This window comes from Salvelinus alpinus, chromosome 13 (genome assembly GCF_045679555.1).
Source record: "Salvelinus alpinus chromosome 13, SLU_Salpinus.1, whole genome shotgun sequence".
Taxonomy (NCBI): domain Eukaryota; kingdom Metazoa; phylum Chordata; class Actinopteri; order Salmoniformes; family Salmonidae; genus Salvelinus; species Salvelinus alpinus.
In genome coordinates, this window is record NC_092098.1 from 7,070,680 (window position 1) to 7,292,227 (window position 221,548).

The window sequence follows — 221,548 nt, forward strand, 5'->3', positions numbered from 1 at the left end:
GGGCCTATAGCTTACTGCACAAACCTCATTGCTACAGTACTGTTTTTAATTGGTTAACGTTGCAAAGGTTTACATTTTTTAAGTCATGTTAAAAAAAAATCTGAGTGGTAGATCTCGGCTTGCATTTTGACTCAGAAAGTGATCTTGACTTAGAAAAGGTTGGTGACCAATGTTCTAGAGTTTTCCCTGTTATAACGTTTCCCTTTACTGTGGCAATTGTGATCGAATCAACACAATATTATCCACTTTAAATGCTACGTACCGAAACAAAACAAACTATGCAAGAGATTTTGTTGTAGGCGGAATGCATCAGCCCGTACTGTCACGGCCGTTGAAAGAACTTGATCAAAGCGCAGCGTGATGAGCGTACATTTGATTTTTATTAGAAAAGACGCCGAACAAAACAATAAACACTACAAAAACAAACCGTGAAGCTAAAGGCTATGTGCCATAAACAAAGTCAACTTCCCACAAAGACAGGTGGGAAAAAGGGCTACCTAAGTATGGTTCTCATTCAGAGACAATGATAGACAGCTGTCCCTGATTGAGAACCCTACCCGGCCAAAACACAGAAATACAAATAATAGATCATAGAATACCCACCCCAACTCACACCCTGACCAAACCAAAATAGAGACATAAAAAGGATCTCTAAGGTCAGGGCGTGACACGTACTCTACATGGTGAGGCACAAACAAGACTGGTGCTGCATAAACAATCAGAGCTGCAGTAGGCCTATATGCAGCTAGACCATTGCCTTATATGGATCTGTGCCATTTACTTTGAACTGGACTGTGTTCACAGCATGAGCGGTCGTGAGTAGATGCACTTGTTTTGAGATGAAAGCGAGAGCTGCATGTAGCCACGTATGCACATTTTGTTCATACTCTTTGCAAGTTAGTGAGTTATTAGCCCAGTTATAGGTAATTTGTAGTCAGCAATAGGGAAGTGATTGCTTCCTACAAGAGCACAAAACATGTACATTTCTAGACATCTTTGAAAAGCATGTCAGGTAAAGAGCTTTTTTTCCCTCTTAAAGGGTCCGTGTTGTATTTTGAGACAGGCTTGAATAAGCTAAGTAGCCAAAAGGCAGAGGGAAGCATAATTGGTCTGATTCTCTGTAATAATGGTATGGGAATAATAATTCATTTTATTTTGTAAAATGTCTTCTTGCATCAAACACCACAACATGTTTTTTTCATGGAATCCCATGGATCTCATGGAATGGAATCTCATGGAATGTAGGCCTGCATTGAACACCAAACATTGGCTGCACAGAATTTTCACAACGTTCAAGTTTGCGCTCAGCAGACCTGAATTTTGCTCAGTGCCAAAAAACAGGGAACATTGCCTGTAACATGATGCAGCCATCACTATGCTTGAAAATATGGAGAGCGGTACTCAGTAAAGTGATGGATTTGCCCCAAACATAGCACAGTATTCAGGACAAAAAGTGAATTGCTTTGCCACATTTTTTGTAGTATTACTTTAGTACCTTTGTAAAGGATGTCATGCTGCTTGCTTAGCGAGTACCAGTACCTCACAAACCCATGTGACCGCCCTCCTCAAGTGTCTTAGCCGATCGCGCCATCTCAAAAGCTAGCTAATGAGGTGACGCAAGCAGGACACTTAAGGCTGAGGAGTAAGTTTCACACATCCCCAGTTTTCTCCTATCACAGCCATTAACTCTGTAACTGTTTTAAAGTCACCATTGGCCTCATGGTGAAATCCCTGAGCGGTTTTCTTCCTCTCTGGCAACTGAGTTTGTAAGGATTGCTGTATCTTTGTAGTGACTGTGTGTATTGATACACCATCCAAAGTGTAATTAATAACCACTATGCTCAAAGGGATATTCAGTGTCTGCTTATTTTTTTTTTATATATACATCTGCCAATAGGTGGCCTTCTTTGCGAGGCATTGGAAAAAGTTCCTGGTCTTTGTGGTTGAAAATCACTGCTCGACTGAGGGACCTTACAGATAATTGTATGTGTGGGGTACAGAGATGAGGTAGTCATTCAAAAATCATGCTAAAAACTTCTTGCACACGGAGCGAGTCCATGCAACTTATTATTATTTTACTCCTGAACGTATTTAGGCGTGCAATAACAAAGGGGTTGAATACTTATTGACTGAAGACATTTCAGCGTTTCATTTTTAATTAATTTGTACAAATGTCTAAAAACGTAATTCCACTTTGACATTATGGGGTAGTGTGTAGACCAGTGACAAAACAATCCAAATGTAATCCATTTTAAATTCAGGCTGTAACACAACAACATGTGGAAAAAGTCAAGGGGTGTGAACACTGTAGACTTACAGTGACCTAAAAGTCCAAAAATAAGTTGAGAACCTGGTATCTACCTGGGGACATATTTGTATATATGAACATAATATTATCTTAGTCATGTTTAAAGTCTGGATACTACAGGTTATACATATCGTTTTGGGTATAACAAGGTTATATGGTTGATCTGCGAGCAAGACGAAATAGAAAGCTGACCTGAGGCAAACAAGATCTCCCACTATAAAGCACCTACTTCCATAAGTAAAATCCCTATTGCATAAAATAGGAACAATGTTATCTTTCCAGTTAATATAAAAACACAGGCTAAAGTCCCTGCAGGACTATTGCACACATTGCAAGAGATGATTGTAAAGACACTTAATGCGTAATTCAAGGAATATATCGTTTTCCCCAAAATGTCTCCTAACAAACACACATCGTATAATTTCTCTCAGTTCAGGACATTGTGCAATCTAAAATAGAGGGCTTGGAGGTGGGGTAGTCCAATGGATCTTCTTGAGGGGGCAAGGAGGTGTGGTTTATTGGTTCAGAGATCCATATTTCCCCCCAAAACCAGGGCTGCTACTTGCTGGGTCCTTTAAGAGTGTTGAAATAGTCTTTCAGAGTTTCCTCGATGTTGGGCACGCCAAAGTTTTGAGCTGCAAAGATGCCTGTGCAAGTCCCAAGGACCACGCCCAAAACCGCAGAGGATCGCAGCCTAGACACGACATACCCTGCCAAGAAGCCCTTGAGGAAAGGAGAGGCCAGCACACTGCCACCCTGGAACAAATAAATGCACAATAATCCTCATGTTAGAAACAAACGCAACACACAGGTGTGTAGTTGCTCTCATCTGACAGTTTGACAAGATGTATGGAAAACCTGTGCACTATGAATCCATGCACAAACAGACTTGATATATAGCCTAATAACTACAGAAAAGAGATGGCTTGTATGAGGTCATGTTTATGTGAAAACACAGCCTGAGGCTAGGGTGTCCAATCAAAAACGTATCTTTGACCAATTGGTAAACTAATAAATTAATTGTGTAGATAATCCTCGAAGAAAACCAATGGTCCAAACGTCATGTCTCCATCATAATATTTTTCGAAAGCTATTGGAGTGTTTACCCTTGTACTTTTGTAAGATGGCCCGCATTAGGGTGACTAATTCAATGGATGCCAGAGAAAAAAATGGGTCTAAGAAATATGGAAAATTGCATCGTATCAGCTAGGCTGGATTCTGTGCAAGAGTTAAGGCTACTGGCTACCTGACAGGCTCGCTTTTTCGTTGAACTCATCATTTTCTTCTCAAATCTGCAGGACATAAAACAATATAGAGGTAAGGTGGATATCGGTTTTGAGACATGACATGTAGTATTTTCATATTTTAGTATACACTTTAAATATTAATTTGAAATTCCTGTTCTTTTTCGAAGTTTTCTCACCAAAAAAAGCGTTTATTTGTGAAATGTCAACGGATATATCAAAACTTTTGATTTTCAAAGCCTTTTACTTTTAATTCAGCTCTTGCCATGCTAATTTAGCTTTTTGCTTCCCGTGGAAACAAATTTGAAGACAAAGGCCACAAAATGTAAAATGCTCAAAAGTTGTTACGAGAAACCTGCACCACTATGTCAACAGAGCTCGGTGCTTATTATCGTATGTACTAGGTTACAAAATCTGACTTTTGGGATATAATGTTAATGATATGTTAGAGAAAGACCCCACTGAACGATTCAGAACATGAACAATCATATTTGTTTTGGTCAAAAAATATTTTATAACTTACGGAAGTTAAATTTCATCACCAAAGCACGTTTTCACCTACTCATATCATGGGTGGACACCCTACTGAGTCCTGTGTGTGTTTCAGGGCTTCCCCAAAAAAATATATGAAAAGACAAGTAAAATGAGCTCCGGCCAATTGTCCAGGAGAAGAAAAAAAAATCCCATTGCGAAAATGCATTTTAGCCTATTCATTGATTGAAATACCTGTCGATGTAGCGCTAGAACGGTTACTGCAGCTCATCAAACAGCTTGTTCGTTAATGCTGGAGTGAAACGTGCTTTTATCAGCCTAATAATTGCGCAACAATTCTGAACGTAATCGCTTGTTAAAAAACCGTTTTGATGGCCATGATTAAAAAGAGCTAATATATGCTTCCCATTTGCCATTCAAGTGCATAGGCAACTAGGCAGGCTTCAGGACATCACACAGGACATCACACTTTGCAATAAGCTGGAGCCAATATGCATTTTGAAAACATATGTAACTACTTCATTTTTTGAAACCTGAACGTTTTACTACATATTATGAGGCATGTCTTACCTTGCTTCAAAGAAGCCTAGCAAAAATCCAACCAAACGTGCAGCAGGAAATTATTTTATAAAGACTATGCCAATGAAATCAGTAGCCTATTCTCTCATGTTCAATTGGTTTTCAAATGTATTTCATTGTCCAGTAGCCAAAGGCACAATCCTAGTCATGTTAGCAACCCATGCTAGTTGTTGCATCTTTATCTCCCCTCTTTCAAAATTTCGAACAGATATTTTCATCTCGGTATGAAATCGCTCACATGTGCTGTGTGCTTTTGCCAATGGTGTTTTCCCACTAATTGCATTATGGAATTAACATTCACGCATAGCTTACTGCCTTGTGTGCATTGCTGTGCTTATAATGTAAAGAAATCCTTGTTGATCAAAATCTTAAGCTAAATGTTCTGATCTGTTGCATGAGTCTCTCTGTTGCATTCAGTCATTCTGAATTGCACTGTTTGTGGACGCCATAATTGGGTTAAGCATCCAATGCATATGGGTCCGGTAAATGTCTTAAACGTCCAGTAAATTAAAAGTGCTGCCGGTCAAATGTATGGCGCCACATTTTTGGAAAACCCTGGTTTGTGTGTCGGACATCTGACTGCTCACCTGTGGGATCCCAGCCTGTACTTCCTTCTCCACACGGCGCTGAATGTCCTCTAGCTGGTCCTTGAGCTCTGCCAGATCCTTTAGCTGTCTCAAAGGGTAGTAGTACATGTCAAAAGTCAATTTAGGACTGTAAGCAAGGCAAGTTATTGACACATAAAACTTGAATCCGTCCTCCCCAATTAATGTGCCACCAACCTCCTGTGCCTGAGTGCCTAGCTGCTGCTACTCTCTGTTATTATTCTAAGTTACATAGTCACTTTAATACCTCTACCTACATGTACATTTTACCTCGACTAACTGGTGCCCTGCACATTGACTCTGTACCGGTACCCCCTGAATATAGCCCCGCTATTGTTATTTTACTGCTGCTCTTTAATTATTTGTTACTTCTTTCTTATTAATACAAAAAAAATGCATTGTTGGTTAAGGGCTTGTAAGTAAGCATTTCACTGTAAGGTCGACACCTGTTGTATTTGGCACAAGTGACAAATACAATTTGATTTGATATCTAAGGTAGATCTACACTCAAGTGATTCTTTAGTCCAAAATGTGTGTCCCAAAACAATCAAATATTCCATCCGAATTCTTCCTCTTACTGAGTCCCATTATATTGTATACGAAATCCATTCTTCGCCGATACTAATGAATGAATGAACTTAACATCTTGATCGACTATTGATTACCCTGGACTAGTGTGCACAGCTTTGACCGCTCAGACAAAGATATGTAAAACTAAGATATTTCCTCTGTGTCGTTTTCAATGGGAGCAAATGAAGCATAGTAGGCCGAACAAGCAAGGAGGTGGGCAGAGCCAAACACGAGCTAGAGATTTTATTGGCGTGATTAAGCATCATTTGCATATAACAGTTAGAGAACGCCTTCTTTGTGAAGTGCGCTAGTGCCGTAACTCAATTAGCCCCTCCATTCTTTTTAAACAACGCACATTTTTTATAACTTTGGCAAACGGTCACGTCTACAAAAATGTGTGCATTCTGTTCGTAACAGTTTATAGTTTGGCGAACAGAAAACTATACTGAGATCGGGCTCTTCGATTAGAAAATCAGCGGAATGTCGGATCAGTTCCATCTCGCTCCATACTCCCTCGTCTCCTCAACATAATTGGTGGGTAGTCGCAATTCCAACCGGATGCTTCTGATTTATACATCTGGTGAAACACGGGTCTGCTCGTTCTATCCGTAGCTCAGTCAAGGAAAATGTGTATTCTACCGGTTAAAACAATATGGCATATGAGCATCGTGTTTCCAGTCTACATTCTCACAATCATATCCAGCACAACTGCTAGCTATATAGACTGTAGCAGTCACCAATGGCCCAGCAGGTCAGGTTGCTACATGAATGTAATGTTTAGTAAACGTTAGCTAGCTCGCATAGCTGGGCTAGTTTGACAGTTTCTTAGCAAAAACATAAAGCTAGCAAGCTAATTAACGGTCAGTCAACTATCTACACGTAACGTTAGCTACACCGAATATACCAAAAACTGGCTAATAAGCAACTGCTACAACCGCGAATACAAGCTCGGATGTTTAACTCTCCATAGGCTAAAGTTTACGGCACTAACCTTGTCGTCCGCCATGTCTTGAATTAATGCTGGTGGTACTGATTTATGACTGGGCTCGATTTCCTTCCCTGCTAAAATATGTGTGACTAAAAGTCATGTGCGCTGTGCGGACTGTTTTTACTCAGTTTACTTTCTGGACTACATCGCTGTTATAAGCATTCTTTACAATGTGGCAATATCAATTCGTTTTAAAATCTAGCTACTAGCGTTATTATTTATTTATTACATGATTAGGATTGGAATTGAGGCCAGTACAGTTACAGGACACGGCAGGCGTAAAGTTAGCTTGCAGTATTCGCAAGTAAAATAAACTGATTTGAAACTATTAGTAATTGTAATCGGACAGCCTTTTGGGGGGATTACATGGGGAACATTTACATAATGCTATGAAACTGAATGTCAACAAGTACAACAATATTCAAAATTCTAAGAGTTTGCACAAATACATGGCTCTGCCTGATGCCATCAGAGGAGCTTTGTACATCAAGGGGGGTTGTAATTCCACACGCGAACTGGGTGGTGCCACGGCAACTGAAGTGGAGGCTTCATATATACATTAATTTGGTGGATGTGAGAAGAGGATGACGCAAGCAGACTGAACGATGACCCGCAGTGTGAGCCGTCAAGACATGGATGCTGATTAAGGTGAACCATAGAAATAAAGTACATGATGGAACTACAGACCATGTGATGCCAATGGCAGTCGTGTTTTCCAAACAATTTCCATATAAGAATGCTCAAGAGGACACATTATTAGGCTATGTCAAATCAAATGTTACTTGTCACACGCGCTGAATACAACAGGTATGGCCATTTGATTAATGAATATGCAGCCGGGAGGTAGATTGTCTGTGGATTGTACTGGCCATAGGACAGATGCAGCCATAGGCTCTCTATCTTACATTGCCTCTAACTTTTGCTCGGTTGAAACCTCTGGTTGTACTGTGACAAGGATAGTCTAACTGCCAGATTAATTTACATCATTTAGCAGACCCTCTTATCCAGAGCAATTTACAATAGTGAGTGCATACATTTTCATACTGGTCCCCTGTGGGAATCAAACCAACTGAGCTACACACAACTACACTAGAACTACACTATAATTACACTACAGCATTGCATCGAGGGAAAAGAGATGGGTTTAGAAAAGCTGCAGCAACAGACGTCGCCTTCAAGGAAGCCTGCCTATAGAACACCCTTCCTCCCTATAGAACACCCTTCCTCCCTATAAAACACCACAGCGTACTGATGCAGCCATCAGGAAAGTTAAGATGTACAGTAAATCATCCTCTATTCTGTGATGTTGCTATGAAAAGCACTCTCAAAGTGTCCCTTCTCATATCTTTTTAAGAGTAGGGCTTGGCAGATGCAGGTTCTTTGTGAGGGGCAGATTTATGTCTCCAATCTTCCCGAGACACCCCTTTTTACACAGAGGCATCCCATCTCAAATTGAATTGAAACCTATTACGACTCCCTCACTACGAGAATACTTGATAGGCTACACCAGTCGCATTCAGTCTGTGAGAAAGCACGTTTGTTTTGATTTCTGTATTATTGCGCTTTTGTTGGCCTCAGATATAACTGTAGTAATGTATTTCTTCTAGAAAAAGCATGCTTTTTGGGTGTGCCTTTGTCTTTAGTGCCCTTTCCTCTGCCTCAGCAGTCCTTAAGGCACAGAGAGCCAGGGGACAACCAGAGAGGGAGGGAGAGGAAGAGCGATCGAAAAGCGTGTGAGAGAGAGAGGTAAAGGGGCGGGGAGAAAGGAGGGGGAGTGGCTGAAGCTGCAGGCATCACTGAGCGCAATACAAAGAGAGCGAAACGAAAGGCAGCAGCAGTGTAACAAACAGCATCCCTCCAGCACAGATAGAGAGATAGTCGAGAGAAAGAGATCATCAAGACGGGGGGGAGAAGGGATTGTTTATTTTGTATTCAGAGAGTTCCCGGACGGGGCTTGCACAGAGAGTCAGACAGAGAAAGAAAGAGTGAATCTTTTTGAATCCTCTTGGCATGTGAGTGTGTCCCTTGACGCTTGGCGCGGTGTGCAGTTGTAAGGAGTGTGCGGGGGAGAGTTGTCCTGGCGGCATCAGGGCGTTTTGGACTGGAATGTGGTGCAGCTAAGCCAGGTGGCCAGGAAGGAAGGAACACCTATCAGCATGCTGGGGAAGGATTACATGCTCGCCATCATCATAGTCAATTATGACGGTGAGTAAACACACACACACACACTGTCCTGGGCTCCTCCAGACCTTTTTCTCTCCTCGTCCCTTGTTCCCCAGAGGGAGAGGAGACGGCCGGCCGAGGAGTAGTGAGTGCAGTAGGTACTGGCCTACAGGTGCGAGCTCATAATCTGATTTTCACTGGTAGACAGGGTCAACTACAGGTGCTGTGTCATCTAGGGCTGGCCAGGCATTCTGTCCCACACACTTTGTAGAGTGAAACTGGAAATACACGGTGGGTGCTTATATTTGTCTTGTTTCACACGTGTAAAAGTGTGTATTATACACGTGTAAAAGTGTGTATTATACACGTGTGCAATGTAAAGGTGTTTTTTTTTCTTCGCCTTGTCAGCGCGGGGATTCGAACTAGCGACCTTTCTGTTACTGTCCCAACGCTCTAACCGCTAGGCTACCTGTCGGAAAGTTTGAAGGGTTATTAAGATTGAGTTGGGCGATTGTGTGTTTGTTGAGAGTTCAGGTAGTGGACTAGATTTTTTTGTATTTAGCTTTGTATTAAAAGGATAGTTCACCCAAATTGCAAAATAACATTAGTTTCCTTACCCTGTTAGCAGTCTACAGCAGACCATGCTTTGGTTTAGTTTCCCTGGCACTGTTTCCAAATGCTAACGTTGTAGCATTTGTGGCACAAATCCCATAGAGCTTGCCAGCTTGTAGTCCTAAAACCCGCAAATGAGTTACCTCTAGTTTGTTCAGCCATCCCTATAGGGAAAATTAATGAGAAAGAATGGGTTTTAGGGATGAATCCCGAAAATAAGGTCTGAGGTTAACACAGGCTTAGGAGATCTTATACATTTTGTTTTATGAGATAATATCAGTCAGTTAACCTGACCTTTAGGAATTATGAAGCCTTTATGTCCTTTATGAGCTTCAAAATTCACAAAATGTGATGTTTGCTGATGAAGTTTGTCTCATAGACCAAAAGAATAAGATCTCCTAAGCCTGTGTTTACCACATACCTTATTTTCGGGATTTATCCAAAAACGGCATTCATTTCCCCATAGGCTTTGTCAAACGAATCACGGCAGAGTTAGTGCCTACAAAAAAAAGCCATTACTATTTCTCTCTATTCAAGTCATGGCACAAATCCAATTCAAGTCAATAGCATTTTTTGCACATCATTTCCAAATCATCCCAAAGTATTTAACATTTATTGTGCACCTCAAACAAAGTAACTTATAGATGATTTGAACATGATGCGCGAGAAGTGCTAATATCGGCACCATGACTTGACTGGGATTTGTCCCACAAATGCTAAAACGTTAGCATTTGGAAACAGTGCCGGGGAAACTAAACCAAAACATGGATTGATGTCATACCTTGTCTATAGACTGCTTACAGGGTAAATCAACCAATATGTCATTTTGTAATTTGGGTGAACTTTCCCTTTCATGATAATAAGGGCGATGGTGGGGATTTCACAAGCTGTGATGTATCTGTCTGTTGCTTCTGAACAGTTTCATATATCACAGTGTTACTAGGTGTTCTTGCTCACACATCATTATGGGATCATTACACCCTTGAGAGTAGAGGTCGACCGATTATGATTTTTCAACGCCGATACCGATTATTGGAGGACCAAAAAAAGCCGATACCGATTAACCAGCCGATTTTTATATATTTATTCGTAATAATGACAATTACAACAATACTGAATGAACAATGAACACTTTTATTTTAACTTCATATATTACATCAATACAATCAATTTAGTCTCAAATAAATAATGAAACATGTTCAATTTGGTTTAAATAATGCAAAAACAAAGTGTTGGAGAAGAAAGAAAAAGTGCAACATGTGCCATGTAAAAAAGCTAACTTAAGTTCCTTGCTCAGAACATGAGAACATATGAAAGCTGGTGGTTCCTTTTAACATGAGTCTTCAATATTCCCAGGTAAGAAGTTTTAGGTTGTAGTTATTATAGGACTATTTCTCTCTCTACCATTTGCATTTCATATACCTTTTGTGTCAGGACCCGGTGCGAGAAACAGTCACTAATAATCGTCAGAACCCAGAAGATGAGGCAGACACAGCAGTACTAGCGATAGTGGTTTAATAAAGAACAAAATCTTCAGGCAAAGAAACTAAATCCACAATGTCCAAAAATAAAGCCAAAAGGCACAAAATGGAAATCCTCCAAAATACAAAAGAAACTTCACAAAGTGGTAAAAAACAGCAGGGAAAAACAAACCTCAAAAGACTACTCAAATAATACACAAGAACTAAACCAGAGAACCTCTGGAAAATCCAACAAGAGAAAACTCTGAATAAAACAAGGCTTGGGCTGGGGCTGGGTGCTAACTTACAAACACTGAGCAAGGAACAAAGGAACACACAGGGTTTAAATACTAACAAGGGAATGACCTACAGGTGCAAACAATAATTAGAGCAAGAAAAACAAAAGGTACAAAAAAGGTGCAATGGGGACATCTAGTGACCAAAACCCGAACAGTCTTGGCCAAAACCTGACAGAATCCCCCTCCTAGGAACGGCTCCTGACGTTCCTACCAGCCTTCTCAGGGTGGAGGATCCTGAACTGACGAATGAGGTCAGGGTCCAGTATGTCCTTGGCAGGAACCCAGGAGCGCTCCTCGGGACCGTAGCCTTCCCAGTCCACCAGATACTGCCAGGACCGCTGCACCCGGCGGGAATCCAGTATCCGGTGGACGGTATAAGCCGACTGGCCACCGATGACACGGGGCGGAGGGGGAGGTCTGCCTGCCGGGATAAGGGGAGAAAAAACAACAGGTTTTAATAAAGAAATGTGAAATGTTGGATTGATCTTAAGGGATCTGGGTATGTGCAGGCGAAAAGTAACGGGATTGACTCTCCTGGCAATCTTAAAGGGACCGATGAACCTCTGGGACAGCTTGCGAGACTCCACCCGTAGTGGTAAATTCTTAGTTGAGAGCCATACTCTCTGGCCGGGGTACAGGGTAGGACCTGGACGGCGACGTCTGTTGGCTTGTTGTTGGTACTGCTGAGAGGAACGCAGAAGATTAAGACGTGCCTTCTTCCACGTAAGCCGACAGCGTCTGATGAACCTCGAGGCTGAAGGCACTCTGACTTCTGCCTCCTGGTCCGGGAACAATAGAGGCGCATAGCCAAACTGACACTCATGCGGGGATATACCAGTGGAGGAGGAGCACAAGGTGTTGTGCGCGTACTCGGCCCAAACAATGAAGGATGACCATGTGGACGGGTTGTTGGAAACCATGCATCTGAGGGTGGTTTCCAGCTCCTGATTCATCCTCTCAGTTTGGCCATTGGACTCCGGATGGTACCCTGAAGATAAACTGGCCGTGGCCCCTATGAGTTGGCAGAAGGCCTTCCAAAACCTTGAGGCGAACTGGGGACCTCTGTCGGAAACCATATCTTGCGGAATCCCAAAGACTCGGAACACATGGTTAATCACCAACTCAGCTGTTTCCTTGGCAGAAGGTAATTTGGTCAAGGGAACAAACCTGGCCGCCTTAGAAAACCTGTCGATGATGACTAGGATCGTAGTATTACCATGGGACGGAGGAAGGCCAGTAATAAAGTCCAACGAGATATGGGACCAGGGTCGGTGGGGAATAGATAGAGGGTGAAGGAGTCCTTGAGGGCGGAGGTGAGAAGATTTGCCCTGGCAGCACACGGAACAGGCCTTGACGAAAGTGGCAACGTCTTCTTTTATGGTGGGCCACCAGAACTTACGCTGGATGAACTCCAAGGTGCGACCTACGCCCGGGTGACAGGTGAGGCGAGAGGAGTGCCCCCACAGAAGGACTTGGGACCTTGCTGCCTTGGGAATAAACAACCGATTGGCAGGACCTCCTCCAGGGCCCGGTTCGATGGCTTGAGCTTGTTTCACGGTATCCTCCACTTGCCACGAGATCGGAGCCACGATCTTAGCGGCCGGAAGGACAGTCATGTCAGTATCTTCTCGAATGGCAGGAGAGTAGATTCGTGACAAGGCGTCCGGTTTGAGATTCTTCGACCCGGGTCTATAGGTGAGGATAAACTGAAATCGGCTGAAGAAAAGAGACCATCGAGCTTGTCTGGAGTTCAACCGCTTCGCCTGCTGGATATACTCCAGATTTTTGTGGTCCGTAAGCACTTGAAACGGTTGAGAAGCCCCCTCGAGCCAGTGTCTCCATTCCTTCAATGCCATCTTAACCGCTAGGAGTTCACGATCCCCCACATCGTAATTCCTCTCGGCCGGGGTAAGCCGGTGAGAGAAGAAGGCGCAAGGATGAAGCTTCTTGTCTTCACCCCTCTGAGACAGGACAGCTCCAACCCCAACCTCTGATGCGTCTACCTCCACCACAAAAGGTTCATCCGCCGTTGGTAGTGTCAGGATGGGAGCAGAGAGGATGCGCTGCTTGAGTCCTTGGAAGGCCGTCTCAGCTTCTCTTCCCCACAGAAACCTTGTGTTGCCACCCTTGGTTACAGCTGAGAGAGGGGCTGCCACCGAGCTGAAGTTCTTGATGAACTTGCGGTAAAAGTTGGTGAAGCCCAGGAAACGCTGAACTTCCTTAACGGACTTGGGGGTGGGCCAATCCGCTACCGCCCCTACCTTCTTGGGGTCCATCTGGACTCGACCGGGTTCCACTATAAATCCCAGGAATTGTACTCGAGAGGAATGGAATTCACACTTTTCCGGCTTAACGTACAAATGGCTGTCTAGGAGGCGTTTGAGCACTTGTCTGACATGCTTAGTGTGTTCTTGAAGGGAGCTCGAAAAGATGAGGATGTCATCCAAGTAAACAAACACGAAGATGTTAAGCATATCCCTAAGCACATCGTTTATGAGCGCTTGGAACACAGCCGGAGCGTTGGTCAGGCCGAAGGGCGTCACCGAGTATTCGTAGTGACATGTAGGCGTGTTGAAAGCGATCTTCCACTCGTCCCCGGGTTTGATCCGCACAAGATGGTATGCGTTCCGCAGGTCAAGCTTAGTGAAGACAACTGCTTCCTGGAGCAGCTCAAAGGCTGTGGCCATAAGGGGTAGCGGGTAGCGGTTACGGACGGTTATGGCATTGAGTCCCCGGTAGTCGATGCAAGGTCGTAATCCACCGTCTTTCTTGGCCACAAAGAAAAACCCTGCTCCCGCCGGCGAGGTAGATGGACGCATGAGGCCTGCTGCCAGAGCGTCCTTGATGTAGGTATCCATAGCAGCTCGTTCGGGAGGAGAAAGGGAAAAGATCCGACCCCTGGGAGGGCAGGTCCCCGGAAACAGGTCGATGGTGCAATCGTAAGGTCTATGGGGTGGTAGTTTGGTGGCCCTCTGTTTGCTAAATACCAGTTTGAGGTCATGGTAACACTCGGGAACTCGGGACAGGTCGATGGATTCTAGAGACTCGGAAGGGGAACTCGGGAAGATACAAGTGGCTTGGCACGTAGGACCCCACTGCTTGATAGTGCCCACAGACCAGTCGATGTGAGGGTTATGGCTGTGAAGCCAGGGATAACCAAGGACGAGAGGGAACTCGGAACAGGAGATCAGATGAAAGTTCATCACTTCCTGGTGTTGGGAAACTGAAAGTCGCAAGGGGGTAGTGGCACGAGTAACAAGTCCAGATCCCAAAGGGCTTCTATCCAACGTAGTAACCCTTATGGGGTCACTCAGAGGTTCAGAAGGAACGCCATTCTCTTTCGCCCAGACCCCATCCATGAAGTTACCTGCGGCTCCAGAGTCTACCAAGGCTTGAAGAGAAAACTCGTGGTCGTCCCAGGAAAGGGTAACTGGAATGAGCAGGCGGGAGTTGGATGGATGGGAGGAGGTTATGTTTCCCGTTACAGTCCTCCCAGGCCTGCACGGGAGAGTGCGTTTCCCTGGAGCCCGGGACACGTGGAGCGGAAATTGCCCGGTTTGCCGCAATATAGACAGCATCGCTCCCTCATCCGGCGGTCTCTCTCAGCCTGGGAGATGCGTCCAACCTGCATGGGTTCTGGTGGAGCCAGCGAGGATAAAGGTGGAGACTCGGAGCTGGAACCGATAGGAGCTAGGGTGAGCGGTCTACGGTTGAGTTCTCTCTCTCTCAGACGCTGGTCTATGCGTGAAGCCAACTTGATAAGGGACTCGAGGTTGTCCGGTGGTTCCCGAGTGGCCAGTTCATCTTGGATGGTGTCAGAAAGACCCTTCAAAAAACACACTTTGAGCGCCTCGTCGTTCCAGCCACTTGCTGCTGCCACAGTGCGGAACTGGATGGCATAGTCCGTCACGCTGCGCCGACCTTGGCGGAGAGTCAGGAGCTGTTTGGCTGAGTCAGGGCCGTTGGTAGGACCTTGAAACACTCGCTTGAATTCTTCAGCAAAGGTAGAGTAGCTGGCACAGCAGGGACTTTGGGCATCCCACACAGCAGTAGCCCAGGCTAGGGCTTTTCCCGACAGCAGGGTGATGATATATGCTATCTTGGACCGGTCGGTGGGAAACGATGGTTGCAGCTCAAAGGAGAGAGAACATTGGGTGAAAAACCCCTTACAAACACTCGGATCCCCTGAGAACCGTTGGGGAGGCGGTAGACGAGGTTCAGCCAGGGGGTTAACTGCCAGGGGCACTTGAATCTGATGAACTGGAGCAGAAGCGGTTGCCGGGGAAAGTCGATCCGAAATCTGCTTTATGGAAGTCAGCATCTCTGACAGAAGTTGAGAATGTCTAGCCATTAAGGCCTCTTGCTGAACCAGAGCAGCTTCGTGGCGTTGGACAGTCCCCTCGTGGTGGGACAGCATGGAAAAAAGATCCTGGGTACTGGCTGCCTCTGGGTTCATTATAATGGCTCAGTGTTTCTGTCAGGACCCGGTGCGAGAAACAGTCACTAATAATCGTCAGAACCCAGAAGATGAGGCAGACACAGCAGTACTAGCGATAGTGGTTTAATAAAGAACAAAATCTTCAGGCAAAGAAACTAAATCCACAATGTCCAAAAATAAAGCCAAAAGGCACAAAATGGAAATCCTCCAAAATACAAAAGAAACTTCACAAAGTGGTAAAAAACAGCAGGGAAAAACAAACCTCAAAAGACTACTCAAATAATACACAAGAACTAAACCAGAGAACCTCTGGAAAATCCAACAAGAGAAAACTCTGAATAAAACAAGGCTTGGGCTGGGGCTGGGTGCTAACTTACAAACACTGAGCAAGGAACAAAGGAACACACAGGGTTTAAATACTAACAAGGGAATGACCTACAGGTGCAAACAATAATTAGAGCAAGAAAAACAAAAGGTACAAAAAAGGTGCAATGGGGACATCTAGTGACCAAAACCCGAACAGTCTTGGCCAAAACCTGACACCTTTGACTATTGGATGTTCTAATAGGCACTTTAGTATTACCAGCCTAATCCCGGGAGTTGATAGGCTTGAAGTCATAAACAGCGCAATGCATGAAGCATTGCGAAGAGCTGCTGGCTAACGCAGTAAAGTGCTGTTTGAATGAACGCTTACGAGCTTGCTGCTGCCTACCACCGCTCAGTCAGACTGCTCTATCAAATCATAGACTTAATTATAAATATAATAACACACAGAAATACGAGCCTTAGGTCATTAATATGGTCAAATCCGGAAACTATCATTTCGAAAACAAAACGTTTATTCTTTCAGTGAAATACGGAACCGTTCCGTATTTTATCTAACGGGTGGCATCCATAAGTCTAAATATTCCTGGTACATTGCACAACCTTCAATGTTATGTCATAATTACGTAAAATTCTGGAAAATTATTTCGCAACGAGCCAGGCGGCCCAACCTGTTACATATACCCTGACTCTGCGTGCAATGAACGCAAGAGAAGTGACACAATTTCCCTAGTTTAATATTGCCTGCTAACCTGGATTTCTTTTAACTAAATATGGAAGTTAAAAAATATATACTTCTGTGTATTGATTTTAAGAAAGGCATTGATGTTTATGGTTAGGTACATTCGTGCAATGTTTGTGCTTTTTTCGCAAATGCGCTTTTGTTAAATCATCCCCCGTTTGGCGAAATTGGCTGTCTTTGTTAGGAAGAAATAGTCTTCACACAGTTCGCAACGAGCCAGGCGGCCCAAACTGCTGCATATACCCTGACTCTGTTGCACAGAACGCAAGAGAAGTGCCACAATTTCCCTAGTTAAAATAAATTCATGTTAGCAGGCAATATTAACTAAATATGCAGGTTTAAAAATATATACTTGTGTATTGATTTTAAGAATGGCGTTGATGTTTATTGTTAGGTACACATTGGTGCAACAACAGTGCTTTTTTCGCGAATGCACTTGTTAAATCACCCATTTGGCGAAGTAGGCTATGATTCAATGATAAATTAATAGGCACCGCATCAATTATATGCAACGCAGGACAAGCTAGATAAACTAGTAATATCATCAACCATGTGTAGTTAACTAGTGATTATGTTAAGATTGATTGTTTTGTATAAGATAGCTAGCAATTTACCTTGGCTCCTTGCTGCACTCGCATAACAGGTAGTCAGCCTGCCACGCAGTCTCCTCGTTGAGTGCAATGTAATCATCCATAATCGGTGTCGAAAAATTAAGATTACCGATTGTTATGAAAACTTGAAATCGTCCCTAATTAATCGGCCATTCCGATTAATCGGTCGACCTCTACTTGTGAGTTCCTCCGGACAATTATATCTTTTTTTTTACAGTTTGCCCTTGCACTCTGTGTTCCCTGAGGGCCGACATGAATTCAACTCTTCATTGCATGGCTGGTTAAACTTCTGTACATCGTATGTTTGCCGCCGATCTTTATGTAATTCTTGGATTTTGTGGTATTGAAATCAATACCATCAATATCATGCCATCATTTCTAAATAGAGAATGTGTTAGTATGATTGTTTAGATGAGGGTAGTTTCATTTTTTGTGTTCAATTGAGTGTTCCTCTCTCCACACACACACACAGTAAACAAAAACAAGCCCAGAGCTCTTATTTACAGAGGGCAGGATGTGTTGTTCACCTTGGTGACTGTGTGGGTTGCCATGTGACTTGGCGTTGTCTTGGTAACTGTTGCTCTCCTGGTGTTAGGAGTGGCTGGTTTTTATTAGGGAGGGTAATGCATAGCACAGTAGGCAGCAGGCACAATGTTTAGTTGTCAGCACAAAGGAGAGCAGAGTCAATGGAGAGTCAATTATACGTTTGTTGACTAAAATGTTGATATTACAATCAATTATTTATTCGACAGTTTAGTATTGTAGTAATGATGAATTAACTGTCAAGTTCAATGCATATTGTTGAGCAACAACACTGTTAATATCCTCTCAGGAGACTATAGAAGTCTTGTCCCTTTGTTGTACCTTTTTTTGCTATCAACTTTTCCCTCATTCATAAGCCCAAACACCACAGGTTCCTCAAACAAAGCGTCTGCCTTGACTGTGTACGTCATTGCTCCCAAAATAATTCCCCTCAAAAGAGGCGGAGGGAGAGAAATGGAGAGATAGAGAGAGCGTCATCCTTATGCTGGGCATGATACATGTAAACAGGGACACTGTGTGTCAGTAGTTTATTGTGAAAAAACTGTATTGTCTAATGTTAGCATCGCATACACATTATCCTGCAGGGTTGGAGGGGGTTAGGGTGGGGAATGGAGTCTTAATAGCACCCTGCGGAACATAAAACTGGTCCCATATCTGTACAGTTATGTGTTTTGAATGAATTTATCTGACTTTCGTTGTCATGCCGTCCATGTTTGGGTTGGGTTGGCACATAGGCTTCAGATCTACGACTAGTCAAGGGGTGCGTGGCATGGCTGGTAGAAAAGGATATAGCCGTCCTGCTCCCGGATTGAGAGCTGAATCCCAGATTGAAGTTGTGATCCACTCTGGCCCATAATCCCTCTGGCAGATAGAGCCCAGCTCTGACCTTGCACAGACGCACCATTGGGATTACTCTCTCCTCCAGATGTACTGTAGTCTCTCTCCCCCCATCCCCTCTCTCTCCGTCTGTCCGTCTGTCTGTCTGTCTGTCTGTCTGTCTGTCTGTCTGTCTGTCTGTCTGTCTGTCTGTCTGTCTGTCTGTCTGTCTGTCTGTCTGTGTCTCTCTCTGTCTCTCTCTGTCTCTCTCTGTCTCTCTCTGTCTGTGTCTGTCTCTCTCTGTCTCCCCCCGCCCTCTCTCTTTCCTTTTCTACAGTTTATCATATTACTGTTATTTATAGTCTCTACTTAATTCTCTCTGCATAATGTAATTTCTGGTCTCACTTTCTCTTTGGCTCTAGTCTACAGCACAGGTGTTTTACATTGTTATAAACATATTCTACATTCTTTCTCTATTTTTAATCGTAGCTCTCATTTCTAAATCCCATTATGCTTCAATATTCCATTTGCTGTCCCAGTTACTCATTCCCCATTCTCTAGTGTAAGGGGCAGTTCTGGGCAGAGAGAGCTACCCAACTGCAATCACTGCCATCACGACTGCTCAATTACAGCTGTTTACAGCCTCGTAGGGAGCGCAATCTGCGGCTCTGTCTTGATTGGCCATTTTGGAGTGCTTTGGTAACAGGCTCAGTCCAAACGTGTGTTGAGAGACTCAAGTGTGTATCTGTATCTAGAGTAGAGTAGATAGTCACCCATCAGTGACAATAACAAGGGGGGCGAGGACTGTACTGTACTCCTCCCCCATAGAAACACCGCGTCCCTACATCCACTTAGTCCCAATGGAGACTTGAGTTATTTGAACGGGGACCATAATTAAATAAAGCCTGCCAAAATCAATGTAACAAAATACTTGGGAACACCTCTCAAGTGCAGACTGGCACCAATGAGTAAAGGCAACTCTGACAAAGCTATGGCTGATACCGCATGGTGGACTAGCTCATTTCTGCCTGTCACAGGAATAGCAGTCACATTCATGCGCATGCATTAATCTAATGCACGTGCACACACACAACAATATCACGCGAATGTCTGTTCCCCTGTTAGCTCATTGGACCAGCTGGTTTACAGCAGGAGTTGCTATAGGGACTGATCACGCAGTGCAGACTCTGGGATTCATCAATAATTCACTAACACCCTCTCCTGGAGATTCACTGCTGTATGGCACACTTTCACTAGTCTGCATTCTGCTTTCTACTCCCAACACTAAGTAAAACTGCAAGAAATGCATGTGTAGCTTACCTTCTGTGCGATTGGAACACATACACTTTTTCACCTTACAGGTCAGTACAATCCAGGGACAGAAGCCTAGTACTACAATTGAAGTCATAATGGAGGCTTCACTTACATCAGATCAGTAAATATTTAGGTAGAAGAAAAGCCATGATATAGAGAAGAGTATTTATGACAATAGACAGGAACTGGTTCAAAATAGCATGGTGATGACATATATTACTTCAGAGATGACCATTTGAAATGACCAACCACAGGCTTAATTATTACTCCCCTGTGTCATTGGTGTTGAGACAATACACTAATACTTCACGGACTTCATGAACTCTATTATTCAATAGAAAGCCCTCTTGAGTCAGGAAAGCCATTGGTGCTGAGACTCAGATGTGTTTCACTTTGAATTGTATTCCAAACTAAAAACGTTGATTTCAAAGGTTAACGAACCATACAACTCTATGCAGAAGGACTACTTTTAACAATTTACACTGAACATTTTACACAAAAACACATTTACTGGAAGAACTGTGCAGATGCAAAGTTCGGAAAAAGAATTTCAGTAAAATCTCCCTGTGCCTAAAAAATACTATTATTGCTCTATATCTTCTCCGTGTCACCATGCTCCCGCTCTTCCTCTCTGGCGCTCGAGCGTGCCAGGCTGCCCTTCATTACACACACCTGTCACCATCATTACGAGCATCAGCGCTCATTGGACTCCCCTGGACTCCTTCACTTTGTTGATTGCCCCACGCCTTTGCTGGCTCGTGAGGTTTTATTGCCTCAGTTGGCTTGGCAGGCGCCCATCCCACATCACGCCTCAGCCGGCTCGTCGGGCTCCCACGCCTCAGCCGGCTCGTCGGGCTCCCACGCCTCAGCCGGCTCGTCGGGCTCCCACGCCTCAGCCGGCTCGTCGGGCTCCCACGCCTCAGCCGGCTTGTCCATCGCCCATGCTTCGGCCAGCCCGTCAGGCTCGCCCATGTGGGACGCCAGGAGGCACCCCTAGGGTACTGTTACGTCTGCTGCCCTTCATTACGCACACCTGTCACAATCATTACGCGCATCAGCGTTCATTGGACTCACCTGGACTTCTTCATATTGTTGATTGCCCCGTCTATATCTGTATGTTCCTCCGTTGGTTCCCCGCGTCAGCATTGTCATTTACGTTTCCCCTGTCCAGACGCTGTCCGTGTTCTGTTTCATGTCCGTGTTTCATTAAATGTTTAAATTCATTAAATGTTCACTCCCTGTACCTGCTTCTTTGTCCTTACACTCCAGATTAAGATTCCAAGATGTCAGCAGAAAGAATGGGGTGTCAGCTATGACGTGTGACGACCCTCCCACTCTGTCTGCCGTCTCAGGGGCACATCCGTGGCTTGGGGGGAATCTGCCAGCATGCTGGGTGTTTTTTTTCCCTTGCCAGCCAGCAAGGTGTGATTTACCCACCGTAAATCCGCACGAAGACTAGGGTTGAGCTATTGTAGGTTTTGTGGAAGCTCCATATATCTCATCTCTTCTGTGGTCTGGTGTGTTCAGCAGAGGGGAAGAGCAAGATTTCATTTTTTTGTATTTACTTGTGACTATGGCGTCTTACGTAGACGAGTTCATTCGCTTTCCTTCAGAGGAACTGTTAGAATTATGTACTGAAGAACAGCTGTTGAAGATTGCTGAACACTACAAGGTTGAAATTAGTGATAAATGTCAAATTCTGTTAGGTTGATATTGAAGGCCAATCTGATGGAGAGTGGTATTCTTGAAGTTACCACTAGGGCAGCCTCTGCTGAGGACTCTTCGTCTCCCCGTTTTGTTACAATAGCCGCTCCATCTGTTAGCCCTACTAGTCTTCTTTTTGAACAGCAGAAAGAACTGCTTCTGTTACAGCTAGAGCACGACCGTGAGAAGCTAGAGCACGACCGTGAGAAGCTAGAGCACGACCGTGAGAAGCTAGAGCACGACCGTGAGAAGCTAGAGCACGGCCGTGAGAAGCTAGAGCACGACCGTGAGAAGCTAGAGCACGACCGTGAGAAGCTAGAGCATGATCGTGGGAAGTTAGATCTTCGTGTAGCCGACAGTGTCAGTTATGATAAGGTTAAAATGGCTGTTACAGATTTACGAATTGGTTCCTGAGGCTTACCACCAACGATTTACAACTTTAAAAAGGGATGATAAACAAACTCATGTTGAGTTTGTGCGAGAGTTATCTTCACAGTTTAATCGATGGTGTTCCACCTCTGCAGTTATGACTTTCCAAGGGCTGTGTGATCTGATTATGCTAGAGCAATTTAAGGACACAATCCCTGATCGTATAGCCGCGTACATTAACGAACAAAAAGTAAAGACTGTCGCTGAGGCTGCGGTTTTGGCGGACGAGTATGTTTTGACTCACAAAAGTGTCTTTGAAGAGCCCCGTATTCGGAATGAGTGGGGGCGTTCGGAGAGATTTGAGCCTCGCTCACCGAGATACTGGTTCACGGGCAGAGTTTCATTCAACTAGGGTTGAGCCTGGCTCCTGTGGTAAAGCTGACTTTGGTCAAGAGTGTCACTACTGTCAAGGTTCAGGTCATTGGAAAAACGACTGTCCGGTTCTCAGGGCTAAGGGTAAATGCAGCGCTTACGTTAAATCTAAGCCTATGGCGTAAGCAGCACCTGTCCCACATCAGTTCACTCCTGACACACTGTCTCAGGCCCAGGGGCATGTGAAAGTCCATATTGACCCTGACTATTTACCTTTTATTACGGTGGGTTTTGTGTCTATGTTAGGAAGTAACGACCTAGTGCCAGTGAAGATCCTGAGAGACACAGGTGCCTCTGAGTCGTTTGTGTTGGAGTCAGTCTGTGTTACCCTTCTCTGCTGAGACTGATTCGGGGAATAGTGTTCTAATTAGGGGAATAGGTTTGAACACTGTCAGTTCCATTGCATAAACTGATGTTGGATTGTGGACTGGTGAAAGGTGAGGTTGTTGTGGGGGTGCGTCCTTCGTTGCCTATTGAGGGTATCGACGTATCCTTGGGAATAACTTGGCTGGTGAGCGTGTATGGCCTGTCGTGTTTCCATCTCTAGTGGTTTCAGCTAAGCCGTAATTTGTAGAGATTCCTGATGAGAGTGCGCAGAGTTTCCCAGATGTGTTTTCTGCGTGTGCAGTGACGCGTTCTATGAGCCACGGCGACCTGGTCACTGCGCCGGCTAATGAGAATGGCACGAAGAAATCTGTCACTACTTTCCCTGTTATCCCGTTATCTGTACTCCGCTCCAATCTAATCAAGGAGCAACGGGATGCCACATATTGGAAGAGTTGCGTACCCGTGGAACAGTTGGGAAATGTCGCCCATGGCTATTTTCTCCGAGAGGATGTCCTGATGAGGAAGTGGGTGTCTCATGGTAGTTGTTTTGTGGGGGAGGCTATTAGTCAGGTTGTTGTACCAGTTAAGCTTCGTGAGTTGGTGTTGACAACTTCCCACGATGACGTTGCTGGACATGTGGGTGTGTGGAAAACCTACAATTGCATATTAAGACATTTCTTTTGGCCTAGGTTAAAGAGGGATGTTTCTGAGTTCATCAACACACCTGCCAATTAACTGGTAAACCTAATATAGCTATTAAGCCGGTACTACTGTTTCCTATTCCTGTACTCAGCCAACCTTTTGAGTATCTGATTATTAACTGTGTTGGTCCTCTGCCTTGTTCTAAAAAGGGTAGTAGTTACCTGTTCACTGTGCTGTGTCAGACCACTAGGTTTCCTGCTGCCTATCTTCTCCGGTCTATCACCACTAAGTCTGTGCTAAAAGCTTTGACTCAGTTTACCTCACTGTTTGGAATCCTAAGGTCATCCGGAGTGATCAAGGATCTAATTTCACCTCTAATCTGTTTGGTCAGGTTTTCCAACAGCTCCATATTAAACACAATTTGTCTAGCGCCTATCACGCGCAAAGTCAAGGAGCACTGGAACGTTTCCATCAAACACTTAAGTCTTTGTTGAGAGCTTATTGTACTGAGATGGATAAGGATTTGGAGGAGGGGTTGCCTTGGTTACTGTTAGCCGCTAGGGTGGTTTCACAGGAGAGCACGGGTTTCAGTCCAAATGACCTTGTGTTTGGACATAGGGTGCGTGGACTTCTATCTGTTCTCCAGGATGACTGGAAGTCTCCCGAGCCCCCTCAGTCCCTGTTATCTTATGTGTGTGATTTCCGGCGACACCTGTACGCCGCTGGTGAAATGGCTAAAGAGAAGCTATCATCTTCACAGGAGAGGATGAAGGGCATATTTGATCGGCGAACTGAGCCTTGTCACTTTAGTCCAGGTGAACAGGTTCTTGCTCTGCTGCCAATTGTTGGTTCTCCTTTTCAAGCCAAGTTTCAAGGTCCATATACGGTCGTGCGCCAGTGCACTGAGCAAAACGATCTAGTTGCCACTCCAGAACGGCGAAAAGCACACCAACTGTGCCTTGTAAATCTGTTAAAACCCTATTATGCACGTTCCTCTGAGGCTGAACAGTGGGAGTCTACAGAGGACGGTAAAACCTGTTCTTTTGGCCGATACCGTTATTTCGCTGGGTTCTTGTCATGCTAGGTCCGTGCATGGGGAGGAAGATGTTCCTGGTTCCGACGATTGCATACTGCAGGGTAGAAAAATTCAGAGACACTAGATATTTTAGACGGCCTTCTCGCTCATCTACCTGTTGATGGGCGGGAAGAGATGGTCGGTCTGATTCTGAGATTTCCAGGTTTGTTTTCGGATACACGTACAAACTTAATAGAACACGGTATTGACGTTGGGGATGCTGACCCCATTCGTCAGCGGTTCTATAGAGTTTCTTCAGAGAAACTGCGTTGTCTGGATACTGAGGCCAGGTACATGCTGGAGAGTGAAATAGCAGAGCCTTCTTTCTCCAGTTGGGCTCCTCCCTGTATCTTGGTCAGTAAACCGGATGGGACAAACAGATGTTGTACGGACTACTGTAAGGTAAACGCTGTCACTAAGCCAGATTAATTTCCTCTTCCTCGGATGGAGGACTGCATTGATCAAGTCGGAGCAGCAAAGTTTGTGAGCAAATTTGACCTGTTAAAGGACTATTGGCAGGTGCCACTGATGAGTAGGGCACGTTAAATCTCTGCCTTTATTACACCCTCTGGTCTGTCTTAATATTTAGGATAGAACATTTTTGAAAAATGTATATATGCCTTCATTTCTCAAAGATAGACATGTAGCTTTCATTTGACATGAGTTTTGAACTTCACATGTTAGTGCTTATGGGGTCCTTTTACTTGGAAATCCCCCATTACAGATCCATGCAAACTGTAAACGAGGGCTATTTTGTGCACTGTGTCAACATCAAAATAGTTACATCAATACTATTCGCTTACCATAGGAATTGCACGGCACATTTCATCTGTTATTGGAAATCATTTTACAGTGGAGACTACATGATAGATTTTTCCATTTACCCAAGCTTTGTTCTTTTAGTGGCTGTCCCCAAGTGTGCTTCATCACACGATGCTGACAACACAATAACTAGTCAGCCTTAAACACTAAAAAAGTCATTTGGGCGGTCGTTGCTTATGGCCTGTCAGCAGAAGGCTTTGCTGCAGCCGATGGGGGAACAGAAGAATGTTTGATCGGTTCATGATTGGAGCTATTGGAACTCTCATAGTCCCTCGTAGTCTTCCATAGATCCCAGAAGGACTGGACGTCCACTCTGTACAGTTGGCCGTCTGAGCGGTACGATGTTGCTATCTAGGAGAGGATGCATGCCACTATCTTGGTGAATGGGGTCAGTTGCATGGAAGACGACGATTCGCTATGTTTTATGCTTTCACATTGAGGTCTTGTGATATGAGGATTACCCATCAGCCCTGGTGTCAGGTTAGATAATACCAAATAGCTTGACTTAAACTACAAACCCACCGTAGAAGTAAAAACCCAGTATAGAAGTAAGAACCCCGGGGTAACGGTAAGAACCCAGCATTAGGAGCTGACTCGCACCTTTGCAACAAGGATTTGGACTAGGCGACATCATATAGACTCCGAGACTTTGTTCTGATCTTAAGGAGCGTAATTGGGAGTAACGCTCTACTCTAGTCTGGTATGACCATTGACCGCATCAGCCATTGTGATATACAGTAGTCGTTTGTGACAAGTATACTTTACCGTTCAATTTTTTAAGCAGAAAATATCAATTTCTTTCAAACTGTCATGCATTACTATGTCCCACGGATGCTAGGTCTTAGAATCCCTCCCCTGTGTTACTCACTGGTTATAATATCAATAATGGGAGAAGGGAGTCTGCAGTAGGAGAACTCTGTGCCGAATTGTCTCCTCTGGAGGCCTCGTCCTCCGGGCTGGGATGAGTTCTAATTCTTCACACAGCTTCATCACGCCCCAGAGATGGTGCACTGACCCGTCAATCAGACTGTGAAATGTATTGAATAGTAGTGTCATCCAAGCCCAGGAGGCCCGCCCGCCCGCCCGCCCGCCCGCCCGCCCGCCCGCCCGCCTATAGAAGCATCCACGAAGACCGAAGAGTTCTGCCTCCATCTCTCTCTAACACTGCTGTCTCTTATTGATTTGTCTCTCCCTGTAGCAGGGTTCAGCTGATCTGTTCCTGGGTATAATCTTCTCACACTATTTATCCCAGGGATGCGTGGTGTTGTTTTTCATTGCCAGACACAGGGGTGACCAGGGTTAAAAAGCCAGATGAATGGGGATGAGATGTACAAGGCATGAAATCATGTCAAATTTCATTTGGGTCACGCACACACAAATGACAGACCAGAATTAAATCAAGAAAAATAGGCATAAGTGCTTTTTGCATGCTTGATTTAGCCTCTCTATTTTCATTCTGTGCCCCCGGGTTGAGGGTGACACAGCCACTGTGGCATTCGGCTGTGAGAGAGACGCCCGTGCCCAGGTGACCTCGGCCGTGTCCCAAATTACACCCTATTCCCTATGCGGCCTGGTCAAAAGTAGTGCACCGCATAGGGAATAGGGTACCATTTGGGACACAGCCCCCTCGTGTTACTACTGACCCACTTCTTGCTTTCTCTCTCTCTTCTTATTTCTTTTTACCACCACTCTATTCGTCTCGCTCTCCCTTCGAGCTCAGCACATTGAGTTAATGTGCAGATTTTGTCACTTTCGTGAGTGCGTTACATAATCATTTGCCCTTTCCCGAACTCAAAGCTGTTCCATCACATATTCAGTGTTAGGCGAAAACAAAGGAGTCGTGCCTCAGACACTGTAGCTAGCCAGCTGTGATGCAGAGGGACTGCTCTGAATTCCGATCTGGCATTTGGCAGAATTGGCATGTTGCCAGATGATCTCACGAGGATCTGTTTTGCTGTCCTCAGCCAGTCTCGTGTGGCAGGGGCTGTGGAGAGTAAGGTCAGCCGTGTGGCTTTAGACTGGGTGAGGCTAACGCTAGATGCCTATGGGATGCAGCCCCCTGGGTACGATGGACCTCAGAGCTGTGTTTTATGCTACAGCCAGTTACCATTATGAACATAATGAAATATTGATCTGAAACTATTATCGTCCTCATCACTTAATTCATATGACACCAAATGCACTGTAATATTGGTCATGGGTACTTATTCATTAAGCGTACTTACTTTCGCCTCTCATCGTTGTGATCCCTGCCTGTTCTGTGTTCTTCAGACAACATCTGGACTGACCCGAGTCTTGATCTGGACACTGACCTGCCGTCAGGGTGGCGCACCATCCGGGACAGCACTGGCACCTACTACTGGCACGTGCCTACAGGCACCACACAATGGCAGCACCCATCCTACAGCAATGAGGAGGACCAGAGCGCCGTCAATGGCATCGCTGCCACGGACCTCAAGGTTAGGGTTTCAATTTCAAAACACAGTTCAGTCCTGCTCTTTGACTTTGGCTGCTTTATACTGAATGTGGTTTCATCAGAGAGGAAAGGATCACACCTCTAATAATGTCTCATGTCCTATTTTCCAGAGCCTGGAGGCTGGTGGCAGACGTGGATCAAGGGCAAGGCTGACAGAGAGCCCAGTGGCCTCCGTAAATGACAGGTACTCCTTCAAAATCCTCTGCAGACCCACACCAACACTCACTCACCTTCACAAGCACTGTAGCCTTGTTACAAACTCGCTCAGGCCATCCATGGTAGAGTATTGAGTACTACACAATTAAGCTCTGTGCCAAAGTTATTCTACAAGGTTAATGGGTCGATGAGGCACATTTGTATCACCTGCAGATCCGGGATGCTTAGGGAGCTCTTTGAAATAAAAGACATTGATTGTGTAATCAAATGAGAGGGTTAGTGCATGGAATGTATTCTCTCTCTTTGAATCTGTTTGATGGCAAAAGGGCTCATGATGGCTTCACTAGCCCGGGAATGTGGCAGACCACATATCCCTATGCCTCCTGGAACACTACCCATTATTCCATTCTCTGTGTTCTGATTAGAGGCCAGATCTGTCCCCTGCCTTATTGGTAATGGATAAGTTCTCTGAGGCGTCGTGTGCAGATGGGACAACCATTTAAGGTCCTAGTTCTGCACCAAACTACGTCATATCATTACAGTCCAGCCTTTGTACCATAATCTGAACACATACAGGCAATTACGGGGAGAAAATCTGTCCAATAGAGTGCCTGAAGATAAGTCTTAACCATCTGTCACACAAACCAGTATTCTAAGGTTTCTTTAGCATAAAGCGAGGTACAACCTGTTTAGTCATATCGCCTTGATGGTTGTTCATAAGTTCTTTAACAGTACATATGGTTGCCTTGCTATTACCACTAAGGGTAAAAGCACTCAACAATTCAATTATCAGGAGTTATTCTGGCAGCCCCTTGAGGGGCACTGTGTCCTGTAACATGTAGAGGTAGATGACTCCACCAATAAACACAGTCTCTGCTGCAGTGGTTATGTGTAGAATCAGGATGCATTTGACACCTGGGAGTGTCAACATTCTGTATGGGCAGAGATTGTGGAGAATAGTGAAACTCGGCTCACTGAGCATAGGATCAAGAAATCCATAGGTCTTATAATGGACATAGTCATATCCTACTCTGCTTCACCAAAGAGTGCAATGGAAAGGGAGGGAGAGTCTTGACTCAGTGGGCTCCTGGTTGCAGGAATAGCAGCCATTGTGATTGTCTCCAGTCAGCTGTATCAGAGGGCTAATGAGAACTCCACCTCTGAGACAGTCCGCATGAGGTGATCAAACCAGCTCTCTGTTTGTTTTTATCATCCACCCGCCCTCAACAGCTGTTTCCATCAGTGGCAGGCAAGGGCTTTACTTTCAAAGTCAAACACAAACAGATCAACAAAGGACTAGATGGTGACATATAACACAATATTCCACACAGCATCATCCAGGGCATCAGTGAGGGATGCAGAAAAGGCTACCGTGTCATTTGGGCTGCCGTGGTGGTAATCCTTCATGTAATTTGACTGTTCTGCTAATCTCCCACAGGATCTCCTGGCAGGACGATTATTTCTGCACCAACATGGATCCTGACTCCAAGGTAGAGTGGGCTAACGATGTCCAAATCCCTCTCCTTCTGCAGAACAGCATGTTCTGACCAATAACATCCATAAAACCAGATTTGTCCATTTCTGTCAGCTTATTGTAAAACGTTTTCTTTCATACATTCTAGCCGAATCAGAACTCTAACTTTGCCATCATGTGTTCGTTGAGGGTTAAAAGAGGACACCTTTTTTTATGCAAGCCCTGGTTGATAGTTGTTTTTTGGCCCAGGCTAGACAGCTCTTAGAGGAGTTCATAGACCATGTCCACTAAAAGGATTTGAGAGTTATCTTTGAAGTCACGGTGAGGAGCAGTACTGATTGAACGTCTCTAAATGCATTTCGTGGATGCATCATGTCGATATACTGTAGATGCTGAAGGCACTTAACCTTTTATGCTGTACATGATCGGAAAAACACTGCGTATCCATGCACATCTCTCTCTCTCTTACACTCTCTGCTCATTCCCTTTTCTTTCTGCCTCCTCCTCACCTCTACCATCCACTCCTCTCCGCTGCCTCCTGGGCCCTGTTGGCGTGGTGTGGTGTGGTTGTGTTGGTCAGTGTTTTGCGGTGCGCTCCCTGGGCTGGGTGGAGATCCCAGAGGAGGAGCTGACCCCGGGGAAGAGCAGTCTGGCTGTCAATAACTGCATCCAGCAGCTGTCCAGCAGCAAGGCAGAGGGCCGCGATGCACTAGGCGCCTGGGGAGAGGTAAGGGGGGGGGGGGGAGTAATGGTGGGTGGCGAAGTAGAATACAGTAACATTACTTGTTTATTAGGTTTTGTTTTAGTTTGGTCTATTTTGGCAAGCAGTACATGGCTCATTGTGCAATTGTTTATTGTGCGTTACTCCTTTAAATTAAACCATTAGTAGCTTTGAGAATCCGCAGTACCTCATACGACCTTGGGTTTGGTCCAGTACATGTGAGCTTGCAGTTTGCAGGCCAGATTACCCTTACTGCCACCATAAAGCAGTCCCACTGAAGCCCCCCCCCCACCCTGTCATCTCTGTCTCTCCCAGGGCCAGGACATGATGATGGTGCTGAAGAAGGACACCCTTAGCCTGATGGACCCAGTGGACCGCAGCCTTATCCACTGCCAACCTATCATCAACATCCGTGTGTGGGGCGTGGGATGCAACAACGGCAGGTGGGCCAACCTGGGGGATCGTATGGGCAAATACCCCCAGTCCTCCCCCCCCCCCCCCCCTCTTTCTTATGGTCAGTGTTTATATAATGTACCTGTAATCTCGGTTAACCCAGAACGAAAATATCACGTTATTTGGTCAGCTGTGTGATTTATTTCTGGGTCCATAGGTGTTAGAAATGGGGAGTTCCGGTTTACGAAGTCTCCTCCCTCGCAAAAGTCAACTCTCAGCCGTAGCTCATTTCACCACACGCGTGAAGTTCCCCCGTCCTGATATGTACAAATGATCAGTGACGAAAACACAAACAACGGACCCAGTGCTGCTCATTATCCTTACACGTTCCATCCTGTCTACGAGAGATGAATATATCTGTAGCTACATTTTGAAATACGGTATAATATTGTGAACTGGCCAACTAAGCACAATGCTCTTGGGTTGTTAGGTCAGGAAAGACTGTTCAAAGTGTTTGTTATTGTGTATACTTGATGACATGGAAATATTCCATTGAGTGAAGATATTCCATTGAGATTCATATGATATTGTTTTTATATGGGCTAGACAGCCTTTGGTAAGGTTAGTTCTTCTGGGTCACTGATGTTTATGGCCCATTGTAATACACTGGGAGCTCATGTTGAGTGGATTTGAGGGCAGCTATATTTTCGTCTACGCTCTTGTTGGAGAACATTCAGGCATTGACCTGATGGCAGTGTCAGTGGAACTACATCTAAGTAGAATGGAATAGCCCCGAGGAAGAAACGTGACAACGATAGAAAACGCTAAGGATTTGATAAAATCCAAGACTGAAACTACTGAAAATAAGTCAATATATGGGCTCAACATTTTTTACACACGGTACGCTATATTGTGTTATGATCATAGTTGTAAACCAATGCAACAGTTTTGTCTCATATTTGAAGTAGTTGTAATAATGAACTTTCTTTCTTTTTTTTAACTGCCACTCATGAAAACAGAGACAGGTAATCACTCTCTTCTTGGTCAACTCATTTCCTGTTGACGTGCCATTTGTGACTTTGACAGCTTGCACCATGGTCGCAAGTGAACGCTTGGTGCCTCGGTAGGTTTCTGTGTAGTTTCTGTAGTCGTGCTCTAGCGTCTCATCGGTAATGTAACGTGCTTCTGCCGACATGTAATGTACTGTATGTGAATGCCTGCCCTGTTTCTCATGCATGTTCAAAGGAACCCCTGTCCATTTCCTTCTCGACTTGTAGTGACCCTTGTTTCTTATGCAATGTGCTGTTCTGTCCTTGTCTCACAACAAATGCCCACTCAGTACTATCCCAAACTGTTGTCTTGCCAAATTATTACTGCTGATGATTGATCTCTAAAGTGAGATTCATAATGGTATTATCTACCTGAGGTAAATTCAGCTCAAACTGCATTTTAATCAATTAGAAGCAATAGTGATTGGCCTTTCTAGGGAGTTTTTCCTAGCCACCGTGCTTCTACACCTGCATTACTAGCTGTTTGGGGTTTTAGGCTGGGTGTCTGTACAGCACTTCGAGATATTAGCTGATGTACGAAGGGCTATATAAAATAAAATTGATTGATTGATTGATTGATTGATTGCATTCCTTTGAGAGCCAAGTGGAGGACGCATCAATGTGTAAATTCATCTTACTGGTTTTCTACTACAGTTGAATGGGCTTTTTTTTGTTGACGAATGGACCAGGAGAGATTGCTGGGTCGTGTCCAATTGATCAGATCCCCTGAGCCTCTGCCAAGTCACACTCCTTTCTATTGTGCCAGCCTGAGTTAAACTGCACAGTCGCACCTTTCGCTGTGACAAAGACTCCCCATATACAGTGCCTTCAGAAAGTATTCCCCTTGCCTTATACCACATTTTGTTGTGTTACAGCCTGAATTCAAAATGTATTAAATATATATTTGTTCTCACCCATCTACATGCAATACCCCATAATGACAAAGTGAAAACATGTTTTTACAGATTTACTGAAAATGAAATACAGAAATATCTAATTTACGTAAGTATTCACACCCCTTCTAACACACATGTTAGAATCACCTTTGGTGTGAGTCTTTCTGGGTAAGTCTCTAAGAGCTTTGCACACCTGGATTGTACAATATTTGCACATTACACATGACTAAATTCTTCAAACACTGTCAAGTTCATTGTTGAAGAGCCATTTTCAATTCTTGCCATAGATTTTCAAGCCGATTTAAGTCAAAAATGTAACTATGCCACTCCGGGAACATTCAATGTCGTCTTGGTAAGCCTTGTGTTTTAGGTTATTGTCCAGCTGAAAGGTGAATTTGTCTCCCAGTGTCTGTTTGAAAGCAGACTGAACCAGGTTTTCCTCTAGGATTTTTCCTGTGCTGAGCTCTCCCTAGTCCTTGCCGATGACAAGCATACCCATAACATGATGCAGCAACCACCATGCTTAAAAATATGAAGAGTAGGCCTCCCGGGTGGCGCAGTGGTCTAGAGCACTGCATCGCAGCGCTAGCTAGTCGCGGCCGGCTCTGTCGCAGCCGGCCGCGACCGGGAGGTCCGTGGGGCGACGCACAATTGGCCTAGCATCATCCGGGTTAGGGAGGGTTTGGCCGGTAGGGATATCCTTGTCTCATCGCGCTCCAGCGACTCCTGTGGCGGGCCGGGCGCAGTGCGCGCTAACCAAGGGGGGCAGGTGCACGGTGTTTCCTCCGACACATTGGTGTGGCTGGCTTCCGGGTTGGAGGCGCGCTGTGTTAAGAAGCAGTGCGGCTTGGTTGGGTTGTGCTTCGGAGGACGCATGGCTTTCGACCTTCGTCTCTCCCGAGCCCGTACGGGAGTTGTAGCGATGAGACAAGATAGTAATTACTAGCGATTGGATACCACGAAAATTGGGGAGAAAAGGGGGTAAAATCTTTTTAAAAATAATTAAAAATTAAAAAATTAAATAAAAAAATTAAGAGTGGTACTCAGTAATGTGTTTTGTTGGATTTGGCCCAAACATAACACTTTGCATTCAGGACATTAAGTTAATTAAGTTAAGTTAATTTTAAGATTTTGTAGTTTTACTTTAATGACTTATTGCAAACAGGATGCATGTATTGGAATATTTTTAGTCTGTACAGGCTTCCTTATTTTCACTCTGTCATTTAGGTTAGTATTGTGGAGTAACTACAATTTTCTTGATCCATCCTCAGTGTTCTCCTATCACAGCCATTAGGCTATGTAATTGTTTAAAAGTCACCATTGGCCTCATGGTGAAATCCCTGAGCAGTTTCCTTCCTCTCCGGCAACTGAATTAGGAAGGACGAATGTATCTTTGTAGTATTACATCCTTGCTTCAGGTCCTGAGCTACAGGCAGTTACATTTGTGTATGTCATTTTAGGCGAAAATTGAAAAAAGAGTCCGATCCTTAAGAAGCTATACATTATTCTTGCAAACAGAGTGAATCCATGCAACTTATTATGTGACTTGTTAAGCACATTTTTACTCCTTAACTTATTTAAGCGTGCAATAACAAAGGGGTTGAATACTTATTGACTCAAGACATTTCAGCTTTTAACTTTAAATGAATTTCTAAATATTTCTAAAAATATAATTTCACTTTGACGTTATAGGGTATTGTGTGTAGGCCAGTGACACAAAATCATAATTTAATACATTTTAAATTCAGGCTGTAACACAATTTATTTGGGGGAAAGTAAAGGTGTGAGTACTTTCTCTACTACTCGCTTTTACTGTATTACACCCAAACGAAAGATGTGTATTATGCAGGGTCGGCTGCAAGCATAAGCGACATAAGCGGTCACTAAGGGCCCCCACTCTCAAATTACTGTTCAGAGTTAGAATAGTAGAATTCACAAGGTGCAATTTCTAAATTTGTTTGTGCATCAGCAGTTTTTCTCTTATGTCAGTCACTGACAGTCACTCAATTAGCCATATCAGCTAACAATTTTTTTATTGGTATGTTAGTCTAGCCAGCTATCTAAACTTGTAGTAATCATGGCCGAATACCGATCGGGCGTGCAGGGCATGTGCCCAGGGGCCCTGACCTCCAGGGGGCCCCTATTGATTGTGTTAGTTACTCTCACTCAGCTATTATAAACATGACATATAAGTCTTAGTAACATTTGTAGAATTGCAGGAAATTTGCTTTATAACTAAAAATGTCTCTCCACTCTGGAGGCTGGTGAGGGAAGAACGGATCATAATAATGGCCAGAACGGAGCAAATGGAATGGCATCAAACACCTGGAAACCATGTATTTGATACCAATACCACTAATTTGGCCCCAGTCATTACCACCAGCCCGTTCTCCCCAATTAAGGTGCCACCAACCTTCTGTGCTCTCCACTCCATGGTAAATGGAGAAATTAGCTGTAAAACTACAAATTTTTTCTCTCTGCCCCATGGCAAAATGAGTAGAATTGCATGAAAGCTTGCTTTAAACCTGCAACATTTTCTCTACTCCCCATGGCGAACTGTGTAGAATTGCACGAAATGTACTTTAAAATGGCAAATGTTCTCTCCTCTGTCAAGAGGGGGGCCTCTAAAAGGTTTTGCTCGCTAGGTGGGGAGGCCCCGCAACCAAATCTTGCTTAAGGCCCCCAAAAGGCTAGGGCCGGCTACGTCGGTCATAAAATAGCTGTCATTCCACCCTGGTCAGAATACAGAGTATTGTATACACACACGGCCTCAGATGAAGGCAGGCAGATTCACTCTTTCTTTGTGACGTGGTGGCGAGATGCTGTGTAGACAAGATCAGAGGACAAAGTGGCCTGCACTGACTGCCAATCTGTTTGAGTGGTTCCCTGAGATTTAATAGAGAGGAAGGATCCCACCCTACCGTTTGTGGGCCCACCTTCGATGCCAAAAGGGAAGCCCATCTGTTATTCCCTCTTTTCCCTCAATAATTAAAAAGCTGCAGGTATCTTAGTTCTTTTCCCAGGCATCGGCATATTCTGGTGCACCAGAGTTGTGGACTATAAAACAGCACTGTTGCTCGAGGTCATTTCAAGATCCTTTCAGAACTCACGAAGGATGTTATAGAGAGAATGACACACGTAAAGCCACATAAAGCCATCAAACTGCGACCACTGAGCTTTTTCCCAATTAGCAACTGCACATGGCACACAGAACAGTTCTTTATGAACTAACTTCTTGTCAGTTGAGTATCTTTGCTCTGGTATGTGATTATAGCGTAGAAGAGATCGTGAATCTCTTGCATCCTTTTCTGATATTAGAAATTGGTGACAGGGCGACGTATTCCATGTCCCTGTTCCTCAAAGTCCTGAGAACAATGTCTGTCCATATGCATCACTGGTATTTATAGACCTGACATCTGACACGGCCTATCAGCTGCTGAGGGACACAGCCTGAGGTCACAATGTGTTGAGCCAGAATGGAACTGATAGCATCAATGTTGCGAGAGCCTGTGCTGTCTTCAGGGCTCAGTTGCTTAGTCGTTTGATGATTGTGCATTTTACCAAACCAACTGTTACGTGATACTGGCTGGTGTACCGTTGGTTTCAGTTCAGTGGACCAACGCGGTCATGCGGTACAGTAGTCGTGCAGAAGAAGCAATAGCTTGATGTGTCACGTGTACTCAATATAGCTTTGAATTCCATTCCATTCATACTAATGCTATTATCTTGTCATACACACAGTACCAGATCACCAGATAAATTGTGAAGTCGGTTAACTTCCCCACAAACCAGACATATAGATGCCCGTTCTCTGTGCTAATCTTTGCTTTTGTGTTCTGTACCGTTTACAGAGACTTTGCCTTTGTGGCCAGTGACAAAGACACCTGTATGCTGAAGTGCCATGTGTTTCGCTGTAACGCCCCAGCAAAAACCATCGCCACGGCTTTGCATGAAATGTGCTCAAAGGTAATCAAAGGTTTCCAGCATAGGAAGTGGTTGAACATCCCTTTTAGCCCACCGTAGTAGTTTGGGTTCATTCTAGAGTGAGCCAGTGTGAAGGATGTGTCTGTGTGTGTATCCAGATCATGGCAGAGAAGACGACTAGAAGCCCATCTATGGCCCGCTCCCTCACCATGGAGAACATCTCCCCTGAGGATCTGCCACGTCAAGGTGCTGTAGCCTGGCTGAGCTCAGAGCCCACAGAAACCCATCAGCTACAATGTGTAGTTTATACGGATGGTAAACTCCATAATATGGCAGAAATCACATGATACATTTTATTCGTATTTTTTGCTGCAGTGGACTTCCTGGATGCAATGAGGAAAAGGGTGCAGAAGTTTGAGGTGCAGTACATCGGAAACCTGCCTGTCTCCAGGGCGATGGGTAGGTGTACTGTATTCTAATCTCATCCTATTGATGTATTAAACTGGCAAAATACCATCAAACTTGTCATCTATTGAACTAGATTTTTTTTAAACGAGCCAATGTTCCCTTTCCTATAACAACCATGAGAGTCAACAGGGGAACAGGATCTGTAATATCACATCATCAGATATAGAGGATTAGACAGCAGCCAGGAGTCACAGGCATGTTTTAAAATTGGTGCTGGATAACGAGACACCGGACATCGTCTCTTTATCCTCAGCAAATATGCCGAGTCACGTCTCATGGCTAGCTAACTCTCAGGTTCACTGTGTAGTTGGCTGTCCACAGGCGAGGCGTCGTCTCGCAGTATGTAACACGGCACTCTTTCAGAAAATGAATTATTGATTACAGGCTCCAAAACGGTAGCATCCATCAAGGTGTCGTTAGCTGGATCAGCTGACTAACTGACATAAACGCCCAGTCACAGATGCTTTATGTCTGAGATATTATGGTCCACTGAGGTTTTTATTTAACCTTTCAATTGTTTCGGAGATTATTTCACAAGTAAGGTGAAGAAGAAAAAAAACGAAAAGCAGATTAACCTAACTCAGTGGAGATAGAAGGGATCCCCAGAGTTAGCCATCCCTGATCCCGGGTCTGGTAGCTCGTACGTCTGTAGGTTAACAATGAAGTACGGTCCTGCGAAAGTTAGTGCAAGAGGGCTTTATATACAAAAAGAGTGCAATGCAACGATCTATGAGACTTCTAAGAGGGCCAGTCTACTTTCTGATACAGCAAGCAGTAATGTGCACTGAACCTGCTGCCTGTAATAAACTGCGTCCAATGGCTTCAATACAGTGGCAGCTGCATGCATATAGACAATATCGCCATAGTCTATAACCGGTATGAATGTCGACTGAATGATTTGCTTTCTGCTATTTAACGAAAGGCATGGTCTATTCCTATAAAGGAAGCCCATTTTAAGTCTTAACTTCTTAAACGTCAAGATGCCCAAATATTTAAAAGGCCATCCAATGTATATATGCATAAATCATCAGATACATTTTTAAGCGTTTTGGAAAACAACATATGCTTGGTTTTACCTGCGTTAAGTACCAATTTCAGTTGACTAAAGGCTTTCTGCAAAGCAATAAAGGCAGATTGTAGCTACCAAAGAGGTTTTCTTATTAATGATGACAAGCCATTAGTCGTCATTGGCGATTACACACCCGAGGGGATGATCGCATAGGTTTGCAATCACTGGAAGGTCGTTTGATCATACTGTGTGTTACAATGAAGAAGAGTTGACGCTAGGAGCATTTCCTCTCAAAACAGGTGATCTAACCGTAACCTTGGTTTTGCAGTACTTTTAGAAGTCACTGTGCTGTTACTGAAGCAGCTTTATTAAGGGGCTTTATGTGAGACCCTCTGGCAGGTATGGAGGTGCTGAACCGGGCCATAGAGAGCATCATGAACACCTCAGACAGTGACGAGTGGGAGCCCATCGTCATCCACATCTCTGATACTGTGCTTTCACTCTGGAAAGGAGAGGTGAGGAGTGCTCAGGAAACCTGTAAATGCAGTGGTCAGACCAACCAATGAAATTATTACATTTCTCTGTCCACCTGATTCTCTCTCTCTCTCTCTCTTACACTCTCTCCCTTTGTCCCTCGCTCTCCCTTTGTCCCTCTCTCTCCTTCTTTAGCTTTCTTTCTCTTTCTCTCTCTCTCCCTTTCTCTCTCTTACCTTCTCTGGGATTTCTCTTTCAGGATGGAGATGATCCCTTCTGGGAATGTCAAGTGCGTTACCTGACCTTTCTGGGTGTGGGCCATGACACACACACCTTTGCAGTGATAGTGGATGGCGGGACGCAGCGGTTTGATTGTCATGTTTTCTGGTGTGAGCCAGACGCAGGGATCATCTCTGAGGCTGTGCAGGCTGCGTGCATGGTGAGTGACTAAGGGGTCACCCTGAGGGATGAAACACAGGACTGGAGAACTAATGTACAAAATGGCTTCTGTAGACGCAGAGGTGAAGCTAGCATGAAAAATACTTGAATTTATACATGCTATCATGGCTGAATGATGAATATTTTAATGGAATTAGTAGGTACCGGTAGAGAATGTACTAGAGCCATGAGTCATGTAAGTTTCTCTTTCATTTTAGAAAGATACCAAAGGTCACTGCTTAACATGGCTCCATTGTGCCCCCTGCAGGTCCAGTACCAGAAGTGCTTGGTGGCCCAGACTCCACCACCCAGGTCTAAAATGTGGCAGGCGGGTTCCAAGGTGAAGAGGGCCAACTCCATGGACGGCTTCACTTTCCCAGCTCCCCTTCACCAAGGACTGTCCCCACCCATGACTGGCTCCTCCACAGCCAAAAAGGGCATGCTGGCGTTTTTTGAGACTTTCAGAAATAAACAGTCAGCAGTTTCCACACCATAGCAACCAGATAGGGAGGGAGGCGGGAGGGAGGGAGCAAGTGAGGGAGCGAGTGAGGGAAGGGGACTTGGGTAAAGGGAGGTACGGCAAATCAGTTTTAGGGGAAGGGTAGAATGTATAACAGATGTATAACCAGCCATTAGAATGTGAAGATTGAAGGCCAGCTGAGTTTCTATTTGACCAGGCAGGGATGACCATTATCTTAAACAAAACAAACGTGCTGCATTTCTGCTTCTACTGTGTTTCTTTGGGTATACAACATATCTCAACAAGGCTGGTTTGTGGTACAGATTTAGAAAAGAACACTGAGGTGCTGTACTCTCACATTCCACACCTTTCTTGTCAAGGAAGAGTTTAGGTCATTAGGATCTTGTACTTTTATTGCAAAATACCATCAAATACACAACAATGGCTCCCTGGTTCTAAGTGAAGCATACAGTAGCAAAACATATGGTGCAGTAATTGACTACTCTTTAATATAGTTTTCTGATATTGAACATCAGCAAAATGTAACAGTGACCTCATTCTTGTACAATCAATGTAGCTAGGTAGGTTGTGTTAAATACCTATACTGTTCTTTCTAATAAATGTAAAGGGATCTTTAACTTCAGATATATTCATATAAGTGTGTCGATTTATAGCCTATAGTCCCTCTGACAGTTGACAACAAATAGATTTCAAATGTGAGATTAGGCATCATAAAGATGGGAGAGAAGATATCACACTATATATTCCTCCATTATTCAAATTAGACGTGGCAAAATCGAGAATCAGACCGATGAACATCCGAGACCCCAGTTTGTCAACAGCAAATGAAGTCCAATCAGATCTGGGCTTTGGTACAATTTTGATGCAGCATACTCAGAAAGAATCCCTTTAAGCAGGATTCAGGAGTGGCGCCAGTGCCACAGTGGTCTTCACATTAGAGTGAAAGAGAAGGTGTTTTAGTTCTGTTCTGAAAAAAGTTTGTGTTAGTAATTTATGCAGCACAAAAAGCATAAAAGTGTAAAAAAAAAAAAAATGATTTAGAAAGGTATGTAGACAGTTCCCCGAAGCTCTACAGAAGCACTGCATGCTTTCGCACACGCTTGGGAATGAAATGCTTTGCTCAGGTACTTTCCATGCTATTGGCAATGAAGAAAAAAAAGACGACTCTCACTAGTAAAACTGAAAACACTTAGAAATCAAGTCAATGACTAAACTCTAAATGCAACCAGTCCCCACCACTGAAAGCCTGTGTTATGTTGTTCCTATTGGAGAACACGCTAAACAGCATTTTCACTTGAGAAAACACCAAAACACACTGAATTGATATCACTTTTGTGATTCCCCCCAAAATACAGACTTATTTGCACTGCATTGAATTAAGTATGGGGGGGGGGGGGGTGAAAGGCACTTGGTTTATTGCATGCTGATTTTCAAAGTCATTTGCGACAGTAGGCCGGCCCACTGTATGCTGTGAAACACTTGGGCACATAAAAGGAATGGCACCTCAGAGAGGTCATGCTATATATTACCGATATGCAACAGCTCCTCTTCCCCCATTCTAAATATATATTATATGAGAAAATAACTCAGGTCTCCATATTAGTGGAAGGTTCATGTCAAAGTTGGAAGAATGAAAAGGTGGAGCTTTGGCGTAAAATAACATGGATGGAGAAGTGAAATCCGTTTTATCCAGGAGAACTTGGGAGAGGTAATGTCATAAAAATGCTAATGTAGCACCTTGAGATGTTTTTGGTTTTTGCTATTTATACTACTAGTAAATACATATGTCTCTATATATTTGCAATATTTTAGCACAAAAGAAAATAGGATGTCATGTAAATGCAAACTATTTTAAATTGTGATTATTTCGCGCAGTTATACCTCACTAGGTCCACACTGTGGTGGTCTATGCTGGAATAATAAATTGCTTGGAAATCCTGTTCTGTTTTTTTGTGTGTTATGTTTATCAAAGTTCAACTTCAACTCCTCTTACAAAGAAAGAGCCTTTTATTTCAACATGAAGTCTAGTCTCATTACCCAGAATCTGGGCACTTTGCTCTACATTAAGTCATCCACTGTTTACTAGACCAGAAAAATTTACAAATTTACTCCATTCTATTCTATTGACCAACCGGACATGCGTAATGTCAATGTTCAACATCCTGTCCACGTGTCCCGGAAAACAAGTTGATTTGTTGTATATGAAAGAAGAAAAGAAGCCATGGAGGCGGAGGACCTTTACATCAAACCAGGTATGTTCTGTCCAATTGAATAGTTCTACTTTGTTTATTTAGCGAGAAAAGTTCGCTAACGATAGACATCAGTGTACTGCAACTGTGCTAGGGTTATAATGCAAGCTAGTTTGAAGACAAGCTAGCTAGCAGTAACTATCAAACTACATTGCTCTCTTGCTAACAAAGTTGTCAAAATATCTTGAAGATGCGTTTGCATAGACTTTACACTACCTCTTCACTTGAGTTATTTCGCCACTGCTTTATGACATCAAATTTGAGCGTGACTACAGGTAACGTTATCACATGATGTTGATCATGATTATAAACATAATCAGTTTCATGTTCATGTTCAGCTCAAATCGGAAGTTTACATACACTTAGGTTGGAGTCATTAAAACTCGTTTTTCAACCACTCCACACATTTCTTGTTAACACACTATAGTTTTGCCAAGTCTGTTAGGACATCTAGTTTGTGTATGACACAAATAATTTTTTCAACAATTGTTTACAGACAGATTATTTCACTTGTAATAAACTGTATCACAATTCCAGTGGGTCAGAAGTTTACATACACTAAGTGGATTGTGCCTTTAAGCAGCTTGGAAAATTCCAGAAAATGTCATGGCTTTAGAAGCTTTTGATTTGAGTCAATTGGAGGTGTACCTGTGGATGTATTTCAAGGGCTACCTTTAAACTCAGTGTCTCTTTAATTGACATCATGGGAAACTCTAAAGAAATCAGCCAAGACCTCAGAAAAAGAATTGTAGACCTCCACAAGTCTGGTTCATCCTTGGGAGCAATTTCCAAATGCCTGAAGGTACCACGTTCATCTGTACAATAGTACGCAAGTATAAACACCATGGGACCACGCAGTCGTCATACCGCTCAGGAAGGAGACGCGTTCTGTCTCCTAGAGATGAACGTACTTTGGTGCGAAAAGTGAAAATCAATCCCAGGACAACAGCAAAGGACCTTGTGACGATGCTGGAGGAAACCGGTACAAAAGTCTCTATATCCACAGGAAGAAGCCACTGCTCCAAAACCACCATAAAAAAGCCAGACTACGGTTTGCAATTGCACATGGGGACAAAGAATGTACCTTTTGGAGAAATGTCCTCTGGTCTGATGAAACAAAAATATAACTGTTTGGCCATAATGACCATTGTTATGTTTGGAGGAAAAAGGGGGACGCTTGCAAGCCGAAGAACACCATCCCAACCGTGAAGCACGGGGGTGGCAACATCATGTTGTGGGGGTGCTTTGCTGCAGGAGGGACTGGTGCACTTCACAAAATAGATGGCATCATGAGGATGGAAAATTATGTGGATATATTGAAGCAACATCTCAAGACATCAGTCAGGAAGTTAAAGCTTGGTCGCAAATGGGTCTTCCAAATGGACAATGACCCCAAGCATACTTCCAAAGTCGTGTCAAAATGGCTTAAGGACAACAAAGTCAAGGTATTGGAGTGGCCATCACAAAGCCCTGACCTCAAACCTATAGAAAATTTGTTGGCAGAACTGAAAAAGTGTGTGTGAGCAAGGAGGCATATGAACCTGACTCAGTTACAAGAGCTATGTCAGGAGGAATAGGCCAAAATTCACCCAACTTATTGTGGGAAGCTTGTGGAAGGCTACCTGAAACGTTTGACCCAAGTTAAGCAATTTAAAGGCAATGCTACCAAATACTAATTGAGTGTATGTAAACTTCTGACCCACTGGGAATGTGATGAAAGAAATAAAAGCTGAAATATTACATTCTCTCTACTATTATTCTGACATTTCACATTCTTAAAATGAAGTGGTGATCCTAACTGAGCTAAGACAGGGAATTTTTACTAGGATTAAATGTCAGGAATTGTGAAACTGAGTTTAAACGTATTTAGGTAAGGTGTATGGAAACTTCCGACTTCAACTGTGTGCGTGTGTGCTAGCTGCTAATGAGTAGTTAGTAAATTGGTAGTTTAAAAAATAAATAAAACCCTCTCTGCCTTTGTTAAGGTAATCAGGAGCGGGGCTGGAATGACCCTCCACAGTTTTCCTATGGTTTGCAGACAGCAGCACAAGGTGGTCCCAAGAGGACCCCTCTCAACAAGAGAGTGCCCCCACCTCAACTCACAGGATCCCCTTGTACGTTCTAGGCTTTGGCAGAGAATTGGAAATTGTGCCTTGAATATGGTTTAAATTCATTGATCTTTTAAGTACCTTGGTACTTTTGATGTTTACTCAGGGGTTGTGAGATTGTCTTTCTGATGACTGTACTTTCCCCAGACTGTCAGAGCAGATAATGAATCATCCTGGTTCTATTTATCCACAGGTCCTGTCCCAGGAGATTTTCCTTCCCGAACAGCTCCAATGACTCCTCCTACCAACCCACTGGCCCCTCCATGTAGTCTGAACACGCCCCCTCGTCCATGTCCTGTCTCAGCCCCTCTTGTTGGGGTGATGATGATGGCCACACCTCCACCACCTTTCCCTGTGGTAGAGCACACAGACTCTTCCAGTAGCCAATCAGAGAGTGACCCAGATGTCGACGATGTAGTCACTCTTCTCAACTGGGCACTGACAGCTTGTAGACACACAGTCAAAGTAAGAATGATTTCTATAGCTCTAATTCCCAGCCACAGTTGACAAACTATTTACAAATAGCATGTTGTATGTAGCTCTGTTATGGTGCAGTGCACTGTTTGAAATGACACTCACTGCTTTGCTAACCAAATTGCTGAATTTTTTACTTGTACCCCTTGCAGAAACAGGTGTGTAATGATGTGGCGAAGCGTCTGAAGCTCTTTGAGGACATGTGGAAATCTGGGAAGCTGTCACTTCCTGTTAGGAGAAGAATGAATGGACTGGTGCAAGGTAGGAGAACCTGTATAGTTTGATAGATGAGGTCATATTTCTACTGATGAAAAATAAATCAGGGATGCAAACTAGTGACCTACGTCATTCGTGTATATTTTGGGGGGGGTTGGATCACTACTGGCTGTATGCAATAGGGTAATGCGGGTTTGGAGCAATACTGACAGTATCCAAGGCTCAGCCCATCGTTCACATAACAGAATGCAGCATGTGACTGAAGAGAGAAGAGACAACCCATTTGGTAGTCACAGCATCAGCTTTCCCGTTATCTAGCAGCACGTCCCTTTAACGATAACGAAGAGGTAGATGAGAAGCCTGACCACGGAGACGGGGGTGAGAAGGTGATGAAGTTTACTTCATGAGCTGTAACCGAAAAACAACTGGCATTTGGAGAGTTTGAAATGAGGGAGAAAGTGTGGTGGAACAACTATTAGCATGGTTAAGTATCTTGCTAACGTTAGCTGGATCGAATTCTCCGTTAGCTGGCCAGAGAAATGTTGAGCAAAATAAGACGACTTACTAACTGATCAAATAATTGAGTTTATGGTGTGAAAATTAGCTGGCTAATGAAGTCAGACAGCTAGCTAACGTTACAACATCAGATGAGCCAACGTTAGTAACCGAACCAATTCGTTATAGTATTAACTGGCAACATTATAAGACTCCTTGCCGTTCCTCAAGTTATAACGCGTTAGTTGCTTACTGGACCCTGGAAATCTGTGTGAAATGTTAACTAACTACTATCTGTGAACTAATGTTTGTCCCTCTATAGTATGTGGTTAATTTTCAAAATGAGAGAATTAAGTGAAAAGGAGGCGTTGCTTGTTAAACAAGTGGATTCAGGGATCGAGTGTAGCTGGAGCTGGTTCTGGCTTAAACAGGATGCCACTATAGAGGTGAAAGGAACACCACGCACTTTCCCTCTTTCTCACTTCTTCAATACCGTGTATAAAAAGGGGTATGCCAGGTGTACTCTCTGCAGAAAGTGTACAATGTAATAATGTGCAGTGTAGCCCAAAGATATTGTTTTTGTTGTGTTGAACTTGACAACATGTGTGTGACTTTTTTAGGGGGATTATTAAAATACTTTTTACTCTGTAAACGTTTTTTTGCACACATGTAGCCTTGTGTACTTGATCAATATCTACTATAGTGGCCACTATAATAGAGCAAAAATAGAATGAAACAAACAGGCATTCTATTTCTACTTTAAGATGTTTTTTTCCCCTAAGTGCAATATTTAGATGTGTGTGGTCACAAGCGTTCTGTTATAAAGGCTGTCATGGCTAACTGCAGTATTAGTGTATTGTTTTCTCTCAAGACTTGAGTGTCATTTGCAGTAAAGTCTAGGCAACAAATAACATTGGATTGCTTTCTTTTAGCATTTTTTTGTTTTTAGCTGTGATTGAGGTTCACATGAACCACTTTTTATTTTACACACAGAGACTGATCATGTAGATCATATTCTTTGTTGTTTAATTAGTTAACCTGCATTTCCCCCTAGCAGGGATTTTCTTTGCATGTTTCAGTGCAACAACAAAAAAAGTGTCACCTTTTTGGTCCCTCAGCAGTTTGCATCTCTGATTTAAATGGGTCACCCACCATTTTTATATGAAACAAATGAGACAAACAAATGTTCAAATGACCTAACCACGTCTGTGACGCTCCTGTCTTTATGCTCCTGTCAGAGTTGAAGAGTTGTAACTGGGACGCTGCTGATGAGATCCACCGGGCTCTGATAGTGGACCATGTTAACGAGGTCAGTCAGTGGATGGTGGGGGTCAAACGTCTCATCGCCGAAACACGCAACTTAAACCCGGACCTCCTGCACACACAGGAAGTAGACCAGAGTCTAGACACCAGCAAGCACAGCTAACTCTGACTAGATCAATAATGACACTTTTGGAACTTTTCTATTAGGTCGTGGAACCGTGAGGACTCTCGGTCGTCCATGTGAAAGCCATTGAAATTCAACTTTTAGGCTTACTCTGTCTTTTGCTTTTGTATGTGGAGATTCCACATATTTTGACATGGTTTTCCTGTAATTATGCAATGGGCTTATACATTTTTGGGGGGGACTTTTTTAATGAATTGCCTTTGATTGCAGTGTATCGCTATTACCGAGATCCACCAATTCTGACAATACAAAGATACCTTTATCCCTGTTTTATGTCGATTGTTAGCGTTTGATACAGCCTTTTCCTATGGTGTCTTGTTTGGTTAAAGTGCTTCTGTCAGAAGTGTCAGTACTATGAAATACTATAACCTACCTTGGACAGCCTTGTGAACAGTATTTTACTGGAGCTAAGATTGCTTTGATTGTACACAAGGTCCAATGTATTATTCCTGGTTTAGCCTACAGTTTTCAATGACTTATCACCCCCCCCCCCCCCATGTACATAATCATAAGAGCAATAAGAATGTTTTAAAGCCTGCGGTCTGCTTCTGTTGACGGTGGCATTGCATTACATGTGTATCGTACACGATAAGACCAAATAAATCTGATTTGTGGTGGAAGTATTCATTTTTTTAATGTATTTTCATGCAGCAGTAGGTTGATGTCACGAACTGTTATTTATGTCGGTTCTGTAGTTAGACAATGAGGAAGTTCCGTTCTTCCAGCTTTTCTGACGTGTCTACCTCCATGGAGACGGATGCAAGGAGAAGCCACCAGAAGGTGGCGTCTTAGGCTTTGTTTTTCACTGGTGACCGTGTTGTGGCTATGATATCTAGAGAAACTTGGGCACTTTATAGGAAGGGTTACACACGATTTTATGTCTTCATTTTATAGCGCTAGAGGACTAGCCACCATGAATGAGGCGTGGCTTTGTTTTGATCGTCCGAGGTCTGTGACAACAACACTTGTTTTATTGTTGCTAAGTGAGACAGTAATTGATGTGAACTCATGGATAATGTCATCACGTTATCCTTTTATTGTTCCAGTCTACCCATAAAAGATTAGATCATGTTGGAGTAAAGTTTGAATGTTTCAATTAAGTCACGGAGCCATCTGCATCGCCTCTCCTTTGTCGTCGTTGTAGAAAAGTGGGTTTAAATGAGGAGAGCTTTTCCTCTCTGATCACGGCATAGTTTATTCAGATCTCCTGTGCTTGGTTTACAGCTGCTGATTTGAATAATACAGTATGGCTGGGAGAGCTTGGGTTGTGTATTGGGAGAGCTCGGGATTGCATGTGGCAGGGTTGAGATTTTTCAGTAGAATCTGTGTTTACTAATTCCCACACTGTGTGTCTCTGGCACTGAAGAGCCAGGTGCTATAATCATAGGGCTATAATCATGTTACCTGCCTTCCTGGGAGCTGCAGGCCAACACTTCTCACTGATATCATCTCTACATTACCTGTACTGTGTACACATTAACAATAGTGTCTGCTTTGCCTACTGTAGTAAACTCTGACTAATCATGTAAGGCTGGCAGTATAACAGCTCTGGCAGCAAGTCTTGTCACAATGCCATATGCCAAACTCACTCCCTGTATGTATTTATTTATTTGGTGAAAACCTTGACATAAGAAATACAGGGAAGTGAACTTGAACATAATGACAGGAATGTGGATTTACCGTGTTGATTTCAACAAACACTGTATAGTCTACAGTGCAAGCAGACACTTGCTGTGGAGGTTGAGAAATGCTCTTGTGTTATTTAAGGGGCAATCTGTAGTTGGTACATTTATTTTTAGACTTTTAAATTAATGATGTATACTCTTTTGATTCTTGAAGGAAATAACTTATGAGCTTAGTTGTCCTACCCCATCAGAACCCAAAATATAAGCTTGTTTTAACTCAATGTAAATCTAAACAAACACTGTATACCCGCAACTATAATGATGATATCATGGATGGTAAGTCCTTGTATCCAAAGCTCTGACAAGGATTTTGAGAGTGGTTACATTATTCCAGCCCCGTCCCTCAGCTGTTTAACAAATTAGTGGTGGGGTGCCGCTTTGTTATTGTTCAAACTGCGGATTGCCGCTTTAATGCACACATCACACCACACCAGTGCATCACAACTCAAGTCCTGAGAAGCTAGTTGCGATTGGCTGTTGTATCGGATGTTTTCCCACCCAAGCAATCCTGTATTGAAAGGTGAAACACCGTCTTCGGATTCTTCTCCTGATTATTGGGGGGGGGGGGGGGGGGGCTGTTTTCATTCCAGAAAGTTAACTTGCGTCACACATTCCAACATCTTGGCAAATGTGAACGCATTAACATGGTCTGACACAGTTCCATCCACAAGCAGTTTCATTCTCGAGGTAACTGATGCAATTTGTTTGCATCTTGCCGTGGTCTTAGGTCTCCACTGTGTGTTGAGGAACTCTTTTTTTATTTTTTATGAGGTCTACCACCACCTACAGTATATGATCAACTGTTGCAAACGTTCCCTTTTTTATCTCTTTAGAAAATGCTAATCTTTGTTATTTGTTCAACAGTTCTGTGTGTTTAAATGTGTTCATCAACAGTTTTTTTTTTAAAGTTTTTTAAAAATTTGCACTGTTTCTTGTAGCGGGAGATGCAGTGTGTCAAATGTTACAGCATTCACATCACAGCTCAATCAGCCTCACAGTCACAGCCAGTCTATACTGTCATCTTTTACTAGGAGGCGAAACAACTCAAAACAAACTGCAAATGCAATCAACGAGTTTGTAGAGTCACAAGCTTGATGTAGTCATTGCGTGCTAGGAATATGGGACCAAATACGAAACGTTTGACTATAAGGGATTTTGCCCAAATACTTGACTTCTTCACATTGTGGGGGAGCTTTCATTTCTAAATGGTAAGACGGATATGTATGAAAATCCCCTCAAATACAAGGCGACATTCTGTAGCCGCCTCATATGAATCATTTGATCTCAAATCCAAAACGCTGCCGTATAGAGTCCCCGAAAAGATATGATCCTTCACTGTCCAAATACATATGGTGGGAGTGTATCTTCACTGACAAATACATATGATTGGGAGTGTATCTTCACTGACAAATACATATGATTGGGAGTGTATCTTCACTGACAAATACATATGATTGGGAGTGTATCTTCACTGACAAATACATATGATTGGGAGTGTATCTTCACTGACAAATACATATGATTGGGAGTGTATCTTCACTGACAAATACATATGATTGGGAGTGTATCTTCACTGACAAATAGCTTCAAGCAGAAGTGGTACTAGACCACATTTCCTTAGAGAGGAACAGACAGAGGTCCACAGGCTAGTTTCACAGAAATCAATAATATTTCCTTAAACATGGGTGTCTGTCTCAAGAGACCTCTGTGTTTGAACAGGTGGTGGGGGAAAAGGAAATTGACAGGAAAGCCATCATTCTATTCCTCCTCAGCCCCGTTTGGTTGTATATGTAAAGATACTGTGAGACTGGTCGTCTCACGTTGTTGCTGCTGTGAACTGACTGAAAGGAGAACCGACACCCAATCACAGTAATACTGCTGGGCTATTAAACTCCCTCTCTCCAGACATGAGTGGCAAAGCAACAGTCACTCTCTCTCTCTCTCCCGCTGTGGTGGTGACTGCTGAGGCCTCAATAAGCACTCATATACATACCCCTAGCAGCACTAATACACTTCCGATCTCTTTATTGCTACATCTCACTTTTGAATGTAGACAGCTGGTTGCAATCTTAGGGCCTCTTTACACGGCGCTCCTTTGACGACACAAAGTAGATCCAGGAGAGATACTTGGGTAAAGAGACAGATTTAGATTGAAATCTCACTTTTAAGCGACGTCTCCCACGCTACCTCTGATTCAGAGGGGTTGGTTTTAATGCGGAAGACACATCTCGGGTTGAATGCATTCAGTTGTCCAACTGACTAGGTATCCACCTTATCCCAATAATTACCCTAATTGCCTTTTTAAAGGGACACTTCCGGATTTTGGCAATGAGACCCTTGATCTATTTCCCCAGAGTCAGGTGAACCATTTGTAAGTCTCTGTGTCCAGTATGAAGGAAGTTGGAGGTAGTTTCCCTAGCCAATGCTAACTAGGACTGGACGTGTATGGGTATCTTTTAGTGTGCTTGCAGATACCCATAGACTTCCAGGCATTGTGCTAACGCTAGTTAGCGATTTCTTTAGAACTGCACGCAGGATTTTAAAACACCCACACGTGTCAATCATTGCGTTTATCAACTGTGCAATATGGTTTAGATGAGAAGCACCTGTGCAGTTTGAATTGCTATCCTTACTTAGTTTGTCTATATTCTATTTACAGTATGCTAATAGGTGCACGCACACATGAAGCAGGAATGTAGCTTTGGCCACACCACATCCAAGGCTGATGTTGAAGAGAGAGATCTCACTAGACATATTTTAATCATGTAAATCCACCCTTATACTGCCCATTTATACTTCTCTCTGTCAGTTGTTTTTCATGAGGTGAGAACGTGAATGAACGTGTCCAGCATCACATAATGTGTATCCAAATCAAAGGTTGCTGCAGTCAGTTGTTTATTCAGATGAATTCGTGACGATTATTAAGACTTCACATTGCAGATTCAGACTTGAGTGTCCTGGCCGGGCAATACATAGTGTCTTTACCACAATTTATGCCAAGAGAATTGTGTGTCTATCCATTCCTCACCCCCAATAATAGCACCTGTTGATGGATTAATGAATGCTCCAGGTTTAAGAGCAACACAAGGCAGGAAGAGAAAATTACATTTCATAAGACGATAGACACTTTATGTAAGATTGAGGTGCAGCCTTGAAATACAATGGTTTTTCCTTGTAGTGACATTCGCAGTATTTAACCTTGTAAAAACAAAACGATGTGACCTCTCCTCTAAGAAAACAAATAACCCTTGATAAAAAGTGAAGTCAACCTTCCTGTCTCAAGTACTGTCTCTACTCTGTATGTATAAACCAAACTGTTTTGAATATCACGAACAAAAGATACTATCACTCAGTTTAGCTACGCGGTCACGTTTCTGTACAGAGGAATGAGCTGGTTTAGAGTACCAACTGTGGATGGCAGTTTCTACAGACACAAGCCAGAAAGGAATTAGATCTCTCTGCAATTGACCTCGATGTAGTGTGTTTATTGTTCCGAACACATATGGCGGGTATGAGGAATTTGAGACGAAGGTCCCGGATCCATTTCCACTGCAGGGGTGTGTGTTTTCATTGCCTTTCTTTTGTGATTGGAGAAGGTGTTGTGAACACATCACACACCATGGTGCTAGTCTGGTCTGGTTCCCATAGTCTGTTGCCAAACTCCCTGACATGCAACCAACCCAGCTAGCACATATGGTTCCTTGGAAGTTGTGGGAACATATGTTTTTGGTTTCCCATTGGTTCTAGGAACGAAGCCATAAGTTTCCTTACCAGTAAAATTGAAATTTTTGAGTGGTTCTGAGAACGTTTTACTATGGTTTCCTGAAAGTTTTCCTAGGAAGTTTTATCAACGTTCTGAGAATGGAAATTAAAGGTTATTTTGAGTTTTTTAAATAATTTCCTTAACTTTCACTGAATGTTTCAATAAGACTTGTATTAACACTGCTAGCTTAGGTTAACTGTTTTGAACTCCAAGCACAGATAGGACACATGGAAATTAATTTCCTTAGGCATTAATCATGCAAACGCACATATTTTTTTATTGTGGCAGTGCGTCAGTGAGATTCAAACCTATGATCTTCTGTTCTCTATATATGGATTTAGGCCACTGTGCCACATGGACGGAAATAGCATGCCATGTTTTTTTTTTACTCAGACTAAAATGAACAGTTTTGTATATTAAAACAGACCCAATTTCAAAGGAAACAAGCACTCATTAAGATCAGGTGTGGTCAAGTAGTGGGCGCGGCCAACACACTTAACATGCTAGAGGATAGAGAGAGTTTTGTTGACGCTGAGAACGGAATGTATATGTTTTTCTTAGAACGTTCTTTGAACGTTACTAGTGTTTTTAATGTAAAGTTTTAATGTTCTGAGAACATGACTTTAAATGGAAGAATGAGGAAACCTGCAGAAAATGTTATGCTGAAGTCCTGAAATTCCCACAGAATAAAGTTGTTTCTTAACGTTCTCTGAACTATTTGAGAATATTCGCAATGTCAAACAAGTTGGAGAACATTCCTGGAACATTACCAAAAATGCAATGAATTGTAACTTAATTAATTTGAACTTTTAGGAAACGTTCTGTTAAAGTAATGAAACACCAAGAAAATTGTTATTTTGTCAAATTCCTGAAATGTGCTGAGAATGTTCCAAAGCCAAGCAACTCCTGCACCATTCCCAGAACGTTGTGGGAAGGTTGTATGCAAAATAACCATAGGACAACACGCTCTCACCAAGCATAGGATTCTCAGAATGTTATGTGCTACCTGGGAATACCCCTTTTAACATACTCGTGTCAAACACACACCGTACACATTTACCGAAGCCAATCAAGTTTTATTTTAAATACCATACAAATATGATAAGACATTAAAAACACATACACTACGTGGCCAAAAATATGTGAACACCCCTTCAAATGAGTGGATTTGGCTATTTCAGCCACACCCATTGCTGACAGGTGTATGAAATCGAGCACACGGCCATGCAATCTCCATAGACAAACATTGGCAGTAGAATGGCCTGTTCTGATGAGCTCAGTGACTTTCGACGTGGCACCAAAGTCAGTTTGTCACATTTCTGCCCTGCTAGAGCTGCCCCGGTCTACTGTGGGTGTTGTTATTATGGAGTGGAAACATTTAGGAGCAACAGTGGCTTAGCTGTGAAGTGGTAGGCCACATAAGCTCACAGAATGGGAACGCCGAGTAGCGCGTAAACATTGTGTGTCCTTGGTTACCGAGTTCCAAACTGCCTCTGGAAGCAACGTCAGCACAATAACTGTTTGTCGGGAGCTTCATGGAATGGTTTCCATGGCTGAGCAGCTGCACACAAGCCTAAGATCACCATGTGCAATGCCAATCATTGGCTGGAGTAGTGTAAAGCTCGCCGCCATTGGACACTCTGGAGCAGTGGAAACTTGTTCTCTGGAGTGATGAATCACGCTTCACCATCTGATGAATCTGGGTTTGGCGGATGCCAGGAGAATGCTGCCTGACCCAATGCATAGTGCTAACTGTAAAGTTTGGTGGAGGAGGAATAATGGTCTGGGGCTGCTTTTCATAGTTCGGGTTAGACTCCTTGGTTCCAGTGAAGGGAAATCTTAACGCTACAGCATTCAATGACACTCTAGACGATTCTGTTCTTACAACTTTGTGGCAACCGTTTGGGGAAGGCCCTTTCCTGTTTTAGCATGACGATGCCCCCCGTGCACAAAGCTAGGTCAATACAGAAATGGTTTGTCAAGATCTGTGTGGAAGAACTTGACTGGCCTGCACAGAGCCCTGACCTCAACCCCATCGAACACCTTTGGGATGAATAGGAATGCAGACTGCGAGCCAGGCCTAATCGCCCAACATCAGTGCCCGACCTCACTAATGCTCTTGTGGCTGAATGTAAGCAAGTCCCCGCAGCAATGTTCCAACATATAGTGGGAAGTTTCCCAGAAGAGTGGATGGTGTTGTAGCACCAAAGGGGGGACCAACTCCATATTAATGTCCATAATTCTGGAATGAATTGTTCCACTTACTTTTGGCCATGTAGTGTAGACACACACTTTTCATTCACAGTCATCACTGACTACAGTATGTCACACAAGTTAAGTCACACATTTTGTACAATACAGTATATGCATGGGTCTTACATTTTAAGTATTCTTTTCTTCCTTCCCAATTACATCATGACTTCGTCATCTCAGAGAGGTGCAGGGTCACTTACAATAAATATAAATGTTATTTTTTAACTGATTTTAAATGCAGCACATACTGTACACTGCCTTGCAAAAGTATTCATCCCCTTTGGCATTTTTCATATTTTGTTGCATTACAACCTGTAATTTAAATGGATTTTTGTAGTAGTCCAAATTGGTGAAGTGAAATAAAAAAAGTAACTTGTTTCAAAAAAATAAACGGAAAAGTGGTGCGTGCATATGTATTCACCCCCTTTGCTATGAAGCCCCTAAATAAGATCTGGTACAACCAATTATCTTCAGAAGTCACATAATTAGTTAGATTGCACACAGGTGGACTTTATTTAAGTGTCACATGATCTGTCACATGATCTCAGTATATATACACCTATTCTGAAAGGCCCCAGAGTCTGCAACACCACTAAGCAAGGGGCACCACCAAGCAAGCGGCACCATGAAGACCAAGGAGCTCTCCAAACAGGTCAGGGACAAAGTTGTGGAGAAGTACAGATCAGGGTTGGGTTATAAAAAAATATCTGAAAATTTGAACATCCCACGGCGCACCGTTAAATCCATTATTAAAAAATGGAAAGAAAAGGGCCTCCCGGGTGGCGCAGTGGTCTAGGGCACTGCATCGCAGTGCTAGCTGCGCCACCAGAGTCTCTGGGTTCGCACCCAGGCTCTGTCGACAGCCGGCCGCGACCGGGAGGTCCGTGGGGCGACGCACAATTGGCCTAGCGTCGTCTGGGTTTGGCCGGTAAGGATATCCTTGTCTCATCGCGCTCCAGCGACTCCTGTGGCGGGCCGGGCGCAGTGCGCGCTAACCAAGGGGGCCAGGTGCACGGTGTTTCCTCCGACACATTGGTGCGGCTGGCTTCCGGGTTGGAGGCGCGCTGTGTTAAGAAGCAGTGCGGCTTGGTTGGGTTGTGCTTCGGAGGACGCGTGGCTTTCGACCTTCGTCTCTCCCGAGCCCGTACGGGAGTTGTAGCGATGAGACAAGATAGTAATTACTAGCGATTGGATACCACAAAAATTGGGGAGAAAAGGGGATAAAAAAAAAAATGGAAAGAATATGGCACAACAACAAACCTGCCAAGAGAGGGCCACCCACCAAAACTCACAGACCAGGCAAGGAGGGCATTAATCAGAAAGGCAACAAAGAGACCAAAGATTACCCTGAAGGAGCTGCAAAGCTCCACAGCTGAGATTGGAGTATCTGTCCATAGGACCACTTCAAGCCGTACACTCCACCGAGCTGTGCTTTATGGAAGAGTGGCCAGAAAAAAGCCATTGCTTAAAGAAAAAAATAAGCAAACGTTTGGTTTTCGCCAAAAGGCATGTGGGAGACTTCCCAAACATATGGAAGAAGGCACTCTGGTCAGATGAGAATAAAATGTAGCTTTTTGGCCATCAAGGAAAACGCTATGTCTGGCGCAAACCCAACACCTCTCATCACCCCGAGAACCACATCCCCACAGTGAAGCATGGTGGTGGCAGCATTGTGCTGTGAGGATATTTTTCATCGGCAGGGACTATGAAACTGGTCAGAATTGAAGGAATGATGGATCCCGCTAAATACAGGGAAATTCTTGAGGGAAACCTGTTTAAGTCTTCAAGAGATTTAAGACTGGGACAGAGGTTCACCTTCCAGCAGGACAATGGCCTTAAGCATACTGCTAAAGCAACACTCGAGTGATTTAAGGGAAAACATTTAAATGTCTTGGAAGGGCCTAGTCAAAGCCCAGACCTCATTCCAATTGAGAATCTGTCTGATGACTTAAAGATTGCTGTACACCAGCGGAACCCATCCAACTTGAAGGAGCTGGAGCAGTTTTGCCTTGAAGAATGGGCAAAAATCCCAGTGGCTAGACGTGCCAAGCTTATAGAGACAAACCCTAAGAGACTTGCAGCTGTAATAGTTATGCACACTCAGGTTTTCTGTTTTTTTTGTCTTATTTCTTGTTTGTTTCACAATAAAAAATATGCATCTTCAAAGTGTTGTATAAATCAGATGATACAAACCCCCCCAAAAATATATTTTCATTCCAGGTTGTAAGGCAACGAAATAGGAAAAATGCCAAGGGGGTGAATACTTTCGCAAGCCATTGTATCTGAGGCAATGTCAATGATGTCCATGATTCAGACCATGAACTGCAGTATGTAGACAACTACATAATGTTGATAATTATGGAATGGGGACTGTGCTCCATTTTATGTTCCCTGGCCTGAAGATGGAGAGCATGTTGATCATGGCCTATCAGGAGAATTTATGAGAATATTTCCACAGTCTAGCCTCCGTGTTCCAGCTTCTACTTGTGTTGTAGAGGGAATGTGAAATGGTTTCGAGATACATATAGCCTACATACTTGCTGTACATTGCAAACACACCTATTGTTGGTATTTAATACAAAAGTTACAGCGAGTTGCTTTGTCACTTTTCACAGATCACAACGATATAATTTATAACACACTGATTGTTACAAAGGATTGGGTTCGTTCATTACATGTTATTTTAGTGACATAAAAACACAAGTCATCAGTTGCTTACTCTTTTGGGACCGTTTCAGTACATTCTCATGTGCTGAATTAGTTAAATGACTCCTCATAGCTGAATTAGTTAAATCAGTGGTTCCCAAACTGTGGGGCGGTCGGCAGAGGGGGGGAGGGGGCATGTCAGCTAACATTTTTGTATTAGGGGGGCCCTGAGTGAAAACATTTGGGAACCCCTGAGTTAAATGACTCCTCACAGCTGAATCTGTTAAATGGCTCCTCCTCGCAGACGTAGAAGTATACTGAACAAAAATATTAAAGCAACATGCAACAATTTCAATGATTTTACTGAGTTACCGTTCATATAAGGAAATTAGTCAATTGAAATAAATTCATTAGGCCCAAATCTATGGATTTCACATGACTGGGCAGGGGCGCAGCCATGGGTGGGCCTGGGTGGTTATAGGCCCACCCACTTGGGAGCCATGCCCAGCCAATCAGAATGAGTTTTCCCCCACAAAAGTGCTTTATTAAAGACAGAAATAATCCTGAGTGTCATCAGCTGTCCAAGTGGTTGGTCTCAGACGATCCCACAGGTGAAGAAACCGGATGTGGAGGTCCTGGGCTGGCGTGGTTACACGTGGTCCGCGGTTGTAAGGCCGTTTGGACGTACTGCAAAATTCTCTAAAACGACGTTGGAGATGGCTTATGGTAGAGAAATTAACATTAAATTATCTGGCAACAACTCTGGTGGACATTCCTGCAGTCAGCATGCCAATTGCACACTCCTTCAAAACTTGAGACATCTGTGGCACTGTGTTGTGTGACAAAACTGCACATTGTAGAGTGGCCTTTTATTGTCCCCAGCACAAGGTGCACCTGTGTAATGATCATGCTGTTTAATCTGCTTCTTGATATGCGACACCTGTCAGGTGGGTGGATTATCCTGGCAAAGGAGAAATGCTCACTAAGAGGGATGTAAACAAATGTGTGGTTTTTTTTTGGGGGGGGGGGGGGGGGGGGGTGAGAAATAAGCTTTTTGTGCAAATGTCAAATTTCTGGGATCTTTTATTTCAGCTCATGAAACATGGGACCAACAGTTTACATGTTGTGTTTATATTATTGTTGAGTATAGAATACCATTTGGTCAGTCTCCTCTCTGCCACACGTTCTTCTCTATTCCGGCCCATGTGGACAATGGTTGTGGTCAGGTCAGCCTTCATTTCTGCTCTATTTCACCATACAGTTACAGTACATTGCAGTTTGGCACCAGTGCTAGTGACACCAGCTTTGTCAATTCCACTCCTCTGACCTCATGTGGTTGGGTATGCACTGGCAGACGTAGTGGCTGTAGTAGAAGCCAGTTGGACAGTTCTTGTGTGGCTTTCTGCAGGGCAGCCGGTAACAGCTTGGTGGAGGGGAAGAGAAACCGACAGAACAGTTGGTTTTACGCAATGTACTGTAGCTTCAACTCAACTGTGACCCACTTGCATGACCCTGCGTGTGTAAGCTAGTTGTGTGTGTGATCTCGGACCAATCCCCATTGTCTCATTGATAAAACATGCTCTAACTCTTTCCAATGTTTGGATAGAACATTAAAAATAATAATGTTTTATCTCTCGCAAGAGAGGGGAATTCTGTGCTTTCTGGAAAATCTGGTTTCTACATTCCAAAGAAATGTGGCAGGTGCCTTGCCTCGCTTATCGAGATTCATTGTGAAGGGACGAAAAACAGGATATGAATTCTCACGCTGGAGTAGTTCATCACATTGATGTCTTGTCATTATCCGGAAGTGTGAAATAATATTTGTGTAATTATCATTACGTTTGAACAGATTCCACTGAAACGCGTATTGCTCATGATACCGATACAGTATCTGGATTCAGACTTCACATTAAGTTTGAGTTTCGTCTATTTAATTCCTCTCTGTCTCCTCTTTAAGTGGAACAGGCTGTGTGTTGCCAAATGAAAATAACCTGTAGCTATAGGAGTTAGAGCGTTATACTATGTGTTCCCAAGTTGTCACACTTAGGTCAAGCGCGTATTATTACTTTGACCGCGTCATAGTTCTGGGAATAGTACTTCATAGTTTTCTAGAAATGGCAATGGGGATGTCCACCCGTGTCATTAGGCCTAATGAAATGTGAAGTGTTTGAACTTTCACCCTCTTCTGTTGTAATATCTGTGTTTAGAGTCTATTGTTTTACCTGCAGTTGTGTGCGTTGAACCTCTTGCCCTGCAGCAGGCAGGTGTGAGGACTCTCCCTGCACTGGCACAGGCATGTCTCTGGGTTGAGAGGCTGACTACGTGGGCACTCTGCCCGGCACACACAGCCACACAGATCTGGGTCCCAGCGTTGGTTGGGTGGGCAGGTCCATGGGCCGGGCTGGTCCTCACAGAGACACTCACAGGACTCTTGGTCTAGACGCCAGCCTGGCCCACAGCTGGCCTCCGTCAGACCGTTCTGACACACACACTCACAGCTGTCCTCATCCAGGACTTTGTTGGGGCCACACAGCTCCAGCAAGGCTGACTCCAGTGGCTCTGCAACAGATGGTGGAGAGGAGAGATGCTAGTTAGTGTCACTTCTTGACCTCTAGACAGACATGTGGTTTAGTACATTTCACTTCAATGCGGTGAGGCATTATATCATTCTAATTTACCAACTCTCTGACCTATGAGCTACAGTATCTCTCGGTGTTGGCAAACGGAAACGACTGTACTGGGGTTGTATGTGTACGGGCTACTTGAACTTACCTAGCTCTCTCTCTGAGAAGGAGCTTGTGTCCATGGGAACACACAGGCAGCTGGTGGGGTCCCAGACCAGTCCTGTACTGCAGGGAACATCTGGCGGGGAACACCTGGAGAGGGAAGGAGGGACACACAGGCCAGGATCAGATCAGAGGTCTTGGCTTAGGGGGACCGCTACTCTCACAAAGCATTCCTGTGAATGGGCTGGACACCATGGGCGGTCTGTGAGAGGGAACTGAATCCCCTGGCCCTCCTCCCTGCTGGCCTTGGCCTGGCAGACAGCCTACACACAGCCGTCTGGAGCAGTTAGGCTGGACACCGAAAGACGAGGAGAGAGCAGGGGGAAACATGGCCTCTTCTCCATGGCCTCAGTTCAAAAGCAAATGCACACGCAAAGCACTTGTGACGGAATAGCTGATGGTCTAGCTCATTCACTTGCATCGTCAGATGCTGGTCCACATAAAATAGGATTAGATGGAATGGTTTAGTATCCTTGGCTTAGTCAGTCAGCTATATTATTACATTGCATTAAAATTGGACGATATTGTTTAATATGAACCAAATACTGTATTCCTTAAAGGTCCAATGCAGCCATTTTTATCTCAATATCAAATAATTTCTGGGTAACAATTAAGTACCTTACTGTGATTGTTTTCAATTAAAATAGTAAAAAATAAACAAAAAAAGATTTTTTTTCTGGGAGTGGTTACAGTTGTTGGCGCGGCATCGATGCGCACGCATAATTTTTGTGACGTTGTCAGCCAACCCGTCTATATAAAACACAGGAAACCCCCAATTTTTGACTGCACTGGGCCTTTAATAATAATGAAATGTGTGTGTGTACACATTGTGTCTCGATCGGCAGCGTCAGAGGTTACGTCTTAAAGTTGACTAGTCCTCACTACTCACTCACACGGTGAGGTGAGCTGCAGCGGCCCTTCTGATGACGGAGTGCAGGGGCCTCTTGGACAGACACTCACAGGACGTGTGGTTGACGAACGCCACCATCACCATAGAGCGGTCACGGTGAGACAACTCCACCAGCTGAGGCCACAGGGGGAAACAACACGGTGTCAATGACTAACATTCGGATTCTGTGTCTATTGAATACAATGTTGTTACTTTAGCTGTGGCATTGGTACAACGCGGGTATAAGAGCGACTTGATGTAAAGTGTTACGCTGTACAGTAGCGTCATTTTAAAATGTCGAATGATATCTAGTTTGTCCTCCGCTGCTCACCGTCTTGTTGATGTAGATGTGGCTGGTGTTGGTGCAGTACAGACCCTCCTGGGGACAGCAGCCCCCACAGCGGTGCACAGACACACAGCGAGGCACGTAGAAGTGACTGGTGCTCTCCGGGTACTCCTTAGACACCTCCAGACATACCTCCCGAGGAGTACACATGGTACGCTGGATCTCCTCCAGAATGACTAGGGATGAGTGGAGTGACGTTAACAGAGACAGGTTATCAGGGATGATATAATACAATATGCCGTTTAGCAGACGCTTTTATCCAAAGCGACTTCCAGATGAGCGTGCGTACGTTTTACGTATGGTTGGTCCCAGCGGGAAACGAACCCATAGCGTTGCAAGCACCATGCTCTACCGACTGAGCCACACAGGACCACCAAGGTCTAGAGAATATCCTGACTGATGTGGAATAGAATCGTCAGGAACATTCTGTTATTGACCATCTTAAGCCACCCATGTAATAATGTAGCTGCATTATTAGGCTATATTGCTGCGCTAATTGGTTGCAGCCTCATTGACAGCGTCCCCATCTACAATTTGATTTGTAATGCGCAATTTCCTTTTGGAAAGCCCATCCCAATAACTTAACCACAGAACCACACTGCCACCCACTCAGCCACATTGTTTAGGAAATATAAGATTAATGTCCATTTTTAAAAGATTGAATTCAACAAATCATTTCCTTTTTTAGTGCAATTTCTGTTGTTGGATGATCACCGTAATAATGTGCAATTTGTCTCAGTGACAGGATATGAGGACAGCAGACTGCAAATACTCAAAGAGAGGAGAATGAGAAAAGCTAACCCCTAATGATATTAACCTTTTAGACAACTTGGCGTCTGGCCAATGAACGTCTGTTATATTGTCTGATGGAAGGACACAATAGATGGCTTTGACTGTGTTTGCCCGTCACTGTGCCAGCTCTTTCATCTTGGGATGTCTCTTGTAAAGTATCATTGTTTAATGTCTTCTAATTCAATCTGATGTCCTACTTTCTGCCACTGGTCGATTGTCCAGCGTGACTGTTTCCTTCATAAGACCTTTAGTCACTGGATCTGACTGTTTGCTTAGCTTTAGTCTTTGGATCTTGATGTCCTTTCTTTGAATTGTTTCTGGCATCATTTCATAGAGGTTGGGGTTGGTCAATGAAAGGCAATGGAGCATGATCAACAGTTTTGTAATGTGCCCTTTTTTTTTTTTTTTTACAACTTTCTCTCAATAGCATCTGGAGGTCTGTTGTGTGAATGGGTGAACTGAGGCCAGGCCGCCTCCTATCATTGTCCTTTAGGTTATGATGGTCCGCTCAGCCTTTATCAGCTCTCCAGTAGGGCCTATATCTTCTGTGATGAGCTCCTGTGATCAGGAAGCAGACACAGCTAGTTTATTCAACTAGAGCGCAGAGAGAGAACACTCAGTCTCTGATGAGTGGGGAGGGAAGAGTGAGGGGCCTCTTTAACTGTTAGGAAAATAAGCACAGACTTTTCTCTCTCCTTTTAACGACGACACACAGCTGTACTGCTCCCATCTGTGGGTTTGGGGGGGGGGGGGGAGAGAGAAATGGTTTATCACGCTAGCAGTTCCTCCTTTTTAGATAGGAAGACAACGTTCTCTCTCAATGGGTGTTTGGGCCATTCGACTGAAGAGCCTTACCTTCAATGGCGCTGTCAGACTTGACCAGTGCCAGCTCCCTGGGCTTGCCCCAGGCCCAGATATCGTCTTCAGCATGGAGAGGAGGGGAGTTGTGCAAGGCTTTCCTACGTAGGCAGTGCTGCACCAGACTATACTCTGGGTACAGCAGCTCCACCAGCTCGTCCACGTTGGAGACTGTGTCCAAACCACTAAGGCCTTTGCCAACCAGCGGGGCCTGATGAGGAATCGGGGAAAAATGAACAATGAGAACTTCAAATTCGTGTCTTTAACCTACCAAAATTCAGTTTATGTTGATCATCCACTGCAATATATTATGTAGAAAATAATATATAAAATGACACAGATGGGTATCTCAACATATAGAAAAAAAACATGTTTGTAATAAAGACCATTTGATAAGTCAGAACTGTCTGTAACTAAGTTGTAATCTGTCACTACTATGATAAGAACCCTAAGGGCATCACTGTAACATTATCACTGTCTGCTTCAGAGATCAACACTTACCAAGCAGCCTGGGTGCTACCTTGTCATTATCTCTTATGGAAACAAATGCTGTTATTTTTTTTTCTCCAGGATGGTAATGCTAGACTGTCACTTCTGTCAGGGATGCAATGGAAACTGAGCCAGTATGGAGCACTGTGTCTGTCTGAGCCCAAGGAAAACAAAGCAAGGCAAGATCATATTTTTTTTCCATTGAGATCAGCCAAGTTCTTTCCTAGAGATAAGGAACAAGGTTATTATGTCTGTTCCAATCAAAGGTCTCCATATTCAGATGAAAGCCTTGACTTCACTATCAGACATATTCAAATATGCGTTATAGGTCCTTCAGAAAGTATTCACACCCCACATGTTGTTGCTGTTGTTACAGCCTGAATTGTCACTGGCCTACACACAATACCCCATAATGTCAAAGTGGAATAAAGTTTTAGATTTTTTTTTACAAGTCAATTAAAACAAAATGAAATGCTGAAATGTCTTGAGTCAATAAGTATTCAATCCCTTTGTTACGGCAAGCCTAAATAAGTCCAGTAAAAATGTGCTTAACAAGTCACATAATAAGTTGCATGGTCTCTGTGTGCAATAACAGTGTTTAACATGATTTTTGAATGACTACCTCGCATACAATTATCTGTCCCTCAGTCAAGCAGTGAATTTCAAACACAGATTTAACCACAAAGACCAGGGAGGTTTTCCAGTGCCTTGTAAAGAAGGGCAACTATTGGTAGATGGGTAAAAAATAAAAAAGCAGACATTGAAAATGTCTTTGAGCATGGTGAAGTTATTAATTACACTTTGGATACTTTATCAATACACCCAGTCACTACAAAGATACAGGCGTCCTTCCTAACTCAGTTTCCGGAGAGGAAGGAAACTGCTCAGGGATTTCACCATGAGACCAATTACAGAGTACAGTTACAGAGTTGAATGGCTGTGATAGGAGAAAACTGAGGATGAATCAACAACATTGTAGTTACTCATCAATACTAACCTAATTGACAGAGTGAAAAGAAGGAAGCCTGTACAGATTAACATATTCAAAAAACATGCATCCTGTTTGCAACAAGGTACTAAAGTAGTGCTGCAAAAATGTTGCAAAGCAATTAACTTTTTTGTCCTGAATACAAAGTGTTATGTTTGGGGCAAATCCAATATAACACATTACTGATTACCCCTCTCCATTTTCAAGCATAGTGGTGGCTGCATCATGTTATGGGTATGTGTGTAATCATTAAGGACTGGAGAGCTTTAAATGGAATGAAGCTAAGCACAGGCAAAATCATAGAGGAAACCTGGTTTAGTCTGCTTTCCACCAGACACTGGGAGATGAATTCACCTTTCAGCAGTACAATAACTAGAACACAAGGCCAAATCTACACTGGAGTTCCTTACTAAGAAGTCAGAGAATGTTGGCCGAGTTACATCTACTTCAAAATCTATGGCAAGACCTGAAAATGGTTGTCTAGCAATGATGAACAACCAGTTTGACAGAGCTTGAAGAATTTATCTCAAGAATAATGGGCAAGTGCACAATCCAGGTGTGAAAGCTCTTAAAGCTCTGTAAACGCTGCCAAATGTGCCTTCTACAAAGTATTGACTCAGGGGTGTGAATGCTTATGTAAATGAGATAACTCTGTATTTAATTTTCAATACATTTGCAAAAAATTCTAAAAACATGTTTTCACTTTGTCATTATGTGGTACTGTGTGTATGTAGATGGGTGAGAAAAATACATATTTAATACTTTTTGAATTCAGGATGTAACACAAAATGTGCAATAAGTCAAGGGGCATGCATACTTTCTGAAGGCACTGTAGCTGCTTCTAATGTTTAGTATACACATTTTGAATGTGGACTTTTATGTAAGCCGCTTGTGTGATTCCGGTTCCACTGGACTTGCAAATGTCACCCCTTGTGGCTGACGGTAAGCTCCTGCTCAGATCACACAACATGGGGTCATCCCCTTGGCAACATGAGGTCATGGCTGACCAATAGATAAACGGTGTAGGCCTCCCACACGATCGCTCGTAGTGCTCAGGGTGAGTGTTTGTCATCACACACAACCCATTGTCAGTTTACCTCACAATTTAAACAACGTAGCCAACTCAATTGTAACCATCCATAGTCACTTTCGCTGTTCAACCTCACTCGTCTCCTTTTGTCCACATTGACAGTCCCTCTCTCCATTCAACCTTTTCAAAGGCCGACGTCTGTCTAAAGGTATGGCCTGCTACCCGCCGCAATAGTGGAAGTAGACAGGTACAACATGACTAAGTCATTCACCTTTAATGATGCACAATGTAGCCACAAGCAGAGGAGGATGTTTTATTGCCAAATAAAGACAGACCCGCTGTAGTGAAAGCACTGACGAGTAACAAGGAAACCGCCTGTCTCCTTTTTACTTTTTTTTTTTTTTACTACTGAGACAACTCATTTAGTCAACAAACTGATTTAGTCAATAGTAGTCTATTACCTTCACATGCCTTATTTATTTCTGTGCTGAAATCAGAGTTCCGAGCATAATGAAGGTTCATCAGAAAAAGCATCGTCTGGTCAATTCTTATCCGTACCGTACAATATGACACATCATCCAAAAGCAGCAGCGCGTGTCGTTAGTTACTCACCTTTGTGTCCTCCTCACCTGGGTACTCATCATAGTCATATCCATGAGTGAGATTGGTGACGTTGAGAATCCAAATGACTAAAGATAATATCCACATAGTGTGTCGGTGATGAAAGGGGGAGCAGGAGGAGGACGAGGGGGAGATGATGAAGGATCAGCTAATGCCCCACAGTTGAACTCTCATCCCACAGAGCACAAGGATCTCCTCGTTCCTTAGCCAGGAACTGACCTTGAGATAAGATGAGCCCCGTAGAGTGCCTTTCAAACACAGCATTTTCCTCCAGGAAGTATTTTCTTTCACTTCATACAGCATGTGAGACAACTTTCATTGTTTCATTCCAAGTATTCCCATCGCTACTCCCTTGAGTTTCCCTCTGAAGGCTTTGTATTTGGAATCAGATCCTTGTAGATGATCTTAATCAGGAAAGAGGTGTAGAGATTGAGAGGCCAGATTCCATAGGGGTCCTGCAGGTCCAGATGGGGTGAGAGAGTGTAGGGTTGTGTCTGTCTCCTGTGAAGCCCGAGTACAGAGGAAGTGAGAGCAGACACATGTGACAGCAGGCAGGCTCCCTCGGCAGAGTGCCCTCCTTTCTCTCTCTCTCTTTCACTCTCTCTGTTTTGGGAGGAGCTGCCACTGCCTCTCCAGACTGAGAGTTTGTGTGTGTGTGTGTGTGTGTGTGTGTGTGTGTGTGTGTGTGTGTGTGTGTGTGTGTGTGTGTGTGTGTGTGTGTGTGTGTGTGTGTGTGTGTGTGTGTGTGTGTGTGTGTGCGTGTGTACCAGTGAGTACTGTTGTCTCTGAGCTTGGTGAGCACACTTTTTAAGGTGCTATATTTTCCATATCTACAGTATAATCTCTTATTTTCAAATGCTCACTCTGTATATTTCCCTATAACATGCTGAGGCAATGTGCTTCACCTGAAAGGTGTTCGTATCTGACTTGGCCTCATCTCTTATCACCATACCACCTGGCCTCCTGCTTTTCAGGGTGGTCTGCGGTACTGTTCTGTAAAGAGGGGAGAAGCAGACGCTCTCGTTCTGTGATTCAATACTATCAAAACATAACCTACTGAACTGCATGATCTCCCTACGGCTATGTGATATATGATTGTCCTCCTCAACCCTCCCATCGCTAACAGTCTACAGTAAACTTTAGATATGTCATGCCTGTCTTTGTGAATCCCTGACATGGGTGTCAATGCTGGCATGGTGATCTAGTGAGTGAATAGTCTGTCCAACTGTACAACAATGTTTATTTTCATGGATGATTTCAGCAGCAGAAGGAGTTGTGGTCATTTGTAGCTAAGTTGGTAGAGCATAGTGCTCGTAAAGCCGGGGTCCCATATGTAAAAATGTACACATGCATTACTGTAAATTGCTTTGAATATAAGCATCTGCTAAATGGCATTTGTTATTGTTTTAGTTGTACAGATAGGGCTGTTTATGAGTTACTATGCTGTATGAAATGATTTACACATTTTGAGTCATTGAATTTGGCTATGCTGAGAAGTTGACTTCCCTGATTCCTTAGTACAGTCTTAGAAAAAAGGTTCCAAAAGGTTCCAAAAGGGTATTTCGGCTGTCCCGACAGAAGAATCCTTTTTGGTTCCAGGTAGAACCCTTTTGGGTTCTGTGGAAAGGGTTCTACCTGGAACCCAAAAGGGTTTCACCTGTAACCAAAAGGGTTCTACCTGGAACCAATAAGGGTTCTTCAAAGGGTCCTCCTATGGGGACAGCCAAAGAACCCTTTTAGGTTCTAGATAGCACCTTTTTTTCCCCCGACGAGTGTATTGATGCAATGGTCTTTAATCAATATCTGCAAAGCAATCTCCCATCTTACTTGTTGAATGCGGTTGTTTGAGTCCACCTAGTGTACAACTGCTATACATCTGTCGTCATCATGCTGCTGGCGTGGGGACAGCCAGCCAGGCAGCGAGTATGGCTCGGTTCTGGCCAGCCACAGTCATTACACTTAATGGGCTCGATCCTCTCAAGTCGGGCCATGTTTATCCTGCTCCTAATGAACATCTCCCCATCTACAATATCTGGCTAATTCAATTCTCCCACAGCCAAAACACTCATTTCCTCCCAACAGCTGCTCTGTTTCCCCCATTTTCTCCTGGATGATAGAGACATACTGTAGCCTGGAGTTTTTTTTGGGGGGGCAGCTGGTTGTTTTCAAACTGAGACACACTCACATAACATACTGTATAACCGGAGCACAAGTGTCCTGTATATGAATTGTCTCTAAGTTGGAGTAACAGACAAAGTAGATGGAAGACGAGTGGTATTGCAGTGTGAAGGCCAGCTGCTGGCTATCGTAGGCTGTAAGCTCAACAGCTCTTCATTGGGACTACCAAAGATTGCTCCAGTTTGTAGACTAGACAATATTCTGCATGACACAGTAGTATTGAACAGCTCCTCTCCCGGGCCACAACTCTCTTCCTCTCCACATACCCTTTTTAAATGTCAAATTATATGAGTACAAATCTTGCTAGTGCCTTTAGTGCTGGAGGCGATCAAGGCTTTTGTAGTGCACAGTAGCAGGTCTTGCCAGTGCATATCTGAGATATCTGTGTGCGGTAGATCCCTTACTATTGGGGACGTGTTGGAGCTCGCACCTAACGCACCTCACAAACGTGATCTCTACAATGAGGCACAGACTAAGTTGTGAAGGAAAGGTGGATTACAATATGGCTGGATTGGTAGACAATAACCATAAAGTAGATAATAAAATCAAATATGGTTGGATTGGCACGTTAAATGTGCACGTGTCCATTTTGAAGGATGTGTAAAGCAGGAAGTTGGTGTACATGGTTCATTAACGACACGCTGTTAGATGCAATAGATCTCTGTGGATTCTCTTAGCAGATGTGATCTAATCACGTCGAACGGTTGATGGGCAACAGATGGCGGAAAATGTGTTTTATTCTGCCAAATAGAAGAAGACAAAAGATAACTGAAGTGTCATCCCAGTGCGTAACGTTACAGACAAAGGCTGCAGGTGAGACACGAGAACAAGGCGGAAGCTTTTCAGATCCAGCCTCAGACCCAGTAAATCTCTGCGATGTGAGTGACAGGCAGGTTCCCAGGAACCTGCTCTGGATTAATGGCAGGAAACACGATGGAATGTTGTCTTTCTCCCACATACACTGTGGGCCATGGCCTGGGGCGCTCAATGGTTTCACAGGAAAACATGAGCCCAAACACCATTATCATAGAACCAAGACAGATCTATGTTACTGTATGTACTCATTAGAGATGGCGGTTTCAGAACTCTTCAGATGGCAACTCTGAAAGCCAAGCCTTTATTTGGCTTTGTTTTGTAATTCCTTTAAACAAAGAAGGCCTCTCAAACTATTTTGTCTCAGACAAATATAGCCCTCAGACGTCTCGTAAAATGCCAAGCTTTTGTGAAAGTTTGGGAAAGGGCTCGAAAGGTTAATACAGCAATGTCCTTTGCTGAGAGCTCAGTAGGGAGAATTCTTTGTTATCTGACAGTGGACATCGCTTTCATACCTATTGTATCACTGAGGGGGTTTTATTAGAAGCAAAAGTTGGTCTCGGGTTAGTCTGAAGTTACTCCAAGTGCTCTGCCAAGCTGTCTGGCTCATAATGACGTAATATAACGGGCTATAGAAAGTACGTGAGGTGGCCACACAGTGAGAGGATGTTGGTGAGTGTCAATCTGAGATGTAGCTGAGTGGCTATTTTCTTAGAACTCTGTTAATAAATTGTGTGCAATGGTACCCCCTAGTGTCACAAACAGTCCCATACAGGTTAATGAGATAGTAGGGCAACTGTCCATGAAAGATCAGCATAAATTACAGTTATTCATCTGTGGATTGTCATCACTCATCACTCAGCATCACTCAGTTTCTTTTTATATCCAACCCCTCTTCTGAATTCTTATTTTTATGGTTAGTTTTTGTGGTTATGAAGGGAGGGTGTCATCTCCACAATTGCAAAATAGTTTCACAGCAGAAGTAACTTGACCGTTTTTGCAATGTCTGGACTCTTTGTTTTCAAGAAAATTGTGCAAAATTCAGCACTTCCTGACAGTAAAAATAATAGCTAATATGCACATTTTGGGTATGTGTATACACACTCGACTTCCTCAAGACAAGTTATATGCATGGGAAAATATACCCTTTACCGTGACTGGTTATGTGGAGTCAATGAAATTCATAGCATAATACTCCAATGTTTCCCACAGTTGTGTCAAGTTGGTTGGATGTCCTTTGGGTGGTGGAGAATTCTTGAGACGCACAGGAAACTGTTGAACGTGAAAAACCCAGCAGTGTTGCAGTTCTTGGCACAAACCGGTGCACCTGGCACCTACTACCATATCCTGTTCAAGACACTTAAAGCTATTGTCTTGTCCAGTCACTCTCTGAATACACAATCCATGTCTCAAGGCTTAAAAATCTTAATCTACACTGATTTAACATGGATTTAACAAGTGACATCAATAAGGGATCATAGCTTTCACCTAGATTCACCTGGTCACCTGGAAAGAGCAGGTGTCTTTAATGTTTTCTACACTCAGTATATATTTAAGTGATAATGCCCGAGAAGCGGGTGTTTGTAGGATATATTGGCATGAAGTCGAGGGCCGGCAAACACTCAACACCGGCTCTGAGGGAATTATCACTTTCATACAAAGGGTTACCAACATTTTCAGTTATGATTGAAATTATTGAAACAAGTTTTGATTAATTTATTCATACTATTTCATACCTCCACGAGATATAGCCCTGACACAAATCTAAGGTTGCGTATACACACACAGTGCATTCTGAAATTATTCAGACCCCTTGACTTTTGCCACATTTTGTTACGTTACAGCCTTGTTCTAAAATGGTTTAAATCATTTTTTCCCCTCATCAATCTACACATAATACCCCATAATGACAAAGCAAATATAGGTTTTTAGAAATATTTGCAAATTTATTACAAATAAAAAAACTTGGCTGTGTGCTTAGGGTTGTGGTCCTGTTGGAAGGTGAACCTTCGTCCCAGTCTGAGGTCCTGAGTGCTCAGGAGCTGGTTTGCATCAAGGATCTCTGTACTTTGCTCCGTTCATCTTTCCCTCAATACTGACTAGTCTCCCAGTCCCTGCCGCTGAAAAACATCCCCACAGCATGATGCTGCCACCACCATGCTTCACCGTAGGGATGGTACCAGGTTTCCTCTAGATGTGACGCTTGGCATTCAGGCCTTCGAGTTCAATCTTGGTTTCATCAGACCAGAGAATCTAGTTTCTCATGGTCTGAGTCCTTTAGGTGCCTTTTGAAAAACTCCAAGCAGGCTGTCGTGCATTTTACTGAGGAGTGGCTGCCGTCTGGCCACTCTACCATAAAAGCCTGATTGGTGGAGTGCTGCAGAGATGGTTGTCCTTCTGGAAGGTTCTCCCATCTCTACAGAGGGGCTCTGTCAGAGTGAGCATCATGTTCTTGGTCACCTCCCTGACCAAAGCCTTTCTCCCCCGATTTTGTCAGTTTGGCCTGGGCGGCCAGCTCTGGCAAGAGTCTTGGTGGTTCCAAACTTTTCCATTTAAGAATGATGGAGGTGTTCTTAGGGACCTTAAATGCTGCAGACATTTTTTGGTACCCTTCCCCAGATCTGTGCCTCAACGCAATCCTGTCTCGGAGCTCTATGGACAATTCCTTCGACCTCGTGGCTTGATTTTCACTCTGACATGCACTGTCAACTGTGCGAGCCTTGATATAGACCGGTGTGTTCTTTTCCCAAATCATGTCCAATCAATTGAATTTACCACAGGTGGACTCCAATCAGGTTGTAGAAACATCAAGGATGATCAATGAAAAAAGGATTCACCTGAGCTCAATTTCGAGTCTCATAGCAAAGGGTCTGAATACTTATGTGAGTGGTATATCATTTTTTTATATACATGTGCAAAAAAATATAAAAACCTTTTTTCCCTTTGTCATTATGGGGTATTGTGTGTAGATTGAGGAAAATGTTTTATGTAATGAATTTTAGACTTAGGCTGTAATGTACCAAAATGTGGAAAAAGTCAAAGGGTCTGAATACTTTCCGAATGCACTGTATATACTGTACCAGTCAAAAGTTTGGACACACCTACTCATTCAAGGTTTTTCTTTATTTTTACTATTTTCTTCATTGTAGAATAATAGTGAAGACATCAAAACTATGAAATAACACATTTGGAATCATGTAGTAACCAAAAACAAAAAAAATGTATTTTAGATTGTTCAAAGTAGCTACTCTTTGCTTTGATGACAGCTTTGCACACTCTTGGCATTCTTTCAACCAGCTTCATGAGGAATGCTTTTCCAACAGTTTTGAAGGAGTTCCCACATATCCTTAGCACTTGTTGGCTACTTTTCCTTCACTCTGCGGTCTAATTGATCCCAAACCATCTCAGTTGGGTTGAGGTCGGGTGATTGTGGAGGCCAGGTCATCTGATGCAGCACTCAATCACTCTCCTTGGTCAAATAGCCCTTACACAGCCTGGAGGTGTGATTTGGGTCATTGTCCTGTTGAAGTCAAATTATAGTCCCAGTAAGCTCAAACCAGATGGGATGGTGTATTGCTGCAGAATGCTGTGGTAGCCATGCTGGTTAAGTTTGCCTTGAATTTAAAATAAAAAAATAAGAGAGTGACACCTACAAAGCACCATCACGCCTCCTCCTCCATGCTTCACGGTGGGAACCACACGTGTGGAGATCATCCATTCACCTTTAGTGGTTGGAAATCAAAAATCAGAAATTTAGACTCATCAGACCAAAGGACAGATTTCCACCAGTCTAATGTCCATTGCTCGTGTTTCTTGGCCCAAGCAACCCTCTTCTTCTTATTGGTGTCCTTTAGTAGTGGTTTATTTGCAGCAATTCGACCATGAAAGCCTGATTCACGCAGTCTCCTCTGTTATTTGGGCTGCAATCTGAGGTTCAGTTAACTCTAATGAATTTATATTCTGCAGCAGAGGTAACTCTGAGTCTTCCTTTCCTGTGGCAGTCCTCATGAGAGCCAGTTTCATCATAGCGCTTGATGGTGTTTGCGACTGCACTTGAAGAACCTTTGAAAGTTCTTGAAGTTTTCCGCACAATAACTGATTGGCTCAAAAGCATTAAGAAAGAAAGAAATTCCACAAATGAACTTTTAACAAGGCACACCTGTTAATTGAAATTCATTCCAGGTCACTACCTTGTGAAGCTGGTGTTGAGAGTGCCAAGAGTCACGGTACGTTTCAGTTGAATGTAAAGCATTTCTTACTCTGAAGGCAAGACAAAAAACAGAAATCATTTGGTTACATTGAAGTTCACACACTTCCGATTTTCAAACACTCAAGAGAAACTTTCAAAAGAGACTATGTTGCTACTATACACTATAATAGTAAAACGTTTCTGCATTAACTATGTCTTTTTGTGCTGCTTAGGCATGCTGAAACGTTGATCTCAGTTCAGTAAAATTGGTGTTGAGAATTTTGGGAGTTTTGGAAACATAAAGCTGCATATGTAACTGGCTTTCTTTTCCAATAGACATTCATCGAGTTTATCAAGCCAGTTAGATCAGTTAGTAAAGTATCTCATAAATGTTAAAGGTACATTATAAATCGCTCAGCCATTCCCTAGTTGCTAACATTATAATAGTATGCCTAATTTCAGTTTATGACAAAACAAGGAAGTATAGTGTTGTGAATCATTGTACCGTCTACACCGCTGTGAAATAACAACAAGTATTGTATTTTCAGCTGTTTGAATCTTGTGTACAAAATAGAAAGTGAAAGATGCAAAAACGAAACTTGTGCACGGAAAAGCATAGAAATAGTGCACAGAACAGATCTACTGCTTCTTAGACTTGCTTTCACTGCGAATGACAGATCTATAACTCACATTTCTATGTGAATTTGGTGGGGTCACCCAAAAACGTACATATTGCAGCTTTAAAGATAATTACATTTATATTACCTAATTAGGAGCTGTTGGTCATTTGATCAATGATCAAGGCATAACATGATCAAGGCATAAAAGCTTAGTTCCCGATGTTGCTTACTGGCAGCTACTGTATGGCATGTTCTGTACAATGAGAATCAAGACATTTGGATAAACTGGTGTGTGTCCACCCATCTCTTGCCTGTGATTGACACATGTTAATGTGAATGTATAGTCATTGATGATGGCTTGATGTGCTCTCAGCAGAACTGGTAGTTGTTCTTTTTCATCAGGGGATGCTCCTCTCTCTCCTGGTGCAGTGTCTGATCACAATCCTCATTCATCTTAGCTGGGTCCCCCTGCTCTCCTGCCTCCTGCTGTGGAGTCGTATCCTGCACATTCCTGTAGGTCTGGCAGAAGTCAGGATACTTAGTATCACATTAAAAGTCTTGATGTCCCCCAAACCATTTTACCCACCAAATGATATTCATCCTCATACTGTAAATACATTTTAGAAGTACAGTAGATCTAGCTGTAGGGAATGATTATAAGTTAGTGGAATGCTAAGAGAGAGACTAAACTTAAATATTTTCTACAGTGAAAGGGGGGATACCTAGTCAGTTGTACAACTGAATGGCTTCAACTGAAATGTGTCTTCCGCAGTTGAATCAGAGAGGTGTGTGGGGCTGCCTTAATCGCTGACATTCACGGCGCCCGGGGAACAGTTGGTTAACTGCCTTGCTCAGGGGCAGAACGACAGCTTTTTACCTTGTCAGCTCGGGGATTCAATCCAGCAACCTTTCGGTTACTGGCCCAACCACTAGGCAGTGTGTCACTTAAGTCCATCTTACATGGTCTGGCTGGTCAGGCAGTAGCTTTTGGATAAGTTGGCCGATGGTACTGAAGGTTGGACGCTCTGTTGGGTCCAGGTTCCAGCACAGCTTCATGATGGTGTATCTGAGGAGAACAATCAGTTTCAGATAGTGCAGCAGGCTGTCAAGTAATGTCATATCTCTTCGCTGATATACCCATCTTGAAGTATAATACTCACATTTCTGGAGGGGAAAAGTCCGGCTGAGACATGTAGCATCCATCTTTGATCATCTTGTAGAACCGGGTGTCCACCACAACATTAGGGTATGGGCTCTTACCTAGAAATAACAACCAAACATTTATTTCAGATATTTCATTTGGACACAAACTTTGATTAATTCAACATAAGACCGTATTTTTGTCATCACATGCCAGTGTGACTCACCCAGAGAGAAGATCTCCCACAGCAGTATCCCATAGGACCAGACGTCACTCTGCACTGTGTACACACATTCAAAGATGCTCTCAGGGGCCATCCATTTCACTGGCAGACGGGCCTGGGAATACAATAGTTTTAGAGGTCATCATATCATAGTTCGCAATCATTCAAGGATCGGAGCCTCTAAAACTAAAGTGATTTCTTGATATGTTATTTACTCACATTTCCTTTCACCACATAGTTGGAGTCATTCTCGATGTCTCTGGCGAGGCCAAAGTCGCAGATCTTAGCCACACGGCCATCGGTCAAGAGGACGTTCCTAGCCGCCACGTCCCTGTGAATGCACTGCACGGAGACAACATAGGCGTCATTCATATGCACGTGTGTGCATCTGCATGTTACACTACATGAGTTATGATATTAATTACATTGGTTTTGTTCTATTACATTTTTGGATGCCAGGAAGTCCATTCCCTGAGCCACCTGAGAGGAGAACCTCAACAAGTCTTCTATGTCCAGCGACCAGGTGCCTGTCTCTGGATCCTCACATAGGGAACCTATCAGGAAGAGAGAGAGAGAGAGAGTATATGAGACCTAGGGTTGCAAAGGGAGGGTATATTTCAGGTAACCTTTGAAGTTTACCAGTAAACTACTGACATTTTGGAAACAGTCAAGGTTTTTTTATGGAATTTTCATAACATATAAAAGGTATAGAATAATCAAATATAATTGTAATATAACAAATGGAATCACAAAGCTGTAAAACATTATCCTAAATATAACCCATCAACTAAGTGAATACCATTGGTGTTTAATACGAGAGTTTCAGCATGAAATATCCTTTATATATTGCACACACTTCTGTTTATTTTACAATGCCAATAGGTCTTTGTTGTAAATGTTTTGGTGACAAATTGGTATCAGTTGTGAAAAATGTAAATCATTGAAAGCGTTGCATAGTTATTTGCAAATCGAGACCTTGGGAGTATAAGGATCTATCTGACATTTTGGTCAAAAATGGGTTGTTCACATAAAGCTTTTTCTTTAGGTGGTCCTTCACATGTGAGATGTCAGATTTGTGGAAAAAGTCCATTTACAATGAACAAAAAAAGTTATATCTGTGCCAACACCTTTGAACTTGGTTCTATAAGGTTCTAGCTGCAATCCAATCACACAATGCTGGGTTGTAAATAGAACATAAATTGTATGTAAGGTGATGTACTTATTGAGTCATGAAAGAAGAAGACAAAACAGGTCTGAGATCTGGGACTTGAAAAATACTAATTATCTCCAACCACACATTTTGGAGATAGAACCTTCATTTTGCAGAAGTCCTTCATTATTCGTATCATAAGTTCTGGTCTGCTTTTGCAAGTACTTAGATTTTTTTCACCACTTTTTCAGAAGAATGGTCTTTGTGGTAAAAATAAATAAATGCAGCGGCCTTACAGCTTGTTTAAGGCCCATTGGAGAGGCATCGCTATTTTGTTGACTTGTTCTACAGCAATATGAAAACCTCCATGGAAGGGGTATTTCACTAAAATAAAAAATGTACTACAGTTTATTGATAACTAGCAAATAGTTTACTGATTTCGGGTGTCAGAGACCAGATTAATATATCACCCAGAACTAAACTTTAGCAATGTTGCTAGTTTTCCATAGGATATAGAGTATTTGTCAATTTAGTGATCTATCGCTTCAACAAATGTGTGATGAACATTAATAAATACATTGCCTTCGGAAAGTATTCAGACCCCTCGACTTTTTCCACATTTTGTTACATTACAGCTTTTTTCTAAAATGGATTAAATATAAAAACTCCATCGGTTTACACACAATCTCCCATAATGACAAAGCGAAAACTGTTTTTTTAGGTTTGCAAATGTATTAAAAATAAAAAACAGATACCTTATTTACATAAGTATTCAGACCCTTTACTATGACTTGAAATTGAGCTCAGGTGCATCCTGTTTCCATTGATCATCCTTAAGATGTTTCTACCACTTGATTGGAGTCCACCTGTGGTAAATTCAATTGATTGGACATGATTTGGAAAGGCACACACCTGTCTATATAAAGGTCCCACAGTTGACAGTGCATGTCAGAGAAAAAACCAAGCAATGAGGTCGAAGAAATAGTCCGTAGAGCTCCGAGACAAGATTGTGTCGAGGTACAGATCTGGGAAAGGGTTACTAAAAAATGTCTGCAGCATTGAAGGTCCCCAAGAACACAGTGGATTCCATCATTCTTAAATGGAAGAAGTTTAGAACCACCGAGACTCTTCCTAGAGCTGGCTGTCCGGCCAAACTGAGTAATCGGGAGAAGGGCGTTTGTCAGGGAAGTGACCAAGAACCCAATACTCACTCCGATAGAGCTCTAGAATTCCTCTGGGAAGATGGGAGAACCTTCCAGAAGGACAACCATCTCTGCAGCACTCCACCAATCAGGCCTTTATGATAGAGTGGCCAGGCGGAAGCCACTCCTCAGTAAAAGGCACACGACAGCCCACTTGGAGTTTGCCAAAAGACACCTAAAGACTCAGACCATGAGAAACAAGATTCTCTGGTCTGATGAAACCAAGATTGAACTCTTTGGCCTGAATGCCAAGCATTACGTCTGGAGGAAATCTAGCACCATCCCTACGGTGAAGCATGGTGGTGGCAGAATCATGATGTGGGAATGTTTTTCAGCGGCAGGGACTGGGAGACTAGTCAGGATCGAGGCAAAGATGAACGGAGAAAAGTACACAGAGATCCTTGATAAAAACCTACTCCTTCCAACAGGACAACGACACTAAGCACACAGCCAAGACAACGCAGGAGTGGCTTCAGGACAAGTCTCTGAATGTTCTTGAGTGGCCCAGCCAGAGCCCTGACTTGAACCCGATCAAACATCTCTAGAGAGACCTTAAAATAATTGTGCAGCAACGCTCCCCATCCAACCTGACAGAGCTTGAGAGGATCTGCAGACAAGAATAGGAGAAACTCCCCCAAATACAAGTGTGCCAAGCTTGTAGCGTCATACCCCAAAAGACTCGAGGCTGTAATCGCTGCCAAGGGTGCTTCAACAAAGCACTAAAGGGTCTGAATACTTATGTAAATGTAATATTTACGTTTTTGTTACTATAAATTAGCACACCATTTTTTTTATTATGGGGTATTGTTTGTAGATTGATGAGGAAAAAACACAATTTAATCAAATTTAGAATAAGGTTGTAACCTAACAAAATGTGGAACAAGTCAAGGGGTCTGAATACTTTCCGAAGGCACTGTATATTTCATGTGATTAGAAAGACGTAAGGGTATTATCTTTGTTTGTTCATTAAATGTCTGTAATGTTCTATTGTGAAAGAAAAAAAAGAAACCCGCACACTGCTCTTGATAGTATCACTGCTCTTTAATAAGTTTGCGTATCGGCCTCAAGGCCTTCGTCAGAGCTTTTGTGAGTTTAATTTTTTTTTTCTCACCGTTATGTAGACATAGCCCCACCCACATTCGTTCCACATATCGAATGGGGTTGGAGTCGAGGGAAAACAAGTAAGCGCTACCAAATATAACAATCTGCATTTCATAAATATTCTATTAAAGTGTGTACATAAAACGTATTAAACGCGTCTGTAAAACCACAATGAGGACATCACCTACCAAGCAAGTTTTCATAAATCATTGGGTACAGCACAAGCAAAACGTCAGAGCAATCTGAAATGGGGGCATTCATTTATGTTCACATTTACAACATAACACGCATAGATGTTTCATCATTAAGACCTTTAGGAAATAATGTCAGGAGGGTGAAAATCCCAAAACATTCTCATTTGCTGAGAGTATTATTTATATCACCTCCCCTGTCTGACATCTTAACTTTCTCTATGCCTCAAAATAATCTAAAAGTGGAAATGACATGATTTAGGTCATTAAAATGTACTGCGACTGGATGATCGCGGTGGTTTCTCCTGATTTAATTTTTACGTTCAGTAATTCTTTGTTTGAGAGAACGAGAGTTTTTACCGACGTAACAGCCCACATGGACATTTAATAATGTAGATAACATGGGTGGTGTAGTACGTAATAATGTCATTTATTTGGAACCGTTTTCCTGTATGTGGGTGGCAGAAATATTCGCACTTCATCATATTGTTGCACTGTGCGCAACCTCTGCATTTATAGCTACCATTCGGGAGAGGGCGTAAAAGAGCCTGGCTGATTTTCTTTTGTGGCTGGCAGTTGGCATAATATCGCGTAAATTGCGACCTTTCCTGTGACAATAAGCGGTGGATTCTTAAATTCAGCTGGCAAAACTGGGTCCGATGATTAAACATGCCTGTGTTTCTTGACAACATCTCCCACCTTTTGTTATGTTCTATTGAAATTGAAAGAATTGTAACATTCTGTGTCAAATTGGGTTCAGCCATATGGTTCTATCTGAGATTGCACCCCCCCCCAGGAAGACTGTTTTACAAACGTCTCAGTATTTTGATACTCTGCACTTTAGGTACTTAAAGGTGAAGACCTGAATTGGTTATGAAAGAAGAATTCACTACAAAACAGTTCTGAGATCTGGGTTGTAAACATGTTGATGCTCAATTTCTCAGAACTATGCTTCGTGCAGATAGAACCTTATAGTCCCAACAATAAAATGTAATTGTTGATTAGATGCTTTTTAACATTTTTTTTCTTGAACCATATAGTCTATCAACTACAAACTCATGGACAATATGGACAGATATAAAGATTAAGAAAAAATATATTTTATATGATTACATATTTAAAAGTTAGTCAAGTATAAATTAACAAATTTGCAATAGATTACCTGTTAATTACAAAATGTACTGAAAATGCTGGTAACTTTTGTAAATGACCAGTAGTGTATACTGCTGTTCCACTCCACAAACCTCTCTATGTTACTGTGATGAGTAAAAGGATGCTAATTACCCATAGGACAGTGTTTGGGTCTCTGCGCTGGATGCATGTCCAGGTAGTTGTGTGAGCTGGAGCAGGAGATCCCACTGTCACTGCAGACACATAGAGGACTGAGAGTTTTGTTCTGTTGTACGGCAGAATTACAGAACAGAAGAACCCACTGAGATGTAGCGATGGGAAGTTTGGCTCTTTTTACTGACTCTGATCTTTTTGACTCGTTCAGACAAAATAATTCCTATTTCGACTCATTTTCGTTCATTTGAGTCAGCTATGCTGTGAGGGTGATTAGCACAATCGTTTGTGAACCGCAGCCCCCCCCAAACAATTCACCCCCGAATTGAATTTTGTTGAGGAGAGGGTGTGTATGTTTTGGTTCTACAAACCTCTGTCCATTATATTATTATTGTAGTCATTCTTGCACCATGCGATCTATCATGAGTTCTAAACATGTATTTTTTAATTCTCTATGCTCATGATCTATTTTCCTGTGTGCATGATGACAGGCAGTTGGTGGTGGAGGAGTGTGTACCAATCCTGCCGTAGGACTCATTGCGGCCAGCACTAGCAGGTCAAACGACTAAAATGAACGAGTCATGACTCTCGGGTCAGTAAAAAGAGTCGTTCAAAAAGAACGAATCGTTTGCGTACTGCACATCACTACGGAGATGATGTGGTGATGTGTAGAAGAAGAGTATGCATGTGCTGATGATGTTTGCTGTGATGGAGTGCTAAGCTTGCGGAGTAAACGTACCTTTTAATGATACCCATTGTGTCCTCATGTTACTGAGCCTACTACATGACAAGGTTACACTACGGTCTACACTGTGCATATAGGCATTATAATGTGTGGTTTCAATGAAAGCATAAAGACCTTGACACGTGTGAAGAGGCATGCATGTCTTGTTAGAATGTGGATTGTGATACGGCACTGCAGAGAGCAATGAATACAATTGGAGCACATGAGGTCACTGGCGAGTGGAATACACATTACATAAACCATTTGTGGAGACTGAAACTTTGTCTCACATCTGTTTCTCATTCTGGTGTGCTTTCACTTAAACAGGAACAATGTCTCTGCTGGGAGACTGGAAAAAGAAGAGTGAGTTGAGACTAGAGAGGCGTGTTCGTGATCAGTACAGCCTACCTCCTTACACGGGACTCCTGTGCACATGTGTTCTTGTAGTGATCACTGTTCTCTGGAACCCGTGGAACCTCTGGAGTCCCTGGTCCGCTCGGGATAGAGTACAGGAACAGCTTGGCCTTGCCGTGCAAGAAGTTCAGCAGGTCGCCATAGCTGCAGTACTCCGTGATCATCAGCATTGGGCCTGTGTGTGGTCGAACACAATAAATGGGATGATCGATTTGGTTAACAACGACACTCGCCAAGTCATGTTGACCTTGTTGTATGGAAATACAAGTACAGAAAAGAGTTTGTCGCACCTCCTTGAGTACACGCCCCTAACAGGTTAACAATGTTGTCATGAGATCCCAGGTGACTGAGGATCTTCAGTTCTGACATCAGAGCTTCTCTCTCTTCTGAGTGGGCGCTTGCTGAGGAGGAGAAGTCATTTTGTACTGAGGTAGTGCTTCTTCTACGATCGGTACAAGTATCCAATAACAGCAAGTATCCAATAACAGTTTTCTATTGTACAATAACTTTGACTTCCTTTTCTAAAGTAAATGCAACGCTGCAGGAAAGATTTTACACGCAGTATGAGGAGGCTAACTCACGCTTGAGCATCTTTACTGCCACGCGCGTGGTCATGTTGTCATCGGTCCCCAGACCGTAGGCAGTGGCCTCCACTACTTTCCCAAAAGCACCTGCTCCCAGAATCTGGCCTGGAACACACAGTATTCAGTCAGTCATTACTGTTTAGTGTACTAGTCTCTGTTTCTACCCCCAAAAACTGCAATAAAACATACCAAGCCTCAGCTTATCACGAGGGAACTCCCACTTCTTGTTATACGGAAGTTGTGTAGGGTCAATAAAGGTGTAGTTATTCCCATCATTGGCCTCGATGATCTTCCACCGGACTTCATATTTGGGTTTCTATGAGAGAAAACATATGTTGTGTAATGGTCTAACTGCACATGTCTTTGGGCATTGATTGCCAGTGAATGGGCCAGTAAATGCAACTTACCTGCTTGTATTTGTACAGGACAATGACAAGCAGAAGGAAGAGAAGGGCTGCTGTGCTGGTGGCTCCAATGAAAGTGGGTGTGAACAGCTTGGGCGTGACAAATGTTGATGTACTCGCAGCAGGGCCACCTAAGACATAACAAACAGCAAACACATTTGATGCCCTTGAAGTCAGCTCATGACATTATTCAGTACTGAAAATGGATATTAGAAATAAGACTACCTGTAGCTGTTTTTATACTACATTTACATTTACATTTAAGTCATTTAGCTGACGCTCTTATCCAGAGCGACTTACAAATTGGAAAGTTCATACATATTCATCCTGGTCCCCCCGTGGGGAATGAACCCACAACCCTGGCGTTGCAAGCGCCATGCTCTACCAACTGAGCCACACGGGACCACTGAATGTTTGTATGAACTAGTCATAATGTGACAGAACCAGCGCCATGTGAGAATCTCACACAACTTTTCTTTGTACAGTATATTGTATATCTGCAAAGGTTGTCTTACGCAATACGAAGATGTCCCGCTCTTTACCAACCAGGTTAAAGGTCACACACTCCACCGTGACCTCCGTACTTGAGGGACTGAGGGTCAGCTCACTCTGCACCTCCATGGTGCTGGTGAGAAGAGGCTGCAACTCCACGGTGTCATTGTCACCATCACACCTGACAACAGAGGAACATCGGGATGAGCACAGAACAGTGGAACAGCTCTCTGCATCTTGTGCCTTGGAAAGATCTTGTTCTATTGCAGTCCAGTTAGAGAACCGACAATCAATCAATCAAATGTATTTTATAAAGCCCTTTTTACATCAGCAGTTTTTACACCTACGTGTTTTGTATTCCTGGGCACTGGTACCAGAGGATTGTGGGAGCTGGGTATCCAGAGGTGGTGCAGGTCAGGGTGGTAACATTCTTCAGTCTGACCATGGCACTGGGTTTCTCTACTCAAGTCAGAGAGGACAAACAGCATCACGCTTTTTAAGTCAGCGTCACATTCTCAGATCGGGTCACAATTGCGGTCCATATTTTCCTGCCCGTTTGAATGTTGATGTGACCGATCACGTTGGAGTGAGATCACTTACGGTAGACTTGGACGTTGAAGGTGATGGAGCCATTGAGGCATGCGCTCCTAGTGTGGAGGGTGTACTGGCCTCTCTCCTCAGACCTCACTCTCTGTAGCAGCAAGCTGCTCTCGTACCTACAGGGTGACCGTATCAGTCGGTTTCAAATAACAGCAGTTTCAATAAATAGATCCTGTATTTGCTCAGCATCTTTATAAATGATGCAATACAAACATTCAGAATCAGACAACTCATGTCCAGTGAAACTAGAGGGGAAAACAATGACCTGTTATTGTATCGGACGGCCCATGTGTCGTCATGAGTGGAGATGTTGTGATTGTGAGACATGGGGATGTCCCACCACTGCTCCTTGATTTGGGGATACGCCTCGATCTGAATGTTTATCTCAAGGTTTTCTCCTTCGTTCACTTCAACTAAGGAGCCATTTAAGTAGAGATCTGGTGACAGGCGGGGTATGAGCCTAATGTAAGGCTTATCTGACGAGGCGAGAGGGAAAACAGAGAGACCGTTATTGTGACCACGAACTTGAACGAAACTGAAAATTGAGATTGTCACACCCCAATTTCCTTCGAGGATGCTGAGCTGAGTTTGACTTTTAAAACAGGTTTCCGTATTTGGTGTTTGTGGAAATCAACACTAGCCTCGTACTACCATCCTGATCTTGCAGGCTTACGTAACTACTGCATGTTTCTGTGGAGTGAAACATATTAGACGCTAGATCAACACTCCCTAATGCTCACCTACAACCTGCAGGTAGGTGGTGGAGCTGTTGAACCCAGCCTCATTCATGGCTGTACAGGTGAAGTTTCCTGTGTGAGACATGGCCACAGCTGGGATAGTCACACTACTGGTGATGTGCACTTGATTACTCTGGGCCTCTTGTATCATTTTATGTGAAAAGTTCAATGCCTGTAAAAACAACACCAACATATCAATTCAGATCTTCAGAAATATACTGTATCATACAAGTTAAAAGCACACGTAGGTAGGGAAAACATCTAGGATTTAATGACAGGAATTGAAAATAGGCTACTGTTTAACTGACTTTGAGGGAGGAGTGTTTCCACGTCACGTTGTAGAAGTGGTTAGGGTTGCTGGTGATGCAGGGGATCAGGAGCTGCTCTCCGACAATACGAACATACCCATCTACCTCAATTAGCACAGATGGGGGCAAACGCAACCCTGGAACAGACGTAGAGAAGTGTTTAGATGTGTTGAAATGCTTTGGGGCTAATAACCTCAATGTCCAACCAACACAAATGCACAGAATTCAACTTCATCTCACTTTGAATGACGAAGATGGGGACAACTTTGGAGACTCTCGTGACCCCATCGATCTTTGCACTGCAGACGTAGTCTGCGCTGTGGCTGGTCAGAAGATGTCGGATGAGGATTCCTCTCTTTGGGTTGACAGTGTAGTTCATGTCGGGCGGTGTAGGGTCTCCGTTGGCCATACGGACGGATAGGTCGGTGGCTATGGGGTTTGTCAGCTGACAGAGGAGAACATCACTGCCCTCCTTCACATCTCCCAGGGTTCGAGGGGTCACCAAGATGTTATGGGGATCTATAAGGAACATAACAGGCGATATATTGGTGCATGTGAGTCTTCAGGTTGAGCACTGAATATGACAATACTTACACACTTACCTTTCACATAGATGTGGACCTCTGAGCTGAGGTCTGGTTGGTTCTCATACATGCACTTGTATGTGCCAGTGTAGTCTACTGTAAGGCGCCTGGTGGTAATCACACTCCCCAATCTAGTATTCCTCATGAGTTTGAATGCTGTGCTAGACCAGGTAACTGTGCTGTAGCCCTCACAGGTCAAGGTGAAAGATGAGGTACCAACAGGGATAGTCCACTCAGCCTCCCTCAGCACCACCGAGTTCAGCTTGATCACTGGAGGGCTCTGCTCTGTCAACAAACCAAAGACAGAACCAGGCATAAATAACACACATAATCAAATCTAGCAATCTCGTGTTTCATGGAATGCAGACATAGTCTACAGCAGCTATTCCCAAACTGGGGTACGTGCAATGCCGTCCGGGGTACGCCAAATAAAAATGGGATTCACATTTTCAAACAGTACATTTCTGTTTTCCAACGGGGCTATACTTTTGGGTGAGGTTTTTTTCTCGCCTGAGTAGCCTCATTTCACTGTGTCCATAGTGTCCAGCGAAATAACAACACAATGTCAAATACAGGTATAGCCTAGTCAAATAATTAACATCCAATCACATTAACCGTTACTCTCTCGTGGGAAACTTCACTCTTGCGCAGACATTTAGAAACGAAACATGACAATTTGAAAAATAAGCCACAGAGTTTTTTGAGCGAGAATAAAGACGACTTTTGAGTTGTAAGACGTATAAAAGTAACAGATACCATTAATAAGAAGGGACTAGAAGCGTCTTATATGGTGAGCTACCGAGTGGCTAGGACAGGCAAGCCCCATACTATTGTGGAGGACTTAATTCTTCCTGCTGCCGCGAATATGGCTGGGACACTGCTGGGGGAAAAGGCCAAAAAACTATACAGACAATGTCTTCATCAAACAACACTGTTTCACAACGCATCAGTGACATGAAAGGAGATGTTTTGAAACAATTACTGCTTCACATACAAGCCAGTGAATTATATGCATTACAGCTGGATGAGCCAACAGATGTGTCGGGCCTGGCACAGCTCCTGATATATGTCCGTTACGTTAATGGGGGGCGGCAGGTAGCCTAGTGGTTAGAGCGTTGGGCCAGTAACCGAAAGGTTGCTGGATTGAATCCCCGAGCTGACAAGGTAAAAATCTGTCATTCTGGCCCTGAGCAAGGCAGTTAACCCACAGTTCCCCGGGCACCGAAGACGTGGATGTCAATTATGGCAGCCCCCCGCACCTCTCTGATTCAGAGGGGTTGGGTTAAATGCCCAAGAAACCCTTCTGTAAACCAGGACAATATGAGAGGATATTTTTAAAGTACTGGACAGCTTTATGACATCAAATGGACTTTGGTGGTCAAGATGTGTTGGTATCTGTACTGATGGTGCAAAAGCAATGACAGGGAGACATAGTGGAGTGGTAACGCGTGTGTAAGCAGTTGCTCCCGACGCCACTTGGGTACACTGCAGCATCCACCGAGAGGCTCTTGTTGCCAAGGGAATGCCTGACGGCTTGAAAGACGTTTTGGACAACACAGTGAAAATGGTTAACTTTGTTAAAGCAAGGCCCCTGGCCTCTCGTGTATTTTCTGCATTATGCAATGATATGGGCAGCGACCATGTAACGCTTCTACAACATACAGAAGTGCGCTGGTTATCAAGGGGCAAGTATTGACACGTTTTTTTTAAAATTGAGAGACAAGCTTAAAGTTTTCTTTACTGACCATTTTCACTTGTCTGACCGCTTGCATGATTACGAGTTTCTCACACGACTGGCCTGTCTGGGTGATGTTTTTTCTCACCTGAATGATCTGAATCTTGGATTACAGGGACACTCCCCAACTATATTCAATGTGCGGGACAAAATTGAGGCTATGATTAAGAAGTTGGAGCTCTTTTCTGTCTGTGTTAACAAAGACAACACACAGGTCTTTCCATCATTGTATGATTTTTTGTGTGCAAATGAACTCAAGCTTATGGACAATGTCAAATGTGATATAGCGAAGCACCTGAGTGAGCTGGGCACGCAATTACGCAGGTACTTTCCCGAAATGGACGACACAAACAACTGGATTCGTTATCCCTTTCATGCCCTACCTCCAGTCCACTTACCGATATCTGAACAAGAGAGCCTCATCGAAATTGCAAAAAGCGGTTTTAATCTAATTGAATTTAATCAGATGCCACTGCCAGATTTCTGGATAGGGCTGCGCTCAGAGATTATTGCCTTGGCAAATCGCACTGTTTTAGACACTGATGATGCCCTTTGCAACCACATACCTATGTGAGAGTGGATTCTTGGCCCTCACGACCATGAAAACTAAATACAGGCACAGACTGTGTGTAAAATGATTTAAGACTGAGAGTCTCCATTACAACCCAACATTGCAGAGTTATGTTCTCATTAACCTTTGGTGAGTTATTCACAATTTTTGATGAACAAAGAAGGTTTTATATGTAAGATGGCTAAACAAAGAGCAAAATTATTGATTATTATTATTATATTATTATTTGTGCCCTTGTTCTATAAGAGCTCTTTGTCACTTCCCACGAGCCAGGTTGTGACAAAAACTCACTCATTCTTATGTATAATAAATGTATTGTATAGTGTGTGTGTGTGTGGCAGGATTACAACGATGGCAAAAAACAACATTTGAGAGTGAACTGACCCTGGTTCTAGAGGGGGTACGCAGCTGGAGGTTGAGTGTTTGAAGGGGTACGGGACTATAAAAAGTTTGGGAACCAATGGTCTACAGTAATGATATACTTCACATTTGAATTATCACATTTGTAACTGCAATAGCTACAGCACAGTGCAGCACAGTATTCAGACCCCTTGACTTTTTCCAAATTTTGTTACGTTAATAATTTCCCTTATCTATCTACACACAATACCCCATAATGACGAAGCAAAAACAGGTTTTTAGACATTTTTGCAAATGTATTAAAAAAACAAAAAAAAATGAAATACCTTATTTATAAAAGTATTCAGACCCTTTGCTTTGAGACTCGACTTTGAGCTCAGGTGCATCCTGTTTCCATTGATCATCCTTGAGATGGTACATTTGATTGATTGGACAGAATTTGGAAAGGGACACACCTGTCTATATAAGGTCCCACGGTTGACAGTGCATGTCAGAGCAAAAACCAAGCCATGAGGTCAAAGGAATTGTCCGTAGAGCTCTGAGACAGGATTGTGTCGAGGCACAGATCTGGGGAAGGGTACCAAAACATGTCTGCAGCATTCAAGGTCCCCAAGAACACAGTGGCCTCCATCATTCTTAAATGGAATATGTTTGTAACCACCGAGACTTTCAGCTTTAATTTGAGGGTATTTACATCCAAATCAGGTGAACGGTGTGGCAATTACAGCACTTTTTATATGTGGTCACCCCCTTTTTAAGGGACCAAAAGTAATTGGACAATTCGCTCCTCAGCTGTTCCATGGCCAGGTGTGTGTTATTCCCTCATTAGTTAATTTACAAGTAAGCAGATAAAAGGTCAAGAGTTGATTTCAAGTGTGGCATTTGCATTTGGAATCTGTTGCTGTTAACAATCAATATGAAGTCCAAAGAGCTGTCACTGCCAGTGAAGCAAGCCATCATTAGGCTGAAAAATCTAAACAAACCTGTCAGAGAGATAGGTAAAACATTAGGTGTGGCTAAATCAACTATTTGGTACATTCTTAAAGAGAAAGAACACACTGGTGAGCTTAGGAACACCAAAAGGCCTGGAAGACCACGGAAAACAACTGTGGTGGGTGACAGAAGAATTCGTTCCCTGGTGAAGAAAAAAACCCTTCACAACAGTTGGCCAGATCAAGAACACCCTCCGGGTTGGAGGCGTATCTGTGTCAAATTCAACATTCAAGAGAAGACTTCACTAGAGGAAATACAGAGGGTTTACCACAAGATGCAAATCATTGTTAAGCCTCAAAAACAGAAAGACCAGATTAGAAAGACCAGATGCCAAAAAACATATTTTAAAAAAGCCTATACAGTTCTGGAACAACATCCTATGGACAGATGAGACAAAGATCAACTTGTACCAGAATGATGGGAAGAGAAGAGTATGGAGAAGGGAAGGTACTGCTCATGATCCGAAGCATACCACCACATCTGTGAAGCATGGAGGAGGTAGTGGTATGGCGTGGGCATGTATGGCTGCCAATGGAACGGTTCTCTTGTATTTAGCAGGGTGAATTCTGAAGTGTTAAGGGCTATATTATCTGCTCAGATTCAGCCAAATGCTTCAGATCTCATTGGACGGCGCTTCACAGTGCAGATGGACGATGACCCGAAGCATACTGCGAATGCAACCCAATACTTTTTTAAGGCAAAAAAGTGGAATGTTCTGCAATGGCCAAGTCAATCACCTGACCAGAATCCAATTGAGCATGCATTTCACTTGCTGAAGGCAAAACTGAAGGGAAAACGCCCCAAGTACAAGCAGGAACTGAAGACAGCTGCAGTAAAGGCCTGGCAGAGCATCACCAGGGAAGAAACCCAGGATCTGGTGATGTCTATGGGTTCCAGACTTCAGGCAGTCATTGACTGCAAAGGATTTGCAACCAAGTATTAAAACTCACAATTTAATTTATGATTATGTTAGTTTGTCCAATTACAGTTGAAGTCGGAAGTTTACATACACTTAGGTTGGAGTCATTAAAACTAGTTTTTCAACCACTACACAAGTCATTTTTCCAACAATTGTTTACAGACAGATTATTTCACTAATAATTCACTGTATCACAAATCCAGTGGGTCAGAAGTTTACATACACTAAGTTGACTGTGCCTTTAATAACCTTTTCTCAATATAGGGGGTGCTGTTTCAACGTTAGCATTTATCGTCTCCAAATTAAACTGCCTCATACTCAATTCTTGCTCGTACAATATGCATATTATTATTACTATTGGATAGAAAACAATCTCTAGTTTCTAAAACCGTTTGAATTATGTCTGTGGGTGAACCAGAACTCTTTCTACAGCGAAACTCATGACAGGACATGCGAAGCTCTGAAAAATAGTCTCTGATCTCGGATCAGTTGAAAACTCTGTGTGTGCCCTATGGCTTGACATGAACTGCACCCGCCTTCCCCTGGATGTCAGTAACCAATGAGAAGTGGAATGGTGTCTCTACGTGTTTGTCAGAGTTTATAAAAGGGAATGGAGTGAGATGACCCTTCCTTTTGACGCTCGCCAGGACGCAAGGGAGGACATCAGAATCGCATGCTCAAAAGCTCTCGTTATTGATCAAAGATCTATCCGTCTGTGATTTAGTTCGATATAGGTGTTAGAAACATCATAACGAAGTTATTTGAAACCGATTTATATCAGTTTATGCGAGTATATTGCTATTTTTCTGAATTTCCTTAGTATTGCGTTTGACGATTTGGGCATGTGTGTGCCGTGAAGCTATCGTTAGCTGCTAGTTCTGAAGTTGAGGAGGTCGTTTTACAACAAAGCAACGATACTTTTGGACAAAGGACACATTGCCCAAGATACTGATGGAAGCTCGTCCAAAAGTAAGAGTTATTTATGATTTTATTCCGTATTTATGTGGAAAAATTTAAACGCAGTTGTCGGCCATTTTTTGCGGCACTATCTGGCTGTAACTCACAATGTATGTCTTGTAACGTTAATTTTAAAAATCTAAATCAGCGGTTGCATTAATAACCAATGCATCTTTCATTAGCTGTCCAACCTGTATTTTTTTAGTCAATCTAATCGATAAATAATCGTAATCATAGGTGCCTTTCCAAGATGGCGCCGGCCCGAATGCATGCCATGTTTTGACAGATTACATTGCATAACCAAGATTTTTGATGCTAAATATGCACATTTTCGAACAAACTCTATATGCATTGTGTAATATGATGTTACAGGACTGTCATCTGAAGAATTCTGAGAAGGTTAGTGAAAAAATTAATATATTTTGGTGGCGATAACGTTATCGCCCCCTTTGCCTTGATTTAATGCTGGGGTGATGTTAGCTCATGTGGTATGCTAATATAACGATATATTGTGTTTTCACTGTAAAACACTTAGAAAATCTGAAATATTGTCTGGATGCACAAGATCTGTGTCTTTCGATTGCTGTAGGCTGTGTATTTTTCAGAAATGTTTTAGGATGAGTATTTTGGTAATTGACGTCGGTCTCTGTAATTATTCCGGCTGCTTCCAACGCTATTTCAGATTGCAGCTGCAATGTACAACTGTGATTTATACCTGAAAAATGCACATTTTTCTAAAAAAACATATCCTATACCATAAATATGTTATCAGACTGTCATCTTATGAAGTTGTTTCTTGGTTAGTGGCTATATATATCTTTATTTAGTCGAATTAGTGATAGCTACTGATGCAGGAAAAAAATGGTGGAGTAAAAAAAGTTGTGTCTTTTGCTAACGTGGTTAGCTAATAGATTTACATATTGTGTCTTCCCTGTAAAACATTTTAAAAATCAGAAATGATGGCTGGATTCACAAGATCTGTATCTTTCATCTGGTGTCTTGGACTTGTGATTTAATGATATTTAGATGCTTGTATTTACTTGTGACGCTATGCTAGGCTATGCTAGTCAGCTTTTTTACTGTGGGGGGGTGCTCCCGGATCCGGGATGGGTACCAAGTAAAAGTTTTAAACAGCTTGGAAAATTCCAGAAAATGATGTCATGGCTTTAGAAGCTTCTGATAGGCTAAGTGACATCATTTGAGTCAATTGGAGGTGTACCTGTGGATGTATTTCAAGGCCTACCTTCAAACTCGGTGCCTCTTTGCTTGACATCATGGGAAAATCTCAAGAAATCAGCCAAGACCTCGGAAAAAGAATTGTAGACCTCCACAAGTCTGGTTCATCCTTGGGAGCAATTTCCAAATGCCTGAAGGTACCACGTTCATCTTCACAAACAATAGTACGCAAGCATAAACACAATGGGACTATGCAGCCGTCATACCGCTCAGGAAAGAGACGCGTTCTGTCTCCTAGAGATGAACGTACTTTGGTGTGAAAAGTGCTAATCAGTCCCAGAACAACAGCAAAGGACCAGATGCTGGAGGAAACCGGTACAAAAGTATCTATATCCACAGTAAAACGAGTCCTATATCGACATAACCTGAAAGGCCGCTCAGCAAGGAAGAAGCCACTGCTCCAAAACCGCCATAAAAAAAGCCTTAAAGTTTAAATGTATTTGGCTACGGTGTGTGTAAACTTCTGACTTCAACTGTACATTGGTGCAACGATTGTGCTTTTTTTTTTTTGCGAATACACTTTTGTTATAAATGTATATAAATGGTTGTAATTCCTACACGGTTCATACAATAATTTTGGCAAAACACTTAAATTAGAGATGAAAGTCTACACTTAAAGCACATGTTGATTCTTTCCTTTCAAATCCATTGTTGTGGCGTACAGAGCCAAAACGATGCAAATTGTGTCACTGTCCAAATACTTTGGACCTGACTGTATATGTATTTAATGGTTAAGGTCTATCTAGCCGCTCTTTCGTCCTGTCATATAGGCTTTTGACAATAACACGGTGGGATAACACCCCTTTTTATGTTGTTTCATTAAGTCCAGTTTCCAAGCCTTGAGCCGCGTCTTGGGATCTGTCTATTGTGCTTGAGGGTTTTTCACAGCAGCCTTTTGAGCCTCTGGAAAGCGTTGAGAGTTATTTCTTCTTCAAGACCGCTTTACTGCTAGCCTTTATGGCCATAAAGCGAGTGAGTGAGCTGCATGCACTTTTAGTTCACCGTTCATGCCTACAGTTTGCCACGGGGTTTTACAAGGTTTCCTTGTTGCCTAACCCTGCCTTTATGCCTAAGGTCAGTGACAATTAGAATTGTTTCGCCTTGGCGCTTGTGGCTTTCTACCTCCCTTCCCTTCAGTTTTACGGAAGATGAGTGTCTGTACCGTTTGTTTTCCAGTACGTGCATTGCACATATTCTTGATAGAACAAGAGCATTGCGCAAGAGGAGTCAACTCTTTGTGTCCGGGGCCCTGCAAGGGGAGGCCCCTCTCTTGTCAACGGTTATCACATTGGATTGTGGAAGCTATTATATTGGCCTATAATAGCAAGCAGTTACAGCCTCCGAAAGGTTTGAGGGATTGTTGGGCACCGTTCAAGAGTATCTCCTTAAAGGAGATTTGCAATGTGGCTTGTCGGGCATCATCTCCTCATACTTTTGTGAGGTTCTACTGGCTAGACGCGCCACTGCGCCTTCTTTGGCACATACCGTCCTGTGTCAGGGCCTCTGAGGGTTGGCGTGGAGACTACCTGGCTTCGGAAGAGCATGTTTGTCATACGGATTTGGCCATATCCCACATGTGAGATATTGAAAGAGATATTATGAGATTCAGGTGAATCCCGAGAGTAACCTTGACTTATATTCACATTATTTGAGTATCAGACTGTGATTGGTTCATCACCTAATTGTTAACCTTGAGTCGATGTCCGTGCCCCCCCCCCCCAGAAATGGAATTAGCATAATAAAAACATAACCTATCAAAATCCGTCAGTTTAAGCTAGAGACATCTGTTTTTGCGTTGGATGCGTCTCAATACACCGCATCAGCCGATGTTGCACTTCCGCATCTGCAGTGAAAGGTGACAGAGCTAGAGCGGTGTTTGTCAGACCGTGAAACATCACGGAAATTGGTTTTCTCCCAAAATCGTTTGTAGCGTCCGAACGGTTTGGTGTTCAAACTATTATGACCCCTCTATGGAAAGATGAGACTCTCATGAACACCATGTTCTCTGTTTTTCTCTACGATCCCCACAAGCGTCTTGGGACTCGTCTGAAGTCGCTACAGCCGATCTGCCAACTTCTGTCTGTAGCGTCTGAACCGTTTGGGCTACACACTAATATGTGGAAAAGTGAGTCTCTTACGAACACGTACATGTCGGCTGATATTTTTTTTATTCCTCAAAGGGTAATAAATATGCAAAATCAAATAGCAAAAAGATCCTTAATATGACCATCTTAAAAAATTCCATATAGCCCTACCACTTCCCTGGCTTAGACAGGGCTTAGACTGTTTAGTGCCAATAGTAAGGGGTAAAACAATTAAACGTGTTTCCTGATATTTCTTATATCTCTCAGATATAGGACAGACACTTCAGAACAAACTTCCTTTAGATTTTTTGGGGGGACTATCTGTTGTTCAATGTAGAGATTCTGTTACTCAATGCGTTTGTATGGGCTAATAGTAGTAATGCCAAATACAATATATATATACTTCAAGGGGTCTTAAAATTGTAAATCAAATAGCAAACTGATCCATGGTATGACCTTCTTAAAACAATGCCAGATAGCGTAGTAGAACCCCCTTCCCTGGCTTAGACAGGGCTTGGACTGTAATGGGTTTTAAATCTATCACAAGCAAATTGACTGTATAATTATATGCCTTATTGACCAAGCTTGGTTTAGTAGCAGGTTGTCACCCACAATCTAAAACTGTATTGAGCTGTTTAGTTTGTTATAAAGCTTTAATATTCATCCAGATTGGACAACCTGTCTCATGCAGGTTAAGATCTGAGCATCTCATTGTCCGGGAGCGGCAGGGTGAGCTTTGGGTTTCTTGGCCAGGTCCTGGAGGTGGGTAGAGATGCTTGACACCTGGTGGTTCTCCACCAGGAGACGCTGGTGTGTAGCCAGGTTCCGCAGGTCACTCAGGTGCTGTGCTCCCTGGTCCTTCATAGCCTTCAGCTGCTCGATGACCTCCCCTTGGCCGCTGGACACGTCTTGGTGCTCCTGGACCAGTTGAGACAGCACCTTGACCACCTCTCCTCTCCAGCTAGCAACCTCCCGCTGGTCATGTGGTTAGTTGGGAGAGTAACTGTTTCAGCTCGTCCACGCCACAGCAGAGGGAGGGAGGGGCTACCACTGGGGGAGCCTGACTGGACTCTGGGTTGGCAGGGAGAGGATGGCTGATTTAGGGGCCCCCATGGTCATGCCAACTGGTTCATTGGCAGGGGCTTCTTCGTTACCTGAAAGAGACTGATGTTGGGTGGTTCTTTGCATGGGGTGATGTAAGTTTCCTTCAACAATGAGTCTTCCAGATAGATGACACGGACACAGGAACCTTGGTATAGAACTCTTTAGTAATAAAATACAACTGCAGACAGAGATTCACATACAGAATACCTCAGTTGTCTAAAGTAAAGATCTGTGTGGTGAAACAGGAGGCAACACTTTAGTGGGTGTGGACAACCTACCGTCAATCATTCCTTAACATTGTTGCATTGGATTAGATACAAAGTATCTAAGATGAGAAAAACATGTCTAGACTGTGGTTTCTCGCTCTACTATATGCCATCTCGGCCTTGAGGCTGCGTGACTATCAACAGGCAGTTCTCATCCTGAGAATTAAAGCAGTGCATTTCCATTACCCAGTACTTTTCCATCATTGCGCATTGCAAGCATACAAAGGTGATCACATACAGTGGGGAGAACAAGTATTTGATACACTGCCGATTTTGCAGGTTTTCCTACTTACAAAGCATGTAGAGGTCTGTAATTTTTATCATAGGTACACTTCAACTATGAGAGACGGAATCTAAAACAAAAATCCAGAAAATCACATTGTATGATTTTTAAGTAATTAATTTGCATTTTATTGCATGACATAAGTATTTGATACATCAGAAAAGCAGAACTTAATATTTGGTACAGAAACCTTTGTTTGCAATTACAGAGATCATACGTTTCCTGTAGTTCTTGACTAGGTTTGCACACACTGCAGCAGGGATTTTGGCCCACTCCTCCTTACAGATCTTCTCCAGATCCTTCAGGTTTCGGGGCTGTCGCTGGGCAATACGGACTTTCAGCTCCCTCCAAAGATTTTCTATTGGGTTCAGGTCTGGAGACTGGCTAGGCCACTCCAGGACCTTGAGATGCTTCTTACGGAGCCACTCCTTAGTTGCCATGGCTGTGTGCTTCGTGTCGTTGTCATGCTGGAAGACCCAGCCACGACCCATCTTCAATGCTCTTACTGAGGGAAGGAGGTTGTTGGCCAAGATCTCGCGATACATGGCCCCATCCATCCTCCCCTCAATACGGTGCAGTCGTCCTGTCCCCTTTGCAGAAAAGCATCCCCAAAGAATGATGTTTCCACCTCCATGCTTCACGGTTGGGATGGTGTTCTTGGGGTTGTACTCATACTTCTTCTTCCTCCAAACACGGCGAGTGGAGTTAGACCAAAAAGCTCTATTTTTGTCTCATCAGACCACATGACCTTCTCCCATTCCTCCTCTGGATCATCCAGATGGTCATTGGCAAACTTCAGACAGGCCTGGACATGCACTGGCTTAAGCAGGGGGACCTTGCGTGCGCTGCAGGATTTTAATCCATGACGGCGTAGTGTGTTACTAATGGTTTTCTTTGAGACTGTGGTCCCAGCTCTCTTCAGGTCATTGACCAGGTCCTGCCGTGTAGTTCTGGGCTGATCCCTCTTCTTCCTCATGATCATTGATGCCCCACGAGGTGAAATCTTGCATGGAGCCCCAGACTGAGGGTGATTGACCGTCATCTTGAACTTCTTCCATTTTCTAATAATTGCGCCAACAGTTGTTTCCTTCTCACCAAGCTGCTTGCCTATTGTCCTGTAGCCCATCCCAGCCTTGTGCAGGTCTACAATTTTATCCCTGATGTCCTTACACAGCTCTCTGGTCTTGGCCATTGTGGAGGTTGGAATCTGTTTGATTGAGTGTGTGGACAGGTGTCTTTTATACAGGTAACGAGTTCAAACAGGTGCAGTTAATACAGGTAATGAGTGGAGAACAGGAGGGCTTCTTAAAGAAAAACTAACAGGTCTGTGAGAGCCGGAATTCTTACTGGTTGGTAGGTGATCAAATACTTATGTCATGCAATAAAATGCAAATTAATTATTTAAAAATCATACAATGTGATTTTCTGGATTTTTGTTTTAGATTCCGTCTCTCACAGTTGAAGTGTACCTATGATAAAAATTACAGACCTCTACATGCTTTGTAAGTAGGAAAACCTGCAAAATCGGCAGTGTATCAAATACTTGTTCTCCCCACTGTATATACAGTAATCATGGCATTGGTGTAGCCCCACACCCGACCCCCAGGGTAACCCCCAATAGTGAAAACAAAGACATTTTGTGGTGAGTGAAGACATCCCATTTTAATTCATGGCAACAAACCTGCAATAATATATATATATATTTTTTTTACTGTACAACATAGTATTTCACTTTTTTTGTGTAAAATACTAAAATGGGCATCAAACAATCCCCTTTAAGTCAGCGAAGGGCATCTTCTTGAATTTCTCCTCTGTCAGGAATGATGCCAACACTTGACTACCAAAGTTATGTAGTTTGCTGTTACTGACATGATAGAATAGTATCATAATGGTGAATGATGAGTTACTTCAGTGGTAATGCCTTAGAAATCATCCATAGAAAAAAGGAATGATTCAAGGAAAATGTCATTTCTCGGTGTGCACCAACGTCAACAGCGAGAATTATTTAGCAATTAAGGCATTTTTGTCTGTTTTCATGTTTTTTCTGTTGTGTTTTTTTTGGGGGGGAGAAAGGGGAAATGAGAGTGTGCCTGAGCTGGTGCCTGAGCTGTGTGTGTGGAAATGTTTGAAACGAAACCCCACATAGCGTCTAGTTCCAGGAAACACATTGGGCTGGGGACCTGCTTAGGCGGATCGTGGTCTTTGGGGGCCTGTTTCCCATTCTCATTCTTACTTCTGCTTTTTGTGGGGGGGGGGGGGGGGGCTCACCAGGAACTGGACAGGTCCCATTAGCTCTGCCCACCCCCCAGCTCTCAGATGTCAGAACTCACAAAGCTAACTAAACACCTGTTCTCACTGTAACAGTCTTCACTAACGCAGAACACCTCGAAGTCACTATCAATTTGAGTAAAAATTCTGTTACACCCATGATTACATTTTTATGTTTTGTCATAAACTTTTAATTAAGACAAAATATAATGTATCTATATTGCAGAATATGTCAAATATAATACAACCACACAGAATATTGTGGGTTTTTATGTGTGTTATAAATTCATTAGAAACTTCAGAAGCACTTTATATGAAATATACACTTTTGGATGACTTTTTTGGAATGATGTAATGACAATTTATCTGTGCAAAATACAATCAAATAAAGATTTTTTTTTAAATCAAAATAACTCATGACACATTTATTACACATTTTTGTGAATATTAACAGAACCGTATGATTTTAAATTCGGTCTCGTTGGTTAAGAAATCCCAAGTATTCAGAGATCAAAGGCTGCGTTTACACAGGCAGCCCAATTCTGATCTTTTGCCCAGTTATTGCCAAACGATCTGGTCTGATTGGTCAGAAGACAAATTACGCAGCCATAGGAGCTGATATTAAACTACTTACAGTATTACTAGGGTAGCATTTGATTCATGTGCTTACCTTGGGCTGTGCCGCAGACCATGATGCCCAGGAGAAGGGCTAGAAAGAGCATCTTCTGTCCCTCTCACTGCCTCTGTCTGTCTCTGACTGCTCTGTCTCTCTGTATAAATGTCTGTCCGCTCTACTCAAGGGTAGTTAAGGAACTGGTTGATTGGTGTGGCTTCTCAGTCCTTATAGCCTAATATCATCAGAACTTCCCCTTACTCACCTCGCACAGTGCATACAGCCAGTACATGTTAAAGTAGTTTGTGTTTTCTTTCATTCTTTTGATGGACGAGTCAATGAGTACGGTTATGTGCACACAATAATGCGATTCTTGTGAAAAGTCCGATTTAATATAATAGTTTGATTTAAACGTTAACTAGCTTTACAAGAAGAATGATTTCCATAATAACCCTGTTTAGATGGACACATCTCAAAGGCTACTATTTCTAAGATGCATACTTTCAGCCATTTCGAGCTCACTTCTGTCGTGCAAAAGAAAGAAGTTTGCGCTGCTTGTGCTAGCACATGCGGAGATCAATTACGCCGCTATAATTCTGATTTTAAGGCTTTCACATGTAAGGGATGAACACTGACGTTCTGTACATTAGCTTGAAAATAATGGACTACACGGCGTGACGAGGCGGAGCCGAGGTGGAGCCAAGTCTCGTTGCGGAGTTCATTTGTACAGAACTGAGCCGTTTATCCCGCTATACCACAGTTGCCAAAGAAAACAATACTAAAGCACACATGTACGGGTAGAAATGAAAAAAAATGCCATTGATAATTCATTATTTCTCATCTTTTGGTTGCTTGAGACGCAACCCAGTTCTATGTGTTGGCAACATTCTTGTCCCTTGCTTACTAACTAGACAACTAGCTATGGCTAACACAGTCTCGACCTCTGCAGCCAGAATAACCGCGAAAGTAGCTGCATTTGTTTAGGATATTTTCTATTGACAGTCATTCGAATACATCCATAACAATGAGCTAAGTATGCCTGATTTTGCCTGGCATAGCTAGAAAAGGTTGCCTTCTCGTCAGGACACTTGACACTGTTTTAATGTGTGTCCTTCTAACCAATCAGTATTCAACAACGTTGTGGTATAAGTCCTATTATAAACTGGGTGGTTTGAGCCCTGGATGCTAATTGGCTTAAAGCCGTGGAATGTCCGATATTCCATGGCTAAGGTCTGTATCCAAGCACTCTGCGTTGCGTCGTGATTAATAACAGCCTTTAACTATGGTATATTGGCCATTTACCACAGCCCCTCGGGCCTTATTGCTTAATTGTATCACAACATTGTTGAATACTCGTTTCTGATTGGCTAGAAGGGCATTCTAGAATTGACAGTTGGAAAAGATTTCAGGACACCTTGCAATCATGACACAATATGCGCCTACACGTGCAGACCATACAAAGTTGCTACAAAGTTACAGAAAGCTAAACCTACAAGCACACAAACCGAAATTGGATACATTGTAACCAACTAGGAAAAACGTAGCTAGCTAGCTAGCATAGATTTTTTTGTTTTGTTGACAGAGACATTTTTGGGGGGGAGCATCTGGTGACCTAATGCAGTGAGTGATCAACATGAATTTCTCCGGTCCCTTTGTTGCAGTCATGACGCAAGTGGCGCTATGCTGTCAAATCCTCCCACATGTTTCTAGTTTGAACAGCTGCTTTCAGCTACTGGTATGTTTTAATTCGGTTGTCATATTGGTAGATTTTCTGGAAACAAACTATTTAGCTAGCTTCTAGCCTAGTGTTTGATATGCAATGCGATCTCCTCATAATATACAGTGTTGAGTGTAATGACAAGAAGGCAACGTTTTCTAGCTACCCAAGGCAATCGGGCAGCATCAGCTCATTGTTATGGATGTATCCAAATGAATGTCAATAGAAAACAGCTTAAACAAACGCAAATCCGGCTACTTGCATTTATTCTGGCTGCAGAGGTTGTGACTGTGTTAGCCATAGCTAGTTGGCTGGCTAGCTACAGTAGCAAGCAAGGGACAAGTATGTTGCCAGCGAGCATGGCAATAGAGCATACACAATTAATAACTGTGTCGCGTCCATAAATATTGAATTAATCGAACGAAAGACTGGGTCGCATCTCTAGCAACCAAAAGATGAGAAAGAATGAATTATCTTCTAAAAATGAAAATATCAATGAAAATATGTGTGCTTTAATATTGTTTTCTTTGGCAGTTGTGGTGTAAGCATGATAAACACCTCTGTTATGTACATTACCTTGGAAAAATGAACTCCCCAAAGAGACTCGGCTGCGTCGTCCATTATTTCCAAGGTAATATACAGAACGTCGGTGTTTATCCCCTTACATAAGTCTGAAGATTGTTCAGAAAACAAGGTGTTTTAATTGGTGTATGTTTACTTCGATTATGACCTCTTGCCGATTAAGATAAACAGAGTAAGGTGTTTACATGACTAATGCCATAACCGACCTACTGCTGTAATCAGTTTAATATCGAACTATTAGTGTGCATGTACACTTACTCATAGTTTTTATTTTTTTATTTTTTTTACAATATAACAACGTTCCCAGTTAATACAATGTATTTACAGATGGTTAATTCAATTAGACATGAGTGGAAATAATAGTGAACATCTTTATTGCATGTACAGTAGAATGGGCTGCCCATTATTCATTTAAACTGATATATCAAAATATGCAAGCAAAAAAACGCCGTTAAAAAACCCTTGCAGTGCATTTGCTGTGTAGCAATGTATGCATCTCAATTAATGCATGGAGTTCATTAAAAATACAAATGTGCACCTTTTTTTCCCGTCTAAGATGTTTAGATATCGACAACATTTTTCAAACATCCCTCTGCCGTGTGTCTTTCCATCTTACTATTATTTACAATTTAGTTACCTAACAGAACAGGGAACACATACATGTTTTGCCAGCCCTGGTTACAGTAATGAAAAGTGTATATTTAAGCAATAAGACCCGAGGAGGTGTGGTATATGGCCAATATACCATGGCAAAGGGTTGTTCTTAAGCACAACACAATGCGGAGGGCTTGGATATAGCCCCTTAGCCTGGTATATTGGCCATATACCACAAACCCCTGAGGCGCCGCATTGCTATTATAAACTGGTTACAAAAATAATTCAAAGTAATTTTGCATCATCTGTGGTATATTGTCTGATATACCATGGCTTTCAGCCAATCAGCATACAGGAACCTACCCAGTTTATAAATAAGAATATACTATCATTGCTTTGATATAAAGGTACCATACATTACAGACTGTATACGCATGATACAATACCGAGAGTACAAATTGAAAGATTATGACAAAAATGTTAACAATAAAGGCACTTCATTTGAAATTAAACAACATGGAAAAATCATTAAAACAACATTAAAACTAAGTCATTTAGTACATCTCAAGAAATGACATGTAAATGATCAACTGCCCTTTCAATGTGTCTGAGTTAACACTCAAGGATACATGCCACAGACCTTTCAATATAGAGTTGGAAATTCAACAGCATTTTGTACAAGACAATACTCTAGCCAGGCAAACAGATTAGGCACAATGAATATATACTATTGATGAAAAATGTAACATCACAAATTAATTCTGACATTTACAATCAGTACCTTTAATATGCTGACGAAACCTGATGGAACAACCCTGACCACATGAGAACCCTTGGAAGGAATGAGATGTAGTGCTTAAGGGGGAAATCTGCAGTTCAAACAATAACAAAGCCGGCATCCTGCCCCTGTTTTGGGTAAACAGCTGAGGGATGGGGCTGGAGAAATGCAACCACTCTCAAATTCATAGACAGAGCTACGGACGGAAGGACTGACCATCCATCGTATCAAAATGATAGTTTGATATAATCATAGCTGCTTTAGCCGACATCCACATAGACACCGCCAAAGCAGCTGCTGAGGTGGAACTGTGTTACGCTTACCGTATGCTTCCCAGTCCAAACAGTTTGCTTATATACAGTGCAATCCGAAAGTATTCAGAACCCTTGACTTTTTCTACATTTTGTGACGTTACAGCCTTATTCTAAAATGCATTAAATAACGTTTTTTCCTCATCAATCTACGCACAATACCACATAATGACAAAGCAAAAAGATGTTGTTAGAAATGTTTCCAAGTTTATAAAAAATGTAAAACTGAAATACCTTATTTACATAAGTATTCAGACCCTTTGTTATGAGACTCGAAAGTGAGCTCAGGTGCATCCTGTTTCCATTGATCATCCTTGAGATGTTTCTACAACTTGATTAAAATTCAATTGATTGGACATTCAATTGATTGGTTTCTACAACTTGATTGGAGTCCACCTGTGGTAAATTATATTGAATGGACATGATTTGTAAAGGCACACACCTGTCTATATAAGGTCCCACAGTAGACAGTGCATGTCAGAGCAAAAACCAAGCCATGAGGTCAAAGGAATTGTCCGTAGAGCTCTGAGACAAGATTGTGTCGAGGCACAGATCTGGGGAAGGGTACCAAAAAATGTCTGCATCATTGAAGGTCACCAAGAACACAGTGGCTTACATCATTCTTAAATGGAAGAAGTTTGGAACCACCAAGACTCTTCCTAGAGTTGGCCGCCCAGCCAAACTGAGCAATCGAGGGAGAAAGGTCTTCATCAGGGAGGTGACCAAGAACCCGATGGTCACTCTGACAGTGCTCTAGAGTTCCTCTGTGGATATGGGAGAACCTTCCAGAAGGACAATCATCTCTGCAGCACTCCACCAATCAGGCCTTTATGAAGTGGCAAGACGGAAGCTACTCCTCAGTAAAAGGCACATAACAGCCCTCTTGGAGTTTGCCTATAGGCACCTAAATGACTCTCAGACCATGAGAAACAAGATTATCTGGTCTGATGAAACCAAGATTGAACTATTTGGCCTGAATGACAAGCGTCACGTCCGGAGGAACCCTGGGACCATCCCTACAGTGAAGCATGGTGGTGGCAGCATCGTGCTGTGGGGATGTTTTTCAGTGGCAGGCACTGGGAGACTAGTCAGGATCAAGGGAAAGATGAACAGAGCAAAGTTAAGAGTGATCCTTGATCAAAACCTAATCCAGAGTGCTCAGGACCTCAAACCTTCCAACAGGACAATGACCCTAAGCACACAGCCAAGACAACACAGGAGTGGCTTCGGGACAAGTTTCTGAATGTTCTTGAGTTGCCCAGACAGAGCCCGGACTTGAACCCGATCGAACATCTCTGGAGAGACCTAAAAATAGCTGTGCAGCAACGCTCCCCATCGAACCTGACAGAGCTTGAGAGGATCTGCAGAGAAGATTTGGAGAACCTCCCCAAATACAGGTGTGCAAAGCTTGTAGCGTCATACCCAAGAAGACTCGAGGTTGTAATCGCAGCTAAAGGTGCTTCGACAAAGTACTGAGTAAAGGAATGTCATGTGCCTTTTACTGAGGAGTGGCTTCCGTTTGGCCACTACCATATAAGGCCTGATTGGTGGAGTGCTGCAGAGATGGTTGTATTTCTGGAAGGTTCTCCCATCTCCACAGAGGAACTCTAGAGCTCTGTAAGAGTGACCATTGGGTTCCTGGTCACCTCCCTGCCAAGGTCCGTCTCCCTCGATTGCTCAGTTTGGCCGGGCAGCCAGCTCTGGGAAGTGTCTTGGTGGTTCCAAATGTCTTCCATTTCAGAATGATGGAGGCCACTGTGTTCTTTGGGACCTTCAATACTACAGAAATTTTTTGGTACCCTTCCCCAGATCTGTGCCTCGACACAATCCTGTCTCTAAGCTCTACGGACAATTATTTCGACCTTGTGGCTTAGTTTTTGCTCTGACATGCACTGTCAACTGTGGGGCCTTATATAGACAGGTGTGTGTCTTTCCAAATCATGTCCAATCAATTGAATTGACCACATGTGGACTCCAATCAAGTTGTAGAAACATCTCAAGGATGATCAATAGAAACTGAATGCACCTTAGCTCAATTTCGTCTTTCATAGGGTCTGAATACTTATGTAAATAAGGTATTTCAGGTTTTTTGTTAATAAATGTGCAAAACAATTCTAAAAACCTGTATTCGTTTTGTCGTTTTGGGGGATGTGTGTGTAGATTGCTGCAGATTTGTATTTATTTAATCCATTGTGGAAGGCTGTAACATAACAAAATATGGAAAAAGTCAAGGTGTCTGAATACTTTCCAAAGGCACTGTATATGTGGACGCTTTAGAGCTGTCAAATCCACAAGCGGCTCCTGACATTATACTTAAAGCAGACATTGCCATTGGCTGCACGGAGTCACATTAAGAGAACACCCATGCAGCATTGTTTACAAGTTCGAACACTGGAATTTGAGATGTACCTCAGTTAGGATAATTGAATCCTCTATTTCGTTTAATGATTTTTCAATTTGGGCTAAATGATTTCTATATATTCTCAGAAAAAAAGCGTTTTGGCATTATTGGGGAGTGTTGCTGCATATGGCGTTTTTCCAGCTGTGCCCATAGGAGAACCCTTTTTTGGTTCCAGGTAGAACCTTTTTTGGTTCCTGGTAGAACTCTATTGGGTTTTCTGTAGAAAGCAGTGGAGGGTCCTCAGAGGACCATCCTCAGAGAATTTCAGAATATTATTTTTTGGTGAAACATTAAGAAAGTTATCCTTTTTAGATAAAACTATACTAAATATATTCACGTCACCAAACAATTGTTTAAAACACACTGTTTTGCAATCAACGTCTACAGTAGCCTCAACAGCACTCTGTAGGTTGACACCACGGGGGGTGTAGCCGGAGGACAGCTAGTGTCCATTCTCCTCTGGGTACATTTACTTCAATACAAAACCTAGGAGGCTCATGGTTCTCACCCCCTTCCATAGACTTACACAGTAATTATGACAACTTCCGGAGGATGTCCTCTAACCTATCAGAGCTCTTGCAGCATGAACTGACATGTTGTACACCCAATCAAAGGATCAGAGAACTAATCTAGTACTGAAAGCATAAGCTACAGCTAGCTAGCACTGCAGTGCATAAAACGTGGTGAGTAGTTGACTTAAAGAGAGAGAAAGACAATAGTTGAACAGTTTTGAACAAATACATTTCTTCAAAAATGAAGATCAAAGAGAGGGAGAGCTATATTTAGTTTTTTTTTCACTTTCACTTTCTTAGCTAGGGAATGCAGCTAGCTAGTTTAGCCTACTCAAACACCCAGCTCAAACAGAGATGGATGCTATGTTACCTAGCTGACTATGGCTATCCAACAGTGGATCTCTTCCAAGTCAAGGTAAGCATTTGGTTTGATGAATTTATTGCCACCGGGGCCCGCCAATGTAACTGCTAAACTGCTTGCTAACTGTACACTGTACGGCCATGTAGTGGGTTTATTAACGCATTAGTTCTAGTAGCTCTGTTGACTTGACGTTAGATAATATGGGGACAAAGATGTAGGCTGTGTGTAGCATTTTTTTCGCCTGGTCACAGACAGCTATCATGTTGTGCACTGAAGTAAACAAGCGAAGGGAAAAGGTGAGAGGAGTAGATGCAAGAAGGAATTCTACAACAATCAAAGGGATCATGCTGTTTGTATGTGGCTGCTATGAAATTGAACTGTTTGAATGTGATCAGGGGTGTATTCATTCCGCCCTTTCTGTTGAAAAAAAAGAAGCTTAAACGGGGATAAACATAACTGAATTGGTCCAGTAGAAACTCTCGTTTGCAACTGTTGGACTAATGATTACACCCTAGATCAGCTAGATGCAGGCAATATTGTGCAAGGCGGTTGAATGTGTCAATGTCTGTCACCTTGATTACTCAAATTTCTCTCGACCTGTGCGCCTATGTTTTAAACTCATTCATAGGCTAGGTTTTAGCATACTCATGACGGGTATAGGGAAAATTAGAGTATCATGTAGTAGCCTAAACTTATCGATGTTACGTTGAACTGAGTGAATGGAATATGAATGACAAAAAAGGGTTGTTCAAAGGGTTCTCCTATGGGAACAGCCAAATAACCCTTTTAGGTTCTAGATAGCCTACACTTCTAACGCGAGTGGGGCGTGTGTTGCTTCGTTACAATGATTGCAAGAGCAGCTGCTGACTGATTTGACTGCTCCAACGCAGTTCCACCTCCAACACCGCCAAAGCATCCGATGCAGCTGTCTGCTATCTCCGGTTAATGCTTGATCTGATTGAATTTAGGCCCATGTTTCGAGGCAGTGTTTGTTTACAATCACATTGTTTACAAACAGTGGAGTTAAGAAAGCTTATATTTTGGGTTCTGATGGGGCATGACAGTTGAGCTAAGCAGGCATTTCTAAGTTATATTTTTCAAGAATCAATGGGTACATATCATTCATTTAAAAGTCCCAAAATGTATGCTTACATTTATTTAATCGCTTTTTCAAAACATAATTTTGTCTAAAATTGAGAATGAGAAGTGCAAATATGAGGTGCATTACTGCAAGCTTACATTCTCTTTAAATTATAATTTTTTTAATGATTGAAATTAAATGTATTCCCATGCCAAATATACTTTTCTTTACAGTTTGACAACTTCAATTTGATTACATTTGCATATAATATTACCATTTCCATTTGTCAAACTGCTGATGTTTTTTTTTGTGAATCGTAGCATTAAAAGGGAAAAAGTACCTGAAAGATATACAGTATATTACCAATATACAAAAATAATAACGATATAATGTTTCCTAAAAGGGCCTACAACATTAGTGTTTAACGAACAACACACATTGTACATGTACCACATTGTCCTATACAGTAGACACCTCTAACTTCAGCTCTCTAATGAGGGGCTACAGGAAACTCTCCTCCACTTCAGGGGTACATGGAGACTGGGGGAGCTTGTCTTCTTGCGTGGGGGGAGGCACCTCTTCCTCTGTGGGTACTGGTTCTTCTAGGGATGCTTCTGGTCCATCCAGGGAGGCTGTATCAGTATCAGTCTGGTCGGTTGTGCTTGGAGGACTAAGGCAGAACAAAGATTGGTTTTACGTTATTACTGCTTTATTAATGTCAGAGTAAAATCAATAAGACCGAGTGTCACCTGGCAATTATTAATAACAATAAGCAATAAACAAAAACCCAACATAAGAAAAGATTGTGCAGAATTGGGAAGTCCTCAAATGCTGCCTCTGACTCACGCAGCCACACTCTTCCTGTGGCGAACAGACAGCCACAGATTTGACAGACAAGAGACACATTCTGTGGAGAGAAGATCCTACGTTACCTTGATGTACTCTGTGTGGCGGTGTCCAGCACCTCACCACCTGCTTCTGCCTCTTCGGCTACATGGATATCTGGGATGGCGATTATGTAGTCAGTCTGGGAGGGGCCAGCCTCCTTCCCAGTCTCCTCTATCTCCCCTGTCTCCTGACCCGCTCGATCCCCTGAGGAGTGGTCACCCGAAGACACAGCTGGGTTCCCTGCTGGTATGGGTTTGGACCTGATTGCAGCGTGGTGGTCGCTCTTCAGAAAGCTCTCATTCACCTGGGTGTATTTCTGGGGTGGTTTGGAAATGATATGGAGTTATTAATACATGAGCAATCAAAATAGCCATAGTGTTGAGAATTATTCTAGTTCTCTATACCTTTTTGTAAGCATCAGTCAGCAGGTTTCCCATCAAATTAACCAGAGAGGAGAACAGTGGCCTCTTCTTGAATTGCTCATCCCAACACTTGCACATGACGTCATAGCTGAAAGATTTTTTTTTATTCAGAGTGAATTTCACCTTGTCCCATGCATGCAGTAGTTATTTTACTTATAACCACACAACTCCTACAGACAAAGAGAGACAGATGAGGCCTTACATCTCGTCTGTAGCATGAGCGGGTTTAGGCATCCTGTAGCCTCTCTTCAAGGCAGTGTAGAACTGTTCATTCATGGGAATGTCAGGATAGGGCGTTCCTCCTGAAGTTAGGCCGAAACAAGGTGTATACAGTGGATTCGGAAAGTATTCAGACCCCTTGACTTTTTCCAAATGTTCTTACGTTACAGCCTTATTCTAAAATTGATAACTACTTTTTTCCCCCCTCATCAATCTACACACAATCCTCCATAATGACAAAGTGAAAACAGGTTTTTAGAAATAAAAAACTGAAATACCTTATTTACATAAGTATCCAGAACCTTTGCTATGACACTCGAAATTGAGCTCAGATGCATCCTGTTTCCATTGATCATCCTTGAGATGTTTCTACAACTTGACTAAAATTCAATTGATTGGACATGATTCGGAAAGGCACACACCTGTTTATATAATGTCCTAAAGTTGACAGTGCATGTCAGAGCAAAAACCAAGCCATGAGGTCAAAGGAATTGTCCGTAGAGCTCCGAGACAGGATTGTATCTGGGGAAGGGTACCAAAACTTTTCTGCAGCATTGAAGCTCCCCAAGAACACAGTGGCCACCATCATTCTTAAATGGAAAAATTTGAAACCACCAAGACTCTTCCGAGAGCTGGCTGCCCGGCCAAACTGAGCAATCGGGGGAGAAGGGATTTGGTCAGAGAGGTGACCAAGAACCCGATGGTCACTCTGACAGAGCTCCAGAGTTCCTCTGTGGAGATGGGAGAACCTTCCAGAAGGACAACCATCTCTGCAGCACTCCACCAATCAGGCCTTTATGGAAGAGTGGCCAGGCGGAAGCCACTCCTCAGTAAAAGGAACATGACAGCCTGCTTGGAGTTTGCCGAAAGGCACATAAAGGACTGTCAGACCATGAGAAACAAGATTCTCTGGTCTGATGAAACCAATATTGAACTGTTTGGCCTGAATGCCAAGTGTCATGTCTGGAGGAAACCTGGCACCATCCCTAAGGCAACGCATGGTGGTGGCAGCATCATGCTGTGGGGATATTTTTCAGCGGCAGGGACTGGGAGACTAGTCAGGATCGAGGGAAAGATGAATGGAGCAAAGTACAGAGAGATCCTTTTTGGAAACCTGCTCCGGAGTGCTCAGGATCTCAAGCTGTGGAGAAGTTTTACCTTCCAATGACCCTAAGCATTCAGCCAAGACAACACAGGAGTGGCTTTGGGACAAATCTCTGAATATCCTTGTGTGGCCCAGCCAGAGTCCGGACTTGAACCCGATCGAACATCTCTGGAGAGACCTGAAAATAGCTATGCAGCGACGCTCCCCATTCAACCTGACAGAGCTTGAGAGGATCTGCAGAGAAGATTGGGAGAAACTCGCCAAATACAGATGTGCCAAGCTTGTAGCATCATATCCAAGAAGACTTGAGGCTGTAATCGCTGCCAAAGGTGTTTCAACAAAGTACTGAGTAAAGAATCTGAATACTTATGTAAATGTGATATTTCAGTTTTTTATTTGTGATAAATTTGCAAAAATGTGTAAAAACCTGTTTTTGCTTCATCATTATGTAGTATTTTGTGTAGATTAAAAAATATTTCATTCATTTTAGAATAAGGCTGTAACGTAACTAAATGTGGAAAAATTCAAGGGTGTCTGAATACTTTCCGAATGCACTGTAACTAATATCAAGACATACATTCATAGATATTATCTCTAGTTGCAATAACAAGTAAAGAATCAAAACACATTTGTTCTATGCAGAGACTTTTGTATTTACCTAGAGTAAAGATCTCTGAAAGCAGAATGCCAAAAGACCAAACATCGCTCAAGGTTGTGTAGAGGTTCTGGAAGATACTCTCTGGAGCCATCCACTTCAGTGGCAGGAATGTCTATAATATCAGAGACATACTGTAGGTAGTCCATTTTAGGTACTGACAGTTGCGATACAGAGTTACAGATGTAATTATGGAAAATGGCCTTCTGCTTTTGGGACAGTGAAGAAAATTGACATTGTATTGGTATTCTGACCGAAGTCCTGTACCATCTATGGCATAATGACTTTTGGAAAGCTGTTTCACATCCTCTTCTGATCGAAGACCAAAAAAGCCAAAAGCCAAGAAAACCTCAGTGGAAAGAGTCTGCAGCCCATATATCCAATAACTCAACCGCATTTCTGGCAAAAACAACTTCACCCTACTAGGAAGTTTTAGCATTTAAAACCCCTGAAAATGGCGCCTGCACCATCTTTTTAACCTGAAACATATTTTACTCTCAGGATGTATAGAATTAACCAGCAATACAGCAGTCTGTTAGGGGGGAAAAAGAGCGAAAACCATTTAACATTACAGTGTTGTCGGGCAGATAGTTTGCATAAGTAGGTCATATTAACCCACATCTCTGGAAGTTCCTTCTAAAAGCAATTGTCTTTCAGTTTCAATCACTTTCATCTCCGAACAGAATGGCTGTGTGGTTGTTTCTTCCCCTCCTTTGCTTACTGCACATCTTCCAATGGCCTGTAAACAAATACACAACGTCAACAAAAAAAAACCCCGAAACAAATGAACTCACGTTGCCTTTGGCTATGTAGTTGGAGTCGTTCATGACGTCACGGGCCAGGCCAAAGTCACAGATCTTCACCAGCTTTCCCTCGCAGATGAGAACGTTTCTGGCAGCCAGGTCACGATGAACACACTGTGAGGACAGGGCCAACAGTATAGACTATTATTGAAGTTCCTGTGGGTTCAGTAAGGTCATTTACACATGTTCTCCAGAATCAATGAACGTTTGATGTGACATGGCAAGAAATGTAATGATATGAATAAGGATGTGTTATGAAGCTCTTCCATAGTCATACATTCTTGGATGCCAGAAAGTCCATGCCGTTAGCCACTTGGTAGCTAAAGCCCACCAGATCTGTGTAGCTCAGAATTGGGGAGTCACTGATAGACAACGTGACGTCTGCTCTCTCTTGGCCTGAGCAACATGAAAAGAGAACATAAAGTTGTCAGAAACTTTGAGCCAGACCGTGCAAACAAATTATCAACTGACGGTGTTTCTTCAAAAGAACAGTGTTAAAAGGCATTGTCTGGTTACACAAGAGGTTGAAACATATATCTTTTTCTGAAAGATGCTTGCGTGTCAAAACTCTAAGCGGAGAGAAAGGCTTCCCTATTTTGGTCTCTCCGGTAGTATTTCAACATCAGGGGTCTGTTTGTCTGCTCACCATCTGCCCGGACCGGGATGTTGAAATGTCTTCAACACACTAAAGTAGCGTGAGGATGACCATTGTTTGCTGCTGCTTACCATAATACATGATGAACAACCAAGTTTTCATCAAATAAAATATTGGTTTTATGAAGTCTTTTATGCCTTTTAGTATGTATATTGCTTAAACCAATTAAAAAGTGTATGCCTGTGTCTGAAATGGCACCCTATTCCCTATATAGTGCACTACTTTTGACCAGGGCCCATAGACCTCTGGTCAACATTTGTGCACTATATAGGGAATAAGGTGCCATAAAACACACATTTCTTTGTAGAAAGCAGGGGTTGGAACGGAAATACATTTCCAATCGGTTCATTTTGAACAGAACCATTATTTATTTTATTCCGTTCTACTGCTCCAACCAGCAAAATAAAGTTCTGAACCAGTTCAAACCTCCCAAAAAGTACCGGTTCATATCGTTCTTTTCTGTTCATTTTTAAACCTCTGAAATCATACTTTTTAAACAATTAGCTCGACATTAAATTACCTCACCAATCATGCACTGCGGATAGAGCAGCTTGCTATGGAGCAGGAAAACTATAGCTCAGTGAGTTGTTTACATGCTGTGGTAGAAAGACAATTGTAGGGCACGAGGTGCAACTTAAATTTTACTGGTGTGGAGAGTGCAAGAGAGGGTGAAGGAGGAGGAGGCTTGGCTTGAAGTGCTGGGCGTCTTGTGATGACATGCATTATCTGAATTAGGCCCACAGAATCATACCTGGAGGATCGGCTTTTATAGAGGAACTTTGAATGTCTTTGAACTTCAGAGTTGGTGTAATGTTGGACCAGAGCTAGCTAACAAGCTTGTGTGTGGAGAGCGGCACCTGGATTAAAAGCACGTCTTACCTTTTTGTAGTTAATACATCCCATGTGAAATGTGATAACTATAGAGTCCCTAACTAGCATTGAAAAAGTGAATCCATTCTCCTCTAATAAAAAATCTCTCTCCCTAACTTCTGAATCATACTTACGTCAGTAGGCTACTAGACAATGCTTGGAGGGGGATGGGGGACAGGTAGCCTAAATGAACACATACTGGCAAAGACACTGGAAGAAGTTTCTGATTGACAGAGGGCTTTGAATAGGCGCTTCGTTGCGTTTTTTATGGGACTGGAAGAAATGGCCAGAACATTAAATAACGTTATTAACCGGTTCCATGTTTTTAAAATAACATTTCTGTTCGAGGAAAGTATAGATCACTTTCGTTCCCGGTTCTGATTCTGTTCCTTGTAGTTATTTATTTTTGTTGTAAAGTTATTTTTCTGGTTTTCGGTTCTGGTCCCTGAACTGGTTCCAACCACTGAAAAAGAAAGTAGCCACTGGGCACAGGCGTCAATTCAACGTCTATTCCACATTGGTTCAACGTCATTTAGTTGAAACGACGTGAAAACAATGTTGATTCAACCAGTGTGTGCCCAGTGGATAATGTGTACAAAAATGTACCTTGTCCTTGGTAGTTGTTGTCCTGATGGTAGGGTGTCTCATTGGCTGAAGGCTCGATGTCTGTATACTTGATGTTGTCACTCAGCTCTTGCATTGGGACATAATTTAAAGAATCTTCCTTGGTCATGTCCATGTAACCCCCATCGCTCTCACTGTCAAAACCCAAGGGCACAATTTGTTACAATAAGTGATAGTACATCTTTGACTTACAGAAAGCATAGGCCTCTGAATCCAATTTCCAATGCAACTAAACATTGAATGCTGATGGGTGATTTTGCTATGTAAAATCAGTAGTGTGTACTTCGGAAGGCATCAGTCTTGCCTTTTTCCTTGGATTTGGACTGGACTCTCTGTGCTGTTCCTGCACATATCAGCATCCCTGCGGTTTTTGTCTGCGTAGTACTGCAGGAAGTTGTGCTTGTTGCGGTGAAGGTAGTCAACCAGGTCACCATAGCAACAGTACTCAGTTATGAGGTAGATAGGACCTTCAGGACAGAGAAAAGTGGGCAGTTGTTAACACACACTTTGACTAACATATCAGAACATGTTACGTCTATAAGCAGTTGTATGCTTTCCAGTTCCCACCTCGTTTCGTACAAGCCCCCAGTAGGTTGACGATGTTTAGATGGGGCCCAAGGTGACTCATTATCTTCAGCTCAGATATCAGAGCCTGAGTCTCACTTGTCCTTGCTGTGGCTGTCCGTCAAAACAATAGCAGAACATGCAGCGTTGCAATACTTTCCCATGGTAGAATGAGTAACGAGGTCAGTGGTTTGTGTGTAAAATGGAGGAAGTGTCAAGTTGTTGGTATTAGTAAAGCATAAAGCACTCACATTTGAGCATCTTCACAGCCACTTTGGTGGTGGACTGAGCGTGACCAAGGCCATAGGCTGTGGCCTCCACGACCCTCCCAAATGCTCCGGAACCCAGAGTGTGACCTGGTATGACAGAAAATGAGGTGTACTGTTAGCTTAGCTAATGTCAAATATATCAATACATCATGATTCATAAATAGGCTACAGTATTCACACAATTATACTAAAACATTCCCTGTAATATAATAGTCGCTCACCCAGGACCAGGCTGTCCCGGGGCACCTCCCATACACAGTCATATGGCAGGTGCATGGGGTCCATGTAGGTGTACTTATGGCCATCTGAGCTCACTGACTCGATCACCTTCCAACGGATCTCATACCGGGGCTTCTAAAGGCAGATACAAAAGGCTGTCAGAGTTTTATATATCATATATTTAAGTAATAAGGCGTCGAGGGGGTGTGGTATATGGCCAATATACCACAGCTAAGGGCTGTTCTTATGTACGACGCATCGCGGAGTGCCTGGACACAGCCCTTAGTCGTGAAAAATTGGCCATATAGCACGAATCCCTGAGGTGCCTTATTGCTATTTTAAACTGGTTACCAACGTAATTAGAGCAGTAAAAAATAAATGTTTTATCATACCCGTGGTATACGGTCTGATATACCGATGGCTGATGGCTGTCAGCCAATCAGCATTCAGGGCTCGAACCACCCAGTTTATAAGCAGTATAATACGTCATTGTCCCCGAGGGGAAATTTGTCTTGGACAATGAAAGAGTGCTGCTGCTTCCACAAAAATACATAAATACATAGAATCAACAGAAAGTTTGTTATGCCAGGCAAGGCTGTGACTAAAGTGGCAGTTCCACATGATTTCAGACCTACTGGCCAGGCTCCAGTCAATTATTGTAGTCTTCGCTAATTTTACAGTCTCATCTTTCAACAGTAGCATCACTCTCAAGACAAATGTGATGGGAAGGAGATGGGTTTCTGTTTTTGGCGGGGCTCACCTTTCTCCAAAGGGCGATGAGGATGACGAGGAAGATGACGGCAATGACCACCAGGGCTAACACTGCAGCCAAGACAGCCACCTGGGAGAAAAGAGCTGCAGATACACACACACAGAGAAGGGGCTCATACAAGAGGACAACCTCAGTGTTCCTTCATTCATACTCTGTTAGTCAAAGCCAAAGACTAATACATTTCTATGCTTTTATTTTTTATAAATATGTCTGTAAAGTGTATTGAGGCTTTTGATCAATGCACTTGAAATAGATTGTGATTTGAAAGAGTTTTTATCAGTATATCAAAAGTAATCAAATTGTTTCCATTTTAAATTAAATATTTTAAATGAGAGTTACTGTAACTACTTATAGCTTATTTGCATATATGTAAATACTTCTCGCTTATTTGCATGAAATGCTTACAGTTCGAGACCAGTTTGATGTCCCAGGCCCTGCGCCCTCTCTCATTGCGGGCTTCACAGCGTACTGATGTGATACCCCCCATGGTCTGGAAGGTCAAAAGGCTGCGGACGTGGTTGACCCCTGAGGCCTCGATGTAGCTCACGTTCATCTGGATGCTGACGTTCTCCTGGTCAGCCGACAGAGACTTCCATGCTGTGGTCTTATTACTGCATCTGGGTGAAGATGTCATAATTAGCTTCGATGGTGATAGAAAATATGCTTGTTCAGTCCGTGAGACTTTCTGTCTGAGCGAGATATGGGGTGACTGAAAAAAACAACAGCTATAGACTATTGAGAGTCCAAAATAAGCAACAGGTCTAACAAATATCACTCAATTGTTTAATTACAATGTGTGACCCTTTTGTAACACTGCCCTCTACAGATTGAGAGTGAAAGTCAAAACTGAATAGCCTGAATATGCTTCATTGTGTTGGTCAGTATTTCCAGGGGTCTGTTCCCTTACTTTCCAATGCTTTCACAGCTGTACCAGTGAATGGTGGGTGTGGGGACCCCCTCTGTGACACAGAGCACACCGTGGCCCTGGTCCATATGCTGGTCAGACAAATCTATTATCTTCGGGGAAGCTGCAGGGAGTGGAAATATCCAATGAGACAGTGAAAGGTAATGAAATATAGATACACTGAACAAAAATATAAACGCAACATGTAAAGTGTTGGTCCCATGTTTCATGAGCTGAAATAAAAGATCACTGAAATGTTCCATATGCACAAAAAGCTTATTTCTCTCAATTTCTTTGCACAAATTTGTTTACATCCCTGTTAGTGAGCATTTTTCCTTTGCCAAGATAATTCATCCACCTGACAGGTGTGGCATATCAAGAACATTGTGCTGGGGATAATAAAAGGCCACTCTAAAATGTGCAGTTTTGTCACACAACACAACATAATACCACAGATGTCTCAACTTTTTGCAATTGGCATGCTGACTGCAGGAATGTCCACCAGAGCTGTTGCCAGATAATTGAATGTTAATGTCTCTTCTGTAAGCCACCTCCAACATCATTTTAGAGAATTTGGCCTCACAGCCCTAGACCACGTGTAACCACGCCAGCCCAGGACCTAAACATCTGACTTCTTCACCTGCGGGATCGTCTGAGACCAGCCACCCGGACAGCTGATGAAACTGTTGGTTTGCACATCCAAATAATTTTTGGACAAACGGTCAGAAACCGTCTCAAGGAAGCTCATCTGCATGCTTGCCGTCCTCATTAGGGTCTTGACCTGACTGCAGTTCGTAACCGACTTCAGTTGGCAAATGCTCACCTTTGATGGCCACTTGTACACTGGAGAAGTGTGCTCTTTACACGTCATGTGGGCGAGCGGTTTAATGATGTCAACGTTGTGAGCAGAGTGCCCCATAGTGGCGGTGGGGTTATGGTATGGGTAGGCATAAGCTACGGACAATGAACACAATTGCATTTTATCGATGGCAATTTGAATGCACAGAGATACCGTGAAAAGTTCCTGAGACCCATTGTCGTGCCATTCATCCGCCGTCACCTCATGTTTCAGCATGATAATGCACGGCTCCATGTCGCAGGGATCTGTACATAATTCCTGGAAGATGAAAATATCCCAGTTCTTCCATGGCCTGCATACTCACCAGGCATGTCCCCCGTTGAGCATGTTTGGGATGCTCTGGATCAATGTGTATGACAGCGTGTTCCAGTTCTCATCCAATATCCAGCAACTTCGCACAGCCATTGAAGAGTAGCGGGACTCTATGTGAAGGAGATGTGGCTCGCTGCATGAGGCAAGTGGTTGTCACACCAGATACTGACTGGTTTTCTGATCCACGTCCCTGCATTTTCTTTTAAGGTATCTGTGACCAACATATGCATATCTGTATTCCCAATCATGTGAAATCCATGGATTAGGGCGTAGTTAATTTATTTAAATTATATGAACTTTAACTCAATAAAATCTTGGAAATTGTTGCATGTTGTGTTTACATTTTTTGTTCAGTGTAGTTGATTGTTTAATCAATAGAAGAAACTGTTCAACATCCTTTAAATTCAAACATGATAACTCAGTAAAGAAAAATGGCTGAATAATGATCCCATCTAATGTAGACATGTCTGTCCAGAGTTGATAATGATTCAGGCGTGTATCTTACACGTGACTTGAAGATCAAAGGTTATCTCCTTGACGTCATCTTCATTGGCCACCTGGACAGTGTAGAGGCCCCTCTGTTCCATCCTGACCCTTACCAAGGTCAGAGTACTGAGGTAACTTAAGGTCAAAGGTCAAACAGAACACAATCAACATCACGGGGCTTATGTACCGATTCTCAATTTCATTGTCACCGTAATAATAGTTTTCTTTGTTGGGCTGTTCATGATCATGTATGATGGGTACCTGGTCTCGTGCACCTGTCTGGTGTCCATGGATACAGTTTCCCCAGTAAGGGTGGTGTTGTCTCTGGTCCAGAGCACCTGAGGTTTGGGATACGCTTCAACCTGCACTGTGAGCTCAACGCTCTGATACTGGAGCGCTGAGACATTGGTGTTGATGGAGGGTTCCAGATCCACAAAGCCCCGTTCTGTAAAATGACATTTGAATAGAAGATCACTACCTTATAGATGCATGGCAAGAACATCAATCAGTTAGATACTTTCCAAAGCAGACACACACACAAAGCCCATTGAGGTCCCGTTACATTGTGCATAGTATTTCCACCTTTTCATTCGATTTCATGAAAAGTTACTCAGCTTATGTTGTCGTGAGTTTGGAAAAGCTTTGAGGGTGTTTGCTCACCCAGAACAGTGACAGTGAGATTATCCATGGCTGACTTTCCGGCAAAAGAGTCCTGCACTCGACAGATGTACTGGCCAGAGTCCTCCAGAGTAACACTGGAGATGTTCAAGAAGGAGCGGATTCTAATCTCCGATAGAAAGTCTGTCAGTGGCTCAATTGTCTTCAGATGGAAACAAAAATATAACAGAAGTAGGAACAGCATAGCGACAACCTAATTGTCAACAAAAGAGATGATTATGCTTGTTAATATAGGTCACACATTGTCCACTCACCTCTTTGCGAGGAAAATCCCATTCGAAGTAAACCATCTCTGCTTCTTCTACAGTACAATTAACCATTAAAGCCTCGCCTTGTTTCAGCACAGTCTTTGAGAGTGTCATGAAGGCGTTCATGGATTTGGGGACTGGAAAGAATAAACCGGAAGAGGACATTATAACAGGTCCGACCTTCCTGCAGCCTGGTCTTCAATAAGCAGTTTACAGCTTTTTAAAGAATATTTGAAGATTGTGCGTTGAGACATTTTTTTTAAAATTTTGGTTTAAGTTTCACTTTGAGGGTTGACACGGAGCCTTACCCACAATGCTGTAGACATAATACACCTGGGACGCCTTCTCCTCTCCGTTCATGGCACCTCGGCAGATGTAGGAGCTATCTTTCAGGATGGCGGTGAACCCTTTACTGGGGTGGTATGTTCCCTCCACAGGGGCCTTGCTGGCCCTCTCGTACAGGGTCACGTTAATGCCAGGGTCAGTCACCACGCAGGGAATGGTACCTTCCTCTCCCTCCTTCATCACTACTGCTTGCTGCAGGGGAAGAAACCATTCCTCCGGGTCTGGGGAAGTAAAAAGGGAAGTAAAAACAATGCCATTTCTAAAATAGCCTTTAGAGACACGGGGACATTGTATTCAAACGGTAGAGGGTGGTGTCTATTGTGAAACGAGCACTAATTTGTATTAGCTTTGAATTGTAACAGTTTGTCCCTCCCTAGTCCTCCTAAAATAGAAGGTCTAGTGGTCTAGGATGGTCTAGTGGTCTAAGCCACTGCCTCCAGATCACGTATCGCTGCAGCATGGGTCGAATCCGGCCCACTGCTATTTCAGCACACTCTCTCCTCTATCTTTCCTCTCTACCTCTGTCCTATCCAATAAAATAAAACACAAATGCGTGAAAAAGAAAATAGAAGGTTCATAGAGGCTGTTTGGTCTCACCTGGTACAAACACCGATATGTCCTTGGCCTCCTCTGTAGAGGGCTCTTCACAGATATAGTTCCCAGAGTGCCTCCAGGTGACGTTGTGGAGGACCAGCACACTGGTTGTTCCCCTGTCCTCCACAGCCACTCCCTCCAGGCTGGGGTCGTGGGGAGACTTCCAGGTCACCTTGCTCCAACCAGAACAGACCACCGTGAAGGAGGAGTTGGTGCTCAGTGTGACCTCCTTCTCACTGGGGCTGAGCTCCAGACTGAAGCCCTCTGGACAAAACTGCAGCAGCACTGGGAAATGTATTTAGTATTTATTAGGATCCCCAATTAGCTGCTGCCGAGGCAGTGGCTACTCTTCCTGGGGTTCAAACATAATGAGATGAACAACGCGAACACGTTACAAATGTACAGTCTTGACCAATTTACGATCCAACTACAGTGTAAAAACCCATTTAGCTTTTTCTTACCTGCAAAGATGGCCACCAAAGGCAGAGACTTTGCCAAGCCCAACTCCATAGTGCCAGTGTGAATTGATAACACTCTGGAAAATAAACATTGAATGGTGAAGGAGTCCGTAAAGGAGTACTGTGTAGAGAGAGGCCTTTAAATACTATGTATGTGATGTTTTTAGAGGGATTGTAAGCATGGAGGACTTGCCGTGTCTGGAAACAATTAGGCTCAAATCAAAGAGTGGAGAGCACAAAGATGGCAAGGACACTGGGACAGGAATGAGTGGGTGTACTGGGAGTGCACAGAGCATGTCAACTCAAGTAAGTAAGGTCTGTGAAATGGAAGCTCATCAATCAGGGGTAGCTGTAACATAGTAAGTGTAAATCTGTCTCCATCCATTTAGTATGATATGTTTCGTATGGTATGATTTAATTTGGGGATGTCCATCATCCATTTTGTATGATACACGCTTAGGAAAAAAAAGTTGTATTGTATCTAGAACCAAAAAGGGTTCTTCGGCTGTCCCCATAGGAGAACCCTTTGAACAACCCTTTTTGGTTCCAGGTAGAAGCATTTTGGTTCTAGGTAGAACCCTTTTGGGTTCCATGTAGAACCCTTTCCACAGAGGATTATACATGGAACCCAAAAGAGTTCTGCCTGGAACCAAAAAAGGTTTCTCCTGTGGGGACAGCCGCAGAATCCCTTTGGAACCCTTTTTTCTAAGAGTGTATGTTACAAATTAGCTAGGCTAGGGGTTGAGGTTAGGGATAAGGTTTGGGTCAGGAGTTAAGGTTAGGGTTAAAGAAATCGTTAGCTAGCCTGCTAAGTTGTTGCAAACTTACTAATTAGCTAAAATGCTAAATTTTCCGTGATGTGATCCGAACACGCAACCTTTGGGTATACGCCCACCCATCCTCCCTCCCTCCCCGCCCGCCCGCCCGCCCGCCAGCCAGCCCGCCCACCCAAACTCCCTTCTTTCATTTTTGTCTTAAATAACCATACGATAGATATGTAATACATCTGTCACAGATTTACATTTACTCAGTAGCGGTGCGTGGGTAAAATCACTGGGGAAGCCGAGCCAGAAAAGCCAGATAATTACGTTGTTTACTCTATGACCTGTTAGTTCATATGCCTTGCGACCGTGATATATAGGCCTAAGACCGAGACAATAAGAAGACACAGTGGCAGAATAAATTCAACCACACCTTTGTTTCCTCACAAAACCAGAGAGCAACCTCTGTCCGGTGAAATCCACAAAGCATAAGCATAAGCATATTGTAAATGGTTACATGACCCACAGCATTGTCATGCAAGTTAATGTTTCCGACATTTTCAGACTGCTAAACAACTATTTATTTAGAACCACGGAGAGTTACCGCAAGTCGCAAAGAAAACACAAGCTGCCTCCACTATTCCAGCACCATTTCAACTTCAAACATTTCAGCATCACAAAATCACCGATAGTTAGTCTAATACAGTGACAACTAAAGCATACCAAAAACAATTTAGTTCAATCAACACAAACTAAATATGATGTGGCTTTCCATGGTTCTGATTTTTGTGTGTACGCTAGTTAATATTAGCCTTCTACATCTATATACATTTTGAACTTCCATCCTCTCAGTCCAGGGGCACAATGTATGAATTTATGGTTGGATCAGAGTTGCCGTTATAATCATTGGCCAGTACGGAGAATTAAGAAAAACCACAAGTCCAAATCCCTATCTTCATCCATGGTTAATTTAGGGAAGGGACAATTTTAGCTAGCTAGCTAGCCACCGGAGGACAACAAAAAACGAGATGCAACAATTCAAGAATGTTTCTATCAATGACGAATTTCACTTGATGCGATGTGATAGGAGTGAAGTCAAATCCAAACTGGCTTCCCTTTACACTTTTTTTGGTGCACCAGGACCATTCACAGTTGAGCTCACTCAGTTTAGCTCAACACTGATTAGCTATTATTTTATACTTTTTTTTCAAGGGAGGCCAAATGCATGCTGGCTTTCCTTGCATTGGGCTCCCGAGTGGCGCAGCAGTCTAAGGCACTGCATCTCGGGGCAAGAGGTGCTACTATAGTACCTGGTTCGAATCCAGGCTGTATCACATCCGGCCGTGATTGGAAGTTCCATATTGTGGCGCACAATTAGCCCAGCATCGTCTGGGATTGGCCAGAGTAGGCCGTCATTGTAAATAAGAATTTGTTCTTAACTGACTTGCCTAGTTAAATTTAAAAAATGCTACTGGCGGCAACAATGTCATACTCTTTATGACCAGACACCATCAGATACATCAGATACAGGTACAGAGACAGAGGGGTGCTGTTTTGCTCAGATGCTTTCTCCGGTGAGATAGATTCAGGCTCTTGCGAATTTAAGGAAGATTATGGAAACGGAGAGAGACTAAATATTTTGTTTTGTTTCTTTGTCAATATTTGGGGGAAGCCTGGCTTCCCTTGGCATGTATGGATACACACCACTACATTTACTATGTTTCTTCTACTCTTTGAGGCCAGGCTGAGCTCACAGTCAAAATAGAGATGTCACAGCTGGGGGTTCCCAAAATGTATGACATACTGCTTCTGGAATTCACCACACCAACCAGCAGGTCTTTCTTCCTCTGCACTTTTATCAAATGTTTGTATTAACCTATTGAGAGCAATTTTGTTCGTACAATCTGAGTCATGGTCTCTTATGATTCATCTTTTCCATTCAGTCATAGTAATGTCATGTTGTCAAAGGAATTGACATTCGGAGTCGAACATCATTGGTTGTCTCAGACCACTGGCTGCAGGACAAAGAGGCAGCAGGACACTGCTCTGCTGTCTGTCTGGTACCATGAATCAAAAGCATAGCTCTCTGCTACAAGACCCTTCAGCCAGCTATAGTGATCCTCAGCAAGTGAAGTTAATGTCCTTCCCAGCTATGTCTGAAAGTGAGAGTACAGACGGGGCATTGGTGGCAACTCGCAGGCAAGAGGTGCAGACAGACAGAACCTCACTGAGATGTGACTGCCATGTTAGCCTCTCTTTCTCTCTCTCCCTGGTTTTACTAGAGCTAAAAACAGACTCCCCCCCCATCCTTTCATTAATCACACTGCCTTTTTCTCTGGGGAATGAACAACTCAATGAACAGACCCCAGGCATTTTTAGACAGAATTAAAAAGAATTGCTCTAGCTACCTGATCATTTCAATTTCGTGTTCCCTCTGGAAGCAAACGGAATATGGCATGGATTTAATGACTAGACCATGCAGGCCAAGTATAAGGAAATTCCATCTGAAAGAAGCAATGTGTTTTCAGGGGAAAATATCAAGAGGTAGAGGAAGAGTGGTTAAGGGGAGGAGGCCACATAGAGGGAGCTGTTGGGAAAGAGCCCCAAAGATAGGGGGGATTTTCCACAGAAAGCCAGAGAGCCAATGCGATCAAAATACCTTGTTGAGATAAGCAGCTCTTTTCTAATCAAGCATCCTCTCGGGACTCGTGCTCTTTGAGGAATTAAAACAAACATTATTTGCCAGAAACCAAAACCTCTCTCTGGCAAAGGTTTGCAAATGAACTCTTTCTGAAAAGCATCAATAGTAAGCACATTGGCCCAGGTCCTATACTGTTAGTTGGCCGCTGCCCAAGAGGGGCTGGCTGTGAGTCAAAATGTCTAATAAAACAAAATAAACTGTCTCTGTGTGACCTGACCTCAGATCAAATAAAGGCTGTTTACATGAACACACACAAACTCATTTCACACTCATACTACCTCCTCACCAGGGAGGTACCGCTGAGTAAGTGAGAGATACTTTATCTAGAGGTCTAGGCAAATTCGGGATAAGACTGAATTCCCAACGGAACTGAACTGGGCATCACCTCATCAGTTCAATCGGTTATAGTCTGGAGCATGGTGTTTACGAAACCCTCTGCGCTGAGCTAAAGAAGCCAGCTGCTTTCTTATCCTTGTGAGGGAGGCAGAACCTGGCCATCACAGTGTCTCTGTGATGAGGAACACTGGCCTCCCTTGTGTGGGGGCGAGTGACTGACACACCAGACGCAACCAGCCTGTGAACACAGATGCACCCTACCATAGCCGCACTGCATGCCATGTGTTTCCCACCAATCAGAAAGGCTGCAAAACAAACTGGACCTCATATGGCCTACGCGTCTGTATCCGATTTCCGATATAGCACCGTCAACGCCTCCATGACTGGTACATTTTCAACCTTCTCATTGGGTATGGCATATTTTTATTTAAAAAATATGTACTAAATTAAACACAAGCTCCTCCTAGCTCATCGCAGGCCTATTACATGGTAATAGGCGCTCGAGTAGCCGCTATAGCAAAATGCAATGGAAATGAAATCACACAGAGGCCATCGTTTCACCGTTTCAAATACACGTCAATAAGCTGTCATCCTTGCGAGTTTGGCCTGACTAGATGTTACATAAACGACCCCGCAGCAGTATATTGATAGACATTTTTGTCGTTTTCAGTACTAAGCAAATGTTCATCTGTGACCAAAACAAGGCCGTAATCAATTTAACACATGTTCCATACATTGTCTGGATTGAAGGGAGGGGTAGGTGGTGGTTATAGAGTAATCCAGTTACAGGGTATAGAGCAGTACCCAGTTCTGGGGTAGAAGAGTATTTTAGGCCATTGTTTTTAGTTGAGAAGTCTTGTTGTATTACTTTTACACCATTGAGGTCAGTACATCCTGTGATGGAAAGTAAGTGTCTAGTAAAAATGGAAGGGTGTATGGGCATGAAACTCTACACTGCACAATCTGCTATTGCAATTTGGTGTCTTTTTGCACCACGTGATCTAGACGAGCTGTTTTTAATCACAGCTACAGTAGTGGGTTCGTTTTCTTCTTTTTTTGTTGCTTTCGGGTGAATTGTGTATCTGTAGTGACATTCCACGCATGCCTTTTCTCATGTCTTCATTCTTTGGTAAGTGTGCAAGAAGCACGGCAGCACACAGCAGTGTTGACTCAAACGTACAGAATCATATAATGTTGGCACGGGATGCTACTGAAACCGCAGTTGAATAGTCAATATATAATGAGCTGTGTGGCTTATGGTACACTATGCAACAGTATGGTAACACACTATGTCCATGTGTTCTTTGACCATTGTGCCACTGAACTGAAAACCAAACAAGTGTTCATGTCGAACAGCCCCCGTTGAAGGAGATGAGTGATATCCATAGAGGGTCAGTAAATCTTTCAACAGATAGACAGACGTGTGTGGCCGCCGTGGCTCTCAACCCATGTTATATGCTGTTTTGTTTTCATCTATCTTGGGAACAAGTTTGACCCTCTTGTCAATAGAACGGAAGTATTTTGAGTATCCTTACATGTCTGGAAGTACTATTTGGTTAAAACCCTCTTGTTATCATTTAGCTGCCTTGCCTGAGGGGAAGGAATGCACAGCAAGGGGATACGCATACCAGCTGCACTGAGAGACAAGCTATTCGGAAAAACATCAGTTTGCGTCGTTCACTCTGACAATACCACAAGAGAGACCCATCAGGATGTGGATAGCTTTGTCACCCATCACCAAGTTGGGGATTTTATAATGCCTGAGAGCAGAGAAACCAGTACTGTCTCACATCCAAAAGTGTGGGTTGGCAGTTGTGAAATAGTCCGGGCTGGTTGCAGACAGAGAGACGCAGCCTTGAAACCCTCCTTTTTGTGTGTTAGAATAAGAGTTGGGAAGAAGAAAGATGATAAGGACGATATGGTCGTCACTTACCTTGGGAGAGTTCCTCTCCACATTTTTCACCACCCCGTCTTGTCTGTTGACTAGTAAGATATCCGTATCCTTTCTGAGTTGGAGAGAAGTCCTTGATTTTGATGTTGAGTGAGCTCCTTCAATTTGCGGGGATATATGGGTGGAAACCTTCAGTCTGGCGCATGCTTTAGGAGAGTGGGTGTATGGGAAGTAAACAATACACAACAATTCTCTTGAAGCCATTAGGGTAAACAGTTCCTCCTCCTTGAACAGGACAGCATTCTGGCTAGAATTGCTATGTCCGTTCTTACCACAAAAGGACAAACAAATCAATACAAAATAAATATCTTATCCACTGGCGGAAGTCTATTATTGCCTTGAAAGTCAATATTATTCCATTCCGATAAAGAGCGAGAAAAGAGAACGGCTGCTGCCTTTCTTTGAGGGTCCAAGCTCTATATCTGTTTTCAATCTTGGCTTTTCAGCCCTTCTTTTTCCTTTTCCTTCTCAGGATGTGAGTGGCTGGCTAGAAAATGCAGGGCGCTCGCCAGAACCTTAGCTAGAGCTTTTTTATTTGTGGTTTTTTTTGTGGGGGAAGGGGAAGCAAGGTCAGTGGACGGATTTAACTGCTTTCTGTGAAGTCACTCTTGGACAGACAACGTCTAAATGTTCAGTGTGTGTTTGTGTATGTATGAGTTTAATCGTCTTCCATTAGCTAAAATAATAAAATAGTGAAATTCAATTCAATACTTCCAAAACTTTTATGACTTTTTGGAGAGGGCATTTGGATCTTATTTATCCAGACTGTGTGCGGGATCATATTCATATGAGATTTCCCACATAGCACTGCTGTAGAGAGAGGGAGATGTTAGTGCTGGCATGTTCCTGCTCTCTCTGACACGGCAGTGTTTGTCATGGCTCTGCTCTGTGGGAGGACAGGCACGCACACACACCCACATGAAATGAGGCAGACCCTGATTACTGACCTCACCAGTTTTAGACCAGTGTGTGGGGGTAACCACGGAAATGAAATCGAAGTTTATTGGTCACGTACACAGATTTGCAGATGTTATCGTAGGTGTAGCGAAGTGCTTGTATTTCTAGCTCCAACAGTGTCGGAATAATACCTAGAAAACAATACAAAACACTATGAAATAATTCAAAAGTAAAAAGAAAGAAATGAAGAAATATGAGAATGAGCAATGTCAGAGTCCGGAACAAATAAATAAAGTATTCAGACCCCTTGACCTTTTCAACATTTTGCTACATTACAGACTTATTCTAAATTTGATTGAATAGTTTTTTTTCTCTCATCAATCTACCCACACTATCCTATAATGATGAAGCAAAAACAGGTTTTTAGGAATTTTTGCAAGTTTATTACAAATAAAAACTGAAATATCACATTTACATGAGCATTCAGACCCTTTACTCAGTACTTTGTCGAAGCACCTTTGGCAGCGATTACAGCATCAAGTCTTCTAGGTATGACGCTACAAGCTTGGCACACCTGTATTTGGGAAGTTTCTCCCATTCTTCTCTGCCTACCTCTCAATCTCTGTCAGGTTGGATGGGGTGCGTCGCTGCACAGCTATTTTCAGAGATGTTCGATCGGGTTCAAGTCCGGGCTCTGGCTTGGCCACTCAAGGACATTCAAAGACGTCCCGAAGCCACCCCTGCATTGTCTTGGCTGTTTGCTTAGGGTCGTTGTCCTGTTGGAAGGTGAATCTTTGCCCCAGTCTGACGTCCTGAGCACTCTGGAGCAGGTTTTCATCAAGGATCTCTCTGTAATTTATTATTTTCAACTTTGCCTCGATCCTGACTAGTCTCCCAATCCCTGCCACTGAAAAACATTCCCACAGCATGATGCTGCCACCACCGTGCTTCACCGTAGGGATGGTGCCAGGTTTCCTCCAGGCGTGATGCTTGGCATTCAGGCCTTCGAGTTCAATCTTGGTTTCATCAGACCAAAGAATTTTGTTTCTCATGGTCTAAGAGTCTTTAGGTGCCTCTTGGCAAACGTGTGCCTTTTTACTGAGGAGAGTCTTCCGTCTGGGCACTCTACCATAAAGGCCTGATTGTTGGAGTGCTGCAGAGATGGTTGTCCTACTGGAAGGTTCTCACATCTCCACAGAGGAGCTCTGTCAGAGTTACAATCGGGTTCTTAGTCACCTCCCTGACAAGGCCCTTCTCCCCCGATTGCTCAGTTTGACCATGCGGCCAGCTCTACGAAGAGCCTTGGTGGTTCCAAACTTCTTCCATTTAAGAATGATGGAGGCCACTCTGCTGCAAAAATGTTTTGGTACCCTTCCCCAGATCTGTGACTCGACACAATCCTGTCTCGGAGCTCTACGGACAATTCCTTCGACCTCATGGCTTGTTTTTTTTGCCCTGACATTGTCAACTGTGGAACCTTATATAGACAGGTGCGTGCCTTTCCGAATCGTGTCCAATCAGAGGGCCATTCTCTGATTTATGCACATAGGGCAAAGCAGTCTCTAATGCACAGGGTAGAGTACCTGGTGGTAGCCGGCTAGTAACAGTGACTAAAGTTCTTAAGAGAATACTCGGCGGAGGCCGGCTATTGGTGACTGTTTAACAGTCTGATGACCTTGAGATAGAAACTGATTGTCAGTCTCTCGGTCCCAGCTTTGATGCACCTGTACTGTCTCCTCCTCCTAGATCAGAGATGGGCAACTTTGATGGGGGTGGGGACCACAAAAAAATCTGAACTTAACATGAGAGGCTGAGGTTTCTCGCGGGTCTGCGTATCCAGATGTACATACCCCCCACCACATAGCGAGCAAAACATTGTAGCAGCCCCCCTATTGACAGTGGGGATAAATAAAAAAGGTTTTATGCAATTTACACATTTTGCTATGGGGCGTAGAGAAAATGTTGCCGTATCAAAGCAACGAGTCGGAGTCAGAGTCAGAGTTTTCTCTGGTCTCTCCTCCACCCGTTACGGGGTCTGAGACGCCGAAGCCTCCAACCATTAGCTCTGACAAATTGAACACCCTAGTCAATGGCTACATTACCCGTAGTATTAGTAACATCCAGCGATCATACACTGTTTACCTGGGGGCAGGGCTACCGACGTTATGGCTAATCTGAAGATGGTGCTGGCTAAGGCTAAAACTGGCGAGTGTAGAGAGTATAGGTTGGATCTGACAGTTAATCTTGATGGTTGTACAGTCGTCTCAAATAAAACTTTGAAGGACCTCGGAGATGTGAGATTGCTAAGGCGAACACTGCCATGTTTAGTTTTGCCCAACATAGATCGATGCACAGACACGGTCTCAATGGGGATAGCTGAGCTGACTACACTGACTATGCTAGTGGCAGACTCCACTAAGCTGGCAGGGTGGCTAACAGCCTGCTGCCTGGCCTGCACCCTATCTAATTGAGGAGCTAAGGGAGTTAGAGCCCTGTCTATGTTTATAGATAAGATGAGAGCACTCCTCCAGCTAGGATGGAGTCCGTCACTCCTCAGCAGGCTAGGCATGACCTTGTTTGTGGGTGAGTCCCAGAAAGAGGGCCAATTATCTACAAATTCTATCTTTTGGGAGGGGCAGAAAACAGTTTTCAACCAGCGATTGAGTTGTGAGACTCTGCTGTAGAGCTCATCACTCCCCCTAACTGGGAGGGGGCCAGAGACAATTACTCACTGGTGACACATCTTTCTAGCTGATTTACACTGAAGCTATGTTGCGCTTGGTGACCTCAGCACTGTTTCATTCTTACATCTTTCATATCTTCAGTAGGTCCTATGATTGAGTGTAGTCTGGCCCAGGGGTGTGAAGGTGAACGCAAATGCACTGGAGGGACGATCCGCCCTTGCTGTCTCTGCCTGGCCGGTTCCCCTCTCCTCTGGGATTCTCTGCCTCTAACCCTATTACACGGGGGCTGAGTCACTGGCTTTCTGGTGCTCTTCCAAGCCGTCCCTAGGAGGGGTGCATCACTTGAGTCGGTTGAGTCACCGACATGATCTTCCTGTCCGGGTTGGCGCCCCCCTCCGGTTCTGCCTTGTGTGAGATCTTTGTGGGCTATACTCGGCCTTATCTCAGGGTTGATGGTTGAAGATATCCCTCTAGTGTTGTGGGGGCTGTGCTTTGGCAAAGTGTGTGGTGTTATATCCTGCCTGTTTGGCCCTGTGCGGGGGTATCGTCAGACAGGGACACAGTGTCTCCCCAACCCTCGTGTCTCAGCCTCCAGTATTTATGCTCCAATAGTTTATGTGTCGTGGGGCTAGGGTCAGTCTGTTATATCTGGAGTATTTCTCCTGTCTTATTTGGTGTCCTGTGTGAATTTAAGTATGCTCCCTCTAATTCTCTCTCTTTTTCTCTCTTTCTCTATCTCTTTCTCTCTCTCTTCTCTCTGAGGACCTGAGCCTCAGAATTACCTGGCCTGATGAGTCCTTGCTGTCCCCAGTCCACCTGGTCATGCTGCTGCTCCAATTTCAACTGTTCTGCCTGCGGCTATGGAACCCTGACCTGTTCACAGGATGTGCTACCTTTTCCCAGACCTTCTGTTTTGGACTCTCTCTCTACCACACCTGCTGTCTCTAACTCTGAATGATCAGCTATGAAAAGACAACTGACATTTACTCCTGAGGTGCTGACCTGTTGCACCCTCATCAACCACTTTATTATTATTATCTGACCCTGCTGGTCATCTGTGAATGTTTGAACATCTTGGCCATGTTCTGTTATAATCTCCACCCGGCACAGCCAGAAGAGGACTGGCCACCCCTCAGTGCCTGGTTCCTCTCAAGGTTTCTTTCTAGGTTCTGGCCTTGGGAGTTTTCCTAGCCACCGTGCTTCTACATCTGCATTGCTTGCTGTTTGGGGTTTTAAGCTGGGTTTCCGTGACATCAGCTGATGTAACAAGGGCTTTATAAATACATTAGATTGATTAAAGCAAGCTTGCTGCAATTTTTCTCACTTTGCCATGGGTTGGAGAGACATTTTGTAGGTTTTTAATATGATATCTGAGTGAAACTGGGGTGGAAATTAGCCTAGTGCTTAGAGCGTTGGTCCAGCAACTGAAAGGTTGCTAGATCGAATCCCTGAACTGACAAGGTAAATCTGTCGTTCTGCCTCTGAACAAGGCAGTTAACCGACTGTTCCTAGGCTGTCGTTGTAAATAATAATTTGTTCTTAACTGACTTGCTTAGTTAAGTAAATAAACAAAATCAATGGTGGCCATTCGACCATGATTCCAAAATTTAGATAGCTGGCCGCTAATTGAGTGACTATCAGTGACTGACATGTTTTCTACTATTCCAACTTGCAACAGTGACTTGAGTTCAAATTCGACTGAGTTCAAATTCGGATTATTTTTTATTGATCCAATGGGCTTCAAAAGGGGGCCGCCAGTTGCCCATCTTGTTTTAGATGTTAGCGGGGTGAACAGGCTCGGGTGGCTAAAATCCTTGATGATCTTCTCGTCCTTCCTGTGACACCGGGGTGCTGTAGAGTCCTGGAGGGCAGGCAGAGTGCCCCTGATGATGTGTTGGGCTGACTGCACCACCCTCTGGAGAGCCCTGCGGTTGCGTATGGTGCAATTTCCGTACCAGGGGTGGATACAGTTTGCTCTCAATGGTGCACCTGCAGAAGTTTGTGAGGGTCTTAGGGTCCTAGACAATTTTTTTCAGCCTCCTGAGGTTGAAGATGCGTTATTGCGTCTTCTTCATCACACTGTCTGTGTGAAGGGACCATTTCCGGTCGTCAGTAATGTGCACACCGAGGAACTTGAAGCTTTTGACCTTCTCCACTGCAGCCCCATTGATGTGGATGGGGGCGTGCTCTCTCTGTTGTCTTCTGTAGTCCACGATCAGCTCCTTCGTTTTGTTGACATTGACGCGAGGTTATTTCCTGACACCATTCCGCCAGGGCTCTTACCTCCTCCCTGTAGGCTGTTTCGTCATTGTTGGTAATCAGGCCTACCACTGTTGTGTCATAAGCAAACTTGATGATTGAGTTGGAGACCTGTGTGGCCATGCAGTCATTGGGCTGAGCACGTACCCCTGTGGGGCCCGTGTTGAGGATCAGCGTGGCGGAGGTGTAGTTGCCTACTTTCACCACTTGGGGTCGGCCCGTCAGGAAGTCCAGGACCCAGTTGCACATGGAGAGATTCAGACCCAGGGCCCTGAGCTTAGTGATGAGCTTGGAGGACACTATGGTGTTGAAGGATGAGCTGTAGTCGATGAACAGCGTTCTTACATAGATATTTGTCTAGGTTGTCGGGTAAGGTGGAGGTGATATGGTCGTTAAAACTAGCCTCTCAAAGCACTTCATGATGGTAGAAGTGAGTGCTACGAGGCGATAGTCATTTAGTTCAGTTACCTTCACTTTCTTGGGTACAGGAACAATGGTGGACATCTTGAAGCAAGTGGGGACAACAGGGATATGGAGAGATTTAATATGTCCTTAAACACTCCAGCTTGCTGGTTTGCACATGATCTGACGATGCGGGTTGGGATGCCATCTGGGCAAGGCTGCCTTGCGAGGGTCAACGAGCTTAAATGACTTACTCACGTCGGCCATGGTAGAGCCCTTCACGGGCATGAATTTTAAGCCAGAGCCCGTGCCATTCAGGCCCTAATTTACTCAGGTCCGATGGCTTCTGCCAAATTTAAGGCTTTGCCCGAAATCCGAAATAACTTCCTCCGTTAGTAAATCCATTAGCTGCTCCCGCGTATGTCACTTCCTCCCTGTGCGCAGCTAGCTCTGAGTCTGTTAGTATCCATAGCAATGGCACCGCTTGGGCTGCTCAATGAAAAGACATGAGAGAGCAGTTAGCTGTTAGCTACTCATCGTCATTCCAAACTCCCGACAAAACTCAAAGGAACATAATTATTTTCTATGAAATAAGCACTTCTGACACCATGTTATAATCTTAGTCAGACATGACCGTACTGCACAGCAGAGCACGCGCAAATGGCTCAGCTTCAAAATGTTAGTGATCAATTTAGTGATACCCGAACCCTGAACGTACCCTAGTTATTGATGAAAAACCAGGCTCTTCCCGGGCCCTAACCCAATGTATAATGTTAGGGCCAAATAATGTCCCCCTCTACGTCACAATGGGATTCGATTTACTATTAGCGTCTGTTTCTATATCAATGGTGTGATGACCTAATAATTAAAATTTTGGAGATCATTACAGCCTAAATTATGTTCTTTTCATCCTCACTATGCAAACAAGGCGGATTTCTTCGACAATTTTGCTTTTTAAACAAGTTTTGTTTAGCTAATAAAATGAAAACATTCATTTTGAACTACTTTTGGGTACCTTGTTATCATTACAACATGAAATCCATGTCTTAAACATTTCGTAAAGAAAACGTGTAATCTGCTTGACACATTAAAGTTATTTACCTTACAGATCATGAATTCAGATCATTTCCACTCCATTCATAAGCAAATCAGATTGATTCAATAACTGGCTTGTCTGGCTGTCATGTTTTTATTTTAACCTGCCCTTCCCTTATCTACACTGAAATAATATAATTTCAGTCGTCCTCTATTATGATGTTTTGTTTTTATATATCTCGCGTAGCTCATTATCACACTCTTGTGGTTTAATATATATGTCTCTATTGTAGGTCCTAAGATACAACAATGAATAATGTGGAACAAATAAATACCATCAAAGGATACATTACAACAATGAACACCCTGTGAAACAGCTGTGAAAACCAACCTGGAAATATTTAAGATTTTAATACATAAACTTACATCGTTTTTGGTACAGTTGTGTCATTAATTTATTTTCACCGATTTTTTTTTTTTTTGTGCACTCACATGACAATCATAGACTAAAATACTGAATTCTGGTGTGTGGAATAGAGAGGAGGTGGTTGCTGTGTGGGTGGGAGGTTCTGCCTGTCACTTGTTCTCAACAGACAGTCAGTCTCAGAAGGGGGACTTGAAGAGGGAGACTACAAAGTCCAGACACTGCTGCTCTCTTTGATCTGAGTGTTTGCAGTGCTCATCTTTTTAGTTAATCTGTGTTTCTCACATATTATGTGCCTGGTATGATAGAGCAAGAAAACCTTCTTAGCAGATAACGACAACAACAGTAGCTGTAGATGATGTAATGGAAAGTTGGTGGGTTGTTGGTAATGAAGGTCATCAGGTGGATCCACGTCTGGGTGTTGGGCAGAACCCCAAGCTCCTGGAGAACAGGAGCAGAGTTAAAGGGAACAGGGTAGGAGACAGAGACGTAAACAAGCAAATTACACTTCAAATTTGAATTGGGTCACTTACCGATCATGTGCCATGGTGAAAAAACGTTGATGGGCTTCAACTCCGGTGCCACAGTCTTCGCCCTCTCAATCTTCTGGCAGGCTAGACAGGGTACTGACCTTTAAGCAAAAAAGTGACAAATTGAAACATTGTTGTGCTCTCTGATATGACATTCATTGAAATCATAATAATATCTGATATAATAGAATGTGATTGATAAACAAAAGGTTATTTCACTTGCCCAGAAGAAGCGTAGGTTGATTTTGGCAATCATGCGCTTCACTCCGAAATGACCAGCATGCATCTCGGTCAGCACGGCCTCCTTCTCCTCCTCAGTAAAAATCACCCTCCCGTTGTGGCTGGCCATCCTTCCCCCGTAGGTAGATATGATTACCTAACAAGTTGGAAGAGAAGAGTTGTTGAAATACTCAAGTCTAAGTACATTTGCACTGCTGTCTTTCTCTCTCTGTTTCTCTCTGTCTGTCTTCCACTCTCTTCCCACCTCTCTCTCTTTTTCATCCTTTCTTCCCCCCCCCCCCCCCCACTGTCTGTCTAGAGAAGACACCTAGTTAAGGGCATTTGGAAATACCATAATTGCTTACACCTATTCATTTGATTGATCAGGTTTAACTTATAGCCAGACACCTCAATATGACAGACATATAACTATATCAGTGGAGGCTGCTGAGGGGAGGACGGCTCATAATAATGGCTGGAATGGAAACCACGTGTTTGAAAACCAGCAGCACAGATCCATCCCAGTAATGGAGCATGCCCAGAGTATGACCCTCAGTTTCCATGGTGATCTGCAGCGATTAACAGAGATAATATGAGGTCATAATTATTTATTTTTAACTTGGAGTAGTTAAGAGAACTGTTGGCCAATGGAGTTGAAGGAATGGAAATGATGCATGAAGACATAATCCCAAACCAAGGAGGCAGCTCAGAGAATAATGATTTCTTTGCACATTTTTACATTTGCTGTTCACTCACTCTTTACTCTCAACTTAGTTTTCTTTAATCAATTTGTCAGTTATACATATTTCACTCTATTGCTGTGTTCTTATGCAAGGTTTTGTTTGCTATTACCATCTCAACACAATTAACTTTAAAGAAAACAATGCCTTCTTTTTCTGCTCCCATTCCACTTCTGGGGTGTAGGAACCAAACAGAACCAAACAGAATGAAACAGGGAGGGACCTATCTAAATGTGTCCAATAGAAACGTTGCAAAACGTTTTACTACGATGTAAAACATTTTGCTACGGTGTGCGACTAATAAATAAGCCCCGTGCAATTTCCTCATTTATGCAACAGGGGGAGACAGAGGGCAGTTCACATACAATCTTCACAGAGGTCATCAAGACTGCACACTCAGGTTAAATGTATGACCACAACAGAGACCCCATGCACAACTGTGGGTGGGCAGTTGTAAAATAAAAGATTAGTAAATGTGCATTGAAAATTGTAGTATCAAGCAATAGTTAAAGGAGCATTCAGCATTTGCTACATCCATTTTGGGCCTTAAATTAATGACACAGTATGTACCAATTAATTCTTGAAGAATATAACTTATAAAGGCCTCATGAGCTGAGTTTAACTGTCGTACCCCATCAGAACCCAAAATATAAGCTTTTTTTACTCCAATGTTTGTAAACAAAGCAACTGTAAACAAACACTGTATAGTATCAAAACATGGTTAAAACTATCATTTTGATATCATTGATGGCCAGTCCTTACACCCATAGCTCTGTCTGTGAATTTGAGAGTGATCCAATTTCTCAATCCCCATCCCTCAGATTTTTACCGAAAGAGTGGCGCTTTGTTATTGTTTCAACTCCTGATTGGCCCTTTAAACGTTGACTGCAGAATATTTTAAATGTGGATTAAACAAATCACAACTGCCCTTGTTTTGAGAGCACCGCTCTAAAACATTTCACCTTGTTTCCTTAATATTCACATAAGAATAAATTGATATTTAGTTAATATCCTAGATTTAGTTATAAGCAATACATAAAGTGTAATAATGCTTAAAATGGAGTCTACCCCTCTTAATCTGATCTAAATACGATCAAATACTACAACTACATGCCTAAAAACATTAATCTTGTCGAAATGAATGGTAACATAACATGCCAAAGGACAAATCTCAACTAACCTATACCATAACACCTTTCCACAATATTACCATTTATTTTTTGACTGATCCCTAATGAGACTCAAATTCTTATTTTAAAACGATTTGATCTCTCTCTCAAGGCACATTTCTATTTGGAATAGTCATGGAGTACGCCATTCAGCATGAATTCAATGTGAAGCAATGACTAAATTATCATTTTGTACAAACGTATACAATGTGAATTTACCATTGCTCTTGTTCCACTGAATTACATTGATCTCTTGGCTGTACACCCTCGTTTCTCCACCTGTTGCATTGAGCTTAATCAATAGAGCAGTCAGCCAGTCAGTCAGGACTTCACTGTCTCCATGACACACAGGTCGGGTCTTTCCCCCTGACTGTCTCCATGGCACCCTGCGTTGACGAGGAAGTCACACTTGGTTGTGAAGTGTGACCTGACACTGTCACCCCTCCCCAGCCTGCTTTGAACTTTTTTTCTCATCTTACCCATTTTCATGATTGTTATTCATTTCTTCCCATGAAAATGTGTCAAAATTCACAATTACATTTCTCAGGGAAAGAACAATTTATGAAATACACATTCGTGTTCATCTATAACATGTTTATAAATCAGTTGTGTCTTTGACTGAGAAACACAGAGAGAAATTCTATCAAATTCCATCTAGACACCGTTGCCTTAGAGCAAAGAATTTTACCTACCTTGGCCTAAACGTCAGGTAACTTCCACAAAGCTGTGAATGATTTGAGAGACATGGCAAGAAGGGGCTTCTACGCCATCAAAAGAAACATCAAATTTGACATCCCAACTAGGATCTGGCTAAAATTACTTGAATCAGTTATAGAACCCATTGCCCTCTAAGGTTGTGACGTTTGGGGTCCACTCCAACCAAGAATTCACAAAATGGGACACACACCAAATTGAGACTCTCTGCATGCAGAATTATGCATAAACATCATCTGTGTACAACGTCAACCCACCAAATAATGCATGCAGAGCAGAATCAGGCCAATACCCGCTAAAATCCAGAAAAGAGCTGTTAAATTCGAGAGGCACCTAAAAGGAAGTGGCTCCTAAACCTTCCATAACAAAGCCATCACCTACAGAGAGATTAACCTAGAGAAGAGCCCTCTCAGCCAGTTGGTTCTGGGGCTCTGTTCACAAACGCAAACAGACCCTATAGAGCCCCAGGACAGCAACACGATTACACCCAACCAAATCACAGGAAAAACAAAAAGATAATTACTTGACACATTGGAAATAATTAACCAACAAACGGAGCAAACTGGAATGCTATCTGGCCCTAGACAGAGAGTACACAGTGACAGAATACCTAACCACTGTGACTGACCCAAAAATAATACAAGCTTTGACTATGTACAGACTCAGTGACCATAGCCTTGCTGTTGATGTTCCACGTTCCTGGCTGTTGAGAAAAGACAGGCTATGTGCACGCTGCACACAAAACGAGGTGGAAACTGAGTTGCACTTCCTAACCTCCTGCCAAATGTATGACCATATTAGAGATGCATATTCCCCTCTTATTACACAGACTCACAAAGAATTTGAAAGCAAACAACATTTAGGTAAACTCCCATATCTATTAGGCCAAATACCACCGTGTGCCATCACAGCGGCAAGACTTGTGAGCTGTTGCCATATGAAAAGGGCAACCAGTGGAACACGAACACCATTGTAAATACAACCAATATTCATCTGCTTATTTTTTTTCCCTTTCGTACTTTAACTTTTTGAACATTGTTATACATTATTATAGCCAATAATATAACAATATGAAATGTCTTTATTATTGGGAAACTGTTGTGAGTGAAATGTTTACATTCAATTTCTGATTTTTTATTACATTTTTGTTTATTATCTATTTCACTTGCTTTGGCAATTTTTCCCATGCCAAAAAAGCCATTTTAATTTAATTTAATTGAGAGAGGCAGGCAGACTGGTAGTCTGTGGGAAGCAGTGGGAGAACGGCAGATAGGGACGCATATTTACCATTAAGGGCGGGTGAGATGGGAGAGGCTTCCCCATGTCATTGTGTCGCTCTGTCCTCCCGGAGCCCGACAAACACTGTCCCAGACAGGGAGCCATGGGGAACCAGAGCAGGGCCACTTCCCTGGGCCCTCAGCCTGGTGGAGGAACCCCCTCAGGGGCCAGACAGAGGTCACCTCACAGCACAGTCCTCCTCCTCGCAGAGCACAGGTGAACACACCAGCCCACACAGAACATAGTGCTCCCAAGACGGCTACACAGGTGACAAGGAGAGGAGAGAGAACAGTAGAATGCCACGAGACACTGGGAAGCTCAAAGTTTCTGTAGGTCTATACCCTCGCCCACAAATGCTTCTTCACAGTGTACAGTATGCTCCCACTGTTATTATTAGGTTATTATCAGGTTATTATCTGCACATTAATTGGTTCAAACTGGTTAAACTGTTTAAAATTATTAGTGCTGGTTGTTAAACTGCCCTACTTCACCACAGGGAAAGAAAGTTTTATATAATAAACAGCCTTCAATATATTATGTTGAATTACATAAAATGCATCTAGGTCTGATTTTCTTTTGATACTGACAGAATGCTAAAAACTGTCACCTGAACTGAAATACACTGAATTCATCAATTATTATTATATAGCTATCGTTATTTTCGTTTGTATTGTTTATACTGTTGATGTTGTTATAATAAGCATCTGTGTTATTGTATGACAGAAATGAAAGTACAATTTTACACATTTGAAATCTTCTTCATAAATCAAAAATATCGTTTTTAAATAAATAGATAAATACATTTGTATAAATAGCTACAATTATTTATATCTTTAGAACAATTGAGCTAAAACCGGTATTATTGAAATGCTTCATCCAATGAAAAAAATGCTTCTAAACATTCTATTACATTTTGTTATTACCGGTAATAGCAGACAACTGAAATAAACGAACTATTGTAGATCAAAAGAAAAAGAAGGAAAACTTGAAATAGTATATTCTATTTCGTTAGTAATTATGACTTGAACATCAAAGTCTGAATGAATTACATCTAATGTTTTATCTTTAATTATTTTTTACAAAATAGACGGTGTGATTTCGCTTTGAAGTCGTATTTCGTTTGAAATTCGATGTATTTCAATGGTATCTAAATTTAGACAAATTCTATTTTAATTGTGTGACCCTCGTGAAACTCAGCTACATCCTGCATTTTTTTTCACTGGTTCAATTCAATTTCTCAAGCACAAGAGGAGGGGTAACAACAGAGAAGCATGAACTCGGGGCACCGAGAGAGGAATGATATTTATTACAATTCGGGAATATTCCATGAGCCACTTCCTCCTTGTTTAGAACAACCGGGAGGTGGGCACGAGACTAGACCGGCATATCACCTCAGAGATCTGTTTGAAATCCCCTGATACAGCCATGGAGCCGCGCTATCTGTTTCAGCACAGCACAGAAAGAACACAATACTTTCCCGCAAAGAACTAGGTCTATTCCATATTTGAACGCTAAAATAAATTGGGGTTGAAGGTCACTTGAAATATGTTATGCTCCAGTGGGAGAGTCAAATATATAGGCCAACTCATGAAATAAATATACGTATAGGCCTAATATTACAAGGACTACATCACCCAAAACAAGTAAGAGATGAGCACATGGCAGAATGTAGGCGATCTAAGGAAATTGTATGGTTAGTATATAGGGTCGTTTAGCATTGAATAGGGATTTATTGGGGCACATTTATATGCACAACATGATTTTATAGATAGGCTATCTGTTTTTTTGTTTTTTTTTAAGACCATGGCCACTCCAGGCCTTGCTACCACGTTCCTCGACCCTTCACCATTCTATTCCACAAGGCGTGTATGGGCGTTAAGCGGACAATGCAGTGACAGGTTCTGCCATTGAGAAAATCAACACGAACTCATGTTAGTTTCTCCTGTGCGATTTGTAGCATTCTTCTAAATGCCCGTGACGGCTTTGATGCCGGTGCTCTGCTGCCTTTGAAATGCAGGCCCGTCTCTAATGCAAATTGTCCCTGGTGGGATAAGGTGAGGGAGGGAGATGAGGGGCTATAAAATGTTGACGTCAGCGCGACACCTCTTGACTGGCAGCGTGTTTAGCAAACAAGAAGTTGAAGAGTAGGCTGTCGACCAGCCAGGTAGAGGAGGCCTTGGTTCAACAGAAACCTGGGGTAGAGTAGGCAGGAGCAACGCGCTTGACGCACACTATGCGCACGAGTTCCCATACGGAAAGATGTACGTGAGTTATCTTTTGGAGAAGGAACCCAGCATGTACCCAAATCCAGTGCGACATCCCAGCCTCAACTTGAACCATCAGAACTTTGTCCCCGCACCTCCGCAGTATTCGGATTTCAGCGGATACCACCACGTTGCTGGGATTAACAATGACCCTCACCACAGCCAGACGGGGGCCTGGAACCCCGCTTACCCGCCGAGCCGGGAAGAGTGGTCACCCTATGGGCCGGGGACAGGACCGTCCACATCTAATCCGGGGCCAATAGGGTATAGTCCCCCAGAGTTCTCTCCAGTCCCACAATCCGGTCTTCTCCCGTCTATCAACTCATCTGTTGGGCAGCTGTCTCCCAATTCTCAGCGCAGAAACCCTTATGATTGGATGAGGCGGAGCGTACCACCGGCAAATTCAGGTAGGTTACTGAGGTGTTTCATACATTTTTGTAATCAAGAAGTGGATCATTTGGTTGTCCATAAAACCATAGAAAGTAAAGCCTAAATCACGTTTTTAAATGTTTATTAAAATAATAATAAACTAAATGTATCTGTAGCAAATCACATACATATGAAATATGATGGGTTAAATGCAATATCTTGGCCCATTTTCTTTCTCAAATCAAAGATACTGAAATACTGTAGGCACGGTGTTGAGAGGGAAAAGCAAAACCAGAACCACTGCCCTTGGGAGTCACATTCGTTGAATGATGCGTGCACCTGTTCTCTAAATTCAGAGACGAATTCGTGTTTCAACTCAGAAAGATGGAATACCGGGTTATCTGTCGCTTGATTTTTCATAGTTCTTTCATTCTTTAGTATTTGTCCAATCCCATTAAAGTATTTGACATTGCTGTGTATTGTCATATAATATCATATGTCACTGACATAAACTTTATATTTTGCGCTCATTGGCACAGTTGCTCCTCACTGCAGTGCTTGTGTGAACACATGAATCACACCTCGCATGCCATCTTCAATTAGTGGCATTATCTCGTGCGTTTTATGGGTACAGATGTGGGATCTTAATTTGATCACTCTTTTGTTACTGCAAATTTTCCTGGACAGCAGGAAATGCATATTTGTAGTGTATTTAAATTTTAAAAAGGCTTCTAAAGTTTGTAATTTCCACTTTGAAATTTCAGACTTGAATTGCCCCAACAAAAACTCTATCATACACAAATTTCAATTAATTATAATCCACATAGCCTAATAATTCACATTTCCTGTTGCTGCAGAATTATTTTCCTGCTGTAGCAAACTGACCCAAATGAAGATCCTACATCTGTGTAGTATGGGCTATGTAATGTTTATTTTTAATGAACCTTTATTAACCTCTAGGCAAGTCAGTGAAGAACAAAATTCTTATTTACAATGATGCCCTACACCGGCCAAACCCGGACGACGCTGGGCCAATTGTGCGCCACCCTGTGGGACTCCCAATCACGGCAATCAATGTATTGACAGTTGAGGGTAAAGCAGAGTATGCATTTTAATTGCATTGTGTGTCGACCTATTGAAGTAATAAGCGCTCAATGATTATAGTTATGATTATAATTGCTTATCATCGGTAGTGAATAGTAATAGTAGTAGGCTAGTAGCCTATAATAGGCATAATATAGTTTATAATAGGCATAATATAGTTTATAATAGGCATACTATAGTTTATAATAGGCATAATATAGACTATAATAGGCATAATATAGACTATAATAGGCATAATATAGACTATAATAGGCATAATATAGACTATAATAGGCATAATATAGACTATAATAGGCATAATATAGACTATAATATAATAGGCATAATATAGACTATAATATAATAGGCATAATATAGACTATAATAGGCATAATATAGACTATAATAGGCATAATATAGACTATAATAGGCATAATATAGACTATAATATAATAGGCATAATATAGACTATAATATAATAGGCATAATATAGACTATAATAGGCATAATATAGACTATAATAGGCATAATATAGACTATAATATAATAGGCATAATATAGACTATAATATAATAGGCATAATATAGACTATAATAGGCATAATATAGTCATCATCGAATTCATTTGGATTTTGTCTGGTGTAGACGTCACAATTATTACGTGAGCAATCACTCCTTTCCGCCCAACATCTGCATATTTCATAATGTCACAGGATTTTCTTCATAATTTCAATAACAATTCTTTAGAGTCAGCTGAGACGGCTAAACCTGCAAGTGATCAAATGAAAGAAACAGTGTGCTGAGATTCGAAGATCTTGTTAGGCAAATGAAGAGGTTTGTTGTCTTCTTGTATGTCGGCGACCTAGGGCTCATAGAAATGTTTCTATGTTGTAATTCTTTGTCAGGCATTATGTCTCAAGGCGGGAGTAGTTCTCGACTACTTTGATGTCGCTCGCTTGGTTCACGCTTGTCCTCCACTAGACCTACGTCAGGCAATCCTATAGGTCCTACTGGTATAATACGCCAGGCAATGACATCATATGACATGAGATTTATGAAAAAATAATATTTTACTGACTTCAATGTAATGGGCATGGAAGCACCTTAGCTGTACTGTGCCTACAGTTTGTATTAAATCACCTTTATCAGTACAAGAAAGCAGGCCCGAAGAGAAAATAGGAAATCATTTCCGTGTATGCATGCTCCTTCTGGCCTCATAGATTATAGGTAGATAGCTGATACTGAATTACAAGAATGCAGTTTGAACCCATGTGAATCCTGTAGACCAAACTGCCCAAACTGAGAGTTAGATGACTCTAACGCTTTTCTTCCTGTGTAGAAAACCCAACAGAAATCAAGTTGTTGTCGATGGCTGCCTGGGACCGCTTATGATTACAAAGGCTGCAGGGGCACAGACTTTGGATTTCATTTGAATGCTGTCGTCTATTGGACGTGGATAATTCACAAGTACATTTGTATCCACAATTCGTCATTCCAGTTCATGTGGTTATCTGGTTGTCCCAGACAGAGAGTTCTATGGTCCGTGTTACAGATGATCTCCATGTCACTTTATCGTACCGGCCAGAAAAGCTCCTTAACCTCAACTGCTTAACCATTTATCTCAGCAGCCATCGATGATACTTATTACAGAAGTACAGTGCTACACAGATTCATGGACAGTGCATCAATCATTCTCCACTTATTCAATGTAAACACTACCACTTCTCTAACTTTTCACATTTGGATTGAATTATAGGTTTTTATAGGTTCTTGAATGCTGCTGGCATTTTTAATCGTTCCATCAAGGGAAACTATCATCGGACTGTTGAATATTTCTGTGTCCTCTACAGTTTTGTCTCTCCCAGTGCAGCATTAGGATGCGTTGCCACCTAACATTCAAATGAAATGCAGATGTACAGGCTCAGAGTTAGCTCCTTGGTGGCCTTCTCTGGTGACCGCCAACTGTGTCGTCGCTGGTGATGGGAGCCACTACAATCAGTACACTTTTCGATTAACGCCGCATTACGATTGTATGGGTCAATACCCCCGTAGACATACACCTCAGATGCCGTCTGTTTAGGAGTGGTCCTCCTCGGTCAACATGGACATTTGACAACGACGGTCATGAGGGAATTATGAATCAGGAGGTGAAGAGGAACAATTAGGGGAACATGGGACCAGGAGGGTGTGTCCTGTGTTTCAACAGCCTAATGGTCTGGATAACTCTCTGGTCGTCAGGCCTGGCGCCCTCGCAGGCAGCCCCCCTCACCCTCTGAGCTCACACATTTTAATCTTTAACTTGGTCGCTGCATCTGCACTTAGGTGCCTCGTTCACTATGGACAGAATGAAGTGACTTTTGATTTACGGTACCTAATTAAAAAGGCTAGTTGATCCCAGAGCTTTGCTACTTTATCTTTGTGTGTGTGTGTTTTAGTGAAAGGTTTCATGTATGAAATGAAGCAGAAGCCACTTTTTCACAGATGTCTGATGTCATCTTTATTTACTCTTCTAATGTTGTTTATTTACGGCATGTAAGTTAATGTGAAATCTGACTGGACAGTAGGCCCAGTCATCCTCCCATTATAACCAATGCAGGTCAAGCCCTGTCTCCTACTAAGCTAACATATGGAGTTGTTTTAAGATGGTCATACCATGGATCATTTAGCTATTTGATTTAATATTTTAGGACCCCTTTATGTATAAAAAAAAAAAAAGATTTGATAAAATATTGAATTTGCCCTTTACTGCTGTAGCCTATAGAAAAGCATTGACTTACACAGTGGCCGATCCTCAGGGGATACTTGAGAAGGGAGATACTTGAGAAGACACATAAGACCATAGGCCTACCTCTGAAATGCACATGAGGGGGTACTTCAAGGGTACTCCGGGCAAAGCAAAATTCAGTTGGTGGTACAGTAATCGAAAAACGTTGGGAACCACTGCACTAACATATTCATAAATGGTAAGAAAGACAGTAAAAAAAATGTATCATACGGTTTTAAAGTGTCTGTCCTATATATTTGACAGATATTTAACCCATTATTTCTGTTGGCACAAAACTACCTCCATACTTTCATTCATTTGTATATGGGTTGCCTTCAGATGAGTCCCGTGACACATCGTGTTGGTGAGAGTCTCATCTTGTGGTCATATTCGTTTTTTAGGCCAAACCGTTCGGACCTTACACACATGTTCCGTGAGAAGACCGATTTTGGGGATGTCTCATGTGACAAACACTACTGTAGCTCGGCCACCTTCCACCGCAGATGTGGAAGGCCGACATACGCGGATGAGTTGGATTGAGATGCAGCCCATGCATATCTCCAGCTGAAATTGACGGATTTTTACTGTTACTTAGATCGACGCATGGGTGGCGTCAATAGACTCTTAAGGATTAAAGTTAGTCAAAATATAAGTTGTTTTTCTACATTACACACACAATATGGAAGTTGACAGATGGCTGTACTCTGTTGCAGGTGGTAAGACAAGAACGAAAGACAAGTACCGGGTGGTGTACACAGATCACCAGCGGTTGGAGCTGGAGAAAGAGTTCCACTATAGCCGCTACATCACCATCAGGAGGAAAGCAGAGCTGGCCACGTCTCTCAGCCTCTCAGAACGACAGGTCAGACACAACATCATGGGACAGGGGACAATCTCTCCATTTTCTGTCTCTGTCTCTCTCTCTCTCTCTCTGTGTCTCTCGCACACACACACACACACACACACACACACACACACACACACACACACACACACACACACACACACACACACACACACACACACACACACACACACACACACACACACACACACACACACACACACACACACACACACACACACACACACACACACACACACACACACACACACACACACACACACGTGCGCCTTTCTCAAAAGTTTACCGGACCAGTCACGGGGGCACTTACATCAAATCTTTTCTTTGTTCCATAGGTAAAAATCTGGTTTCAGAATCGGCGTGCCAAAGAGAGGAAAGTGAACAAGAAGAAGATGCAGCAGCCTCAGCCTGCGTCCACAACAACACCTACTCCCCCAGGCTCTGGCATGCCTGGCAACGTTGCCATGGTGACCAGCAGCAGTGGCGGCTTAGTGTCTCCGTCTATACCAATGACTATCAAAGAAGAATACTGAGGACGATGGTCTGACGTGACGGGGGGAAAAAATGACTTTTGTCCAAATCTAACCTGCAATAGCGACCCCCCCCCCCCCCCCCCCCCGTCAACAGCCTGAGCAACACGGGGTCAAATGCAGGGGTCAACAGCTCCAAAGACAGACAAGAAATAAAGACTTGCTGCTGTTTCCTTCGCTTTTGTAAAAAAAAAAATTATAATAATAACAAACGTCTAAAGAACAAGATGGACCAACACGAACGTCGGCCATGCGCCGTAGATCAGCTGCCGGGTGTCGGAAAGCTGTGGCGAATTCAATTCGTAGAATCATCGGGAAATAAACAGAAAATGACGGCCCGTGTTCTGTGGTTGAAGGCGATAGGACGGCCGCCCGCTCTGCACACGTTCGCGTTGGTCTGTCTTGTCAGAAAGAGACAAAGAACAGATATAAACATATATAGATATTAAACTGTTGTATTTGACTGTTATAATGGCTTCTACTGTTTCTATTGTTGACACCTCTTCTGCTCTGCCCATCACATACTGGAAATACTTGTAAATGGTTCTGATTCCAAGCCAGAATAATAATAAGTGTATATTTTTTAAGTAATTTGTATTAAAAGCTTTATTGTAAACTCTGGAGCTCATTCTTTATAGAAGGAAAATGGAAGAGATTTGGAGCACACGTTTAGAATATGACCATCTGTCACACACTTAGGATTACATCATTTCAAAAGTGTCCACAATGTGAAATCCTATGTCTTAAGGCTACGTAAGTGGCACTCAAATGACAACAATGCATTTCAAATGGGAAGGAATGGGATAAACATCATTGAAGAAATGTGATTTCAGCGGACACTTCATCTCTGAATCAATCTAATTTGAGAAAGTGAAAGACAACTATGTCAGTGATGATTGCGCATTGAATTGAATTTATTTGGGGTTTGTGTTGTGACTTACCTAGATTTACAATGTGGTATTTTTGGATCATTATCGTGTGGGTCTTTGTGCGAACATCAGCAGGTTAAAGGAGAGGTATCATGTCATAAAAAAGTGATAGAGTCAGTGGTCAAAGTGACAACGAGACAGGCAGGGCCCGTGACAACTCACCAAGGAGGCATGACTGTTTGCACAGTAAAACTGAGTGGCATGATAAGGAGCGATTGGCTTCAGGAGGATTGAGTCGTTTTAATATCATCTCTACCCGTTATCACGGCCCCGCGACGGAGAGGCGCACTCTGTGGAGGCCTGTGGTATCAGCCCTGCTGCATCGCACGCACAGACCTATTTGCCAATCTACTTACCAAAGGCAGGGCGCGGCGTCCAAAGGGCAAGGTGAGAAAGGCGGTGAGTAAACAGAGCAGGAGGATCCATCTGTTTGGGAACATCTCTTGACCCAAGGCCAGGGAGAAGAAGGCCATTGGGTGAGATTCTGAGCCCAGGAAGGAGCACGGAGGGTGGTGAGATTCAAGGACCCTGTAAACTGTGCAGGTAGAGCCAATACTGTCCCATGTGGAGTCCTATGTTAGCAGACAGTGTTCGAAACTATCTCTACTGTGTCATTAAACATGGAGTAAGCATGCTTTAGTCCCCCTCACACCCACACAGATAAGAAAGGCCTATTTGAATGGTGAGGCCCAAACCAAAGTGTTGCTTGTAAGACTGACAGAGGGCGATATGAAGTTTCATTCCAAAACACTAGGCCCTACATTTTTTTGTCCTCTCTAGTAGACATCAGTTCTTGGTCGGTATCTACAAGCCACTGTATTAAGTCTTGTTGTCCATTGGAGAGGGCATTCTGGGCTTTACAATGATATCACATGTGTGGGGGTGTGACCTTGACAACTTCATTTTCCTGGTTCTTTTAAAAATGTTCTGTTGTCAAAACTTGCATATTTTATGGAAATGTCAAAAGTGTGTGTAATTATTATCATTTTTGGTGAGTTTAATGTTCCAAAGGTTTCTAGTAAGTGAATATCTCAGGAATAGTTAAGTGAGTTGTCAGAACTGGGTAATATTTTTTTCACATTAAATAAGAGCTTATCAAGGAATGTCCTCTGTATTGGACACCTGTATGCCGCAACTATGTTTTTCACCTACTGTACCCATTGAATGTAATGTAACTGTTTTTCACCTACTGTACCCATTGACTGTAATGTAACTGTTTTTCACCTTCTGTACCCATTGACTGTAATGTAATTTTTTCAAATTTATGTCCTAATGACCACTAGAGAGGACAATTTGGCACTTGCAATAAAAGACAAATAACACAAAAAAATCTACATTTTTTCTTGGTAACATGTTTCCTTCCCACCGCAAACAATGTAAAAAAAAATATAAGAATCCCAAACAATTTTTTCATTTCTCAGGAGGATATCCATTTTCCGAAATGTTGGTATGTTAGCTTTTATTGTTTAAAGAAATTATGAGAGAGATTGATGTGTTTTTTCACTATCTAATCATGAGACTGTTCAATGAGCGACATGTATTTGTTTAAAATCTATCACTTGATGGTTTCTTTTCCTAGAGACTAATAAGTATTTGATTTAAAAAAAATAATACAAAATGCTATATATCCGCCTCACTCTCAGAGAAACAAGTAGTACTGCTTGGTTTTACACAGTCAAATGTAACAAATAACTACATTTTTTATAAAGAAATGTACAAATTATACATTTGTGACATCAATATTTAACAAAATTGAATTTAAAAAAAATATAAAGTATAATGAGATCTTTATGTAAAACATTTCCATTTGTCATTTTAGTAATTTTGCAGAATCTCTTATCCAGAGCGACTTACAGTAAGGGAATTATTCTTAAAATAGCTAGGGGAAACAACCACATATCAAGGTCAAATATAAAGTATACGAACATTCCGTTCCGTCTTAACAATGAATATATAGCGTTTGGCAAAAAAAACGTTTTCATACACATCTAAAATGTATGAATAGAAAATCTGAAACATTAATATTTTACACACAGATGAAGGTACCCAAAAGTAATATTTCGGATGAAATAACAAGTGGAAATAAAGTGTTTTAATGTGGTACTGTAAATCTAATATATGCGAGAAATCTACCTCATACATACTTTTGAAACCATAAAAATGTATTAAGAACCTTGGATTCAGTAATCTCCTCTCACTGAGGCAAGGTTGTTATTCGTCTCTACCCAGACTTGACAACCCAATGTGGAGTGACACTTGGTTAGGACAAAGCATTTCCTGTTGTGTGTCAGGTCTTGTTTGGATGCCTGGAAATTGTAAATGACAATGGTTCTGAACTTTGAACTTCAGCAGCTCTAAGTTCCGTTTTGTGTTAAACACCACGGGCGGTATCAGTGCGATAGAACCATATCAGTGCCCTCCTGAACACCAGGAAGTACCTCCAAAAAGAGTCATCTTCAACTTGAGCCGGAACCCACTGCCAGTGACACACAACAAGGGTTGGACTGACAGGTATTGGTGGGTGGGGTTGTTTTTGCTCTGGTCTCCAAGGGAAAGTATTGTAGACTTATCGGTCTCTCATCTAAACCCTAAAGACAAGACAAGAGGAAAAGCCCCTGATGATCTGCTGAATGTTTAGTGCTTAGCCCTGTTACTTTTACAAGCTCTCCCAGAGTCTCGTTAGGAGGTTGGTCTTGCCACAGAAACACTGGCATCTTTACGCACAGGTCAGCACCATTAGAGGCATGGTCAGTGTAATGGTGTCATGGTGATTTATGTGATAGTTTCCTACCATGACAATCATTAGGTCCTTGCCATGAAGTAGTCATGATGGTGGCTCTAGGATTCAAATAAAACTGGATCCAAAGGCTCTAGGATTCAAAGGAAGTTGATACAAAAAATACATTCTTGAAAATGAATTTAAACGCCACATTTTTGAGAAGCCTTTTTCTTATTCAGTGGTGTCTTTCCCCAGGTAAACAGATAATAATTTGTATAAACAATAGGATGCTTGCTCTTAGCTTCCTCAAGGCTGTAAATTTTATTGGTGGGTAATGCTCTAAAAAATTTCCTCACCACAGTAACGGAGATATGGTTGTTGAGAGAGTCTGATGCTCTGATAGTATAGGGGATTCCTAAAAGCGGCTTATGGAAACATGTTGAAATACAGCACGCCTCCAAATAAATAGGCCTACCAGGATTATCAGCCAAAGGCAATTACTGTAGCTTTGCTGTTCAAATATCAAGATGGCCGTCCAAAACCAAATGATCTTGCATGCGCGAACAGGAAATAATGATTTCTAAATCAAATAAGTTCACTTTAAACAAAACCAGCCTATTTATGTGCTAAATTTACTCTCAACAGCAGTTACGAGTGTCCTCCTGGATTCATTTAAACTGTAACCTTTAAGACAGATGTGTCACAATCAGAATGGAATCTGTTTACAGACAATCAAAGAAGGGAATATTATCATAATCTATGTAGACAGACAATTATTTAAAGCAAATAAAAATAAACCAAACAGAGCAAATAACTCTTACCACCACCTTCAATAAAAAACAATTGCCTCTGCAGTGCTCATACTAGCTTATATAGCCACGTGTTTATGGGGCAGTTTTACCATAAACGTTCATTTACAATATACTTACTGCCGCCTAATATCCTCTATACTGGTCAGATTTATTCTGTATAAACACGGGAGCTGTAAAGTAATAGTAATCAGAATAGGGTTAATGCAGTAGCTGTCTATAAATGCTAGATATGCTTAAGTGCCCTTGTCAGGTAAACCCTTTAATTGAGATTACTGGTATTCCACAGCACGCGCCTGTTGAAATACCAACGAACACAGAGACTCACGGACTGAAGGCACTTTATTAGATTAGATCTTCTTTTTTTAAAGGATGATAAATGGCACGTTATTTTAAGATAATAATAATACAAAGTACGTATATGTGGAGAGAAAAAAACGTTATATATATATATACGTCTATGCTGGGCAATATATGAAAATATAGAAGGTTTCACACAACATTTACACAAGGTATTACAGAGCGATGTCATGACCATCCTATCAGTATGACCCTGACTGTAGTGTATCAGTTGCCTAAATAAGGCCAGAAGCTGTATATACCAGAAGCCTATTAGCCTGTACCAGTTACAGATGTCTGGCAGACTGTAACAATCAACCCATAATCCCCCCTAACAAGGTACATAGACTTAATGCTACATGCTACAGTCATACTGGCCAATTGTTGTGACCGAGCCAATATTTATGGAGTGTTAGAGGTATTGTAAATAGCACATCGAGAGTTATCACTACATAAGGCAATATTAATACGAATGTTAAATAACGGGTCAATTGGACATGGCATTGTGCATGGTATATGGTTATGATGGAGGCTTTTTGGCTTTGCAGAGGGGTACACTTAGTTTCCTCAAGTGAGACAACCATGAAAATGCCTCATGGCACTTTTGACAGACTTACCTTTTGCCTGGGTAATTAACCTTTGTCTTGTTGGTAATTTGACGATTTCGACATGACATTGCAGAACCCAATCCAAACCAAGTTCATGTTTGGCAACTCTGGAGATATGGGGCTTAGGGTTGACATACTCCCTGTGCGATAGGTAGTAAAATGTAAATGTTTAACCATTGAAAAGTAAAAGGAAGTAAGTAATCAAGTAAATGTGTCAAAAAGAGCTCTAAAGTCTACACTTCAACAGTAGGCTATTGTAGATTTAGTATGCTTTTAGTTAAAGATATCGATATTCTCACCATATTACAAAATAAATCACAATAGAAACACAATTTGTCACCCATTGTGTTCGAATGTTTTACTGAGCTCAGTCGACGTCTTCACACACTTTCTTTGAAATGTCTCTTCACCTGAGGTTTTTGTCATGAAAATTGACAATGATGTCTCGATGCTGAAATTCGCTGTCATGTTAAATTCGTGACCATTGTCCCCTCTTTTACACTTCATGCGAAGAGTGGTTGTCTTGTTCAGGTGTAAAGGACGTCAGGTCAGGCGATAAGTGTGGCAAGGCCACTGACACATCTGAGAATATCGAGCTGGATTCTAACCCATATTTATGTCGGACTAGTTTTTAACCTGGCTTCCCCTGATCAGCCAGAGGATTCAACTGTGATAAAAAGAGAGGAAAGGGAATCCTACGTCTCGTCTCCACTCAGACATTTACATGTTTTGCTATCTGGGATTTACAAGGAGCTCCATAAAGACCGTCTCTTCTCCCTTTAAAGTCAGACCTGCAGACATTTCTCTAGATTTTTTCTGACACAAATCATTTCGTTTTCTATGGTCTCGTTATATGGACTCATAAACTGTGTTTAAACTGTGATGGGAAATCATACACCCACGAAGAACGATCCATGCTTTGTTTGAACGGTTTAGATGTGTCACGTTCCTGACCTATTTTTATGTTATTTTGATTATGTTTAGTTGGTCAGGGCGTGAGTTGGGGTGGGCATTGTATGTTGTGTGTGTTTTGGTTAGTCTATGGGTGTTGTATGTGTATGGGATAGAGTATTGTTAGGTTGTCTAGTTATGTCTATGGCTGCCTAGATTGGGTCTCAATCAGAGACAGCTGTCATTCATTTGTCTCTGATTGGGAGCCATATTTAAGGTAGCCATAGGCAGTAGGCTTTTGTGGGTAGTTGTCTTGTTTAACGTTTGTTGCTTGTCTGGGCACTTGCGTTATTTAGCTTCACGATCATTTGTTGTTTTGTTTGTTTGTAATAGTGTTTTCGTTTCATGTTCATCTTCGTTCGTTTAATTAAAAGAAGATGGCTTATTTTCCTCATGCTGCGTTTTGGTCCGTCTCTCCTCTACACGATCGTGACAGAACTACCCACCACAACAGGACCAAGCGGATTGAGGAAGGAGGGAAGGAACTAAAGCAATGGAGAGAAGAGGAATGGAGTTGGGAGCAAATTTTCAATGGAGAAGGACCCTGGGCTAAGGTTGGTGTGAATCGCCGCTTGAGGGAGGAGAAGAAGGCAGCCACAGCCCAGGAGCGCTGGTATGAGGAGGCAGCACGTAAGAGAGGCTGGAAGCCCGAGAGGCTCACCCAAAAATTTCTTGGGGGGGCTAAAGGGGAGTGTGGCGAAGCCGGGTTGGATACCTGAGCCAACTCCCCGGGCTTACCGTGGAGTAAGAGGGCGTCGTACTGGTCAGACACCGTGTTATGCGGTAAAGCGCACGGTGTCCCCAGTACGCGTGCTTAGCCCAGTGCGGGCTATTCCACCTTGCCGCACTGGGAGGGCTAGGTTGGGCATCGAGCCGGATGCCATGAAGCCGGCCCAACGTATCTGGCCTCCAGTACGTCTCCTCGGGCCGGTGTACATGGCACCAGCCTTACAGGTGGTGTCCCCGGTTCGCCTGCATAGCCCAGTGCGGGCTATTCCACCTCGCCGCACTGGCAGGGCTACGGGGACCATTCAACCTGGTAAGGTTGGGGAGGCTCGGTGCTCAAGAGCACGTGTCCTCCTTCACGGTCCGGTATATCCGGCGCCACCTTCCCACCCCAGTCCAGTACCACCAGTGCCTACACCACGCACCAGGCTTCCAGTGCATCTCCAGAGCCCTGTTCCTCTTCCACGCACTCTCCCTATGGTGCGTGTCTCCAGCCCAGTGCCTCCAGTTCCGGCACCACGCACCAAGCCTCCTGTGCGTCTCCAGAGCCCTGTACGCACTGTTCCTTCTCCCCGCACTTGCCCTGAGGTGCGTGCCCTCAGCCCGGTACCTCCAGTTCCGGTACCACGCACCAGGCATAGAGTGCGCCACGAGAGTCCAGTGTGCCCTGTTGTTGTTCCCCGCACTAGCCTGAAGGTGCGTGTCCTTAGCCCGGTACCTCCAGTTCCGGTACCACGCACCAGGCCTACAGTGCGTCTCAGCCGGCCAGAGTCTGCCGTCTGCCCAGCGGCGCCTGAACTGCCCGTCTGCCCAGCGGCGCCTGAACTGCCCGTCTGCCCAGCGGCGCCTGAACTGCCCGTCTGCCCAGCGGCGCCTGAACTGCCCGTCTGCCCAGCGGCGTCTGAACTGCCCGTCTGCCCAGCGGCGTCTGAACTGCCCGTCTGCCATACGCCGTCTGAACTGTCCGTCTGCCATGAGCCTGCAAAGCCGCCCGTCTGCCATGAGCCTGCAAAGCCGCCCGTCTGCCATGAGCCTGCAAAGCCGCCCGTCTGCCATGAGCCTACAGAGCCGTCCGCCAGACAGGAGCCGCTAGAGCCGTCCGCCAGACAGGAGCAGCCAGAGCCGTCCGCCAGACAGGATCAGCCAGAGCCGTCCGCCAGACAGGAGCCGCTAGAGCCGTCCGCCAGACCGGATCAGCCAGAGCCTTCCGCGAGACCGGATCAGCCAGAGCCTTCCGCCAGACCGGATCAGCCAGAGCCTTCCGCCAGACCGGATCAGCCAGAGCCTTCCGCCAGACCGGATCAGCCAGAGCCTTCCGCCAGACCGGATCAGCCAGAGCCTTCCGCCAGACCGGATCAGCCAGAGCCTTCCGCCAGACCGGATCAGCCAGAGCCTTCCGCCAGACCGGATCAGCCAGAGCCGTCAGCCAGCCATGACCAGCCAGAGCCGTCAGCCAGCCATGACCAGCCAGAGCCAGCCAGCCAGGATCCGCCAGCCAGTCCGGAGCTGCCGTCCCTCAGCCCGGAGCTGCCGTCCCTCAGCCCGGAGCTGTCGTCCCTCATCCCGGTGTTGCCCCTTATCCCGGTGCTGCCCCTTATCCCGATGCTGCCCTTTCAGTTAGGTGGGTTTAGTTGGAGGGTGGTCATTGGGGGGGGGATACGGAAGCGGGGAGTGACTATGGTGGTGTGGGGACAGCGTCCAGAGCCGGAGCCACCACCGTGGACAGATGCCCACCCAGACCCTCCCCTAGACTTTTGGTGGTGCGTTCGGAGTACGCACCTTGAGGGGGGGGTTATGTCACGTTCCTGACCTATTTTTATGTTATTTTGATTATGTTTAGTTGGTCAGGGCGTGAGTTGGGGTGGGCATTGTATGTTGTGTGTGTTTTGGTTAGTCTATGGGTGTTGTATGTGTATGGGATAGAGTATTGTTAGGTTGTCTAGTTATGTCTATGGCTGCCTAGATTGGGTCTCAATCAGAGACAGCTGTCATTCATTTGTCTCTGATTGGGAGCCATATTTAAGGTAGCCATAGGCAGTAGGCTTTTGTGGGTAGTTGTCTTGTTTAACGTTTGTTGCTTGTCTGGGCACTTGCGTTATTTAGCTTCACGATCATTTGTTGTTTTGTTTGTTTGTAATAGTGTTTTCGTTTCATGTTCATCTTCGTTCGTTTAATTAAAAGAAGATGGCTTATTTTCCTCATGCTGCGTTTTGGTCCGTCTCTCCTCTACACGATCGTGACAAGATGACTTTTGAAGTCGGATTAAATATACGTTAACCAGACGTAAACAATAAATGGGGAGCATTCGTGTAGCATGTGTTGATATGTCTTTTTGTCTGCTCCATGAGCTGGAGTTCCTCCTCACCTCCTCTGACCTGGTGTCAAAGTTCACACCGCATCACTAAACTGGCGTAGTCAGCCACACTTCACAGGTCTCTGGATAGGATAAGAGGCCTGGAGGAACAGTGATAGTACAGATGCAGTCTACTGTAGGAGACAATGGCGGGAACGGGACACTATACACTCATACGTGATGATTAGCATTGCTGATCCTGCTATGCCCTCCCTGGCTTTGTCTTTCTGCTAAAGCCTGTGAATGAAGTCTGTGATATGGGCTAACATCAGGCCAGGGCTGTCAGTATAGTGTGAATTGGCCATGACAAGCCTGCTCCCAAGGCATGTCAGAGCAGCTACTGGTGCTTCAAACTATTTCAAATCTGGGGAAAATTGATTTAGTTCAAAAACAAATTGTTAAAAGCAACATTTAATCATGATTTAAAAGGCAATTAGGGGCGGAAAGTGCCCGAACATATTTGAACAATTTCACAAACTCTTCGTTCAATGGTAAAAATGAATAAACAAAACAATGTTTAATTTGACCCCAAAGTATGTTCAATTTACAATTTGGCTTCCTCGTAACCCATACTTTCCCACTGTCCTTTGATGCAGCGTCTGCCAGTCTTTTTGACAAAGACAAGCCTGCGATAAGTAGCCTTTGAGGTCGTTATGTTTTACTGCCGATTGTTAATCAGTTTCTGAGACGGCAACAATGGGCTACCTCCACGTTTGATTTGACTGTAAAGGAGTGTTTCTGTAAACTACCCAACAAGCCTGAGGTCAAGGCTCTGTCAATCTCTCCCTCGCAGCAAGGCTAAAGGAACAGTGCACAGAGTGATCGAATACAAGCAAGTGTCATATTAGCCTATATATCAGCCACTGTCAATAAGATAGACAGGGGGGCCCAGAAATTCTGGGAACCACACATCACCTATTTCAGGGGAAACACAGATAAGAACTAGAAAACTGATTTAATAACACGCAAATATGAATATTGTTGCCCCCACGAACTCCCAAGAACATTATGAGTTAGCAACACCGTGTATAGAGGAACACATGAATAATCAAAACACGTTTTTAATAATTGTTCCAGTCTTCCCAGCATGCTAACAGATGAGCAGTGTAGAGCAAATATGGTGACAGAGCTCTGATCTCTGTGGCTGGCTGGCTGAGGTTTATGGCCCCTCAGTCCGCTAATTAACCACATTAACAGGCTTTAATAGCTGGCCCTGACCTGCCCTCTGTCACTGAGCTGCACAGTAATCCATGCACAGCCTCACCACACACACTCATATTGGAGGAACTGAGGTTATATCTGCATCTATGGTAATTATTAACCCCTTTAATTTCCATGATTTTCTTCCGCTGACTTTTCCCCGATCGTTAATGTGATGTCTTCGTCTGCTGCTACAGATACCACTGAAGAGTTTCATTATTGTTATAATCACAACGAAATAGCTGTGAAGTAACGAGACAAGTTGAAGAAGCCTGACTCCTGCTCCCTCATGCTGAACCAGCTATATTCAAGTGATTCTGATATTCAGTTCATTTATTTTACAACCTTTGCTTTTTATATCATCATTCCTGGTTTAGCAGGGGTGTCTAAGACGTGTCTTAGAATGGACTCCTGTTTTACTGCTGACATGCTACTGAGGGACTCACCCTGGCATCAGAGCCCCCCCCAGGGCTGGTTACATAAAGGACTCCACCTCTGGCTAATAGAATGGTCCCACTGGACCTCATTGCAATATTAAAACCTCAAGTGAAAATTCCATTGTGCTAGGGTGAAAATGGTGACACCGTGTTTTGAATACATAGAAATCCTCGATATGTTGTTGCTACCTTGGAGAGATTTTAATGGGGCACGTCTTGCAATAAGATGTGGCCGATTCTGTGCTGCAGAAGAAAAAAAGGTATCAAATAAATGGAGTTGTTTTTCCCTGCACATATTCGGTTTTATTTAAGATGGCCACTGTGTTGGCACATGGGCACCTCTTTGAAACCAGATTACCCATGATAATAACCTACCATCAACTTCACCACGGGCAGCCCCGGTGGTTGTTGTGAAGAAGAAAGATCAGGGCAATTGCTTCTTTGTCAATTACAGTGTCACGTTCCTGACCTGTTTTCTTTTGTCTTGTATTTATTTAGTTGGTCAGGGCGTGAGTTGGGTGGGTTTGTCTATGTGTGATTTTCTATGTTGGGATGTTTGTGTTCGGCCGGGTATGATTCTCAATCAGAGGCAGCTGTCAATCGTTTTCCCTGATTGAGAATCATACTTAGGCAGCCTGGGTTTCACGTGTGTTTTGTGGGTGTTTGTTCCTGTGTCCGGTTTTGTGCCACACAGGACTGTTTCAGTTTTGTCACGTTTGTTGGTTGTTTTGTGTTTTGTTGACTTTCAGTAAATAATGAACACTAACCACTCTGCGTTTTGGTCTGACCCTTACTCCTTCTCCTCATCCGAGGAGGAGGAATTAGACAGCCGTTACATACAGACAACTGAATAATGTGTGACACAGTCAAACGCTTTCTCTATGCCCAACCTGAAAGTAGTTGAGGACGATAACCGTGGTGCCCAGTATTTCAGCACAATCGATCTACACAGTGGATACTGGCAAATTGAGGTGGAGACATCCAGTATAGAGAAGACAGCGTTTAGGCTACGCATCTGGGGCTCTACCCGTTCCGTGTGATGCCATTTAGTCTCAATAACGCATCTGGGGATCTACCCGTTCCGTGTGATGCCATTTAGTCTCAATAACGCATCTGGGGCTCTACCCGTTCCGTGTGATGCCATTTAGTCTCAATAACGCATCTGGGGCTCTACCCGTTCCGTGTGATGCCATTTGGTCTCAATAACACACCTGGGGCTCTACCCGTTCCGTGTGATGCCATTTGGTCTCAATAACGCATCTGGGGCTCTACCCGTTCCGTGTGATGCCATTTAGTCTCAATAACGCACCTGCCTCATTTTAGTACAAAAATTACTACAAAGGCTAGAAGAGTGTAAATGATTCTGTACTTTTTATTGAATGCTGTACCCTGCTCAATGAAACAGAAGTAGTGCTTCAATTTTCATTATCGACACCGCTGTACAGACATCTACAAAGACAGTGTGTATACACCCAGCTCCTATAAGTAGACAGGAGAGGTTTAGGTGTCTCTGTACCCCTAGCTCTGGAGTCTCATTAAGCAGGTGCCAGGGACAATCTGCTAGCTGTGAGTCAACCAGCTTTCATTGGCATTAGCTTGGCCAGGCAGGGACAGGGGCGCCTCAAAGCGAATGCGAAAGTCAGGTGCAAATCAGCGGATTGCTTTATGACTACGTGAGAGAAACAGACCTGGAGGAGGTGAGATGCAGTATAAGTTAATCATTTTTCTACTCCGGTTACAAGCAAAAAGGGAAAACCTTTCATACTGTGTCACAGCAGTTCTTCGTATGGCAAGTTTTCCCCACGGTGTTATAGCTAGAGCTATTATGTGTAAATATTTCTGTAAACCTCAAGAAGAAATAGAAGACACTTTAACGGTTGAATAAATAATTAGTTTAATCAGTTACTTACCTGTAAGTCAGTGACTTATCTGTGGAAAAACAGTTCATATTTATTCACCATTATATGTGAGACTCTTATAGGTGACGATAAACTGCTATTATCCCTGTTCATTTTACAGCAGCATTTTATTTTACATACATGTATTATAACACACACTTCGATTATTTGTTCATAAACAGTAAAAGTCAACTACATCTGACATTTTCAGGGAAGCATTGGAATGATCAAACTCTGAAATCAAAAGAGACAAGAATGGACCAGCACCAACATTTAATGAAGTGTTAAATCCTAACGATACTGTATTTCTGGGTTGGATCTTTGCAACAACATTATATTGAGTTACAGTTGATAGTGAAGGGTCAGAGTTTCCCGTGGAAAACCCTGGCCTCTTTTGTATGGTTCCTGTGTCACTGACTGTTCCTGTGTCACTTCCCCATTGGCTGTTCAAATGCAGAGATCAAAGAACTTCCTATCCCTTGATGGCAGGATGACCTGTCTGTGCTCTGTCCCCTTCTCCTACCCCTGTTCTCCACCCACTTACCTGAGAACTGGAGAGTTCCAAAAAACCAAAACCAAGACAATCTATACTTCCTGAAAGGATGTGATGTATTAAAACTACAAGAAGTCCACTGTAAGAATAATACAATATCTGATATGAATATTTTACTTTTTTACTTTTGGGCCATGTGACAGAGGTATCCAATGACAGTTTTACATGAGCATGAACGGGCCACATTTCCACTATTCTGTAGTTTATACAACCTTAAATGCAATTCATAACATTTTATGGAGTCTAATAATTACAGGTGTAATAATTAGGGTACCATTAATACCCCTACTAAACAATCCTGGAAGCATACAGTAGGCTATACAGTATATCAAGTAAGGTTCATGAGATTTATAGTCACCGGTAATATGTTTCAACCTTCTGGGATGATAAGACCACTTCTAGGTGGTTATATATGACACGCTAAGGATGTTACGAGGGCATTGCAGAGTAAAGAGTAGTTAGGTATCTGTTACATTGTGTGTGACAAATCTCATGGGTGGTTGATGATTATGATTAGATAACATTACCACCTGCTGTTCCTATTATGTCACCTGTGCTAGGTTTTTATATTTATAAAACTTGGTTGAGTTTGGTTTACGGTGTTTCCAAAATGTTGATATATTGTTGCAGTAATACTGGTTGGAAGTTGCAAGCCTTTTCATTTGTATATCATTCCACTAATCTTTGAACTTTCTTCTACAAAGAACAATATTCAGAGACCACGCCACAATATATAAAAGTAAGATGGGGGTTGAAAAATCAACTAAACATCCATCATGTAATTAATTGGTCCATAAATGAATAAATTCCGTTTTTTAAATCTCCAATTTTATTATTTTTGGGGGTTGCATTCAAGTGTATGTATATGTTTTTGAATCCAGTGTTCCTACACAATAATATATTAGGACTGTATGACATTTAGCTAACGAGATTTCCGTGTTTACATGAGGCATAATACCAAAGCAAATGTCCAAATTTCTGGCTTTGGTTGAAGCTCCATGTTGATTTCAAATCTCCCTACCATCATATCTAAGCCAATATGACACCAATGTTGATGAAAATGTGCAAATCCCGTTGATTGGCGGTACACAACACACTCACTGCTTCTCCATGAGCCGTCCAGCTGTTACCAAAAACCAGATACCGGATTTGTAACAGGCTCGGTTAGCATTAGGAAAAAAATAAAACGTCTTCCCTGATCTAGCTCAATATCTAGGTGTCGGATTAGAACGACTAATATATTTTTCAGCCAAAGCTCAGAGTTCTAACACTGGGACGAGAAACCGGCAACAGCACAGCTGCTGCTTCACCAGGTTGCCAGTCATAAGAAGTGTATGAGAAAAAACCTAGGCTACTGTAGATAGCAATATATGGTGGTATTCAAGCTGAGGTTAATCAATAAATGAAAACATATATTTTGATTAGCTAGGTAGCTAGCTTGCTACCTAAAATTAGCTAACGTTAGCTTGCTTTTCCAAAGTCCAGCAGCTAGCTTCTGTAGCTAGCTAACACCAGTCAGCTGAAAGCTAGCTAGCTAACAAACAGGCACAGAAAGGTAGCTAGCTATATTTGGTTATGTAATGTTTTTACACAAATATCAAACCCCAAGACATGCTAACCTCTCACCATTACAATAACAGGCGAGGTTAGCATTTTGGGGGTTATGATATTTATGCCTGTGTAACTTTCACACTCATCATTATTCACAATTCATTCAGCATTATCAGGGAAGTTAGGAACCAATATACACAGGCAGTTAGGAAAGCAAAGGCTAGCTTTTTCAAACAGAAATTTGCATCCTGTAGCACAAACTCCAAAAAGCTATGGGACACTGTTAAGTCCATGAAGAATAAGAGCACCTCCCCCCAGCTGCCCACTGCACTGAGGCTAGGAAACACTGTCACCACCGATAAATCCACAATAATTGAGAATTTCAATAAGCATTTTTCTACGGCTGGCCATGCTTTCCACCTGGCTACCCCTACCCCAGTCAACAGCACTGCACCCCCCACAGCAACTTGCCCAAGCCTCCCCCATTTCTCCTTCCCCCAAATCCAGATAGCTGATGTTCTGAAAGAGCTGCAAAATATGGACAAATCAGCTGGGCTAGATAATCTGGACTCTCTCGTCCTAAAATTATCCCCCTCAATTGTTGCAACCCCTTTTACTAGCCTGTTCAACCTCTCTTTCATATCGTCTGAGATCCCCAAAGATTGGAAAGCTGTCGCAGTCATCACCCTCCTCAAAGGGGAAGACACTCTAGACCCAAACTGTTACAGACCTATATCTATCCTACCCTGTCTTTCTAAGGTCTTCGAAAGCCAAGTTAACAAACAGATCACCAACCATTTCGAATCCCACCGTACCTTCTCCGCTATGTAATCTGGCTTCCGAGCTGGTCATGGGTGCAGCCACGCTCAAGGTCCTTAACTATATCATATCCGCCATCGATAAAAGACAATATTGTGCAGCCGTATTCATCGACCTGGACAAGGCTTTCGACTCTGTCAATCACCACATTATTATCGGTAGACTCAACAGCCTTGGTTTCTCAAATGACTGCCTCGCCTGGTTCACAAACTACTTCTCAGACAGAGTTCAGTGTGTCAAATCGGAGGGCCTGTTGTCCGGACCTCTGGCAGTCTCTATGGGGGTGCCACAGGGTTCAATTCTCGGGCCGACTCTTTTCTTTGTATACATCAATGATGTCGCTCTTGCTGCTGGTGATTCTCTGATCCACCTCTACGCAGACAACATCATTCTGTATACTTCTGGCCCTTCTTTGGACACTGTGTTAACTAACGTCCAGACGAGCTTCAATGCCATACAACTCTCCTTCCGTGGCCTCCAACTGCTCTTAAATGCAAGTAAAACTAAATGCATGCTCTTCAACTGATAGCTGCCAGCACCAGCCCGCCCGTCTAGCATCACCACTCTGGACGGTTCTCACTTAGAATACGTGGACAACTACAAATACCTAGGTGTCTGGTTAGACTGTAAACTCTCCTTCCAGACTCACATTAAGCATCTACAATCCAAAATTAAATCTAGAATCAGCTTCCTATTTCGCAACAAAGCATCCTTCACTCATGCTGCCAAACATACCCTCGTAAAACTGACTATCCTACCGATCCTTGACTTCGGCGATGTCATTTACAAATAGCCTCCAACACCCTACTCAGCAAATTGGATGCAGTCTATCACAGTGCCATCCATTTTGTCACCAAAGCCCCATATACTACCCACCCTCCACTGCGACCTGTATGCTCTCGTTGGCTGGCCCTCGCTTCATATTTGTCGCCAAACTCACTGGCTCCAGGTCATCTATAAGTCTTTGCTAGGTAAAGCTCTGCTTTATCTAGCTCACTGGTCACCATAGCAGCACCCACCCGTATTTCACTGCTCACCCCCAAAGCCAATTCCTCCTTTGGCCGCCTTTCCTTCCAGTTCTCTGCTGCCAATGACTGGAACGAATTGCAAAAATCACTGAAACTGGAGACTCATATCTCCCTCACTAACTAAGCATCAGCTATCAGAGCAGCTTACAGATCATTGCATCTGTACATAGCCCACCTGTAAATAGCCCAATCAACTACCTCATCCCCATCTTTTTTTCCCCTTCTCCTTTGCACCCCAGTATCTCTACTTACACATTCATCTTCTGCACATCACTCCAGTGTTTAATTGCTAAATTGTAAATGTCTTCGCCACTACGGCCTATTTATTGCCTTACCTCCCTAATCTTACCTAATTTGCACACACTGCATATAGACTTTTCTATTGTGTTATTGACTGTACGTTTGTTTATTCCATGTGTAACTCTGTGTTGTTGTTTGTCTCTCACTGCTTTGCTTTATCTTGGCCAGGTCGCAGTTGTAAATGAGAACTTGTTCTCAGCTGGCCTACCTGGTTAAATCAAGGTGAAATAATAATCTGTGATTATTGTAGCATCCACGTTAATGTAGAAGTCTTTAGAAGTATATTCTAATAAAGTTTAATAATGTCTTAGTGTGGTGCGGTGAAGAATCCAACACTTTACCTTGTATGCAGTACAAATTACATTATTGTGGGAGCACCTCCTCTAAGAGTATGAATTCAGCTGATTGAGAAGGTTTGAATCTAAAGCAACCTGCCTACACATTTTCTGAAGTACAACAGAGCACACAGTCAAAGCTGTGTGTTGGAAAACCTTGGTAGAGCATGGGTGAAGTAGGCATCGTGTTGCTCATGTGAATTATTTTGTTTTTAATACATGCAGGGATTGAAAATATGCCCGAAAATCATTCACTTTACCCATCATGCAGCATTTGTTGTGTGACAAGTTGACTAATCAGTCTGAGTATAGAGAATCCCCCCGTGGGGGGATTGTCTTTGTCTTTATGGATTTATGGTAGATTTATTGTTTTACAGAGATGAGACATTTAGTTTAGTGTCAGGTGGCTTGCTGAATATGCTGAGCTATTACTCCAGTAGTGGGTGGTGGGTATCAGGGGTTTCACAGCATTTCCAGATGTAGGATTCCTCAGTGTGTGTAGGTTAGCTGTAAAAAGACACTTACAGTATATTGTATGGTAATGCAGTTCATTACAGTTCTTTGTAGATTATGACAGCATGTAATGCTGGTTAAGGTATTCTATTTGGATCTACAGGAGCATTGGATGGTATACCATTGCTCAAGAGATGTGTAAACTGACATTTAAAAAGAAGAAGACATGTATAATTTAAACTGCCGTATAAAGTCCCAAATATAATTTGAATAACATTTTTAAAGGGAACATTTTCTGATTTGTAATTTAAATTGAGTTCTGTTTTGGAAATCACCAAAATAAGTATTTGGTAGGCTAAGAACTAAATTAAGGTGAAGGAGATATACCTACCACGTATGGTAATGACTAATGACTGTTCTCTGAAACAGGAACAGTAGGTTCCAACAGTGACCCACAAGAAATGTGTGCTTTATTTACCTGTTTCCACTTTTATTAAAGTTCACACCGTACTTTAAATGTATGAAGAGGTGTGAGGTGCTTTGTTTTCAGGGAGCTAAAATGTGAAGTTGTGATGATGAGTCACAATGGTAATAATGTTTATCAGACCGCAATGTTCTGTGAGGTATTTTTTTTGCCAGCATGGACAAGTGGGGGGAAAATAAATATAATCTACTACCTCAAGATATGATTTATTCTCTCCTCTCTCTCCCATCATGATTCCCATGAGAAAAATTAATGAAGGTCAAATAAATGAAGTCGAAGAGACAGACGTTTTGCCATGTACATTTTGTGGATCTTTGTCACCTGTTAGTTGAATCATTAACTAAAGCCAGGTCATAAAGCTATAGTTTATGGAAAGTTTGATCATGGTGGGTCGTAAAGATTGGGCCTTTTATTGCCCCATGGGCGGGGCCCATTGCATGCTCTTACCTTGACACAATATGCATGTGATCCTACTCTTTCAACCTCCCTTGGAAGCTACAAACCCGAATGGCAGATAGCCGGAGGCTGTTGTTGGTGTTTTGCATTTTTGTTTATCTGTTTGTTTTATGTATGCTGGTAACTTCCTGGGAATGTAATGCTTCATTAGCTAAATGCAAGTTTTGCTATACACCTCTCTTCTCCAGATTTCCCAACATGTTCTTCTCCCTGCAGTATTTGCATCATTCTAAGAATGTGGATGCACTGGGTGTCTTCTTCTGGCCATGCGTGTAGTGTTACGTGACAGATGCATGTATCCCTTAGGTGTGCAAGGATGTTTCATAGATTGTCAGGTGACTGTAAATTGTAGAGGTCCATTTCCTTCTTGGAATAACAGCTTTTACAGAATGTTACAAAACAGACAACCCAAATAATAGTAATGTCCCAGATATAAATATAAATATGAATTGTTTTGGATGTAACTCATTGGTTTTTATATCATACCAAAAAATGATATGATACTAAAATGGAGTACGGAGTGCTAATTTTCCATAACGCTATAAGCTACAGAATTTTAGTCGTTTTTTTTCCTTTTATAATGCAGATTTTGTGTATATATTTAGAAACATATTGAGCAAATGTTTTTAAACGTATATGGCAATTATTAATCCTGAGATTTGAAATGCACAAAGTCATTAGCAATAATTTCATGCTATTTCTGCAGTATTACCTGCACTTAAAAAATAAATCAATGTATTTCCAAAAAAGAAATACACATATATTTCCTTCTCCATGTACACACGTCTATGGAAGATCAAGGGAAATAAATAGAATATATTAATATGTTCATTATACCAATTTTGATTTTTTTTTGTTGAAATTGCTTTTTATTATGACGATTGATGTATAAATAGTTAAGCTACTAATTATTTACATAGTTATTTAATGAAAAAATACCCTGCAAATGTAATTAGCTATACAACCATTGATTATTGCTGTCTTCTCAAAACTTATTTTGTAATATTTTGTAAGTCCTTGTACTTGTACTTACTAAATTCCACAATAAAAAATATTTTTGCGATTAGAGCCATTGCTACACTGCTATGTTATTTGAATAGTTTTCTTCAGGATTACCGACAGCAATGGCATGAATGATAAAATCGGCAAAGATGAGGTTTAAAAAATAATCAAAATTCACTAAGCTGACATTGCAATTCACACTGTACAAATATACAAATGATATGTATGCATATGTGGTCTGTTTGACCCTTTCTGAGTACTTTTAGTAAAAATATTTACATGTATTTACATTCTTCATTCTAACATTACTTCAAATGAAACTAGACTGCTGACTTAAACATCTTGAACTATGTAACGATGGTAGTCTATTCTAATGATCTTAATTTTGAAGAAGAAAAACATACATTTGACAATAATGACCAGAACAGCTTGGTTTGAAATTAGAAATTGAATAATTTACAGTTGTCCCAGTGTGTCCATATGTTTGGAAACAACTATTGACGTAATTACAGTAATCCTGGGATGTTTCTTCTCGGCTATTGTCACAGATGAACACTGTTTCTTTATCATACTGTAATGCTTCCACCTAGTGGTCCAGTATGATACTAAAGTCATGTGAATATGCGAATGATACCGTATCAAAATACAGGTAAAAAAAAAAATAACACTGTATCTCTCCTCTAGTCTCTACTATTAACTATTTGTATGAAAAAAATATATACAACAAAATACTATACCATAATCTCATAAATAAACCATCATTCATTGTTAAATATGATGAGTGAATATGGTAAATAATTGCGTAGTTGTAAAATAGATGCTATTGAAATGTAAAACCATAAACACATTCGTAATATCTCAATGATACCATGTTCTTCATACATAGATATCATTATTATCCAACTCCAGTGATAGTCTTCGCTTCATCCGGCTTGAAGCGGGTGCAATAGATCGGTAGAAAACTGTTGTGAGACAATTTCACCATCTTACAAAATATACTTTTATAATCATAAAGTGGTGATACTTATTACTGGACACTTCAAATACGAAGGAAATGTACTGTGTCACTCTCTGCTGTGAGTTACCATAATGGGAGGTGTCTTGGTCTGGGTAGGTGTTGGTCTCCTCCGGTGACCGGTTGGGCTGTAAATCCTCATGCATCTCAATATAGATGTTCTCCTCCACATCTAAAAACACATCTGTGCAGTTTGGGGAAATAGAATGTTTAATGTGAATGCTCCATAGTATTGCAACAATGGAGGATATTACTTGTACCTTTTATCTTTGTCTCCTGACACCTCTTTTTCAAATTCAGAATGGCGACGGCCAGTGTCATCAGTGCAAATGCAAAGAGTCCAAATGCAGCTACAGTTGAAATGTGACCTTTTTCCAAAACAAATGCCACAGTTGAATTGTACGTACAGTGCCTTCAGAAAGTATTCACACCCCTTGACATTTTTCCACATTTTGGTGTGTTACAGCATGAATTTAAAATTGATTAAATTCTGCTTTTTTTGTCACTGGCCTACACACAATACTTCATAACGTCAAGGTGGAATTATGTTTTTATTTTTTTATTCTTCATTAATTAAGCTGTAAAGCTGAAATGTATTGAGTCAATAAGTATACAACCCCTTTGTTATGGCAAGCCTAAATAAGTTCAGATGTATTTTTTTTAACAAGTCACATAATAAGTTGCATGGACTCACTCTGTGTGCAATAATAGCGTTTAACATGATTTTTGAATGACTACCTCATCTCTGTACCCATACATACAATTATCTGTAAGGTCCCTCAGTCGAGCAGTGAATTTCAAACACAGATTCAACCACAAAGACAAGGGGATATTTTCCAATGCCTCGCAAAGAAAGGCACCTATTGCTAGATGGGTAAAAAAAGCAGACATTGAATATCCCTTTAGAGCATTAATTACACTTTGGATGGTGTATTAATACACCCTGTCACTACAAAGATACAGATGTCCTTCCTAACTCAGTTGCTAGAGAGGAAGGAAACCGCTCAGGGATTTCACCATGAGGCCAATGGTGACTTTAAAACAGGTACAGAGTTTAATGGCTGTGAAAGGAGAAAACTGAGGATGGATCAACAACATTGTAGTTACTCCACAATACTAACCTAAATGACAGAGTGAAAAGAAGGAAGCCTGTACAGAATTTAAATATTCCAAATCATGCATCCTGTTTTCAACAAAGCACTAAAGTAATACTACAAAAAAATGTAGCAAAGAAATTGACTTTTTGTCAATTTGAAAGTGTTATGTTTGGGGCAAATTACACATTACTTAGTACCACCATTCATATTTCCAAGCATAGTGGTGGCTGCATCGTGTTATGGGTGTGCTTGTAATCATTAAGGACTGGGGAATTTTTCAGGATAAAAAAGAAACAGAGTGGAGCTAGGCACAGGCAAAATCCAACAGGAAAACCTGGTTCCACCAGACGCTGGAGTTGCTTAGCAAGAAGACAGTGAATGTTCCTGAGTGACCGAGTTACAGTGTTGACTTAAATCTACTTGAAAATCTATGGCAAAACTTTAAAATGGCTGTCTAGCAATAATCAACAACCGATTTGGGATGTAATACATTTTGAATTCAGGCTGTAACTCAACAAACTGTGGAATAAGTCAAGGGGGTATGAATACTTTCTGAAGACACTCATTCATGAATATTACAAGGTATTTTGTTCTGTACCCTATCCCCTGATTGATATTCGTGCCCTCAAAGCTTGACTCAATACATACTGTGCTACCCGGACAAGTAATGGGAAGGTCTACTTTACAGAGAGTGGTTCTGGACCAATACTATGCAGAAAATGCACGAGGAGTTACTGTACCTCTGCCTGCAAAAACAAAAAGAAACAATCAAAAAGAAACATCAACCTGATCAAAATGATTCACTTAAATCAGCACAGACAGGTACGCTCACGCTAAAACGTACGTGTCAAATATAACAATTATGTCAATGTAGATTGTAGAGCAGATTATGTCCAACATGCAAAAATGACAAACTACTCACCTAGAATGCTGAGCTCAATGTACCGTTTGGATATACGTTCTCCACCGTGATGAAATAGTTCCACTGAATACTTTCCACTGTCTGTTTTCAGTCCTTCAAAAAACTTCAGTGAACCGTTTGGAAATAACTCACACCTATCCTTTAAATTCATTAAAATGCCCCCTTTAGCTATATACATGTTTGCATGTTTCCATATCGCGTCAGAGACCTTGGCATGTAACTCAATTTCAGGGTGAAGGAATATGGAGTGTCCTATGCGTCCAACTACTCTGGTGACGTTCTCTGCAAAAACTGAAATGAAAGTTTTTCAATGCTTTAGAATAGATTAGCAACAATGATAGTGGGTTAGACTTATTAAGATAAGATATACAAATACTATTAACATATTCAACCTACCATAGCTTATGTAAAGATAGAGAAGCATCGTCCATATTGGAAGCCCACCACTAGATGTTAAAACTCTCAGAGTCTGAGGAGAGGACATGTTTATAAAATAGAAAGTTTGTCAAGAAATGATGGTCTAGTTTTCATTACACTCACACGGTTATGTTTCTTGTTATGGGAAATGGCCCCTCTCTAATGTCAGCTGCGAAGATGAACTTCAGAAGCACATGATACCACAGGATATGGGTTTAGCATTTGTCAAACCGTGATGCATGGTCTTTGCAAACTCAACTGGCTACGAGACGAGCACTGCACAGTACCACTGCCCACAGTTTCAACCACGTCCGTCCACTCACAACCAATGTTCCCTCCAAAGAATTAGGCACTTTCAGGTCTACTGAGTGCAAATTTGAGCGTTGTGAACATTCTGCGCAACTTCCAACGTATATTAACTGTGAACACTGATGCTGTACCTGCTTTAACCGTGGCCATGTAGACTACCGTGGCTATTTGATCATATTGTAGGCATACCATCAAAAACAATGGAGGATATGCATCCCATAACATTTTAACATGGAAATAGCTGTTTTATCATTCAGCTTACAGTAGCAGCCAATGTGTGGTGTTCAATGTAGGTCTACATTCCATGAGACAATTAAAATAAAATAAAATTCAACATTTAATGTAGGCTATATGATCACACCGATCATTGTTGTTATGATTTTAGCTGTCCTTGATGCCCTTATATATATATTTTTTATTTATTTTTCATTTTCGTTTGCTGTTTTCTTCTGTCTTTTTTCTCTTTTGCTCATTCCCTTGGTTGTTGGTGCATTGTTGGGTTCTTGGGGTTGGGGAATGGAATTTTTTATACAGTTTTTTTTCTTGGGGGACTGTGGGAGGTGTCTCGAATGGTTGAGGGACAGCTATTGGGGAACTGTGGGGGGATCTTGGAGGGTTCGTGTTCACATTTTTTGGCCTGGTGGGAGATCTGTCAACGTACCCTTGAGCAGGGCATTGACCCTGGATGCTTCTGTGTGTTGCTCTGAATGGGAGTCTGTTGGATGACTGGTATGGTGTAGTTGTTGAGCGGCTTCACTGCAAGTATATTGTATGTTTCGGATATTCAATAGAAAAAATATCTTGTATATATAAGTATATATATAAAAAAAAAAAGTAAAATAAAAGATAATAATAAAAGAAATCATAGGTCACCATAATTTTCAGTAAACAAATCTGTGCACCAAGATGCAATTTGATGCGTGGTAAATTTACTGTTGAATAAAAAGGCCCATTATAATAAAGCCATAATAACATTTGCAAAGTGGCATAAACTACAGTCCTTTTTAGTATTTTCACCAGTGGCTGTCTTAAGATGATCGAGGACAATAAAAATGTTTCAATGAGCATGGCGTTATTTCTGTTTCAGCATATTGTTTGACTGTCATTCATATTTCATTCACCCAGTTCAATGTAACAGGTTTAATTTTCCACATACCCAGTTCAATGTAACAGGTTTAATTTTCCACATACCCATCATGAGTTTGCTACAACCTAGCCTATGAATGAAAGTTTACAACGTAGGTGCAAAGGTCGAGAGAAAAATTTGAAAGTGACACATTAAATACCGCCTTGCACATTCTTGCCTGCATCTAGCTGATCTACTGTGTAATCATTAGTCCAACAGTTGCAAACAAAGGTTTCTATTGGACAAATTCAGGTATCTTCATCCCTGTTTCATTACTTTTGCTTCCGTTTAAGAAAAGTTTTTCAACAGAATCGGCAGAATGAATACACCTCTGATCACGGTAAACACAGTTCACTTTCATAGCAGCCACTCTGTATTCCTTCTTGCATCTATGCGCTCTCCTCCTCTCACCTTTTCCATTGGCTTGCAAACTTCAATGGACAACACATGAGCTGTGACCAGGCGAAAAAAACGTTCCAAGGCAAACCATATCATAACCGCTACACATAGCCTACATCGTCACCACATTAGCTAAAGTAACGTCATAGTTAACATAGCTAATAGAACTTACTTGTTAGTAAACCCAGTACAATCATGCAGTAACGCTACAGTGTACAGTCAGTAAGCAGTTTAGCACTTACACCGGCGGGCCCGGTGGCAATAAACTAGTAAAACCAAAATCTTACCGTGACTTGGAAGAGTTCCAGTTTTGTGTTGGATAGTCAAAGCCAGCTAGATAACATAGCATCCCTCTGATAGAGCAGGGTGTTTGAGTAGGTAGCTAGCTGCATTTGCTAGCTAAGTAAGTGAAACTGAAATGAAAAAAATACGAAATCTCTCTATCGATCTCTCTCTTGCTTCTCCTTCATTTTGGAAGAAATTAATTTGTTTAAAACTGTTCAAATGTTGTCTTTCAAATTCAATTTCAATTCAATTTAAGGGCTTTATTGGCATGGGAAACATTGCCAAAGCAAGTGATATAGATAATAAACAAAAGTATTTTGTTTATTATCAACAGTAAACAGTTATCAACAGTAAACACTACACTCACAAAAGTTTGAAAAGAAGAAAGACATTTCAAATGTCATATTATGTACAGTTGAAGTCGGAAGTTTACATACACCTTCCGGCATTCCGGCGCCGACCAAGATGGCCGCCTCGCTTCGCGTTCCTTGGAAAATATGCAGTATTTTGTTTTTTTATGTGCTATTCCTTACATTGGTACCCCAGGTAATCTTAGGTTTCATTACATACAGTCGGGAGGAACTACTGAATATATGATTAACGTCAACTCACCATCGTTCCTACCAGGAATATGACTTTCCCGAAACGGATCCAGTGTTTTGCCTTCCACCCAATACAATGGATCTGATCCCAGCCGGCGACCCTATGCGACGCCGTAAAAGGGGCAAACGTAGCGGTCTCCTGGTCAGGCTTCGGAGACGGGCACATCGCGCTCCACTCCCTAGCTTACTACTCGCCAATGTCCAGTCTCTTGACAATAAGGTTGATGAAATCCGAGCACGAGTAACATTCCAGAGAGACATCAGGGATTGCAACGTTCTCTGCTTCACGGAAACATGGCTAACTCAAGAGACGCTAACGGAGTCGGTGCAGCCAGCTGGTTTCTTCACGCATCGCGCTGACAGAAACATACATCTTTCTGGTAAGAAGAGGGGCGGGGGTGTATGCCTTATGATTAACGAGACGTGGTGTGATCATAACAACATACAGGAACTCAAGTCATTCTGTTCACCAGATTTAGAATTCCTCACAATCAAATGTCGACCGCATTATCTACCAAGGGAATTCTCTTCGATTATAATCACAGCCGTATATATTCCCCCCCAAGCAGACACATCGATGGCCCTGAACGAACTTTATCTGACTCTTTGTAAACTGGAAACCACACACCCTGAGGCTGCATTCATCGTAGCTGGGGATTTTAACAAGGCTAATCTAAAAACAAAACTCCCTAAATTCTATCAGCATATCGATTGTGCTACCAGGGCTGGTAAAACCTTGGATCATTGTTATACTAACTTCCGCGACGCATATAAGGCCCTCCCCCGCCCTCCTTTCGGAAAAGCTGACCACGACTCCATTTAGTTGATTCCAGCCTACAAACAGAAACTAAAACAACAAGCTCCCGCGCTCAGGTCTGTTCAACGCTGGTCCGACCAATCTGATTCCACGCTTCAAGACTGCTTCGATCACGCGGATTGGAATATGTTCCGCATTGCGTCCAACAACAACATTGACGAATATGCTGATTCGGTGAGCGAGTTCATTAGGAAGTGCATTGACGATGTCGTACCCACAGCAACGATTAAAACATTCCCAAACCAGAAACCGTGGATTGACGGCAGCATTCGCGTGAAACTGAAAGCGCGAACCACTGCTTTTAACCAGGGCAAGGTGACCGGAAACATGACCGAATACAAACAGTGTAGCTATTCTCTCCGCAAGGCAATCAAACAAGCTAAGTCCCAGTACAGAGACAAAATAGAGTCGCAATTCAACAGCTCAGACACAAGAGGTATGTGGCAGGGTCTACAGTCAATCACGGATTACAAAAAGAAAACCAGCCCCGTCGCGGACCAGGATGTCTTGCTCCCAGACAGGCTAAATAACTTTTTTGCTCGATTTGAGGACAATACAGTGCCACTGACACGGCCCGCTACCAAAACCTGCGGGCTCTCCTTCACTGCAGCCGAGGTGAGTAAAACATTTAAACGTGTTAACCCTCGCAAGGCTGCAGGCCCAGACGGCATTCCCAGCCGCGTCCTCAGAGCATGCGCAGACCAGCTGGCTGGTGTGTTTACGGACATATTCAATCAATCCTTATCCCAGTCTGCTGTTCCCACATGCTTCAAGAGGGCCACCATTGTTCCTGTTCCCAAGAAAGCTAAGGTAACTGAGCTAAACGACTACCGCCCCGTAGCACTCACTTCCGTCATCATGAAGTGCTTTGAGAGACTAGTCAAGGACCATATCACCTCCACCCTACCGGACACCCTAGACCCACTCCAATTTGCTTACCGACCCAATAGGTCCACAGACGACGCAATCGCAACCACACTGCACACTGCCCTAACCCATCTGGACAAGAAGAATACCTATGTGAGAATGCTGTTCATCGACTACAGCTCAGCATTTAACACCATAGTACCCTCCAAACTCGTCATCAAGCTCGAGACCCTGGGTCTCGACCCCGCCCTGTGCAACTGGGTCCTGGACTTCCTGACGGGCCGCCCCCAGGTGGTGAGTGTAGGTAACAACATCTCCACCCCGCTGATTCTCAACACTGGGGCCCCACAAGGGTGCGTTCTGAGCCCTCTCCTGTACTCCCTGTTCACCCACGACTGCGTGGCCTTGCACGCCTCCAACTCAATCATCAAGTTTGCGGATGACACTACAGTGGTAGGCTTGATTACCAACAACGACGAGACGGCCTACAGGGAGGAGGTGAGGGCCCTCGGAGTGTGGTGTCAGGAAAATAACCTCACACTCAACGTCAACAAAACAAAGGAGATGATTGTGGACTTCAGGAAACAGCAGAGGGAGCACCCCCCTATCCACATCGACGGGTCAGTAGTGGAGAAGGTGGAAAGTTTTAAGTTCCTCGGTGTACACATCACGGACAAACTGAATTGGTCCACCCACACAGACAGCGTTGTGAAGAAGGCGCAGCAGCGCCTCTTCAACCTCAGGAGGCTGAAGAAATTCGGCTTGTCACCAAAAGCACTCACAAACTTCCACAGATGCACAGTCGAGAGCATCCTGTCGGGCTGTATCACCGCCTGGTACGGCAACTGCTCCGCCCACAACCGTAAGGCTCTCCAGAGGGTAGTGAGGTCTGCAGAACGCATCACCGGGGGCAAACTACCTGCCCTCCAGGACACCTACACCACCCGATGTCACAGGAAGGCCATAAAGATCATCAAGGACAAAAACCACCCAAGCCACTGCCTGTTCACCCCGCTATCATCCAGAAGGCGAGGTCAGTACAGGTGCATCAAAGCAGGGACCGAGAGACTGAAAAACAGCTTCTATCTCAAGGCCATCAGACTGTTAACCTGTCTAGGCCACGGGTGCCGCTAGCGGCACTCCTCCCACATTCCACTGAAAAGGCAGAGCGCGAAATTCAAAAAATATTTTTGAGAAATATTAAACTTTCACACATTAACAAGTCCAATACAGCAAATGAAAGATAAACATCTTGTGAATCCAGTCAACATGTCCGATTTTTAAAATGTTTTACAGCGAAAACACCACGTATATTTATGTTAGCTCACCACCAAATACAAAAAAGGACAGACATTTCTTTCACAGCACAGGTAGCATGCACAAAACCAACATAACTAACCAAGATCCAACCAAACTAACCAAGAAACAACTTCATCAGATGACAGTCCTATAACATGTTACACAATAAATCTATGTTTTGTTCGAAAAATGTGCATATTTGAGGTATAAATCAGTTTTACATTGCAGCTACCATCACAGCTACCGTCACAAAAAGCACCGAAGCAGCCAGAGTAATTACAGACACCAACGTCAAATACCTATATACTCATCATAAAACATTTCTGAAAAATACATGGTGTATAGCAAATGAAAGACAAAGATCTTGTGAATACAGCCAATATTTCCGATTTTTTAAGTGTTTTACAGCGAAAACACAATATAGCGTTATATTAGCTTACTACAATAGCCAAACACACAACAGCATTGATTCAAGGCAAAAGTTAGCGATCGTAACAAGCCAGCAAAAGATATATAATTTTTGACTAACCTTGATAAGCTTCATCAGATGACAGTCCTAGAACATCAGGTTATACATACACTTATGTTTTGTTCGAAAATGTGCATATTTAGAGCTGAAATCAGTGGTTATACATTGTGCTAACGTAGCATCTTTTTCCCACAACGTCCGGATATTTTTCTAAAACTCACCTATTCTGACGAAATAACTATTCATAAACATGACTAAAAAATACATGTTGTATAGGAAATGATAGATACACTAGTTCTTAATGCAATCGCTGTGTTAGAATTCTAAAAATAACTTCATTACGACATAAGGCTTACGTTATGGCGAGAGATGCCCAAAACCTGGGCGCAAAACTAATAGTTCACAAGTTCGACAGATATATGAAATAGCATCATAAAATGGGTCCTACTTTTGGTGATCTTCCATCAGAATGTTGTACAAGGGGTCCTTTGTCCAGAACCATCGTTGTTTGGTTTTAGAACGTCCTTTTTCCCTCTTGAATTAGCAAGCACAGTAGCCAAGTGGCGCGAAGCTCTCCTTCCTGAACAAAGGCACACAATGCAACACGCCTAACGTCCCGAATAAATTTCAATAATCTAATAAAACTATATTGAAAAAACATACTTTACGATGATATTGTCTCATTTATCAAATAAAATCAAAGCCGGAGATAGTAGTCGCCTATAACGACAGCTTTTCAGAAGGCAATTCCAGGTCCATCCTCACGCTTTCCAGAAAACAGGAAATGGGTGACACGTCATGCCAAGAGGATTTATTCCACCTCAGACCAAGATAAACACTCCATTTCTTCTCTCACTGCCTCTTGACATCTAGTGGAAGGTGTATGACGTGCATGTATACTAATACACATCAAGCCCATTTATAGGCATGCCCTAGAACAGAGCGTCGTTTTCAGATTTTCCACTTCCTGATCAGGAAGTTTGCTGTAAAAGGAGTTCTGTTTTACTCACAGATATAATTCAAACGGTTTTAGAAACTAGAGAGTGTTTTCTATCCAATAGTAATAATAATATGCATATTGTACGAGCAAGAATTGAGTACGAGGCCGTTTAAATTGGGCACGATTTTCCCCCAAAGTGAAAATAGCGCCCTCTGTACTCAACAGGTTAAACAGCCACCACTAACATTTAGCGGCCGCTCCCAACATACTGACTCAACTCCAGCCACTTTAAAAATGGGAATTGATGGAAATTATGTAAAAATGTACCACTAGCCACTTTAAACAATGCCACTTAATATAATGTTTACATACCCTACATTACTCATCTCATATGTATATGTATATACTGTACTCTATATCATCTACTGCATCTTGCCATCTTTATGTAATACATGTATCACTAGCCACTTTAAACTATGCCACTTTATGTTTACATACCCTACAGTACTCATCTCATATGTATATACTGTACTCTATACCATCTACTGCATCTTACCTATGCCGTTCTGTACCATCACTCATTCATATATCTTTATGTACATATTCTTTATCCCTTTACACTTGTGTGTATAAGGTAGTAGTTGTGGAATTGTTAGGTTAGATTACTTGTTGGTTATTACTGCATTGTCGGAACTAGAAGCACAAGCATTTCGCTACACTCGCATTAACATCTGCTAACCATGTGTATGTGACAAATAAAATTTGATTTGATTTGATTTGATTTGATCTTTGACTTCTGTCTACAGCTGTATTTTGATTAAAAGTGTTATGATTTATAAGTGCACATTTTGAGTGTTCCTTATTTGTTAAGAAAATAACGAACCCCAGAAAAGTGGAACCAACAAAATACATCCACAGGTACACCTCCAATTGACTCAAATGATGTCAATTAGGCTATCAGAAGCTTCTAAAGCAATGACATCATTTTCTAGAATTTTCCAAACTGTTTAAAGGCACAGTCAACTTTGTGTATGTAAACTTCTGACCCACTGGAATTGTGATACAGTGAATTAAGTGAAATAATCTGTCTGTAAACAATTGTTGGAAAAATGACTTGTGTCATGCACAAAGTAGATGTCCTAACCGACTTGCCAAAACTATAGTTTGTTATTAATAAGACATTTGTGGAGTGGTTGAAAAACGAGTTTTAATGACTCCAACCTAAGTGTATGTTAACTTCCGACTTCAACTGTAGGTGTTCCTTTTGTCCAGGTGGGAGAGGGCAGTGTGCATTGCGATTGAGATTGCGTGATCTGTGGATCTGTTGGTATGCGAATTGGAGTGGGTTTAGGGTTTCTGGCATGATGGTGTAGATATGAGCCATGAACAGCTTTTCAAAGCCCTTCATGACTACCGACGTGAGTGCTATGGGGCGGTAATGATTTAGGCAGGTTACCTTTGCTTTCTTGTGCACAGAGACTATGATGGCCTGTTTGAAACATTACAGACTCGGCCAGGTAGAGGTTGAAAATGTCAGTGAAGACACTTTGAGTACACGTCCTGGTAATCTGTCTGGCCCCGTGACTTTGTGAATGTTGACCTGTTTAAAGGTCTTTCTCACATCGGCTATGGAGAGCGTGATCACACAGTCGTCTGGAAAAGCTGGTGCTCTCATGCATGCATCAGTGTTGCTTGCCTCGAAGCGAGTAAATAAGGCATTTAGCTCGTCTGGTAGGCTCGCATCACTGGGCAGCTCGCCGCTGGGTTTCCCTTTGTAGTCCGTAGTAAAGTCATGAAGTACTTTGAGAGACTAGTCAAGGATCATATCACCTCTACCTTACCTGACATCCTAGACCCACTTCAATTTGCTCACCGCCCCAGTAGATCCACAGACAATGCAATCGCCACCACACTGCAAAATGCACTATTCCACCTGGACAAGAGGAATACCTACAGTGGGGAGAACAAGTATTTGATACACTGCCGATTTTGCAGGTTTTCCTACTTACAAAGCATGTAGAGGTCTGTAATTTTTTATCATAGGTACACTTCAACTGTGAGAGATGGAATCTCTTTGTCAAGGCCATCAGACTGTTAAATAGTCATCACTAGCACCTTAGAGGTGCTGCCCTACATACATAGACTTGAAATCACTGGCCACTTAAATAATTGGAACACTAGTCACTTTAATAATGTTTACATATTTTCCATTACTCATTTCATATGTATATACTGTATTATATTCTATTCTAATGTATTTTAGTCTATGCCGCTCTGACATTGCTCGTCCAAATATGTATGTATTCTTAATTCCATTCCTTTACTTAAAATGTGTGTGTATTGTTGTGAAATAGTTAGATATTACTGCACTGTTGGAGCTACAAACACAAGCATTTTGCTACACCCGCAATAACATGTGTATGCGACCAATAACATTTGATTTGATTTGAATAGTTTTCAAGCCCTGCCACATCCGATGAGCGTCAGAGCTGGTGTAGTAGGATTCAATCTTTGTCCGGTATTGATGCTTTGCCTGTTTGATGGTTCGTCTAAGGGCATGCCGGATATCTTATAAGCATCCGGGTTAGTGTCCCCTCTTTGAAAGCGGCAGCTTTAGCCTTTAGCTCGGTGCGGATGTTGCCTGTAATCCATGGCTTCTGGTTGGGATATGTACGTACGGTGTCACGCCCTGACCTGAGAGAACCTTTAACTTCTCTATTTTGGTTAGGTCAGGGTGTGACTAGGGTGGGTAGTCTAGTTTTTTATTTTCTATGTTGGCCTGGTATGGTTCCCAATCAGAGGCAGCTGTCTATTGTTGTCTCTGATTGAGGATCCTATTTAGGCAGCCTTTTCCCACCTGTTGTTTGTGGGATCTTGATTTTGTATTGTTGCTTTCTAGCCCTACAAAGCTGTACGTTTCGTTTGTTACTCTTTCTTGTTTTGTGCTGGTAATCATAAATAAAAAATGATTAACCTACCCCACGCTGCATCTTGGTCCGACCATCCTGTAACAACGAACGTTACAGAAGATCCCACCACCCCAGGACCAAGCAGCGTGTCCAGGAGGAGCAGACATCCTGGACATGGGAGGATATCTTGGATGGTAAGGGATCCTGGACGTGGGAGGAAATCCTGGCCGGAAAGGATCGCCTTCCATGGGAGCAGACGGAGGCAGCGAAGGAGCAACAACGACGACACCGGGGTTCACGGCCACGACGGAAGCCCGAGAGGCAGCCTCAACATTTTTTTGTACTCACCATGTGGAGTTGGTCACCGTTCAGGTGCCAGGTTTTCCGGTTCTATGCACTGTCTCCAGTGCGCCTCCACAGCCCGGTGCGTTCTGTGCCAGCTCCTCGCACTTGTCGTGCTAAAGTGGGTATCTGTCCAGGACGGGTTGTGCCGGCTCAGCGCTCCTGGTCTCCAGTACGCCTCCAGGGTCCAGCACATGCTGCTCCGGCTCTACGCACCATGTACCGGGTGCGCCTTCACTGCCCAGTGCGTCCTGTGCCAGCTCCCCGCACTTGCCGTGCGAAGGTGGTCATTTGTCCAGGACGCGTTGTGCCAGCTCTACGCTCCAGACCTCCAGTGCACCTCCACGGTCCAGTACAATCCGTCTTTCAATGTTTTGGTACTACTATTGGAGAGCCCTTCTTTGTCTACACCCATTCAGCATTGTTCACACTCTCTTCAGCATTAGCCCCACCCATTTCTTTAAGGGTTGATCCGTGCATTCTGTACTAACTTGCCAGCTACTTCTAGACATCTAAGAGAGAACAGCTCACTGAACATTACTCGCCCTAGCAAAGCTGGTTAGGCTGTTATGTTATCCAGAGCGTTGGGGTCTGCAACTGTGCTGTCAGATTGTCCGTTCGTAAATTCAGAGCGTTTTGCGATCAGAGCGCACATTGGATGCTCTGGCCAATAAGTAGGGTTGTTCCAAAAGCTCTGATCTCACAATGACAGTCAAGCACCCAAGCTAACATTGGCTAGCTTCCTAGCTACTTCCAGACTCATAATGAGAGAACGCCCCACTCTGACCATTTTACTCCCCCTAGCAGAGCTGTTTAGGCAGTTTGCATGTTATCCTGAGCGTTGGTGACTGTAACAGTGCTGCTGGCAACAATTGAATTAAGCTTTGTTGCTGACGTTTACTGACACCGGACATATTCAACGTGTGTTGAGCATTCAAAAACTGCATCAGTTATTCTGCGCTCTGGCACACTAAGACAAGTCTTTTGTTAAGAAATGTAGCTAGATAGCTAGCTAGGTAAACAATGAATCTCAACTCATGATGTAATGTTAGTTATAGAGCCAGTCAGCTAACATTAGCTAGCTAACAGTACACTAACTTGAAATTAAAATACTTTGTCAAAATTGGAGTGGATTCTTTTGTTAAGACATGTAGCTAACTAGACAGTTAAACAATGGACCATAATCACAACTCATTAAATTACAACCCTGAAACCACTTTCTGTCAAAATTAGAAACGTGTAATATCTGAAAATGTAGCTAGCTAGACTTACTTACCTGTGGTCTGAAATCGGAGTAGATAGCAAGAGCAAATTTACCAGCTAGTACGTATATCAACAGTTGTAGTGACATTGTATTGAAATGGATACTTGCATGGAGTCTTTTCTTAAGACATGTAGCTAGTTATCTAGCTAAACAATGGACGATAATAACAACTCATGACGTTACTACCCTGCAATGAATCTGCAGGTAGCTAACCAACCAGGTTCTATGGCTATAACTAGTCAAGCAAATGTGTCTGTTACGAAGAATAAGATCATACACTTAATGTTAGCTAGCGACCAAACCAGCTAACATTAGCTAATTAACAGTACACTTGAAATGAAACCACTTTCTGTCAAAATTAGAAACGTGTAATATCTGAAAATTTAGCTAGCTAAACTATCTTACCAGTATACGTCATGGTTGGACGCGTCTCCTGTCTGATGCCATGCATGGTTGAACTTAGTTTGACGATGTAATCCAGACTGGTGTTTTCTCCATCTCCTTAGCTATCATACTCGAATTCCACTGATTTCAAAACTCGGTCCTCCAGAAAGTGGAGCGCATACACATAAAATTAGCAGCTAGCGAGCCAGCCAGCTAACGTTAGCTAGCTAACAGTACACTTTAACTTGACATTAGGTTTATGCAGTTTTACTACGCAATACATGTTAAAAAGGCCACGTTTGACTCGATTACCAAGACATACTGACCAGCTCCAGTAGACAGACACATGCTATATGGCAGACAAATCCAAACTCATCTCTCGGCATGTCCAGCCCACTCATTATCTCAGCCAATTCCTGGTTAGCTGGAAGGTTTTTCGCTTTTTCTGTGGCCAAACCAACTAGGATCTTAATATAACAATTGTATTAATATTTACAGATGTCAAACAAGTTTGATATTAAGGCACATGAAAGTTCACATTACTGGCAAAAAAACAGCTCTCCTGTGAAGTCGTGACTTGCGACATATGCTTAGTTTCCTGAATCTGGCCACATATACTGTTTAGATTTTCTACTGCTATGCTTACACTTTCACTATTACAGTGAAACATTTTGTCCAGGAAATTGTCTAGAAGGGATTGAATTTGTTGTTGCCTAATAGTTTTTTGTGAACGCTCTAAGAGACTTTGGGTTGAGGTCAGTGATTAAGTAGTCTACAGTACTACTGCCAAGAGATAAGCTATAGCTGTACCTGCCAAAGGAGTCCCCTCGAAGCCTACCATTGACTATGTACATACCTAGCATCCGACAGAGCTGCAGGACTTGTGACCCATTTTTGTTGGTTATGTTCTCGTAGTTGAGTCTAGGGGAGCATATGGGGGAGGGAATGCTGTCACCTCCAGGTCGGTGTTTGTCCTCCTGTGTGCTGAGGGTGTCAAGTCCTTCTCCAGGAATCTGTCATCGTTAAAGTATAGGGAGTCTATTGGGGGGATATAGGTAGCACACATGAGGACATTTTTCTCTGTTGAGATCATTTCTTTATTATTTTCTAGCCAGATGTAAAATGTTCCTGTTTTGACTAATTTAATAGAGTGGGTTAAGGTCTGCTCTATACCAAATTAGCATACCCTCTGAGTCTCTTCCCTGTTTCACACCTGGTATTTTGGTGGATGGGACTACCAGCTCTCTGTAACCTAGAGGGAAACCAGTGGGTCTGTCTCCTTTATACCATGTTTCTTGTAGGATGACAATGTCTGTATTTCCAAGTCTGGGTTCCTGCTCTTTAGGCCAAAGGCAGATGACCTCAGACCTTGTACTGTATATTCCAGGATGATATAGTAAAAGCTTTGTGTTCCATAGTGTCTAATGTTGTTTTTGTGTGGTTTAGGCCCGGACCATCACAGTAGGTGTGAGCAGATCATGTTGAGCATCTGATACATGCCTCTTAGGTCGCAGGATGGGGCTTGGGCGAGTGTAATAGTGGGGGTTGGGCCTGTTGCTCTGCTCACAGCCTGGGAATATGTCCTACTGTCATGTTGACGTCCTTGCCGCAGGGGGCGGGGGGCATGGGGTGGGCAGAAGGGGCATAGGTCTGATATGGGGGGGGGGGGCTATATACGGTGTGGCCAGGGTTTGCTTGGGGTTGTCTTAGCTGGTTGGGGTGTGGCTGGTGATCCTGTGGTCTGGGTGTAGGTCCTCTTGGCGTGTGTTCTCTCAGTGCAGGTCCTTCAGGGGGGGGGTTTGCAGGTCTGGGATGGTGTCTCGCTGGTCTGGGTGAGACACCCTCCCTGACCTGCAAGACCCCCTCCTGAAGGACCTGCAACTGCTCACCACATTTGATGCACTGCAGTACTAGATTCATTCTCTGATCCTTTGATTGATTAGACAACATGACATTTCATGCTGCAAGAGCTCTGATAGGTTGAAGGACGTCTTCCAGAAGTTGTCATAATTACTGTGTAAGTCTATGGAAGGGGGGAGAGCACCACAGAGGAGTACGGAAGCTAGCTGTCCTCCGGTTACACCATGGTGCTACCCCACAGAGTGCTGTTGAGGCTACTGTAGACCTTCATTGCAAAACAGTGTGTTTTAATCAATTATTTGGTGATGCGAATATATTTAGTATAGTTTGATCTATAAAGGATAACTTTTCATGAAATTCACTGAGGAGGATGTTCCTCCCCTTCCTCCTCTAGAGGAGGCTCCAATGATTTTCACACATGGGGAAGATTTGTTAGCATTCCTGAAAAAAATATTATATTAGCTTAATCTTTTTTAATACCACACAAATGACTGAAATAAGTGGCTACTCTGACAACCTGAGATCAATCTAGTTTTGAAATCAAACAAACAATAGCCCTGGCATATATATATATATATACTGTGCCTTCGGAAAGTTTTCAGACCCCTTGACTTTTTCCACATTTTGTTACGTCACAGAATTATTCTGAAATTGATTCAATTGTTTTTTTCCCTCATCAATCTACACTATCTGTCAAAAGTTTAAGAACACCTACTCATTCAAGGGTTTTTCTTTATTTGTACAATTTTCTACATTGTAGAATAATAGTGAATACATCAAAACTATGAAATAACACATATGGAATCATGTAGTGACCAAAAAAGTGTTAAACAAATCAAAATGTATTATATATTTGAGATTCTTCAAATAGCCACTGTCACGCCGAAGTCGGTCCTTGTTCGGGCACCGGCCTTCTAGCCATCGCCGATCCACTTTTCATTTTCCATTTGTTTTGTCTTTGTTTTACACACCTGGTTTCAATTCCCAATTACATGTTCATTATTTAACCCTCTGTTTTCCCCATGGTTGTTGTGCGTGATTCTTTTATGTATGTTCGGTCCGTTATTGTGGGCTCGGTATTACGACATGTTATTGGAATATTTGAGTAAAGTTATTGTGTTACTCATCTCTGCTGTCCTGCGCCTGACTCCTCTGCACCAGCTACACCCAGACCACTACAGAATCACCACTACAGAATCACACACCACACAGCAGGAGCAGACAACCCCACTTTTGGCCATTGAGGAGCGCGTCCAGCAGCATGCGACCATGTTGCAATGTCTCGGCACCGCCATGGATCGCGTGCTGCAGACGATGGACCGATGGGAGACAGGAGGAGTTCCTTCCAGCGCGTCCACCGGCACCACTACAACAGGCACCACTGTTCACCCCTCCTTCACCCAGTGGGATTCGGCTCGCGCTCCTGAGGGAGTATGATGGGACGGCTGCCGGATGCCAGGGGTTCCTACTCCAGCTGGAACTCTCCCTGGCGACCGTCCACCCGGCTCCTTCGGGACGTGAGAGCGTGTCCGCCCTCGTCTCCTGTCTCTCAGGGAAAGCCCCGGAGTGGGTCAATGCCGTATGGGGGAAAGGAGAAGCGGTGTTGGATCATTACACAGAGTTCACCCGCCGTTTTCGGGCAGTTTTCGACCACCCGCCTGAGGGTCGAGCGGCGGGTGAACGACTATTCCTCCTAAGGCAGGGGACGAGGAGCGCATAGGAGTTCGCCTTGGACTTCCGGACCCTGGCCGCCAGCGCGGGATGGAACGACAGGACCCTGATCGATCACTACCGGTGCAGTCTGCGCGAGGATGTCCGTCGGGAGTTGGCCTCCAGGGACACCATTCTCACGTTTGACCAGCTGGTGGACCTGTCCATCTGGCTGGATAACCTGCTGGCTACCCGCGGACGTCCGGATCGGGGCCTGTCAGTTCCATCCCCCAGCACCACCGCTCCGACGCCCATGGAGCTGGGAGGTGCTGCGCTTAGGGCGACCGGAGGAGGGGCCGTTCCCTGTACCATCTGTGGCCGCAGAGGGCACACTGCTGGTCGGTGCTGAGGAGGTTCCTCTGGGAGTTGAGGGAGCAGGCAGGGCACTCTCGTGTCACCCCAGGTGAGTCGGCACCAGGCTCACTCAGAGCCCCCTGTTGCTCACATGTTTTTATTTATAAACATTTCATTCCCAGCATAAGGCGCTCGTAGATTCAGGCGCAGCTGGGAATTTTATTGACAGAGCATTTGCCCATAGTTTAGGGATCCCCATTGTTCCTGTGGATATGCCCTTCCCTGTGTCGTCCTAGATAGTCGGCCATTAAGGTCAGGGCTAATTAGGGAGGCCACCGCTCCACTGGGCATGGTTAACCAGGAGGGTCACAAGGAGAGAATTCGTTTTTTCCTTATTGATTCTCCTGCGTTTCCTTTGGTGGTGGGCCTACCCTGGTTGGCCTGTCATTACCCCACTATATCGTGGGAACAGAGGGCTCTCAAGGGGTGGTCACGAAAGTGCTCGGGGAGGTGTTTAGGGGTTTCCGTCGGTGCTACTACGGTGGAAAGTCCAGACCAGGTCTCCACCGTGCGCTTCCCCTCTGAATATGCCGATTTGGCACTCGCCTTCTGTAAGAAGAGGGCGACTCAATTACCACCCCATCGACGGGGGGATTGTGCGATAAATCTCCTGGTAGACACAGCACTTCCCAGGAGTCACGTGTATCCCCTGTCACAGGAGGAGACGGCGGCTATGGAAACATATGTCTCCGAATTCCTGGGGCAGGGGTACATTCGGCCCTCCACTTCAACAGCCTCCTCAAGTTTATTTTTTGTGAAGAAGAAGGATGGAGGTCTGCGCCCGTGCATTGACTATCGAGGTATCAGCAAAATCACTGTGAGGTACAGCTACCCGCTGCTTCCCATAGCCAGTGCGCTAGAGTCAATGCACGGGGTGTGCTTCTTCACAAAAATGGATCTCAGGAGCGCTTACAACCTGGTGCGTATCCGGAAGGGAGATGAGTGGAAGACGGCATTTAGTACCACCTCAGGGCACTATGAGTACCTCGTCATGCCGTACGGGTTGATGAATGCTCCATCAGTCTTCCAGGCCTTTGTAGATGAGATTTTCCGGGACCTGCACGGGCAGGGTGTAGTGGTGTATATCGACGACATTCTGATATACTCCGCTACACGCGCCGAGGATGTGTCCCTGGTGCGCAGGGTGCTTGGTCGACTGTTGGAGCATGACCTGTACAACAAGGCTGAGAAATGTCTGTTCCAACAGTCTGTCTCCTTCCTAGGGTACCGCATTTCCACTTCAGGGGTGGAGATGGAGAGTGACCGCATTTCAGCTGTGCGTAATTGGCCGACTCCCACCACGGTAAAGGAAGTGCAGCGGTTTCTAGGGTTTGCCAACTACTACCGGAGGTTTATCCGGGGCTTTGGTCAGGCAGTGGCTCCCATTACCTCACTGCTGAAGGGGGGACCGGTGCGACTGCAGTGGTCGGCTGAGGCGGACAGGGCTTTTGGTCACCTGAGGGCTTTGTTTACCTCGGCTCCCGTGCTGGCTCATCCGGATCCCTCTTTGGCGTTCATAGTGGAGGTGGACGCGTCCGAGGCTGGGATAGGAGCCATGCTCTCTCAGCGCTCGGGTACGCCACCAAAGCTCCGCCCCTGTGCTTTCTTTTCGAAGAAGCTCAGCCCGGCGGAGCGAAACTATGATGTGGGGGACCGGGAGCTGTTGGCTGTTTTCAAGGCTCTGAAGGCGTGGAGACATTGGCTTGAGGGGGCTAAACACCCTTTTCTCATCTGGACTGACCACCGCAATCTGGAGTATATCCGGGCTGCGAGGAGACTGAACTCTCGCCAGGCAAGTTGGGCCATGTTCTTTACCCGTTTTGTTTTCACCCTGTCCTACAGACCAGGTTCCCAGAACGCTAAGGCAGACGCACTGTCCCGGATGTATGACACTGAGGAGCGGTCCATGGATCACACTCCCATACTTCCGGCCTCTTGCCTGGTGGCACCGGTGGTGTGGGAGCTGGACGCGGACATCGAGCGGGCGTTACGTACAGAGCCCACTCCCCTCCAGTGTCCAGCTGGGCGTCTGTACGTTCCGTCTGCTCTCCGCGACCGTTTGGTCTATTGGGCCCTCATGTCACCCTCCTCTGGTCATCCTGGCATCGGTCGGACAGTGCGCTGTCTTAGTGGGAACACTGGTGGTCCACCTTGGCCAAGGACGTGACGGTTTATGTTTCCTCCTGCTCGGTGTGCGCTCAGTGCAAGACCCCTAGGCACCTGCCCAGAGGGAAGTTACAGCCCTTACCCGTTCCACAACGGCCGTGGTCGCACCTATTGGTGGACTTCCTCACGGATCTTCTTTAGGTAACACCACGATCCTGGTCATTGTGGATCGGTTCTCTAAGTCCTGCCGTCTCCTTCCTTTGCACGGTCTCCCTACGGCCCTACAGACTGCGGAGGCCCTGTTTACACACGTCTTCCGGCACTACGGGGTGCCTGAGGATATAGTGTCTGATCGAGGTCCCCAGTTCACGTCAAGGGTCTGGAGGGCGTTCATGGAACGTCTGGGGGGTCTCGGTCAGCCTTACCTCAGGTTTTCACCCCGAGAGTAACGGGCAGATGGAGAGAGTAAACCAGGATGTGGGTAGGTTTCTGCGGTCTTATTGCCGGTCCGGGGGAGTGGGTGGCGTTCATCCCCTGGGCAGAGATTAGAGGTCGACCGATTAATCGGAATGGCAGATTAATTAGGGCCGCTTTCAAGTTTTCATAACAATCGGAAATCGGTATTTTTGGACACCGATTTGTCCGATTTAAAAATATATATATATATTTTTTAATTACACCTTTATTTAACTAGGCAAGTTAATTTCAATGACAACCCACCGGTCCTAGGCCAACTGCCTTGTTCAGGGGCAGAACAACAGATTTTTACCTTGTCAGCTCGGGGATTCAATCTTGGAACTTTACGGTTAACTAGTCCAACACTCTAACCACCTGCCGTACATTGCACTCCACGAGGAGCCTGCCTGTTACACGAATGCAGTAAGAAGCCAAGGTAAGTTGCTAGCTAGCATTAAACTTATCTTATAAAAAACAATCAATCAATCATAATCACTAGTTAACTACACATGGTTGATGATATTACTAGTTTATCTAGCGTGTCCCGCGTTGCATATAATCGATGCAGTGCGCATTCGCGAAACAGGAATGTTGTTGCTCCAACGTGTACCTAACCATAAACATCAATGCCTTTCTTAAAATCAATACACAAGGATATATTTTTAAACCTGCATATTTAGTTAATATTGCCTGCTAACATGAATTTCTTTTAACCTCTCTGGGGCAGGGGACGCAAACGTCCCACCGGCCAATAGCCAGGGAAAATACAGCGCGGCATATTCAAATAACATGATATAAAAATCAAACTTTCATTAAATCACACATGTAAGATACCAAATTAAAGCTACACTCGTTGTGAATCCAGCCAACATGTCAGATTTCAAAAGGGCTTTTCGGCGAAAGCATAAGATGCTATTATCTGATGACAGCACAATGTCAACAAAGAGAGAGTAGCATATTTCAACACTGCAAGCAGGACACAAAACGCAGAAATAAAATATAAATCATGACTTACCTTTGACGAAATTATTTTGTTGGCACTCCAATATGTCCCATAAACATCACAAATGGTCCTTTTGTTCGATTAATTCCGTCGATATACAGTATATCCAAAATGTAAATTTATTTGGACCGTTTCATCCAGAAAAACACAGCTTCCAACTATCGCCACTTCTCTACAAAATATATCAAAAGTTACATGTAAACTTTACCAAAACATTTCAAACTAATTTTGTAATACAACGTTAGGTATTTTTAAACGTTAATAATCGATCAATTTGAAGACGGGATGATCTGTGTCCAATACAAAAGAAAACAAACTGACGCAACTTTTTTCGTAACGTGGCTCTCTCAAACAATTGACTTCATGTGATAGCCCTACTTCTTCAGTACACAAAGGAATAACCTCAACCAATTTCCAAGGACTGGTGACATCCAGTGGAAGCGGTGGGAACTGCAAGCAAGTCAATTAGAAATCTGGTGTCTCTAAAAAACCTAATTGAAAAGACAGTGACATCAAAAAAATGCCTGCTACATAAGTTCTGTTATTCTCACAGATATGATTCAAACAGTTTTAGAAACTCAGAGTGTTTTCTATCCAAATCTACTAATAATATGCATATCTTATATTCTGGGGATGAGTAGCAGGCAGTTGAATTTTTGCATGCTATTTTTCCCGAAAGTGAAAATGCTGGCCCCTGCCCACAAGAAGTTAACTAGGGAAATTGTGTCACTTCTCTTGCAACAGAGTCAGGGTATATGCAGCAGTTTGGGCCACCTGGCTCGTTGCGAACTGTGTGAAGACTATTTCTTCCTAACAAAGACAGCCAACTTCGCCAAACGGGGGATGAATTAACAAAAGCGCATTTGCGAAAAAAGCACAATCGTTGCACGACTGTACCTAACCATAAACATCAATGCCTTTCTTAAAATCAATACACAGAAGTATATATTTTTAAACCTGCATATTTAGCTAAAAGAAATCCAGGTTAGCAGGCAATATTAACCAGGTGAAATTGTGTCACTTCTCTTGCGTTCATTGCACACAGAGTCAGGGTATACGCAACAGTTTGGGCCGCCTGGCACGTTGCGAAATAATTTGCCAGAATTTTACATAATTATGACACAACATTGAAGGTTGTGCAATGTAACAGGAATATTTAGACTTATGGATGCCACCCGTTAGATAAAATACGGAACGGTTCCGTATTTCACTGAAAGAATAAACATTTTGTTTTCGAAATGATAGTTTCCAGATTCTACCATATTAATGACCAAAGGCTCGTATTTCTGTGTGTTATTATGTTATAATTAAGTCTATGATTTGATATTTGATAGAGCAGTCTGACTGAGCGATGGTAGGCAGCAGCAGGCTCGTAAGCATTCATTCAAACAGCACTTTCATGCGTTTTGCTAGCATCTCTTCGCAATGCTTCAAGTATTTAGCTGTTTATGACTTCAAGCCTATCAACTCCCGAGATTAGGCTGGTGTAACCGATGTGAAATGGCTAGCTAGTTAGCGGGGTGCGCTCTAATAGCGTTTCAATCGGTGACGTCACTCGCTCTGAGACTTGGAGTAGTTGTTCCCCTTGCTCTGCAAGGGCCGCGGCTTTTGTGGAGTGATGGGTAACGATGCTTCGAGGGTGGCTGTTGTCGATGTGTTCCCGGTTCGAGTCCAGGTAGGGGCGAGGAGGGGTACGGTGGGATTCGAAATGGTCGGTAATCTGTTTGTTAACTTGGCTTTCGAAGACCTTAGAAAGACAGGGTAGGATAGATATAGGTCTGTAGCAGTTTGGGTCTAGAGTGTCACCCCCTTTGAGGAGGGGGATGACCGCGGCAGCTTTCCAATCTTTGGGAATTTCAGACGATACGAAAGAGAAGTTGGACAGGCTAGTAATAGGGGTTGCAACAATTTCGGCAGATAATTTTAGAAAGAGAGGGTCCAGATTGTCTAGCCCGGCTCATTTGTAGGGGTCCAGATTTTGCAGCTCTTTCAGAACATCAGCTATCTGGATTTGGGTGAAGGAGAAATGGTGGGGGCTTTGGCGGGTTGCTGTGGAGGGTCCCGGGCAGTTGACCGGGGTAGGAGTAGCCAGGTGGAAAGCATGGCCAGCCGTAGAGAAATGCTTATTGAAATTCTTAATTATAGTGGATTTATCGGTGGTAACAGTGTTTCCTAGCCTCAGAGCAGTGTGCAGCTGGGTGGAGGTGCTCTTATTCTCCATGAACTTTACAGTGTTCCAGAACTTTTTTGAGTTAGTACTACAGGATGCAAATTTCTGTTTGAAAAAGCTAGCTTTAGCTTTCCTAACTGCCTGTGTATATTTGTTCCTAACTTCCCTGAAAAGTTGCATATCACGGGGGCTATTCGATGCTAATGCAGAACGCCACAGGATGTTTTTGTGCTGGTCAATGGGACATGCTTATTTAAGATGGTGAGGAAGGCACTTTTAAAGAATAGCCAGGCATCATCTACTGACGGGATGAGGTCAATGTCATTCCAGGATACCCCGGCCAGGTCGATTAGAAAGGCCTGCTCGCAGAAGTGTTTTAGGGAGCGTTTGACAGTGATGAGGGGTGGTCGTTTGGTCCCAGACCCATTACGGTTGCAGGCAATGATCAGTTACCTAATCAAGGCAGGGCCCCCCCAGTTACCCACGTGGGCCTCTACCTCCTCTTCTCCCCCCATCTGATGATTTGTAGAACGGAAGCAGGCAGCAGCAGGCTGTCTACCCTCATTAAGAACGGGCTCCTGAATCATCTTGTGGTTGGCGGTTGCAGTAAAAAAATATATATATAAATATATAATGGGACACGTCGTCCAAAAATGTATAATATTGAATCATCTGTCCACAGACCAATCTTCCAAGAGTCTTGATGATCATCCAGGTGCTTCCAGGTGCTTTTTGGAAAACTTGAGTCAACTTTTTGGACTACATGGGTCCTATTATGACTGGGTCCCATAAACCAAACACTGGGGATGCTTTGCTGCCTCAGGACCTGGACGACTTGCCTTCATGGAAGGAACCATGAATTCTGCTCTGTATCAGAGAATTCTACGGGAGAATGTCAGGCCACCCGTCTGTGAGCTGAAGCTGAAGCGCAGCTGGGTCATGCAGCAAGACAATGATCCAAAACACACAATCAAGTCTACAAGAAAATGGCTTAAAAGCAACAAATTTGAAGTTCTGGAAAGACCTAGTCAAAGTCCAGACCTAATCCCAATTGAGATGATGTGGCAGGAATGTCTCTGAGTTAAAGCAGTTCTGCGTGCAAGAGTTGGCCAAAATTCCTCCACAGTGATGTTTGAGATGGAACAACAACTACAGGAAGCATTTGGTTGCAGTCAATGCAGCTAAAAGGGGCACAACCAGTAATTGAGTGTAATACATTTTTCACACAAGAGAATTGGGTGTTGCATAACTTTAAGGCCCCCCGAGTGGCGCAGTGGTCTAAGGCACAGCATCGCAGTGCTTGAGGTGTCACTACAGCCCCTGGTTTGATCCCAGGCTGTGTCACAGCCGGCCGTGACCGGGAGACCCATGAGGCGGTGCACAATTGGCCCAGTGTTGTCTGGGTTAGGGGAGGGTTTGGCCGGCTGGGATTTCCTTGTCCCATCATGCTCTAGCAACTCCTTGTGGCGGGCTGGGCGCCTGCAAGCTGACTTTGGGCGCCTGCAAGCTGACTTTGGGCGCCTGCAAGCTGACTTTGGGCGCCTGCAAGCTGACTTTGGGCGCCTGCAAGCTGACTATGGGCGCCTGCAAGCTGACTATGGGCGCCAGCTGTACGGTGTTTCCTCTGACACATTGCTGCAGATGGTTTCCGGGTTAAGTGAGCAGTGCGTCTTGGCAGGGTCGTGTTTCGGAGGATGCATGGCTCTTGACCTTTGCCTCTGCTGACTCCGTATGGGAGTTGCAGCGATGGAACAAGACTGTAACTACCAATTGGATATCATGTTATTTGTAAACTCAGGTTCCCTTTATCTAATATTAGGTTTTGGTTGAAGATCTATAACATTGAGTATCAAACATTTGCAAAAAATAGAGAAAATCAGAAAGGTGTTACATACTTTCTCTTCATCTTGGGGCCCCCACGGGCCTGAGCCCAGCCCCAGTAAGCCCCTACATTAAGCCAGCCCTGCTTCTCACCTCACCTCACCTTCCACTTCTTCTCTTCATGATGAGCAGGCTGACCACAAGCCGGGCCTAGTTGAGCTACTGAGCTTTAGAAACAACTACATTAATAGGTGTGGTGTGACAGAGGGACACTGTTCATGTTGCTCTGTTTCGTTTTGAATTACTCTGCAAAATATGACCTCTTTAACCACTCAAATATAGAATGACCTGCTAAGCCATGCAATGCATTTTACACTCTGTGCCAACTTTAGCTAGTGTGGTTTCCCTTGCTCTGATGAAGCGCATCAGATGTAACATTTTCACATCAGTAGTGACTCACCTCAGACACTTTTCCCACATCTTGCTGAAATTGCAGCCTTCTCGACTGTAGGCCACCGGTAACTGACAAAATAAAGGAAACACTTGAGTAAAAGAGGGATACAAAGTACATGTTTTGGTGTGGGGTGCTTTTCCTGGCATGGTTTAGGTCCACTTGAATCTATGTCAAGGTGCATTGAAGCTGTTCTGGCAGCTCGTGGTGGTCAAACACCCTGGTGTTTCCTTTATTTTGGCATGTGTATTTTGTATGTGCTTGTGATACATTTTTTATACAGAGTAATTTTTTTGAAACTATGCTTTCTGGTGGATTTTGAACATTGAGAGCAGGCTCCTGTGGTTTGATATAAAACATTTAAAACATGATTATGTATTTGTCAGGGTTGTGTGCAGAGAATATTTGGAGTCAAACGCAGGACACAGGAGTTGAGCGAAACCACAGAGTTTTACTCAAAATAAATGCACAATTCCACAAATGGAAAATAAACAGATACGTACACGTATCAAATACAACACCTAACGCACAAACAATCACGGACAAACAGAAATGAAAGCCAGAGGGTTAAATAGGGAACATGATGGGGGAATTGAAACCAGGTGTGTATAATACAGACAAAACATAACGAAACTGAAAAATGGATCGATGGTGACTAGAAAGCCGGTGACGTCGACCGCCGAACACCACCCGAACAAGGAGAAGGGCCGACTTCGGCGGAAGTCGTGACAGTACCCCTCCCCTGACGCGCGGCTCCAGCAGCGCGAAGACACCGGCCTCGGGGACGACCCGGAGGGCGAGGTGCAGGGCGATCCGGGTGGAGACGGTGAAACTCTTGTAACATGGATGGATCTAGAATGTCCTCCACCGGTACCCAGCATCTCTCCTCCGGACCGTACCCCTCCCACTCCACGAGGTACTGAAGGCCCCTCGCCCGACGTCTAGAATCCATGATGGCCCTTACGGTATACGCCAGGACCCCCTCGATGTCAAGAGGGGGCGGAGGGACCTCCCGCACCTCAGACTGCTGGAGCGGACCAGCCACCACCGGCCTGAGGAGAGACACATGGAACGAGGGATTAATACGGTAATCAGGGGGGAGTTGTAACCTATAACAAACCTCGTTCAGTCTCCTCAGGACTTTAAATGGCCCCACAAACCGCGGACCCAGCTTCCGGCAGGGCAGGTGAAGGGGTAGGTTTCGGGTCGAGAGCCAGACCCGATCCCCCGGTGCATACACCGGGGCCTCACTGCGGTGGCGGTCGGCACTCGCCTTTTTTCTCCTGATGGCCCGTTGTAACCGCACATGGGCAGCGTTCCAAGTCTCCTCTGAGTGCCGAAACCATTCATCCACCGCAGGAGCCTCAATCTGGCTCTGATGCCATGGTGCCAGGACCGGCTGGTAACCTAGCACACACTGAAACGGTGATAGGTTGGTAGAGGAGTGGCGGAGGGAGTTTTGGGCCATCTCCGCCCAGGGGATGTAAGCTGCCCACTCCCCCGGCCGGTCCTGGCAATAGGACCTCAGAAACCTACCCACATCCTGGTTTACTCTTTCCACCTGCCCGTTACTCTCGGGGTGGAAACCTGAGGTAAGGCTGACCGAGATCCCCAGGCGTTCCATAAACGCCCTCCAGACTCTAGATGTAAATTGGGGACCCCGATCAGAAACTATATCCTCAGGCACCCCGTAGTGCCGGAATACATGGGTGAACAGAGCCTCCGCAGTTTGTAGAGCCGTAGGGAGACCGGGCAAAGGAAGGAGACGGCAGGACTTAGAAAACCGATCCACAACGACCAGGATCGTGGTGTTACCCCGCGACGGGGGAAGATCCGTCACGAAATCCACCGATAGGTGTGACCATGGTCGCTGTGGAACGGGAAGGGGTTGTAATTTCCCTCTGGGCAGATGTCTAGGTGCCTTGCACTGTGCACATACCGAACAGGAGGAAACATAAACCCGCACGTCCTTAGCTAAAGTGGGTCACCAGTACTTCCCAGAAAGGCAGCGCACCGTCCGACCGATACCAGGATGACCAGAGGAGGGTGACGTATGAGCCCAACAGATCAAACGATCGCGGACATCAAACGGAACGTACATACGCCCAGCTGGACAGTCAGGTGGAATGGGCTCTGAACGTGACGCCCGTTCGATGTCCGCGTCCACCTCCCATACCACCGGTGCCACCAGGCGAGAGGCTGGAATGATGGGAGTGGGATCTGAGGACCTCTCCTCTGTATCATACAGCCGGGACAGTGCGTCTGCCTTAATGTTCTGGGAACCTGGTTTGTAGGAAAGGGTGAAATCAAAACGGGTGAAAAACATGGCCCACCTTGCCTGGCGAGGGTTCATTCTCCTCGCCGCCCGGATGTACTCCAGATTGCGGTGGTCAGTCCAAATGAGAAAAGGGTGTCTTGCCCCCTCAAGCCAATGTCTCCACGCTTTCAGAGCCATGACAACAGCCAGCAACTCCCGGTCCCCCACATCATAGTTTCGCTCCGCCGGGCTGAGCTTCTTCGAAAAGAATGCACAGGGGCGGAGTTTTAGTGGCGTACCCGAGCGCTGAGACAGCACAGCCCCTATCCCCGCCTCGGACGCGTCCACCTCAACTATGAATGCTAAGGAAGGATCAGGATGAGCAAGCACGGGAGCTGAGGTAAACAGAGCCTTCAGGTGACCAAACGCCCTGTCCGCTCCAGCTGTCCACTGCAGTCGCACCGGTCCTCCCTTCAGCAGTGAGGTAATGGGAGCCGCTACCTGACCAAAACCCCGGATAAATCTCCGGTAGTAGTTGGCAAACCCTAAAAACCGCTGCACTTCCTTTACCGTGGTTGGAGTCGGCCAATTACGCACGGCTGAAATGCGGTCATTCTCCATCTCTACCCCTGACGCAGAAAAGCGGTACCCTAGGAAGGAGATGGACTGTTGGAAGAACAGACATTTCTCAGCCTTGACGTACAGGTCATGCTCCAACAGTCGACCAAGCACCCTGCGCACTAGGGACACATGCTCGGCGCGTGTAGCGGAATATATTAGAATGTCATCTATATACACCACTACACCCTGACCGTGCAGGTCCCTAAAGATCTCATCCACAAAGGATTGGAAGACTGATGGAGCATTCATTAACCCGTACGGCATGACGAGGTACTCATAATGCCCAGAAGTGGTGCTAAATGCTGTCTTCCACTCATCTCCCCCCTTGATACGCACCAGGTTGTAAGCGCTCCTGAGGTCCAATTTTGTGAAGAAGCGCGCCCCGTGTAATGACTCGGTCATACTCGCTATAAGTGGTAGCGGGTAACTGTATTTTACCGTGATCTTATTTAATCCGCGATAATCAATACACGGGCGCAAACCTCCATCCTTCTTCTTCACAAAAAAGAAACTCGAGGAGACAGGTGAGATGGAAGGCCGAATGTATCCCTGTCCCAGAGATTCGGTGACATATGTCTCCATAGCCACCGTCTCCTCCTGTGACAGGGGATACACGTGACTCCTGGGAAGTTTAGCGTCTACCAAGAGATCTATCACACAATCCCCCGGTCGATGGGGTGGTAATTGAGTCGCCTTCTTCTTACAGAAGGCGAGTGCCAAATCGGCATATTCGGGAGGAATGTGCATGGTGGAAACCTGGTTTGGACTTTCCACCGTAGTGGCACCTAAGGAAACACCTACACACCTCCCTGAACACTGACAGGACCATCCCTTGAGAGCCCTCTGTTGCCACGAAATAATCGGATCATGAGAGGCCAACCAGGGAAGACCCAACACAACAGGAAACGCAGGAGAGTCGGTCAGGAAGAGACAAATTCTCTCCTCGTGATCCTCCCGCGTTCTCATAGCGATGGGCACTGTGACCTCCCCAACCAGCCCCGACCCCAAAGGACGACTATCTAAGGCATGTACAGGGAAGGGAACATCAACCGGAATAATAGGGATCCCTAAGCTATGAGCCAAAGAGCGGTCAATAAAGTTCCCAGCTGCGCCTGAATCTACTAGCGCCTTATGCTGGGAATGTGGGGAAAACCCAGGAAATTCTATAGATAACCACATGAGTGCAACAGAAGGCTCTGGGTGAGTTATGTGCCTACTCACCTGAGACGACCCACCAGTGCTCCACCTGCTACCTCGACTCCCAGGAGAAACACCCCAGCACCGGACAGCAGTGTGCCCTCTGCGTCCACAGTTGGTACATGGAGTGGTTCCCCCTCCGGTCTCCCTCCTAGCAGCCCCTCCCAACTCCATAGGGGTTGGATCCAAGGAGCTGGGTAATGGAATGGGCGGACCCCGATCTAGACGCCCGCGGGAGGCCAACAGGTTATCCAGCCGGATAGATAAATCCACCAGCTGGTCCAGGTTGAGAGTGGTGTCCCTGCAGGCTAGCTCCCTACGAACGTCCTCTCGTAGACTACACCTGTAGTGGTCGATCAGGGCCCGCTCATTCCATCCCGCACCAGCGGCCAGAGTACGGAAGTCCAAAGCGAAATCTTGAGCGCTCCTCATCCCCTGCCTGAGATGGAACAAACGTATGATCTCTGTAATTGCAAACTAAGGTTTCTGTACCAAATATTCAGTTCTGCTTTTCTGATGTATCAAATACTTATGTCATGCAATAAAATGCAAATTAATTACTTAAAAATCATACAATGTGATTTTCTGGATTTTTGTTTTAGATTCCGTCTCTCACAGTTGAAGTGTACCTATGATAAAAATGACAGACCTCTACATGCTTTGTAAGTAGGAAAACCTGCAAAATCGGCAGTGTATCAAATACTTGTTCTCCCCACTGTATATAGCCACTAACCAAGAAACAACTTCATAAGATGACAGTCTGATAACATATTTATTGTATAGCATATGTTTTTTTTTTTTTAAATGTGCATATTTATGGTATAAATCATAAATTACATTTCAGCTACAATCAGAAATTGCACCGAAAGCAGCCATAACATTTACAGACACCAACGTCAAATAACTAATTACTCATCATAAAACATATCTGAGAAATACATACTGTGCAGCAATTGAAAGACAGGATTCTTGTGATTCCAGACAATATTTCCGATTTATTAAATGTTTTACAGCAAAAACAAAATGTAGCGCTATGTTAGCATAGCCACAATAGCCAGACACACTTGGGCGCCCGCGACCAGTTGACATGCACGACAGATATATGAAATAACATTATAAATTGGGTCTTACTTTGGCTGATCTTTCATCAGAATGTTGATCAGGGTGTCCTTTGTCCAGATGAGTCATTGTTTGGAGTCAGAATGGCAACTTTCCCTTCTCACTTAGCATTGGCACTGGTCGACTGGCACGGATTTGTCCAACGTAAAAAAAGTCAGAGAACGGAACACGGCAAAACTCCCGAAAAAATTCAAATTATCTGATTAAACTATATTGAAAAAACATACATTACGATGATATGGTCTCATTTATCAAATAAAAACCCAGCCGGAGATTGTTCCCGTCCAAAACAGCAGCAAAACAGAACGCAATATCACTCCCAAGTCGCGCGCTTCAGACTTCCGGAAGTGGTCGGTCACGTCAAAGAAATAGCTCTTATTCAACCTCTGAACAAGATGAACAGAAAATGTCTTCTCTCACACCCTCTTGACACCCAGAGGAAGGCGTATGGAGTGTAAGTAGGGTCTTACGTATAATGACCATGTATAGGCATAACGTTGAAGCGAGCATAGATTTCTGACATTCTACTTCTTGGTCAGGGAAAGTGCTGCCAAATGACTTCTGTACCACTCAGAGAAAAAATTAGAACGGTTTTAGAAACTAGAGATTGTTTTCTATCCAATATTAATAATAATATGCATATTGTAAGAGCAAAAATTGATTAAGAGGCCGTTTGAAAATTGGCACATATTTTCCAGTTTTTCCAATACGCCCCCTGCAGCCATAACAGGTTTTAAAGCAGTTGTGCGTGCAAGAGTTGGCCAAAATTCCTCCACAGTGATGTTTGAGATGGATCAACAACTACAGGAAGCATTTGGTTGCAGTCAATGCAGCTAAAAGGGGCACAACCAGTTATTGAGTGTAAGGGGGCAATTACTTTTTCACACAGGGGGATTGGGTGTTGCATAACTTTGTTAATTAAGGCCTCCTGAGTGGCGCAGCGGTCTAAGGCATCACTACAGCCCCTGGTTCGATCCCAGTCTGTGTCACAGCCAGGCGTGACCGGGAGACCCATGAGGTGGTGCACAATTGGCCCAGCGTCGTCTGGGTTAGGGAAGGGTTTGGCCGGCTTGGATTTCCTTGTCCCATCATGCTCTAGCAACTCCTTGTGGCGGGCTGGGCGCCTGCAAGCTGACTTGGTCGCCAGCTGTATGGTGTTTCCTCTGACACATTGCTGCGGCTGCCTTCCGGGTTAAGCAGGCACTGTGTCAAGAAGCAGTGCGTCTTGGCAGGGTTGTGTTTCGGGGACACATGGCTCTTGACCTTCACCTCTCCTGACTCCGTACGGGAGTTGCAGAGATGGGACAAGACTGTAACTACCAATTGGATATCATGTTAAAGGGGTAAAAATAAGTATACTTATTTTTTGTTATTTGTAAACTCAGGTTCCCTTTATCTAATATTAGGTTTTGGTTGAAGATCTATAACATTGAGTATCAAACATTTGCAAAAATAGAGAAAATCAGAGAGGGAAAATACTTTTTCACAGCAATAATATGTACTGTATATATTCACTTTTTTTTCTTCATCTTGGGGCCCCCACGGGCCTGAGCCCAGGAGATTCAGCCCCGGTAAGCCCCTACATTAAGCCAGCCCTGCTTCTCACCTCACCTTCCACTTCTTCTCTTCATGATGAGCAGGCTGACCACAGGCCTAGTTGAGCTATTGAACTTTAGAAACAACTACATTAATAGGTGTGGTGTGACAGAGGGATGCTGCTCATGTTGTTTTGTTTCGTTTTGAGTTACTCTGCAAAACATGAACTCATTAACCACTCAAATATAGAATAACCTGCTAAGTCATGCAATGCGTTTTACACTCTGGGCCTACTTTAACTAGTGTGGTTTCCGTTGCTCATTTTATTTTCTTCAACATAATAATCCAGCTACTGTACAACTGAGGTGCAACCAAACTATTTACAGCAATGGGTTGCAAACTGGTAAAGTGTATTAAGCAATGATAGTAGCCAATATGCTGTGAGATATGTGGAGCCTGTATATGTGTTTTTCTGAGGTCATAAGGTCATGAGTCTGAGGCCGAGTTCTCTTGTCTCTACCCCTCCCGTTACGGGGTCTGAGATGCCGAAGCTTCCCACCATTAGCTCTGACAAATTGAAAACCCTAGTCATTGGCGACTCCATTACCCGCAGTATTAGACTTAAAACGAATCACCCAGCGATCATACACTGTTTACCAGGGGGCAGGGCTACCGACATTAAGGCTAATCTGAAGATGGTGCTGGCTAAAGCTAAAACTGGCGAGTGTAGAGAGTATAGAGATTTTGTTATCCACGTCAGCACCAACAATGTCAGGATGAAACAGTCAGAGGTCACCAAGCACAACATAGCTTCAGCGTGTAAATCAGCTAGAAAGATGTGTCGGCATCTAGTAATTGTCTCTGGCCCCCTCCCAGTTAGGGGGAGTGATGAGCTCTACAGCAGAGTCTCACAACTCAATCGCTGGTTGAAAACTGTTTTCTGCCCCTCCCAAGATAGAATTTGTAGATAATTGGCCCTCTTTCTGGGACTCACCCACAAACAGGACCAAGCCTGGCCTGCTGAGGAGTGACGGACTCCATCCTAGCTGGAGGGGTGCTCTCATCTTATCTACCAACATAGACAGGGCTCTAACTCCTCTAGCTCCGCAATGAAATAGGGTGCAGGCCAGGCAGCAGGCTGTTAGCCAGCCTGCCAGCTTAGTGGAGTCTGCCACTAGCATAGTCAGTGTAGTCAGCTCAGCTATCCCCATTGAGACTGTGTCTGTGCCTCGACCTAGGTTGGGCAAAACTAAACATGGCGGTGTTCGCCTTAGCAATCTCACTAGGATAAAGACCTCCTCCATTCCTGCCATTATTGAAAGAGATCGTGATACCTCACATCTCAAAATAGGGCTACTTAATGTTAGATCCCTCACTTCAAAGGCAGTTATAGTCAATGAACTAATCACTGATCATAATCTTGAGGAGATTGGCCTGACTGAAACATGGCTTAAGCCTGATGAATTTACTGTGTTAAATGAGGCCTCACCTCCTGGTTACACTAGTGACCATATCCCCCATGCATCCCGCAAAGGCAGAGGTGTTGCTAACATTTACGATAGCAAATTTTGACGTTTTCGTCTTTTGAGCTTCTAGTCATGAAATCTATGCAGCCTACTCAATCACTTTTTATAGCTACTGTTTACAGGCCTCCTGGGCCATATGCAGCGTTCCTCACTGAGTTCCCTGAATTCCTATCGGACCTTGTAGTCATAGCAGATAATATTCTAATTTTTAGTGATTTTAATATTCACATGGAAAAGTCCTCAGACCCACTCCAAAAGGCTTTCGGAGCCATCATCGACTCAGTGGGTTTTGTCCAACATGTCTCTGGACCTACTCACTGCCACAGTCATACTCTGAACCTAGTTTTGTCCCATGGAATAAATGTTGTAGATCTTAATGTTTTTCCTCATAATCCTGGACTATCGGACCACCATTTTATTACGTTTGCAATCGCAACAAATAATCTGCTCAGACCCCAACCAAGGAGCATCAAAAGTCGTGCTATAAATTCTCAGACAACACAAAGATTCCTTGATGCCCTTCCAGGCTCCTTCTGCCTACCCAAGGACGTCAGAGGACAAAAATCAGTTAACCACCTAACCGAGGAACTCAATTTAACCTTGCGCAATACCCTAGATGCAGTCGCACCCATAAAAACTAAAAACATTTGTCATAAGAAACTAGCTCCCTGGTATACAGAAAATACCCGAGCTCTGAAGCAAGCTTCCAGAAAATTGGAGCGGAAATGGCGCCACACCAAACTGGAAGTCTTCCGACTAGCTTGGAAAGACAGTACCGTGCAGTATCGAAGAGCCCTCACTGCTGCTCGATCATCCTATTTTTCCAAATTAATTGAGGAAAATAAGAACAATCCAAAATGTATTTTTGATACTGTCGCAAAGCTAACTAAAAAGCAGCATTCCCCAAGTGAGGATGACTTTCACTTCAGCAGTAATAAATTCCTGAACTTCTTTAAGGAAAAGATCATGATCATTAGAAAGCAAATTACGGACTCCTCTTTAAATCTGCGTATTCCTCCAAAGCTCAGCTGTCCTGAGTCTGCACAACTCTGCCAGGACCTTGGATCAAGAGAGACACTTAAGTGTTTTAGTACTATATCTCTTGACACAATGATGAAAATAATCATGGCCTCTAAACCTTCAAGCTGCATAGTGGACCCTATTCCAACTAAACTACTGAAAGGGCTGCTTCCTGTGCTCGGCCCTCCTATGTTGAACATAATAAACGTCTCTCTATCCACCGGATGTGTACCAAACTCACTAAAAGTGGAAGTAATAAAGCCTCTGTCACGTTCCTGACCTTATTTCCTTTGTTAAGTCTTGTTTAGTTGGTCAGGACGTGAGCTGGGTGGGCATTCTATGTTATGTGTTTCTATGTTTGGTTTAGGGTTGTCAACTAGCCTGATATGGTTCTCAATCAGGGGTAGGTGTTTTACGTTTCCTCTGATTGGGAACCATATTTAGGTAGGCTGTTCTCACTGTTTGTTTGTGGGTGATTGTTCCTGTTCATTGCGTTCTTCGTTGTCTGTATGTTCACATGTTCAGGTCTGTAGCGTCGTTAGTTTCATTTTCTGTTTATTGTTTTTGTTCGTGTTGTTTAGTATTCCAATAAATATGGAAACGTACCACGCTGCAATTTGGTCCTCCTCTCTTCCACCTAACGACGAGCGTTACAGCCTCTCTTGAAAAAGCCAAACCTTGACCCAGAAAATATAAAAAACCATATCGAATCTTCCATTCCTCTCAGAAATTTTAGAAAAAGCTGTTGCGCAGCAACTCACTGCCTTCCTGAAGACAAACAATGTATACGAAATGCTTCAGTCTGGTTTTAGACCCCATCATAGCACTGAGACTGCACTTGTGAAGGTGGTAAATTACCTTTTAATGGCGTCAGACCGAGGCTCTGCATCTGTCCTCGTGCTACTAGACCTTAGTGCTGCCTTTGATACCATCGATCACCACATTCTTTTGGAGAGATTGGAAACCCAAATTGGTCTACACGGACAAGTTCTGGCTTGGTTTAGATCTTATCTGTCGGAAAGATATCAGTTTGTCTCTGTGAATGGTTTGTCCTCTGACAAATCAACTGTACATTTCGGTGTTCCTCAAGGTTCCGTTTTAGGACCACTATTGTTTTCACTATATATTTTACCTCTTGGGGATGTAATTCGAAAACATAATGTTAACTTTCACTGCTATGTGGATGACACACAGCTGTACATTTCAATGAAACATGGTGAAGCCCCAAAATTGCCCTCGCTAGAAGCCTGTGTTTCAGACATAAGGAAGTGGATGGCTGAAAACGTTCTACTTTTAAACTCGGACAAAACACAGATGCTTGTTCTAGGTCCCAAGAAACAAAGAGATCTTCTGTTGAATCTGACAAGTAATCTTGATGGTTGTAAAGTCGTCTCAAATAAAACTGTGAAGGACCTCGGCGTTACTCTGGACCCTGATCTCTCTTTTGACGAACATATCAAGACTGTTTCAAGGACAGCTTTTTTCCATCTACGTAACATTGCAAAAAGCAGAAATTTTCTGTCCAAAAATAATGCAGAAAAATTCATCCATGCTTTTGTTACTTCTAGGTTAGACTACTGCAATGCTCTACTTTCCGGCTACCCGGATAAAGCACTAAATAAACTTCAGTTAGTGCTAAATACGGCTGCTAGAATCCTGACTAGAACCCCAAATTTTGATCATATTACTCCAGTGCTAGCTTCCCTACACTGGCTTCCTGTTAAGGCAAGGGCTGATTTCAAGGTTTTACTGTTAACCTACAAAGCATTACATGGGCTTGCTCCTACCTATCTTTCCGAGTTGGTCCTGCCGTACATACCTACACATACGCTACGGTCACAAGACGCAGGCCTCCTAATTGTCCCTAGAATTTCTAAGCAAACAGCTGGAGGCAGGGCTTTCTCCTATAGATCTCCATTTTTATGGAATGGTCTGCCTACCCATGTGAGAGACGCAGACTCGGTCTCAACCTTTAAGTCTTTACTGAAGACTTATCTCTTCAGTAGGTCATATGATTGAGTGTAGTCTGGCCCAGGAGTGTGAAGATGAACGGAAAGGCTCTGGAGCAACGAACCACCCTTGCTGTCTCTGCCTGGCCGGTTCCCCTCTCTCCACTGGGATTCTCTGCCTCTAACCCTATTACAGGGGCTGAGTCACTGGCTTACTGGTGCTCTTTCATGCCGTCCCTAGGAGGGGTGCGTCACTTGAGTGGGTTGAGTCACTGACGTGATCTTCCTGTCTGGGTTGGCGCCCCCCCTTGGTTTGTGCTGTGGCGGAGATTTTTGTGGGCTATACTCGGCCTTGTCTCAGGAAGGTAAGTTGGTGGTTGAAGATATCCCTCTAGTGGCGTGGGGGCTGTGCTTTGGCAAAGTGGGTGGGGTTATATCCTTCCTGTTTGGCCCTGTCCGGGGGTATCATCGGATGGGGCCAAAGTGTCTCCAGACCCCTCCTGTCTCAGCCTCCAGTATTTATGCTGCAGTAGTTTATGTGTCGGGGGGCTAGGGTCAGTTTGTTATATCTGGAGGACTTCTCCTGTCTTATCCGGTGTCCTGTGTGAATTTAAGTATGCTCTCTAATTCTCTCCTTCTCTCTTTCTTTCTCTCTCTCGGAGGACCTGAGCCCTAGGACCATGCGTCAGGACTACCTGGCATGATGACTCCTTGCTGTCCCCAGTCCACCTGGCCTTGCTGCTGCTCCAGTTTCAACTGTTCTGCCTGCGGCTATGGAACCCTGACCTGTTCACCGGACGTGCTACCTGTCCCAGAACTGCTGTTTTCAACTCTCTAGAGACCCCAGGAGCGGTAGAGATACTCTTAATGATCGGCTATGAAAAGCCAACTGACATTTACTCCTGAGGTGCTGACTTGCTGCACCCTCAATAACTACTGTGATTATTATTATTCGACCATGCTGGTCATTTATGAACATTTAAACATCTTGGCCATGTTCTGTTATAATCTCCACCCGGCACAGCCAGAAGAGGACTGGCCACCCCACATAGCCTGGTTCCTCTCTAGGTTTCTTCCTAGGTTTTGGCCTTTCTAGGGAGTTTTTCCTAGCCACCGTGCTTGGGGTTTTAGGTTGGGTTTCTGTACAGAACTTTGAGATATCAGCTGATGTTCGAAGGGCTATATAAATACATTTGATTTGATGATTCATTCCTGAAGGAAACACTTCTCCTAATTTTACTGTGACCTGAGTAACCTCATTGAGAATATTATTTCCAGTAGAGTAGCAGTATGAGTGAACATGAGAGAGAAAACAGAATTGCATTGTTATTCATAGAGAAAATGAGGGAGATGATTTATAAAGCAACAGTATTTATTATAGTATATGTACATATGAATCATGTTGAAAAAGTATGATACATTACAAAATATCACATCAATTATGAATGCTATTTTAAATGTGTGCAATTAAAGGTGTGTAAAAAATGTGGGCTTATGTAAATATATAAATGACCTAATCAGGCAAGTCGCAAAGTGTGAAGGAAGTCAACTGTGCTGACATGTTAAAAACGAAGTGCTTTGTAACTCTAAAACTAGTGGCAACTGAGCTGCCACCACCATAAAGGAAACAAAACCATAACTTTGCTGGTGTATTGAAACATGGTTGTGAGGATATTGGAACAGATTTAAAGTGTACTGAAACATTCATCCTGAGGTGTTCTGAAACATGATTTGTTGCAACACCACTTAATCAATAGTTGTGCACCACCTAGCCAGGGACTGGGAGCACTGAAAGGTTAAAGGTGTTTTGAGTCCTGTGTAGTGCAGAATTAAATACTTTCTCTTTTGGTGTTGTTCCCCCTCTCAAAAGCTCCTAAACACTATGATGGTGTTTTGAGTCCTGTCTAGTGCAGGATTAGATCCCTTCTGGAGTTTCCAAAAACTGTAAATGTGATACCCTCTTCTTGTATATTCCCTGCTCTTATGTGGTGTGTTGATTAACTCATCATTGGTCATTCCTAAAGGTAAAATGTACAGTATAATGCTCAAACAAAGGACACAAGAAAATATAGTTTTGTGGAAGTAAATTAATACGTTTGTCCAGGATAGTACAAAATTACTTTTTCAAGACATGATTGAAGCTTCAAATACTTTATTAGCAAATTATTAAATAAAACATTAACAGGTCTTTCACGTATGGCCAGCCTGTGGGTAATGTAGTATGCATGCATGTTTTTCTGCTGGGATACAGAAATAGCTAATAATAACAAGCAATAATGATAGTACACGAGTTATCAAATGCTATAACATTAATACATTGCAATAAGAATACATTACTAAACATATCAATACCAATATGCAAAAAGCTATGCAAATATAGCATCAAGATAACAATATGAATGTCAAAAATGAGATGCAATAACATGTAGTGTGGTAGGCCAAAACTACAGCAGGCTAAAATAGCAGTGGCTATTTAGTGTAGCATATAGCATGTGGGGTATGCAGGGGCGGACTGAAACAATAATTCAGGCCGGGAATTTGACTCCATCCCAGGCCACCCTGTTCACGCAAATCACCAGACCGCAAATTTTGTAGGCCAACCCTATTTGTTAATGTAACGGGTACAAAACTAGTTATACATTTGGCCACTATGTTCATCTGGGAAGAAAGTTATCCACATTATAAAATACAAACATTTGGGACTGACCAACAAGTAGCCTATCTGAACACTGAGTTTAAGGTATGCTATGGCTATGGGTGCACCCTCAAACTCACTAGGAATACACCAATCATAGCACATACAAATGTACACGGCTAGACAGACAAAACATTTAGCCTACACTTTTTAAAAAGAGAATGAGATATACAGAGTTAGCTCAAATGTTCAAATGATTATCTTTATATTCAAGCATCAAGCATATCAAAAGTATCAAAAAACTTCACACACACACATTCACTGAACTTGAACATAAGCTACAACAATGTAAGTAAGTATAATACAAAAGTCGAAAAAGCACTCCTCTACAATTTTTTTTAGATTACAATGTTCACTCACTGGTGTCCATAAAGCGTGGTCTCTTAATTTTTTCCCAGAGCTGAATATTATTGTAGTAACTTGTAATGCTGGTACTAATGATCTTTGTCATTGCCTGTGCTGTGTCACACAGGCTACTGTGTTACGTTCATGGATAATTATGGTTACGTTGCCTAGCTATTGTAGCATGCAGTCAATGCAGGCAAGTCCATAGCCTAGGTTTACTACTTTTTACTATGTTTTACTAGTTGAAACATATTGCCTTCAAAGTCATATTATGATCGCTATGTTGCACTCATTGCTATGATATAATTCCTCCAAGAAGACGTAAGACGTGCAAACTGTTTAGCCTACCGGCCGTTGTCACTATTATTAGCTAAGCTACTTAGCTAGCCATGCTGGGTGTCGTGTGTGTGTCAGTGTGTGTTTTAGCTAGTGGTTTTGACTGACCTGGTCCCTTACTAGCGAACATGTCCTTTATTTTGCAGCATTTAGCTGCGTCTGTGGCAAGGGCCTTTCTCTTTTTTATTCTCTCCTGCTCTGCTCCACCTTTCCTTTTCTGACCGTCCATTTCACCGTGCGACTTGTCTAAAATGTTATCAGAAGCAGGTAGACGGTTGCTATGTGCGTCGCGGAGAGACCTGATGTCATTTTTTGGCGCGGGGACACTGCAGCGAGAGAGTGAGAGTCGCGCCTGAAACGTGGATTCTCCGTCAACTCATTCCTGCTTGCTATATTATCGCTGTTCAAGTTGACTATTCACCGCAAGCCAAAACTACCCTCAGGCCACCGGGCACTGTCCCGGTGCTCCCGACGGCCAGTCCGATATTGGGGGTATGCATCAAACAGTAAATATAAGTCATAAAATTAGGAGGCAAACAAGCCAGCAGTATTAACTAAAAAACTGGCCTTAATTTGCATAAGTGCACGAAGTTGCAAACAATGACGGGTCAATCAACTACAGTACATGTAGCATCAAGAAAACCGATCAATGAATCCAAATGGCTTTTTTAGTTTGACTATTAGCATTAGCGTCCGAAATGCTACACAAAATAAATGTTCTTATTTAGTGAATTCCATTTCCTTCTTCAATGTGATAACATTTTGTTGTGTTTTCATTGACGCGTACTTTTTCCCCCCATCTACAGCATTTGGTGTGATCTCACCTGTCTGAGTTTATAAAGGACCCGAAGACAGGGAAGGAATCCGCAAACTGTTTTTATGCTTGACCATAGAGTTTGCTAGAGGGCACACCTGCCACGAATAGCGAATCCACCTCCATGCCTCAGACTGGGGGAATTCTGAACAGTACAGGATCATTTTTTTTGAAGTTCACATTTTTCCTTTAATCTAAACATTTGTCTTCTGATATGAAGGTATGAACAAGTGGAGTTTCACAAAATAACATTCTCTATTCAGACTTGAGATACGTTGATTTAAAGTGGACATAATAAAAAAAAAAGTTGTAATTATTTATTGAGTCCATGTTGAAAAGCTGCAATATGTAACTTTTTGGACGACTCAACCAAATTCACATAGAATGTGAATTATAGATCTGTCATTCTCATTGAAAGCAAGTCTAAGAAGCAGTAGATGCTGTATGTTCTATGTGCGCTATTTCTATGCTTCCCGTTCTTAAGTTTTGTTTTTGAGTATTTTACGTTCGGTTTTGTTCACCAGCTTCAAACAGCTGAAAATACAATATTTTTGGTTATGTAAAATATATTTAACAGCAGTTTAGATGGTACAATGATTCTCTACACACTATAATTGCTTGTTTTGTCACATAAACTGAAATTGCGCGAACTATTCGAATTTTAGCACCCAGGAAATGGCAGAGCGATTTCTGCATAGTGTATCTTTAAGTCTACTTAACTCAAATTGAATGGTGCCCCATGTGATCAGCGTAACAAGGGATGTTCAGCACAACAGTTTAGTCCTGAAGAATGGCTGAGTGGACTAAAGCAAGAAACCCAGGTTCACATCCACCTCCTTTCATGCATACTAGGGATGATGGCCCACTTTATACATGTTACCTCTGCTATGACTTACTTAGGCCTAAACATTTTGATTGTAAATTATTCATAAGTGTCTAGCAACTGTAGCCTATAATTAGCGCCGAAGTCTGCCCTTCCGGCGCCGAAAAGAGATGGCCGCCTCGCTTCGCGTTCCTTGGAAAATATGCAGTTTTTTGTTTTTTTATGTGTTATTTCTTACATCGGTACCCCAGGTAATCTTAGGTTTCATTACATACAGTCGGGAGGAACTACTGAATATACGATTAACGTCAACTCATCATCGTTCCTACCAGGAATATGACTTTCCCGAAACGGATCCAGTGTTTTGCCTTCCACCCAATACAATGGATCTGATCCCAGCCGGCGACCCTGTGCGACGCCGAAAAAGGGGAAAACGAGGCGGTCTCGTGGTCAGGCTTCGGAGACGGGCACATCGCGCTCCACTCCCTAGCATACTACTCGCCAATGTCCAGTCTCTTGACAATAAGGTTGATGAAATCCGAGCACGGGTAGCATTCCAGAGAGACATCAGGGATTGCAACGTGCTCTGCTTCACGGAAACATGGCTAACTCAAGGGACGCTAACGGAGTCGGTGCAGCCAGCTGGTTTCTTCATGCATCGCGCCGACAGAAACAAACATCTTTCCGGTAAGAAGAGGGGCGGGGGGGTATGCCTTATGATTAACGAGAAGTGGTGTGATCATCATAACAACACACAGGAACTCAAGTCATTCTGTTCACCTGATCTAGAACTCCTCACAATCAAATGTCGACCGCATTATCTACCAAGGGAATTCTCTTCAATCATAATCACAGCCGTATATATTCCCCCCCAAGCAGACACATCGATGGCCCTGAACGAACTTTATCTGACTCTTTGTAAACTGGAAACCACACACCCTGAGGCTGCATTCATCGTAGCTGGGGATTTTAACAAGGCTAATCTAAAAACAAAACTCCCTAAATTCTATCAGCATATCGATTGTGCTACCAGGGCTGGAAAAACCCTAGATCATTGTTATACTAACTTCCGCGACGCATATAAGGCCCTCCCCCGCCCCCCTTTCGGAAAAGCTGACCACGACTCCATTTTGTTGATTCCAGCCTACAAATAGAAACTCAAACAACAAGCTCCCGCGCTCAGGTCTGTTCAACGCTGGTCCGACCAATCTGAATCCACGCTTCAAGACTGCTTCGATCACGCGGATTGGAATATGTTCCGCATCGCGTCCAACAACAATATTGACGAATATGCTGATTCGGTGAGCGAGTTCATTAGGAAGTGCATTGACGATGTCGTACCCACAGCAACGATAAAAACATTCCCAAACCAGAAACCGTGGATTGACGGCAGCATTCGCGTGAAACTGAAAGCGCGAACCACTGCTTTTAACCAGGGCAAGGTGACCGGAAGCATGACCGAATACAAACAGTGTAGCTATTCTCTCCGCAAGGCAATCAAACAGGCTAAGTCCCAGTACAGAGACAAAATCGAGTCGCAATTCAACAGCTCAGACACAAGAGGTATGTGGCAGGGTCTACAGTCAATCACGGATTACAAAAAGAAAACCAGCCCCGTCGCGGACCAGGATGTCTTGCTCCCAGACAGGCTAAACAACTTTTTTGCCCGCTTTGAGGACAATACAGTGCCACTGACACGGCCCCCTACCAAAACCTGCGGGCTCTCCTTCACTGCAGCCGAGGTGAGTAAAACATTTAAACGTGTTAACCCTCGCAAGGCTGCAGGCCCAGACGGCATTCCCAGCCGCGTCCTCAGAGCATGCGCAGACCAGCTGGCTGGTGTGTTTACGGACATATTCAATCAATCCTTATCCCAGTCTGCTGTTCCCACATGCTTCAAGAGGGCCACCATTGTTCCTGTTCCCAAGAAAGCTAAGGTAACTGAGCTAAACGACTACCGCCCCGTAGCACTCACTTCCGTCATCATGAAGTGCTTTGAGAGACTAGTCAAGGACCATATCACCTCCACCCTACCGGACACCCTAGACCCACTCCAATTTGCTTACCGACCCAATAGGTCCACAGACGACGCAATCGCAACCACACTGCACACTGCCCTAACCCATCTGGACAAGAGGAATACCCATGTGAGAATGCTGTTCATCGATTACAGCTCAGCATTTAACACCATAGTACCCTCCAAACTCGTCATCAAGCTCGAGACCCTGGGTCTCGACCCCGCCCTGTGCAACTGGGTCCTGGACTTCCTGACGGGCCGCCCCCAGGTGGTGAGGGTAGGTAACAACATCTCCACCCCGCTGATCCTCAACACTGGGGCCCCACAAGGGTGCGTTCTGAGCCCTCTCCTGTACTCCCTGTTCACCCACGACTGCGTGGCCATGCACGCCTCCAACTCAATCATCAAGTTTGCGGATGACACTACAGTGGTAGGCTTGATTACCAACAACGACGAGACGGCCTACAGGGAGGAGGTGAGGGCCCTCGGAGTGTGGTGTCAGGAAAATAACCTCACACTCAACGTCAACAAAACAAAGGAGATGATTGTGGACTTCAGGAAACAGCAGAGGGAGCACCCCCCTATCCACATCGACGGGTCAGTAGTGGAGAAGGTGGAAAGTTTTAAGTTCCTCGGTGTACACATCACGGACAAACTGAATTGGTCCACCCACACAGACAGCGTTGTGAAGAAGGCGCAGCAGCGCCTCTTCAACCTCAGGAGGCTGAAGAAATTCGGCTTGTCACCAAAAGCACTCACAAACTTCTACAGATGCACAATCGAGAGCATCCTGTCGGGCTGTATCACCGCCTGGTACGGCAACTGCTCCGCCCACAACCGTAAGGCTCTCCAGAGGGTAGTGAGGTCTGCAGAACGCATCACCAGGGGCAAACTACCTGCCCTCCAGGACACCTACACCACCCGATGTCACAGGAAGGCCATAAAGATCATCAAGGACAACAACCACCCAAGCCACTGCCTGTTCACCCCGCTATCATCCAGAAGGCGAGGTCAGTACAGGTGCATCAAAGCAGGGACCGAGAGACTGAAAAACAGCTTCTATCTCAAGGCCATCAGACTGTTAAACAGCCACCACTAACATTTAGCGGCCGCTGCCAACATACTGACTCAACTCCAGCCACTTTAAAAATGGGAATTGATGGAAATTATGTAAAAATGTACCACTAGCCACTTTAAACAATGCCACTTAATATAATGTTTACATACCCTACATTACCCATCTCATATGTATATACTGTACTCTATATCATCTACTGCATCTTGCCATCTTTATGTAATACATGTACCACTAGCCACTTTAAACTATGCCACTTTATGTTTACATACCCTACAGTACTCATCTCATATGTATATACCGTACTCTATACCATCTACTGCATCTGCCATGCCGTTCTGTACCACCACTCATTCATATATCTTTATGTACATATTCTTTATCCCTTTACACTTGTGTGTGTGTGTAAGGTAGTAGTTGTGGAATTGTTAGGTTAGATTACTTGTTGGTTATTACTGCATTGTCGGAACTAGAAGCACAAGCATTTCGCTACACTCGCATTAACATCTGCTAACCATGTGTATGTGACTAATAAAATTTGATTTGATTTGATTTGATTTAGGAAAAGTATTCAATTCCCAGTGTCTTCCTTTAAAATGTGAATCAACATATTGACAGAAAATGAAACACATATTTATAATCAATCAATATTTATGCTATAAATCATTTGCAATTTAAAAACATTTGATTATATTATACGCCGTCTGCAAAAACATTATTTTTGTGTTTTGATGCTGCCTTTTACCTGCACTGAAACACCAGAAAGTGTTTTCACAACACTGTCTTATAAACACAATTATTCAGATTGAAGAACCACTTTGGCTGTTTCAGAGTACTTCCATTCTGTTTTGAAATACATTCAGTGTATCCTACCACTTACATTGGGTTTACGTTCAAACACCCTCCAATACACTAGATGTTAGCTAAGGTGCACTACTTTTCATGGTGCTCTGAGTCTTTCTATTTGAACAGTTTACCTGGGCAGGCCGGGAGTTGAATAGTGGAGTTGCTGCTGCTAACTTCGTTCTGAACCTTACTGGTTAGGGTTCCTGTCATATCACTCTTCAGTATGATGACACTGCTCTGGTAGTGGTCGTCATAGGCTACACTCCTGGTCAGTGTCTGGCCAGTCATGGTATTTTAATACTGTAGATATAATACTGACAGTTATGTTTCAATTATCACTAGGATGCATGAGAGTTTGTATATAAAAAGGTTCTGTACCTTGTATCTCAAGTCGCGTGTTGACTCTGCGCAACCGTGTTCCCAATGTTGAGTTACACAGTGCATTCGGAAAGTATTCAGACCCCTTGATTTTCCCCACATTTTGTTATGTTACAGCCTTATTCTAAAATGGGTAAATGAGTCGTCATCTATAACACAGACGAGAAGCAGACGTGCGGCCACACACCCTCCACAAGGCGAAACATCACATCTGACAGGGCCCGTCAACTCCTGGGCATGTAGAATCGTCTTTATCATCGCCGGTGGGGATAATAAACAAAAGCAATATACTGTATACAGCAATATGTACACAACTAACAGTATCTGGTGAGCTAGTCCCAAACTGTTTGTGTCTGTTGGAGAGTGGAGGGCGGATTTGAAAGGGAAGTAGCAGCCACAAGATTGAACGTTATTTCTGTAGCGCTGGTGGTGTAGTTGTTGGTGTGTGTGTGTCTGTGTTTGTGTTTGGCTAGTGAGTGAGCACTGGGAGCGATAGTGTTAGACTGGTTTTGAGGGTTATTCGTCGACACCCTTACTGGACATTATAGCCCGTTAAACAATTGTTGTTGGGTGATTGTGGGACGCCATACTGTCACCAGTTCTCTCTGTCTTTGCAGTTCTTATGTGGACGTTTCCGGTGGAATTGACGCTGCTCCTATACATGCTTAGGAAAAAAGGGTTCCAAAAGGGTTCTGCAGCTGTCCCTATAGGAAAACACTTTTTGGTTCCAGGTAGAAGTATTTTGGGTTCCATGTAGAACCCTCTGTGGAAGATAGCACCTTTTTTTTTATGAGTGTAGAGTTTTGAACCATCGCCACAGCCCATTCCTGGAATGAGTGAACCAAACTGGGCCTACAGATTACAGCGGAGGGGTCACAAAGGGGCTGTCATTAGATTGTTATTTTTCTGTGTTTCTTTGTCCAGATACTTTGATTATATGCAACTATTTTACAAGAGACCACAATAAAAGCAGCAACCTGGCTGTAAGTTCACCACCAAGTTGTAAAGCACCTTTTTTTTTACCAGCTCGGGGATTCAATCTAGCAACCTTTCAGTTACTGGCCCAATGCTCTAACCACTAGGCTACCTGCCGTTATTGCATGGAAATAGTTCCTAAACTCTTAGCAAACTTAAGTGGCGTAGTGTCGGCTACACTTATCGACCGCCTCACATTCTGCTGACTTAAAAATGTTAAGTTGTATTAACTTATAGTAGGTTAGATTTTGTCAGCTCAACTGGATTTCCTTTTTTTAACAACTAAAATAAATTTGTCTTCTTATTATCATACTAATATAATCATGTACTGTTATCACTGCAACAATATACGTAAGAAAACACAAATAATATGAATAGCTCTATAAACGTTAAGCACTGTAAAAGATGTACAATGTCTTTATTTATCACCTCTTAAGGATTACCCCCTTTTTATAAATTTTCGCCAAAAATGACATACCCAAATCTAACTGCTTGTAGCTCAGCAAGGATATGCATATTCGTGGTTCCATTTGAAAGGAAACACTGAGGTTCATGGAAATGTGAAAGGAATGTAGTAGAATATAACACAATAGATCTGGTAAAAGATAATACAAAGAAAAAACAACCGTTCTTTTGTATTTCTTTTGTACCATCATCTCTGAAATGCAAGAGAAAGGCCATAATGTATTATTCCAGCGCAGGCGCAATTTATATTTTGGCCACTAGATGGCATCAGTGTATGTGCAAAGTCTTAGACTGATCCAATGAACCATTGCATTTCTGTTCAAAATGTTGTCTCAAGACTGCCCAAATGTGCTTAATTAGTTTATTAATAACTTTTCATGTTCAAAATTGTGCACTCTCCTCAAACAATAGCATGGTATTCTTTCACTGTAATAGCTACTGTAAATTGGACAGTGCAGTTATATTAACAAGAATTTACGCTATCTCCCAATATCAGATATGTCTATGTCCAGGGAAATTGTCTTGCTACTTACAACCTCATGCTAATCACATTAGCCTACGTTAGCTCAACCGTCCCGTGGAAGGGACACCGATCCCGAAGATTATATACCGTTCCCAATATATTATATAACAGTTGTAACTAAGTATTTTAACACAAATAAACATTGGTACAACAATGTGGATGCCTCAGAAGAAATAAAGGGTTACATTTACAGTATGATATTGCAGCTCAGTTTACAGGAAATGTTCAGATGCTTTCTCTCAAGCAATAGAGCTAAGATCTGACTAGCAAGCACCCTAGTCGGGATCCATTCAACATTGAAATACAGATAAATTGAAAGCATGGTTTTAAGGAAAAATGACAAAATACTTAAAAATTGTCATACCATTGTACAATACAATAGAAAAGTTGATACTTATTAATCTTAACAAACTCCAAATGACACGCAGCACGTCTTTCTTGTTGTCATCTCTCGATGTTCATGTGTCACTAGTTCAATGGTCTGTCTGACCAACTCAACCAGGGCATGCATGCACAGAATGTTCAGTCAACCCTTGTCTTAGTTCTGCTTTATAAATGGACATGTTGTTAAAATGTCTACCCTTGAGTCTGCGGGCTGCCTGCCACATCTGGGTTCCCAGCCATGTTGATCTGTCCATGCTCCACCATGTCTGTGGCTGGGGTCCTCTGCTTCCTTTGCGTGTCTATTTTCACATCAGCGTATACCACATCCTCATCCTTGTTAATGTTTACTGGAAAGTGGAAGGAAGAGGAATCTGTACATTCTGGACATGTTGTATGTTCTGCACAAAGTACAACTTAATTTTTTTTTTTTTTACCTGAAGTATCATATCTGGATCTCCGTTTCTTGCGTAGATGGTTAATGCCGACATATAGTGCAAGAAGTAGTGTGAGAGTTCCAACAATCAAAGCCACAGCCGCTGTCACAGCTACAAAAGGAAACTGGGAAGAGACAACTAGAAAGGAAACATCAGTACACTTTTACATGATTCATGATTCATGCTAATTAAATGATTTCGACTCTTAATTCAAAAGGTGGGCATGAAAGTCAACTGTCCTGACATTACCTGGGCAGGCCGGGAGATCAATTGTTGAGTTCCTTCTGCTAACATTATTCTGAACAAGGCAGGTCAGTTCTGCCATAACGCTGCTCTTCAGTGTGACAGCATTGAAGGCTACACTCCTGGTCAGAATCTGTCCGCTCATGGTCCAGCTATACTGAAGACCATCTCCCTCTGAGGAGCATGTGACCAGAGTCTCTCCATGAGGCAGACAGAGGTGAGACAACACTGGCTCTGACACCGGGGCTGACAGACACAAACACAGAGACGCTATAAAATCTACTGACTCATACAAAATGTATATCTAAAGCATTACAGTATATGTCTTCTCTGTGTAGTATTACTGCTGCCAAGTACTGCAGTATAAACCTATTGAAGTACTGACATCTTAGTGACCTTTCAGAATCTTCCCTCACCAGGAAAAGGATGCATTAAATGTTTAGGCATAACTAAAAAAACAAAAAGGTTCTGTACCTTGTATCTGAAGTCGCATGTGGACCCGGCGCAACAGTGATCCCTCCGAGTTATATATTTCCATTTGGTAATCTCCAGAGTCATTTTTTACGACTCTGTCCAGCCTGAATGTTCCATTATTAAATAACTCAGAGCGATTCTTAAACTCAGGTTGCAATTTCGGGTTCCAGTCTTTACCAGTTTTGATGTCCAGAATATATTTATCACCTTTCTTCAATCTTATTCCTTCATTACTGCTGTCTGCAGCCAGGACAACGAACAAAGCTTCTCCCAAAGCCCCATAGCATTGATGAGTTCCATTATCGTGAGAGAGATTACAGGCCGTGGCACTAACTGTGGAGTAATTATTTTAGGTCAGAAGGTAATGTATGTTTGTGTTGCATTAATTTAAGTCTGAAAGTGCATTTAAGTGAAAAAGTCTAAATATAATAATAGCTCAATACAAAATAACAGTTAAATAGGTAAATAATAGTTAAATAAAGGCAATTTTATTTTTAATTTTTTTAAATAATGACATTTATGTTAAGCAAATATTTCATATACAGTACATAGCCTTCAGAAAGTATTCACACCGCTTGACTTTTTCCACATTTTGTTGTGTTACAGTCTACATTTAAATTGATTAGATGTAGATTTTGTGTCACTGGCCCACACACAATACCCAATAATGTCAAAGTAGAATTATGTTTTTAGATTTTTTTAAATTAATAAAAAACGAAAGCTGAAATGTCTTAAGTCAATAAGTATTCATACCCTTTTGTTATGGCAAGCCTAAATAAGTACAGGAGTAAAAATGTGCTTAACAATAAGTTCCATGGACTCACTCTGTGTACAATAATAGGCTTTAACATTATTTTAGAATGATTACCCCATCTCTGTACCCCACACATACAATTATATGTAAGGTCCCTAAGTCAAGTAGTGAATTTCAAACACAGATTCAACCACAAACACCAGGAAAGTTTTCCAATGCCTCGAAAATTGGTAGATGGGTAAACATTTATAAAGGAGACATTGAATATCCCTTTGAGCATGGTGAAGTTATTGATCACATTTAGGATGGTGTATCAATACACCCAGTCACTACAAAAATACAGACGTCCTTCCTAACTCAGTTGCCGGAGAGGAAGGAAACCGCTCAGGGATTTTACCATGAGGCCAATGGTGACTTTAAAACAGTTACAGAGTTTAATGGAGGCTGGAGGAGCAAACTGAGGCTGGATCAACAACATTGTATTTTTTCCAAGATACTAACCTAAATGAGAGTGAAATGAAGGAAGCTTGTACAGAATAAAAATATTCTAAAACATTCAAACTGTTTGCAACAAGGCACTAAAGAAAAACTGCAAAGACATTTTGCAATAAATTTACTTTATGTTGTGAACTCAAAGTGTTATGTTTGGTGCAAATCCAATACAACACATTGCTGAGTACCACTCATCGTATTTTCAAGAATGGTGGTGGCTGCCTCATGTTATGGGTATGCTTGTCATCGGCAACGACTAGGGAGTTTTTAGAATATAAATAAACGAAATAGGGCTAAGCACAGGCTAAATCCTAGAGGAAAACCTGGTTCAGTCTGTCTCCAAGTGTCTGTTGGAAAGCAGCAAACTCACCTTTTACAAGGACTATAACCTTAAACACATGGTCAAATATACACTGGAGTTGATTACCAAGACGACATTGAATGTTTGAGTGGCCCAGTTTTGATTATATCGGCTTCAAAATCTATTGTAAGACTTAAAAATGGCTGTCTAGCAATGATCAACAATCAACTTGACAGAGATGGAAAAATAAAATATTTAAAAACTGTTCAAATATTGTATAATCCATATGTGGCAAAGCTCTTAGAGACTTACCCAGAAAGACTCAGATGTAATCACTGCCAAAGGGGATTGATTCAGGGGTGTGAATACATAAATTATATATAAATTATATATTTCTGTATTTAATTTTCAATACATTTGCAAAAATGTCTAAAAACACATTTTCACGTTGTCTTCATGGGATATAGATGGGTGAGATTTTTTATTTATTATTCCATTTTGAATTCAGGCTGTAACATACTAAAATGTGGAATAAGTAAAGGGGTATGAGTACTTTCTGAAGGCACTCAGTTGTTGATTATTTATTTAACAGTGAACCCACTCTTCTAGAATATGTACTGCTTTTTTAAATATTAGCAGAACATTGGATTAACAGAACATTTTCAACAATTAGCATAATCGGATTGTTTTTGTTTGTTTGTTATTATGGCTTGGCTAGGCCTTATTCTCCCGATTCTCTTATTCTCTGTAATATAATGTCTTACCTTGTGTTGCTGCTGTCACCACCAAAACTATAATTATCAGGGGATCCATTTATCTGTTGCCTGCACGAAATTAAGAGGAATGAAGTTAAACATAAATCTCAGAGGAGCGTTAGCTTCAAAAAGGTGTAAATTGACTTCAACTGAAGTCAATCTGATGATACTATACAAATCAAAAAGACAGGCTTGTAGACAGGGCGTCAGGGCGACAGACAGACTTTGTCAGTTCTGCATGCCGTGCCCGTGTAGGTGCATGCTTGAAGTGAATAGCAAACCATAACTAGCCTACTCTGCTTGCTTGCAAACTTTGTATTTTATTCCACTGAACATTGTTAGGTATTTATAACATATTAATCTAAAACATAATCCAAGGAACACAATCCCTGTGCTGCAAAATGTATGTATGTATGTAAGACTAGGAGTCTTGCAAGTGGTTAGGGAACTATCTGTCAGGCAGGACACAATGTGTGCTTTCTGATGGTGTCAAGTCACCTCAATATTACTAAAGGTGTCCCGCAGGGGTTGATTTTGGTACCCGTCCTCTTTACTGTTAATATAAATAAGATTTATATATCTGCAAAAACCTGCAACATTCATCTGTATGCAGATGACACTATTATGTACACTAATGCCCTTATTGCTGACCAGGCTATGTTAGAGCTGCAATCTGAATTTATTGCCTTGCAGAAAGCCCTTGTTGATTTTAAATTGGTACTTAATGCGGGAAAAAGTAAATGTATGTTGTTTTCAAATTCTCATAGAAATATTTTGGATGGTTCTCTCATCGAGCAGGTTCCCGGCTATAAATATCTCGGCTTTTGGATTGACAAAAATGTGAGGTTTCAAAAACATACGCATAAGCTAGTTAAGAAGCTGAGATTTAAAGTAGGCTTCTTTTATAGAAATGGATCATTCCTCTCCCTAAACAATAGGAAGAAGGCTGTACAGGCAACCATCCTGCCAGCTCTTGATTATGGTGACCCCATTTACCAAAAGGTCGGCTGGACCTCTCTAAATTCCCGTAGATCACTTAAACTTCTCTCTGTTTTTCAAAGCTCCGCTGCGCAAGCTTCCAGCACATCTCACTTCTCTGTTAAAGTATACAATTACGAGGCACCAAACCCGCTCACAGGGTCGGTGAACTCTTCAGGTCCCTTGTGTCTCCACCAACCAAAGTAAATCAGCCTTTAGTTTCAATGCTCCCGTGCTTGGAATCATTTACAAACCTCATTACGTTTTGAATCCCTTGTGCCAATAGGGCAATTTAAAACGCTGATGAGGGATCAATTCACTGAGGTTTGCGAGTGTTTCGGTAGATTGTAATGATTGATTTGTGTTGTTGAAATGTAGCGTACAGTACAGTATCTTGTAGTTTATTTTTTTGCTGTTTAATTGCATTAGCAAGTTGATTTGTGATTTGTGAATAGGTCCAAATGTTGGTATTGTTTTTCATTTTATATATTTTTTATAGGCTATTCAGTACTGTATCCACATACCATGTTTACACTGAGTTAAGGTTGCCCATTCGTGTGCCAAGCTACAGCATTTCTGCCCCTCCCAAACAGGTCAACTTCATCTCTAGGCAAATGGTCCAGCTTCGGCTGCCACACTTTAATATAAATGTTTTAATTTCCTTTCATCCCAGAGCTAAATCTTTCCATAGGCAAAACCAGGTTCTTAATACATGATCATTGCATGGGTTGGTTTTTTAATCCAAATTAAATAACTGTTACTGTTTATTCTTAGTAAAGACCGGTGTCAATAGCCATGGATAATACTGTGTGAGCCAGTTTCCTGGACAGAGAGGAAGCCTAGTCCAAAGCATTATCAATAAAGAATGTCTATTGAAATAACCTTTCAGTCCAGGACTAGTGAGTCCTGCATGCAATTTATAGTAGACTGGATCTTACAATATCTTAGATTTACGACAGACCTGTCTTTTTCCTCAAGTATTAACTTCGCCATATAACTCATTAGATAGAGAAAATGCATAGACGTATACTGACCAGAATCCCTCACCAAAGTCAAAATGGCCCAAAAGTCCTGGAGAAAGCGGGCAAAATGTACGGTGCTTCGGAAAATTGTTATGCTCTTTGAATAGCTGTCATCTCATCTTAGTCCTCTCTTCTACAGTGTGAAAATGATGTGAACAACGTGTGACGCCTGACATCCGCTCAGATTGTGGCCAAATTTGCTACCTGTAAGTCTTAAGAGGTATTGTTACTTTGCATCAAACTAGTTTCATTGAAGTTTTGTTTCATTTGTGTTTTGCCTAACACAAAATCATCACGATGACGCCTAACTTCCATAAGAGACACCTTACAAATGGAAAGATCTGTTTAAATGTATATATTCACTTTTAGGTTCCCTTTTTTTTGTGTGGAAACGATACATAGAAAGTGTTTCAGCTGCCCACTAGGCCTTAAGACATTAATGCAAGCCCATACCAACAAAAAGATTGGAATACCACATACAGATGATTAGACCGACGTTTTGGATTACAGATGGCATATCATGCTTTGATTAGTATTGTGCTTTGTTGAAAAACACCATTAAATACCGTTAACACAATCTGTACTAGTAGCGTGTTAGATGTGCAGTGCTATACACAACAAGGACTCCATAGTCACTAATATACACATGTAACAACAAGATGTTCTACTTCAAGGCACTTCATTTAAAA

The 221,548-nt window shown here is 43.1% G+C and overlaps 7 protein-coding genes and 2 long non-coding RNA genes across 12 annotated transcripts; 3 read left to right on the plus strand and 6 right to left on the minus strand.

Annotated features, from left to right (window-relative positions):
- Positions 1–361: 361 nt before the first annotated feature.
- On the minus strand, positions 362–6,993 carry LOC139538044 (SLC35A4 upstream open reading frame protein-like). The gene is made up of 3 exons (XM_071339960.1): positions 6,790–6,993; positions 5,211–5,294; positions 362–3,064 (listed from the first exon to the last, which is right to left on the minus strand). Exons 1-3 carry the CDS (start codon positions 6,802–6,804, stop codon positions 2,867–2,869), a joined length of 297 nt encoding a protein of 98 aa, XP_071196061.1. The 5' UTR covers positions 6,805–6,993; the 3' UTR covers positions 362–2,866.
- A 1,595-nt stretch (positions 6,994–8,588) lies between these two features.
- LOC139538042 (amyloid-beta A4 precursor protein-binding family B member 3-like) lies at positions 8,589–41,376 on the plus strand. Its single transcript, XM_071339956.1, has 12 exons — positions 8,589–8,991; positions 27,751–27,938; positions 28,066–28,139; positions 29,550–29,601; positions 30,166–30,312; positions 30,622–30,749; positions 36,496–36,610; positions 36,727–36,814; positions 36,944–37,027; positions 38,445–38,560; positions 38,779–38,958; positions 39,226–41,376. The coding sequence occupies exons 1-12, from the start codon at positions 8,943–8,945 to the stop codon at positions 39,451–39,453; spliced, it is 1,449 nt and encodes a 482-aa protein (XP_071196057.1). The 5' UTR covers positions 8,589–8,942; the 3' UTR covers positions 39,454–41,376.
- A 191-nt stretch (positions 41,377–41,567) lies between these two features.
- On the plus strand, positions 41,568–47,047 carry LOC139538043 (steroid receptor RNA activator 1-like). Of its 2 annotated transcripts, none has more exons than XM_071339958.1 (5): positions 41,568–41,690; positions 43,673–43,801; positions 43,989–44,260; positions 44,422–44,530; positions 46,219–47,047. In XM_071339958.1, exons 1-5 carry the CDS (start codon positions 41,660–41,662, stop codon positions 46,404–46,406), a joined length of 729 nt encoding a protein of 242 aa, XP_071196059.1. In that variant the 5' UTR covers positions 41,568–41,659; the 3' UTR covers positions 46,407–47,047. The 2 variants fall into 2 exon arrangements, with proteins under 2 accessions (XP_071196059.1, XP_071196058.1); XM_071339957.1 differs by having other exon boundaries at positions 43,681–43,801.
- A 10,792-nt stretch (positions 47,048–57,839) lies between these two features.
- On the minus strand, positions 57,840–66,089 carry LOC139538045 (vascular endothelial growth factor C-like). The gene is made up of 7 exons (XM_071339961.1): positions 65,565–66,089; positions 62,443–62,656; positions 60,781–60,971; positions 60,454–60,584; positions 59,547–59,650; positions 58,997–59,333; positions 57,840–58,197 (listed from the first exon to the last, which is right to left on the minus strand). The coding sequence occupies exons 1-7, from the start codon at positions 65,658–65,660 to the stop codon at positions 58,083–58,085; spliced, it is 1,188 nt and encodes a 395-aa protein (XP_071196062.1). The 5' UTR covers positions 65,661–66,089; the 3' UTR covers positions 57,840–58,082.
- Positions 66,090–71,668: 5,579 nt separating this feature from the next.
- LOC139538046 (macrophage colony-stimulating factor 1 receptor 1-like) lies at positions 71,669–98,111 on the minus strand. Of its 2 annotated transcripts, XM_071339962.1 has the most exons (21): positions 97,959–98,111; positions 84,531–84,797; positions 84,169–84,447; positions 83,929–84,065; positions 83,624–83,792; positions 83,149–83,359; positions 82,884–82,999; positions 82,631–82,742; positions 82,307–82,464; positions 81,795–81,922; positions 81,577–81,703; positions 81,385–81,492; positions 81,094–81,204; positions 80,798–80,978; positions 79,666–79,745; positions 75,182–75,291; positions 74,957–75,079; positions 74,741–74,852; positions 74,534–74,633; positions 74,334–74,439; positions 71,669–73,892 (listed from the first exon to the last, which is right to left on the minus strand). In XM_071339962.1, exons 1-21 carry the CDS (start codon positions 98,008–98,010, stop codon positions 73,743–73,745), a joined length of 2,937 nt encoding a protein of 978 aa, XP_071196063.1. In that variant the 5' UTR covers positions 98,011–98,111; the 3' UTR covers positions 71,669–73,742. The 2 variants fall into 2 exon arrangements, with proteins under 2 accessions (XP_071196063.1, XP_071196064.1); XM_071339963.1 differs by lacking the exons at positions 82,884–82,999; positions 83,149–83,359.
- A 2,338-nt stretch (positions 98,112–100,449) lies between these two features.
- Positions 100,450–125,428, minus strand: LOC139538047 (platelet-derived growth factor receptor beta-like). Its single transcript, XM_071339964.1, has 23 exons — positions 124,919–125,428; positions 119,191–119,264; positions 118,733–119,014; positions 118,099–118,356; positions 117,797–117,927; positions 117,525–117,684; positions 117,126–117,309; positions 116,884–116,999; positions 115,211–115,331; positions 114,709–114,920; positions 114,292–114,386; positions 113,534–113,666; positions 113,295–113,399; positions 113,047–113,157; positions 112,784–112,946; positions 112,462–112,613; positions 110,608–110,726; positions 110,322–110,444; positions 109,531–109,642; positions 107,751–107,850; positions 107,531–107,636; positions 107,171–107,442; positions 100,450–106,908 (listed from the first exon to the last, which is right to left on the minus strand). The coding sequence occupies exons 1-23, from the start codon at positions 124,939–124,941 to the stop codon at positions 106,740–106,742; spliced, it is 3,321 nt and encodes a 1,106-aa protein (XP_071196065.1). The 5' UTR covers positions 124,942–125,428; the 3' UTR covers positions 100,450–106,739.
- A 7,177-nt stretch (positions 125,429–132,605) lies between these two features.
- On the minus strand, positions 132,606–133,267 carry LOC139536656 (uncharacterized). Its single transcript, XR_011667367.1, has 2 exons — positions 133,171–133,267; positions 132,606–133,078 (listed from the first exon to the last, which is right to left on the minus strand). It is a non-coding gene; the product is annotated as an uncharacterized lncRNA (long non-coding RNA).
- Positions 133,268–139,485: 6,218 nt separating this feature from the next.
- Positions 139,486–145,777, plus strand: LOC139538048 (homeobox protein CDX-1-like). Its single transcript, XM_071339965.1, has 3 exons — positions 139,486–139,958; positions 144,480–144,628; positions 144,967–145,777. The coding sequence occupies exons 1-3, from the start codon at positions 139,547–139,549 to the stop codon at positions 145,162–145,164; spliced, it is 759 nt and encodes a 252-aa protein (XP_071196066.1). The 5' UTR covers positions 139,486–139,546; the 3' UTR covers positions 145,165–145,777.
- A 19,223-nt stretch (positions 145,778–165,000) lies between these two features.
- LOC139536889 (uncharacterized) lies at positions 165,001–168,694 on the minus strand. Of its 2 annotated transcripts, XR_011667421.1 has the most exons (5): positions 168,542–168,694; positions 168,146–168,436; positions 166,387–167,969; positions 166,197–166,310; positions 165,001–166,073 (listed from the first exon to the last, which is right to left on the minus strand). It is a non-coding gene; the product is annotated as an uncharacterized lncRNA (long non-coding RNA). The 2 variants fall into 2 exon arrangements; XR_011667420.1 differs by having other exon boundaries at positions 166,197–167,969.
- Between the last annotated feature and the right edge of the window lie 52,854 nt (positions 168,695–221,548).

What these genes read in the sequence shown, in the direction of transcription:
- LOC139538044 (XM_071339960.1), bottom strand. An exon ending in TACAGGCTGGGATCCCACAG is followed by an intron (nt 3,065 to 5,210) that starts GTGAGCAGTCAG and finishes TATTTGTTCCAG; the next exon opens with GGTGGCAGTGTGCTGGCCTC.
- LOC139538042 (XM_071339956.1), top strand. Translation starts at nt 8,943, where the DNA reads ATGCTGGGGAAGGATTACATGCTCGCCATCATCATAGTCAATTATGAC. An exon ending in TGAGGATCTGCCACGTCAAG is followed by an intron (nt 36,815 to 36,943) that starts GTGCTGTAGCCT and finishes TTTTTGCTGCAG; the next exon opens with TGGACTTCCTGGATGCAATG. An exon ending in TTTCACTCTGGAAAGGAGAG is followed by an intron (nt 38,561 to 38,778) that starts GTGAGGAGTGCT and finishes TTTCTCTTTCAG; the next exon opens with GATGGAGATGATCCCTTCTG.
- LOC139538043 (XM_071339957.1), top strand. Translation starts at nt 41,583, where the DNA reads ATGTCAATGTTCAACATCCTGTCCACGTGTCCCGGAAAACAAGTTGAT. An exon ending in TCAACTCACAGGATCCCCTT is followed by an intron (nt 43,802 to 43,988) that starts GTACGTTCTAGG and finishes ATTTATCCACAG; the next exon opens with GTCCTGTCCCAGGAGATTTT. An exon ending in CTTGTAGACACACAGTCAAA is followed by an intron (nt 44,261 to 44,421) that starts GTAAGAATGATT and finishes TACCCCTTGCAG; the next exon opens with AAACAGGTGTGTAATGATGT.
- LOC139538045 (XM_071339961.1), bottom strand. Translation starts at nt 65,660, where the DNA reads ATGTGGATATTATCTTTAGTCATTTGGATTCTCAACGTCACCAATCTC. An exon ending in ACATCTACATCAACAAGACG is followed by an intron (nt 60,585 to 60,780) that starts GTGAGCAGCGGA and finishes CTGTGGCCTCAG; the next exon opens with CTGGTGGAGTTGTCTCACCG. An exon ending in CTTCTCAGAGAGAGAGCTAG is followed by an intron (nt 59,334 to 59,546) that starts GTAAGTTCAAGT and finishes CATCTGTTGCAG; the next exon opens with AGCCACTGGAGTCAGCCTTG.
- LOC139538046 (XM_071339962.1), bottom strand. Translation starts at nt 98,010, where the DNA reads ATGCTCTTTCTAGCCCTTCTCCTGGGCATCATGGTCTGCGGCACAGCC. An exon ending in TGCCCAGGAATACAAAACAC is followed by an intron (nt 82,465 to 82,630) that starts GTAGGTGTAAAA and finishes CTCTGTTGTCAG; the next exon opens with GTGTGATGGTGACAATGACA. An exon ending in ACTATGTGGTGAAAGGAAAT is followed by an intron (nt 74,853 to 74,956) that starts GTGAGTAAATAA and finishes TTGTATTCCCAG; the next exon opens with GCCCGTCTGCCAGTGAAATG.
- LOC139538047 (XM_071339964.1), bottom strand. Translation starts at nt 124,941, where the DNA reads ATGTGGAGAGGAACTCTCCCAAG. An exon ending in TTATGTCTACAGCATTGTGG is followed by an intron (nt 117,928 to 118,098) that starts GTAAGGCTCCGT and finishes TATTCTTTCCAG; the next exon opens with TCCCCAAATCCATGAACGCC. An exon ending in TCATCGCCCTTTGGAGAAAG is followed by an intron (nt 113,667 to 114,291) that starts GTGAGCCCCGCC and finishes ATCTGCCTTTAG; the next exon opens with AAGCCCCGGTATGAGATCCG.
- LOC139538048 (XM_071339965.1), top strand. Translation starts at nt 139,547, where the DNA reads ATGTACGTGAGTTATCTTTTGGAGAAGGAACCCAGCATGTACCCAAAT. An exon ending in CGTACCACCGGCAAATTCAG is followed by an intron (nt 139,959 to 144,479) that starts GTAGGTTACTGA and finishes ACTCTGTTGCAG; the next exon opens with GTGGTAAGACAAGAACGAAA. An exon ending in TCAGCCTCTCAGAACGACAG is followed by an intron (nt 144,629 to 144,966) that starts GTCAGACACAAC and finishes TTTGTTCCATAG; the next exon opens with GTAAAAATCTGGTTTCAGAA.